Source organism: Aotus nancymaae, unplaced genomic scaffold, assembly GCF_030222135.1.
Source record: "Aotus nancymaae isolate 86718 unplaced genomic scaffold, 86718_ANA_hifiasm-v0.15.2.pri h1tg000020l, whole genome shotgun sequence".
In the NCBI taxonomy this organism is placed as follows: domain Eukaryota; kingdom Metazoa; phylum Chordata; class Mammalia; order Primates; family Aotidae; genus Aotus; species Aotus nancymaae.
This window is the reverse complement of record NW_026988432.1, coordinates 53,756,584-54,044,941: the sequence shown is the minus strand read 5'-3', so window position 1 is coordinate 54,044,941 and position 288,358 is coordinate 53,756,584. Positions and strand designations below refer to the sequence as shown.

Sequence of the window (288,358 nt, the reverse complement as noted above, 5' to 3'; positions counted from 1 at the left end):
CTACCAAAAAAAAATTATTAAAATTCACTGGGCATGCTGGCACACACCTATAGTTCTAGCTATTCAGGAGACTGAGGCAGAAGGATCATTTTAGCCCATGAGACTGCAGTAAGCTATAATCATGCCACTGAACTCCAGCCTGGGAAACAGAGTGAGATCCTATATTTTAAAAATAATAATAATAAAATGAAAATAAGAAGTAAAGAAGAACTAATACCAATCCATCTCACATTCTTCCAGAAAATTTAAGAAGATGGAATAATTCCAAAGTCATTTTATGTGGCTAGCATTAATCTGATACCAAAACTAGAGGAGGATTTGAGGAGAAAAGAAAATTATGGGTTAACATCCCTCATGAACAGAAGTGCAAAAATTCTCAAGAAAATACTAGAAAACTGAATTCAACTGCATAGTAAAATAATCATTCATCATGATCAAGTATGATTTATTCTAGGGATAAAAGGATGACTCAACATATGTAAATCTATAACTGAAAAGCACCATATTAACAGAATGAAAGACAAAAACTACATGATCTTCTCAATACATGAAGAAACAGCATTTGATAAAATTCAACATCCTTTCATGATAAATTCTCAATAATTTAGGCATAGAAGGAATGAATATACCTCAACACAATAAATCTCACATGTAACAAATTCACAGTTAGTTAAAATCATATCCAATGGTGAACATTGAAAGCTTTTTTTCTAAAATTAGGAACAAGACAATGATGCCAGCTCTCTCTACTCCTATTTAATATAGTACTAGAAGTCCTGGCTAGAGTAATTAGGCAAAAGAAACAAATAAAAGGTATCAAAATTGAAAAGGTAGAAGTTAAATTGTTCCTCTTTCCAAATGATATGATCTTCTACATAGAAAATCCTAAAGATTCCACCAGAAAGTCCAGGCACAGTGGTTCATGCCTGCAATCCCAGCATTTTGGGAGGCTGAGGTGGGTGGATCACCCGAGGTCAGGAGTTCAAGACCAGCCTGGCCAACCTGGTGAAACCTCATCTCTAATAAAAATAGAAGAAAAGTTGCCAGGCCTGGTGGCTCGTGTCTGTAATCCCAGCTACTCAGGAGGCTGAGGCAGGAGAACTGCTTGAACCTGGGAGGTGGAGGTTGCAGTGGGACGAGATTAGGCCACTGCACTCCAGCCTGGGCAATAGACTTCATCTCAAAAAAAAAAAAAATTCACCAAAAAAACTTTTAGAACTAATAAACAAATACAGAAAAGTTTGGAATATAAAATTAACATACAAAAATCAATAGCATTTCTATACACTAATAACAAGCTATGCAAAAAGATACCACAAAAACAGCCCCATTTACAATAGAATGTTTGGGAACAAATTTAACTAATGAAGTCAAAGAGCTGTACAGTAAAAACTATCAAATATAGATGAAAGAAATTGGAGAAGACACAAATAAATGGAAAGATATCCCATGTTCATGTAATAGAAAACTCGATATTGTTAAAATGTGTGAACTACCCACAGCAATCTAAAACTTCAATGCAATCCCTATCAAAATTCCTATGCATTTTTCACAGAAATAGAAAAAATTCTAAAATTTATATGGAACCACAAAAGACCTAAATAGTCAAGGCAATCTTCAACAAAAAGAATAAAGATAGAAGCATCACACTACCTGACTTTGAAATATACTACAAAGCTATCACAATCAAAACAGCATGATACTGGCATAAAACAGACACATAAACCAATGTGCTTATATGTCAGAAAAACAGACACAGATCAATGGAACAGATTAGAGAGCCCAGAAATAAAGCCACACATTTATGGCCAATTGATTTTTAATGAAGATGCAAAGAACACACAATAGGGAAAAGAGGGTCTGTGTGTTGAGAGAACTGATATTCACATGCAGAAGAATGAAATTAGACCCTTATCTCACACTAGATACAAAAAACTTGAAATGAATTAAAGACTTTAATGTGAAGCTGTAAAACTTCTAAGAGAAAATATAGGAGAAAAATTCCATGACATTAGGCTGGCCAATGACTTTTTTTTTTTCTGGATATAAACCCAAAAGCACAGGCAGTGAAATCAAAGATAGACAAATGGGGTTACTCCAAACTACAAAGCTTCTGCACAACAAAGAAACAATCAACAGAGCAGGGAGACAACCTATAAAATGGAAGAAAATATTTGCAAACCACACATCTAATAAGGGGTTAGTATCCAAAATATATAAGGAACTCAAACAACTCATTAACCAGAAAGCAAATAACCTGGTTTTAAAAGAGGGCAAAAAACTTGAATAGACATTTCTTAAAAGAAGACATTCAAATAACCAACAAGTATATGAAAAAACACTCAACATCACCAATCACCAGAGAAATACAAATTAAAACCACAATGATGGCTTGGCGTTGTGGCTCATGCCTGTAATCCCAGCACTTTGGGAGCCCGAGGCAGGCAGATCATGAGGTCAGGAGTTTGAGACCAGCCTGGCCAACATGGTGAAACCCTGTCTCTACTAAAAATACAAAAATTAGCCAGGTGTAGTGGTGCACGCTTGTAATCCTAGCTATTCAGGAGGCTGAGGCAGGAAAATTGCTTGAACCCAGGAGGCGGAGGTTGCAGCAAGCTGAGATCATGCCACTGCACTCCAGCCTGGGTGACAGAGTGAGACTCTGTCTCAGAATAAATAAAATAAATAAATAGATAAATGCAAACACAATGAGATATCACTTTGCACCTATTAGAATGGCTGTTATCAAAAAGACAAAAGATAAAAACTCTTAATGAGGATATGGAAAAAGGAGAACGCTTGCACAACATTGGTGGAAATGCAAATTAGTACAGCCATTATGAAAAACAATATGATGGCCCCTCAAAAATTAAAAATAAAATTACAATATAATCCAGAAGTCCTATTACTGGATATATAGCCAAGGGAAGTGAAATCAGTATGTGGAAGAGATATATGCACACCCATGATTGTTGCAGAATTATTCACAATAGTCAAGATCTGGAATCAACCTAAGTGTTCATCAACAAATGAATGGATAGAGAAAATGTGACATATATACACAACGAAATACTATTAATCCATGAAAAAGAAGGAAATCCTGTTACTTGCAACAACATGGATGAATCTGGAGGACATTATGTTAAGTGAAATAAGCCAGACACAGAACAATATCACTTTCTGAAAGACAAATACTGCATGATTTCAGAACTTGACTCCATATGGGCTCTTTAATAATGATAGCTATTAATGAAGAAAACAGAAAAAGCAGAACTATGTAAGAGGATAGACATAAACATGTTAAGTGCACATGAAAAATAACTTTGATGTTTGCTGCTTGGATGCTCATCCAGAAGATATACATAGAATAAGAACACACATGGACTAAAATGTGGACTTTAAATTTTTGCTGTTTTCAGTTTTCCCCATTGAGAATTCCCTGTATTGGCCACCTGTCTCTTACCATTGCAAAGGACAAAAGGGTATCTCCTTCTAATGACAGGAGAGACTCATCAAGTGACAGAAGGCTTCCTATGGAGGAAGAGTCTCAGCTTCCATGTCCCATGGGATTCTCCAAGTAAGATAACAGGGGATCACTAAGAATTTCTGAACTTACATGGGCAAATGTATTATCATGGCCACTTTGCTTATTCTAAATCAGTTTTACTCCAGCATAGGCTATAAGTGTGGGGATCGCTCCAGCGTTGAGACCACTCGGTTTCCCCGCCATAATGGAGCTTGCACCCGGACACGTTTCCCACCCCCTGGAAGCAGTCGAGACCAGTGAAAGAGAGATTTAATAGAAGTTTGAGTTTGCAGAAGCCTATTTCTGGTCCACTGACCTAAAAGGCTGGGTGAAGGCTGTGTGGTTTCACTAGGCATTGTTTCTTGAAGTACCTGCTCTGGGCTAGTTTTATGACTTTGTTTACCCTCTATTGATGGGTCCCATGCTTGTTCCTGTGACTGCTATTTGCAAAGTTAATGGGTCTATCGCCTCTCTGATGACTTGCATAGATCATTAACATTTTAACTATAGGTTTCCTCACTCTGATAATGAGACCCACCTCCATGACTTGATTGTACCCATTGTGTGACTTGATTGTACCCATTGTGTGTTTTCCGCTGCCTAAGCTTGTAGCCGGATGGCTCTCTCTTCCCTTTATTAAGATAATGGCATCTGTTCTGATAATTGAGATGGGACTAAGAATGCTTATGTAAATGAGGTGGGGCAAAGAATGTTCCTGTAAAATGAGGTAGAAAAAGATATATATACTAATTCTGTGTACAATAAAGTTGCTGGTTTTAGGGCCAGCCCTCCAGACTCCAGCTGTCCTGTCTTTTCTTTTCTTCCACGCACTCTCTCTTCCAGGTATTGGGACCCTCTTGCAGGCCAAGAGACCCCGGCAGACGTGCCGCTCTCACTGGCCCCCGACATATAAGGAAAAAAAAAAAAAAAAAAAGACTTTCCAAGACAACACTACACAAATACAGAACAAATTTCAAGGATCTAGAAAATGTAAAGATCTTTTTTCAGAATTCTAATGGGCTCCAAGACACACAGGCATGGGGCCTTTGAAGACCATCTCTGAAATGAAATTTCAATGATGAATGCATTCCAAAGGACAGTCTGAGGCCTGTTTTGTTTCTTCTCTTTTTGAAATGACTTTGAAGTGAATAAACACATCAATGACCTATATATAATTAATTGGTGTCTGGATCTTTCTTGGAAGAGCCTTGGGTTGAAAATCCAAAGGCATGTGTGCTTTAAGGGCAAAAATCTCAGAACATTTTAGATACATTTAACAAGGGACAATGACCGCAAGAAGGGAGACAAGGGTTCATGTTCCAGGCTTGCTCTTAATACTATATAAAGAGCCTGGGGCAAAATAAAGGGATGAAGGAATATTTACCAAGCAAATGGAAAGCAAAAAAAAGGCAGGGGTTGCAATCCTAGTCTCTGATAAAACAGACTTTAAACCAACAAAGATCAAAAAAGACAAAGGCATTACATAATGGCAAAGGGATCAATGCAACAAGAAAACCTAACTATCCTAAATATATATGCACTCAATACAGGACCACCCAGATTCATAAAGCAAGTTCTTAGAGACCTACAAAGGACTTAGATGCCCACACAATAATAGTGGGAGACTTTAACATCCCACTGTCAATATTAGATCAACAAGACAGAAAATTAAGAAGGATATTCAGGATTTGAACTCAGCTCTGGACCAAGCAGACCTAATAGATATCTATAGAACTCTTTACCCCAAATCAACAGAATGTACATTCTTCTCAGCATCATACAGCATTTATTCCAAAATTGACCACATAATTGGAAGCAAAACACTCCTCAGCAAATGCAAAAGAATGGAAATCATAACAATCTCTCAGACCACAGTGCAACCAAATTAGACCTCAAGATTAAGAAACTCACTCAAAACCACACAACTACATGGAAACCAAACAACCTGCTCCTGAATGACTACTGGATAAATAGCGAAATGAAGGCAGAAATAAGTAAGTTCTTTGAAACAAATGAGAACAAAGACACAATGCACCAGAATCTCTGGGACACAGCTAAAGCAGTGTTAAAAGGTAAATTTATAGCACTAAAAGCCCACATGAGAAAGCAGGAAAGATCTAAAATCACAATTTTAGTACCAGCTCCTCTTTGGTACCTCTGGTAGAATCACAATTAAAATCACAATTAAAAGAACTAGAGAAGCAACAGCAAACAAATTGAAAAGCTAACAGAACACAAAAAATAACTAAGATCAGAGCAGAACTGAAGGAGATAGAGACACAAAAAACCCTTCCAAAAAAATCAATGAATTCAGGAGCTGGTGTTTTGAAAAGATTGACAAAATGGATAGACTGCTAGCCAGACTAATAAAGAAGAAAAGAAAGAAAAATCAAATAAATACAATAAAAAATGATAAAGGGGATATCACCACTGTTCTCACAGAAATACAAACTACCATCAGAGAATACTATAAACACCTCGACACAAATAAACTAGAAAATCTGAAAGAAATGGATAAACTCCTGGACACATACACCCTCCCAAGACTAAATCAGGAAGAAGTAGAATCCCTGAATAGACCAATAACAAGCTCTAAAATTGAGGCAGTAATTAATAGCCTACCAACCAAAAAAAGCCCAGGAACAGACGGATTCACAGCCAAATTCTACCAGAGGTACAAAGAGAAGCTGGTACCATTGCTTCTGAAACTATTCCAAACAACAGAAAAAGAAGGATTCCTCCCTAATTCATTTTATGAGGTCAGCATCATCCTAATACCAAAACCTGGCAGAGACACAACAAAAAAAGAAAATTTCTGGCCAATGTCCCAGATGAACACAGATGCGAAAATCCTCAATAAAATACTGGTAAACCAAATCCAGCAGCACATCAAAAAGCTTATCCACCACAATCAAGTTGGCTTCATCCTGGGAAGCAGGTTCAACATCCGCAAATCAATAAATGTAATCCATCACATAAACAGAACCAATGATAAAAACCACATGATTATCTCAATAGAGGCAGAAAAGTCCTTTGATAAAGTCCAACACCCCTTCATGCTAAAAACACTCAATAAACTAGGTATTGATGGAACATATCTCAACATAATGAGAACTATTTATGGCAAAACCATAGCCAATATCATACTGAATGGGCAAAAGCTGAAAGCATTTCATTTGAAGCACAAGACAAAGATGCCCTCTCTCATCACTCCTATTCAACACAGTATTGGAAGTTCTGGCCAGGGCAATCAGGCAAGAGAAAGAAATAAAAGGTATTCAAAGGCCAGGTGCGGTGGCTCACGCCTGTAATCCCAGCACTTTGGGAGGCTGAGGCAGGTGGATCACGAGGTCATGAGATCGAGACCATCCTGGTCAACATGGTGAAACCCCGTCTCTACTAAAAATACAAAAATTAGCTGGGTGTGGTGGCGCGTGCCTGTAATCCCAGCTACTCAGGAGGCTGAGGCAGGAGAATTGCCTGAACCCAGGAGGCGGAGGTTGCAGTGAACCAAGATCGCACCATTGCACTCCAGCCTGGGTAACAAGAGCGAAACTCCATCTCAAAAAAAAAGGTATTCAAATAGGAAGAGAGGAAGTCAAATTGTCTCTGTTTGCAGATGGTATAATTGTATATTTAGGAAATCCCATCGTCTCAGCCCAAAAACTAAGCTGATAAGCAACTTCAGCAAAGTCTCAGGATACAAAATCAATGTGCAAAAATCACAAGCATTCCTATACACCAATAATAGTCAAACAGAGAGCCAAATCATGAGTGAACTCCCATTCACAATTGCTACAAAGAAAACAAAACACCTAGGAATACAACTTACAAGGGATGTGAAGGACCTCTTCAAGGACAGCTACAAACCACTGCTCAAGGAAACAAGAAAGAACAAAAACAAATGGAAAAACATTCCATGCTCATGGATAAGAAGATCAATATTGTGAAAATGACCATACTGCCCAAAGTAATTTATAGATTCAATGCTATTCCGATCAAGCTACCATTGACTTTCTTCACAGAACTAGAAGAAAACTACTTTAAATTTCATATGGAACCAAAAACAGAGCCCATATAGCCAAGACAATCCTAAGCAAAAGCTGGAGAGATCATGCTACCTGATTTCAAACTATACTACAAGGCTACAGTAACCAAAACAGCATGGTACTGGTACCAAAACAGAGATATAAACCAATGGAATAGAACAGAAGCCTCAGAAATAACACCACACATCTACAACCATCTGACCTTTGACAAACCTGACAAAAACAAGCAATGGAGGAAGGATTCCCTATTTAATAAATGGTGTTGGGAAAACTGGCTAACCATATGCAGAAAACTGAAATTGAACCTCTTTCTTACACCTTTTACAAAACTTAACTCAAGATGGATTAAAGACTTAAACATAAGACCTGAAACCATTAAAACCCTAGAAGAAAACCTAGGCAATATCATTCAGGACGTAGGCATAGGCAAAGACTTCATGACCAAAACACCAAAAGCAATTGTGACAAAAGCCAAAATTGAGAAATGGGATCTAATTAAAGAGCTTCTACACAGTAAAAGAAACTAGCATCAGAGTAAACAGGAAACCTACAGAATGGGAGAAAATGTTTGCCATCTATCCATCTGACAAAGGTCTAATATTGAGATTCTACAAGGAACTTAAACAAATTTACAAGAAGAAAACAACCCCATCTAAAGTAGGCAAAGGATATGAACAGATACTTCTCAAAAGAAGACATGTGCACAAGAAACATATGAAAAAAAGTTCGTCATCACTGGTTGTAAGAGACACGCAAATCAAAACCACAATGAAATATCATCTCATGCCGTTGGAATGGCAATCATTAAAAAGTCAGGAAACGACAGATGCTAGAGAGAATGTGGAGAAATAGGAACACTTTTACAACACTGGTGGGAGTGTAAATTAGTTCAACCATTGTGGAAGACAGTGTGGCAATTTCTCAAGGATCTAGAACCAGAAATACCATTTGACCCAGCAATCCCATTACTGGGTATATATCCTCAAAGAATTATAAATCATTCTACCCTAAAGACACATGTACATGTATGTTTATTGCAGTACTATTCACAACAGCAAAGACTTGGAACCAACCCAAATGTCCATCAATGATAGACTGGATAAAGAAAATGTGGCACATATATATCATAATACTATGCAGCCATAAAAAAGAATGAGTTCATGTCCTTTGCAGAAACATGGACAAAACTGGAGACCATCATTCTCAGCAAACTAACTCGGGAACAGAAAACCAAACACCACATGTTTCCACTCATAAGTGGGAGTTGAACAACGAAAACATATGGACACAGGACGGGAACATCACACACCAGGGCCTGTGTAAGGGTGGGGGGCAAGGGGAGGGAGCACATTAGGGCAAATACCTAATGCATGTGGGGCTTAAAACCTAAATGATGGGTTGATAGGTGCAGCAAACCACCATGACACATGTAACAAACCTGTACGTTCTGTACAAGTATCCTAGAACTTAAATAAATAAATAAAAAGAACCTGGGGGATCACCTCAGGATCCAAGAAAGAACAACTCTCTGTCTGAAATGCAGAATGACAGTGATAGAAAAAACTACAGAAATGGTCTTCACTGACAAGCACAATAGAGAATTCTTATCTTCAACAATTCTGACAGGTAGAATCCAGCTTCATTTTTACTACATACAAGAATCGGGAGCTCATTGCCACTTAGTGCAGACCACTTCCATATTTGAACGGTTAAATGTTCTGGAAACTCTTTTGAAACTTGAGCCAACGCCAGGCACTAAGCTATAATCCTAGCTTTCCAGGGGTCAAAGTTCTCCATCTTGGGAGTGCAGAGGAACATATCATAAAATTAGGATGACCACCTATTCTGGTTTGTCAGGGACTGTTCTGGTTTTAGCACTGAAAGTCCTGTGTCTCAGGAAGCCCTATGAGAAATATGTCATAGAGTCAAAAACCACAGGGTTTCTAGTCACAGGACCCGAATTAGAGTCCCAGGTTTACCATTTAACCTGTTGTGTAGCTTTAGGCAAATCAGTCAATCTAAGCCTCAGTTTCTTCATCTATATGAGGATAATAATACTCATCTTACAGAATTGATGTAAGGATTAAATAAGTAATATATAAGAAGATCTTAGCAAAGAGCCTTGTACACAGTAGAGATTTTTAAATGCTAGCAGATACATCTATAATGAGTATACTCTAACATGTATTGACCACAATTTCCCTTCCTTAACAATTTGCAGTCAAAGTTTCTTCCATCCTTTGAAATACTGCAGAACAAGTCTGATACCTCTTCCAAATGAAAACCCTTCAATATCTGAAGGCTGTGGTATGCTCCATACCACCCACTTTCCACTCCAAATCTACCCCAGACTAGTCTCCCCTTTCCAGACTAAATATCTCTAGTGTCTTTGACCATTGTTCATATGACATAATTTCCAGAACTTTGTCCCTCTTATTAACCTTTTTGTATATCTGTCTTTTGTAAAGTGCAGGCCAAGAACTGAGCACAACTTCCTTGATGTTGTCTGACCAGCACAAGGACACTTGGATGATTACCTCGTTCCTTCTGGGCTCTCTATTTCCATCACATGACCTCAGATCACATTAGTTTTTGGCAGCCTTAACCTAGTTGGCTTTTGTTAAGTTGACAGTCAGCTAACACCCCTGAGCCTTTTTCTTTCTCTTATAAACTATTAAACAAAGTCTCCCTTGGTCTGGTTTCAGCTGATCCTTTAAACACAAAAGTTTGAGTCTAAATTTATCCCTATTAATTTTATCATGCTGGTTGCAACCTATCCTTCAAGGTTGTTGAGATTTTTATGGCTCCTTAGTCTATCAGCAAACATATTAGCTGTTTTTCTCAGTTTTGTGTCATCTTTAAATTTGATAGGAATGCTTCAAACCGTTGATTTAAAATACTGAACAATTTAGGGCCAAGAACAGAACCATTTGAATGTTTCATAAAGGTTAAATCTGGTTAATATTAATAACTGTTACCATTTGCTCAGTAATTGCTCTGAGCCAGATACTGAGTTAGATGCATTAGGAACATTATCTCATTTGATTGCACAGAACTCTTCAAGATAAATATGATTGTCCTCTTCTTACAAATGATAAAACTACACTTATACACTGTTGGTAAGAGTGTAAATTAGTTCAACCATTGTGGAAAACAGTGTGGTGATTCCTCAAAGACCTAAAGACAGAAATACTATTTGACCCAGCAATCCCATTACTGGGTATATATCCAAAGGAATATAAATTGCTCATTACTAAAGACACATGCATGTGTATGTTCATTGCAGCATTATTCACAATAGCAAAGACATGGAATCAACCCAAATGCCCATCAGTAATAGACTGGATAAAGAAAATGTGGTACGTATATACCATGGTGTACTATGCAGCCATAAAAACAAATGAGATCATGTCCTTTGTAGGAACATGGATGGAGCTGGAGGCCATTAATTATCCTTAGCAAAGTAACACAGGAACAAAATGCCACATGTTCTCACTTATAAGTGAAAGCTAAATGATGAGAAGACATGGACATGTAGAGAGGAACAACACACACTGGGACCCACTGGGACCCACTGGAAGGTGAGGGTAGGAGGGAACAGAGGTTCAGGAAAAATAACTAATGAGTATAATACCTGGGTAACAAAAGAATCTGTACAATGTATCTCCATGACATGAGTTTACATAACAAACCTGCACATATACCTCTAAACTTAAAAGTTTAAAAATAAATAAATAAAAATATGGAATTAATGAAATAGAACAAATGATAAAACTGAGACTCATGTCTTACTTGAATTCAGACAACTAGTAAGCCTTACAGCCGCATTTTGGAACCATGTTTGTCTGATATCAAAGTCACAATTCTACAGTGCCATGCTGCCTTTGGAAGAGAAGCGGCTGAGACTATGAAAAAAATATTTAAGCCAAAGTCCTGTTTGGAACCCCAAGGGTAGGTAAACCTTATCACTCTCTCCTGCCTGCCTCCCACTTCTTTGTGGCCTTCATCACAGTGACCCATCTTCATAACTTAGGGTATAAATCCTTCTCTCCATACTACTTTCCTCTTTCTTCCCTGCTTCATCCTCACCCCTGGTGCCTTCCACCCACTATGGCTTCACTGATGAAATTCTATCAAACAATTAAAGAAGAACTAATACCAGGCCTACTCAAACTATTCCAACAAATAGAGGAGGAGGGAACATTTACAAACTAATTTCTATGAGGCCAGTATTACCCTGATACCAAAACCAGACAAAGATACATCACCAAAAGAAAACTATGGGCCACAATCTCTGATAAATATCAATGCAAAAATCCTCAGCAAAATACTAACAAACTGAATTCAATGATCATGAGAAAGATCATTCATCATGACCAAGTGGGATTTATCCCTGGGATGCAAGGATGGTTCAACATACACAGATTTATCAATGAGATACATCATATTAATAAGATGAAGGACAAAAAAAACCATATGATCATTTCAATTGATGCTGAAAATGTATTTGATAAAATTCAACATCCCTTCATGATTAAAAAAAAAAACTCAAAAAGCTGGACATAGAAGGAATATACCTTAACATAATGAAAGCCACATATGACAGACCCACAGCTAATATCATACCAAATGGGGAAAAACCGAAAGCCTTTTCTCTACAATCTGGAATATGACAAGGATGCCCACTTTCACCACTGTTATTCAACATAGTACTGGAAATCCTAGCTAGAGCAATTAGACAAGAGAAAGATATAAAGGGCATCCAAACTGGAATGGAAGAAGTCAAATTATCCTTGTTTGCAGGTGATAAAATCTTATATTTAGAAAAAACTAAAGACTCCACAAAAAAACTATTAGAATTGATAAATTCAGTAATGTTACAGGATACAAAATCAACCTACAAAAATCAGTAGCATTTCTATAACCCAACAGTGAACAATGTGAAAAAGAAATTTTAAGAGTAATCCCATTTACAATAGCCACATAAAATTAAATACTTAGGGATTAACTTAACCAAAGAAGTAAAATATCTCTAAAATAAAAACTATAAAACACTGATGAAAGAAATTGAAAAGGACACCAAAATATGGAAAGATATTCCATGTTTATGGATTGGAAGAATCAATATTGTTAAAATATTCATACTACCCAAACAATCCACAGATTCAATGCAATTCCTATCAAAAACCAATGACATTCTTCACAGAAATGGAAAACACAATCCTAAAATTTATATTGAACCACAAAAGTCCCAGAATAGCCAAAGCTATCCTAAACAAAAGGAACAAAACTGGAGGAATCACATTGCTTCAAATTCTACTACAGAGCTATAGTAACCAAAACAGCATGGTACTAGCATAAAATAGACATATGAACCAACAGAACAGAAAAGAGAACCAGAACTAAATCTACACATCTGCAGTGAATTCATTTTTTGACAAAGTTCCCAAGAACATACACTGGAGAAAAGACAGTCTCTTCAGGTAATGGTTCTGGGGAAACTGGATATCCATAAGCAGAAAAATGAAACTATCTCTCACCATATACAAAATCAAATCAAAATGGAAAAGATTTAAATCTAAGACTTCAAAGTATGAAATTATTAAAAGAAAACATTAAAGAAAATCTCTAGGACATTGGTCTGGGCAAAAATTTCTTGAGCAATACCATACAAGCATAGACAACCAAAGCGAAAATGAACAAATTGAATAATATTAAGTTAAAAAGCTTCTGTATAGCAAAGGATACAATCAACAAAGTGAAGAAACAACCCACAGAATGGGAGAAAATATTTGCAAATTACCCATCTGACAAGGGATTAATAACTAGAATATATAAGGATCTCAAACAATTCTCTAAGAAAAAATTTAATAATCTGATCAAAATGAGCAAGAGATTGGAATAGAAATGCCTATTTCTCAAAAGAAGAAGAGTCATATGGCAAATAGGCATATGAAAAAGTTTCTCAACATCATTAATCATCAGATAAATGCAAATCAAAACTACAATGAGATATCATCTCACTCCAGTTAAGATGCCTTATATCCAAAAGACAGGCAATAACAAACACTGGCAAGGATATAGAGAAAAGGGAACTCTCTTACACTGCTGATGGAAATGTAAATAAGTACAACCACTATGGATAACATCTTGGAGGTTCCTCAAAAAACTAAAAATAGAGCTACCATATGATCCAGCAATCCCACTGCTATGTATATACCCCCCGCCCCCCCAAAAAAAGAAATCAGAATATAGAAGAGATATCTGCACTCCTAAGATTTGGAAGCAACCTAAGTGTCCATCAACAGATGAATGGATAAAGAAAATGTGGTACATATATACAATGGAGTAGTATTTAGCCATTAAAAAGAATGAGATCCTGTCATTTGCAACAGCAATGAATGGAACTGGAAAACATTATGTTAAGGGAAATAAATCAGGCACAGAAAGACAAATATCACATGCCCTCACTTAACTGTTGGATCTAAAAATCAAAACAATTGAATTCATGAAGATAGAGACGAGAAAGATGGTTACCAGAGGCTGGGAAGGGTGGTGGAAGATTGGGGAGGAGGTGGGGATGGTTATTTAAAAAACAGAAAGAGGCCGGGCGCGGTGGCTCACGCCTGTAATCCCAGCACTTTGGGAGGCCGAGGCGGGTGGATCACGAGGTCAAGAGATGGAGACCATCCTGGTCAACATGGTGAAACCCCGTCTCTACTAATACAAAAAATTAGCTGGGCATGGTGGCGCGTGCCTGTAATCCCAGCTACTCAGGAGGCTGAGGCAGGAGAATTGCCTGAACCCAGGAGGCGGAGGTTGCGGTGAGCCGAGATCGCACCATTGCACCCCAGCCTGGGTAACAAGAGCAAAACTCCGTCTCAAAAAGAAAAAAAAAAAAAAACAGAAAGAACGAATAGGCCAGGTGCAGTGGCTCATGCCTGTAATCCCAGCATTTTGGGAGGCCGAGGCAGGTAGATCACCTGAGGTCAGGAGTTCAAGACCAGCCTGACCAACATGGTGAAACCCATCTCTACTAAAAATACAAAAAATTAGCCAGGTGTGTTGGCACATGCCTGTAACCCCAGCTACTTGGGAGGCTGAGGCAGGAGAATCGCTTGAACCCAAGAGGCAGAGGTTGCAGTGAGCTGAGATCATGCCATTGCACTCCAGCCTGAGCGACAAGAACGAAACTCCGTCTCAAAAAAAAAATAAGGAATGAATGAATATGACCTACTATTTGATAGCATAACAGGGTGACTATAATCAATAATAACTTCATTGTACATTTTAAATAACTAAAATAATATAATTAGATTGTTTGTAACACAAAGGATAAGTGCTTGAGGGAATGAATCCCCATTCTCCATGATTGATTATTTCCATTGCATGCCTTATCAAAACATCTCATATATCCCATAAATATATATACCTATGTAACTACAAAATTAAAAAATATAAATAAAATTTTTAAGAAATTTGATCCCTAGGGTTGGAGGTGGGGCCTAGTGGGAGGTGCTTGGGTCATGGGGGCTGTCCTTGAGGTAATAAGTGAGTTCTCACCCTATTAGTTCCTGCAAGAACTGGTTATTAAAAAGAGTCTGGCAACTGTTGCTTTCTCTCTCTCCTGCTTTCTCTCCCATATGATTTGCACACACCCACTCCCCTTTGCCTTCTTCTATGAAGCCTCCACCAGAGGGCCTGAAGCCCTCACCAGAATCAGATGCTGGTAACATGCTCCTTGTACAGCCTGTAGAACCATGAGCCGAATAAACCTATTTTCTTCATAAATTACCCAGCCTCAGGTATTCTTTTATAGCAACACAAATGGACTAAGACAGTACATCAGCCTCATTTTCAAGAGTGCATAAGAAGTATTGATCCAGAGAAAGGAGACATTCCAGTTAAAGGGAAGAGCATAGGCAAAGTTTTGGAGAAGGTTGTATCATAATACGTTCAGAGATCTGTAAAGAGTTCATTATGGTTAAAGCAGGCAGGGTGTAGGGGGATAGGGATAATTTTGATTATGTCACACTGACCATCCAAGCCTTAAAAGTCAAAAAAAAACCAAAATCTTTAAAGATAGATGATGCTTCACAAAAACAATATTCAGCTACAAGCGAATTATAATTACAATACATATGCTAGACAAGGCTAATAACTAATAAATATATTGTGACTATTTGAGAGAACAGATAGTGTGTGTTGATGTATGTGTGTTATGTACATGTAGCAGAGGAAGGTTGGAAGTTATAACAAACTACACTCCAAAATTATTTTCCAAACAACCTGTAATAGTTTGAGTAGGAATGTGTTTGCAGTCCAGGTCATAACAACATAAAACATAGCCAGAAACGTAACTATGACACTGCATAAACAAAAGGAAAATAAAGTACGATGATCCCATTACTGATTATGCATACTGGCATGCATCTCATTCATTAGAGTATTTTAAACTAGGTTTAAGTATCCAATTGATGAAAGGAGTTTTGTTTTTTTCTTTTAAGTTGGAATGCAGTGCTGCAATTTGTCTGTCCTGGCAGCATTGCCTATGGACAGTCATTAATCAGAAGTGAATTATTACTTCCTTATGAAATTTAGCTTCAATTTTTACCCCTTGAACTTATCTGGAAATCTTTAACATGGAGAGTCATACTAGATCCTTTCCTAATTGGAAAATTCAACTCATCCTTCACGTTTATCTTCTGAAGCCCACTTCTCTTTATTCCATCAGAATGTACCAACCAAGATTAAGTTCCTTTCCATCTCTCACGTATATGTGTCTGTCACTGTCAAGAATTGTGGCAATTAATTTTATGGGGGGGGGCTGAAAACCTACATATGGGATAGTTTAAACAAAACCACGCCTTTAGCCACCAATTAAATGAACCAGATGATTGTTTTTAAAAACTCAACTTTGAAAAGTTTATTCTGCACTAAGGTTTTTGTTTGTTTGGTTTTGGTTTTGTTTTTAAAATGAAAAAGAACAATTCAAGTTTGGGAAAGTAACCAGAGCCTCAAATGAAATATTGGCTATCTTTTCAAAAAAAATTATACACCAATGGGTGTTTTCTTACTTTTGCTTAAATGCTGCCTTTAATTTCTTACTTCTTTTTTAAATTAAGAAGCCATATTGTAAGGAGTGAAAGTTACTGAGACATTATCAATTTCTCCCACCACACCACGTTCACTACACAAAGGTTTGTTCTACTGGTTAGACCTAGAGCTCATTAATATTAAAAAGGTTACTTCATTATTGGACTGAAATTTCCATTTTCACTTGACTTCTATCTTTAGCTCTGTCCTTCTAACATCAATGAGTAAGATAGAAATATGGAAAATATGCTCATCAAATTTATAAATGATAAAAAGCCAGGAGTGACAGCATATGTTGTTGATAAAGAATCAAGATTCAGAAAGACTTATGAGAGGCTAGGGCAATGGGCTAAATGTAATAAAATTTATAAAGAATAAGTGCAAGATCCTAAACATGGGTTCAAAAATCAATCTTACAAGTTTAGTAACAGTAAGTATGTAAAAGACTTAGGAACTTTAATTAATAATGAGCTCATTGTGTGTTAATAGTGTGATATGATTCCAAAAAAAAATTAATGGCACTTGATAGTGTCCTAAGAAAGTACAACATTGAGAATAAAAAGGTGGATAACTTAGGACTGAATTCAGCTCTGGGCACATATGTTAGAGCATCTTTGGGATATGCTTGGTTAAAGAAACTGAATCCAAATTGCAAAAGAACCTGTTCAAGAGACTAGATTATTTCATCTAAAGTTAAGATTTAGAGAACAAACAGTAGCCATACTCAAATAGTTAAAAAGAGATTAAATGTATTGTCCATAGACCCAGAGTGGGAGAACTAGGATTAATGAATGTCAGTTTCAGGCAGGCAGATTTCAGCTCAGCAAGAAACTTTTCCTTCTTCAGACAAATATGAAGCCAATAATGGAATGGGCAACCTCGTAGTTCCCTACCCCTCACTGGTGGTATTCAAGTCCAGGCTGGAAAACCTCTGCCAGGGGAAAATCAAGCAAACATTACAATGATGATTTGAGCATTATGTGTATTACTGGACTGGATAGCCTATGATCTAGGCTTTTTAGACAAACTCAGCTATCACCAAAAATAAAAAAAGACAGCTCATCTGGGCCCCCACAAGCACACAATCTCTTACAGCTGTCAGAAATTATAGCCCCAAATGTGGTAAAGCTGATGGGAAGCTAATATTTCAGTTGTTCTACATGGAATCTTAGCCAAAAGGTCAAGAAGCAATATATTTCAGCAGTGTTCAGTGGCCTAAGGAGAGAAGGACCATTATTTTATCATGTGACTCTTCTTCCAACTGGGTGAGATCATCTTTATGTTTCCAAAAACATTGCCCAGACCCTGTGTGGACTGTAGGGTGAAGTAATGCCATACTTGGGCCGTGCAAAAAAATAAATGATGTGCTGAGAACAAACCCAATTCAGGATTCCTAAACAGATATTTGAGGACCTTTTAGTCAGAGCAAAGAATACAAAGATCAGTAAAGACAGAAGTTTTAGAGATTAAGCTGAATCAGGAATTTATTTACCTAGAAAGTGTTCAGACCAAATATCATTAATGCTTTCCATCTTAACACATTCGGTAAAAGAAACAAACCTACCAAGATTCCATGCTTCACTTTATACCATATCCTGTGGTATGGGGTAGGGTAGGGCAAGTGCAGTAAAATCTAGAGTCCTCATTTTCTTAGATTGTGTTTGAGAATATTTTTCTTTATCTATGAAAGTACTTTTTATCTCTCTCTGAGAACTTATGACATTGCTGTTCCCGATATCTGACACCACGACCATTCTCAAAACTGCAGAACTATCCAACAGAAAAATGAAAAGCTATCTCCCTCAAACTACAATGGGAATACTAGAAGAAAAGGAAAACCAAAGGGCCTTTGTACTTTACAAGTCCATGGTCTCTTCTACCAGAAGATAAGAGAGAATGGCCATTACTTATTTAGCTCAATTAAGTAAGAATTTTCTTACAGTCAGCTATGACCAAGAAAAAAATGGGCTGTCTTAGAGAGCTCAAGCATGGATTAACCTATCCATCACTAAAATAAGGTTGCTGAAGTCAAGCGCAAAGAAACCTAGTGATTACTTTTGTCCCTAATTCCTTAGAGACATGTTTAAGAAGCCACAGAAGTCATTACAGTGCCCAAGCCAAATGGGTTTGCTAAGGTATCATCATGACATCAATAATTTGATCTTCAGTGCTAAAGATATGAAACATATGCAGGCAGTGCTGCTTTCATTGAATTGGGTGGTAGTGGTGAAGATACATAGGTGAGGAGAAGGGAACCTGTTTTTATTTGCTTTGAATCTTTGCTATTCTAAGTAAATTTTATTTTGAAAAAATGATTCCTCAGATATTCTGGTGTTTTGAAGTCCACTAGGGTACTTTGTTATTTCTCCCAGAATAATCTGCACTATACTGCAAGAGGGAGACTTCCAAAAATGCAAAAAGAACACAACACTATCATCTTCTCCCACTGCCTGTTCAAACCTGTTCCATGAAGCTAATTCTCTTCTCTCCTGTAGATAAATCTAGAGCATGTCTATTGGCTTTTCTAGCCCCTATCAGATAACGAAAATACAAAATTCCATACAAAACATCTTACTCTAATTTTTTAATCCAAAACCCAACTTATTTCAATAATCTTAATATCCTTTCCCATATAATGTTCAAAAAATTAAAAACCCAAACTTCATTTCGAGTGAATGCTTCTTCCCCTCCCCAGCATGGGCTGCTGCAGGCTAGAAGCCTGCAATGGGAAAGAGGCACATGGTCACCTTCTTCTCTGGGTGCCTTTCTTTGCTTTTCTTGCTCCCTGTCAGCTTTCTTGCTGTGGTTTCTACCCTCTCCAGAGTTGGAGCAGTGCAAAGGGGAAGGTGGTACTGTTTGGTAAGGAGCAGGAAAGGTTGTACCTGAAAGGAACCAGAATTGCCTAGTATTAATGCTCTCTGAGTCCGGAATGAGTTTTAAATTGTCTCTTTTCATCATGGGGCACTTCTGCTATTTTGTCATAGAGGGGTCTATGACGACCCCTCTTCTCCATTAATTCAGCTATTAGAGTGCAGTTCCATTAGAGACATCAATCTCTCTCTCCTGGCTGGGTGCTTACAGCCTTCTCACCCCCTCCTCCTCTGACTAGACACCTTTATCCCCCTTCCTGTAAGATTTCCTTACCTGTGTCAGGAAACCCTCTTAGGTGGGGTTCCTCAGCAGCTCTGTCTGCCATGTCCCACACCTGATCCATAGAACACATACACACACACATGCTTCTCAGTGCCTTAGTGTCTTCATCTGTAAAATGGAGATATTAAGCCAAGCGCAGTGGCATACATCTATAGTCCCTGCTATTCCAGAGGCTGAGGTGGGAGTATCACTTGATCCCATGAGTTTGAGGCTGTAGGGCACTATTATTGGGCCTGTAAATACCCACTGCACTCCAGCCTGGGCAACATGGTGAGATCCCATCTCTAAATAAATAAGGGGATATTAATAGCAACTCTCTCCTATGGTTGTTGTGAAGATTAAACAAAGCAATAACTGGCCCAAAATAAACACTAAAATAACAATAATAACTTTCCCAAGATCACATTATTAGTAATAAGTAGTAAAACCAGATCTGTCCTCCTTCAAAGCAAGGGAGGTACATTTCCTGTCACACTACATTTCCAGGTGGGAGATATTCTGAACCAAGGAACTACCCAGTACTACTCAATTCATCCACTCTGCTCACTCATAAGACTGGCTATCAGCATGGTTTTGGCAACAAATTGAGTGTCCTGGCACCTCTGGTTCAACTGTCCAGCAGCACCCTAGAGCTGTGGATCAGCACCAGGAAGTCCCTAGGCATCCTCTCCCTTCACTCCAGAGGATGACACCAGGCTAAACTCAAGAGCTGTCAAAATGCTGGGAAAAGTGGCAAACTAATCTCTAGAGCATGGGGCACTCTGACACTTGATATAGACGAGAGGATAACTTTTTTCACGGTGAACCAACATTGGTACTCTTCAAATCCTCTTTTAGGAAACCTTAGATAAAACCATGATCACTCAATAAACAGCCTTCAAAGTGAAGCCTCTCTCACCAGGTCTTTGCCACTGCTTCGTTGGGTGACTATCTGCTACCAACACAGAGCAGAAAAACTAGAGAGATTTCTGCCCGAGGGACCACATCTTGAGGTTCAGCCTTTTCCCACTCTCTCTTCTCTCAAAGTATTCCTTAGAGTATTCCTTAATTGATATAGTTAAATTAAGTTATAGAGCTAGTCTCATGTAAAATGTTCATTAAATATTCTCTTTCAGCACACCAAGTGACATTTTCTATGCGTTAAAGGTTAGTACTATTTTTGCAAACTTCATATATTTCCAACCCAAGGTGGAGATTTATCTTCAAATGTTCCTAAAAGGGATCTGATTCTATTGCAAAGAACATCCTCCTCTAAAAAGAACCAACTGGCTTCCATCAAAGCATTTCACAATATTTATGCATCATTCCTATAAGCTGCTTTGTTATTCTACTATTTGAGCAGAATCTACCTTTCACAAAGCAAATGCTTGTTTAATTTCAATTACATTCATAAAGTTGTAATTGAATAAGAAAAAAAGTAAAATTTATTTAAGAAGTCTATAAAATAAATCTCCCTATTTACAAAACTTTTCTTAATACACAAAACAAACTGGGACCAAAAGTTTTTATAATCCACCCCCCTCCCCCCGCAAAAAAAAAAAAGGTTCAGCCAGGTTGCAGCTTACTCAATCAACACAAATCAACTGCATGTCTTTATACAACAATGGACATATGAAAACTAAAATTAAAAACACAATGCCACTTAAAATTGCTCCAAAGAAATACTTTGGTATAAATGTAAAAAAATAAAATAAAATAAAATAAATGTAAAAAAAAAAGTACAAAATCTGTATGCTTTAACTACAAAATGAATTTTAAAAATCAAAAAACAAGATAATTGGACAGATTTACCATGTTCATAGATTGGAACGTAATAAAGATCTCAATTCAACATAATAAAGATGTCAATTCTGCCTGAATGAATGTATAAGCTTAACACAATTCCTCTCAAAACCCCAGCAAGGTTTTTTGAAGACACAGGCAAGCTAATTTTAAATTTTATATGGAAAGACAAAGGACCTACATTAGTCAAGACAATTTTGAAAAAAGAATAAAGTGGGAAGAATTCATCTTCCTGATGTTAAGACTCACTATCAAGCTATAGTAATCAATACAGTGTGATACTGGCAGAGGGATAAATATATCATTCAACAAAACAGAATAGAGACCCCAGAAAATAGATTTACACAAATATGCTCAATTAATTTTTCACAAAGGTGCAAAAGCAATTCAATGTAGAAAAGACAGACATTTCAGTAAACAGTGCTAGTGCAATCAGATATCCATAGGCAAAAAAAAAAAATATTGTTTCTATTTGATTCTTCTCTCTTCTTTGTCTAGCTAGTGGTCTGTTTTATTAATTTTTTCAAAAAAAAAAACCAGCTCCTGAATTCACTGATTTTTCGAAAGGTTTTTGTGACTCTATCTCCTTCAGTTCTGCTTTGATCTTGGTTATTTCTTGTCGTCCTCTAGCTTTGCAGTTTGTTTGCTCTTGCTTCACTACTTCTTTTAGTTGTGATGTTAGAGTGTCCATTTGAGATCTTTCTATGTTTTTGATCTGGGCATGTAGTACTATAAATATTCCTTTTTTTTTTTTTTTGGCTTGTCAGTCAAAAATACTCCTCTTAATACCATTTTAGCTGCATCCCAGAGATTCCGGCATGTTGTCTTTTTCTTCTCATTGGTTTCAAAACTTCTTGATTTCTTCCTAATTTCATTACTTACCCAGGAATCATTCAGGAGCAGGTAGTTCTATTTCCCTGTAGTTGTGTGGCTTTTAGTAAGTTTCTTAATCTTGAGTTCCAATTTGATTGTGCTGTGGTCTGAAAGACTGTTATAATTTGTTTTTTGTTTTTGTTTTTGTTTTGCATTTGCTGAGGAGTGTTTTACTTCCAATTATGTGATTAATTTTAGAGTAAGTGCTCTGTGGCACTGAGAATAATGTATATTCTGCTATTTTTGGGTGGAGTGTTCTGTCGGTAGCTATCAAGTCCACTTGATCCAGAGCAAATGTCAAGTCCTGAATATCCTTGTTAATTTTCTGTCTCGATGATCTAATATTGACAGTGAGTGTTAAAGTCTCCCACTATTATTGTGTGGGAGTCTAAGCTTCTTTGTAGGTCTCTAAGAACTTGTTTCATAAATCTGGGTGCTCCTGTATTGGGTGGATATATATTTAAGATCGTTAGCTCTTCTTCTTGTACTGAGCCCTTTACCATTATGTAATGCCCTTCTTTGTCTTTTTTTGATCTTTGTTGGTTTAAAGTCTATCTATTCAAAAATTGGATTGCAACCTCTGCTTTTTTCTGCTTTCCATTTTTTTGGCAAATTTTCCTGCATCCCTTATTTTGAGCTTATGTGTGTCTTTGCACATGAGATGGGTCTCTTGAATACAGCACACCGATAGGTCTTGACTCTATCCAGCTTGCTGTTCTGTGTCTTTTAATTAGGGCATTTAGCCCATTTACATTTAAGGTTAATATTGTTCTGTGCAAATTTGATTCTGTCATCATGATGCTAACTGGTTATTTTGCACACTTCTTGATGCAGTTGCTTCAAGAGTATAATTAGTCTTTATACTTTCATGTGTTTTTGTAGTGGTAGACTGGTAATGATTTTTGTAGTGTAGGCTAGTAATGATTTTTCCTTTCCAAATTTAATGCTTCCTTCAGAAGCTCTTGCAAGGCAGGCCTAGTGGTGAAGAATTCCCTCAACATTTGCTTGTCTGAAAAGGATTTTATTTCTCCTTTGCTTATGAAGCTTAGTTTGGCTGGATATGAAATTCTAGGTTGGAAATTCTTTTCTTTAAGAATGTTGAATATTGGCCCCCAATCTCTTCCGCTTTGTAGGGTTTCTGCTGAGAGGTCAACTGTTAAGTCTGATGGGCTTCCCTTTGTAAGTGACGTGGCCTTTCTCTCTGGCTGCACTTAACACTTTTTCCTTCATTTCAAGCTTGGAGAATCTGATAATTATGTGTCTTGAGATTGATCTTCTAATGGAGTATCTTACTGGAGTTCTCTGAATTTCCTGAATTTGAATGTTGACCTGTCTTTTTAGGTTGGGAAAGTTCTCCTGTATGATATCCTGAAGTATATTTTACAACTTGGTTCCATTCTCCCTGTCTATTTCAGATACCCCAATCAGTCACAGGTTCAGTCTTTTTACCTAATTTCATAGTTTTCAAAGGTTTTGTTAACTCATTTCCATTCTTTTTTCTCTAATCTTGTCTGCCTGCCTTATTTCAGCAAGACAGTCTTCAATCTCTAAAATGCTTTCCTCCGCTTGATGTATTCAGCTATTGATACTTGTGGTGAAATTCCTGAGTTGTGCTTTTCAGCTCCATCAGGCCATTTATGTTCCTCTCTAAACTGGTTATTCAGGTTAACATCTTCTGTAATGTTTTATCATGGTTCTTAGCTTCTTTGCATTGGGTTAGAACAACTGCCTTTAGCTCACCAGTTTGTTATTACCTTCTGAAGCCTACTTCTGTCAATTCATTCATCTCAGCCTCCACCCAGTTCTATGCCCTTGTTGGAGAGGTGCTGCAATCATTTGGAGGAGAAGAGGCACTCTTTTTTTTTTTTTCTGAGTTTTCAGCAGTTTTGGTTGATTCTTTCTCATCTTCATGAGTTTATCTAGCTTCAATCTTTGAGGCTGCTGACTTTTGGATGGGGTTTTGGAGGGACTTTTTTGTTGACACTGTTGTTATTGTTGCTTTTGGTTTGTTTTTCTTTTAACAGTCAGGCCCTTCTTCTTTAGGGCTGCTGCGGTTTGCTGGGGGTCCACTCCAGACCCTATTTGCCTGGGTCCCTCCCATACCTGGAGGTGTCACCACCGAAGGATGCAGAACAGCAAAGATGGCTGCCTGCTCCTTCCTCTGGGAGCTGTGTCCCAGAGGGGCACTGACCCAATTCCACAGAAACACTCCTGTATAAGGTGCCTAGCAACCCCTGTTGCAGGGGTTCATCCAGTCAGGAGACACAGGATCGGGAACCCCCTTAACAAAGCACTCTGGCTGCCCCTTGGCAGAGAGAGTGCACTGCACTGTGGGGAATCCCACTCATCAGGACTGCCCAGATTCCTCAGAGCCCACAATCCAATCTAGCTTCTCACCACTATGGGCAACTGAGGCTTGATTCCTCTGGAATCCTCTAGAAATCAGTCTTTGCTGATCTGCAGAGACTATAGCCACCCCTCCCACCTGGGGCTCTGTACCAAGGAGACAAGGAGATCAGAGCTCTGGCTGGAGTTGCTGAAATTCCCACAGGGAGGCCCTGCCCAGTGAGGAGGGATGAGTCAGGGTCCAGCCTACAGAGGCAGTTTGGCCACAGTCTGCCACAGATTTTGTGCTGTGCCATGGGGAATTCCTCCTGGGTCGAAATTACCCAGTCTCCCCAGCACTGGCAGTGGAAAAACGGCAGACTGGAGCTGCAGTGATATCTCCTGCCCCTCAGGAGCTCAGTCATCTTAGGCAGCAGGAAACCGCAGTGATGGTGGTCACCCCTTCCCCTGGAAATTCAGTAGTCTTAGGCAGTCTCCAGCCAAGTAGCCACCAAGAATCTGCACACTGCACAGCTCTGTGCTTGGGACCCAAGGCCCTGGTGACATGAACTCATGAGGGGGATCTCCTGATCTGTGGATTGCACAGATCTATAGGAAAAGTGTGCTTTCCTGGGCAGGGTAGCATAATCACTCACCACCTCCCTTGGGTGGGGATGGGAGCTCCCCTTGCCCTGTCCTCCCAGGTAGGCCATTGCTCCACCCTGCTTTTCCTCACTCTCCATGAGTCATGCCAACTGCCTAGTCCAGTGAGAAAACCTGGACACCTCTGTTGCTGGTGCAGGATTTACTGGCCATTTTCATTCTTCTCAGTGAGAGCCTCTGATTGCAAGTGCTTCTAGTCAGCCATCTTGGCCCTCCCTGCTACCACTTTTCTTATGACAACAAACTTTAAAATCCATAGGAAACAAATGATGTTCTATCAAAATATAAATTCCCCAAACTGACTAAATGATAAGTAGAACACCTAAACAACCCAATATCTACAGAATTTGAGTGTGTGTGTGTGTGTGTGTGTGTCTACGCACTAAAGCTCTACAATTAAAAATGGTACCAGATTCAGGATGTTTGCCAGTGAGTTGTCTCTAAATTCAAGGAACAACAATAGAAGACTTCTCAACTCAATTTACAGTTTTATCACAATATTAATGCCAAAACTTGACAAACATATTCCAATAAGAAAACTAGAATACTTACAATTAAAATCTGAAACCAGATATTAACAAATTAAATCTAGCAATGTGTTAAAGTAGTTATATTCTATAACTAAGCAAAGTTTATTCCAGAAAACAAGATTTCCCAATTTTAAGAAATCTATTAGTATAATTTATTACATTAAACATTTTTAAAGAAAAATATGTAATTATATAAGTACATGCCAAAAATATATTTCAGGTATTGGAACAGATATTAGTGATTTTTGGGATGTGAATATTTTCTCTCTTCATGTATATTATAAGCCTCTCTTATGCCATATATTATTTCTTTCTATGAGCTACATCTACCTGCTATACCCTCATTCTGCCATAGATCCCAGGAATTTCTATGTAGTATAAATAATCCATATTTAGAAGTAGTTAAAACATGCCTTTCAGGAGACTAGCCTATGGAAATGCTTCATGAAAAAAATTTCCATGGCTTAGTAAATTTGGAAAAACTATACATTGTTTTTCTCTTAGAGATTTGCAACAAAGGGTTAATTTAAAGATTCAGAGAAGTCTTCAAGGGTTTCCCAAGTTAACTGAACATAAAACACTTTTGTTCTTATAATGCCTATTAATACCCCATGAATACATTTTGATAAACACTGGTTTAGATCATGTCACCACAATGTCAGTCTCAGCGCTGGTAGCATTTATTGTTCAGGGCATTGTGTGAAGTACTGCTGGAGATACTGAATTATAAGATACAATCTATTCCCACAGATGATTATAATGAAGTTTAGTCAGAATATATAAATAAAGAGATAAATAATAATTTGAGGCAACATGGCATAAGTACCAAATAAGCAATCCAGACAAAAAGCGTAGCAAGGGTGCATAGGAGGCAGGAGTGTTGTACGCTAAATGGTTGAGGAAGGTTTCTAGGAGGATATGTGAGTTAATCCTTGGGAGAAAACACACACACACACACACACACACACACACACACACACAGGGCAAAAATGTGAATGGTATATTTGGGAGCAATTCAAGTACTGGTTTATAGTTGTTCAAGAGGTAGGTAGGGTGAGAGTGTAAATTGTCTTGCTTTAAAGATATGTGTCTTCATTACTCAGCCCATTGAGAACTAATGGAGGTCTTTCAGCAAGGAGAGAGCATCTCAGGGTAAGTGTATTTATAGAAAATTGCTATTAACACAAAAGTTTTCAAAAAAATGTTTTCTGTTTGATTCTCGTCTTAGCCTAGGCTCCCCACAAAAGCAGAACCTATGACAAAGTCAGTGTACAGGTACTTTATTTTGGGGTGTAATCCTGGGGAGCTGCAGGGAAAGACTGGGAAGAATAAAAAAAAAAGGAAGAGAGAAATGCAACCTAATCTAGCTCCTGATCACAATGGGCAACTGAGGCTTGATTCCTCTGGGATTCTCTAGGAGAACCAGAAAGAATACATCTCAGAATTATTCACCCAAAAGTTGAAAGAGATAAATATTTATCTACCACTTCCCAGACTCCACTAACAAAGGATTGGCCTCACATTTGCAGATTTGTATGTGCTTCAGAATGTCCATGTGCATATCTACAGGTATACCACTTAGTGAAGGCAGAGAAGCCCTGTGGCAGAAAGTGAAAAATAAACAGTGAATCTAAAGTGAGGTATTGTCAAGTTATACTTGCATGTAGCTGGTGACTGGAGCAATGGCTGGAGTAAAAGGGGACTCTTCCCAGAAGAGTCTATATAAGAGGTGTCTGGGAGACTCTCCAAAGAAATGTTAATCCAACTCAACACCATATTTCCTGGTTCCTACCTGATTCATTTTCCAGCAATCCTTTGCACACATGGTCCTTTTATATGTGGTCATCTCCAGGCTTTTTAGCATTGTTCTTTTTCCTCCTTCACATTTCCCCCTGTCATTCTAAAACAAATAAATAAAAACAAACAAACAAAAAGCCCAGACATATTATTTTAAAAAAAAATTGTTACTTTAATTTATTTATACAGAGAAAAAACACTTTTTAAATTTGTTTAACAAGGTAAATTTGATGGCAAAATGAGCACCAGAACAAGTTCCCAGACAAGATGTATATGCTCTGTAGGTGAAAATTAACTACAAGAAATTTCTACGAGAAATTAACTACAAAAAAATTAACTACAAGAAAATTCTCTACAAGAAATGTTTACACTTCTATTACAGCCCTGTATCTTCAATCAGAACCAAGCAAAACACTAAAGTCATTGTGCTGCTTATCATTCTAGTTACCAGGTCTGTTTTGGCAAAAGCCATATTTGGAAATCTGGTTCTTCATAATTGCCACAAACCAGCAATATTCATCATCCATTCATTTAACAAATATTTGTTGCGGACCCTCTGTGATCCAAGTACTATTCTAAACTCTGGAGATAAAGCTCTGAACAACATAGAGTAAGTCTCCGCCCTCATGAAACTTACAATCTGGCAGGGTAAGCATACAAGTAAATATGTAATATGTTGAATAATGACAGAAGCTGTGGAAAAAAACAAAACAGCATAAGGGAATAATGGATTGCCAGATGAGAAGTGAAAAGATGGGTATTACAATTTTATATAGCATGGTTATAAAATATATTTGTACAGAGACATGAAGGAAATGAGGGAATGAGCCACATAAACAGACAGGGAAGAAACATACCAGATGTGGTAAAAACAAGTGGCAAGACCTCGAGGCAAAGTCATGCTTGGCCCATCCAGGGAAGAGTGAGGAGGCCGGTGCAGTGAGAGCAGAGTGAGCAGGAGGATGCGAAAGGAGGGAACGTCAGAATAGGTAGCCTTGGGTGAGATGATATAGGACCTTGGAGACCATTATAAAACTAAGGGCTTGGCCAGGCGCAGTGGTTCACGTTTGTAATCCCAGAACTTTGGGAGGCCAAGGCGGGCAGATTACAAGATCAGGAGTTCGAGACCACTCTGACCAACACAGTGAAACCCCATCTCTACTAACAATACAAAAATTAGCTGTGTGTGATGGCAGGCAGCTGTAATCCCAGCTGCTCAAGAGGCTGAGGCAGGAGAATCGCTTGAACCCAGGAGGTGGAGGTTGCAGTGAGCTGAGATCATGCCACTACACTCCAGCCTAGGCGACAGAGCTAGACTCCATCTCGAAAAAAAACAACTTAGGGCTTTATTCTAATTGAAACATGAAACAGAAAGCCATAGAAGGATTTTGAGAAGAAGAGTCATGCACTCAACTCACATTTTTAAAGGATCATTCTTATTGCCATGGAGAATAGATATAGGTGTTCTAGGGTAGAAGTGAGCAGGCCACTTTGGAAGGTTGGTGGAAGATAATGATGGCCCAGATGAGAATGACAGCAGGGAGAAATGGTAGAATTCTAACTATATTTTGAACATAGAGTGGACAAGATTTGTTGATGGATTGGATGTATTCTATAACAGAAAATGAGAAATCAAAAATGACTCTAAGATTTTTGACCCGAACAACTAGAAGAATGGAGCTGCCATTTAACACAAAGATAACTGTAGGTTTGAGGTTGAAACAATTAAAAGTTCAGTTTAAGGCATGTTAATTGTGAGCTATTTATTAAACATCCAAGTGGTAATGTCAAATGGACAGTTGGCTGCAGGCAGTCCTCACTTTGCAGGATTCCAACATGCACAAACTTTAGTTGCCCAGGTTTAGTTAAATAACACCAGTTCTCCACAAATATGATTCCAACTGCATTTGCCACATTATAGTAACTGAATAAAGTAACTGCATAAAGTACAATTTCACTGTTTCTTCTATCCACAAGTCACTCTGTATATAACGGATGTATATTATGATTAATGATCAGTCACGTCACTTCTTTCAGAGTCTGCCTGACTGATTGGTTACTAACTGGTCATTTGTGCATCTGTCATTCAGTTCACACACAGCAAAATATGTCACTGTGTTGTCTCCTGTCTCCCAGTAATAAGCCCACATGACATTCCACAAAAATGGATTATCAAAAGAGTAAACTGGCCCACAAAGATAAAAGGGCAGCAAGGAAAAACATGACAACACTAACAGTGAAATTCAAATCAAATATAAATGGAGTTATAGACGAAATGGCTGCCCTGGGAATGTTGACATTGCCAGTGTTTAAGACCCTAGACATGCCATCACAAGCGCTTCATGAAGGTAAGTTTATAGACATAAAGGAGGAAAGTGGTTGTAAGGAAAAAGACAAAGATGCTCCCGAGGAATATGTCAGAGCAAGTAATTCAGGCAAAACATTTCACATTAAAGAACTCTTAGAGATACATCACAACATTTAAAGCACAAAGGGTAAAATGTTTAAAGCTGAACCAACTTAGAAAGAAATATTATAATTTGCCAAGGTGTAGAATTGATGCTTACTCCATATTTAAAGACTTGAATTCCTTCTGGGATTGAAAGTTATATGACAAGAAGAAGGCAAGCACTGTTCAAACTACTCTAGATAAGTGTTTTACAAATAAATAAAACACTTTAATTCTCAATGTTTCTAATGTTTTAAATTAGTGTACTAAACTAAGTAAATATTAGTTTAAAAATACTTTTTATTTTTCCATTTTCCTATATGTTTATAATCAACATTAAGAGACCCTAATATTTTGACAAAATTTTAAGTCCTACAACAATCATAATTTTTATCGCTGATTATTAAGAACACTTCGTGCTGTCTCAGTTTGCACAGTCATTTTTATGGCCCCACACTACTTCGTGAAGCAAGAACTGCCTGTATGCAAATTTGGAGTTTAGGAGAAGAAATCCAGCTGGAGACATAAATTTGCAAATTATCACTACAGAGGCAGTATTCCTGAATAATATCACCTGGAGTACAGATAAAGATGAGATGTAAGGATAGAGCTCTGGGGAACTCCAATGTGTAGAGGTAAAGGAAAGGAGAAAGAATCAACAAAGACAACTGAAAAGGAGTGGCTGGTGAGCTAGGACAATCAAGAGAGCAGTATCCCAAAGCCCACGAAGGAGGGAGTTTCAAGGAGAAAGTAATCAACTGTGTGGCTGGTGAGAGAAGTGAGACAGACCTGAGAACTGACCATTGTGTCTGACAATAGGAAGGTTACTAGTGACCTCCGCAAGAAGTGTTTCAAGAAAATAATTGGAATGAGAGCCTGATTCGAGTGAGTTCAAAAGAGACTGGAAGGAGATGAGTGGAACAATGACTACAGACAGACTTCTGAGAAGATTTGTCTGTAGGGCATGCAGAGTGGAATGTGAGTCCATTCGTCTTCTTAAGGTGGACACTATCATAGCATGTTTATAGGCTAACATAGTTAACTAAAGAATTTATACTAGGAGATGCTGATGTCAGGAGAAGAAATAATTATTAAAAAAGTGTCCTTGAGAGTGGGTAGTACCTCATACTCAAGTGGAAATGTTTACGCTAGATAGGAACAAGGCCTCAGAAGAGGCTCAGACATTTAACTTCTTCAGGACTCAGTTGCCTCAACTGTACAATGAGACAGCACCAAACCAGAGATTCTCAAAATGTAGTACTCAGATCAGCAGCAGCAGCATCACTTGAGAATTCATTAAAAATGCAAATTCTCAGCCCCCATCCAAAATCTACTATATTAGAAACTCTAGAGGTGAGGCCCAGCAATGGGCGCTTCAAGCCTTCCACGAGATCCTGATGCACCCTCAGTTTTGAGAACCACTGGACTAGATTATCTTTAACGAATCTTCTGGCTCTAACACCTATGACTTTTATGCTTCAACAGTCTATTCCTTTCCAATTTCTATTAATTATGTTTTTATAACACTGCAATATTATTTAAGTAAGTTTATAAAACCCAAGCTGTTTTCTTATATTTTTCAGTCCAAAAAATCCACATGTCTGTGTTCGACCTCCAGAAACAATAATGACATTTACACAACTTAAAATCATGTTCGTAATCATTTCTGAAACAACTTCATGGTGGGGTATTCAACTTAGCTTTGAAGGCATCAGTAAAACTCCAAACTTTTTCTTATCATTTTTAAATAATACATAAGTCCACTTTTTAAAGAAAAACTTTGGGAATTAAAAACTAATGCTCTCAAGTTGTTTGGAATCGTTTTGTATTGCTTGAAGTGTGTTATTCCCCAGAAGTAGAGCAGACAAGGAAAGACAGGTGACATTAATCCAGTCCTATACTGTTGTTCTCTGTGGACTTGGATCTCTCTTCAGCCACACAATGGAGGAAATTCCATACAAACAGAGGAAGCCAGACTCTTTCTGGGAGAACTTAGTAGCTGATTTACTATATTAGACATTGATGCCTGCTAAAGATAAAACCTGGGAAAAGACCTCCAGGTCCTATTCTCCATTGTTGCTGCCTGGGTCCAGTGTGTATGTCTCAACTGTGTACACATTTCCCGGGGTGGGGGGCGCCACCAAGCGCACAGCTGTCTGTAACTGGATTGCTGATGTTTACAGTAGCAAGTTAGCCCTGCTTTATGCCAAAACATGGTGTTTCTTATTTTAAAGATGAGAACAATTCCTTCTCTCCCCTTACTCTATTGTTATTTGGTTTACTAGATTTACAGGAGAAGGAAGCAGTAAATTACTAAAGAAGAAAGTGTAAATCTCACCAGAGTATGCCTGTTTGAATTTGGATGAAGTTTAGCATATCCATCAGACGTGATGATATGAGAAACTGGTCCTCTCTGCTTTGTGGTAAGTTTGTTTGGGGAAGTGAAAATAAAAACATTAGACATTTTCCTGTGTTGATGTCCACACCTTTCTAGAGCTCCAAGTTGATTAGATGTCTTTAATGCCCAGCTTGATAGCCACAGAATGCCAGCTGGTCGGTGAATAGAAAGGACTCTGTTAGCTGAGAACACTCATTGCCAGCAATCCTTTCCTGATGGTTTCCAGACTTTTCTGTATTTCATTTGGTCAGTTAATACTGCATTCTCCCATTAGGGTCTGTTAATAATGATGTGCTAGGGGAAAGAAGCACGCAGTGGGAGGGATGGAAAGGAGACATGGAATTCCTATTTCTTCAATCTCAAAAGTAAAAAGAAAATAAAGGAAGATTTACCTTAAAGTATAAGTTATTTTCAAACCACATCTATACAAAGCCAGTATTAAAAAGAGGTCAGCTGGCTGGGCGTGGTGGCTCACATCTGTAATCTCAGCACTTTGGGAGGCCTAGGCAGGTGGATCATGAGGTCAGGAGTTCAAGACCAGGCTGGCCAATATGGTGAAACCCTGTCTCTACTAAAAAATACAAAAATTAGCTGGGTGTGGTGGCACGTGCCTGTAGTCCCAGCTACTTGGGAGACTGAGGCAGGAGAATTGCTTGAACCCGGAAGGCGGAGGTTGCAGTGAGCTGAGATCATGCCACTGCATTCCAGCCTGGTGCCTGATGACAAAGCAAGACTCCGTCTCAAAAAAAAAAAAAAAAAAAAAAACACAGAGGTCAGTTGATGCATAAAGACCACACATATAGGCCAGGCATGGTAGCTAATGCCTGTAGTCCCAGTACTTTGGGAGGCTGAGGCAGGGGGATCATGAGGTCAAGTGATAGAGACCATCCTGGCCAACATGGTTTAGTAGAAACCCCATCTCTACTAAAAATACAAAAACTAGCAGGGCATGGTGACGAGTGCCTGTAGGCCCAGCTACTCAGGAGGCTAAAGCAGGAGAATCACTTGAATCCAGGAGGTGGAGGTTGCAGTGAGCCGAGATTGTGCCACTGCACTCCAGCCTGGTGACAGAGTAAGACTCCGTCTCAAAAAAACAAACAAACAAACAAAAAATACCTATAATCTAAATAAATCATCTATTTCTACATTCTATTCAATAATTTGATAATTCTTTCCTGAACAGCTGGCTGTTTCTCCCCGGCTCAGCCACCTCCCTTTCCTGCCAAGGCTCTCAACACTGGCTATACACCGGAGTCACCCAGAGAACTTCAAAAATACTGAGGCCTAGGTCTCACCCTCAAGGATTCTGAGGATTTTTTAAAGTTCCCCAGGTAGTTCTAAAATGCAGTCAAAGCTGAGATCACTGCTCTTCTTCCCTTTGGCTCCCCATCAACCCTTCAAGACCAGAACCTTGGGGTTCCCTTCTCCCCCAAAGAGGCTAAGATAATAAGGGCAGACTTGGTCATTCTTAGGTCTCTGATTCCCAAGCTGTTTGATATAAGAATCACTCAGGACACTTACCAGACATATACATTCCCAGGCCCCCTGCTTGGAGATTCTAATTTAATAGTTCTGGGACAAAGATCTGAAGTCTACATTTGCCCACATGAGGTTTATGCAACTAGCAAAGTTTGGTAAACACCATTTTAGGAGTTTTCCACTCAAAGTGAAGTCAATGGACCAGATGCATGGGCATCACATGAGAGCTTGTTAGATATGTAGAATCTCTAGCCCCATTCCAGGTCCACCGAAACAGAGTCTGCTCTTTTTTTTTTTTTTTTTTTTTTGTGAGATGGAGTCTCGTTCTGTCATCCAGGCTGGAGTGCAGTGGCGTGATCTCGGTTCACTGACTGTAACCTCCGCCTCCCAGTTTCAAGCAATTTTCGTGCCTCAACATCCCAAGTAGCTGGGATTACAGCCACCTGCTACAACGCCCAGCTATGTTTTATATTTTTAGTAGAGACGGGGTTTCACCATGTTGGCCAGGCTGGTCTCAAACTCCTGGCCTCAGGTGATCTACCTGCCCTCAGGCTTCCAAAGTGCTGGGATTACTGGTGTGAGCCACCGCACTTGGCCGTAGTCCGCATTTTAACACGATTTCAGGAGATTCGTATAACATTAAAATTTCTCCAATCGGTCTGCCTAACATTGACTTCCAAAGCTTTGATCGTTTTCCCTGTCTAATTTAGACTCACACCTGTGTTGCAATAATAAATAATTACTCATGAGAAATATTCATATTAAAACTAATAAAATATATTAGTTAGATTATCACAAATGGGCCAATTACTTTAAAACATTTCCGTAAGTGGCTATTTCTGGCTTGTTAGATTCTCTTTTTGCTAATATATAAGATGAGCCTTAGAGAGCCTTGGCATTAAATCAAGAGTTGAATGTTGCACTCAGCTCTATTATTTATTTTAAAACCTAGTAAACATGAATTAAAAGCTCAGGGTTGAAAAGAACTTTAAGAATGACTTAGTCCTGCCTTTAATCTGAATCACTACAAATGTCCAAGTCAAGTGGCCATTCAGTTTAGATACGAACATCATCCCCACCCCCAAATATGAAAGAGAACTCATTACCTACTGATATAGTCCATTTCATCTTCAGTCAGCTACGACAAAAAAACTCATGCATTGAAAAATTATCTCCCTGCATTGTTTTAATTAGCTTTCTTATTTATGGAAAAACTTGTAGAATTTTAGAGATGATAGGATAGTTTATAGCAGGATGCAATTTATTTGCATATGTTTAATTTATTATAAATATAAGTTCATGTCTAATAGGTGGTAGGCAACATGCTAACACTGTAATACACAGCAGCAAACAAAACACAGGCCCTGCTCTCAAAGTAATTGTCATCCCAATAATATACAAATAAACCAGTAATTTTAAATACTTTGTTAAATGTGATAAAACAGGGGTAAATACAGGAGGAGGAGGACCATGGAAGGTTATCAGAGGAACACTTAATCCAGTCTAGAGGATAAAATTCTGGAGAAGTGACATCTATGCTGAGGTTGAAAAATAAGTGGCTCTAAGTCAGTGTTGCCAGTTTTTCTGTAGCATGAAGTGGTTTTATATTTTCTCCAATACTACGTTAAATCTCTGTTAACTGATGATAACTTTCTACTTACTATTTCTTTTCAAAATTAAGAACAGGCCAACGCAAAAATCCAATCTCATTCTCTGCTTCTTCAAGCCTCTGGCATATTTAATGTGTCAGGACTGCGAGGAGGAAGCAGGAAAGGGGCAGGTGTCTATTTAACTGGACACAGTGATACTTTTCTCAGTGTGCCTCTGGTTAACATGGACTTTCCTTGATGTCTTCATTCTGCAAGTTCTTAAATGTAGGCTCTCTTACAGGAAACATGTGTGAGTTACTTTCCACTACACCATTCCCAGACATTTCCCCTCTTCCATACTTACCCACTAGTCCATTCTACAGCTTCCAGGAACCAGCGCCCCCTTGCCTGACATTCCTCTTAACTATGGTTTTGAGGATATCTCATTTTACCTATATCTTACAGAGTCCATTATTCCAGTTTTCAGGATACAAGATCAACATACCAAAAAATCAATCAGATTTATAAACAATAGAAATGAACAATTAAAACCCAAAATTTTTAGAACAATATCATTAAGAATACCACCAAAAAAAATTAAATACTCAGGTATCAATCTAACAGAAATGTCCAGGTTCTGTTTGCTAAAAAACTATAAATGGAATGCATACTAAAAGTTAGAAGAGTCAGTAATGCAAAATGTCAATTATATCCAAACTGATCTACAGATTAAACACAATTCCAATCAAAACTCACCAGAATTTTTTGTAAGTAGAGAGAAACTGATTATATAATTTATATGGAGGGGCAAAGGAACTACAATAGCCAAAATAATTTTGAAGAAAAAAGAACAAAGTTGGAGAATTCACACCGCTTGCTTTAAAAATTACTATAAACATATGGTAATTAAGACAACATATTATCAGAGAAGGGATCCAGCCAGAAATCAAAGGGGCAAAATAAAGATGCACGCAAATATAATCAACTGATTTGTTTTAACATGCAAAGGGATTCAAAGGAGAAAGGATAGTAGTTTCAGCAAATGGTAATGGAACACTGGACATCCATACGCAAAAAAATTAACCCATGCCTAAACCTTACACTTTATATAAAAATTAAATCAAAATGGATCATAGAGCTAAATGTAAAACAGAAGCTATAAACTTTTAGAAGAAAGTATAGGAGAATATTTCATAACAGGGTTAGGCAAAGAGTTCTTAAACATGGCACTGAAAGGACAATTCATTTAAGAAAATTAATAAATTGAACTTTATTAAAATTAAGACCCTTTCCTCTGAAGCTCCTTAAAAAGCTAAACATAGAATTACCATATGAATCAGTGATTCCACTCCGAAGTATATAGCCAAAAGGACTGGAAACAGGAACTTATGCACCAATGTTCATTGCAGTGTTCTTCACAATAGTTTAAAGGCAGAAATAGCCCAAGTGGCCATCAACATTTGAGTAAATAAAAGTGGCATGTACATACAATGGACTATTCAGCCTTAAAAAGGAATTAATTCTGACACATGCCATAACGTGAATGAACCTTGAAAACATTATGCTTAGTGAAATAAGCCAGACACAAATATTGTATGACTCCCCTTTTGTGAGATACCTAGAAAACGCAAATTCACAAAGATAGAAAGTAAAATAAAGGTTATTGGGGTTTAGGGAAAGGAAGAAATGAAGAGTTATTGTTTAATAGGCATAGAGTTTCTGTTTGGGGTGATGAAAAAGTTTTGGAAATAGTGGTGATGGTTGCATACCACTGTGAATATAATTAATGCCCCTTAATTGTATACTTAATGGTTAAAACAGCAAATTTTATTACATTATAAATATATATAATATACAAGTATATTTTACCTATAAATTCATATAAATTTCATATATTTATATGTATAAATATATAAAATATATATAGTGGCATATATGTATATGTCACAATTTTTTTAAAAGGATAAGGTCTAAAAAAACCTTTCCCCTATGAAAAAAAACATTATTAAGAGAATTAGAGGACTAGCTATAGAGCAGGAGAAATATTTGCAAATTACATATCCTTTAAAGGATTTATATCCAGATACTTCACCTCAGAGGATGTAAGAATGGCAAATAAGCATATGAAAAATGTTCAATATCATTAGCCCTTAAGGAAATGCAAGTTAAAATACTATGACACGATGAGATACTATTACACATCTATTAGGATTACTAAAATAAAAAATGACAACAATACCACGTACTGGATGGAACAACTTAACTCTCATATGTTATGGGTGATAATTCAAAATGTTAGAGCTACTCTAGAAAACAGTTTGGCAGTTTCTTATCAAATTAAACATGTACTTATCCAGTGACTCATCAATGGCACTCCTAGTTATCTACCCTAGAGAAATAAAAACTAAAATGTTTATAGAAATTCTATTTATAATCATCAAATCTAGAAACAACCCAAATATATGTCAATGGGTAAATATTAATAGTTAGACATACTATAGAACACCCATCCAATGGAACACTACTCATCAGCAAAAAGGAACCAACTATAAATATTGTCTTAGTCAAGACTGCTATAAACCATAGACAGGATGGCTTAAATAACTGACATATATTTCTCACAGTACTAGAGGCTGAGAAGTCCATTGAAGAATTAGTGTCTTTGTAAAAAGAGAAGAAGACACCCTCACATTCCAAACCTACCTCCCAAAGGCCCCACCTCCTAATATCAGATTGAGGGTTAGGATTTCAACATAGGAATTTGGGGTTGGCATAAACATTCAGTCCATAGCAAATACACACAACAACATGAATGATTATCAAAGATACTATCCTAAGCCAGTCTCAAAAGGTTATATGCTATACGTTTCCGTTTATATAATATTGTGGAAAAGGCAAAACTATACATACTGAGAACAGATCCATAATAGCCAAGGGTTAAGGTGGAGGAGGATATGACCACTAAAGGATAGCATGAGGTAGTATTTTTGGGTGATAGAACTATTCTGTATCCTGATTGTGATGATTGTTACATGAATTTATATGTGTTAAAACCTCTAGACCTAAAACTTTCCCCCAAAAAAGTCAATTTCGCTGTATATTAATTTTTAAAATTAAATTAAAAGATGGTTTTAGACTCCAGTTAGGGAGCAAGCGTATCAGGAAAGGACATTTATGTAAACCTAAGTGTACTGCAAGTGAGATCATTACTAGTTGTAACTAGGACATAGAGATTGTTTAAGAGAAAGAATTTTTTTTAAATGATGGAACTACATACAGTTAACCTTACAAACTTCAAAACTGTAAAATGTGTGAAGAGAAATTAACACTAGCCTGTGAAACTGGTAGAGGGAAGAAGATTCACTGGCAGAGAAATAAGGAGACCTCCTCAAATACCAGACTCCAGAGCACACCAAATGGGGCCTGATCCTGAAGATGACTGTAATAACAGAAGAATGTGAGTAAGCATCAGATCTGAAGAATGTAGAGGTATTTCTTCACTGTTTCACTTTTTTTTTTTTTTTTTTTTTTGGAGACAGAGTCTTGCTCTGTTGCCCAGGCTGAAGTGCAACCGCAAGATCTCCGCTCACTGCAACCTCCACCTCCCGGGTTCAAACGTTCCACTTTTGAAGAGAGCAATTCAGAGGGCCATTAACTGTCTAAGCAAGAGAAAAACCTCCAAAGAGCTTGGAGCTACCTAGGGAAGAGCCCCAAAGAAAGCCTCTTGCCTGGAAGCTTCCCTGAGGGAGAGCTGATAACATGTGTACTAAAGCCCACCTTAAATCTCCTCTGGATTTACTATGCAGCCATAAAGAAGGATGAGTTCATGTCCTTTGAGGGACATGGATGAAGCTGGAAACCATCATTCTCAGCAAACTAACACAAGAACAGAAAACCAAACACCGCATGTTCTCACTCATAAGTGGGAGTTGAACAATGAGAACACATGGACACAGGGAGGGGAACATCACACACAGCGGCCTGTCGAGGGGCGGGGTAGGGGCCTGGGGGAGGGGATAGCATTAAGAGAAATTCCTAATGTAGATGACCGGGTGATGGATGCAGCAAACCACCATGGCACATGTATAACTACGTAAAAAACCTGCACGTTTTGTACATGTACCCCAGAACTTAAAGTATAATAATAATTTTAAAAAAGAAAAAACTTCCTCTTGATTCAAGTTAAAGGTGAGAGGGAAATTTTCCAGGGGAATCCTGCCCAGCAGTTAATTACAAAAGGCAAATTTTAAATCATCTCTGTTTTGGTGTTCTGTGTTAGAATGGAAATAGAGATGGACAAACTGTTTACTTCTTTCATTCACTTTGTAGGGCTGGAGTAAGGTGACTCTAGGCTGTTTTGTTTCCAGAAATTGCTCAGACTTGTTATTAATTAATTAATTAATTAATTTGGGACGGAGTCTTGCTCTGTTGCCCAGGCTAGAGTGCAATGGCTCGATCTAGGCTCACTGCAACCTCTGCCTCTTGGGTTCAAGCAATTCTCCTGCCTCAGCCTCGTGAGTAGCTGGGATTACAGGCGTGCACCAGCATGCTCAGCTAATTTTTGTATTTTTAGTAGAGACGGGGTTTCACCATGTTGGTCAGGCTGGTCTCGAACTCCTGACCTCGTGATCCGCCCACCTCAGCCTCCCAAAGTGCTAGGATTACAGGCGTGAACCACTAAGCCCTGCCTCAAATTTTATTTTAATTGAGATGGAGTCTGTGTCACACAGGCGTGATCTGGGCTCACTGCAATCTCCACCTCCTAGGTTCAAGCAATTCTCCTGCCTCAGCCTCCTGAGTAGCTGGGATTACAGGCGCCCACCACCACCCCCGGCTAATTTTTGTATTTTTAGTAAAGACGGGGTTTCACCGTGTTGGCCAGGCTGGTCTGGAACTCCTGGCCTCAAGTGAGCCGCCTGCCTCAGCCTTCCAAAGTGCTGGAGATTACAGGCATGAGCCACTGCGTCCAGCTCAGATTTTTATAGAGGCGAATAATTAAAGAATTTTGATTAATGCATAGGAAATACTAGTGCATAGTGCTGGTGTCTTAGAATATTTTTACTATGTTTACTATATATTCTTTGAATATTTATTTCTGAAATTCGTCCCTTCATTTGACAAAAAGCTGTATGTAGATTACTACAAATGTCCACCAGAGGGAGACTCAAGACTGAGTTTTCCCCTTGGGGCTCCTTCAGGTTTAATTAGTACTTGAGCCAAAATGTCTACCCCATGTTGTTCTAGGAAGGCAATCCAAGACAAGAAGAGATTTATGGTTCTGGAAAGAGATAAAAGGATAAATAGGAAAGGGATGGTTCTATCCTTAAACATCCCTGCTTTTTCTCTGGGGCTTGGGTCACTTTCTCCTACTGATTCTCTGAGGTTTGCAAAACAGAGTTATTTGTCTGCTTTTGAAAGCAAAGTCCTTAGGATTCCTGGCACTATCCAAGCTAAAAAAAACTGTAGGAATACTCCCACCCCACCTACCCACTACCAAAGAAATGTGTCATTCAACTCCCAGGAGGCATTTACTAAATTCAAGAGATTCCTCCAGGGATTCTAAATGATCTGCCAGAGCCAAAGGGAATCTAGTCCCAAGCCATACCATGGAATTTGGTAGAGGATGGTTTTAGTCTTCCCTGAAAGTCTTCATTTGTTAGTTCATTCAACAAAGAGGAAGACTTTATTAAGAGGCAGGTATTGTTTCAGTTTGTAAAAGGTTATCTCTAATTACAGGGAAAATCCAATAATGAAAGGAACCCATCATTAACATGCAAAGGCTGTTCTAAAGCAGTTTTCTGAATAGAACATGTTGTTAGTATAGTTTACATTTGAGACTTTTAGGAAACATTTTTATATCACCTATTATGTGCAATGGGAGATTCAAAAGTAGAAAAAGCTTTTTGACAGACAGATATTAAGTAACATAGCAGTACAACTATGAGATACTGCTGGGATTTTCCTCTTCATAGTTTTTTTTTTAAATAAATCAGGCATATATGGTTACACAATTACTTTTTATTCATGATCACCTAATTTCCCACATTAAGCCCTGAAACCAAATCTTGAAAATGGAAATAAAATTAGTCTGCAACTAGGGAACAAACACCTCTGCATGGCTTGGCTACAAATTCAATAACAAAATAAGACTTTAAATCCCACTTTAATATCTAGAACTTGGGGTCTGGGGTCAGGTAAAAGTAGGGTCATAGCAAAGGAGTGATTTTTCCTTACTACTAGTTAAGCAGGCTGGTTGTATGGGGAAGCAGTGACTGATTAAGTTAAAGCTCACGGAGTTAACTCACTGGTTAAGAATTAAAGCTGGTTAAGAGTTCAAGCTCACAGATCTGTAGTGAGAAAGAACCCAAGGTCTTAGCATCCTTTTCTTTGGGCTCTAAATCAGTTGTGGGTACCAGTGAAAAGTAACATACAGGACAGAATCTTTTTCTCGTGATCCCCTTCAGCCATGGTTTCTGATACAAAATGTTCTCTCGCCAGCACCCAAAATCATAGGTGCTATAGCATGGTGGCAGCAAACCTAGCCATGCTTAGACAGGCAACCACGGGACTGCCATGGCCTCAGCAGAGTCCAGTGGACGGAGGTCTTCTAATGTCTGCTGGGAGTCATGGGAACAAGGGGGAATTTATCTTTGGTTCTAGAGGACATAAAATGACCTGTTTCTGCCAGTTACACAATAAAAGAGAAACTTAAGAAAGAAAAATGAACCAGTATAAAATGTAAACTTAGCTGTGTCTGTTGTGGTCCTAGAGGAGCAAAGGTGATTGTATTGACTGCAGAACCTATGACACCTCGCCATTTCCTCTTATCCATAAACAGACACAGAATTGCAAGAACTTTTACGGCCAAAGGTTAATCATAGAAAGGGATCAATTTCCATCTCCCAGAAACAAATCTGTACAAGAAATCTGATGACATGTTCCTGGATGGACCATAAAAACCATTTTCCTAAATAATATCAGCTGACTCTCTGGATTCTATCTTTTGGGACTATCCCCAAATTCATTGGGGAAATCATTATATTAAATCAGTTTAATTTTATCAGAGTATGACACCATTTGCGAAGCTATGTCATACAATCACATAGTTAGTATGGATGAAAATACTATTAATTAGAGATAAGCATTTGTCCAAGAACTTGCTGTAATAGGATCTTGTGGGGATTTATCAAACCTTGTGGGGATTTATCATAGTCTTTTGCAAATCAGAAACACAAAATAGATTTAGATATAAAAATCGAGTTCTCCATTTTACAGGAATAGGTCTTTGTGACTTTTCCTTTCTAAGAAAAAAATGTGCACATTTCATTATTCTCACCCTTCTTCCCTGATTAAGAAATCTGATCTGATAGGAAATAACAAGCAATGAGACTTAAATTTTAGTATTATCTTTTTAAAAGGGTTTCTTTAAATTGCCTTTTGAAAGTAGTTTAGGCTTGGACCCAAAAATAATTATACTTAGGTCATAAAAACAGAATTTCTAATATGTAAAATTCTTTTAAACATAATAAAAATGTAAACCTTACTCTCCATTTATTTATGAAGAATGGAAATTAAACATGATAAAATAATCTAATTTTGGCCAGGCACAATGGTGTTTGCCCGTAATCCCAGTGCTTTGGGAGGCTAAGTGGGAGGATCACTTGAGCCCAGGAGATCAAGATAGACTGGGCAACATAGCAAGACCCTGTCTCTACAAAATATTTAAAAATTAGCCTGGCATGGTGGTGCATGCCTATAGTCCCAGCTACTCAGGAGGCTGAGGCAGGAGGATTGCTTGAGCCTAGGAGTTCGAGGTTATAGTGAGTTATGATCATGCCACTGCACTCAAGCCTGGGCAACAGAGCAAGGCCCTATCTCTTTAAAAATCAATCAAATTTCTTCACAATCAACTTTTGAATGACTTTTTAAATGACAAAATAGGCTGGGTGCAATGGCACATGTCTGTAATCCCAACACTTTGGGAAGCTAAGGCAGGAGAATTGTTTGAGGATAGGAGTTTGAGAGCAGCCTGGGCAACACAGGGAGACCCCATCTCTACAAAAAAAAATACAGAGATTAGGCAGGTGTGGTAGTGCATGTAGTCGCAGCTACTTGGAAGGCTGAGGTGGGAGGATCACTTGAGCCCAGGAGGTCGAGGCTACAGTGAGTCATGATCTTGTACTCCAGGCTGGGTGACAGAAAGAGATCTTGTGTCAAAAAAAATTAAAATAAAATAAAATAAATGACAAAATGTATTTACCTTATAGCTTAATATATTTGTATTTCCTAATGGAAAATTTATAAGATAAAGTCCCACAGAATGAATTCTAAAAGGGCTCTATAATTATCATTTAGATAAACTACACACTTTTATATTACAGCTTTACAAATCATCTTACACTCTAGTAAAACTAATCTGGTAACACAGTAATTTCCTCAGTGTGCCCCCAGACAAAGCTCAAAGAAACATATGGCTTAGCCAAAGGTAGGTACATAGTAGATCCCAGCCTAGAATGCAAGTCACAGTCCAGTGCTCTTTTATGGCCATCATGATGTTCCTACTCTCCGCTAGACTAGCCCTTGCCATTTCACCATATTCCCCAAGCTCTCACCTAAGTGCTGAGCCTCTGGACCTCCCTAGCCTGAGTTCTCTGACATAACCCCTCACATCCCAGCTGGTCTCCCTCAGCCCATCCTTCCTTGATCATTCTTCCTTGCCCTCTGCTAATAAGGCCATGCTAACATATATCTGACTTATTTTCTCCATCAAAAAGCTACATCCCCTTCCCTTAACCCTAGAATTAGATATTCTCTGCCTACCAAAGTAACAGTTATCTTACCTAATAAAGTCATCTGTCTATGCCATGCTTGTTCATCCTATGACCAGTGAGCTGCATGTGGCCCAGGATGGCTTTGAATGTGGCCCAACACAAATTTGTGAACTTTCTTAAAACATTTTGAGTTTGTTTGCAATTTTTTTAGCTCATCAGCTATCATTACTGTATTTTATGTATGGCCCAAGACAGTTCTTTCCATGTGGCCCAGGGAAGCCAAAAGATTGGACACCCATGGTCCACACACTAAGGACTAGAGAAGCTCTTTCTCCTCCTAGGTAACATATGCATGGCTTCTGGAGACAGAGGAGAGATTACAACAGTGGTGCTCTTCAGACCAGCATTGAGGTACCCCATGGAGGCCCTTTATCAGATTATTGATACATTATTGATACACTGAAAACTACCAGATCTCTGTCTTTAGTCTTGATACCTCACTGAAGTTCCAGGTCTCTATATCCAATTGCCCGTTGGAGTTAGTGTGGTGGTCACTTTTGGGTTGCCTATAGTTAGTGTTCATACTGGCCCTGAGCATAGATTTAAATGGCCTCCATGGGGTACAACTAAGATGTCTTTTTTCCAGGAATAATCACATCAATCCCAACAACCCACTGCCTACCCAGAATGACCTCTATCTTTGAGAATAAGCATTTTAGCACAAGAAGATTCTAGCCTTTGATTGGAACAAGATCAATGCAACAACAGGCTTAGCAGTTTACAAATAAAATGGGAAATAATAATAACTTGTTTATAGAGAGCACCTGCCACAGGCCAGACACCACAGGCACTGTGTATGTGAGTTTTTTTTTTTTTTTTTTGAGTCAGAGTCTTGCTCTGTCACCCAGGCTGGAGTGCAATGGCATGATATTGGCTCACTGCAACGTCCGCTTCTGGGGTTCAAGCGATTCTGCTGCTTCAGCCTCCTGAGTAGCTGGGATTACAGGCACATACCAGCATGCCCTGCTAATTTTTGTATTTAAGTAGAGATGGGGTTTCTCCATGTTAGCCAGGCTGATCTTGAACTCCTGACCTCAGGTGATCCACCTACTTCGGCCTCCCAAAGTGCTGGGATTACAGGTGTGAGCCACCCCACTATTATTAATTAATTTGTTAATTAATTCAATATATATTCAAGGGTAACATTTTAAGGACACTGACACTAAGTAACATAAATGTCATACCTGGACACTATAACTCATACCCTATAGTTCAACAATGTATAGCCAATCACCAACCAATGTTATTTCTGTAAACAAATGAGAATTCCTGCCAAACAACGTCATATCAGCCCACTCCCTGTCTCTTTTTGCCTTAAAAACCTGCTTGTAACAAAGGCCAAGTGGAGCACTCCACAAGGCAACTTGGAATGTCATGGGCAGCTGTCCTCAACCTTGGCCCAAACAAACTCCCTATGAATTGTTCCTCAGTTTCTTTCTTTGGATTGATAGATGGAAAGAAGGAAGTCACTGAACAGTTTTAATTAGGAAAGAATATTGCATTGTAGGAAAATTCTCTAACAGCAGTCCAGAGTTGCAGCAGTAATCTAGGAGAGATAAAAGCCAGAACAAAGGTAGTGACAGTAGGAAAAGAAGGAATTAGAAATGTCTGAAAGATAGCAAAGGTAGAGTCAATAGCTCTAGTAACTATCTGAAGAGACTGAGCTGGGAACGGAGAGGGTGAAGGTGAAAGTGACCACCATGTTTTTGGTTTGGGCGGCCGGGTAAAGGAGGTGCCATTAACTGAGATGAGAAGAAGAAGGAGCATGTGTGAAGAAGAAGACAATGGTTTGATTTTTGTCCATTGAATGTAAGATGCTGGTTGAATATCTTAGCTTTATTAGTCAGAGTTTTCCAGAGAAACAGAATCTATAAGCTATACAGATATATAAGAGGAGATTTATTACGGGAATTGGTTCATGCAATTATGAAGGCCTAAGAGTCCCATGATATGCCATCTGCAAGCTAAATGCTGGTCATGTAATTCAGATATGAGTCTGAAGACCTAAAAACCTGGAGGGGTTGAGGGGAGAACTACTGGTCTAAGTCCCAGAGTCTGAAGTCCTGATAACCAGAATTCTAATGTCCGAGGGCAGGAGAAGATAGATGTCCCTGTTCAAAAGAAAGTGAATTTGCCCTTCTTCCACCTTCCTGATCTATCCTCAGTAGATTGGATGATGCCCACCCACACTGGTGAGGGTGGATCTTTATTCAGCCTACTGATTCAAATATTAATCTCTCCTGGAAACACATACACACAGACACACCCAGAAATAGTGTTTTCACAACTATCTGGGTATCCCATCAAGTTGACACATAAAACTAACCATCATACTAACTGTCCAACAGGCAATTGGATATAGAGATCTAGAACTTCAGTAAAGTATCAAGACTGAATACAGAGATCTGGTATTTTTCAGTGTATCAATAATCTTCACCAAAAACATCTAGAAAAGTCAGTATTATTATTCCTGTTTTATAGATTAAAAGCACATACTGCCTATCTATTGAAGCCATATGCCCAGAACCCTTTCCTTCTTGATTTAGTAACAGCCTCCATCTTTAAAAAATGAAAACCATAAAAAAAAAAACCCACTTCTCCCCCACCTTAGGCAAGTGGTTTGGGTAGAGCCAGTGTCATGTCCTATGCCCCGCCAAGGCCAGTGACCCAAGCTGGGCCATTATAGTATCTTACACTTCTGGTCACAGTCTGAAGGTAACCTGATCGGAGAATGAGAATCTTGAGTAGATTTTTACGAACTATAACTGGGGTGAGGGTCCCCTTCCTCCCCATAGCAAAACTGTTCATATGTCTGTACCAAACTACTAACATACAACACAGACAGGCAGAAGTGCAGTGGGAGGGAATCAAACCGAGGTCCACAAGAAGCAGAGAGGAAGCCCAGTTCCGTAAGATCTTGGTTCCCATGTGTTCCACTATGCCCCTGCCTTTCTAGTTGCATGCACTGCGAATCCATCCCAGGGCCCAAGCTAGTTCAACTTGAGTCTTTGTCCCAAGTAATAAAAGGTGCAGAAATTGAGACTTGAATAGTTTAAATGACTTAACCAAGTTTATACTCAGACAAGCAGTAGACAGATCTTCATACAAACCCAGGGTGTTCTGGCCGCTGCACGCTGTTACCAAGTACACAGTTCTAAAGTGATGCCCACTTTCTGGCCTGAGGAGAATCTCCAGACTATATGGTTAAATGAACAACAACAACAAAAATTAGTCAAGACTCAGGTTCAAATTTGGACAAGCTCAATTACTGAAACATTAAGCAAATGAATTACTCTTTGAGGCCCACTTATAAAATGAAATAATATCTCCCCTGCTCATTCTATAGGTGTTTGGTTAATTAAGGATGCTAATATATGTGAGAGCATTTTGAAAACAGTAAAGAACCTGCCCCAAGGTAAGTGATGCTAATCTCTATCAGCAAAAGAAATGTGTATTGAATCTATTCACTCCCTTGTTGCTAAAACCTACAATCTTAGGGGTGGGAAACAGAAATCAAGAATGTTATCTCATCCATACTAATTTCCATCTGAATAAACAGTCACTTCTGTGTTATTGTTGTTACTGAACGTTTATTGAAAGCCAGACAGGGTCTGGGTAGCCTGGAAAACACAACATCTAGAGAAGTGTCTGGGAAAGGCAGGAAACCCAGAGCAATGCTTGGCATGGTATTTGGGAACAAGAAACCAAATGTGTGGTTCCCAAGTCCCCTTTAGAATTAACATAGCACTGTGTTCACATTATTGAGCCTGTTCTGCACTGCCTTTTTCCATTCTCCCCTCTCATGGAGGATTTTGGAGACTGGAAAGATAATTCAGTGTACAGGTCTTAGGGGACAGAGTATGATGTTATGTAATTAGGTTTGACTCTGTTTATTGCAGACATCACTTCATTTTGAAAACAGAATTCTGTCTTTTCCTTTGGGGCATTTTTTTATGATATCTTAAGGATGTCAATGTTTCTGTTTGCTGCACAGGTATACAATAGGAAATTTTTGGCCTGAAAATGTGCATGTAAATCACATTTCATCAAAATCAAATTATATACAAAATACACTCGAGGCGCTCATTATTTGTAGGGTCCCTGTGGAAAATCATACAGGAGGAAATACTGCATATAGGAAAGAATGGAGGGTTGGAGTCAGAAAATCAAACTCAAGCCCCAGTTCAGTCTCTTCCTACTTGTGTGACTTTTGGTAAGTCTTTTTTTTTTTTTTTTTTTTTTTTTTTGAGACGGTGTTTCGCTCTTGTTACCCAGGCTGGAGTGCAGTGGCGCTATCTCGGCTCACCGCAACCTCCGCCTCCTGGGTTCAGGCAATTCTCCTGCCTCAGCCTCCTGAGTAGCTGGGATTACAGGCATGCGCCACCGTGCCCAGCTAATTTTTTGTATTTTTAGTAGAGACGGGGTTTCACCATGTTGGTAAGTCTTTTAACCTTTGCCCAATAGTTTTCACATCTGTAAAATGAAGATGCCATGAGATTTTTTTTTTTTACCTGCTTTATGGATTTTGTGAGCACCCAGTGAAATGTTTTAGAGAGGGATAAAGAAAGGCTAAATCCATATCCTCTGGAATTTCAAACCCTCTTCATAAAAATCCACTTACAAGAATTGGAAACAACACAGAGGAGAAAGCAAAGGGTATGAAAATGAAGCCATTTTAAGCAACAAGCATATTGCTACACATAGCCAGACTCCATACATTTTATTTCTTGAGTTAATAAAAAGAAGGTATAACTGATTCTGCCACTGTTTACTATTCTGTGCCCTGGAAAATCTCAAACAGTCTTACACTTGGGTGGCACTCACTTATTCTCACAATAAAGGTCACCAGCAACCTAATAAAAAATAACTCATTCTTAGAGGTGCCACAGTTGCACAAATCACTTGCATGCCTTAAGCCATTCATTTAAGAAGTCTTTTCTATCACGACATGTTTCTCAGAATGTGATTCTCAAAACACCAAAGTCAAAATTACCTAGATTTATGTAGCAAATGTAGAATTCTAGATCAAGCCCACATTTGACAAATTAGAATCTCTGGGGATGTGTCTGGATAATCTGAGTTTTAACAAACACACATACACACATATAAACACACACTAACCCACTCCTACACTGTAATTCCAAAGTTTGAGAACAACTTTCAGGTTTCCAAGAGTAAGAAAAACCATGACATCTTTGGAAGAGCCTGGCTCAATAGAAGTTCCTTTAATCTCCTGGTGTTCTTTTTCTCTTTGCTAAATGTAATAAACACTTCTAGTAAGTCCTGGAAATTCATCATGCCATAAAAACTTAATTAAAACTAACTTAAACCTGTAAGAATGAATCAGTCCCTGAAATTCTAATATTATGTAATTACGCATGTATGCTGTGAAGCATAATAGAAATGTTATGTATTATTTGTCTAATCATCTGCTGGTTCAATTTTTAACATTTAGATTATTCTTAACACCTGGGGTTTTTTTTAATGGAGCAGGACTGTGATCAGAACAATGGCATGGTCAACTGGGATGCTCTCCTTCTGCAAGACAGGGAAGGGCAGGTACTACATGACTGTGGGAACCAGGTAGGTATCTGGCAATCAGGATGGTAACTGTCAAGAAATGCAAGTGTCTGAGGTTTTACCCTACTGGAAGGCTAGCTTGTTTCTTGGATGCTGTTAGAAGATACAAGATTCCTGGATCAGGGAAAAGGATTTTATTACCCAAGCCATAGGAAGCAGCATGAATTTCATGCCTGCATCAGTTTTCCTTGCCCCTCAAGTCCCATAGGGGCGAAGTAGAGATGCCCAGGTTGGTGCTCTGTACACTGTGGGTTTATATCACAGTTGAGAATCTCAAGCTTAGGAAACCCAAATCTTATGATGGGCTACAAGCAAACCTGCCTAACCTTTGCTCCAGAGAGAGACATGCTGGACAAAAGCAAACCTCTGCTCTGGAGGAAGACACCATCTCTTTTTTCCAAGATGTTTCACTATCAAACATCCTTGAAAAGGTTGTCTGAAACAAAGAGCTGTCAGTGCCTCTGTTCACTATTTGTGCAAGAGATGCATGTAGAAGTAGAATTCTCTTCAACAGTGACTTAGCAGGTTCTGAAAAAAACCTGGAGTCACAAAATAGCATCAGTCCATTTTATCATTCATCTGCACCAAAAAAGAAAATGGTGAGATTAAAATTTTAAAAGCCCAACTCTACTCCCTCCACTTCAAAAAAACATAAGCAAAGCATGCAGCCTTACACAGTAGACATTCAACAAGTGCTGATACCCATTCTCAGGCTCCCTACACATATCCTCTCACATAATCTTGGTGCTCATTTATTCTTTTCTTTGACATGTCCTTTTATTTTCATTGTTTTCATCTGTATAAAAAAAATTGATGCTGCAAGTATCATTCACAAAGGAATGTATCCTAGATGACCATACCTATAACTTCCCCGAAGGTCCAAAGAACGTTTTTGGATGTTTTGTCCTGGAGTTGGTCTTGAGTTTCTGCACGTGTGATACACTAGGTGGTGCTAATTGACTGAGCTGAGCCAGGACACTCTTTGCAGTGAGGGTAAAGGCTAACTAAACCTCACTGAATAGATGTTTTTATACATGTCAATCTCAGGAGCAAATCTCAATTATTAATAACTATGCTTCTTGAAGCTATAAAGAGAAAATGCTATTAATAATGATAATGGCCTTTTCCTTCCCAAATTATGTATATTTACCTGCTTTGCCAAGGACAGAATTCAGCTGTAATTCTGCAGACATTGTCAGGTAATTGCTATGTTCAGGAAGAGCTCTAGCCTGAGTGAAATCTCCTAAACTAGAAAGTTGCCTTTCCTGGAGGGGCAACAATATGGAGAAGTGCTTTGTTGAGCAAGGTAGAATTTTCTTGCCAGACGCAGGCATGCTCAGGCAAGAATCTAAGACTACAGCCAGGTGTAGAGGAAAAAAATTCCTCTGCTGGTCTAGATCAACAAACCAGTAAATCACTAAACTAATTTACCTTTACCAATTTGTCTTATATGGTCAGAAACATAATTTACAGAAAAAGAAAGTCTTATCTGAGTTTATTGTTCAGACTAAAAGCAAATCAACCAGTATGTAATCCAGGGCTAATATGAAACATAAAGAAGATATATATGAATCATACTTCCTCTGCATTGTATTACAGGAGAAATACAGTTCTAATTTGTAAATGTTCAAAGCATCTCTCGCCCTTAAACAACTCTGATTTATAAAAGTAAACACAAGCCAGCTTTTACTGTCTTTGTCTCTTATGTGTGCTAATGCATCAGGCAGCATTCTTGCAATGCCACACCAATGTGCCCCTACAATGTAAGGTCAAAATAACAACTGTTCCAATTCTTTTTGTTATTTTTCTATAGAGATAGAGGTCTCACCAGGTTGCCCAGGCTGGTTTCCAACTCCTGGGCTCAAGTAATCCTCTCACCTCAGCCTCCCAAAGTGCTGGGATTATAAGCATAAGCCACCACACCCAGCAACTGTTCCAATTCTTAATGACATCTCTGTCTAGTGGAATTCCCAAACCAGGTCTTTCATTCTCCATTACATAAGTCATGAAACTGTCTTTGTGAATGGCTGCACCTGGAAGTTTGATGCCTAAAGGGTTTTTCTTTATGTAAACTGGATTATATTTAAGTAAAGATATCCACCCCATAGCTGCAAAGGACTAATTGTTATCAGTGAAAGGAGAAGTTAAAAATAGATAGATAGATAGATAGATAGATAGATAGATAGATAGATATAAATTATTGGTAATATATTAGTTCTTGAATGAGTAGCATCCATTATATTCTAAAAACATAAATAAGCAAATAAAATAAGAAGGCCAATCATGAAACAATGACAATAATAATTTATGAAGCAAGGACTATAATTTATCCAATTCTATGTACTTAAATAACTAGAATAAGTCAAAGGTAGCATAATATTCCACATCAGTGTGATCCTATGCCTAGACATTTGCCCTATTAACTACTCAACTCAGTCCTGGGAAATAATGTGGGCAAAAATATTTCAGAATCAGGATGTCTGGTTCTTCCACACTGGTGGGAACTTGAGTGAGGAAGAGTCATGCCGATAATCTTACAAGGCTTCAGGTCAGAGTAAGGGGACAGGTGCCTCCTTCCTGAAGAAAGAAGGTGTGCAAGGATCAGAAGAAACACTAGAAGTCATATCCTGTTGTTACAGGATCTTTGGGGTGTAGATATTCTGGCCAGAAACCTCTGTGGCTGCAGCACCTTTGCCCGAGTTCTTGCCCTGAGTCCAGGAAGAATGAGGTATGCAGACAAGTGAAGGGTGAACAAGACAAAAATAAGGTTTACTGGGTGTCACAACAGCTCAGAGGAGACCTGCAGTGGGTAGCTTCTCTCTGTAGGCAGGTCATCTGTGGGGTGTTCAGTCCTCAGCAGATAGGTGGCCCTGGAGAGGATAGCTCCTCTCTGCAATTGGTCATCCTGATGTCTGCAGCTCTTCAGCTCTCCACAGAGAGGAGGCCCTGGAGAGAATGGTTCCTCTCTGCCAGCAAGTTGTCTCTGCAGCTCTCAGCAGAGAGGGTAGCTCCTCTCTGCAACTGGTCATCCCATCATCTCCAGCTATCAGCAGAGAGAATAGCTCCTCTCTGCAGCTGGTCATCCCATCCTCTCTTTCTCTCCCCTCTTTGTTTCCCTAGCCATCCTCTGCCCTGCTCTGGCTGAGCCCAGGGCTTTTTGTGCCTATTGGTCCATGGGCCATCAGTGGCCCAAAAGAGGCACCAAGACTACTCACTCCCATACATAGGACTGGCAGCCCAGCCTGCAGCCTTCAGGCTCTTCCCTGCCTGAAGGTGGGGCCTTACTGGGGCCACCCCTTCCACTCAGGACTTTACCTCTTGCTGCCATTCAGGTACCAGGGCTTGGCCCCAACCCCACTCAGAGATCCCAGCAGACACTGGGAGAGGAGAGGGGAGGGGTTTTCCTGGGGATGCCCAGGATACAGGCTGCAGGGATGCCAGGGTCCTGCACCTGGGAGGGTGGGAGTTCCCTCCCCATCAACTTGGAAGCAGGCAGGGCTCCTGTTTGTCCCTGGTTCCTGCTCCATGAAACAAGAGGCCCAAGTCTGTAGCCTCAGGCATGGCCACTACAGCTGCACCCAGGAGGTCAGATCCTGTCTGTTCCCGGCCCCCACCCAAGAGCACTGGGAGGCTCCAATCTACAACTGCAGTTTGGGTGGCTGTGGCCCCACCCAGGAGGGCAGGGCTTCTTTCTGCCTGCTCCATAGAGCAGGAGGCCTGGGTCTGCAGCCACAATTTGGGCAGGGGCAGCAGCACGCCGGGAGCTCCCACTCCAACTCAGAAGGATTGGGGCTCCCACTGGCTCCATGGAGTGTGCAGCCACTGTCATCACTGGAAGAATGCCAAGTCCAAAGTCTGGAGCTTCTAAAGCAGCACCTTAAGCAGGAGAGTTACACAAAGATCAGTAATTCCAATGTGAGGTCAGGAGAGTAAAAAACAGATATAAGGCATCCTTCCTGCAAGAGACCCTCTACAGTCAGACCCTAGGAGTGTAATCGTAAAAACTTGGGACTAAGGGTAAGCTAGAGAGAGATATGGCTCAGAAGATGAGAAAAAAGCATTCTCCAGCTTTGCTCAATGTTCACAAGCAAACATTTTCTGTATCAATCCTTGATGTTAAAGGTCTTCTTAAAACAAAAGAGCATATTTAGTTCTTTCAGTAAGCACAGCATGATAAATACAATGTAATACCTTTGATTCATCATTGGGAGCATTCATCTATTTATTCAGCAAACATTTACCTATTCTGTTCTTGGGACTGTGTTATGCATCAGTGTCACTGTAAGGAAAATACAAGGGAGACACAGAAGTTGTGTCTACAAACAACACTGGACTGAATTTGTTACCTTCTAAATGGGCTCCGAATGTGACTTTAATATCTCTGATAAGAGCCTTTCCTACTGACATATTCCTAGTAACAACTTTAAGTGTTTAAGATAATGCAAATTAAAATGTCGGGCCAGACATGTGGTAACATGTGGCTCCAGCTTGTGATCCCAGCAGTGTGGGATGCCAAGTCAGGAGGATTGCTTGAGGCCAGGAGTTTGAGACCAGCCTGGGCAACAAGTGATTCTGACTCTAACAACAACAACAAATATCTACTGATTTGGCAGTCCTGGTTAATTTAGGATGTATTACATTTCCTGTACTCTACTTGTCCCAAATGTAAAAGCCTAAAAACTCCATTTTCATTACACTGTCTTCTTGCCAGCCGGGCACCCGATCCCCTTCCCAAGACTCTAGAATGCTACAGATGCTAATAATAATGCCTTGGAGTCCAAAACAAACACATTAGCAAGCTCCTGAAGTGTGCAATGAAAGCCAGTAGGGACTTTCCATCCTGTCAAGCAAATTCATCATAGACCTTAGCCCAGTCAGTTATCAAGTTAAGCATAATTCTTTGATGAGCTTGTTAAAAGAAAATAAGTAAATTGGAGGCTATTCAAAGTCAGGGGCTATGTTCTCAACTTCTTTGTAACTCCCCACAGTAAACTAGTATAATGCTTGGTTGACAGTTATTCCTCAATTAACAATTAGCTTTTGTTGATTTATCCCTTTTATGTGTTTTTCAAGCAAAGAATAAGGCATAATGGGAGTTATATGAGCAACAGGATATTCTTGACACATTTTCCTAAAACATCAATTTCACTCAAAGATTTGACATAAGACATTAGTTTTTTTATTTTTAAAAAAGTACAATGCAAACATCTGAATGAATTTGTTAAATAAAATATGAAACATCAAAGACAATTCACATTTATAGCTGGGTATCTGAAGTCATACCTTCAGACCCTAGGTGATGGATTGTCGCTTTTTCTCTTTAGTGGAAAAATCTGCAGCAGACTGCTTGAGGCCTGGCCCCCCCCCCACACACACACACACAGAATTTGCCTCCCCCTCCACACCAGAAAGCATATATTTAAACCTAGAAATCCTACTTTTAGAAACTTACCATAATAAATCTTACAAATCAGACTGCAAAACACAAACGATAACATCTGTTCACCTATAATTACTTTCATAATTATAAAAAATGTTGAACATTGTAAATGTCTCTCATTTAGAGAATGGTAAAACAAATTATGGGAATGCCATCTAATAAAATTCTACTTAAAACAATGGTGCAGATCTACATTTATTAACATTGAAAGATGTCTACAATATGCTAAATAAGCAAATTTAAAAATAAACAAAAGGATCACAATTTGTTTTAAAATAATGTTTAAAAGATATATGTATGTGTAACCATGTACACATATATTCAGAAAATAGTCTGTAAGGATATCTAACAAAACAATAACTATTTCTGAGTGCTAGACTTACAGGTGATTTTTTCTTTTTTGTACTTTTCTATAAATTCCTAATTTTTTACATGAACATATGGTAATTTAAAAAATAAAGTTATTGAATAAATTTGTATGATACAAAAAGTATAAAGAAAGAAAAAAATCATTCCCAAATCTTGCCTTCTAAAAATAATCATTTTTTTATTAGGTGATCATTAGTCTGAAAAGATGGCAATCATCTCAGGTATCTCTATATACATAAATATACCTAGACATGTGAACTAGCAAGATAAGTGATCACTATATGGGCAAATTAAAGTTTAATAAACTAGAATCATGTGAATGCTACATTGTCATAGAAAGCACTAAATCTAAGTATTATTGACTTTAAAATAAAAAAAGAAACTGAAGTTCACTAAAAGAATTGTTCAGATTCAGCTAAAATTTTTATCACCGTAGAATATTTTGTTTTCTAAAATATCTAAGATTACAGAAAACAATTATAAAACAAAAAGTTTAAATTATTAAATAATTAAACTATATGTTTAATATAGACATTATCAATTGACTCCTTCCTAAACAAGTTAAGAAAATTAGCAAGATTTCACTTCCTCCCAGATACTCATTTTGGTTGGTTTTTATTTTTGTACTTTCAGGTTTTATAACATTTACATTTGCTTCTACAGCCATAATTCCTACAATTGTTAAGTCTTAGATCAATATCTAAATGAAGCCAATCATCTCCACCTATTCTTTTGTCTTCTCCATTCCATAGTTTTATATATACACATAAATATATATAAATATATATATATATTTTTTTGAGATGGAGTCTCACTCTGCTGCCCAGGCTGGAGTGCAATGATGCTATCTCAGCTCACTAGAACCTCCATTCCACCTCCTGGGTTCAGGCAATTCTCCCACTTTGGCCTCCCAAGTAGCTGGGATTACAGGCACCTGCCATCATGCCCATCTAATTTTTGTATTTTTGTAGAGATGGGGTTTTACCATGTTGGCCAGGATGGTCTTGAACTCCTGACCTCAGACAATCCCCTGCCTTGGTTTCCCAAAGTGCTGGGATTATAGGCATGAGCCATGGTACCCGGCCAATTTATACTTTGGCTATCAGTATTTTATCAAATAGTTTTTTTTCTCCAATAAGCTTTCATATGTGTCATATTCACTGAGTTATTAAATGTTTAGGAATAACTTTCTGTTACCATTCTATATGAATTACAGTTTGGCTGGGTATTATATTCTTTGGTTATGTTTTCTTCCCTTAATTGATTTTTGCCATATGGAATATATATATTCTATAAATAACATATATTCATGTAATACATTTCTATATCATATGTTTTATTACATTTTCTGTGCTATTTTCTACTTTAGTGATATCAAATATCTTTCCGACATATCAGCTTTTTCTCTTCTATATTATCGCTTATCTAATTATTTTAATGTATTTTTCGCACTGATTCTCTTAAGCCTTTCTTCCACATCAATAATTCAGTTTTAAGCCATGTCAAACCTATTCATTACCATATAAGTTAGTTCATAATGGTGCTGGTCTTCTGTTTTTTTCAACTCTGTGAATTCCCTTTCATTTCATTCTGCTATTTGAGAGCTTGTTATATCTGTCATGTTCTTACTAAATCCTTCTGTATACAAAACACTCAAGAATGTTTTTTCATTTTGATTATACTTTTTTCTAGAGAAGTTTCTTTCTAGTCCCTCATTGTCATATTTCTTTTTCTCCTTCAAAGCCAGACTTCTTAAAGATCTCCATTTGCTTAATTCTGACTCACTCCTAAACCATTTCAATTTGTTTCTGACCCAGCTATTCCAGCAAAAACTGCTCTCAGCAGGTCACTAACGACTTCCTTATTGTTAAATACAATGAACTTCAGTCTTACTTGTACCCTTGGCAACATTTGTTGTGGCTAATCACTCCTTCCCCTTCCGCTAAACACTCTTTCCTTGGCTTCCATTATAACACACCCTCTGGTTTTCCTTCTACCTCTCTAATTACTTCTCAACATCTTTTGTGGAGTTTTCTTCCTCTGCTTTTCCCTTAAATTTTCTGTTCTATAAGGATTATGCTAGAATCTTGCCTCATTCTACAAACTCTCAGTGTTTGAATCTATCTACTCTTCTGGCTTAAATTATATCTACACATAGCTTCTAATTTATAGCTCTATTACCAAATATCTCCCTAGCATATCTAATTATTTATTGGACACTTTGGTTTGGATTTTCCATAACTAACTCAAACTCATCAGGTTCTAAAGTGAACTCATAATCTTCTATTCCCAACCTGCTCCTCTTCAGTTCTCTGCTTCTCTAAAAAGGAACTACCCAACTTGGGGGTTTTCTTTAACTCCATGTTTTTCTCCTCATAGCTAACCATCAGGCCTACTGATTTTACCTCCTAATAAAATTATCTTAGCTACTCTCTATCACCACTGCCATTGCCTATTTCAAGTAACTATCGTCTATTTCCAGTTTTACTGCAATAGTCTCAAACTTCCTAAAGTGGTTCTACTAAAATTCAAATCTGATCACGCCACACCCAATACCCCTTAAAATCTTTCAATAACTGGCCACTGCCCATGAGATAGCCTCCAAACACCTTAACCTGGTGCAAATGATCCTTCATGATTACGGTCTCTTGATACTTGTCCAAATTCATTTTGTGTTTCATATATATGTTCCAGTCAAGGTAAACTACTTACAGTTCACTAAAAATAGTTTCTCTTTCAGCTTTGCATATTATTCCATCTACTTTAATCACTCTTGCTCCTCCCATTGGCCTGGCTAAGTCTTAACCATCCTTCCGCTGTCAATTTAGAAGTTCCTTCTTCCAGGAAACTTTCTCAGATTCCCAGTTTCAAGTATCCCCCTCCTAAGTACTCTCACAGGACCTTGAACTTCGTTAACACATTTTGCCATAACAAAATTGCCTTTTTACTTCTCTAGAAGCTAGACTGTAAGTATCACAAGGCGGGTATGATGTGTATCTTTTTCACAATTGCATCGCCAACCTCTAAAAAAGAATGACTTTCCAAAGATTGAATCAATGGGAGAATTTAGCTTTACAGAGAAAGAGAAGCAAACTAACATATAAACTAAAAATACCTCTTCCTTAGAGAATGAATGAAAGGATCAAAGAGTATATGCCTTGCTTTTGTTAGTTCTTGATAGAAAAGATTAGGCTTAATCAAATGGCATAGCCCCAATACTCGGCCATTTTTTAGCTACAAAAATGACAATTTCATACAGCTCAACTTAATACATTTTGATAGTTTGACATACAAACTATTAAACCTGGAGAAACCCAGTCCTGATACCAAAGATCAAAGGCTAGAACCAGACCACTAATCTTTAACCCCTTTCTGTGACCTTTAATCAGCAAATTTTGAGAAATGAATGAAATATAAACATATATGCAGTAGATAGGACTGAAACATTTGAAGCTGAACCACTTTTAGACAAGAAACACACTGAACTGGGTGGCCTAAATTCTGAGACAAATGTTTCTGATTTCCCTGTGCATAGCCAGAGATTAAGCCTGATATTTTTCTCTAAAACACAGTCATTCATCTTTGACTAGTTCCTGAGAAAGGAAGCCTCTTTAGAAGCAGGTACAGTGACTGGTTAACATACAATGTATTCATTAAAACCTCATATGCCAACTGGTGCTTAATAACTTATTTAAAAAATATTCATGGTGACAGAAATGGAAAGATTTAGTGCCTTTATTTGAATTAAAATGTTCAGATTCTTAATTAAAGTTTGCTTTAATAAAATCGCTTCTTTTTAGGATTGTCATTCCCCTACCATGTATACTAATAAATTCAAGAAAGGTAGAGAGAACTTAAGATATGCTGTATTTCAGATTCACCTCTAATAAAACCACTGAATTGGATGAAAACTAGAATTGTCATTTATTCCCTAGCAACCAAATAAATTTTATAAAGCTAGACATTGGTCCTAAATTTTCTTTATATTGTCTTTTATTGTTAACATGGTTAATCTCTTCTCAAATGGGAGGCTATGTATATTACCAAAAAAACTGGAGCAATGAAAAAAACTAGTGAAATCAGGCAACAGCCAAGTTGGATCATTTATGCTCCAAATGTTCCTTTTCATCCACCAGTGTTTTTTCTCCAGACATAATCTTCCACATAAGTACAGCTTCATGCTAAATTGACATAATTCCAACATTACTAGTTGGTTTTGTCAATTTAGTAGAGTAAAATTCAGTAATTTGGGATTAATGAAACAATTAATTGAACTGTTAACATTTCACCTGGCTGTGTCAACTCAATGTGACACAACATTGTCATATGATCAGGTCAAGCCTAGAAATAATTCATTTGCTCTAAAAAGTGGACAATTCACCCATAAGCATAGAGTATTATTATAGAGAGCTTTTCCCCTATTGTTTAATACTAGGCAATTTGAGCCATTGTGTTAAATTAACATCACATTATACATTCAGCTCAGAATGGTAGCTTACAAAGAACTCTTTTCTCTTTTGTTCACTTTCGTTTGCCTAGTGCCTACTTCGTAAGCATTCAGATAATATTCGCTGAATGAGTTAATGAAAATTATTATCATCAGTTGCCTAGCCTATCCAGACAAAACATTTTGTCTATAGAAAATCTGACCATGCCTAGCCTATCCAGACAAAACATTTTGTCTATAGAAAATCTGACCAATCAATCACATTCTATGTGTCATTCTATTTATCTCCCAACATAAAGACTTCTGGGTAAGTATAAAACTGAAGAAGTACTGTTAGCCCCAGTACTGATTTGGGTTCTAGTCAGTGGCTTTCAAACTTAGCATGCATCATGCTAGTTAAGAACTAGCTAACATACAGATTGTTGAGCCCCAGGCCTAGAGTTTCTGTTCAATAGGGACCTGAGAATCTGCATTTCTGGCAAGTTACTAAGTGAATCTGATGCTTCTGGTCCAGAGACTACATTTTGAGAACGATGAATTAAGAAAATCAGAGCACTTACTAAGAATAGTCTTTATTTTGTAGATAATATATTTTCCACAAAAATTATGTCTACAAGTAGTAGATTTCTTGCACAAGTAACAAAACCTTATCAGTTTTCTGGAGTTTACTGTGTATTAACCTCAATGACATCCAACAGTATCTTATTAGTTCAAGTAGAACCTGTCAATTTGATAGCAAGAAGCAACTCTGCAACTTCATCATTCTTTGTGATACTATAATATTATCCAAAAATTTCTAGTTTTAAATTTGCTATGCTAGGCATTATTTCTTATACTAGGTTTAGATGCCCTTTATACTGTAAGACTATCTAGATAACATTTGTCAGAGAAAGCATTAACAAACTTTGTTGCTCTTCATCAAACTGAGGTATGTATGCCAGGCATAGTAATAGTAAATATCTCCAAATAACAACAACCTATATTTGACAAAATGTTGGCACACTGGCAAAAATTTCATTTATAGTAATACTATTTCTAGCTTCACCTTTGGAGCGTAGCCATTGAGACATCGCTATCTTTGTTAAAGATTTTACAGATACTTATAAAGGCTAAAAAATACTTTTAGCAAAAGCACAACCTCTTGCAGATTTTGGAAGCATGAATCTATTAACGTTTTTTTTAACAAAAGATGTGTTAAACAGAGTTAGGATCTATAGCTGTTCTAGTGGGAAGCCTAAAAAGTAATTAAAGAACAATCAGTCAGTAGATTTACTAACCCACACCTTTCTCTGAAAAGTATCACTTTCTTTTGAAGCCTGATATATCTCAATAGAAAAGCAAAATAGAGAATTGAACATTTAGTCTATCAGTTGTTCAACAGGACCTCCAATGTATGTGTAGGGTGTGTGTGTGTGTGTGTGTGTGTGTGTGTGGCAACAGGGGACATGCCTGCGGGAAAGACATCATTCTGCTTTTCTCCTCAAAATACCTGGAAGAACACAACTTTGCATTAACCATGCCAACACCTGCACATAAGTCTCCTTTCTCCTACCCAACAGTAGAGAAAAGTGCTAAGCAAGAAATGATTTACTTTAAATACTGCTAAGGTTGAGAATCTAATGACTGGTTCAAGTTGCACATCCAGCAAGGAAGCAGGCTTGGGGCAAGTACAAGCATCTGAGGAAAACACAGGAAGGCTTTTTGACAACCCCGTTGGGGATTTTTTTCAAAAAGACTTGCAAGATGCCAAGTTAATCTTGAGGCTTCTTGCCTCACTTCCTTTTATGTCCTTCCCTGAGCAGTTCTTGTATAAACTTGTCCTTGGGATGTCTTTCCGCCTCCTGTAAACTCCTACCTCTGAGTAGCCTTGGCACTTCTGCCTTACCCCAAGGCCCTTGAATTACTTGCCTATTTCCATATCTCCATGCTTTAAAAAAACTTCCCTTCAAGTAGGAATGCAAAATACACCCATTCTCCTTTCTGAGTCAGATGGAGATGGTGGTCACTTCCAGGCCAAGGAGACTTTCACTCAGGCTATATCCCCTTTGTCCCAGAAGAACTTACTCCCCTCTGGAAATGAGAATAAACTACCTTGACAATTAATTACCTAGAGAAGGCCAAGTGAGAGACTCAATCTTTTGAAGAACCAGTTCTGGGATCATTTTGATATGGAGCAAAACCCTGAACTAAATCCACAGCGAGAAAAGCCAGTATGTCGTGCTGCAGTTGCACTTCTCCAAGTGCTGCTAGCTACTAATATGTCTTAGTCTGCTCAGGTTGCTATCACAAAATGCCACAGACTAGATGGCTTACACAACACATACTTGTTTCTCATTTCTTGCAATGGATACTTTGAGAATTTTCCCAGTCTTCAAGTTCTGGTTCTGGAATTGCTTAATAATTCCTTCTTTAATTTGTCTCTCTCTCCTCATACTTTACTATCAGTAGCCAGGAGTAACCAAGCCACTTTTTCAACACTTTGCTTAGAAATTTCTTCAGCTAAATATCCAATTTCATTGCTTATATGTTCTACCTTCCACAAAACACTAGCACATAAACACAATTAATGGAAGTTTTTTGCCACATTATAACAGGATCACTTTTCCTCTAGTTTCCAACAACATGTTCCTCACTTCTACCTGAGATCTCACCAGAATGGCCTTTAATGTCCACATTTCTATCAACAGTTAATGATTATTTACATATCCTCTAAGAAAACAGAAGCTTTCTCTCCCAGGTTTCCTATTTTCCTTCTGAGCCCTTACCAGAATTGCCTTTAATGTGCACCTCAAAACTCTTCCAGTGTCTACCTATTGCCCAATTCCAAAGCTGCTTCCTCAGTTTAAATATCTGTTGCAGGGGCATCCTCTCCTTTCCCCTCCAAACACCATCTCTTCTTCCAAGCAAAGTCCCATCAGACAGGTTGGGATTTCACTTTTCTTTGTTCCTCTTTTCACAGCTCCAAAATAACAAAAGTTGCTCATTTACCACATGCAATCACACTTGTCCTTTCCTATCCAACCTGAATACTTTTCTGCCTTTAACTCTTTAGCTTGAAATTTTGCCTGTATCGTTCTCAGCTTTCATCTTCCTTTCTATGAATTCTTTTTTCTTATGCTTGAAAAATTAACAATAATGCTTTAATATCCAGTTCGTGTTTGAATTTCCTTATAAATATCCTTTTACAGTTGGTTCATTTGAGTCAGTATCTAAACGAAGTCCACACACTTATATGCCATATATATAGAAAAGATTATAAAAATAAAATGCACTTAGAGTTAGTCTTTTTATCATTTTTATTGATATATAATCAATATACATATTTTTAAGGTACATGTGATAGTTTAATACATACATACAATGTGTAATGATCAAATCAAGGTATTTAGGATACTATACCTCAAATATTTATCATTTTTTTGTGTTGGTAACATTTAAAATCCTCTCTTCTACATATTTTGTAGTATACAATAAATTACTGTTAACTATAGTATCTCTACTGTGCTACTGAACACTAGAACTTATTATTATTTTTTATCAAACTGTATGTTTATACTCATGAACCAACCTTTCTTCATCCCTTCCCCTACCCTTCCCAGCCTCTGGTAACCAGCATTCTACTCTTCGTGTCTTCATTCAACAAAAAGTTGAATTACACTTCTTCAATTCAACTTTTTTAGTTCTCACATATGAGTGAGAACATGCAATATTTGTCTTTCTGTGCCTGGCTTATTTCACTTAACATAATGATCTCCAGTTGCATCTATGCTGCTAAAAATGGTAAGATTTTGGCCCAGTATGGTGGCTTATGCCTGTAATCCCAGCACCTTGGGAGGCCAAGGCGGGCAGATCATGAGGTCAAGAGATCAAGATCATCCTGGCCAACATGTTGAAACCTCATCTCTACTAACCATACAAAACAAAAAAAATTAGCCAGGCATGGTGGTGTGCACCTGTAATCCCAGCTACTTGGGAGGCAGAGGCAGGAGAATGGCTTCAGCCCAGGAGGTGGAGTTTGCAGTAAGCTGAGATCGTGCCACTGCACCCCAGCCTGGGCGACAGTGTGAGGCTCCACCTCAAAAATAAATAAATAAATAAATAAATAAATAAATAGTAGGATTTCATTTGTTTTTATGGCCTCAATTTTTTTCATCTGCATTTTTGTACTTTTCCTTGTAAAGGTTTTTCATCTCCTTGATTAGGTACTCCATTGTGTATATGTACTAAATATTCTTTATCCATTCATCCACTGATGGACACATAGGTTGATTCCATATCTTGGCTACTGTGAATAGTGCTGCAATAAACTTGGGGGTGAAGTGTCCCTTTAATATACTAATTTTCTTTTCTTTGAGTAGATACCAAGTAGTGAGATTGCTGGATGGCATGGTAGCTCTCTTTTCAGTTTTTTGAGAAACTTCCATACTGTTTTCCACAATGGCTATACTAATTTACATTCCCACCAACAGCGTAGAAGAGTCCCCTTATTTACTTCATATCCTTGCTAGCATTTGTTATTTTATGTCTTTTTAATAATAGCCATTCTAACTGGGGTGAGATGATATCTCATTGTGGTTTTGATTTGCATTCTCTGATGATTAGTGATGTTGAAAATTTTTTCAGATACCTGTTGGCCATTTGCATTTGAGAAATGCCTTTTCATGTTCTTTGGCTACTTTTTAATGGGATTATTTAGTTTTTTTGCTGTTGAGTTTTTAAATTCCTTTTACATTCTGGCTATTAATCCCTTGTCAGATGAAGAGTTTGCAAATTTTCCCATTCGTAGTTTGTGTGTTTACTCTGTTGATAGTTTATTTTGCTGTCCAGAAGCTTTTTAGTTTCATGTAGTCTCATTTGTCTATTATTTTTGTTACTGCCTGTGCTTTTGAAGTCTTAGCCATAAAATCGTTGCCTAGACCAATTTTCTGAAGTGTTTTCCTATGTGTTCTTCTAGTAGTTTTATAGTTTTGGGTTTTATGTTTAAATATTTAATCCCTCTTGAGTTGATTTTTGTGTATTGTGAGAAACAGGGGTATAGTTTTATTCTTCTGCACAGGGATATCCAGTTTTTTCAACACCATTTATTGAGGAGACTGTCCCTTCCCCAATGTATGGTCTTGGTGCCTCTACCTAAGAATAAATGGCTGCAAATATGTGTGTTTTTTTCTGAGTTCTCTTTTCTGTTCCATTGATCTATATATCTGCTTTTATACCAATACCATGCTAATTTAGTTACTATTGTTTTGTAGTATATTTTGAAGCTGGGTAGTATAAAGCTACCAGCTTTGTTCTACTTACTTGGATTACTTTGGCTACTCAGAGTTTTCTGTGGTTCCACATAAATTTTAGGATTTTTTTCTATTTCTGTGAAGAATGTCATTGTTATTTTAATAGGGATGACATTAAATCTGTAGGTTGCTTTGGTTAGTATGGTCATTTTAACAATATTCTTCCAATCCATGAACAAGGGATGTCTTTCCACTTTTTTGTGTCCTCCTCAAGCTTTTCATCTGCATTTTTATACTTTTCCTTGTAAAGGTCTTTCATCTCCTTGGTTAAATTTATTCCTGGGTATTTTATTTTTTGTAGCTATTGTAAACTAGATTGCTTTCTTGACTTCTTTCTCACCTACTTTTTATTGGTATATAGAAATGCTACTGATTGGGCTGGATGCAGTGGCTCACACCTGTAATCTCAGATTTCCTGAGGTTGGGAGTTCAAGACCAGCCTGACCAACATGGGAAACCTCATTTCTACTAAAAATACAAAATTAGTTGGGCATGGTGGCACATGCCTGTAACCCCAGCTACTCAGAAGGCTAAGGCAGGAGATCGCTTGAACCCAGGAGGTGGAGGTTGCAGTGAACTGAGATCATGCCATTGCACTCCAGCCTGGGCAACAAAAGTGAAACACTGTCTCAAAAAAAAAAAAAAAAAGAAAGAAAGAAATGTTACTGATTTTTGTATGTTTATTTGGTGTCCCACAATTTACTGAATTCATTTATCAGTTCTAAGAGTTTTTGGTTTTTCTAAATATAAGATTATGTCTGCAAAGAGGGACAACTTGACTTCCCTTTTTCCAATTTGGATGCCTTTATTTCTTTCTCTTGCCTGACTGCTCTGGCTAGGACTTCCAGTACTATGTTGAACAACAGTGGTGAAAGTGGGCATCCTTGTCTTATTCCAGTTCTTGGATGAAAGGCTTTCAGCTTTTTCCTATATGTTAGCTGTGAGTTTGTCATATATGGTCCTAGTTTGTTGAAAGTTTTTACCATGAAGTGATGTTGAATATTATCAACTGCTTTTTCTGCATTGATATCTATTGATTTTTGATCTCTTTTTCATATTCCCTTTTCTTCCTTGCCTCTTAAATTTCTGTGTTCCCCAGGCATTCTTCCTTAGCTCTTACATCTTTTCACTCCAGAAACCAATCGTTCTTCCCTCTTTGGAGGTAAGAATTTCAAAAAAACAACTATAAAACCCTCTTCATAGCATCCATTTATTAAATATTTTTAAGAGCCTATTATGTGCCACATACTGTTCTAGTTTCTGAGGATATGCCAGAGAACAAAACAAGCAAGATCCCTGTTCTCTTGGGGAAGACAATAAATAAGTTTAAAAATATATATATATATAATTTCAAATAGTGATAATTGCCATGAAGAAAAACAAAACAGGGTAAGAGACTGATGAGGAAGAAAGACTTCTCTAAGATGTGATAATTGACTAGATGTTATTTAAAGCCATGACTCTAGATGAGATCACCTAGGGAGGAAAGCGAATAAGGCAGAGAAATCTGAGGACTCAGCTCTTGAGTATTTCACCTTTTCCATTGCACTCCAGTGGAATAAGAATAGAAACACCCAGTGAATAAGACTGAGAAGGAGGTGGCTGGTGAGACAAGAAATAAAACAGGAAAATGTATGTTGTGGAAGCCAATAATAACCCAAAAATAAATGATTCAATAAAATGAAGTAATCAACTATGTCTCATGCTGCTGAGAGGATGAATAAGATGAAAATTAAAAATTGTTTCTTGAATTTGGCAAGGAGGAGAGCTTTACCAATGAAAAGATTAGTTTCAGTGGAATGAGGGTACAAAAGTTTGAACAGAGTGTGTTCCACAAATAATGGGAGATGAAAGCATAAAGAGAGTGATTATGGAAAACTCTTAAGAGAATTACTATCAGGTAGGGAACAAGGAAATTGCGGAGGAAGTGGTCAGATGGAATTGTGGAGTCAAGAGAGGCCTTTTTCAGGTGGGACATATTACAGCACAGTATGATGAGTAAAGAGAAAACTGATGATACAAAAAGAGAAAGTGGATTATTTCAGGAGGAAAGTCCTTAAGTAGAAGAAAGGGGACAAGATCTGGTGCACAACTAGAGTTGGACAGGGACTGAAACAATTTACCTGTTGTGACAGGAATAAAAGCAGAGCATGTGGGTAGAGATGCAGAATAACTGGTAGCTTTGACGGTGAGAAGATGAGTTCCTTCTCTTATGATTGTTTCTGTTTTCTCAGTTAATGAAGTGCAAAGTCATCACATTTGCAGAATGTGTGATAAGAAGGATTGTTACGGGTTTGAGAAGAGGAGAAGTGGAAGAAATAAGATTGCTGTGCTGTCATGGAAATTTCATTTAAAATGTGTGGTCATAGATTGAAAGTGGAGCCAGTCAGCCTGGTTAGATGTTTTCTTCCAGCTACATTTAGCTGAACCTCAGATTAAGAACTTTTGCTCCACACCCTCTCTCTGAGTGATTTCATCCACATCTATAACTTAGCCAACATTTATGTCTCATGATTCCCAAATCTGTATCTCCAGCATAACCTTGTTGTTATTGTTGTTGTCGAATCTCCAAACTCCTATCTACAAGACTTCTCAACTTAAAATTTCCCACATGGCCCTGAAACACAACGTATCTAAAGCTAAAATATTTTAAAATCACCTCCTATAAAGCTCTGCTAATGACACCATGCTCATGAGATACCTAAAGGAAATGGAAGTCCTCCTATATTTCTTCATTGCACACTATACTCCTTCACCTCCAAACTGTCAGAGAATTTAATAGATCCTTCTTTCATGGCATCTTGCATATCTGTGCTCTCCAATTTCACTGTCATTGGCATAAATTCAGTCCTTCATCACTTTTCACCTGAATTCCTGCAACAATCCCCTGTCTCTTTGATGCCAGTTTATCCCCACTTCAGTACATCTTCATGCTGCATCTAGGCTTTTCTTTGGAAAAATGCAAATTTCATCACCTTACACCTTTACGTAAATATTTCAAAAGTTATCTTTAGCTGAAAAAGTAAAATTCACATAGAATCCTTCAAGGTGGCTAGGCACGGTGGTTCATGCCTGTAATCCCAGCACTTTGGGAGGCCAAGGTGGGCAGATCACTTGAGGTCAGGAGTTTGAGACCAGCATGGCCAACATGGTGAAATCTTGTCTCTACTAAAAATACAAAAAAAAATTAGCCAGACTTGGTGGTGCACACCTGTAATCTCAGCTACTCGGGAGGCTGAGGCAGGAGAATTGCTTGAACCAGGGAGGTGGAGGTTCAAGCCTCCAAGCTGAGATCATGCCACTGCACTCCAGCCTGGGCAACAGAGCAGGACTCCATCTCAAAAAAAGAAAAAAGAAAAAAAAAAGAATGCTTCAAGGTGTGATGCTAACTATCCCGTGGCCTAATATTCTGTCAATCTGCCTCACTGGCCTTTTAGCCATCCCAAATTACTTACAGTTTTCCATACCTCATGTTGCATCATACTTATATACTGTTATCACATCCTTCATTTGAAAAATTATCTTCCCATCTACTATTACTCCTGGACCTGCCTCTGAAACTCCATTTTAACATCTACTACAAGCGAATGGTCCTGGTCCTCCATCCATTTTTAGATACCCTTCTTATGAACTCCCACAATACCCTATATATACTTATACTCATTTATCACACTCACCTCCTTTGATCCCATGTCTCTTACAGCTACCTCTATATTTCTCTAACGCATCAAAAAGTTCTCAATAGTCACTGTCACCCTTTCCTCTATCCCTTTATCTTTGGAATATATTTAAATTCATCTTTTCATCTTGGCTACAATAGCAAAATAACTTTCAGTAAAATCACAGACATCTTCAATATGGCCATAAACAATGGTCCATCCTTAGTCCTCATCTTACTGACCTAACACTGTGCAGCTTGATATACAGCTCCTTCCTTCTTTTTTTTTTTGAGATGGATTCTCACTCTGTTGCCCGGGCTAGAGCGCAGTGGTGTGCCTTGGCTCACTGCAACCTCCACCTCCCAAGTTCAAGCGATTCCCCTGCCTCAGCCTCCCGAGTAGCTGGGATTACAGGCATGTATCTATCACGACCAGCTAATTTCTGTATTTTTAGTAGAAATGGGGTTTTGCCATGTTGGCCAGGTTGGTCTCGAACTCCTGACCTTAGGTGATCCGCCCACCTTAGCCTCTAAAAGTGCTGGGATTACAGGTGTGAGCCACTGCATCCGCCAACTCCTTCCTTCTTAAAACATTTTCTTCTCTTGGCTTCTAGATGGCACTTTTTTTTTGGTTCTCCTATGTTGACAGCAGCTACTGTTCCATCACCTTTGCTGGTTCTACTTATCAGCCTGACCTCTAAAACCTGGAGTGCTCTTTTCTGTGCTCCTCTGCTCACTTTCTAAGTGAACTCATCAATTTTATAGCTTTAGACACCATCCACAAGAATGGCCATGCCCAAGTAAGTATCCCGGCCTAAACATTTAACCTCAATTCTAGACTAGAATACCCAACTGCCTAGTAAACATATGCACTACGATGTCTAATAAGCAGTTTACCTAATTCCTTCAGCAATCTTTCCCGTTTCAGCAGATGGAAATTTCATTCTTCCAGTGGCTCAAGCCAAAAAGCTTGGAATCACACTTGACTCCTCTCTTTTACACCTCAGATTCAACTCATCTGCAAATTTTGTAAGATATGCCTTCAAAATATATACAGAATCCAACCACTTCTTACATATCACCTTGTTCAGCTCCATTCTCACTCACCTAGATTTTTAATAATACCCTTCCCAACACCTCTCAGCTTCCATCCTTGTTTCTCTTCAAACAATGGGATTCCTTGGAAACAACATATATCGGCCAGGCGCGGTGGCTCATGCCTGTAATCTCAATACTCTGGGAGGCCCAGGTGGGCAGATCACGAGGTCAAGAGATCGAGACCATCCCGGTCAACATGGTGAAACCCCATCTCTACTAAAAAAATACAAAAATTAGCTGGGCGTGGTGGTGCGCCCCTGTAGTTCCAGCTACTCAGGAGACTGAGGCAGGAGAACTGCTTGAACCCAGGAGGCGGAGGTTGCAGTGAGCCGAGATCGCGCCACTGTACTCCAGCCTGGCACCTGGTGACAGAGCAAGACTCTGTCTCAAAAAAAAAGAAGAAAACAACTTATATCATGCCCATTCTCTGTACAGAATCCCCAAATCATTCCCATATCAGTGTCATTACAAGGCCCTACATAGTCTATTACCCTATACCTTCCTAAACTCATCAATAAAAATTATCCACAATACTCCGCTTCAGCTGCACTGGCCAAGCGTGGTCCTGCCTCAATCCCTTTACTCCTGATGCTTCTTCTTCCTTGAATGTTTTTCCTGAGGATATCCATGTTTACTTCCTCACTTTTTCTACACCTCTGCCACTTTCTCAGAGAGGCCTTATTTGACTATTTTCTATTATACTTATCATGTTCTCCCATATTATTTATATGTTTATTTATTTATTTTCTCTTATTCCCTTATAATGTAAACAATATCAGGATAAGTAGTTTATTTTATTCACTGGTATATCCCCAGCACTAGAATGGTGCCAAGCATTCAATAGATGTTCAATAATAAATCAAATGCATTTAAATACTGGTTTGCTTATATGTCTCTCTCACTAGAATCTACATTCTTTTAAAATAAGGACCACATTTTATTTCCATTTTGAATCTCCTTTGCTTAGCACAGTGCCTAGTAAGTATGCAGTCTGTTTATGAATAAGGGTATAAATGAGTATACAACTTAACAGCAAGCATGAGAATGTTCAGTAGCCCTCAGGAAAGATGGTTAACAAAAAGTTGAGACTGTCATTGAAGTGAAAAGAGAAAAAGTCTCTTGAAATAATCTGGGCTGTAGAGACGGTAGGAGACTCAGACCTTTGGAGTCTGAGTCTTTGGATTCCCTTGGCCAGAGCGATGATTTCCCATATGGACCTCCAACAGAGCCACATCGTCTAGGACAAAAACAAGTGTGTCTTTTTCTCCTGGATGTCTGGAGTCCCTGCCACCATCTGACTACCACATGATACCTGAGACTGAAGAAAACACTACACAAGATAGAACCAGGAAATACAGAAACCAAATCTTGAAGGCACTGCTTGAGCTCTGGATTAAGTACTGCCTTAATTTAGTCTACTCCCTAGACTTTTTAATTATGTAAGTCAATAACATTGGTTTTTGCTTAAGCTGGTTTGAACTGTGGGTTTTGTCACCTGCTATAGAAAAAAAAACTTGACTTATTCTAGATCTTTAAAAAACTAGATTCCTGCATCCCAATGTCAGATATCCTGAATGATTATGTCTAGGCCTTGAAATCTCTATTTTAACAAGATTCCCAACAGAAGCTTTTAGGTTCTGGGTTACGAGCAGCAGAAAAAAAAGTCTAGCAGAGCCAAAATAAAAATAATTAAAAAGACATTAGAAAGAAAAACAAAGGACATTAGGCAGCTTACTAAATCAAAGAAGTGTTAAGGAGGTATACAGGTATGGAAAGGCAGGCTTGCAGCTATACGGCCAAGAATAAAGCCCAAAAATCATGATGTCAAACTCATCCTGTGAAGCAGTCATAGGTGCTACCAAAAAGCACCAAACATTATGGCTTGTACAACTGCCCCAAAGAGCTTAATCTTGGGGAAACCACTGCTTCCTCTAGCATTACTGCTACTGCTACCCTGCTATATAACCTAGTGATCCAATGTAACCTATATACCCTAGTGATCCAATTCCCATGTGCTAAAGGTTAGAACAAACTGAAAGGAAATTATTATCCTCACATGTCCTAAGAATTTGACATAATATATGGCATACTTACCGAAAAGCTGATAAGGAAAAGTTTTTGGAATCTTATGGTAAAATTAAACACGAAACCCTGTTTCTATAACCTGTTGTCTCTTTAGTATAAGGGTAAAAAATTTTCCTCTCCTTTCACAGGAACATTTGTCCTCAGCAATGCTATTCAAATAATTCCAGCCAAATAATTGGTCCCGTTTTTGATGATCCATTGCCTTGCATTGCTATTTGTCTGTATTTCCTCACAGTCTTAACATTCTGAAAAAAGTGAGTTTGACCTCCTCATTAAGCTCACTACTATGGTGTGTGACTGGCATGCTTCCTGCTTCTTTCAACATGCAACCTGTTACCCACTATCAGCTTTAAGCCAGAAACATGCTGAAAATCCTCAGGTAATGGGTGAGATCAAGAACGAAGACTTTTTAGGCCATTTTGCCACAACAAAATCTGTTTCTCAGTGCAGCATCTAAAAGGGTGTGCAAGAAAATGATTCCTCTGCTGGGACAGCCAACAAAGTCCCAGCAGAGGAATCATTTTCTTGCACACCCTTTTATGCACACTAACCCACATGCTGATTAGTAACCTACAAGGACTTCCTTGATCACTGACAATACTTTTGGCTATAACCACTGCCTCTACCCTATACCTCATTTGTATATTGCATAGTACCATTGGTGGACACTGTTGCAATCCCCCTTTCCCGTTCGACAGTTTATTTCAGTGGCTCCCACACACAGCTAAGGCTCTGAGTCATTGTCTGTCTGTTTTTCCATTGCATAACTTCAGAGGAGGGCTTTGTGAGTGTTTGATAGTGGGGCTTTTACCCTCACCCTGGTTGCATCCCTTTGGAACATTGCTAAAAGATACCCCTCCTGAGCACTGAGCCAGTACCGGCCTTTTGCCTCTTTCCTCATCTTTGCTCTCTGAGTCCTGGGCCTTCCTCCAATAGTCTCTTTTGTTATGTTTGGGTTTTATTACTTCATATGTAATTATATTTGCATAGTTCTTTTCTGGTAGCAAGAGCAAGGGTAGGTCTCCTTTATCCAAAAACCTGTGCCTCCTTAGAGACCTACAGGAGGCTTGGGATATTCTATGAGCACATTTCATATACTACTTTAATCAAACTGCAAGATATATTAGATTTATCAAACCATAGAGACAGAGGTATCTAAGAGACTTATTAGTTATTTTCCCCTGTAAGAAAGTAGAAATTCAGAAAGGGAAGTTATTTTCTCAGAGATAAACAGCTATTGACAAACAAATCTGGGAATAGAACCCAAATTCAGGATACTTTCTTCTTTACTAATCTGAATTTTCTTCTAGACTTTTTCCTTTTTTGACCATGTGTAACCTTTCTGTAAAAGATTGTCTTTGTGTAGTTACTTAATGGGTGATTTAATGACAGGGAAGGAAGAATGCAAATATCCAATAAGGCTTTATACAATTATGTGGTAGACAAAGACATCAATATCCTATTCAACAGAAACTGTTTTTTCTTTTTTCTTTTTCTTTGCTTCTAACACACCAAGCACACATAGAACCTGTTAATACGTTCCCCTACAGAGCAAAAGAAATTTTGCATATCTAATTAAGTTAAGAATTCGGAGGTGGGAGATAATCCTGGAGTATATGAAGGGGCCCATGTAATAATAAAGGACCTTACAAGTGAAAGAGGCAGGCAAGAGAGTCAGAATCAGAGAACAAGATGTGACAGCAGAAACAATATTGGAGTGATGGGATGTGAGGACTCAAATCCCCCATCATTGGCTTTAAAGATGAAAGCACAAGACAAAAACTGTGGGGCAGCCACTATAAACTGAAAAGGCAAGGAAATGTATTCTCCATGTCTTTCTAGAAGGAATGCAATCCTGACAATATCTTTATTTTAACCTAATGAACTAACTTTTGGACTTCTGACTCCAGAACTGTAAGAGAGTAAATTTGTATTGTTTTAAGCCAACATGTTTGTGGCAATTTGTCACAGCAGTAGTAGGAAATATGGTTTCAGAAATAAATTTAATATAAAACAACAACAATAATGGTTATTTAGCATTTTATGTGTGGCAGGCATTATGCTATACCCATGGTGTCCATTCCCTCATTAAGTCCTTGGAAAAATTCTAAGGGCAGATAATGTTATTATTCCTCTGTTATGGTTGAGGAAAATGAGAATTTCCTCACTTGTCCAGCAACTCATTAGTAACTATTAGAGTGAAGACTCTGACTGTCAGATTTTCAAGTGCATGTTCTTAACTGTCATGCTATATTTTCTCCTTAAAAATATTATTTGATCCATTTTGTACAGAAAAGAGTATCCAAGAGTCCCATAGTTGTCTTTTTCTTCAAGATATGATGAAGTAAGCAACACCAGGTTAACCCTAGCACAACCTAAAGAAAACACGAAATGACTGTTTTCAGTTATTGGGCATCAGACAGCACAATACTGTGATCAGCAAGAAAAGGGAAACAAATGAGGAGAGTTCTATAATCATCCTGGATTTCTGTCTGAAGACAATTATTTTTACCATGATTTGGAGAGTAGGATACCAAGCTGAGGATAGCAGTCTTTATGAATTGAGACAGAATCAGAATTCAGAAACAAAGTACCAAAAAGAAGTCTTTTGTACCAGGTCTATGTATAGAAAGACTTCCAGAAATATGCATAGGGGTTCTCTTGAGTCATTTCTGAATACCAAGTCACACTTGCCTAAAGTTAAATTTCATAAAGCATGGCAAAGAGTGACCAGAGAACAATAAGCTGAAAATGTCTGATTGCAAAAGGGCTGGGAAATGTTTGCATTCTAACCATCAGAATGGGGAGTTCTTGTTAAATACGTAGGCATTCAATAGACATCCAGAAAGGTGATACATTAACGACAGAACTAAACTAGGCTTAGAATAAGGCTACTCTAAAAACATTCTAACAAAGCTTATAAAGAATTCTCAAAAATAATCCAGATATATGCAAATAATTTAAATGGCTGCTGAACAAATCCCAACACTCTTTAAGTAATATAAAAAAATATGGTAAAGGGCTGGACATAGTAGCTCACACCTGTAATGCCAGCACTTTGGGAGGTTAAGGCAGGCAGATTGCTTAAGTCCTGGAGTTCTAAACCATTCTGGGCAACATGGCCAAACCCCATCTCTACCAAAAGTACAAAAATTAGCCAGGTGTGGTGGTGCATGCCTGTAGTCCTGGCTACTCAAGAGGCTGAGGTGGGAGGATAGCTTGAGCCTGGGAGGTGGAGGTTGCAATGGGTCGAGATCACACCACTGCACTCCAGCCTTAGGGAAAGCAAGACCCTGTCTCAAAAGCAAAACAAACAAACAAACAAAAAACCAGTATCCTACAATGTAAAAATCACAATGTCCAACATTAGTGGAAAATTACTAAACACAGCAAGAAGGAAGAAAATGTGACCCATTTCAGAAGAAAAATTGATCAACTGAAACAGACCTAGAAATGACAGAATTATAAGACAAGGAATTTTACATAGCTGTTATACATATATGAAAGTATTTAAAGAAAAGCAGGAACCTAACAAGAAGATAAAATAAATGAATTAAATTAAATGAAAACTCCTAAAGAAGAGAAAGATAGTCTTCAATATGAAAAATTCCCTAGGTGGGATGAAGAGCAGAATAGACCCTGCGGAAGAAAACATCAATAAACTTGAAGTACAGCAATAGAAACTATCCAAATTGAAGTACAAAAAAAAAGACAGACAAAAAAGCAAAACAAAACAAAGCCTCAATCATCTTTGTGACAATATTGAATGGGCTAACCTATATGTAATAGAATTCTTAGAATAAGGGTTTAAGGATGTGAAAAATGTGATGAAATCATGGCCAAAATTTTGTAAAATGTTATGAAAACTCTAAGCATACAGATGCAGGAAGTTCAATGAACACCAAAGAGAATAAACAAAGAAAACTATTCCAAGGTATATCATAATCAAATAGCTAAAAAAAAAAATTGACTAATAGAAAATATTAAGAGCCACCAGGGGAAAAAAAGACATAGTACATACAAATGAATAAAGATTTTGGAAGCAGATGTCTTGACAGAAATTATGCAAACCAGAATATAACAAATGGCATTTTTAAACTTTAATACAATTAAAGAAAACTATTAACTGTATCTTCTATTTACAGCAAAAAATGTCCTTCAAAAATGAAGACAAAATAAAGAGTTCATAAGACAGACAAAAGCTGAGATGATATCCAGTAGATCTACACTAAAGAAAGTTTCTCACACTGAAAGAAAATAATATCTGATGGAAACTTGAATCTACACAAAGAAATAAAGATTGTCAAAAAGAGTAAATAAATGATTAAATATAAAGGATACTTTCTCTTTTATTAATTGTTTAAATATATATTTTATTGCACTTTAAGTTCTGGGGTACATGTGAAGAACATGCAGGATTGTTGCATAGGTAGGTAGATACATGGCAATGTGGTTTGCTACCTCCATCCCCCCATCACCTATATCTAGCATTTCTCCCCATGTTATCCCTCCTCAACCTCCTTAGCCCCCGCTGTCCCTCCCCTATTCCCCTCCAACAGACCCCGGTGTGTGATGCTTCCCTCCCTGTGTCCATGTACTCTCATTGTTCAACACCTGCCTATGAGTGAGAACATTCGGTGTTTGATTTTCTGTTCTTGTGTCAGTTTGCTGAGAATGATGGTTTCCAGATTCATCCATGTCCCTACAAAGGACATGAACTCTTCGCTTTTTATGACTGCATAGTATTCCATGGTGTATATGTGCCACACTTTCCTCGTCCAGTCTATCATCGATGGGCATTTGGGTTGGTTCCAGGTCTTTGCTATTGTAAACAGTGCCACAATGAACATACGTGTGCATGCATCTTTATAATAGAATGATTTATAATCCTTTGGATATATAACCAGTAATGGGATTGCTGGGTCAAATGGAATTTCTATTTCTAGGTCTTTGAGGAATCGCCATACTGTCTTCCACAATGGTTGAACTAATTTACACTCCCCCCAACAGTGTAAAAGTGCTCCTATTTCTCCACATCCTCTCCAGCATCTGTTATCTCTAGATTTTTTAATGATCTTCATTCTAACTGGCATGAGATGGTATCTCATGTGGTTTTGATTTGCATTTCTCTAATGACCAGGAATAATGATCATTTTTTCATATGTTTGTTGGCCTCATGAAAGTCCTTCTTTTGAAAAGTGTCTGTTCATATCTTTTGCCCACATTTGAATGGGTTTGTTTGTTTTTTTCTTGTAAATCTGTTTTAGTTCTTTATAGATTCTGGATATTAGCTTTTGTCAGATGGTAGATTGCAAAAATTTTTTCCCATTCTGTTGGTTGCCAGTTCACTCTAATGATTGTTTCTTTTGCTGTACAGAAGCTCTAGAGTTTAATTAGATCCCATTTGTCTATTTTGGCTTTTGTTGCCATTGCTTCTGTTGTTTTAGTCATGAAGTCCTTGCCTATGCCTATGTCCGGGATGGTTTTGCCTAGGTTTTCTTCTAGGGTTTTTATGGTTTTAGGTCTTATGTTTAAGTCTTTAATCCATCCGGAGTTAAGTTTAGTGTAAGGTTTCAGGAAGGGGTCTAGTTTCTGCTTTCTGCACATGGCTAGCCAGTTTTCCCAACACCATTTATTAAACAGGGGATCCTTTGCCCATTGCTTGTTTTTGTCATGTTTGTCAAAGATCAGATGGTTGTAGATGTGTGGCGTTGCCCATGAGGCCTCTGTTCTGTTCCATTGGTCTGTATCTCTATTTTGGTACCAGTACTATGCTGCCTTAATTACTGTAGACTTGTAGTATAGTTTGAAGTCATGTAGCGTGATGCTTCCAGCTTTGTTCTTTTTGCTTAGGATTGTCTTGGCTATGTGGGCTCTCTTTTGGATCCATATGAAGTTTAAGGTGGTTTTTTTCCAGTTCTGTAAAGAGGGTCATAGGTAACTTGATGGGGATATCATTGAATCTATAAATTACTTTGGGCAGTATGACCATTTTCACAATATTGATTCTTCCTAACCATGAGCATGGAATGTTTTTCCATCTGTTTGTGTCCTCTCTTATTTCCTTGAGCAGCAGTTTGTAGTTCGCCTTGAAGTGGTCCTTTACATCCTTTGTTAATTGTATTCCTAGGTATTTTATTCTCTTTGTAGCAATTGTGAATGGCAGTTCATTCTTGATTTGGCTCTCTTTAAGTCTGTTATTGGTGTATAGGAATGCTTGTGATTTCTGCACATTGAATTTGTATCCTGAGACTTTGCTGAAGTTGCTTATCAGTTTAAGGAGATTTTGGGCTGAGATGACGGAATCTTCTAAATATCCAATCATGTCGTCTGCAAATAGAGACAATTTGACTTCCTCCTTTCCTAACTGAATACCCTTTATTTCTTTTTCTTGCCTGATTGCTCTGGCTGAAACTTCCAATACTATGTTGAATAGGAGTGGTGAGAGAGGGCATCCTTGTCTAGTGTCAGATTTAAAAGGAATGCTTCCATTTTTTGCCCATTCAGTATGATATTGGTTGTGGGTTTGTCATAAATAGCTTTTATTATTTTGAGATACGTTCCATCAATACCTAGTTTATTGAGAGTTTTTAGCATAAAGTGCTGTTGAATTCTGTTGAAGGCCTTCTTTGCATCTACTGAGATAATCGTGTGGTTTCTATCTTTGGTTCTGTTTATGTGGCGGATTATGTTTATAGACTTGCATATGTTCAACCAGCCTTGCATCCCCAAAATGAAGTCTACTTGATCGTAATGGTAAGCTTTTTGATGTGCTATTGGAATCGGTTTGCCAGTATTTTATTGAAGATTTTTGTATCTATGTTCATCATGGATATTAGCCTAAAGTTTTCTTTTTTTGTTGAGTCTCTGCCAGGTTTTGGTATCAGGATGATGTTGGTCTCATAAAACAATTTGGGAAGGATTCCCTCTTTCTGGATTGTTTGGAATAGTTTCAGAAGGAATGGTACCAGCTCCTCTTTTTATGTCTGGTAGAATTCGGCTGTGAACCCACCTGGTCCTAGGCTGTTTTTGGTTGGTAGGCTATTAATTTCTGCCTCAACTTCAGCCCTCGTTATTGGTGTATTCAGGGTTTCGACTTCTTCCTGGTTTAGGCTTGGGAGGGTGCAAGTGTACAGAAATTTATCCATTTCTTCCAGGTTTACTGGTTTATGTGCATAGAGTTGTTTGCAGTAATCTCTGACGGTAGTTTGTATTTCTAAAGAGTGCTTTCTCAGTGGTGATATACCCTTTATTGTTTTTTACTGCATCTGTTTGATTCTTCTCTCTTTTCTTTTTTATTAATCTGGCAAGTGGTCTATTTTATTGATGTTTTCTAAAAGCCAGCTCCTGGATTTATTGATTTTTTGGAAGGGTTTTTTGTGTCTCCATCTCCTTCAGTTCTGCTCTGATCTTATTTATTTCTTCTCTTCTGTTAGCTTTTGAGTTTTTTTTTTATCTTGCTCCTCTAGCTCTTTCAATTACGATGATAGGGTGTCAATTTTAGATATTTCCTTGCTTCTAATGTGGGCATTTATTGCTATAAATTTTCCTCTAGACACTGCTTTAAATGTGTCCCAGAGATTCTGGTACATTGTTTCTTCGTTCTCGTTGGTTTTGAAGAACATCTTTATTTCTGTCTTCATTTCATTGTTTATCCAGTCAACATTCAAGAGCCAGTTGTTCAGTTTCCATTAAGTTTTGCAGTTCTGAGTTAGTTTCTTAATCCTGAGTTCTAATTTAATTGCACTGTGGTCTGAGAGACTGTTATGATTTCCATTCTTTTGCATTTGCTGAGGAGTGATTTACTTCCAATTATGTGGTCAATTTTAATTCAGTAGGTGTGATGAGGTGCTGAGAAGAATCATATTCTGTGGATTTGGGGTGGAGAGTTCTGTAGATGCCTATTAGGTTTGCTTGGTCCAGGTCTGAGCTCAAGTCCTGAATATGCTTGTTAATTTTTTGTCTCATTGATCTGTCTAATATTGACAGTGGAGTGTTAAAGTCCCCCACTGTTATTGTGTGGGAGTCTAAGTCTCTTTGTAGGTAGTTAAGAACTTGCTTTATGTATCTGGGTGCTCCTGTTTTGGGTGTGTCTATATTTAGGATGGTTAGCTCTTCTTGTTGCATTGATCTTTTTACCATTATGTAATGTCCCTCTTTGTCTCTGTTGATCTTTATTGGTTTAAAGTCTATTTTATCAGAGACTAGGACTGCAACTCCTGCTTTTTTCTTTTTTTTTTTTTTTTTTTTTTTTTTTTTTTTTTTTTTTTTGCTCTCCATTTGCTTGGTAAATCTTCCTCCATCCCTTTATTTTGAGCCTATGTGTGTCCTTGCATGTGAGATGGGTTTCCTGGATACAGCACACTGATGGGTTTTGACTTTTTATCCAATTTGCCAGTCTGTGTCTTTCGATTGGGGCATTTAGCCTATTTACATTTAAGGTTAACATTGTTATGTGTTAATTTGATCCTGCCATTTTGATGCTAGTTGGCTGTTTTGCCCATTAGTTGATGCAGATTCTTCATTGTGTTGATGCTCTTTACCATTTGGTACATTTTTGGATTGGATGGTACTGGTTGTTCCTTTCTATGTTTAGTTCTTCTTTCAGGAGCCCTTGTAAAGCAGGCCTGGTGGTGACAAAATCTCTCAGCAATTGCTTGTTCATAAAAGACGTTATTGCTCCTTCACTTATGAAGCTTAGTTTGGCTGGATATGAAATTCTAGGTTGAAAGTTCTTTTCTTTAAGGATGTTGAATAATGGCCCCCACTCTCTTCTGGCTTGTAGGGTTTCTGCCGAGAGATCCACTGTGAGTCTGATGGGCTTCCCTTTGTGGGTAACTTGACCTTTCTCTCTGGCTGCCCCTAGCATTTTTTCTTTCATTTCAACCCTGGTCAATCTGAAGATTACGTGCCTTGGGGTTGCTCTTCTTGAGGAATATCTTTGTGGTGTTCTCTGTATTTCCTGGACTTGAATATTGGCCTACCTTGTTAGGTTGGGGAAATTCTCCTGGATAATATTCTAAAGAGTGTTTTCCAGCTTGGATTCATACTCTCCATCACATTCAGGTACAGCTATCAAACGTAGATTAGGTCTTTTCACATAATCCCATATTTCTTGGAGGCTTTGTTCATTTCTTTTCACTCTTTTTTCTCTAATCTTGCCTTCTCATTTTATTTCATTGAATTGACCTTCAATCTCTGATATTCCTTCTTCTTCTTGGTCAATTCAGCTATTGAAACTTGTGTATGGTTTGCAAAGTTCTCGTGTTGTGTTTTTCAGCTCCATCAGGTCATTTATATTCACTCTAAGCTGTTTATTCTTGTTAGCATTTCATCAAACCTTTTTTCAAGGCTCTTAGTTTCTTTGCTTTAGGTTAGATCTTGTTCTTTTAGCTCAGATAAGTTTGTTATTACCCACTTTCTGAAGCCTGTTTCTGTCAATTCATCAGACTCATTCTCAATTCAGCTTTGCTCCCTTACTGGTGAGGAGTTGATCCCTTGGAGGAGGAGAGGTGTTCTGGTTTTGGGTGTTTTCATCCTTTTTGTGCTGGTTTCTTCCCATCTGGATTTATCTACCTGTGGTCTTTGTGGTTGGTGACTTTCTGATGGGGTCTCTGAGTGGACATCCTTTTTGTTGATGATATAGTTATTTCTTTCTGCTTTTTAGTGTTCCTTCTAACAGTCAGTTCCCTCTGCTATAGGACTGCCGGAGGTCCACTCCAGACTCTGGTTGCCTGGGGATCACCTGCAGTGGCTGCAGAACAATAAGAATTTCTGCCAGTTTCTTCTTCTGTTGTCTTTGTCCCAGAAGGATACCCACCAGATGTCAGCCTGGGCTCTCCTTTATGAGGTGTCTCTTCGGATATACAGGGATTCGGGAGGTGCTTGAGGAGACAGTCTGTCCCTTATAGGAGCTCAAGTGCTGAGCTGTGAGCTCTGTTGTTCTGTTCAGAGCTGCTGGGCAGTTATGTTTAAGTCTGCTACAGCAGAACTCATAACCACCTTTTTTCCCAGGTGCTCTGTCCTGGAAAGGTGGGGCTTTCTTTATAAATTCCTGACATGCTGCTGCCTTTCTTCAGAGAGGCCCTGCCCAGCAAGGAGGTAGCTTAGTCACAGTCTGCTAGCAGAGGCGTTGCTGAGCTGCTGTGGGCTCTGCCCAGCTGCTGTGTGAACTTCCTTGCAGTTTTGTTTATAGATATACAATTAGATCTGCCTCGGTAATGATGGTCTGCCTCAGTAATGGCAGACTGCCTCTGTAATGGCAGACTGCCTCAGTAGTGGTGGACTGCCTCAGTATTGGCAGATGCCCTTCCTCCCACAGAGCTGTACCATCCCAGGTCCAGCTGAGCTTGCTGTGAAACTCTCAATACAGAGTGTTTCAGATGGCTTGACTTTGTGGGGGTGGGACCCGCTGAGCCAGATCACCTGGCTCCCTGTTTCAGCCCCCTTTTTTGCAGTTGAATGGGTGGCTCTGTCTCTTAGGCTTTCCAGTTGAAACAGCCGTCCAGATTTGTGTGAGTTTTTGTGCGGAGACCCGCTGCGCCGGCTGAAACAGCCATGCTGCAAACTCATGGCACTTTTCAGCCTGGGAATCTCCTGGTCTGTGGGCAGTAATAACTTGTTTGGAAATGCGGTGATCACTCACCCTCTGTGTTGTTCTCACTGGGGACTGTACTCCAGAGCTGTTCCTATTTGGTCATCTTGGATCCCTCTACTAATTTATTTCTTTGTAGAGACGTGGTCTCACTATGTTGCCCAGGCTGGTCTCAAACTCATGGGCTCAAGCAATCTTCCTGCCTCAGTCTCCCAAAGTGCTGGGATTACAGATGTATGCCACTGTACCTCACTCTTTATTAATTTCTTCAAAAGATAATTGAACTAAAGCAAAAAAAAACAACAACTACATATTTGGGGAATGTAATATATGTAAAAGTAAAATGTATGACAACTGCACAAAGGACAATAGGAAAGAAATATAATTATACTTTTAAAAAGATCTTACATTATATATGAGATAAAATAATGTGAAGCTAGACTGCCGCAACTTAGAGATGCAGAGGAAACACTAAAGCAACCACTAAAAAATAAAACAAAATGCAGCAAAATAAAGATAAAGCAGAATTTTAAAAAATATGCACTTAGTTCAAAATAAGTCAGGGAAAGAGGAAAAATGGTACAAAGAACCTGGAACATACAGAACAAACAGAAAACAAATAGCAATATGGAGGGACACACAGCTTCAGAGACTAGTGGGACACAGGCAAGAATACTAACATATGCATAATGAGAAAAGAAGAAAAGGGCAGAAAGAATATATGAAGAAAAATGGCTGAAAACACCCCAATTTTGATGAAAGACACATATCCAAGTGGCTCAATGAGAATCTTGACTGTGAATCCACACATCCAAGCAGTTCAATAAACTCCAAGTAGTATAAAAGATTCACAGAGACATATTGCAATCAAACTGTTGAAAGCCAAAGACACAGAAAGAATCTTTAAAGCAACAAGAGAGAAGTAATTTGTTACAAACAAAGGGTCCTCAATAAAGATCAACCTCTAATTTCTCATTGAAACAATAGAGGCCAGAAGGCATTGAGAGGACTTATTTATAGTGTTGAGAAAAAAATGTCAACCAAGAATTCTAAGTATGGCAAAACTACCTTTCATAAATGAAGGCAAAATTAAGACATTCCCTGATAAACAAAAGTTTAGAGAGTTCATCACTTAGATATTCCCTACAAGAAATGCTAAAAGGATTCCTTCAAACTAAAATGGAAGTCATGCCAGATAGTAACCCAAAGCCATATGAAAAAAATAAAGAAATAAAGAACTCCAGTTAAAGTAACTATATAAATGTAAAAGGCAATATCATTTTATTTTTGGTTTATAACTTCTTTTTAATTTTCTTTATAATTTAAAAGCCTAGTGCATGAATAATCATTATAATTCTGTGTTAATGGGTACACAATAATTTCGTGACAACGATATAAAGAAGGTGGAGCTGTAAAGAGGTAAAGTTTTCATAATAATATTCAAGGTAGGTTGGTATCAACTCAAATGAGGTTACGAACATAGGTTTTTAATTATAATCTTCATGGTAACCACTATGAACATAACTAACAATATACACAAAAAAGGAAATGTGAAGAGGGTCAAAATGATACACTAGAAAAAAAATCAACTGAACACAAAACAAAGTAGTATTGAAGGAAATGAGGAATATAAAAAAATGTTGGCCAGGCACAGTGGTGCACATCTATAAATCCAGCACTTAGGGAGGCTGAGGAGGGCAGATCTCAAGGTCAAGAGATCGAGGCCATCCTGGTCATCATGGTGAAATCCCATCTCTACTACTACTGAACCCAGGAGGCGGAGGTTGCGGTGAGCCAAGATCGCACCATTGCACTCCAGCCTGGGTAACAAGAGCGAAACTCCGTCTCAAAAAAAAAAACAAAATTACCCAGGTGTGGTTGTGGGCATCTGTAGTCCCAGCTACTTTGGAGGCTGAGGCGGGAGAATCACTTAAACCAGGGATGCCGAGGTTGTAGTGAGCCAAGATCGTGCCATTGCACTCCAGCTTGGACAACGAGATTGAAATTCCATCTCATAAATAAATAAATGGCATATGGAAAACAGAAAAATGTCAGAAGTAGTCCTTTCTTATCAGTAATCACTTTAAATATGAATGGATTAAATTCACCAATTGAAAGACAGAGACTGGCAGAACAGATTGAAAACAATAATTCAGCTATACACTGCCTAAAGGAGACTCACTTTAGATACAAGACAAAGTTTTTGTCCTGAACTGGAAGCAAATACTAGCCATTCATGGGAAGACTATATGTGAGTATTTGAGGCCTGAGAAGGAGTAGGTTTAATAAGTCTATTGGACATTCCAATAAAGATACTGAAGAAGTTGAATATATGAGTTTGAAGTTAAAGGGAAAGGTCCAACCTGGAGATAAATACTTATAGTCACCATCATATATTTGCTATTTAAAACTCTAGAGATAAATGAAATCTAAAGAGAGAGAGTGTATAGGTAAAAGACAAGGTCCAAAATCTGATTTCTGGGTCATTTCAATATTAACAGTTTGGGAACAAGAGTAAGAATCAGTTCAGGAAACAGAAATAATGGCTCATGAGGTAGGAAAATTAGGAAAGCCAAATGATGAAAGTGTTTTAAGGAAAACATATCAATTCTATTAAAGGCTTCTCTGTCTTTTCCTCTCAAGTCTGGTGTGGGACATTCTCTCACCTCATAACTGATGTCTTCTCCTCAGATGGTGACTTGTTATTCAATGTAGGGATTTGTATACAAGAAGCAATCATAATGGGTTACTCATGGTTCTAATTATGTGGTGTGTGTGTGTGTGTGTGTGTGTGTGTGTGTGTGTGTGTGTAATTAAAGCCTGATAGAAACAGAATGGGAAAATTACAGACTGTGGAACCAGTCCTAGCTCTACCATTTCCAGCTCTACCATTTCCATACTAGCTGTATGACTTTGGGAAAATTTCTTCTTAACTTCTCTTGGCCCCAGTTCTCTCAGCCCCTTGGGAAAATTTCTTAACTTCTCTCAGCTTCTTGTGTGTACAAGACAAATAATATTGCACCTATCTCATAGTCTACTGTTAGAATTAAATGACTTTCTATAATACTGTAATATCTCAAGAAAGATCAATTACTAGCCCCTTCCTGACATATGAGAATATACCCATGACTTTATGTTCCCTCAGCTGCTGAAATTGAATATCTTCTCCTGCTGAGTGGCCTTCCTTCCTCTGGATTATAATGGTTTTATTTTTAAAAAATATTATAAATGCTAATATTTAGAAGGTAATTACTAGACTTGTTCTATGAGAACTCCTTTTGGAAAAGTAAATATTTCTTTTTTTATTTTTCTTTTAAGGCAGTCACATTGGCTAAAAAGTAAATATTTCTTAAACAAGGTTGCTTTGACACAAAGAGGTGGGAAGGGAGAGGAAGAGAAGAGAAAAAGAAAAATGTAAATGGGTCTACTTGGAGCAATGAAGATTAAAATAACTCTGAATATAAAAAGCATGTAGATTCTAAATCAAAGTTCCCTTGCCAACAGCATCACAGCTCTCTGTCTCCTTTTCTTAACTCCTGATCATCCAACCTCTTTCCATATCTTTTATCCCTACTAGCATTTCTTCCCTATAACATGAAAAATGTTACAATTGGTATTCCCATTCCAAAAGCATGAATAAAGCATGAAGACCTCCACATGAAATTTATTTGCTATATATGTGATTATGATTATTTTTTGTTTAGATTAAGTTGTATTTCTACTGGAGAGGGGGTGGAAGTATAACTGAGTACCCCTATTTTTCTAAGTGAAAGAGTGAGTTACTTTTTTAAGTATTTTCTCTTATTTTTTCTCCATTTACCCCTCTTTCCCACTTCCTACTTAACCCTCTGGAAATGCAATTATAACCTTCTACCTCCTCTTCACAGAGGATAAGTTTTCCTCTGTGATAAGTTTATTTAACTATGTGCTTAGAAGCTCCAGAAAGGAACTTTCGCCCACCAGGAGACTGCCTCACAAAGTAACAGTCGATTTACACCCCAAAATATGCCCACTACAAAACTCCCTCCCATCAGAAGAGTGCCTTGAGACATAACAAGGCACTCTTGTACCCCTGCTACAAAATTCTCTCCCACTTGGAGAGTTTTCAGCCACTTTTACAACTTATTTCTGCCCATCAAAATACCAACTGCCTTGCAGATAAGGCACTGAAGTGAGTATGTGGACCACTCCCCCACCACCCTGATCACTTCTGCCCCTGCATAGGCTCCCCCTTTAAAAGCACCCACTTTCTGCTACAAAAGTGAAGCAGTACCCTTAAGGCAGGAAGCCTGCACTTTTTCCCCTAAGCTAGTTTCGGAATAAAAAATCACATTCCTTGTACCAGATCTCACTTTTGTTAATCAGAATCTGAAAGCAGAGATTGACTGAACTTGCATTTCAGTTACAGAAAGGAAAAGGAATTGTAGGCAGAGAGGCTCATGAGATGAAACTGTCTGACAGCCAGAACCCTCCTAGAAAACGAAGGTGGTTAAATTTTTAAGGCAGTCTTCTCAATCTCTTTAGAACTGGGTTTTGTTTTGTTTTGTTTTTTCAGTATATCTCCTTGCTTACACAGTTTATCAATAAAAAGAACTTGAGAAGAAAATGCATTAAAATGCTTTATGATATACTGTCAGATCACAGGAAGGTCTTAAAGTATGTCACAAAAGATAAATATGCTTTAAAAACTACAAATATTATGTATCCCTATTGAGTACAGCTTGAAAACTCAAGCTTAATAGTGCTTACCAGTTTACAGACTCCTGCATATCCTGACTACTGACCTTAGCTTATAGTTTCTATTTTGATCTTAAGATGATACAGCTGTTTATTCATTAGACTCAGGGAACTCCCACAGCCCTGAACAGGGGTCACTAACATTGTAAGCTTTCCTTTCTCTGCCTATCTCCACTGTAAATCCAAGGTACCTTTGGAGATGAATAGGTACCAAGTTACCTGACTTATCTTAGCCATACAAGCATCTTAGGACTTTTTCCTGATAATACAATGAGAGCAAAGGGGTTCCAAAAATGCAATGAGCATATGCAACGCTATACTTCACCTTTCTTATTTTTTCCACCCAACATTTATCATTACTCCCAAAATGCCAAATGAGGGACAAAAGAGAGATACAAATAGAGGAAATCAACTTGAAAAGACGTTAGAAAAATAATGATTCATTGAGATAACAGAGAGAAAAGCATATACTCCAGGCAGTTTAAGAAAGTTACCTAATAGGGCACAGGTTCAAGATACCTAACGTGAGCCAAGAAAACCCCCCACATTGCCAAATGTCGAATAGCATCATTATTATCAATCTCATTGATAATTATCAGGTTTTTATTCGGTGTCTGTGAATTTACATTCTAACACCTCTGAGATGTAAAAAGAGAGAAATAAATATAGGCAAGAAGAAACGCAAGGCAAATAGCTACTTAGAAGATAAAAATGCTTGTATAATGCAGGTGTCATGAAGCAATCACACAGCACTACAGACCAGGGAGCATGACTCTGCCTCCAACCAACCACTCAACCCAAAATTCCTCCATGATATTGGTAGTGTGTGATCACCTGTATGAGCTAAAGCATTGTTATGCCAAGGCACACCTGTCCACAAAATGACACCTCTATATTTCAGATCCAAAAAGCCGCTATGGAGCCAGAGACAATGGGAATTTGTGGTCTGAATTATCTAACCCATGCCAGATTTGTTATTCCACTTTACTATGATGTAAACTGTTTAGATGTATTTATTTGGTTTTCTTTATTCTTTAAAATTAAAAATGAAAAGTGTTTATTTAAGTGAAGTTAAAACACTATATTTCAGAAGTACCTACTGAGCCTATTTCCTCTCCGCTGTTTTCAGCTGTAAAACACAAATATGTCTAACCCATGAAGACTATAAATCATTAGCAGCTGGGTTGCTGTGTGTGGTAGTCATGAAAATGCTCCTCTCAGACCTCCTGTTGTAGAGAACTTAATTGACCAATAGCCTCAGATCCTGTCCCTCCGGATGCAGCACTGCATTTACCCAAAGGCCATACTTCCCAGGGGCTGCTCCCAGCCAATGATAGGGCACAGCAGATACTAATGTAGGCCCATCCTGGCAATATACAGAACTCCTGAGTAACTTCAATTTTAGGGCTCACCATCAACCTGGCCAAACTTTCTTAGCACTGCATGGCAGTCTGAGACCCATCCTACCCAATCTTCCTACTTTCCTTCTTCTCTTCTACACCATGCATCTGAAGTTTCTCTCCACCTCCTTCTGCTCCCTCCCTCAGTAATTTCTTTCAAATCTAATCCTAGCTTGAGATTTATTTGGGATGGGTCCAAATCAACACAGGTGGTACACAGAGTGGTATGAGAAAACAGGCAAGAAGATGGGGATTTGGGATTGGCTCACTCACCAAACAGGAGATTAAGTGGGGGCCGCCTCTTGTGGTCGGTAGGGCACAAATAGTTCCTGGCCCAACTGCTAAAGATTTCACCAGCACTGACCTGAGAAAATGTCCCAGTGGAAGGGAACAATCATTCAGGTCCAGTCATTCAGGCATTTGAAAAAACAACAGGCCGCATGTGGTGGCTTACACCTGTAATCGCAGCACTTTGGGAGGCCAAGGCAGATGGATCACCTGAGGTCTGGAGTTCTAGACAAGCCTGATCAACATGGTGAAACCCCATCTCTACTAAAAATACAAAATTAGCTGGGAGTGGTGGTGCATACCTGTAATCTCAGCTACTCAGGAGGCTGAGACAGGAGAACTGCTTGAACCCAGGGGGTAGAGGTTGCAGTGAGCCAAGATCGCGCCACTGCACTCCAGCCTAGGCGACAGAGCGAGACTCCCTCTTAAAAAAAAAAAAAAAGAAAAGGAAGACAACAAAATGACTACAAAGTCCAGCCTGGGCGACAGAGCAAGATGCCTCAAAAAAAAAAAAAAAAAAAGAAAACAACAAAGTGAGTACAAAGACAGCCAAGTTGGCTGGTTACTGCTAAGTTGGCTGGTTACTGCTAAGTTGTACTGATGCCCTGCAGAGAGGTAATGAAGAACTGAGAGCTATTAACAAGTAGTTAAAGGGGCCACTTCAGTTGCTTTTACAAAGAGGCTTTTATCTCTTGCAGTGGAAAAGAAACAGGGGAGCAGTCCCCAGTAGTTAAAGTTGCAAAGCTCCAAAGATGTCTGAATGATCCACCAAGGTAGGTCTACTATGGTAAGTTCAGGGCCCTAGTTGGGAAAAACTAGGATCCAGAAAAATGAGATGAGATCATCTAAATGGATGCCTCCTGAAGATACTGGCTATGTGGATCCCCCTGAACCTTCAGAGCTTGCAAAGGTGGCTACCCATCCCTAGCAAGAGGAAGCACCTCCCTTTGTGCTAGAAAATGCTAGAGTCCTGTCCCCTCTAGAAGGAAGTAAATGCCCTCTCAGAAGCTGCAGTTTCCTCCCCTTGGTTACCCAGCTAAGCACCTGATGGGCCTGATAAGAAAGAGACTCTATACCAAAGAAGAGCTTGCAAGAGTGAGCTAGCATGTACCAGCAGGAGCCAGGAGCCTAGGATTAGATTTTAAGCGAGCTTAAAGGGCCAGAATCTAAGATTAGATTGGGTAAGCAAAAATTCATTAACTTGAAGGCACTTTCTTAGGACACAGGATTTAAAGCCTGGCAAGGATCCCAGAGTATAGGAAAAATTCACTGCTAGAATGGCTCTGAGAAGACTGAAAAAAGTGATGACCAACACTCAGCAAAGTGTAAATACCTGAGTTGCTTTCACAAATGCTAGAGGAAAGAATAAAGAGATAAAAAGGCTAAGGGAAGTGGGCAAGGCCAAGATGAGGGTGAGGCAAGAGCAGTGTCTAAGGGGCACAATTCAAGGAGTCATTCGCTCTCATGGTCTTGAAATATTAGGGTCTTTGCCTCATCCTAGTCCTGGGCCTGGACATGGGTATGCTAGAATGTGTCTATTATGTACAGCCAGATTCCCATACAAGATTGTGTTCACAAGAAAGCCGGGAAGACACATCTTCTACCAAGGCCACCAGAAATGTGCTGAGAGGAACAGCAGTATCAGTAAGAAGGTAGCGGCTCCTTTGCAGGCCAGAGCTGACTGTAGGAGAGGCCGTCATAGAGCTGGGCTCATTAATATTTATAGTCATGATAGAGTCCCCAGAGGAATAGAGGCCAGGTGACAGCACTTAACTATCAGAAGTCAGGAGGCTGCAATTACCATAATGGCCTGCAAGAACAGAGCAGCCAATGGGTTTGACCCACAGGGAGTTGTGGAGATGGTTGATAAAGCATGATTTTCCTAGGACCAAAAAGAAGTGCAGCCAGCAAGGGTGCTACTTAACATCTTTTTTTCAAAAAAAAAAAAAAAAGTCACAAATGGGTGAGCAAAAGGCAGAGGACAGTCATAACTATGAAAAAGTCACAATCCTCTGCTATATTCCCAGACTTTAGCATATTTTTAGAACCAAAATCCATTGACTAAATACCGCAAAAAGTATATACAATAATCATTCCTATGACACCCACTGCAACAACTTGGCAGTTGGAGTAACCCCCAGATTAAGACCCTTGGCCTATGGAATAAGAGCTATCACAGTTGAAAAACCCAAGTGGAAATCTTTAATATTGTGCTTCCTCACAGCCAACATAGTAAGTCAAAAAACTATAGCCTAGAGATGATGAATGGGATTGGTGCTGTCATTGAAGATCTAAAGAAGGCAGAGATGGTGGCTCTCATCATATCTTTATTTAATTCACTAATCTGGCCCCTGCAAAAGCCATCTGTAGACTATCACAAGCTCAAAAAAGGAGTATCCCTGATGATAGCTATTGTGCCAGACATGGTTCTACTATCCCTCTTTTAAATTCCCCCTTAGAAAGAGACCCCTAGGGAACCATGGAGGAGTTTCTTCCCAAAGCTACATGAAGTAGACCTGTGTGGCACAAGGGTTAGACAGGAGCAGGCATGAAAATGCTCCTGTCAGACCTCCTGGTGTGAAGAGCAAAACTGACCAACAGCCTGATATCCCTCTGGATCCAGCACTGCATTTGCCCCAAGGACATACTTTGCTGGGTGGTTCCCAGCCAATTCTGGAGCACAGCAGAGATACTAAGGTAGGTCCATTTTGGCAATATGCAGGACTCCTCGTCAACCTGGCCACTTCCTTGCTTGGTACTGCACTGCAGTCTGAGACTCCTCATACCCAATCTTCCTTTCTTCCCTCTCTTCTACACAATCTGAAGTTCTCTTCCAACCTTCTCCTCCTTCCCCCAATAAAACTCCTACTTCTTGGTGGGCTTGAACTAATGTACCCCCTAAACCTGAAAGACTATGGAAGAAAGGACCTGCATTTGCATTTCCCTTGGTAATTAGAATGTTTTTAAACTACAAGGGATTAGAGACTTACTGATTTCTTTATTTTTACCACAATGAAGGTAACCTGCTAAGGGAAGGAGAATTTAAAGATGATTAAAATAAACCTGGAACAAAAACGGCTTTGTATCTTAAAATTTGCATAAGGCATAGTCAGGGCACAAAGGGGCTGATGCAGCCTCAGTGCCAAGGTAAATGAGGCACACATTGTACAGTGTTTTCTGTGTTGGTGCCAGTCACACAAATGGGATCTGCCGAGAGCTAGTCCTACTTGTGTTCCTAACTTGTCTGAAAATGTTTAGAGATTGTCATTCCTGGATCAGCACTTTTAGTTTGGGTCTTGGTGCCAGTAACACCTTTAATTTTGTGGTTTTCATTCATCTGCTGTTGACTTGGCTGTTGATGCATGCGGCCTCACCCACAGAATAATAAATGGTTCCCTAGTTCGGTTGGAGTTAACCTAGGTTAGAAGCCATAGTTTGGTGGACTCTGCTCAGATTAGTCTGATTCAGCCAGATTTGTGGTTGACTTAACCTAAAATAAAGTGCAATGACCTATTCACTTTCCAGACATGTCCAGGATTCTAGGAGTGGTCCAAAGTTAAATTTGAATCCATGAAAGGTGTGGTTTTCTGGAAATCACCCAGAACTAAGGGATCCTAGGGTTATTCTTATTCTTGGTGACTAATGTACAAACCATTTATTGTCTCTGTACCTTCATTTCCTAATGGATATAATAATTCCTCCCTTTGAGAGGTTGTAATGTTTTATATAATTGTATGGAATGCCTTGAAATCCTTAATGAGAGAAGAAAAAAAGTTTTCATATGCACCATTTTTAATTTAAAGCCAAAGAATTCAATCAAATCTTGAGGCTTTTTCAATTTAATTATTTATCTATACTGAAGTCTGTTGAATGCACGTTTCATTGGCACATTTTATTTTTCAAGGGTATAGCCTAGTATAGTGACAGATATTTAATAAATGCACATCAACTTGCAAGAAGAAGTGTGAACAATTTAACAGAGTCATTGACTGAGAATCCAGATACCAGGGTTCTAGTCCCAGCTCTGCTGCTAGTGCATTATACAACCTTCCACAAATCACTTGGCTTTAATTCTCTCTTCTGAGACAGAGAACATCAGTATTAAGCATCTCTAAAGTAACATTCAGGCTTTTAAAAAATCTCTCATAATTTGTGAAGTTCTTACTCTTTTATATTGCTCTAATGATGAGATTTTTTTAAAAAAAGAAGAAATATAAAAACATTTATAAGTAAATACTTTCATATTTTATTTTCCTCAAAATGTGTGCTGCTTTTTAAAGGTGCTGTGGTATAATTCAAAGAGTACTAAACCTGGCTTCTAAAAATGGATTTGCTACTAACAACTTATGGGACTTTTGGTAACTCATTTCACATTTTTAGTTTTCTAAAAACTAAAGACTTGGTTTTCTTATCTGTAAAATTAGGGTGTTAGATTAATTCTCAAGACTCTTCCTACTTAATCAAAGGTCTATTCCAGTCCTAATATCCTGTAACTGATCCAGATAACATTTTTAAGGGTCTGGGTTGTTTTTCTAATTACAAAGGTAATACCTGCTCACTTAAAAATATTGAAAGAACAGAAATATATTAAGTAAAATTTAGAGTCCATCATAATGCTATCCCTTAGAGACTGTGTTAACAGCTTATTATATAATCTTTCATAATTTTCTATGACATAGTAACATAGATGTATTATTATACGATTATTTACAAAAATGAAGTTATACTATGTATTTTTGTTATGATTTCATTTTATTATTTTATGATTTTTTTACTTAATATCATGAACCTCTGCCAACTGGATATATTTAGCTCTATCTCATTATTTTTCATGACTGTTCCATTCAGTAGACATATAGACATATCCAGTTTATTTACCTCCTAATGAACATTTAAGTGGTTTTAAAATTTTTGTAATGAGTATCCTGGATCATTTGAAGGCATCTTTGCTTATCTATTTTTGTACAACTTTGGAAGTACTTCTTTAAGGTAAATTCCTATAACGGAATTTCTTGATGAAACCATGTAATTTCCTGTGTAGGGGCAAACTGCTCTGGAAAGAAGTGTTATCAATGTACATTCCGATAAACAATGTATGAGAGGAGAACACTAGGTGGTGCTAAGCATGCTCATTTATATTTATTATGTGGTAAGAACTAGGGAGGCTTATCAAGTTTGGGCCTTATCCCAAAATAAATCTAGACTAGTGCTGATATAAAGGATTTCAAATGTTAATTCAGGTCTTCCTTGGTCTCCCATTAGACTTATCACATGCAGTACCAGAAAGCAGAACTAGTCCCAGCATTTGGAAATAACAGATGAGTAAATTCTGGCTCAATACAAGGACAAAACTTTCTAGCAATCAGAATTTTCCCATAAAAAGGTATATTGCCTATTAATTAGAAAAGCCCTGTCACTGTATTATCAATGGTGAGCAATTGAAAGCTGGATGAACTTTTCTCAATAAGTAGTTGGACCTGATGACCTCTAAAGTTTCCTTCCGATGCAAAGGCTCACAAACACCCAGATTTGAAAGGGAAGAGTTAGGATTAAATCCTCCCTCAAGCACTTGCTTCCATAGACTGGTTTTTATCAGAATAACATTTTTTATGTCTTCTCCGTCCTTTATAATTGAATATTTCATTAAGTTAATTTTCATAAGTCTAGGTAAGTATCCCTTTCAGAGCTCAAGGTCAGTATTTCTATTTCCATTAACTTATTCATCAGATATTTTCTGAGTCCCTACTATGTGCCAGGCAGAATACTAAATGCTGGGGATCTGACACTGAGCAAAACCAACATTTCCTGCCCTTACAGCATTTACAGATTGTGCTTATCAATGTAAGGTACATTTGAAGGCAGCCATAAAGCATTTATTTTAACTGTCTAGAATTAATTGGATAGGCTGTCCAGTAAATCAGAATATGTTCATTTAGGAAATCAGAAACATGGGGCGTGTTTTTAAACTACTTCTCACTGTTGATTTTTTTGGTTAACATAAAGCAAAACACGGCTGGGCACAGTGGCTCATGCCTATAATCCCAGCACTTTAGGAGGCCGAAGTGGGTGGATCACAAGGTCAGGAGATTGAGATCATCCTGGCTAACACAGTGAAACCGCGTCTCTACTAAAAATACAAAAAATTAGCCAGACATGGTGGCATGCACCTGTAGTCTCAGCTACTCTAGAGGCTGAGGCAAGAGAATTGCCTGAACCTGGGAGGCGGAGGTTGCAGTGAGCCGAGATTCTGCTATTGTGCTCCAGCCCGGGCAACAGAGACTCCATCTCAAAAAAAAAAAAAAAAAAAAAAATTGGATCACGAGGTCAAGAGATCGAGACCATCCTGGTCAACATGGTGAAACCCCGTCTCTACTAAAAATACCAAAAAATTAGCTGGGCATGGTGGCGCACGCCTGTAGTCCCAGCTACTCGGGAGGCTGAGGCAGGAGAATTGCTTGAATCCAGGAGGCGGAGGTGGCAGAGATCGCGCGATTGCACTCCAGCGTGGGTAACAAGAGTGAAACTCCGTCTCAAAAAAAAAAAAAAAAAAGCCATAAAGCGAAACAGAGAGCAAAAATAATTACCTGAGCATTTGAGGCAAAGTTAAGAGCCAAAGTAATTATCTCATCCAAAAGTAAAACAAAAAAAAAAAAATTACGTTTACCATGATTGACCAGGAAATTGCACCTGTGTTCTCTTTCACCTATGGATAGGTCTTCCAGGGAGCAAATTCTAAGACAGAAATCTCTGAATACTCTAAGGCTATAATGACTTTCCTGGCCCCAAACCTAATGTCACATTTCTTCTGACAGAAAGGCTACAGAAACAAGAGAAAACAAAAAAAGAAAGATCCACACGATGACTTGCGTTTAAGTATATGTGTTTATGAAGGAAAATGTCAACTAGAACACACGTGTCAAGGGGGAAAATATCATAAGGAATTTCTCAAAGAAATCCTTGAGCCAAAACCCTTTCTTAAGTAAAAATATCATTTCAGGGCACATTCCTCTCCCATCATGCATGCATGAGCAGACTGCTTCCTGCTGAAAGCTCATTCTGAAAATGAAATGCTGTCCCTAATGGTAAGCCTAGCTTTCCACAAAGGCAGGACAGAGTAAACAAAATAATCCTCATTTTCAGTTCCATTTCTTTACTTTAGGTAGGATCTAGAATGTTCAGGGAACAGGAATTCTTTGGGAAATTCTAGCTCTTTGAAATATAGCCACATAGTTAAACTTGGCAAAATGTCTTAAAATTGTATTCTTAAACTCAATGAAGTTTTTATAGCTCAGGATATTTTTTAAAAATCAATTATTTCCTTACAAGTTTCCCAACCCAACATCCATGCAAATCATTATTTTTATTCTGTGGTCCAAATGTATCCTCGACCATGTGGAATGGGTAAAGCCACAGGGACGTGATCCCTCTCCTACAACTCAGAAGCTAATTCATTTGGTGTTTAATTTTTACTTTACGTGATATTTCTTTTGTTCTTATCACCCTCAAGAAGAGTCCTATAACCTTATATGCAATGTACACTATGGTGTTTTTTGGATGCAACCAAAAAAATTGCAAATTTTGTACCATTTTTGATGGATAGAAACTGTAGTTTCACATGGTCTGCTTAGGAAAGAACTCATCTCTAGACCTGTTTCTTCATCTTAAACTTGGGATGTTCAATAAGATGAACTCAAAAGTCCTAGGTATGATATTCTATGATTATAAGAGTTATAGGATCATGTTCATACAAGAATATACAGGGGAACATATGTATTGATTATATTTGCTATTATAATTTCACTAGAAAGGGAAAAAATCAATTCACTAAACAAGTGGTTATGGAGCATCTACTTAGGACAAGGCTCTATTAAAGAAGTAATTTTATGATACAAAAATGATAGGGCTTTTTATGGAGAAAGAACTCTAAAATATTTGGGAGGCTTGAATTCCTTGAGCTTCAAGCCAAATTTAATTTTGCATTTGTCAAATACTTACGCTTAGGAATTCTAAGAGTATTGCTTAAGAAGTACCGTCATACCTTTCTTCTATTGCCCTGGCCTGAGTCCATGAATAAGAAGGGAACAAGCTGCCCCATAAGAGTTTCACAACTTCTTTCAGGCACTCACTTCATTATACAGGGAAATTTATTAAATATACATGTGCCAGATTCTCCCAGGGTAGGTGTTCCCTTTACAAGTAAGTGATAAACTAAAAGTGCATTAACTCTTTTAGTCAATAAATCATTCATTCCACAAATATTGCCTGGGTGCATATTATCTCAAGCACTAGGCTAGGACTCAAGATCTGGGAATAAACAGACTCTCTCTTCAAGAAGTTCACAATCTATTGAACAAAATAGAAAAGTAAACAAATACTTGCACTACCTTGTTATTAGTATGTAAAAAGTACTATAATGTCACGAAGTGGCAGGGTAGGGGCATTAGAGGGCCTATTTCACAAAGAAGGTGACATCTGAATTGGAATGTAAAGATATAGGAAGGAATCAACATGGGTGGCAAAGGGGCAATGGGAAAGGGGATGAGTACTACAGGTTAATTGAACAGGTTGTGCAAAATATGAAGACCTGAAAGAATGTTCTATATTCAGAGAAAGGTGAGAACACCTATAGAGTGTGAAGAAAAGATATTAAAGAAAATAAAATGGATAAAGCAGATTGGGACTAGCTTTTAAAGACCCAAAGGCCAGCTGAAGAACACAAACTTCATTTTGTACATAAGAGGGTGGGTGCCTTTGAGCAGCCTGATCCAATCTGAAAGGTCACTGAATAGTTTGAAAGGTCAGGATAGTTTGAAAGTGGGTAAGTTGAAGTAGTCAAGATCAGCTAAATGGCCATTCTGAATAATATGGAAAAAAGACAAGGAAAATATGGGAAAAAAAATATGAAAAAAATTTAATAGAGTAAAACACGACATTATGACTAACACCCAGAAACTTAAAAGCATTCACGTATGTCATTAAATCTTGAGTTCCATCTATTCACGAATTGATCAATTTCAAACTATGTAATGCGAAAACAGCAAGTTTGACCTTTTTTTTGGCAACAAATTGGCCAGTTTTTGTGTCACAGCATAGAAATACTTATCTGTTCATTAACTGCCATAAAAATAATTCTAAGCTGGGAAAACGAAAAGCAACTTTTTAACTTATAGAAGTGTTTTTATGATAAAATGTATGCCCAAATGGTACTTGATCCAAATGAGAAAATAATCTAAAACTGAAATTAAGTTCTCCTATTTGAGTATCACATTAATGCAATATGATAACTTAATTTTTTATGTAGAGAGAAAACTGTTTGCAGGGATAATTCAACAGTAAAGAAGCAAAAACTGTGAGTTTATTTGAAATCTTTCGGGTAACTCTTTGCAGCAGCAGTGCCATCTTCCTACATTTTGCTTAATTTTAAGAACACAACACATCTGTAGGAAGCAAGGAGCATGCAAGCTAAGATATAGCAAATCTGAGAGTCAGCATTTGTGACAGATAAATCACATATGCATTATACACATGATAAAAATAAAATTTTATTCTCAATTTCTAGATATTAGATAACTAGATGGTGGTAGTCCATTCTAGTTATTAGAAAACTATTTACGATTGGAAGAACTGGGGTGGTCAAATGAAAACAGTGAATTAGTTGCACTCTTACCAACTGTGGATCAAAGAAACATGTTTCTCATGGCCCAAGGCAGGCTTCAGTGAGAAAGAAACATGGGGGGTAGAGAGTGCCAAGAAAGTGCAAGAGATGGATACCCCGGAGATGAGCAAAGACATATCCTAAAGTCACAGGACTAAATTCCAGCACAGTGGAATAGAAAGGAAAAATAAAAAGATAAAAGAAAAAAATGAAATAAAAGGAAAAATAAAGGAATAAATAAATAAAAGGAAATAAAAAGGAAAAAAAGAAAGGAGTACCTACATAAGAGGATCAGCAGATTTGGGAGAGTAATAAGATCTTATCTTTTCAGGCCAGGTGCACTGTCTCACTCCTGTAATTCCAGCAGTTTGGGAGGCCGAGGTGGGCGGATCATGAGGTCAGGAGATGGAGACCATCCTGGCCAACATGGTAAAACCTCATCTCTCCTAAAAATACAAAAATTAGCTGGGTGTGGTGGTGCCTGCCTGTAATCCCAGTTACTCGGGAGGCTGAGGCAGAGAATGGCTTGAACCCGGGAGGGGGAGGTTGCAGTGAGCCAAGATCGTGTCACTGCACTCCAGCTTGGTGACAGAGTGAGACTCCATCTCAAAAAAAAAAAGATCTTATCTTTTCTATGTTAACAGTGTCTTTTGCAGAGTAAAAATTTTGAATTTTGAAGTCCAATTTATCAATTGCTTATATTCTAGATCATGCTTTCAGTATTATATATAAGAATTATTTGCCTACCCCAGATCATGAATATTCCTTCTTACATTTTCATCTAAATGTTTTATGGTTTTAGATTTTACACTTAGAACTATGATCCATTTTTATTTATTCTTTATAAAAGGCATGAGGTTTAGGTGGAGGTTAATTTTTTTTTTTTTTGCATGTCTATATCTAGTTGTCCCAACACCATTTGTTGAAAAGATGATCCTTTCTCCATTGAATTGCCTTTGCAATTTCATAAAAAGTCAATTGGCCAAATTTGAGTGAAGCCAATTTCTGGACTCAATTTAGTACCACTGATCTACATGTCTATCCCTTCACCAATGCCACACTATACTGATTACTATAACTTTGTAGTAAATCTTAACATCAGCATATGTCATTTTCAAAATTGTTTTGGCTATTCTGGGGGTTTTCTTTGTCTTCCCATATGTATTTTAGAATTATTATACATATATTGAGAATGTGTCTATTTCTTCTTTCGATTTTGCCCATTTTTGCAACATGTATTTTTAAAGTCTGTTAGGTGCACATACATTTAGATTTATAGGTCTTCTTGGTGAATTTACTTTTATATTATTACATGATATCTCAATTTATCCCTGGTGCTTTTCTTTGCTCTGAAGTTTACTTTGATAAGTACTGTATTTATATCAACTTTCTTTTGCTTCATGTTTAAAATATATCTTTTTCCATTCTTTTTCATTTAACCTTCCTATATCTTTACACTTGAAGTATGTTTCCAGTACACAGTATATAGTTGAGTGATACCTTTTTACTAATTCTGATTATCTCTATTTTAACTGGTGTGCTTAGACCATTTACATTTAATGTGAATATTGATGTGTTTGGGTTTAGGGCTACTATTTAATTATTTGTTTACTAACTATTCCTTATGTTTTTCCTTCCTCTGTTATCCTTTTTGTTCTTTTGAGTTATTTGAGCATTTGTTAGTATTCTATTTTAGTTTTTTATTATTTCACTTCGTTATGTGTGTGTGTATGTGGTGATGGATTGTTACCATAAACACACTTAAATTATCTCAGCATGCTTTGAATCAATATTTGCCACTTCAAATTCGATGCAGAAATTTTTCCAAGATCCCTTTACCTTTCATTCTTCATGTAGTAGTTGCCTTATATATTCCATCTATATACACTGACAACCCATCAGATAATATCATTTTGACTTTCAACTATCAAATATACTTCAAACACCTTAAAAGGAGAAGAATAGTGTATTATATTAACACAAATATTTGCCATTTATATTGCTCTTCCTTCATTCCTCATGCTCCAAATTTCCTTCTGGTGTCATTTCTTGTCTGAAAATTTCATTTCATAATTCTTTTAGATCAGGACTGTTTTTATAGTGAACTCTATCAGTTTTCTTTTATTCGAGAATGTCTTTATTTAACCTTCATTCCTGAAGGATATTTTCACTAAGTATAAAATTCAAGGTTAAAAATTCTTTTCTTTCAGCACTTAAAAATGCTGTTCCACTATCTTTTGCATGAACAGTTTCTGATAAGAAAACTGTAGCCAGTTCAATAGCACATCATTTTTCTCTTGTTGCTTTCATATTTTGTCTTTAGCTCATAGTGATGTAATTGTGATAGGTATAGACATGGATTTATTTGGTTTTGTCACGTTTAGGATTCACTAGACTTCTTGAGTCTGTAGACATTTGTCTTTTGCCAAATTTGAGAAGTTTTTTAGCCGTTATTTATTGAAATTGTGTTTCTTCCCCCATGTTCTTTCTCCTCTCATTCTGAGTCTCTAATCACATGAACATTAGACTTTTGGGTATTAGCCCACACATCTTTCTTCATTTTTAAAATCGTTTTTCTGTCTTTTTCTGATTGAGTAATTTCTATTATTGTATCTTCACATTCACTGACTCCTCTGTCATCTCTATTCTGTTATTACACCCATTCTCTAATTTTTAATTTTAGTAATTGTATTTTTCGGTTCTAAATTTTCCATTTGGTTCTGCTTTATATTGTGTATAGGACTTTTTATCTCTTTATTATTTTCAAGACTATATGCCCTTACTTATTTGTACATATTTTATCAGATAATTTCAACATTTGTGATACATTAGCAGTGGCATCTGTTGATTCTTATTCAGGTTGAGGTTTTCCTAGTGTTCAGCTCTGTTCCATGAGTGTCATCCAGTGATGACATCACTCTGTCTTAGCATATCGATCTGTTGGGACCAGTGTGGGACCTAGACTGTGATCTATCCCTTAGTTCAGTTCTCGAAGTATTGGTATGCTGTTTAGGATCCATGCATGGACAAATCCAGGTCAAAAGTTCATAGTCAACTTTATGAGTTTTCTTCCCAGGCTCCCTGTTCTCCATGATCTCTCTGGTACTTCTGGTGCCCTGGGGCTCCATTTTCAATGTTCTGATCACTGAACTTCTCTCCTCTACATTTTCTTTTTTCTTTTCTTTTGAGATGGAGTCTCACTCTGTCACCCATACTAGAGTGCAAAGGTGTGATCTCAGCTCACTGCAACCTCCACCTCCTGGGTTCAAGAGATTCTCCTGCCTCAGCCTCCCTAGTAGCTGGGATTACAGGTATGCGCCACCATGCCCAGCTAATTTTTTTGCATTTTTAGTAGAGACAGGGTTTCACCATATTGGCCACCTCAGCCTCCCAAAATGCTGGGATTATAGATGTGAGCCACCACACCCCACCCTCTCCTCCATATTTTCTAGTGGCCCCTCTCTGGAGCCAACAGCAAGATAACAGGTGGAGGGAGAGCAACAGGGTTTCACTCCACCTTTTTGAAATCATAGCTCCTCCCAACAAAGAGAAATGTTCCCCTATCTCAGTTTTAGGAGGAACCCAGCAGCTGCTGTTCTTGCTGTCACTGCCCCATCACAGCACAATTGTCTAAACACTGGCATAAGAGAATGGAATAGAGATTTAAAGGAGAATGAGCAGGAGAAAAAGAAGAGGAGAAAAAGGAAGAAGAGGAGCTGGGGGAGAAGAGGGGGAAGGAAAGGGATTTCCAACTCTTTCTCTAAATGTTAGTTGATCTTTTCCTGGAAGAATTAGAGGTCTCCTCCTGGAGCTCTCTGTGTCTATGTTCCCTTTTTGGTTTGGGGTTGCCTTAAGTTCAGGTTAGGGAATACCTAGAAACAAGAAATGGTTATCATATCACCTATTTGGTGGTACTTTGAATTCTGTACTACTTTCTACTTACTATTAGTTACTATTCAAATAGGAGTTTGAAAACTTTTCAAGAAACACATTCTAATTGAATCAGAACCATATCTTATCTGGAACCAGAAACATAATAAACAGTTATATAAATTATGTTTGCATTTTCAAATAATTTAAATTGTAGTATGGCTTCCATTAAGCTAATATTTGTTTTCTTCGTTTGCCTATCTATAAATAACCTGGTTCTACTACATGTGAAGTTTGTTATCTTTTGATCCACCAGAGGTACTGCTGTGTCTTCAGAAATCAGAAGCATTCTTATTAATAATTTCAAAAACAAATTATTTAGCCAATGTTGTCTCTACTTCCTTCTACTTTTTTCTATTTCACTAGGCTAAAAGACTATGATAAATATAATTACATCAAGATATAATTTGTATTTAGAAGAAAAATTAATATAGTATTAATGTTGCTTGATTTGATAATAATTTGAATCCCTGCATGGCTGGACCATTTGATTATGCCATTTAAAGCAACGAAAACACCGTAAAAAGTCCCAACATACCAAAAGCTAACCAATTGAATAGCCAGTGATATAAAGAAAGAACCATTTTTAGAAGAAGTCTATGCTGCTGTTTAATATTTTGAATCACTCCACAATGCTGAAATCATTTAAAGAAAAAAGATTTTTATTTTTACGTGCCTGGTATTCCAATGCTACTTACTTATTAAATTATAAGACCTTCATGAACTTTCATAAAATTAAAATTCCACGAAAAAAGTATAGGTAGGAGCTACTTTTCCTAAAAGGCATATGTCTTATCTATCTAGAGTGTTGAACACTCTTTGAGACCAGAAATCACATCTTTATTAATATATGCTAATAAGGCTACGAATGCCTGGAAACTGGAACTGCCAAAGCTAAAAACAATCTGGGTAATATGCCTGGGCACTAAAGAAGACAGAAAAAGCCAGACCACATAGAAAGAGCTGATAGGTTTTGTGTATTTCAAGGCATGATGGAATTGGCTAGAAGTGCAGAGGAGGAGTTGAATGAAATTTAACTATTAACAATATGATAGGAAAAAAAGAGTAGGTGAAAATGAATATAACTGGCTTTTCAGACAACAAAGAGAACAAAATTTATCATTCTGTCTTAGCATATCAATCTGTTGTTAATAGTTTAATAAAACCCCTTTTTGTTCATAGGCTTTTAGAAGTTAGAAAGCATTCCTTATCCAATAAAACTTTGATTAGATAGCATAGATTTTATTAGATTTGTACAAATTTTTCCCAAGGTTCCCTCTTACTCTACTTGTGAAAGACAAATATGGTTTGAAATGGAGACACCAAATATACACTGTTTATATATACTGTTTATCCCAATGGATACTTGTGGAACTATAATCTTTAAAAATGCTGAAAGAGAGAAGGTGAATTTCCACTGCTGACTCAAATTGAAGTGAGGGAAGTGATCACAATGAGAATGTATATGGAAAGCCCACAGTAACTATTAAGATTAAGATCATAACTTGCCAATTTAGGGTTTTTAGAATGACCTAGCTATCTGATACATAGGTAGGAAGCTAAGACTTAGTAAACAGACTATATGTTTATAAGTAAAGCATGTTTCCCAGGGGAAAAAAAATACACAGATTTCTCTGTGAAGCTGACGAAGTAGTCTGTTCTCACTCTAACCTACTTATTAGACTCTATATTCTTTTCAGGATTTCCTAAGTACCTAGAATGGTGTTCTACATATAGTAAATTATCATATAAGAGAATCAAACTCTTAACTTTTTGTAATCATACTGTATATATGTATATATATGTATTGATTTGATTTAATTTAAAGTATCCCAGTGGATTTTCTCTAAAAACACAAAGAATAGGATATGAAGTGTATAATCTACTGACAGTCCCAAATATACTATTTTACTTGCTTTAATCACCAACACACTGCCTTTGAATATAGTGGGCAGTCAATAAATGTCTGGAGGATGAGGGTATGAATACATGAATTTGCCAGAATATAACCCCTGATGAAGGAAAGGGATTGGCCCATTCTTTATTGTGGCTCCCTACACCAAACATTCTGAGCTAGCATACCCACATTGAAAGAACATCATCTGAATGAAGCTTCACAATTGCTCTCTCATTACCACCGGCCTTCTGGCATCCAGTATGTCTTGGAGTCCTAGTGTTAAGGAATTTATTCTGAGCCTCTGCCGGCACAGGCATGTCACAGTGATACTTCTAAAACAAACCAGAGCTCAGGTTTGTTTCAAGTCTTCACATGCTTTTGATGGAAGGTGTGCTGGCAGCTGTTGTCATCATTAGCCTTGTGGCAATACTTTTTCCCTTAAGTGTCTTATGTTTCATATGAAAGCTTAAAGCTCATTAAATACGGAGGAACTCTGGAATATGTGCCAATGCCAAACAGTAAAGTTTTTATTTTCTCCTGTTATAACAGCTTTAAAGTTCTGAATTTCCAAATCTCAGTCCCTAACACCACTCAAAATTTTAAAATAGATAATGGGGTGGGAGCAGAAGAATACCAATTTCTTTTCCTGACTTTACGATCTTTACCTGAGATCTAGTAAATGAAAGATTTAGAGACTGCTACAAACTTGGGTGTGGAACTCTCCTGTAATCTTGGCATTTATGGGATAAGTGAGCTGTCCATCCATGGTTCTGTAATCTAGAGAGTTGAGATATCTGAATCTGAATGCTCAACCTAGTACAGTCTTCCATGGCATTAACATTTTCCTAGCAACTGACCCAAGTGATACATTTTAAAATGCACAATAACTAGTGATCACTAAGCACCTACTTACTATGTGCCACGCAATACCAAAACCACTTCAAATCTTAAAATGCTCACAAACACTCTGAGACAAATATTTATCTCCATTTTACAGTTAAGAAAACCTACAATTAAAGAGGTAAGTCACTTGCTCAAGTTTTATTCACTATAAAGGAGAATTTTTTTTTTTTTTTTGAGATGGAGTTTCGCTTTTGTTACCCAGGCTGGAGTGCAATGGCTTGATCTCGGCTCACCGCAACCTCTGCCTCCTGGGTTCAAGCAATTCTCCTGCCTCAGCCTCCCGAGTAGCTGGGACTACAGGCGTGTGCCACCATGCCCAGCTAATTTTTGTATTTTTAGTAGAAACGGGGTTTTACCATGTTGACCAGGATGGTCTCAATCTCTTGACCTTGTGATCCACCCGCCTCAGCCTCCCAAAGTGCTGGGATTATAGGCGTGAGCCACCACACCCAACTAATTTGTTGTATTTTTAGTAGAGACGGGTTTTCACCATGTTAGCCAGGATGGTCTCGATCTCATGACCTCACAATCCACCCGCCTCAGCCTCCCAAAGTGCTGGGATTACAGGCATATAAACTTCTTAATAAAAGTTTACTAAGCAGGCCAGTACGGTGGCTCATGTCTATAATCCCAGCACTTTGGGAGGCCAAGTCAGGAGGATCACTTGAGTTCAGGAGATTGACTCCACAGTTTGAAGTTACACTGAGCTAGCCTGGGTAACAGAGCAAGTACCTGTCTCTTAAAAAGAAAAAAAAAGGTCTATTAAGCAAATGTGGAGTGACTATATATTATATATATTTCTTTCTCTCTCTCTCCCTCTGTTTTAAATTTTTTTCATATTAGAAAGTAAGTTTAAGTTCTAGAGCTCTCCAAGTCATTCATAAACACATACACACCCACTCATTTGCCAAATTTACCTGGGTCCCTCTGGGACCAAAAGTAGCAGCTGCTTAATAGGTGAACTTCAACACCAAGCAACAGGTTGGGGCAAGTAATTAACAATACCAAATCCATTTGAAATTACAGGGGAAATTTAGGGAAGTAGAATGTATTTATCACAGTTGGAATTTGGCCAGGATTCTAAAGAAAACACCAATTACCCTTTGATAATATAAAATAGCATATAAACACTGTTTAACTGAATATCTGACTAAGGTAAGAATTCCAGAGACTCACAGAAGGGACACATCATTCCTGAACAAATTCTTCCATTGAGAAAGGTTCTTTATACTTCCATAGTAACCCCTTGCCTCTAACAAAGAAAACCTCTTGTTGTCAGGTTAGTAATAAAAGTGAATTCTAATTAATAGAGTGGAAGCAAATAAGAGGTCTTTCTAGCACTACTAGCTATTGTGCACATTGGATATCTCCCTTTCTGCAAAGTATCTCCACAACCTCACATATCTCAGTATAGAAGATATTTCAAGAGAGCCAATTTCATCAGAATGGAAACTTTCTCAGACAACATCTCTCTGCCCAAGATAATTTAGGTGTAATTGTGCTTGATGTGAAAGTATGAATTAGGTAACTTTCCAAGGTCTCTTGCCACCTTCAAGTTAGGAATTCTATTAAGGGACCTAACCAAAACAAAAAAAGAGAGGGGTCTATAGATTTAAAAGATGTAATGACTAAGTACAACGTGGGGACTGTGTTTGAAACCTATAATTGAAGAAATTGAACACAGATTGAATACTTGATGATATATTTTAAATTTTCTATTTTTTTAAGTATAATTGCAACAATTATATTTTAAAGATATACATACTGAAGCATTTGTAAATAAAATTATATAATGCCTAGGATTAGCTTCATTATGAAAAAGATAGGGACAAGTTAGTGGGTAGATGTTCATGTGTTGATAATGACTGAAGCCCAATGATGGGTACTTTGGAGTTCACTATACAATTTTCCATATGTTGTGACATAGGTGAAGTAGATCATAGATCAAATGCAATTTATGTTAACAAGATTTTCTCTCTTTTAAAAAATGAAAGCATGAAAGAATGCAAATAAATGACACTGATATTTTATAGCAATAATCTTGAATTTCCACTATTTCATAAAATAAGTAAACTTTCTAAAACTTAACATTATAAAACATTAATCCTTATACAATCGTTTATTTTTTGTTTAAAATTTTCCATTAAAATAACTTTAAAAAATATATCCTATACCCATTTTCACTACTCCTATTCAATATAGTACTGAAAGTCCTAGCCAGAGTAATAATATAAGAGAAAGAAATAAAAGGCATCCACATTGGAAAAGAGGAAGCCAAATTGTTTCTCTTTTCTGATAATGTGGTCTTATACCTAGAAAAAACTAAAGACTCCACCAAAAAACTCTTAGATTTGTTCAATGAGTTCATTCAAGTTGCAGGATACAAAATCAACATCCGAAAAGCAGTAGCATTTCTGTACACTAGTAATGACCTAGCAGAAAAAGAAATCAAGAAGGAAATCCTATTTACAATAGCTACAAAAAAATGAAATACCTAGGAATAAATTTAACCAAGGAGGTAAAAGATATCTACAAGGAAAACTACAAAACATAGATGAAGGAAATTGAAGACATAAACAAATGAAAAAACATCCCATGCTCAAAGATCAAAAGAATCAACAGTGTTAAAATGACCATATTGACCAAAGCATTCTAAAAATTCAATGCAGTCCCTATCAAAATACCAACATCACTGTTTACAGAATTAGAAAAAAAAATTAGCCAAATCAATCCTGAGCAAATAGAACAAAGCTGAAAGCATCATACTACCTGACTTCAAAATATATTATAAGACTAGAGTAACCAAACAGTATGGTCTGATTATAAAAATAGATGCATAGACCAATGGAACAACCAACCCACAGTAGGAAAGGTAATTAAATCATGTCATTTACAGCAACATGGATGGAACTGGAGGTCATTATGTTAAATGAAACAAGGCACAAAAAGACAAATATTGCACGTTCTCACATATGTGGGAGCTAAAAAGTTTTATTACCTGGAGACAGAGAGCAGACAGATAGACAGGAGACTGGGAAGGGTGAGTTAGGGGGATAAGGGAGATGAAAAGAAGTGGGTTAAAGGATATAGCCATGCAGTAAGATAGAAGAAATATATTCAATGTTTGATAGCAGGGCAGGGTGACTATACTTAACAAAAACATACTGTATTCATGTGATGGACACCCTAAATATCCTGACTTGATCACTACATATTAAATACTTGTAACAAAATTCACATGTACCCATAAACTTGTACAAATAAAACATAAATAAATGGAAAAAAAAACTCCTAAATAAAACAAATCTCATTATTTTTCTAAACTTCAACTTGAGCTGAACCCAACTAATAATGTTTTATTGACCAATACATGAAGCCAAAGCACTTTTTGGGGTTTTCTTTTTAGCACTTTTGTTTTCAAATGTGCAATAAATTCACTCATTCTCTTTGTAAACATTTGAATGGTATTTACAAAATTTCTACATGCTTCCATTAACATGCTAAAATACATTGTGCATGCCAGAAAGGTATAATATGGTTTCTGCCTTCAATAATTTAAAGCCAAATTTGAAAAACTATATTCTTATAGGAAATACAGCATGATGAAAGTTTTAACATTTGATAAATTAATATATACAGTTATTTCAACCACAGTTTGTTTTAAAAAATCTAAACAAAACTAAACCCAACCAATTTATCATTCAGTCCAAAATTCCCACATCTATTTGCTTAGTTTATAATTATTTTGTATTACTGCTTTTCAATTTATTAGACTTTATTTTTTAGTACAATTTTTGTTCACAACAAAATTGAGCAGAAGGAACACAGATTTGCTATATGCCATTTCTCTGACCAGAGTGGCACATTTGTTACAATTGATGAATCTACAGTGACACATCCTTATCATTCAAAGTCTGTAATTTATATTTGGGTTCACTCTTGGCATTGTGCATTCTATGGGTTTGAAAAAATGTATAATGATGTATATCCACCATTATAGTATAATATAGAGTAGTTTCACTTTCCTATACAAATCTTCTGTGTTCTACCTATTCATCTCTCCCTATCCCCAATCCCTGGCAACCATCAATCTTTTTACTGTCTCAATAGTTTAGTTTTTTTCACTGTATGTCTTACAGTGAAAAATCATAGAGTATGTACCCTTTTCAGATAGGCTTCTTTCACTTAGCCATACACATTTTAGGTTCATCCATCCCATTAATGGCTTGATTGTTCATTTCTTTTACACTGAGTAATATTCCATTGTTTAGATGTACCATAGGTAATTGATCCATTTACCTACTGAAGGACACATAGTTGCTTCCAAGTTTTGGCAATTATGAATAAAGTTGTTATAATAAACATCTACATGTCAGTTTTTGTGTGGCATGTTTTCAGCTCACTTGGATAAATACAAAGGAGCGTGATTGTTGGATTGTATGGTAAGAGTATGTTTACTTGTGTAAGAAACTGCCAAACTGTCTTCCAAAGTGACTGTAACCCTTTTGCATTCCCATAAGCAATGAATAAGAAATCTTATTCCTGGCCCGACACAGTGATTCACACCTGTAATCCCAGCACTTTCGGAGGCTGAAGTGGGCAGACCATGAGGTCAGGAGTTCAAGACCAGCCTGACCAACATGGTGAAACCCTGTCTCTACTAAAAAAACAAAAAGATTAGCTGGGCGTGGTGGCATGAGCCTGTAATGCAGCTATTCAGGAAGCTGAGGCAGGAGAATAGCTTGAACCTGGGAGGTGGAGGTTGCAGTGAGCTGAGATCGTCACTCCAGCATGGGTGACAGAATGAGATTCTGTCTCAAAAAAAAAAAAAAAATCTTCTTCCAGCACATCCTTACCAGCATTTGGTGTTGTTAATGTTCTAGATGTGGGCCATTATAAGATTTGTGTAATGGTATTTTACTGTTGTTTTAATTTGGATTTCCCTCATGATAAAAGGTGTGTAATCTTTTCCTATGCTTACTTACATCATATGCATATTTGGTGAGGTATCTGTTAAGGTCTTTGGGTCATTTTTTAATCAGTTTGTTTTCTTATTGTTCAGTTTTAAAAGTTCTGTGCATGTATTTGGCAAGAGTCCTTTATCAGATATGTCTTTTGCAAAAATTTTTCCCCAGTCTGTGGCCTGTCATTTTATTCTTTTGATGGTATCTCTCTCATAGTAGAAATTTTTTATTTTAATAAAGTCTAGTTAATTATTTATTTCATGGATCATCCTGTTGGTGCCATTAGTGTCATATCTAAAAAGTCATCACCAAACCCAGGTCATATAGACTATCTTTTAGGACCTTTATAGTTTCCCATTTCACATTGTCTATGATCCATTTCCAGTTAATTTTTGTGAGGGGTATAAGATTGTGTCTATATTCTCCCTCTCTTTCTTTCTTTTTTTTTTTTTTTTTTTTTTTTTGCATGTAGATGTCAAGTTGTTCCAATACCATTTGCTAAAAAGACTATCTTTTCCCCATTAAACTACCTTTACTCCTTTGTCAAAACTTAGTCAACTATATTTATGTGGGTTGATTTCTGGTTTCTCTATTCTGTTCCATTGCTGTATTTGTCTGTTCTTTTGCTAATACTATACTGTCTTGATTAATATAACTTCATAGCAAGTTTTGGTCAGGTAGTGTCAGTCCTCCAACTTTGATCTTCTTCAATTTTATGTTGGCTATTATGACTCTTTTGTCTCTCCACATAAACTTAGAATCAGTTTGATAACATCCACAAAATAATTTTCTGGGATTTTGATTGGGATTTAATTGAATCTGAATATCAAAATGAGAAGAACTGATGTCTTGACAACACTGAATCTTCTATATGTGAGTATATAATATCTTTCCATTTGTTTAGTTCTTTATCTTTTTTAAACAGAGTTTTATAGTTTTCCTCATATCTTATACATATTTTGTTAGATTTATACCTAAGTATTTTGTTTTGGAGGTGCAAATATAAATAGTATTATGTTTTTAATTTCAAATTCCATTTGTTCATTGCTGGAAAGTGATTAACTTTTGTATATTAGCCTTGTGTCCTGCAACCTTTCTGTAATCTCTTATTAGTTCCAGGATTTTTTGTCAATTGTTTTGAATTATCTACATAGTCATTTATGTCATATGCAAAAATGACAGTTTTATTTCCTCTTTTTCAATCATTACATCTTTTCCTTCCTTTTCTTGTCTTATTGTATTACCTATGACTTCCAGAATGACGCTGAAAAGCAGTGGTTAAGGGGGAAACAGCCTTATCTTGTTCTAAGTTTTAGTGGAAAAGCTTCTAGTTTCTCACTATTAAGTATAACGTTAGCTGTAGGGTTTTTGCAGATACTCTTGTATAAAGTTGAAGTCGTTTCCCTCCGTTTCTAGTTTACTGACAATTTTTATCATGATTCTTGCATTTTATCAAATACTTTTTCTGCATCCATCAAGATGATCATATGATTTTTCTTCTTTAGCTATTGATGTGATGAATAATATTACAGCAATAGTCCCCTTGCCTTATCCAAGGGGCACACGTTCCAAAACCCCCCAGTAGATGCTTGAAATTTTGGATAGTAGCTACCTTCTTGCTGTCAACTGGAACACATTTCTGTACATGTCTTCCACTCACATACTTAATGTCATCTTATCTAAGTGTTTATCATACACTGTGGCAGTAATTTTGCAGTTTGAGGTATGACAGCAAAACTAGCACGTTTATTTTTCCTTCTTCACAATTTCCTGGTTAAAAGATTCATTGTAAGAATCTTTTAGCAACTTCAGCATACTTTTTTTTTTCTTTCCTTATTAAGTCAAGAACATTTACCTCTTCACTTCAACAAAGCACTCTATAGCTACTCTTTGGCATATCCAAATTACCAGCATCACTAGTCTTGTACTTTGGGGACATTATAAAGTAAAATAAGGATTAATCGAACAAAAACACTATGATGTCAGCACAGTCAATCTGATAACTGAGATGGTTGCTAAGTGGATAATGGGTGGGTAGCATATACAGCATGAATACATTGAACAAAGGGATGATTCATGTTCCAGGATACAACAGAACAGTGTGAGATTTCTTCCCACTATCCCACTACTCAGAATAGCATGCAGTTTAAAATTTATGAGTTATTTCTGGAATTTTCCATGTAATATTTTCTGACCAGGGCTGACAATAGGTAACTGAAATTGAGGAAAGTGAAACTGTGAATGGCAGGAGAGTGGAGGGAGAGACTATTGTGATGGATTTTTGAACATGAGATAAATCCCACTTGGCCATGTTGTATAATTCTTTTTATACATTATTGGATTTAATCAATTTTATTGTAGAATCTATTGCTGCCTAAAGTCCTTTAAGGATATGTTACAAGCAGATTGTGAACTGACCCCATGTGATCCCTGCCTCCTACTTTTTATGCTTGTATAATCCCCTCCACTTGAGTGTGGGCTTCTAGCCAATAAAATATAACAATGATAATGAAATTTCCGGTCACTCCTGTGATTATGTTATGTTACATTCCACTCTATCTTGCTAGCAGACTTACTCCACAGACTCTTCTTATTGGCTTTATGAATTAAACAGCCATGCTGGGAAAGCCTGCACAATAAGGAATGTGGACAGCCTGAGTACCTACGGGCAGCTGCTAAGAGCTGAGGGTGATTTCCAGTTAACATCACACAAGGAGCCAGGGTCCTCAGTCCTACAGTCACAAAGAAATTCATGCAGTCAACAACTTGAGTGATCTCGGAAACAGATTATTCCTCAGTCAAACCTCCAGATAAGACTGCAACCCAGCCAACACTTTGATTATAACCTTGTGAAACCCTAAGCAGAGGATCCAGCTAAGCCATTCCCAGATTCCTGATACACAGAAACTGTGAGATAATAAATGTGTGTTAAGTCAATGCATTGGTGGTAATCTGTTACAGAGCAATAGAAAGGTAATAAAACAGAAATGTTTAAGTCGTAATATGTAAGAGTTCTACTGAATCCTACAATCGTGATATATCTTTGTTTAAAAAGCAAAGCTGGAAGACTTTGCCTGGGTAAAGTCAAAATGTCTTTTAAAAAGATTTCTAGCCCACCCTGGGAAGAATAATTTTTTGGATTAAGTCAGATTTTTAAGAGTCAGAATTTTAAGATTAATTCCAGAGAAAATAATCTAGGAAAATTGGCATGTGCCATATCAGAGTAGATAGGAAAATAAATAGTATCTCCATTAATCTTCAAATTTCAAAGCAACTTTGCATTCCTGGGATACTTGGTCACTAGATATTATCCTTTTTATGTATTGTTGGAATTGATTTGCTAAAATTTTAAGAATTTTTTAATCTATGTCTATGACAGATATTGGTCTATAGCTTTCTTCTAATGTCTTTGTGTGGTTTTAGTATCAGAATAATGTTGCTCTCATAGAATGAATTGAAATATATATCCTCTGCTTCAATTTTTAGTACTATTTCTTCCTCAAATGTTTCATAAAATTCATCAAAGTCTACAGGGTTATTCAGGTTATCTATTTCTTCTTGAATGAGTTTTGGTAGTTGGTCTTTCAAAGAATTTATCCATCTCATCTATGTTTTCAAATTTATTACCATAAAGTTTGTCATAATATTCCCATATTAAATCTATCTATCTGTCTACTTATTCTTAATATCTTTAGAATCTGAAGTTGTCATCTCTGTCATTATGTGTATTGGCAATTCATGTTTTCTTTCTTTTTCCTGATCAGTTTGAATAGAGATTTATCCATTTTATTGGTTTTCTCTAAGAATTGGTTGTGATTTCATTTATTTTTCTTTTTATTTTCTATTTAATTGATTTTGCTCTTATCATTTTTTCCTTCTTCTGATTAGTTTTAATGTGCTTTCCATTTTTATAAAATAGAAGTTGAGGTCACTCATTTAAGATCTTCTCCACTAATATAGGCATGTTAGTGCTACAAATTTCCCTCTAAGTACTGCTTTAACTGCATCTCACAAATTTTAATATGTTGTGTATTCATTTTTATTCAGTTCAAGTACTTTATTTCTTTTTTTGTCTCTTTTCTTGGCCCACAGTTCATTTAGAAGTAATTTAATTTCCAAATACTTGGAATTTTCCTGATAGCTTTTACTGAATTATAATTCCATTGTTGACTAAAAACATATGCTTTATGATTTGAATCTTTCTAAATTTATCGTGACTTATTTAACAGCCCATAATATGATCAATGTAGGCAAATGTTCTGTGTGTGCTTGAAGAAAATCTGTATCCTGCTGTTGTTGAGTCTAATATTATATAAATATTGTCATTATTTGATAGTGTTGGTCAAGTCTTCTATATCCTTACTGATGTTTTTCTACTTGTTCTATCAATATGGAGACAATGTTGAAATTTCTGGTTAAAATTGTGGATTTGTCTATTTTTTTCTTTCAGTTCTATCAGTTTTTGTTTTATGAATTTTAAGTCTATTAGGCAAATAAACATTTAGAAATGTTATGTCCCCTTGACAAACTGACCCCTTTATAGAAATGACTCTCTTTATCCCCACTAATATTCTTTCTCTGCAATCTATTTTGTTTGATATAATTATAATCACTACATCTTACTTTAGATTAGTGTTAGTATGGCATATCTTTTTTCTCCCTTCCTTCCTTCTTTCCATTCTTCTGCTCATTGTTCTTTTTTGAGACAGGATCTCACTTTATCACCCAGGCTGGAGTGTAATGATGCAAACATAGCTTACTGCAGCCTCAGACTCCTGGGGCTCAAGCAATCCTATCACTTCAGCATTCTGAGTTGCTAAAATTACAGATACATACCACCACACCTGGCTAATTTTTTTAATTAAAAAAAAAATGGTAGAGACAAGTCTTACTATGTTGTCCAGGCTAGTCTTGAACTCCTGGCTTCAAGCCATCCTCCTGCCTTAGCCTCCCAAAGCGCATTTTCATCAGTCTGTGGGGTGCTCAATGGGTCCACATTAGTGATTTATGAGGAAGGAATATTTCAATCACTTGATTTTTTTTTCCTTTAAAACACTTGTTGGGTGGTTTGCTCAGTGAGAAAATATTCAGTTTGAGTGTTATAAATTTCCTTTAGTGAAGTCCAGTCAAGAGGTAGAGGAGAAAAGCTGTAAATGCTAAGAAACCACTGAAAAGCAAAGACTTTAGCATTTAATTCTAGATGATGTATCCAAGTACCAGGATAAGGCCTCACAAATCTACCTACACATTGTAAGCATCCAATATATCTGTCCCTGCAAGCCTTGACATTCTTTTAGCCCACAGCTGCTTTGCGTAGTGAGATTTCTTGACTTGCCATGGCAAGGTTCCTTGTATTATGATATATAATGGAATGAATTATTTCAATGGATCCAACTGTATACTAATGCCATGTCCCACAAGGACTGGTCAGAGTAAAGACAGTGAGAGAGCCTGCAGTGCAAACCATAATTGAATAGAGTGTTTCTTCACCATGTTGGGAAAAGGCTGTTAACTGGCTCATGTAACCTTTTCTAAAATTTGTTCACTGGATTCCAAAAAAAGAAACAGTGACATTCTGAGTCACCCTTATGTCAGGGATTAGTTATTTATTCCTTCAGGAAATAAATTTTTAACCAGTAATTACTTCCATTTTCATAACCAAGTCCCAACCCTGTAGAAAAAGTTTATTCTCAAACCCAAAATTTTTCTATTTTCATTAATAACTTTAGGTTAGAGCAAAGGACATGAACAGACACTTCTCAAAAGAAGACATTTATGTGGCCAAATAACATGAAAAAAAGCTCAATATCACTAAGCATTAGAGAAATGCAAATCAAAACCACAATGAGATATACCATCTGATGCCAGTCAGAATGGTGATTATTAAAAAGTCAAGGAACAGACGCTGGTGAGGCTGTGGAGAAATAGGAATGCTTTTACACTGTTGGTGGGAATGTAAATTAGTTCAACCATTGTGGAAGATGGTGTGGTGATTCCTTAAAACCTAGAACCAGAAATACCATTTGACCCAACAATTCCAGTACTGAGTACAGACCCAAAGGAATATAAAGATAAAGATACATCTTTATCTTTAATTCAGGAACAGAAAACAATAACAAAAAGTCAGAGGCTATCATCCCTGAATAACCTAAAATTATTATTTTTTCATTTTCTTTTAAGTTCTGGGATACATGTGCAAGATGTGCAGGTTTGTTACACAGGCAAACGTGCATCTGTTTCATCTTTATCTTTATATTCTATTATAAAGATACATGCATGCATATGTTCACTGCAGCACTATTCACAATAGAAAGACATGGAATCAACCCAAATGCCCATCAATAGCAGACTGGATAAAGAAAATCTGATACATATACACCATGGAATACTTACTATGCAGCCATAAAACGGAACCAGATCATGTCCTTTGCAGGTATATGGATGGTGCTCGAAGCCATTATCCTTAGCAAGCTAATGCAGGAACAGAAAACAAACACCACATGTTCTCACTTATAAGTGAGAGCTGAACAATGAGAACACATGGACACAGGGAGGAGAACAACGCACACTGGGGCCTGTGAGAGGCAGGGTTGGAGGAAAGAGAGCCATCAAGATAATACCTAGGTGATGGGTTGGTGGGTTGGTAGGTGCAGCAAACCACCATGGCACATGTTTGCCTATGTAACAAACCTGTACATCCTGCACATGTATCTCAGAACTTAAAAGAAAAAGAAAAAATAATTTTAGGTTATTCAGGGACTATAGCCTCCAACTTTTTGTTATTGTTTAGGTGAAACTTACCTGTTGCTGAGCTACAAAGGATATCTACTATTCCTTATTTTACTCTCAAAGGAAATCTATCCAAAGAAAAGCATTTTTCATTTGTGTCTGTAGTTTTGAGTCGGAACCTTTATAGCATGGTTGCCTGATTAAATAGAATAGCAGTTCCTGTTAGCACCTTAAGTTAATCTCTCAGTATTTTCAATATAATCTTGTTGATTTTGTGTACTGGATCTTATCTGTTTCCTTATCTGTTATATTTAATCAGAAATAGTGATACAGGTGATACTATTTTTCAATTTTTGATATGAACACATTTGTTTAATACTGTGAAAGCTAGAAACTTTCATCTGGAAACCAAAATGAAAAAAGTAATTATTAATAGGCATGATAATACTAACAGTCACACTTTATTTTTGATAGTAATCATACCTAACTGGGTCATCTTTAACAAATATGAATATGGCAGAGCAAGAACCAACCACATAATCTATAAGGCAATGCAAAGTGAAAATGAAGGGCCCACTGTTCAAAAATAGTTAAAAATTCTAAATAAATCATTAAATCAAACCATAGTCCTTTTACATGCAGGGCCCTCTGTGACTATATAGTTCACACACCCTTGAAGCTGGCCCTGGACAAAGCAGACATATTGAGATAAAAGTCACTGTTAAGACCCCCTCATACTCTTCATTTAATTTTTACCTATTTGGATGATCACACATGTCATTTCATGATGTCTTATTACTAGTGAGAAGTTCACAATAGTGCCAGTAAACTTAAGAATCCATTAAAGAGAAGAAACAACAACTGTTTATAAGGAACTGCAAACCTTTCTACATGTTTTATAAATTAGATAATAATCACTTAATTATCTAATTTAATGGTACTTTGGTTCTGATGATTTTAAACTGGTTTTAATGTTTAACCTCCAAACTGTTGAACTTTTTCATGGTTCTGGTGATTCCTCCACCTGAAATCAGTTAATGTGGAAATCAACTTCAACACCAGATGGAAAAGGGGCAGGGGTGCAATAATGGAAAGACGCTAAAGACATTTACATTTTGATATCACATGGGTGCATACAGCAAAAATACTGTAACACCTCTACAAATAACTACCATATATTGTCTGCCTAGGAACCAGATACTGTGATAAGCATATTAATTTAGTCCAAACAATGCTATGAAGTAAGGGAAAAAGAGGGTATTCACAAAAGTAAAGAGCCACTTAAATAGACATTACAAAAATTGCACTGGGAACTATATCAACTATACTCAAATAAGGTAATCAAGAAGAGTTCATTAAATTGACTATTTATAAGTGTGGGCAGATTTTAGAGACGCTATTAAGGAAGAATGTAGTACCTGTGAGGCTAGCCACAGCAAGACCCCAAGAGAAGAAATTACTATCACCTGCAAAAGCCTCCTGACAGGAGATGTGGCCTCCATTAGAGGAATGTGGCCAAGAGGGATCCAAGATGGCCGATTAGGAGCAGCTCAGGATTGCAGCTCCCAGTGAAAGCACAGAGGGTGAGCCACATTTCCAGACAGATTTTTATTGCATACAGACCAGGAGATTCCTAGGTGGAGGAGCCCCACGGGTCTCCAGCGTGGCTGGTATGGGCGGAATGGCTGTTTTGGCCAGCGCAGCTGTTATGCCGGCACCCCAGCACAGCGGTTCTCCGTACAAAATACACAGGTCCGGGCGCCGTTTCAGCTGGCGGTTGGAGCTCCAGGAAGGCAGAGTTGCCCATTCATCTGATTAAAAAGGGGACTGAAACAGGGAGCCAGGCCAGGAGATTCCTGGGCAAAAAAGCGCCACGAATCTCGGTGCCCCATTTCAGCCGGCACAGCGGGTCACCACATGGGAAATCACACAGATCCCGGTACCTTTTCAACAGGCGACTGGAACACCTGGGAGACAGTCAACCATTCAACTAAAAAAAAAAAAAGGCTCTGAGGCAGGGAGCCAGGTGATCAGGCTCGGCTGGTCCCACCCTCACAAAAAAAGCAGCAATCGGAAACGCTCTGGATTGACAGTTTCACAGCAAGCACTGCTGAACCCGGGACGGTCCAGCTCTGTGGGGGAGGGGCGTCCGCCACTACCGAGGCAGTCCACCACTACAGAGGTAGTTTGCCATTGCTGAGGCAGCCCACCATTGCTGAGGCAGCCCGCCATTACAGAGAGAGTCTGCCATTACACAGGTGGGCCGCCATTGCCGTGGCAGTTCTAACTACACCCGTATAAACAGGACTGCAGGGAAGTTCACATGGCAGTTGGGCAGAGCCCAAAGCAGCTCAGCAAAGCCTCTGCAGGCAGACAGTGACTAGGCTGCCTCCTCGCTGGGCAGTGCAGCCCTGAAAAAAGGCAGCAGCACAACAGAAACTCATAAATAAAGCACTAACTCCCCGGGACAGAGCACCTGACGTAAAAAAAAAGCGGGGGAGGGAGTTTATGAGTTCTGCTGCAGCAGACTTAAATGTACCTGCCCAGCAGCTCTGAATGAACAACAGAGCTCACAGCTCAGCACTGGAGTTCCTATAAAGGACAGACTGTCTCCTCAAGCAGCTCCCTGACCCCCGTATATCCAAAGAGTCACCTAATAAAGGAGAGCTCAGACAGACATCTGGCGAGTATTCTTCTGGGACAAAGATAGCAGAAGAAGAAACTGGCAGCAACCCTTACGGTTCTGCAGCTGCTGCAGGTGATCCCCAGGCAAGCAGGGCCTGGAGTGGACCTCCAGCAGTCCTACAGCAGAGGGGCCAGACTCTTAGAAGGAAAACTAAGACATAGAAAGAAATAACTTCATCATCAACAAACTGGAAATCCACTCAGAGACCCAATCTGAAAGTCAACAACTACAAAGACAACAGGTGGATAAATCCACAAAGATGGGAAGAAACCAGCGCAAAAAGGATGAAAACACCCGAAACCAGAACACCTCTCCTCCTACAAGAGATCACAACTCCTCACCACCAAGGGAACAAGGCTGGATGGAGAATGAGTGTGATGAATTGATAATCAGGCTTCAGAAGGTGGGTAATAAGAAACTTCTGTGAGCTAAAAGAACATGTTCTAACCCAATGCAAAGAAACTAAGAACGTTGAAAAGAGATTTGATGAAATGCTAATGAGAATAAACAACTTAGAGAGGAACATAAGTGAATTGATGGAGCTGAAAAACACAACACAAGAACTTCACAAAGAATACATAAGTTTCAACAGCCAAATTGACCAAGCAGAAGAAAGGATATCAGAGGTCAAAGATCAACTCAATGAAATAAAACGAGAAGGCAAGATTAGAGAAAACAGGGTAAAAAGGAATGAACAAAGTCTCCAAGAAATATGGGACTATGTGAAAAGACCTAATCTACATTTGATAGGTGTACCTGAATGTGACGAAGAGAATGAATCCAAGCTGGAAAATACTCTTCAGGATATTATCCAGGAAAACTTCCCCAACCTAGCTAGGCAGGCCAATATTCAAGTTCAGGAAATACAGAGAACACCACAAAGATATTCCTCAAGAAGAGCAACCCCAGGGCACATAATCATCAGTTTCACCAGGGTTGAAATGAAGGAGAAGATGCTAAGGGCAGCCAGAGAGAAAGGTCTGGTTACCCACAAAGGGAAGCCCATCAGACTCACAGCAGATCTCTCAGCAGAAACCCTACAAGCCAGAAGAGAGTGGGGGCCAATATTCAACATCCTTAAAGAAAAGAACTTTCAACCCAGAATTTCATATCCAGACAAACTAAGCTTCATAAGTGAAGGAAAAATAAAATCCTTTGCAAACAAGCAAGTACTCAGAGATTTCATCACCACTAGGCCTGCTTTACAAGAGCTCCAGAAAGAGGCACTAAACATAGAAAGGAACAACCAGTACCAGCCACTCTAAAAACATACCAAATGGTAAAGAGTATCAACACAACAAAGAAGCTGCATCAACTAACAGGCAAAACAGCCAGCTAGCATCAAAATGGCAGGATCAAATTCACACATAACAATATTAACCCTAAATGTAAATGGGCTAAATGCCCCAATCAAAAGACACAGACTGGCAAATTGGATAAAAACTAAAACCCATCGGTGTGCTGTATCCAGGAAACCCATCTCACATGCAAGGACACACATACGCTCAAAATAAACGGATGGAGGAAGATTTACCAAGCAAATGGAGAGCAAAAAAAAAACAGGAGTTGCAATTCTCGTCTCTGATAAAAGAGACTTTAAACCAACAAAGATCAAAAGAGATAAAGAAGGACATTAAATAATGGTAAAAGGATCAATGCAACAAGAAGAGCTAACAATCCTAAATATATACACACCCAATACAGGAGCACCCAGATACATAAGGCAAGTTCTTAATGACTTACAAAGAGACTTAAGACTCCCTCACGATAATAGAGGGAGACTTTAACACCCCATTGTCAATATTAGATCAACGAGACAGAAAATTAACAAGGATATCCAGGACTTGAACTCAGACCTGGAACAAGCAAACCTAATAGACATTTACAGAACTCTCTACCCTAAATCCACAGAATATACATTCTTCTCAGCACCACATCGCACCTACTCTAAAATTGACCACATAACTGGAAATAAATCACTCCTCAGCAAATGCAAAAGAACAGAAATCATAACAGTCTCTCAGACCACAGTGCAATCAAGTTAGAATTCATAATTCAGAAACTAACTCAGAACTGCACAGCTTCATGGAAACTGAACAACTAGCTCTTGAATGTTGACTGGATAAACAATGAAATGAAGGCAGAAATAAAGATGTTATTCAAAACCAACGAGAACAAAGACACAATGTACCAGAATCTCTGGGACACAATTAAAGCAGTCTCTAGAGGAAAATATGTAGCAATAAATGCCCACATGAGAAGCAAGGAGAGATCTATAATTGACACCTTATCATCAAAATTGAAAGAGCTAGAGAAGCAAGATCAAAAAAACTCAAAACCTAGCAGAAGACAAGAAATAACAAAGATCAGAGCAGAACTGAAGGAGATAGAGACACAAAAAACCCTTCAAAAAATCAATAAATCCCGGAGCTGGTTTTTTGAAAAGATCAACAAAATAGACAGACCACTAGCCAGATTAATAAAAAAGAAAAAAGAGAAGAATCAAATAGATGCAATAAAAAATGATAAAGGGGATATCACCACAGATTCCACAGAAATTCCAACCATCATCAGAGATTATTACAAACAACTCTATGCACATAAACTAGTAAACCTGGAGGAAATGGATAAATTCCTGGACAGCTGCCTCCTCCCAAGCCTAAACCAGGAAGAAGTCGAAACCCTGAATAGACCAATAACAAGGTCTGACGTTGAGGCAGCACTTAAAAGCCTACCACCCAAAAAAAGCCCAGGTCCAGATGGGTTCGCAGCCAAATTCTACCAGGCATACAAAAAGGAGCTGGTACCATTCCTTCTGAAACTATTCCAAACAATACAAAAAGAGGGAATCCTTCCCAAATCATTTTATGAGACCAACATCATCCTGATACCAAAACTCAGCAGAGACTCAGCAAGAAAAGAAAACTTCAGGCTAATATCCATAATGAACATAGATGCAAAAATCTTCAATAAAATAATGGCAAACCAATTGCAACAGCACATCAAAAGGCTCATCCACCATGATCAAGTAGGATTCATCAAGGGGATGCAAGGCTGGTTCAACATATGCAAGTCTATAAATGTAATTCACCACATAAACAGAACCAAAGACAGAAACCACATGATTATCTCAATTGATGCAGGAAGGCCTTTGACAAAATTCAACAGCGCTTTATGCTAAAAACCCTCCATAAACTAGGTATTGACGGAATGTATCTCAAAATAATAAAAGCTATTTATGACAAACCAACAGCCAATATCATACTGAATGGGCAAAAACTGGAAGCATTCCCTTTGAAATCTGGCACTAGACAAGGATGCCCTCTCTCACCACTCCTATTCAATATAGTACTGGAAGTTCTAGCCAGAGCAATCAGGCAAGAAAAAGAAATAAAGGGTATTCAAATAGGAAAGGAGGAAGTCAAATTGTCTCTATTTGCAGATGACATGATTGTATATCTAGAAGACCCCAGCATCTCAGCCCAAAATCTCCTGAAACTGATAAGCAACTTCAGCAAAGTCTTAGGAAACCAAATCAATGTGCAGAAACCACAAGCATTCCTATACACCAATAACAGACTTAAAGAGAGCCAAATCAAGAACAAACTGTCATTCACAATTGCTACAAAGAGAATAAAATACCTAGGAATACAATTAACAAGGAACGTAAAGGACCTCTTCAAGGAGAACTACAAACCACTGCTCAACGAAATAAGAGAGGACACAAACAGATGGAGAAACATTCCATGTTCATGGTTAGGAAGAATCAATATCACGAAAATGGCCATACTGCCCAAAGTAATTTACAGATTCAACACTATCCCCATCAAGCTACCAATGACCTTCTTCACAGAACTGGAAAAAAACCACCTTAAACTTCATATGGAACCAAAAGAGAGCCTGCATAGTCAAGTCAATTCTAAGCAAAAAAACAAAGCATGAGGCATCACACTACTGGACTTCAAACTCTACTACAAGGCTACAGTAATCAAAACAGCATGGTACTGGTATCAAAACAGAGATATAGACCAATGGAACAGAACAGAGGCCTCAGAGGCAATGCCACACATCTACAACCATCTGATCTTTGACAAACCTGACAAAAACAAGCAATGGGGAAAGGATTCCCTGTTTAATAAATGGTGTTGGGAAAACTGGCTAGCCATGTGCAGAAAGCAGAAACTGGACCCCTTCCTGACACCTTACACTAAAATTAACTTCAGATGGATTAAAGACTTAAACATAAGACCTAACACCATAAAAACCCTAGAAGAAAATCTAGGCAAAACCATTTAGGACATAGGCATAGGCAAGGACTTCATGACCGAAACACCAAAAGCATTGGCAACAAAAGCCAAAATAGACAAGTGGGACCTAATCAAACTCCACAGCTTCTGCACGGCAAAAGAAACAGTCATTAGAGTGATTTGGCAACCAACAGAATGGGAAAATATTTTTGCAGTCTACCCATCTGAAAAAGGGCTGATATCCAGAATCTACAAAGAACTAAAACAGATTTATAAGAAAAAAACAAACAAGCCCACTCAAAAGTGAGCGAAGGATATGAACAGACACTTTACAAAAGAAGACATACATGAGGCCAACAAACATATGAAAAAATGCTCATCATCACTGGTCATTAGAGAAATGCAAATCAACATCACATTGAAATACCATCTCACGCCAGTTAGAATGGCGATCATTCAAAAATCTGGAGACAACAGATGCTGGAGAGGATGTGGAGAAATAGGAACACTTTTACACTGTTGGGAGTGTAAATTAGTTCAACCATTGTGGAAGACAGTGTGGCGATTCCTCAAGGACCTAGAAATAGAAATTCCATTTGACCCAGCAATCCCATTACTGGGTATATATCCAAAGGATTATAAATTGTTCTACTATAAGGACACATGCACACGAACGTTGTTCACTGTAGCACAGTTTACAATAGCAAAGACCTGGAACCAACCCAAATGCCCATCGATGGTAGACTGGACAGGGAAAATGTGGCCTACACTGTGGAATATTATGCAGCCATCAAAAACAATGAGTTCCTGTCCTTTGTAGGGACATGGATGAACCTGGAAACCATCATTCTCAGCAAACTGATACAAGAACAGAAAATCTAACACCGCATGTTCTCACTCATAGGCAGGTGTTGAACAATGAGAAGACATGGACACAGGAAGGGAAGCATCACACACTGGGGTCTGTCGGGGGGAAACAGGGGAGGGACAGCAGCGGGTGGGGAGTTGGAGAGAGAGAGCATGGGGAGAAATGCCAGATACAGGTGATGGGGAGGAAGGCAGTGAATCACAATGCCATGTGTGTACCTATGCAACAATCTTGCATGTTCTTCACATGTACCCCAAAACCTAAAATGCAATAAAAAAATAAAAAATAAAAATATATATATTAAAAAAAGAGGAATGTGGCCAAATGCCAGTGACCTCACAGGGAGAGAGCTAAGAAAATAAATGCCCAGACCATATTCTCCTCCCTCCCTCAGATTTCCTATTGGTGTCCCCCACTGATCAAACCCAACTAGTGGCCACAAAGAAGCTTAATTTTGTTATCTAGTGATTCTCAAAGGTTAGCATGCTTCAGAATCACTTGGCCAGTTTGTCAAAGCACAGATTCCTGGGTCCCACACCCAAGAGTTTATGATTCAGGACGTCTGGGGTGGGGCCAGAAAATGTGCACTTCCAGTAAGTCCCCAGGTGATGCTGATTATCCAGGGGCCACATTTGGAAAAACCATTGATTTAATCTAAAGCAGGTCAGCCTCTCTGGGCAGAAGCAGGGTAGAGAAGGGAGCAGTGTACAACTGGAAGACATCCACCATAGTAAAAACAGAAGTGATGTGAAGACAACAAATTTGCTTATCATCCAAACCACTGCCTCTGATCCCTTTTGTTCTTTTTTCCTCCATTTGTGAATTCTAAAAGGTTTATTTCTTTGCCTTGGTGCAAGCAGAGAGAAGCATGAGTATTTTCAAAATACCTCCCAAATAGCCCCTTTAACAACTCCAAACTTCAGACAATGTGTAGTCTAGACTGCCTCTCACCAACCAGAATTGGTGCCAGCAAGGAGGGTTTGACACACACAGCGGGCAAGAGCCATTACTTTTCCTTTTACTACTATGTTCAAGAGCCTAAGATGCTTCTGAAAGGAAAATGTAGAAAATTGGCAGTTTTGATGCTAAATCTATTGCGGGTGTTTATGAGTGTCCTGACTATAAAAAAAATTAGGTGGGGGGGATCATCAATCAGGACTTGTAGTAGTTGAAATATAAGGTTGAACTGGATGGTCTATCAGTTATAATGCAGTTTGCTATTACTAGTTTGTATTAGTCCATTCTCACACTACTATAAAGAACGACTGGGTAATTTATGAAAAAGAGATTTAATTGACTCACAGTTCTGCAGGCTTACCAGGAAGCATGAATGGAAAACCTCAGGAAACTTAAAATCATGGCAGAAGGCAAAGGGGAAAGCAAAGGCCTTTTTCACAAGGCAGCAGGAGAGACAGAGAGCAAGGGGAAGTGCTACTTTTAAACAATCTGATCTCGTGATAATCCACTAACATGAGAACAGCAAGTAGAGAATTTGCACCATGATCCAATCACCTCCCACCAGGTCCCTCCCCCAACACTAAAGATTACAATTCAACATGAGATTTGGGTGGAGACACAGAGCCAAACCATATCACGGTCCTTGCTGCATTTTCATTAAAGACAATGAAATTATACTGAAAACAACTGAATCCTTCTTAGCAAGGCAGAAATTGAATGTAAAACTAAAAGCTAAAATATTACCCGGCTCTGTGTAAACAAAGTAGAGCATGTCAGATTAATGAATGACTTAGTTGGGAAAACGTGTAGACAAGGATTTCATCTGTGTTTGATAGTGTAAAGTTGTATCTGTTTCCTGTCAGAGATCTCAGAATATCCAATTTATGTGAAAAAAACGAAAAGTTCTCAAGAAACATACCAAGGCATAATTAGCCTATTTATTCCCCCAGGGGTTTAACATTAGCTTTTAGTTGTTTGTTCAATATACACAGTATTTTTGTTTGTTTTGTAGGCTTGTGTGCAATATTTGAAAGATGTGCACATTTTTATTTCCTGCCTCATCTGGGAGAAAAGCTGATGAGACGTCAGAAATAGATCAGGTTTAAATTCGTTTTATTTATTTTTATTTATTTATTTATTTTTTGAAACAAAGTCTCCCTCTGTCCCCAGACTAGAGTGCAGTGGCGCGATCTCAGCTTACTGCAGCCTCTGCCTCCTGGGTTCAAGCAATTCTGCCTCAGCCTACCAAGTAGCTGGAATTACAGGTGCCCACCACCACACCTGGCTAATTTTTGCATTTTTAGTAGAGATGGGGTTTCGCCGTGTTGGCCAGGCTGGTCTTGAACTCCTGATCTCAAGTGAGCCACCCGCCTTGGCCTCCCAAAGTGCTGGGATTACAGGTGTGAGTTGCCTAAATTAGTTTTTTAAATTAGAATTTTACTTGCTACATTACTAGGAAGAAGGGAGGTGACAGATGTTAACTTGCATATTCTCCATGTATTTACTATTTATAAGCAAATTTCTAAGGCTATAATCACCTTAGCATTTTAATTCCAAATACCAATTTAAGAATTAAACCAAATAATTATTCCACCGAGAATGTCATTAAGTTGTATTAGTCTTTTTACTGTTCATAGTTTCATCCATGAAATTGGATTTAACACTGTTCTTTAAAAGTTGAATTATGATCTGGCCCGGCATGGTGGCTCACGCCTGTAATCCCAACACTGAAAGGCCAAGGTGGGCAGATCACTTGAGGTCAGGAGTTCAAGAACAGCTTGCCCAACATGCTGAAAACCTGTCTCTACCAAAAAATACAAAAATTAGCCGGATATGGTAGCATGCACCTGTAATCCCAGGTACTTGGGAGGCTGAGGTGGGGGAGAATCGCTTGAACCCAGGAGCTGGAGGTTGCAGTGAGCTGAGACTGAGCCACTGCACTCCAGCCTGGAGAAAAGAACAAGATTCTGTCTCAAAAAAAAATGTTGAATTATGATATAGATAATGCTGTATAAAATGGAAAAAGAATGAATATACCAATATTCACGTAAAAACACACTAAATTGGATTATTTGGCCCAATAACGGAAATAAAATCAGTCCAAAGATGCACAATTATAAGCTGTTCTCCCCACATTTTCATTTGTGTGTTCCTCCAGAAAACTTTGGTCTAATTGCACAGAAACAGCAAGACCCTAGTCATTATTTCATGACTCCTAGGCATATTGGGGTCTCCCAAAATGTGACAGAAGCCCAGAGAGAACTGAAGCTAAATGGATATTGTGAGACTGGTAAACAACATAAATCACAGTGCCTGGGTTTTAGGAGTAAACTCTGGGCTCTTATCTTTTTTCCCAGAGGATTGACCAAGTGGATGAGGTATGTAATGAGAACAAAACTCCAAGGAAAAATAATCACCAATTGGTTCAATAGCAATATCATTTTAAAAATAATATAAAATCCACATAAAAATGCCATAAAAATTTCAAACAGTAGAGAAGAGCATAAAATTAAAAGTAAAAAATACCTTTTATCCCTCTTCTGCTTCTAATCATATTTCTCAGAAAGTTTTTTTTTGTAGTCTTCCATGCATTTTCTATGCAAATTCAAAAATGTAAACATAAAATATCCTTTGTTTATATACAACTGAGATCACACTCTATATATTAATAATCTGCAGGTTTTTTGTTTTGTTTTGTTTTGTTTTGTTTTTGAGACAGAGTCTCATTCCAGTTGCCCAGGCTGGAGTGCAGTGGCGTGATCTCAGTTCACTGCAGCCTTGACCTCCCAGGCTCAGCCTCCCAAGTAGCTGGGACTACAGGCATGCTGATCACGATGCCTGGCTAATTTTTTGTATTTTTAGTAGAGACGGGTTTTTGCTCTGTTGCCCAGGCTGGTCTTGAACTCCTGGACTCAAGCAATCCGCCTGCCTTTGGCTCCCAAAGTACTGGGATTACAGGCATGAACCACCGTGCCCAGCCTAATCTACAATTTTTTTTTCATGTACTGTATCTTGAAGATTTTTCTATAGTGGTACAGCAGGTCCTCAAATAACATCATTTCATTCAACACCATTTCATGATAACCTTGATGAGAAAAAAATTGATTCCCAGCCAGAACCACAATCTGTGTGAAATTTGCATGTTCTCCCACGTTTGTGAGTTTTCTCCCAATCCCAAAGATATGCACATTAGGTGAACTGATGTGTCTAAATGGCTCCAGGATGAGTGAGTTTAGGGACATGTATGAGTATGCTCTGCAATGAGACGGCACTCTCTGTCCAGGGTTGGTTCCCACCTTATACCCTGAGCTGCAGAGATAGGTTCTGGCCTCCTGTGACCTTGAACTGCAACAACTAGGTAAATAATTGTCTTACTTGTTTTTATTACTCTTTCTTAAACATATATGTAGTTCACATTTATTTCAATGTTTAATATTAGAAGTGTTTTGGTCTTTATTGAGAAATTTGGTGATGTTTTCATGACCAGAAATATGTTGTAGAAACTTAACTCTTTTTTACATCAATTAGCCTATGGTAAAATTTATGTGGTTATACATCATTTCCCTTTAAGTCATGGTTTCCAAGAACCTAGTGACGATGTAAAGTGAGGACTTACTGTACATGTAGATCTACCTCACAGGATGTATTACCACATAGATTATGGTTACTATAATTTAATTAACCAGTCCCATATTGATGAACATTAAGTTTGTTTCTAGATTTTTCCTGTTAAAACAGCTTAGCTTTGTTACCTGGCTTCTATAATTTGGGGAGCCTGTTATCCCCATTGCTATCAGTAAGACTAGTTCTGTGACATTCTCTCTCTTACTGTCAGCTGTGGCCTACAGAGGATAGTCAACACTGAGCTTCACAGTGATTACAGTGCTCCTTTTACTATCTCATTCCTTATCACTTTAGAAAGCAGGTTCTCCTCCAGTGAGTTTATGGCACTCTCCTAGGATATAAGATTTAGTCACCTGGCAAGAACCTCAAGAGACACTGCTACCATGCAGACAGGATGACTCTTAAAACCAAATAAAACCAAAAACAAAAACAAAATGGCCTATACTAAGTGAAGTGAAAATACCATCTGCTGGCTAAACCCATAAGCCATTAGAAGCAAAGTAGGCACAATTATCACAAGCAACAGCAGATCACTGTGAAAGTTCCCTGAACCACAAAAAAATAAAGATTTTTAAATAGAGCACAGTATCCACGATGCCAGAGAGATGGGCAGCCAATAAGGGTGTTGCTCAATCTAAGTGATCAAAAGAAATCAAAGATGGATGAAACAAGAGGCTGATGGTAACTACCGCCAACAAAAAAAATGAAATCCTCTGTTTGGTTTCAAGACCTGAGCCAATTCTCAGTCCCAGAACTCACTGACTAAATCAAAAGCCAGGGTCCCAAGGAGGAAGTACCTTATAACATCATAGCAAGTATATACAGGAATATACCTATTCTTTCCCAAAGACTAGAAAAAAAACAAATATTCATCAATTTGTGTATGTGTGTGTGTGTACATCCAAACACAGAATACTGTGCAGCTGTAAAAAGGAAGGAGGTGTTTCTCTTTGTACTTATATGAAGAGATCTCCAGAATGTATCATTAAATGAAGAAAGCAAGGTACAGAGTATATAATATGTTCACTTTTGTGATTAAAAAAAGCAACTAAAATATACACACATTTTCTTTTATTTTCAAAGTGAATTAATGAGAAGCTAAATTAAAACCATGCAAATGATATTGTAGAGCAGGAAAGAAAATAGAGTGAGAGAACAGGCATGGGAACAAAAGTTAGCATCAAAAAACCAGAAAGTCACCTTGAAGGGTTTTCACTTGACAAAGAAGAACAATTGGAGCATGAAAAATAATACTGATTCCAACTGATTAAAACACAACAAATATGTAAATCCATGAATTCATAATTAAACTAATTTTAAAAACTTCATTTGTTAAGGTTTCTTAGGATACATAAACTTACTATTCTAAAAAAATCCGGGCTGGGCGCGGTGGCTCACGCCTGTAATCCCAGCACTTTGGGAGGCCGAGGCAGGTGGATCACGAGGTCAAGAGATCAAGACCACCCTGGTCAACAAGGTGAAACCCTGTCTCTACTAAAAAATACAAAAATTAGCTGGGCATGGTGGCGCACGCCTGTAGTCCCAGCTACTCGGGAAGCTGAGATAGAGAATTGCCTGAACCCAGAAGGCGGAGGTTGTGGTGAGCCGAGATCGTGCCATTGCACTCCAGCCTGGGTAACAAGAGTGAAACTCCGTCTCAAAAAAAAAAAAAAAAAAAAAAAATCCATTAATTAAGGAAATCAAGCATATATTCTGTTTTCACATACAAAATATATTTCAGAGTAAACAATCACTCTTATGAGAGAAAATTCTTCCTTACAGAAGAACTAATTCATCACCATTCTGGAACCCTTTGTGAAGTAATGGATATAAGTATTAATCATCAATAGCCATTAAAACCCTAAGGAAAAAATTGATGGAAGCTTTTGGGTGGCCAGATCAGGTTAGCAGCACTAACAATAGAACAACTGTTCATTGTCTCCTGGTGTGATGTAATAGGAAGTACAAGGCAACATGTATGAAGTATACTGCCTCCCCACAAAATTGAACCTGATTATAAATAAGCCTTTATAATTTAATATTAATTTTTAGGAAATACACGACATAGAACAACAAGTTAAATGACACCAGGAGGTAAAATGAGCTAATCCAGAATGCAGAACATCAAATCAGAAAATAAAAAGAGATAGCACTATAATCAGTTAAAATATTTTTTTTTTTTTTGAGACAGAGTTTCACTCTTGTTGCCCAGGCTGGAGTGCAATGGTGTAATCTTGGCTCATTGCAACCTCTGCCTCTCGGGTTCAAGCGATTCTCCTGCCTCAGCTATCCTGAGTAGCTGGGATTGCAGGCATGTGCCACCATGCCGGCTGATACTGTATTTTTAGTAGAGATGGGGTTTCTCCATGTTGGTCAGGCTGGTTTCGAACTCCCGACCTCAGGTGATCCGCCTGCCTTGGTCTCCCAAAGTGCTGGGATTATAGGTGTGAGCCAACACACCTGGCCCAGGTAAAAGAAATTCAAGAGATAAGACAACCCAATGAGATATGTAGATTTTAGATCCTTTAGTTTTCTAGTGCTGCTATAACAAATTACTACAAATTTGGGGGCTTAAAATGATGTTTTATTCTATTCTAGGGGTCAGAAATCCAAAAAGGGGCCTCACAGGCTAAAATGCAGTCAGACTACATTCCTTCTGGAGGTTCTAGGAGTGAATCCATTTTTTCGCCTTTTCCAGCTTGTGGAGGATGTACAGATTCCTTGGCTTTGTGGCCCCCTTGCAGCAAGAGCATCTCTCTACCATCTGTTTCTGCTGTCATCTCCTGCAATTCTGACCCTGCTACTTCTCTCGCAGGGAAACATTGTAAATATACTGGGCACATCCAGACAATCCAGGATAACCTTCCCATCTCAATATCCTTAACATAATCAAATCTGCAAAGTCCCTGTTGCCACATAAAGTAACATGTTAGCATAGATTCCAAGGCATAAAATGTGGACATCTTGACTGGACGCGGTGGCTCATGCCTGTAATCCCAGCACTTCAGGAGGCCAAGGCAGGCAGATCACGAGGTCAGGAGTTCGAGACCAGTCTGGCCAACATAGTGAAACCCCATCTCTACTAAAAATACAAAAAATTAGCAGGGTGAGTGTAATCCCAGCTACTCGGAAGGCTGAGGCAGGAGAATCACATGAACCCGGGAGGCGGAGATCATGCCACTGAACTCCAGCCCTGGCGATAGTTCGAGACTCCGTCTCAAAATTTTTAAAAATGTGGATATCTTGGTAGGAATGGAGGGTATGGGGCAATATTCTCTCTCCCATGGATTCTGACTCAAACAAACTGTGAAAAAATTTTTTCACATTGTTGGAGAAATTTTACCACAGATTAGGTATCATATAAAGGAATTACTACTTTTAGGTATGAGAACGACATTGTAGTTACGCTTTTAAAAAATCCTTATCTGTTGACGTGCTTACTGAAGTATTTATAGGTGAGATGATATGATGTCTGGGATTTGCTTTAAAATGCTAAGAAAGAATATGAAGAACAGATTAAACAAGATAGGCAAAATAAAAATTGTTAAAGCTGAACTATGGTTTCATAGGGTTCAGAATACTTTTCTCTCTACTACTGTGTATATTTGAAAATTTCCACAACAAAAGGTTTTCTAAAAATCAAAGATAATCTAATAAAATTTAAAAGAGAGGAAAGGAGAGAGTACAATGCTTCTTCAATGAAGAGTTCTTGTGCAAATATTGTTACGCACCAGAGTGGACCTATGGTAGGATAAATTCTTTTTTTTTTTTTTTTTTTTTTTTGAGACGGAGTCTCGCTCTTGTTACCCAGGCTGGAGTGCAATGGCGCGATCTCGGCTCACCGCAACCTCCGCCTCCTGGGTTCAGGCAATTCTCCTGCCTCAGCCTCCTGAGTAGCTGGGATTACAGGCACGCACCACCGTGCCCAGCTAATTTTTTTTTGTATTAATAGAGACGGGGTTTCACAATGTTGACCAGGATGGTCTCGATCTCTCGACCTCGTGATCCACCCGCCTCGGCCTCCCAAGGATAAATTCTTAGATACAGAATTGCATTTAAAATTTTTGTAGTAATCGTTTTACATGAATAATAAGGTTGAACAATTAAGTAAACAAATGGAAGGTTGTGGGAGCCAGGTTTCTCACTGTAAGAGATTAAAGTTGCAAATAAACAAGAGGGGAAGATAAAATACACCCTGTGGTGCTGGACTAGAGTTGGAGACACTAGTATGAACTCATGGTTAGTTTAATAGATAGACAGACAGACTACTTATAGATATGTGTGTATACATGAGTTAAGATACATACATATATTACCTAGCCCTGTTGACTCAGACAGCCTGGAAGCAATCACACCCCAGCAGCAAAGCACAAACCCAGTACTCACATCTTGGCTTCTAAATACCGTTTTCCAATCAAAGGAACCAGAGATTTTTGGGAAACTGGCTGATTCTAGGACTGAGGCAGAGAAAATAAAAATAAGCCTGAAATATCTTATAATACTAGAAAGAAAGAAACTGCTCAAAAAATAAAATGATGGAAGCACGTCAAAGAATCACAAGAGTCAACCTGAAAGAACTAATAACCAAAACTGGAACAATCTGAGCAACAAAATAAATAACATAGCATTGAATTATAATCCCAAATTATTAAAAAACATACATGAATCCATAATGATATATATAAAAGATGAAATAAAAAGTAAGAAGTTCTAACATTGGGTTAATGCTGGGATCTACTCTTGGTGAGGCTGATAACATTCAGGAAGCCAAGGTAAAAGAGGATTAAGTGTTATGGAAAAGGTTACAACCCAAAGAGACTCATAGGTACACTAGGATCTATTCTAGATTTAGGTTATATGCTGTCAGAGTTTGCTTTCAAAGATGAAGAGATTGGGCATACTGAAAGTCTTTCAATATCTGCAGTATTGGGCAGAGCTGGGACAGATAATGCTTTAAAAAAATTATTTACTAAAGGTAGCTCTTAAGAATCTCTCAATAGTCTAGTATTTCCACTATCCACATACTGGCTCAGGTACCAGTTTAGAAAGAGGAGTGTAACTTAGATAGTTTTCCAACGGTATTTCCTTCTGTCCCCAGGGAACCCTCTAACACCCCTGGGGATAGTTATCTTTACCTTTTTAGTATAAGTCCAGCAATAGACACTGTAACAAATGAGGTTATTAAGGCAAAGTGTCAGCTGCCCTACTTGACAAAGTCAGAGTCTGACAGTCTCCTCTGAGGAGCTGAAAGATTCCTAAAATCTTTAAGATAAACACTATACAAGCATTTGAATGATTCAGTCTCCTCAAAGGAACTTTGCAAGAGTTCGGGGCTCTTCCACCACAGAGGAGACCCTGGGTGTGGCGGCAGCAGCAGCAGGCAGCAGACCACTGTCTTCCCCAACAGGCTAAAACTGATGTCAAAAGTAGTTGTAAAAATACCTACCGGCCGGGCGCGGTGGCTCACGCCTGTAATCCCAGCACTTTGGGAGGCCGAGGCGGGTGGATCACGAGGTCAAGAGATTGAGACCATCCTGGTCAACATGGTGAAACCCCGTCTCTACTAAAAATAGAAAAAAATTAGCTGGGCACGTGCCTGTAATCCCAGCTACTCAGGAGGCTGAGGCAGGAGAATTGCCTGAACCCAGGAGGCGGAGGTTGCGGTGAGCCGAGATCGCGCCATTGCACTCCAGCCTGGGTAACAAGAGCGAAACTCCGTCTCAAAAAAAAAAAAAAAAATTACCTACCATTGATCCAAAAATAACTATTAGAACCATGAATGCTAAAGTGAGGCAAAAAGACTTTTCTTTAAGCTTGACTTTTAGACACTTAAGTCTCAGTTCTCTTCACCCAGATGTCTACATGGATCACTCATTTTCTTCTTTCAGGTCTTTGCACAAAGGTTATCTCATCAGTGAGGCCTTCCCTGATCATCCTCTAGAAAACAGAATCTGCTCCAATCCTGGACTTCCTTTCTCTCTTATCCTGCTTTATTTTTCTCATCAGGCATACTTTATATTTGTTTATATAATATCCATCCCCTCCAGTAATCTCCATTTTGGCCATAATTTTGACTATTTTACTCACCATGGTCTCCCATTTTTCTTTAGAACATTTTCCTGTACAGTAATAGTTGTCAATAAGTATGTGTTAAATGAACCTCAAACTGGAAATGACCCAAATGCCCATCAATGGGTGAATGGATAAGCAAAATGTAGGTATATCTATACAATGGAATACTACTCAGCAACATAAAGGAAAGAAATATTGATATGTGCAACAATATATGGATGAGTCTTAAAATCACTATGCGAAATTAAGGAATCAGGCACAAAATAGTAAATATTATATAATTCCATTTTTATAAAGCACAAATAAAATGGAGATCAGGCTGAGGTGGGAGGATCCCTTCAAGCCAGAAGTTTCAGACTAGCCTGGACAACATAGCAAGACCCTGTCTCTTAAAAAAAATTTAAATTAGCCAGGCATGGTGGCATGTGCCTGTAGTCCTAGCTACTCCAGAGGCTGTGGCAGGAGGATCACTTAAGCCCAAGAGTTTGAGATTATAGTGAGCTATGATCATGCCACTGCACTCCAGCCTGGGTGATAGGGCAAGACTCTGTCTCTAAAAATAAAACAAAATAAAAATTTAAAAACCAGATCCATGGAAGTTGAGGATAGAGTATAGAAAGAGGGAGGAACTGCAAAGGAGCACAAGGAATCTTTGTGGGGTGATGGCTATGTTCTATATTCTGATTGTGGACAAGTGCATACAATTTGTCAGAACTCATCAAATTGCACACTTTAAATACATGCAGTTTATTATGCATACATTATTCCTCAATAAAGTTAAAATTGAAAAAAAATCGTTAAATCAATTTACCTAGTGTATTTACCTCTTCAGCAAAACTTTAGAAACTTTGGATACATTGTGTTTACAAATTTGAACTTCAAAATGCTGGAAATATAGAGGATTTTTGTCTCCTTTCTCCATTTCAAGCAAGGGATTTCAGAGTGCTGTTTCCCACACGTGTAGTGAAAAAAGCTTTCTTTAGCTGTCCCAAGGGGATATGAAATAAGAGTTTTGAAATCAGCTGACTCAAGCATAAATAAATAAGTGACCTGTGCTTAAGAATAACTGAAGAAAGCTGAGATTATGCTTGAGTGGAGGTTCCATATTATAATTATGCTTTACAAATTAACTTCAGCCATTGATATCAAAATCTCTAAACACTCAATGTCTTGATTAACACTTTCCTCGAGGCCAGGGTCATGTACCTCCTTGTAAGTAAAATCTCCTTAATATCTTCACATAATGCTGAGTTCCATCTTATTGTCCACATGAACTATAGCACCCAGTGTTACAGAGTATTGCCAGTGTAAAATATAAACACCCAACTTTGGTTTAAATTGTTCTGAATTATCAACCTTAAAATATAAAGTAAAATTCATTTCAAAATTGATTTCCAATTCATACAAAATGCTTTTCAGACAACTGAAGAAATGTGTACTTTTCTAAGTACTAAATGAAGCTGCAACATTGTAAAGGAACTCTGCAGCCACTCATAACAGCATAGTGTGTTTTATGAATAAGTTCATATTAGTTACATTTGGCAAATTTGACAAAGAAGCAATAATATACACTATGAATGTGTTATATTCCCCCTTTTAATCAACAAAGCATTCAATACATTGTTATATTAAGAAAAACAGTGTAATTAGAAAAAGAAGATAGACTAATGATTATTTACTAGTTTCATATAAACCTTCTAACATTAATAATAAAAGATGAAATTGTTAAACCTCTTAGCCAGGAAAAAAATGATAAAAACCTACAATATGTACTGTATTTTACTGAAGTATACTTTAGTATAGTAAATGACAGGAAAAGGGGATTATATATGCAATTAAGACAGGAAGGACAATAATAAACTGCTTGAAACTTCATGTTACATAGCTAGAAAAGAGATACTTTGATAAGTAATATCAATTACTATCCTCTGCATTGAAGAGATGAAGTCTTTAAGTAATTCTGCTCCCCTTTTTCCCTTCTCATCTATAGCATGCCTCATGCTCTGAGATCAGAACCTCTTCATTCTCTAGAGAGTAACATAAAAGTGATTGTTTGGAAATAAAATGAGGGGTTGAAACTCTGTATTTCAGAAGACAGAATCAGTTACCTGACACCCAACACCAATGCTTGCTGTGTTAAGAATGTCAGTGTTTCTCATGCCTCACTCAGGAAGAGTTGCTTCAATACATGCTTCTATGGCTTTATTCAGTTTGGTTACACCCAGAGAGTTTAATTTCATGCAAAGCTTTTAGATAGTGTTTTCTAGTGACAGGAGCAAATCTGGGTATCTTAAAGAGTTTAGGAAACATGAAAGCAACTTGAACTATTAATACTTGATGTGAACTTTGGCCTTGCCCCAGAGTTAGTCTTCAAGAAGTGAGAAGAAAGCAGAATGTTGGCAACACTTGAGATATTAACTAAGAATGTAATCATCGTTTAAGATAACTGCTGTAGAAGAAAAAGGTAAACATAATGGAATAAAAGATGATCTTGTTGTATTTAGGGCTTGTATTTTAGCCATAAAGGGAAATGGCAATAAAAAGTGGATGTCAGAGATTTACTAAACTGAACTGATTTCATAAAAGGCTTAAGAATCAGCCTGACTGGGAAAAAAGAGGTAAAACACCTGCGTTACTAGTCCACACACGAACAATGCATTTATTTTCAAACAAAGAGCAGATAATGCTCAAGCTTTGGAAGGGGAGATCTATTTTTCAGAGAAAGTATGGACACCTGAAAGAAACACAAGGGGCATTGTGTTTAGGAATGAAACATGTGATCTAAGGAAATGCCAGTTTATCCAAGTTTTGGCTGGGTTACTGCTTTGTTAAGAGAAGGGACATATTTTTGAAACAACTGTGATTAACTGAAGTTTAATGTGCCTTTTTGTAATTGCCTATAATTTAAAAAGATTATATTGTAGCTTGTAAGCCTGGTTTAAGAACAAATCAGGTGATCTTTTTAAAAAACAAAAACATCGCATGTGTTTTATTGTTTAGAATTTACCTCCAAATACAGAGGAACTCTACATTTTGCTATTTACTAAGACAATTTTGTTTATTCAGTTTGGCTTCTCTTTTGACCTTTGGCTTCTGAACATGGTCATATCACCACCAGTTATTCAAAATTTCTTAAAGTTTCTATAATTATGCTAGTAACTAAAAATCACTCTGCATAACTGGGATTTCAAATAAGATAAATTATTACAATTTATAGGATCTTGTTGTTCCATTGTCTCTTTAATTTGAAGGATAGTGCCTGAATAAATTTTTCTTATACGTTCTAGAACTCATAGACATTAGCACTCTCTTGGTCACCAATGAGCTAAAAGAATAAATGCAGATAGTTAGAATTGCTTTTTGAGTCTCATGCCATCTCTGAGCAAGAGGACATTCTCCTAGCTGTAGTCTTTAGCTGTGTGCCTCATACAAGTTTGATACTTAGCTTCTCCACTCTTCTTTTCTCCATCTGTAAAACAAACGTGAAACTAACATTCCCGAAGAATTATTACTTTTTTAGTTCATGTATCAGTATATTTACCAATCTCTTTGATAAACATCGTTACTTACATCCCACTCTTCCGTATTGTTTTCCTGTGACTTAAGTATATCATTAGTGTTCTCTTGGGACGAATCTGTGAGTTTTGCCCTTGAATGATATTTTCATTGGTTATTGACTTTCAAGCAACAGTTCATTTACCTCAACTCTTAGATGATATTTCTTTGCTGTATTCTGCTGATGCTGATGAGAAATCTGTCAGCAGACTATCATTAATGTATAAGAAATCCATTTGTGTTTCTAAGAATAAAGTGAGATAATTAGAATTAACATAATTTTAAGGTTCCTGTCATTTGTCTGGAGGACAAATATACTGATTAACTTTAGACTTGTTAATAAAATCATTAACTTTAAGAAAACCACTGACAGAATATATAACTACCAAACCAGTAGAAGGGGAGAGAAGTGGTAAAGAGAAAAAAAAAAAAGAGTAAATGGAAGCACAAAAGATGATTTAAAAAAATTCTAAATATTTCAGTAATCACTAAGTGAGGTAAATTCACCAGATACACACTGGAGACTCCAAAATTGTTACTTTTTTAAATCCAGCTGTTAATCTGTTGTTAAGAAGACATTTAAACCTGAGAGTACAGAAAACATAGAAAAAAATACACTAGGCTGTCACTAACAAAATAAAAAGCTGGTAGAGCAACACTGATTGTCATAAGCAGAATTTGAAGATGACCCTATCATTTCCAGTTCCTAGTGTACATACACCTTTGTCCAGTTATTCAGTCAAACACAAATCTAGGTACTCATGGAAAGGAATTTTGTAGATATCCTAAATCAGTGGACTGTAGATAAGGAGGTTATTCAGGTGGGCCAAAAGAAGCCAGAGAGTAAAAGCATGAGGGAGATATAATGCATAAAATGTTCCCCATTCTAGCTTCAAAATGGAGAGGGCTATGTGGCAAGAAATGCAGGTGGCTTCTGGGAGCTGAGAGTGGCCACTAATTGACAGTCAGCAAGGAAATGGGGATCTTAGTCATACAACCACAGGGAACTGAATTCTGTCACAACCACATAAACTTGGAAGAGGAACCAGAGTTCTAGATGACAACACAGACCAGCCAATACCTTAATTTTTGTCTTTTAAGACCCTGAGTCAAGGAACAAATAAGAAAATGTGGCCTATAGTCAAGAAAAGCAAAATATTTAAAATAGTACATCTAAATCAAATGGTTAATATATACATGAAAAGTTACTCCACATCATTAGCCATCAGGGAAATGCAAATCAAAACCACAATGAGATACATGCTCACTAGGATGGCTAAAGTAAAAATGTCAGATAATAACAACTGGAGAAATTGGAATTCATATACACTACTGGTGGAAATGTAAAACGGTGTAGCCACTTTGGAAAACATCTAGCAGTTACTCAATCAGTTAAACGTAGAGTTACCATATAATCTAATAATTTCACTCCTAGGTATCTATCTTGGAGAAATGAAAATACATGTCCACATAAAAACTTGAATGCAAATGTTTACAGCAGCATTATTTATTATAGTTAAGGATGGAAACAACCCAATGTCCATCAACAGACAAATGGATAAAGAAATGTGGCATATCTAATTAAATATTATTTGACAATATAAAAGAATGGAGTTCAGATACATACTACATCAATGAACCTTGAAAACATTTTGCTAAGTGAAAAAAAGTCAAACACAAAAGATTACATATTATGTGATTCAATTTGTATGAAGCATCCAGAATAGGTAAATCTATAGAGATGGAAAGTAGATTAGTGTTGTTTAGGGATTGGGGAAAAGGACTAGGGGTAAAAACTAAAGCTTTCTTTCTGAGGTATGAAAATGTTCTAAAAATGAATGTGGTAATGATTATACATATCTGTAAATATACTAAAAGTCATTGAATTGTACATGTTAAATAAGTGAATTATATTATATTTTATATATTTCCTGTAAGGCTATTTTTTTTTTTAATGAATTACATGGAGGCCCTGAACTGAAAACTATACAATAACTGAAATGAAAAATTCAGTAAATGAGTGTAATAGCATATTGGAGATGGCAACTGAAAGAGTCAGTGAATGTGAAGACAGATCAATAGAAATTACACACTGTGAAGAGCAGAGATAAAAAATATAATGACACAAAGTGACTGAAAGCAAAAGATTGGAAAAATACACATCATGAAAATGGGAAGTGGTATGACTATATTAATATCAAACAAAGTAGGACTCAAGATAAAGAACATTACAAAGAATAAACCAGGAAATTTCATAATGATATAAAGAACAATTCATCAGGAAGACCTAACAATCTAAACATCTATGTAGACTGGACATGGTAGCTCATGCCTGTGATACCAGCACTTTGGGAGGCTAAGATGAGAGAATTACTTGAGCCAAAGTGTTCAAGAGCAGCCTGGGCAACACAGTGAGACCACATCTCTACAAAAATTTAATAATTAGCCAGACATGGTGGCAAATACCTATAGTCATAGCTACTCAGGAGGATCACTAACACCCAGGAATTTGAGGTTACAGTGAACTATGATAATGTTACTGCACTCCAGCTTGGGCAACAGAGTGATGTTTTGTCTCCTTTCTTTTTATTTTATTTTATTTTATTTTTTTAACACACATCCTTACTGAAGATGCCTTGTCTCAAAAAACAAAATAAATATGTATGTACTTAAAAAGAACTTCAAAATTCATTAGGCAAATATTAATAGAAATAAAGGAAGAAATATTAATAGGCAAATATGCAAATAATATTAGAGATTGTAATAGCTATCTCTCATTAACTAATAATTAGGCAAAAAAAGTCAACAAGGAAATAAATGATTAATAATCTTTACCTGATTTATATTTATAAAACACTCAGCCAACAACTGCAGAATGTGCCTTCTACTCAAATGTACATAGCAAATTCACTAAGGTAGAATACTCGTATATATAAAAGCTATACATGTATGCTAGACATGTATATAAGCTATACATTATCAATAAAGTTAAAAAGTTTAAGATGTTATACAATGAAATAAAATTAGAAATTAATCACAATAAGATATCTAGAAAATCTATAAATATCTGGAAATTAAATAACACAATTCTACTTAATACTGGGGTCCAAGAAAAACTCACAAGAGTAATTATAACGTATTCTTTGTGTGCCCTGCCCATGACCCTCTGCTGCTTTTTCCAGGAGCAGGGAAGGAGTGGAGACAAAAGCTGATGAGAGTCTAATCTAAATTTAATCTTTTATATTTTTTTAACTTTTTACGTGGAAATAATTATAGATTCACACAAAGTTGCAAAGATAGTACAGGAAGGTTTCATGTACCTACTAGTTTTCCCAATAGATACTTCCTAGTACTTATAGTTACTTAAAACCAGGAATTTGACATTGTCATTTTTCTGTGCCATTTTATCACTCACTAGCACTGAAATTAAGATACAAAACTAAGAGGCCAACAAACATATGAAAAAATGCTCATCATCACTGGTCATTAGAGAAATGCAAATCAAAACTACATTGAGATACCATCTCACGCCAGTTAGAATGGCGATCATTAAAAAATCTGGAGAAAATAGATGCTGGAGAGGATGTGGAGAAATAGGAACACTTTTACACTGTTGGTGGGAGTGTAAATTAGTTCAACCACTGTGGAAAACAGTGTGGCGATTCCTCAAGGACCTAGAAATAGAAATTCCATTTGACCCAGCAATCCCATTACTGGGCATGTATCCAAAGGATTATAAATCGTTCTACTATAAGGACACATGCACATGAATGTTCATTGCAGCACAGTTTACAATAGCAAAGACCTGGAACCAACCCAAATGCCCATCGATGATAGACTGGACAGGAAAAATGTGGCACATATACACCATGGAATATTATGCAGCCATTAAAAACGAGGAGTTCGCGTCCTTTGTAGGGACATGGATGAACCTGGAAACCATCATTCTCAGCAAACTGACACAAGAACACAAAACCAAACACCACATGTTCTCACTCATAGGAGGGTGTTGAACAAGGAGAACACATGGACACAGGGAGGGGAGCACTATACACGGGGGTCTGTTGCGGGAGAGTGGGGGGGACAGCGGGGGATGGGGAGTTGGGGAGGGATAGCATGAGGAGAAATGCCAGATATGGGTGAGGGGGAGGGAGGCAGCAAATCACACTGCCATGAATGCACCTATGCAACAACCTTGCATGTTTTTCACATGTACCCCAAAACCTAAAATGCAATTAAAAAAAAAAAAAGATACAAAACTATCACCACAAAGATCTCCCTACATCACACCATCCCAAACCTCTGACAAACACTAATTTTTTTCCCCCTCTATAATATTGTAATTTCCAGAACATTATATAAACAAAATTATACAATATGCGACCTTTTGAGATTGTTTTTCACTTAGCATGAGAGCCACCTAAATAATTGTGTGTATCAACAGTCCATTCCTTTTTATTAAGTAGTATTCCCTGTAGCATTCACTGCTCACATAATTATTGACTTACTGTAGAACATTTTAATGTTTCTGGTTCGGAACTATTAGAAATTAGGCTACCATGAACAGCTGCGTAAAGATTTTTGTACAAACACAAGTTTTCAACTCCTTTGGCCAAATACCAAGGGGTACAATTGCTGGATTATATATTATCTTTAGTTTAGTTTAGTTTTGTTTTGTTTTTCCAAAATGGAGTTTTTCTCTGTCACCCAGGCTCAAGGAATTATCCTGCCTCCTAAGTAGCTGGGATTACAGGTGTGCACCACCACACCTGGGTAATTTTTGTATTTTCAGTAGAGATGGGGTTTCACCGTTTGGCCAGGCTGGTCTCAAACTCCAAAGTGTGTTTAGTATTTTAAGAAACTGCCAAACCATTTTTCACAGTAGCTGTACCATTTTATATTCCCATCAGCAATGTATGAGAGATCTAATTTCCACATATTCTCACCAGTATTTGGTGGTATCGTAATTTTTAAATTTTAGCTGTTATAATAACTATCTTAAGAATATCTCATTGTATTTTTAATTTGCACTTTGCTAATGGCTAGTGATCCTATCATGTACTTATCTGCATCTGTATAGCCTATTCAGTGAAGGAAAGAGTGCCAAGGTCACTGTATAAAAAAGCATTCAAGAAGTGGGGGGAAGCATTTAAGATGGGTGATATTGTTTCTGGCATTTCTAGAAAATACAGTCTGAAGTCTGGTATAAGTTACTTAGAAAAGGCAGATCTTAAGCATGGCAGGATTTAGATAAGGAGGAAGCAAGAAAAGACATTTTTAGTGTATACTGTTGCACTCTGTCATTGAGAATTTAAAAGAATGTAGCATTTTTATTTAGTCAAAAATACATAACCAGAATAAAAAATATGGAGAACAGGCTACTCCAATTTCAAACAGTAAAATTTCCTCAAAAGATTCTGTATTCAGAATTTCCGAAGATGGCCGCTTAGGAGGAACTCGGGAATGCAGCTCCGAGAGAAAGCACAGAGGGTGAGTGGACGCCGTATTTCCAGACTGATTTTTACTGCCCACAGACCAGGAGATTCACACGCAGAGAAGCCACACGGGTCGCCAGCGCCGCTGGTGCCGCTGGCTTGAACGGCGCAGCCGCTGGGCCGGCACCCTGAGGCAACGGCTCACTGTACAAAGTGAGAGAGTCTGAGTCCCCTATAAGCCAGCAAGGGGAGCTGAAACGGGGAGCCAGGCCAGCGCCACGAATCTCAGAGCCGCGGCTTTAGCCAACGCAGCGGCTCCGGAGGCAGATCAGATGAGACGGTGTCCCCTCTTACCCAGCAAGAAGACCTGAAACACAACTGAAACCGGGACGGTCCAGCTCTGTGGAGGAGGGGCGTTCTCCATAGGCACCCTGCTGTTCCCAGGGCAATCTAACAAGGCAATCCGCCACTACAGAGACTCCGTCACTACAGGGGCGGGCCAACATCGCGGAAGCAGTTCTAACTACACCCAGAAGTTCACACGGAAGCTGGGTGGAGCCCACAGCAGCTTAGCGAAGCCTCTGCAAACTGAGTGTGACTAGGCTGCCACCTTGTGGGCAGGGAAAACAGCAACCGCACAGGGGAACATCATAAAACCGTAACTCCCTGGGACAGAACACCTGGGGGGAAGAGCAGGGGGTTTATGAGTTCTGCCACAGCAGACTTAAAATTACCAAAATCAGAAAGACAACAACTACAAAGTCAACAGGTGGATAAATCCACAAAGATGGGAAGAAACCAGCGCAAAAAGGATGAAAACACCCAAAACCAGAACACTTCTCCTCCTACAAGGGATCACAACTCCTCACCAGCAAGGGAACAAGACTGGATGGAGAATGAGTGTGATGAAATGACAGAATCAGCTTTCAGAAAGTGGATAATAAGAAACTTCCGTGAGCTAAAAGAACATGTTCTAACCCAATGCAAAGAAACTAAGAACCTTGAAAAAAGACTTGACGAAATGCTAACAAGAATGGACAACTTAGAGAGGAATATGAGCGAATTGATGGAGCTGAAAAACACAACACGAGAACTTCGTGAAGCATGCACAAGTTTCAACAGCCGAATTGACCAAGCAGAAGAAAGGATATCAGAGGTCGAAGATCAACTGAATGAAATAAAACGAGAAGGCAAGATTAGAGAAAACAGGGTAAAAAGGAATGAACAAAGTCAACAAGAAATATGGGACTATGTGAAAAGACCTAATCTACGTTTGATAGGTGTACCTGAATGTGACGAAGAGAATGCATCCAAGCTGGAAAATACTCTTCAGGATATTATCCAGGAAAACTTCCCCAACCTAACAAGGCAGGCCAAGATTCAAGTCCAGGAAATACAGAGAACACCACAAAGATACTCCTCTAGAAGAGCAACCCCAAGGCACATAATCATCAGATTCACCAGGGTTGAAATGAAGGAGAAAATACTAAGGGCAGCCAGAGAGAAAGGTCGGGTTACCCACAAAGGGAAGCCCATCAGACTCACTGCAGATCTCTCAGCAGAAACCCTACAGGCCAGAAGAGAGTGGGGGCTGATATTCAACATCCTTAAGGAAAAGAACTTTCAACCCAGAATTTCGTATCCAGCCAAACTAAGCTTCATAAGTGAAGGAAAAATAAAATCCTTTGTGAGCAAGCAAGAACTCAGAGAGTTCATCACCACCAGACCAGCTCTACAAGAGCTCCTGAAGGAGGCACTACACATAGAAAAGAACAACCAGTACCAGCCACTCCAAAAACACACGAAAAGGTAAAGAGCATCAACACAATGAAGAATCTGCATCAACCAAAGGGCAAAACAGCCACCTAGCACCAAAATGACAGGATCGAATTCACACATAACAATATTAACCCTAAATGTAAACGGACTAAATGCCCCAATCAAAAGACACAGACTGGCAAACTGGATAAAAAGCCAAAACCCATCAGTGTGCTGTATCCAGGAAACCCATCTCGCATGCAAGGATACACAAAGGCTCAAAATAAAGGGATGGAGGAAGATTTACCAAGCAGATGGAGAGAAAAAAAAAGCAGGAGTTGCAATTCTCATCTCTGATAAAATAGACTTTAAAGCAACAAAGATCAAAAGAGACAAAGAAGGACATTACATAATGGTAAAAGGATCAATGCAGCAAGAAGAGCTAACGATCCTAAATATATATGCACCTAATACAGGAGCACCCAGATACATAAGGCAAGTTCTTAAAGACTTACAAAGAGACTTAGACTCCCACACAATAATAGTGGGAGACTTCAACACACCATTGTCAATATTAGACAGATCAACGAGACAGAAAATTAACAAGGATATCCAGGACTTGAACTCAGACCTGGAACAAGCAAACCTAATAGACATTTACAGAACTCTCCACCCCAAATCCACAGAATATACATTCTTCTCAGCACCACATCACACCTACTCTAAAATTGACCACATAATTGGAAGTAAATCACTCCTCAGCAAATGCAAAAGAACGGAAACCATAACAAACAGTCTCTCAGACCACAGTGCAATCAAGTTAGAACTCAGAATTCAGAAACCAACCCAGAACCGCACAGCCTCATGGAAAATGAACAACTTTCTCCTGAATGTTGACTGGATAAACAATGAAATGAAGGCAGAAATAAAGACGTTCTTCGAAACCAACGAGAATGAAGACACCACATACCAGAATCTCTGGGACACATTTAAAGCAGTCTCTAGAGGAAAATATATAGCAATAAGTGCCCACATGAGAAGAAGGGAGAGATCTAAAATTGACACCCTATCGTCAAAATGGAAAGAGCTAGAGGAGCAAGATCAAAAAAACTCAAAACCTAGCAGAAGACAAGAAATAACTAAGATCAAAGCAGAATTGAAGGAGATAGAGACACGAAAAACCCTTCAAAAAATCAATAAATCCAGGAGCTGGTTTTTTGAAAAGATCAACAAAATAGACAGACCACTAGCCAGACTAATAAAAAAGAAAAGAGAGAATAATCAAATAGATGCAATAAAAAATGACAAAGGGGATATCACCACAGATTCCACAGAAATTCAAACCATCATCAGAGATTATTACAAACAACTCTATGCACATAAATTAGAAAACCTGGAGGAAATGGATAAATTCCTGGACAGCTGCCTCCTCCCAAGCCTAAACCAGGAAGAAGCCGAAACCCTGAATAGACCAATAACAAGGTCTGAAGTCGAGGCAGCAATTAAGAGCCTACCACCCAAAAAAAGCCCAGGTCCAGATGGGGTCACAGCCGAATTCTACCAGACATACAAAGAGGAACTGATACCATTCATACTGAAACTATTCCAAATAATCCAAAAAGAGGGAATCCTTCCCAAATCATTTTATGAGACCAACATCATCCTAATACCAAAACCTGGCAGAGACTCAACAAGAAAAGAAAACTACAGGCCAATATCCATGATGAACATAGATGCAAAAATCTTCAATAAAATAATGGCAAGCCGATTACAACAGCACATCAAAAAGCTTATCCACCATGATCAAGTAGGATTCATCCCGGGGATGCAAGGCTGGTTCAATATACGCAAGTCTATAAATGTAATTCACCACATAAACAGAACCAAAGACAAAAACCACATGATTATCTCAATCGATGCAGAGAAGGCCTTCGACAAAATTCAACAGCCCTTTATGCTAAAAACCCTCAATAAACTAGGTATCGATGGAACGTATCTCAAAATAATAAAAGCTATTTACGACAAACCGACAGCCAATATCATACTGAACGGGCAAAAACTGGAAGCATTCCCTTTGAAATCTGGCACTAGACAAGGATGCCCTCTCTCACCACTCCTATTCAATATAGTACTGGAAGTTCTAGCCAGAGCAATCAGGCAAGAAAAAGAAATAAAGGGTATTCAATTAGGAAAGGAGGAAGTCAAATTGTCTCTATTTGCAGACGACATGATTGTATATCTAGAAGACCCCCTCATCTCAGCCCAAAAGCTCCTGAAACTGATAAGCAACTTCAGCAAAGTCTCAGGATACAAAATCAATGTGCAAAAATCACAGGCATTCCTATACACCAATAACAGACTTAAAGAGAGCCAAATCAAGAACGAACTGCCATTCACAATTGCTACAAAGAGAATAAAATACCTAGGAATACAACTAACAAGGAATGTAAAGGACCTCTTCAAGGAGAACTACAAATCACTGCTCAACGAAATAAGAGAGGACACAAACAGATGGAGAAACATTCCATGTTCATGGTTAGGAAGAATTAATATCGTGAAAATGGCCATACTGCCCAAAGTAATATACAGATTCAATGCTATCCCCATCAAGCTACCAATGACCTTCTTCACAGAACTGGAAAAAACCACCTTAAACTTCATATGGAACCAAAAGAGAGCCCGCATAGCCAAGTCAATTCTAAGCAAAAAGAACAAAGCAGGAGGCATCACACTACCAGACATCAAACTCTACTACAAGGCTACAGTAATCAAAACAGCATGGTACTGGTACCAAAACAGAGATATAGACCAATGGAACAGAACAGAGGCGTCGGAGGCAACACAACATATCTACAACCACCCGATCTTTGACAAACCTGATAAAAACAAGCAATGGGGAAAGGATTCCCTGTTCAATAAGTGGTGTTGGGAAAACTGGCTAGCCATATGCAGAAAGCAGAAACTCGACCCCTTCCTGACACCTTACACTAAAATTGACTCCAGATGGATTAAAGACTTAAACATAAGACCTAACACCATAAAATCACTAGAAGGAAACCTAGGCAAAACCATTCAGGACATAGGCGTAGGCAAGGACTTCATGACCAAAACACCAAAAGCATTGGCAACAAAAGCCAAAATAGACAAATGGGACCTAATCAAACTCCACAGCTTCTGCACAGCAAAAGAAACAGTCAATAGAGTGAATCGGCAACCAACAGAATGGGAAAAAATTTTTGCAGCCTACCCATCTGACAAAGGGCTGATATCCAGAATTTACAACGAGCTAAAAAAGATTTACAAGAAAAAAACAAACAAGCCCATTCAAAAGTGGGCGAAGGATATGAACAGATACTTTACAAAAGAAGACATACATGAGGCCAACAAGCATATGAAAAAATGCTCATCATCACTGGCCATTAGAGAAATGCAAATCAAAACTACATTGAGATACCATCTCACACCAGTTAGAATGGCAATCATTAAAAAATCTGGAGACAACAGATGCTGGAGAGGATGTGGAGAAATAGGAACACTTTTACACTGTTGGTGGGAGTGTAAATTAGTTCAACCATTGTGGAAAACAGTGTGGCGATTCCTCAAGGACCTAGAAATAGAAATTCCATTTGACCCAGCAATCCCATTACTGGGCATATATCCAAAGGATTATAAATCGTTCTACTATAAGGACACATGCACACGAATGTTCATAGCAGCACAGTTTACAATAGCAAAGACCTGGAACCAACCCAAATGCCCATCGATGATAGACTGGACAGGAAAAATGTGGCACATATACACCATGGAATATTATGCAGCCATTAAAAACGAGGAGTTCGCGTCCTTTGTAGGGACATGGATGAACCTGGAAACCATCATTCTCAGCAAACTGACACAAGAACACAAAATCAAACACCACATGTTCTCACTCATAGGCGGGTGTTGAACAAGGAGAACACATGGACACAGGGAGGGGAGCATTATACATGGGGGTCTGTTGTGGGGGAGTGGGGGGGACAGCGGGGGGGTGCGGAATTGGGGAGGGATAGCATGGGGAGAAATGCCAGATATGGGTGAAGGGGAGGAAGGCAGCAAATCACACTGCCACGTATGCACCTATGCAACAACCTTGCATGTTTTTCACATGTACCCCAAAACCTAAAATGCAATAAAAAAAAAAAAAAAAAAACACAACAGTATGTTTCTAAACCAATAAAAAAGTAGTAAAACTGTTTTCTAAAGAAAAAAAAAAAAAAAAAAAGATTCTGTATTCATATATTTATCCCAAAACTTCCTCAAAAGATCCTGTATTCTTATCTTTATCCCAAAACTTGCCCCCCTAGTAATTGCCCACATCTCTTTAGCCTCCACTTTCTCCTCTTCTCTGCAGCTCTACACATCTGTCTCTTTTCTTTATTATAAGAAACAAAGTAGTACATTCTTAACTTCTCCCAACCTCTTCCATTATCAGTTCAGAAAAATACAAAAGGATTATATTGTGACTGTTTATCCTATGAATGTTAGGAAAAGGTACATGTTCCACATGATATTTGAAGAAACCAGAGGGAAGAGCAGATGCTTTCAAATAGAAAGAGTAAATAAGATCTCTTAGATTTTCACTGAGTTTCAGTATGTGGTAATGTATTTCCACCTATGCGTGCCCAATTAAGTGCACTTATGGATTACTAAATTAACTCTCACACAATGGCTTTAAAAGGCAAAGAAAAGGCAAATTGAAGGTAATACTAACAATGGACACACACAATACCAAAGAAGAAAACAGCAGAATCTGTATCAGCCCCATCTTTATTTAAAAATAGTAACAATATAATCAAGTCTGGAAAGAAACTAGCCAAAGTAATTTTAAAATTATTTTTAAACTCTTTGAAAAAATTGCAATTATCAGTAACAATGAACTTTATTTGTCATTGAACTAAGATGTTAGTAATAGTGTGTGTATAATGTATAAATAAATAAAGATCAACAGTCAAAAAGGTTTACAGCCCACTTAGAACACTAATTGCTGTTCTCTCCACCTCAGTGTACGCTACTCCTTGGTTAGACTGCCCTTACAAAAGTCAGGCTCCTAGCTTGAGCTCCTACCCAGATCTCCTGAGTTCCTGGTTTCTCTGGTCCCTCTTTCCCAAGGTACAGGTGCCTGGAGGAATCCTGGCCTTGGGTACCAACTGAATGACTTGATCCTGTTTTGTTTTGTTTTGTTTTGTTTTGTTTTGTTTTGTTTTGTTTTGTTTTGCCTCAATTCTGGATACATTTCCTGAGTTTGCATCTCATATTCTTATCTTTTCTCTCAACCTCCCATCTTGACCAAAACTCATCTTCTAGGGTGAATATGGCCCATCAATTGGATATCACGCCCACTCGGCTGTCTTCTTGGTACCTAAGAAAGAGCCCAACAGCTGTGGGGCTGGGACGGAACTAAGAGCGGGACAGAGAATGCCAATACCTACAGTTCTAATGAGTCATTTACAATACCTTGTTTTAGGTATAAAGTTCTTAAAATCCAAATTTAAGAGAAAGGTTTATTTATAGGTAATTTTTTTTTTTTTTAAGACGGAGTCTCACTCTGTTGCCAGGTTGCAGTGTATGGAGTGTAGCAGTGTGATCTCAGCTCACTGCAACCTCTGCCTCCCAAGTTCAAGCGATTCTCCTGCCTCAGCCTCCCAAGTAGCTGGGACTACAGGCACACACCATGCCCAGCTAATTTTTGTATTTTTAGTAGAGACAGGGTTTCACCATGTTGGCCAGAATGATCTCCATCTCTTGACCTCATGATCCACCTGCCTTGGCCTCCCAAAGTGCTGGGATTACAGGCATGAGCCACCGCACCTGGTCTTATTTATTGGTGTTTTTTTTTTCTTGAGATGGAGTCTCGCTCCGCTGCCCAGACTGGAGTGCAGTGGTGAGATCTTGGCTCACTGCAACCTCTGCCTCCTGGGTTCAAGCGATTCTCCTGCCTCAGCCTCCCAAGTAGCTAGGACTACAGGCCTGTGCCACCACGCCCAGCTAATCTTTTGTAATTTTAGTAGAGACAGGGTTTCATCATGTTAGCCATGATGGTCTCAAACTCCTAACCTCAGGTGATCCACCTACCTCAGCCTCCCAAAGTGCTGGGATTACAGGTATGAGACACCGCACCTGGCATTTATAGGTAATTTAAAAAAAAATAACAACATAGGGTCGGGCGCGATGGCTTATGCCCATAATCCTAGCACTTTAGGAGGCCAAGGCAGGTGGATCGCCTGAGGTCAGGAGCTCAAGACCAGCCTGGCCAACATGGTGAAACCCCATCTCTACTAAAAATACAAAAAATTAGCCAAGCATGGTGGTGCCCGCCTGTCATCCCAGCTCCTCAGGAGACTGAGACAGAAGAATCACTTGAACCCAGGAGGTGGAGGTTGCAGTGAGCCAAGATCACGCCACTGCACTCCGGCCTGGGTGACAGAGCATGCAAGACTGCCTTAAAAAAAAAAAAAAAGAATAACATAGCATTGAATGGAAATACCAAGAACCAACTATCCAGTACCAAGTGCATTCCCAATATAATGATACATTTACAGTGATACTTTTTTAAATTCATAAACATTGTATTTTTGGTGTATAACATGATGTTTTGATATATGTGCATATTGTATAAAGGCTAAATCAAGCCATTTAACATCTGCATTATTTCACATACCATTTTTTGGTCATGAGAACACTTAAAATCTACTCTCAGCAATTTTCAAGTATACCATCTAGTGTTATTAATTATAATCACCATGAGGTACAATAGATCTTTTGAAATATTCGTCTTGTCTAACTGAAATTTTGGGCCCTTTAGACAACATCCCAATCCTCCCACCCCTCTATAGTGATACTTTTTGAGTCACATACTCTGTTTCTTGTAAATAGGAACCATGGCCCATGCAACTTTGTTTCCCCATACCTGGCATTGAAAACTATGATTAATATAATTTTAGTTATTGCTACTACTTTTAAAACATTTACTATGTGTCAGGCTCTTGCTAAGCATATTGCGAATATTATCCCATTTAATCATTGTAATAATCTTATCATTCCTTTTTACAGATGAAGAAACTACACTCAGAAGCCCAGTAACTTACCTAAGATGTTACAGTTAGTATATGGTTGAACTGGGATTTTAACTCAGGTCCTTCTCATTTTGAAATTCAAACTCTTAACAAGACTACCATAGTGCTGAGAAGGGGAAGCCGGTTAGGGAGATATATAAAAGTGTGCCACTGCTTTCCAGGCCAGAAGTAATAGCATGTTCCTACTTAGAAAATGTGACCTCTGGCCATGTTTCTAGCTAATTATGACCTCTCTAGCATTAAAGACACTGATCATGACACTCTCAGACATAGGAAAGCTCTAAAATATATCACAGAAAAAAATAAGTTGTAGTGACACACATATCCAGTGAGTGAAATATAAAATACTAACTTCTTCTGTAAATGTAGATGAGGTTACTTTTCCCTGTGAGTCTAATTATTGCTGGCACATAAAATGAAGCTATTTGCAAATTTATATCTCTTAATTTGGCACAAGGTAGTAACTTAAAGGAAAAAAAAAAAACTATAGGTGGGCAAAAAAGAAAAGAAAAATCACTGCTTACAGCAGCACACAGAACCAAAAAGTGATGCAACTTCCACTGCATGTCTCCTCAAGTTGGAGAATTCATTAGCACCTGTATAGTACTTAGGTAACTTCAGACAATGCAAGTTGCATATTTAATCATAAGTTCATCTTGCTTTGTAGGTCTATGGCTTCATATTACAAGTTTAAGTATACCAATTACTTAATCATTAAATACAGATATAAAATAACCATTTCAGGTTCTTTTTAAGTTTTGATCAATCATAGCATTTTTTTCTGAGTAACAAATTCTTAAGAATATATTCTACTATTGAAGTTGGTTTTAGCCACTGAAATTAGAAAATATACCATAGTACTCTTTTCTTTTTGATTCTAAATAAATTTTAATTTACAATTTTTGTTGTTTTATAACCAAAATGTATTTATTTAATATACATCACAAGAGCTCAATCAGTGACAATGGGCCAAATGTTGTGGCTCATGCCTATAATCCCAGCACTTTGGAAGGACAAGGTAGGACGATCTCTTGATCCGTGGAGTTCCAGAACAGCCTGGATAACACAGATAGACCCCATCTCGACAAAATAAAAATAAAAATTAGCCTGGCACTGTGGCTTACACCTGTGGTTCCAGCTGCACAGGAGGCTGAGGTGGCAGGATTAAATGAGCCAGGAGTCAAGGCTACAGTGAGCCATGATCATGCCACTGCACTCCAGCCTGTTAGAGCAAGAATATCTCAAAAATAAAATAAAAAATAAACAGAAACAAACCCATTCAAAAGTGGGCAAAGGATATGAACAAATAATTTTCAAAAGAAGACATTTATGAGGCCAACAAACATATGAAAAAAATGCTTATCATGACTGGTCATTAGAGAAATGCAAATCAACATCACATTGAAATACCATCTCACACCAGTTAGAATGGCGATCATTAAAAATTCTGGAGACAACAGATGCTGGAGAGGATGTGGAGAAATAGGAACACTTTTACACTGTTGGTGGGAGTGTAAATTAGTTCAACCATTGTGGAAGACAGTGTGGCAATTCTCAAGGACCTAGAAATAGAAATTCCATTTGACCGAGCAATCCCATTACTGGGTATATATCCAAAGGACTATAAATCGTTCTATTATAAAGACACATGCACACGTATGTTCATTGTGGCCCAGTTTACAATAGCAAAGACCTGGAACCAACCCAAATGCCCATCGATGATAGACTGGACAGGGAAAATGTGGCACATATACACCATGGAATACTATGCAGTCATAAAAAAACGATGAGTTTGTGTCCTTTGTAGGGACGTGGATGAATCTGGAAACCATCATTCTCAGCAAACTGACACAAGAACAGAAAATCAAACACCGAATGTTCTCACTCATAGGCGGGTGTTGAACAACGAGAACACATGGACACAGGGAGGGAAGCATCACACACTGGGGTCTGTTGTGGGGGAATAGGGAAGGGACAGTGTGGGGTAGGGAGGTTGGTGAGGGATAACATGGGGAGAAATGTCAGATATAGGTGACGGGGGAATGGAGGCAGCAAACCCCACTGTCATGTATGTACCTATGCAACAATCCTGCATGTTTTGCACATGTACCCCAGAACTTAAAGTGCAAAAATATATATATTAAATAAATAAATAAACAGAAACAAAACAAAAATAACACCACAGCTCAAGATACAGAGTCCTATACAGAAATCAAGAAAAAGAGAGACTCTCTAAGGGAAAATGAAAAGACAACACAAGGAGAGGTTGGGCAGCCCAAGTTAGGGCTCCTGGCTGGAGACTTGCTTTCAGTACATTTCTTGCAGGTATTTCTTAAAAGCTGGGGAGTTTCTAGAGCCCAGCAGCATGTGTGTTGAAAAGACTATCGATGTTGAGTTCTACTAGCAGGCTGTGATGTAGAGCAGGATGTTCTTGACATCACACAAGGCAGAACACTTGTCCGGGATGTCCAGACAGGTGTTACACTGGGCATCCATGTTGACATAGTAGCATAGTAGCAGGGTGTGAGGAACTTAACCATGGGCATGTTGTATGGGTAGCCACTGGGGAACTCCAGGAAAACTTTATATCTCAGATCTTCTATGCTTCAGGGATGGTCCTACTGATTTCAAAAGGTTGTCTGATGCAGGTAAGGCAGAAATTTCTTTGCTGCCAGACATCACCAGGGTCTTCAGCTCCTGCTGTATCGTGCCGTACCCCTGCTGTGCTCAGCTCCTTTATGGGCAGCAATGCTGGTGGTAGCTGTGTTGCAGTTTTGGGAGGCCATCCAGGCAGCACTGGCAGGGAGACAGGAACTCAGAGAACATGATTACAACTGCCCACTTTTTAAAAATTTATTTATCTTTTTAAATGGTAGATGAAAATGCTTAAGTGGACTAACCAGCTCCTAATTGTCTAATTTCACTGAAAACTGTTTCTAATCAACAAGGATGAACCCCATCAGCCTTATTGTATGAAAAAACCTGATCCCGGGCCAAAAGTGAATGTTCTGAGGTGGATACAAAATCTAACCACTGTTAATCTAATTCTCCCTCCTGGAGATGTGGAATTGAGACCCAATTCTAATCAGCTAAGGCTGCTTGCTTAAACTAATTTGCTTCAGGGAGAACCTACCCCCACCATAAACACTGTGAAGCAAAAGTAACAAGGGCAAAAATGTATCATCTTAACAACAACTACCAGCACTATAGGCTGAATTATGTCTCTGCTCCAAAAATTCTTATGTTGAAGTCCTAGCCATTAGTAACTCAGAATGTAAGTGAATTTAGAGATAGGATCCTTTTTTAAACTTTTTCATGTGCAGACTGGTAACAAGGTCTGAGGGAGGCATACCTCACACAATAGCATAAAAACACAATCATTAGTTTATGAAACACATAAACTAAAAGGATCTAGGGTCTTTAAAGAGGTAATTAAAGTGAAGTCATTAAGATGGGCCCTAATCCAACGTGACCAGTATCCTTACTAAGATATGGAAATTTGGACACAGAAAAATGGAGAGGGAAGACAATGTGAAGGCGCAGTGAGATCATTTCCATCTACAAAACAAGAAGAAGCCTGGAATGGATCCTTCCTTCACAGCTCTCAGAAGAAGACAACCCTACTGATAACCTAATCTCAGACTTTTAACCCTCAAGAACTGTGTGAAAATAAATGTGCTAATTAACCCTAGCAAACTAACACAACCATAAAGGGACACATCCTTGTTTGAGAGGCTTGGGATAGAATGTAAGACCTTGAGACCAAGAAGCCACAGAAACAAAGCAGATGGTAAAACTACTCTGGATGACACCAGAAAAAAAAACAAAAACAAAAACAAAACAAAACAAAAAATCTGTCTTTTCTGTCTCCAGGAAAGAAGGAGAAAGAAGTCAGTAAGAAAGTTTGAAGTGTAAGGACTTTTTGGATGAGGGCCAAAAGAATTTTCCAGGAGTACCTGAAGGTATCCCCAACAAGCAATCCTGATTATATTCCTATGATATAAACCCCCAAACCTTCAATAAAATCGATTACATATGGAAACAGAAACCCACAGCCAGAGGTGACCATGAGAACATCAACTTGGCATTCCCTCACCCCCTTATCTCACTGCCCTCTCATTCAGAAATTTGTAGAAATCTCACAGGAGCCACCAGAGCGCCACTGGGTATGAAATATGGTTCATGTCAATATTATCTAAATCTCAAAGCACTGGGATATTTTGGCTGACACTTGGATCTGCAAAGAAAGATGTAATAGACTTGCAGACAGATGCAGAAATGAAAGACCAAGTGACCCTAGAGAAAGAGAGTGAGAGTTATCGGGCTATTTCCTAGTTCTAATTCCTCATTTGGCCAGACTGACTCCCTACTTTTGAGATATCTACATCCCTATGTTCCTCTTGGGATAACTTTATAGCCTCAAAATAAATCCCCCTTTTTTATTGTTGCTTAAAGTAGCTCATGTTAGTTTCATTTGTGATTAAAATAATTTTAACTAAAATTTATATAACATACATGAAAGGATATCATAAATAAATAGAAAAACCAGACAGTTACTGGAAGTTTTAATCACACTGGCTGCTGCTATTTCAGGAGGGACATTTGATACCACAACAATACGGTGAATAAAAGTACTGTATCATTTTTCCAAACTAGTGTCACATAGAATACCTCATTCAATAGTAGGTAGGGGTTAATAAGTATGCCATATGTGTTCTGAGGTCAAATACATTTGGAAAACACTAATACAGAATAAATGACTTCTGAGCAGTTGGGGGAGACATTTTTTTCTTTTTTCTTTTTTTTTTTTGAGACAGAGTCTCGCTCTGTTGCCAGATGCCAGGCTGGAGTGCAGTGGCATGAGCTCAGCTCACTGCAACCTCTGCCTCCCAGGTTGAAGCAATGCTCCTGCCTCAGCCTCCCAAGTAGCTGGGACTACAGGTATGCGCCACCACGCCCAGCTAATTTTTGTATTTTTTAGTAGAGATGGGGTTTCACCATGTTGAGCAGGATGATCTTGATCTCTTGACCTCGTGATCCGCCCACCTCGGCCTCCCAAAGTGCTGGGATTACAGGCATGAGCCACCGCACCTGGCCCTATTTATTTTTATTTTTATATATTCATGGAATATAAGTATGATTTTGCTAGACTGATATATTGTATCATGTAATTTCTTAAACTAATAATTAATGCTTATCAGAATTATCTCAAACAGATCTTTACTCATGGAGGTATTGTAAACTAGTATTAACAAAAATAAATCCTCTCAAATCTCAAAAATGATGTAATTAGAACAGAAAGATAGCCAACTTGGCTTTTCTTTGTCATTTTAAATAGTCAAAATAAAACTCAAAATAATTGGTAGAATATTTTAGGTATTTCAAAAATATTGAAAAAAATTATTGTGATCAGAAATTCTACTTCAAAATATAACTATTTTATAAAAATTGAGCTTATCTAAAACCATAAAAGTTATAGTTGTTATGTTACATTTGCTTACAATTTTCCTTGAGAATTTTGTTGCCTTCCCCCCAAAATTAATTACAATACTAAGATATGTAAGTCTCCATCAGTCATTCTAATCTTATAAAAATTATTTTAAACACTTAAAATTTGAATGCAGGGCACTATGTTCCACATGCAAGTTTCTTGGGAACTCCTCCTATTTTACACAGAATTCTTCAGCTATATATGACCTTATAAGCCAACCATTTCAACTCCCTCATTTTGAGCAAACTGAAAATCACAATAACAATACCCAAAGTGATAGAACAGAACCATAATACAGACCTCCAGCTCCAAAGTTCTTTAGAAGTTTCTTCTGCATTGGATTAATGGTTTTATCTAGGTTTGACTGTTTTTTTTTGAGATGGAGTTTCACTCTTGTTGCCCAGGCTGGAATGCAATGGTGAGAGCTCGGCTCACTGCAACCTCCACTTCCGGGGTTCAAGCAATTCTCCTGCCTCAGCCTCCCTAGTAGCTGGGATTACAGGGATGCACCACCACACCTGGCTAATTTTGTATTTTTAGTAAGAGACAGGGTTTCACCATGTTAATCAGGCTGGTCTTGAACTCCTGACCTCAGGTGATCTGCCTGCCTTGGCCTCCCAAAGTGCTGGAATTACAGGTCTGAGCCACCATGCCTGGCTGATTTTTTTTTTTTCATTAGAAAAATTGCTTATATAAATCATAATACAAACATGCCTTTTTTTTTTTTTTTTTTTTTTTTTTTTAAGACAGCATCTCACTCTGTTGCCCAGGCTGGAGTACAGTGGTACAACACAGCTCACTGCAGCCTTGCCCTTCCCGGCTCAAGCAATCCTCCTGCTTCAGCCTCACAAGTAGCTGGGACCACAGGCACAGACAACTGCTCCCAGCTTCTTTATGTATTCTTGATATGAGCCCTTTATCTGATATGTCATTTGCAAATATTTTCTCCCAGTCTATGGCTTATCCTTTCATTTCTTAACTATGACTTGAAGATCAGAAGTTCTTAATTTGACAAAGTCAAATCTATGAACTTCGTTCTCTTTTGAATCATTCCTTAGATGTCATATATAGTATTTGTATAACTCAAGGTTACAAAGTTTTTCTCCTAAAACTTCAGAAGTTTTATATTTTATATTTAAAAACCATGATCTAAGTTAACATTTGTATAAGGCATGGAAAGTTCTTTTTTTATGTAAATATCTAACTCTTCCAGCACTATTGTTGAAAAAACTCTTTCTCCTGAATTATCTTTTTACCTTTGTCAAAAATGAATTGGTCATATATGTGTGGGTCTATTTCTGAACTTGTTATACATTCTTACTGAATTTTTATTGTCTATGCCAATAGCATACCATTTTGATTACTTTAGCTTTATGATAAATCTCAAAATCTTGTAGTGTAATAAGAGATGTGCTTGGCCGGGCGCGGTGGCTCACGCCTGTAATCCCAGCACTTTGGGAGGCTGAGGCAGGTGGATCACTGGAGGTCAGGAGTTCGAAGAGGTGTGCTGAAACTGGGTGTACCCATTTACAAGAGCTGATCTTGTACATCTCTTCTGTACCCTGTGTTCAGTGATATCACATTAGTAGCTTGAAATCGGCCATGGTATATTTACACCACAAAAATATTTCCAGAGAGCTAGTTGTTAAACACCTATCAGCACAGCACTAAGTATAAATTCTCTAATTTATTCAAAGTTGTTCTAACTTGGCATTTCAACATAAATTTTATAATCAACCTGTCAATTTATACAAAAATGCTAGAATGTTTACTAGGATTGCATAAAATTTAAATTTATAGATCAATTTAGGAAAAAAATCCTTTTTTTTTTTTTTTTTTTGAGACACAGTCTCACTCTGTCACCCCTGAGTTAGAGTGCAGTGGTGCGATCTTGGCTCACAGCAACCTCCGCCTCCTGAGTCCAAGCAATTCTCCTGCCTCAGCCTCCAGAGTAGTTTGATTACAAGCACATGTCACTGCACCTGGCTAATTTTGTATTTTTAGTAGAGATGGGGTTTCGCTATGTTGGCCAGGCTGGTCTCGAACTCCTAACCTCAGGTGATCCACCTGCCTTGACCTCTCAAAGTGCTGGGATTACAGGTGTGAGCCACCACGCCAGGCCTACATCTTTTTTTTACAGGGTCTCCCTCTGTTGCCCAGGCTGAAGTGGCTCGAACACAGCTCACTGCAGCATTGACCTCCTGAGCTCAAGCGATCCCCCCTCCTCAGCCTCCCAAAGTGCTAGAATTATAAGCATGAGCTATCATGCCCAGCCAAGAAATTACATCTTAAGAAGAAAGATTCTTCCAATCCATGAACCCTGTATCTCTCTATTTGAGTATTCTTTAATGTCCATCAGCAATATTTTATAGTTTTTAGTTATAGTTCTCCCACATTTTTTGTAAAATTTATACCAAAATATTTCATAATTTTTTGTACTACTACAATACTATTGTAAATAGTATTGTTTTTCAGATTTTAATTTTAGGTTATTCATTGCTATTATTTATTATTGTTTTTGTGTATTGATATTGTTTACCATGAGCTTGCAAAATTCAATTATTAGTTTTAGGATATTTTTTGTAGTTGCTACAGAATTTTCTACATAGATACTCATGTTATCTGCAAAGACACTTTTACTTCTTCCTTTCCAGTCTATACGGCCTTTTGTTTTTTCTTGCCTTATTTGTTTCCGTCTTTCACTATCCCCATTAACTATGATATCAGCTGCAGGTTTCTTAATGAGTGAATTCTCTTCCATTCCTAGTTTACAAATACTTTTTATCAGGAAAGGCTGTCAAATATTGTTCAAAATTTTTTCATCTATTGAAATGATCATTGGTTTCAATTTGCTAAAATTTTCAGAATTTTATAACTATTTCATAAGAAACATAAATATAGAAAATTCCTTTCTTACAATGTCTTTGTTTAATTTTGGTATCAAGAGTAATGCTGACCTCATAAAATGAATTGAGAGTTATTTCTTCCTCTTTGATTTTCTGGAAAAGTTTGCATAAAATTGGTGTTATATCTTCCTGAAATGTTTGTAAGAATTCCAGTGAAACCATTTACCAGTGAAACTCTTGGCTTGGAATTCTTTTTTTTTTTCTTTTTTTTTTTTGAGACGGAGTTTCACTCTTGTTACCCAGGCTGGAGTGCAATGGCGCGATCTTGGCTCACCACAACCTCCACCTCCTGGGTTCAGGCAATTCTCCTGCCTCAGCCTCCTGAGTAGCTGGGATTACAGGCACGCGCCACCATGCCCAGCTATTTTTTTGTATTTTTAGTAGAGACAGCGTTTCACCATGTTGACCAGGATGGAGACGGCGTTTCACCATGTTGACCAGGATGGTCTCGATCTCTTGACCTCATGATCCACCCGCCTCGGCCTCCCAAAGTGCTGGGATTACAGGCATGAGCCTGGAATTCTTTATGGTTAGGTTAACTACAAATTAAATTTATTTAATAAATAAAAAGCTATTTCTTCTTGGGTTAGTTTTGATAGTTTGTGTATCTCAAGTAAATGTGTCTATTTCATCTAAGTTGATCATACTTGCATAAAGCTCATAATATGCCCTTCTTACACTTTTAATCTGTTGCATCTGTATTGATATTACTTCTTTCATTCCTAATGTTGATAATTTGTGTCTTCTCCCACTAGCCCTAATCCTATCCCCCATTTTTTTTTCCTGATCAATGTGGCTAGAGGTTTATCAGTTGTATTGATTCAGTCGAAGAAGCAGCTTTCAGTTGTACTGATTTTCTCTATCTCTGTCTTCAAGTTTATTGATTTCTACTCTAATTTTTGTTATTTTCTTTCTCTTCTTTTTTCGGTTTCTTAAGATAGAAGTTGAGGTCACTGATTTGAGATCTTTCTTTTTCCAACATAGACATTTAATGTCTATGTTTTATTTAAAATGCATTTAGTGTCATAAGTTTCCTTTTAAGTACTGCTGTAGCAATATCCCACAATTTTAATATGTTGAATTTTAATTACCATCTAGCTCAAAATAGTTTCCTGCTTGATTTCATCACTAACCTATGAGTTATTTAGGAGTGTGTTGTTTAGTTTACAAATATTTGGGGAATTTTCCAAACATCATTGTGTTATTTATTTCTAACTTAATCCCACTGTCATCAGAAAACATACTTTGTATTACTTGAGTCTGTTTAAATTTGAGAACTGTTTTATGACCTAAAATATAGCCTAACTTGGTCAATGTCCCATGCACGCTTGAAAAGAATGTGTGTTTTGTCATCTTAAAGAGATCTACAAATGTCAATTATATCTAGTAGGTTGATAGTATTAAGCCTTCTCCAATTTTACTGATTTTCAATCTACTTACCCTATCAATTATTGAAAGAGGGGTATTGGAATCTCCAGATATAATAATGGGATCTAGTTATAAATTTTTCCTCTACTTCTTTCAGTTCTATCAGCTCTTGATTCCTATTTTTCCATTTATATCATTAGATGCATGAATATATACAATTATGTTAGGTGCTTTTGATGAATTCACCCCTTTATCATTTTGAAATGATCCTTTTTTCTTAGTAATATACTCTGATCTAAAACCTATTTTGTCTGATAGCAATATAAGTATCTTTTGATTAGTGTTGACATCGTAAGTCCTTTTGGTCCTTTTACTTTTAATTAACCTATTAGGGTTTTCACATCTAAAATATGTTTATTGCAGGCAGCATACTGTTGGGTCTTACATTTTTATCCAATCTGTCAATCTTTGTGAAATCACTAAACTTTACCCGGGTTATACCTCTGACTTCCTTTCTACTATCGTATTTTTACTTTCCAATGTCTCTTTTGTGTTCTCAAAAAGTTCCACTTTTGGATGGTCTTTCTGTTCTTGTTTTACATAATCAGTAGCTTGTCTTATTTCTCTGAACATATTAATATAGTCAATTTAAAATACTATTCGATTCCCTGCATTGATTGTTTTTTCTGAGTTTTTATCTGTTGGTTTCTTTTCCTCTCTTTTTCATTTTACATGATCTCTAATCAGTCACTGATTTATGTTAGGGTGATGTTAATTGGTAGACTTAACATTAGGGTAGGATTTCTCAACCTTGGCCCTATTGACATTTTGAGCTGAATAATTATTTTTGGGGACAGGAAGATGAGCTTCTCTGTGTATTGCAAGATATTTAGCAGCATCCTTGGCCCCTATACACTAGATGCCAAAAGTACATTGCCCATATCCTTAGTTGTTACAATCAAATATCTCTCCAAACATTGCCAAATGTCTGGGGGTGGGGGGATCAGTCCTAGTTACAATGTATTAGGGAGATCAGGATCTTGAGAGTTTCTCAGATAAATTCTCCAGTTTCCTACTTTGTGAGTGAAGAATATAAACCTAGTTACTAGCATTTGGAAGCCAAGCAGATGAACAAACATGGGTATCTCACCAACCAATACATAGACTCTGACTTGGGTAGGCAGAAAAATGGCCTCTCAAAGATGTCAACACATCCTAATCCCAGGAACCTATGAAAATACTATGTTACATGGCAAAAGAGAATTTAGATAGCAGGTAGAATCAAGGTTGCTAATCAATTGACCTTAAAAAGGGAGGTTATCTTGGATTATTCAGTTGGATTTAAATATGGAAGAGGAGGGCAGGAGAATTAGGGACAAAATGATATGATGTGAAAAAGCCATTGCTGGCTTTGAAGAAGTAAGGGAGCCATGAACCAAGTAATGCAGGTGGCTGAAAGGAACTGGAAAAGGCAAGAAAACAAAATTTCTTTCTAGAGCCTCCATAAAGAAAGGCAACTCTGCTGACACCTTAATTTTAACCAACTGAGACCCACTTTGGACTTCTGACTTCTAGAATTGTAAGACAATAAATTGTGGTTTTTTTTAACCACTATGTTTGGGGTAATTTGTTATAGAAGCAATAGGAAAATAATATAATCACTTTGATTTCAATATGATGCTTTACTATCCACTCTCAGCTCTGCTTAGTATTCCCAAATCTAGAACAAATCTGAGATAAACTCTTCTACCATAAATCAACAAGTCCTACCTATTTCTGTCAAGGTCAAAGAATCCAGGCTTCTGGGTTGAGATGGGACCTATGGAGTAAACTGTTCCTTAAGCAGATTTTCAACCAATCTTTCCCTTCCACCCACTCTACTCCCCGAGGCTATTTAAGGGTACCTTGTACCTCCAAATCCTGAATTTTTCCAGCATTCTGCAGTAGAGACAGACTTGCTTTTATTAAGGGAAGTAGTTAAACTTCCTCCCTATTCTGCTAAGTCACCACTCATTCTCATTCCTCCTTGCAACAATACATGGATGTCTCTTATCTGCTACCTCTCTCAATCGTTTTTATCTTTATTTTATTTTTTTAAAATTTTTTAAAATCTTTTTCAACTTCCTGTTGGTTTGCACTTTTGATCTTTAAAGGTTCATGCAGTTTTGGTTCTGTACTGTCATTTTATTAGGATTTCAAGAACAGAAATAAACACATTCAACTGCTATGTTTAACTTGTTTTATTTTCAGTTGACATTTTATCAAGCCCTACTGTGTACTACATTTTATGATAAACCTTTACATAAATGATTATTTGAATCTTGTAATAACTCTAGGGGGTAGGTACTATTATTTTGCTTCCAATTTTATAAATAAAACTGATGTTTGATTCAGGTGACCATCAAACCGGGATAGAAACTAAGTCTTTATGACTTGAAAGCCCATTTGCCTAGTCAATTATGCAATCTTGTTAATTTTTCAATTAACAATTCACAGGTTTTACTCTAGATTAGGGGTCAGCTTACTAGCCAAATCTGGCCTGCTACTTGTTTTGTAAAGTTTTATTAGAGCACATCCACACCCATAGTGTGGAGAAAAGCACACTCAAAGTACTTTTTCTATTCTCTCACTCAGCAACAAACAATCAACATAGAAGACTTCTGCAACCAATTGTGTGGAGACTTTCCCCTACTAACAAGCAAGCAATGAATTCTGCAGCCGATACCAGGTAGGTATCCTCCAATTTAGTTCTGACACTATCTACCTAGAAATCAAATTCCACAAGTTGAGGGCACAATACCAAAAGACTGCCGCCTACTTCTGATGCCAATTGCAAGTCCTGGGTTATTTTTACCTGTGCTTTTAACAGATTGGTTATGAACTGGGGATCCCAAGACCCCCTCCTTGAGTTTGATTAATTTGCTAGAGCAGCTCACAGAATTAAAGGGAACCATTTATGTTTACCAGTTTACAGTAAAGGATATTGCCATAGGTACAGATTGAAGAGAGTCATGAGGAAGGCATGTGAGAAGGGGTGTAGCACTTCCATGCCCTCACCAGTGCACCACCCTCCAGGAAGCTCCATGTGTTCAGCTATCTGAAAGCTATTGTGTCCTTTGGGTTTTCATGGGACTTCATTACATAGGCATGACTGATTAAACCACTGGCCATTAGTGATCAATTTACCCTGCAGGTTGTGGGGAGGGGCTGAAAATCCTAAGCCTCTAGTCCTGCCTTGGTCTTTCTGGTGGCCAGCCCCCATCCTGAAGCTACCTAGGGGTTGCCAGCTGTCAGTCAACTGATTAACATCCAAAGACATCACTTTGGAGAGTCTACGTACACCAGGAAAAAGGGTCAAGACCAAACACATATTTTACAATATCACACCCATTTAAATGACTATTGTCTATGTCTGTTTTTGTGCTATACTGTTACAACTGAATAGTTGAGACAGACAATCCGGCCCACAAACTTTATTAGTCTCTGATCCTTTAAGGAAAAACCTGCTGATGCCTGTCGTAGAAAATAACCTTATTACCAAGTTTTGAGTTCATGGTTTCCTCACATACTTAACACTTTCATTACTGTTATCAAATCAAAGGCATTATTTTTATTGTTCCTTTTTTTTTTTTTTTGAGACAGAGTTTTGCTCTTGTTACCCAGGCTGGAGTGCAATGGCTCGATATCGGCTCACTGCAACCTCTGCCTCCTGGGTTCAAGCAATTCTCCTGCCTCAGCCTCCCGAGTAGCTGGGACTACAGGCATGCGCCACCATGCCCAGCTAATTTTTGTATTTTTAGTAGAGACGGGGTTTCACCATGTTGACCAGGATGGTCTCGATCTCTTGACCTCGTGATCCACCCGCCTCGGCCTCCCAAAGTGCTGGGATTAAAGGCGTAAGCCACCGCGCCCGGCCTTATTTTTATTGTTCCTTTAACCTTTTGTTAGAAATCTTTGGCCATGGTTTAAAAAGAAAAGTCTCTAAACCAATTTCCCACAAGAAGTCTTCCCCATACTTACAGTCATACTCATTCCCATTTCTGAGCTCCCATCTCAATTATTATAATTATAGTACTTAATAGAGTTTGATTCACATAGTTGTTACTAGTTGTGATTCCCGAGATATAACAAGTGCTGACTCTGATAAGCATTTATTAAGTACCTTCTAAGTGCCAGTCAGCGTTCTAGACACTAGAGATACAAAAATAAAAATGACAAGTTTGGGTTCATAGGTATCGTTTTTTTTTTTTTTTTTTGAGACAGAGTCTCACTCTGTCACCAGGCTGGAGCACAGTGGCGCGATCTCGGCTCACTGCAACCTCCGCCTTCCTGGTTCAAGTAGTTCTCCTGCCTCAACCTCCCTAGTAGCTGGTATTACAGAAGTGCACCACCATGCCCAGCTAATTTTTGTATTTTTAGTAGAGACAGGATTTCATCATGCTGGCAGGATGGTCTCGATCTCCTGACCTCGTGATTTGCCCGCCTCGGCCTTCCAAAGTGCTGGGATTACAGGCATGCCCCACCGTGCCTGGCCCATATGTATTCTTTTTAATTAGATATAAAAATAGAAGAGAAACTGAGCATGGAATATGTGCCTATGGTCCCTGCAACAATTGCATCAGAATCACTAGAAGTGCTTGGGCAACATTCCTATTGAATGTCGAAGCAGAATCTGTGGAAGTTAGGCCCAGGAATCTGTGCTCTTAATCAACACTTCAGATGATTCTTAAGCACAAACGTTTCAGAATCACTACATCAGTAGACAGGAAAGACTGCTTCTAAATATGCAAGTATATGAGAGAGTAAGAACAAATCTCACATGATCTCTCTTAATACAAACTAATTTCTGTCAAAATGTAATGTTTTGCTGCTCATTTCTTCTTTCCAAAAGCTTACTAGACATGCTTAATCGAGAACTTTGACATTGCTCTCTTTACTAATTTTACTTACATTGTGAACCCTGTACCTGGCACAGTTCTTGAAACATAGTTGATCAATACTTTGTGGTGAACTGTTGAATATCCAAAGCAAAACTTCTTTACGTTTCCCTAGTACGTAGGAGTTTTTCCATTTTAGACTGGAATGGCATGAGGATCATTTGAGAACAAGGAAGATAACACACTCAAGCAAATGTTTGTTCAACCTACACCTTGTTTCTCTCCTTCTAGAAATTTTTCCTTCTAGCTCTCAAGGCCACTACCCTTGTGGGGAATATCAATCTTTCTCCTCAAGGCTAAGCTAGATCAAGCAAAGCCAAGCAGACTAATGGAAAAGGTCAGACATTACAGGATTCATTTTCATTGTAGGTAATCTCTTTCTAGAGGTTGTAGTCAGCAGAGTGCCCTAGAATACATTTTTAAAAGGATTACCTACCTTTGAAGATAATAGACAACTTGCTTGTATATGTCTACCATGAGAGGCTTATAACAATGGACTCTTGCTATACCTGACACAGATCTACCCCTCCCACTAGAACTCTGAATTATTTTGCTGGAGGCTACAATATTCTGAGTAGTTTGTTGGGAGTTGACGGGAGGTGGGGATAACTCACCCAGTACGAGCTTAGCAGAGCTGAGCCGCTGCAGCATGTTGGGCTAGCCTTTGATACAAACTGGTTGGACAGGTTCTGGATCTACAGAAGAACCGGTTTTACTGGCCTGTTGTGCCAACATATTCTGGTTTGATTCCATGTTCCACAGACGGTAGAAACCTGCCCAGCCAGTTAAATGAAAGGCATATTAGGTTATCCATTGTACACAGTATATAGCTTAGATGCAGCAGAACTCTTCCACATAGGAGTAGTGTCTAGTAAACTAGTGTGGTCCAGAGAGGTGGTGTCCACTGATTTAATGTTTAAGTTCATAGCTTCAGGGAAAGTGAGCAGTGAAACAATTTCTGCTTTTCACCAAGAGCAGAAGTTTTCTAAATAAATTGAAGGGTAAGTATATATTTAAAATTTCTCAGTTTTCTATGCATTTTGGAAAGTTAAATTAAGAAACGATATTTAAAAAGATAATCGATTTTTAACATAGTAATACCTGCATTATACCTTTTCTGTAAAGCTAGATATTGTTTTATAACACTTGCATTATGTTCATTGATTCGTCTGCATAAAGGTTATTTGGTATATAATATTCTCTTACTATACTTTTTTGTAAGTTGTGCATGGCTATAGTCATCTTAAAATCTGGACTGAATAATTTTGCCAAATAAATTTCACATGTTAATGATTTATATTAAGCCATCTACTTCTTCATAATATAATTATTATGTTTTACAGGCTGTTACTATATGGTAACAATTTTATATGGTAAATCTAATTGTGGATAAATAGTAATTGCCTTTTTAAGGCCAAAAACAAAAAGTATTGGCCTGATGGTGATCCTAAGTACATTAGAGGAACAATTCACAGCAAAAATTGAGGAGTGTGAAAACAAAGATTGTGGAATCTGGTAACTGATTAACTATTGGAGCTCAGAAGCACTTGCTGAGCTGAATAGAAAGGAATGAAGACAGGTTTTGTCATGCCTATTAGGTCTGAAAAACTTTTTAGGTGAAAGAATACTTGGATTTTCCTTTCATTTATATTAAAAATCTTCCTTTTAGCTCTCTCTTGACTTAATCCAATTAATTTATTTTAGTAGTTTGTATCACGTAAAATGAATGTTACCAATCCCTTTAGATTTATTTTGGCATACCATCCTACCCCTTTATTTACTGATATTAGGTTGAATAGAAGCTCATGTCTTCTGGGGCATTGAATTTAACATAACAGCTAACATATGATTTTACCTGGAAATTTTAAAAAATGTTAACATATTTACACTGAATGCTTTCTTGTCATCTTAATAGGACTTTGCCTTGAACTGAGCAAGGCTGATGCATCCTTTTCATTGTCCCTAGGGTTCCCACTTCATCATTATGTTCAAACTCAAAGGCTATAATTTATTTTCTAACGCAAAGGCTATAATATTAGTTTCTTTAGGATGTTGACAAAGAATACATTTAAAAGTGTAAATAAATGATGAGATTTCATTTTTTGCAGAGAAAACCCTTGGATGCTTCGTAGTCCTACTTCTTAGGCAGTTCTACATAGAATTTCTGGTAATCTAGATAAACTGCTGAAAAGCTATGTAATGTTTTATCTGCAAAAGGAATGTACTGATTCAGCAAACCAATGTTAATTTTATTCAGCATAAATTGTGTTTTGACAAGTTTTTGGTAATAAGGATCAAAACTTTCAATTGGCTGAATTTTTCTGAATTTACTACATGAAACCTAGTTTTCAGCTAATATATATAGCAATAGAGCACATTGTTAGTGTTTCTGGGGAATATATTGTATACAGTAATTTTAAAAATTTAAACCATACTGTGTTTAAAACACAGGACTTACTGTTTAAAGATTAATTTGGGATTCTAATTTATTTATTGAGAATTTTTAATGTTTATGGTTTTGAAGAGAGCTATTTAAGAACTACATATACTTTTTATGTAAAATCCATGGGTAAAATTTCAAGCTTAATTCTATATTTTGGGAGAGGATTCTACAGTTTTCATTTAATGGAATTTTCATTTTCAAATATGTGCGAGTCCTATTAAATATTACTTTTATGTATTTTCTATAAATTGAGTCCTTCAAAATTTTGATACATTGTGATATTTTTTAAAAACTGAGGATATAAATTTGTCAATCAAATTAGGAGTGTGTATTTTTTTTTTTTAAGACGGAGTTTTGTTCTTGTTGCCCAGGCTGGAGTGCAGTGGCGCAATCGCAGCTCACTGCAACCTCCACCTCCTGGGTTCAAGAGATTCTCTTGCCTCAGCCTCCCAAGCAGCTGGGATTACAGGCGCCAGGCACAACACCTGGCTAATTTTTTTGTATTTTTAGTAGAGACAGGGTTTTGCCATGTTAGGCAGGCTGGTCTCGAACTCTGACCTCAGGTGATCCACCCACCTCGGCTTCCCAAGTGTGTATGCATTTAATACAGACCAACATACCTCAGCACCTAGTCAAAAAGTGTTCCACTCATTTAAAATCTTTTTACTCTTTTAGTAACGGATGCATTTCTTTTTATTCCTGGCCACACGATTTCACATAACTCTTTTTGTCAACAATGCTAGCTTTCTTAACAACTGCAACTTCTTTTCTTCCTAAATATCTGCATGTGTTTTCCACTAAAAGAACTTAGAATTGTAACATTTTTTACCTAAGAAGGACACTTAAAGGATAACCAATGAATCCAACACCTTATTTTTGAATTAAGGAATGAAAAGCCCCAAAATATAGCTAAGTCACTACTATATAATCTAAGGGTGGATCTAGGGCCAGAACATCCAGGTTTCCTGAATACTACCAAGACCAATCATTTTTTCATTACCCTACACTGACTTCTCTGAATACATGAAATCTAATCTAAAAAGGTAAAACTGTGTTGTATAGTTGTGTTAATGAATCTTTGGTGAACTAAGAAATAATTTGTTTTTATATTTTAATCTATGTCATTATTGCCCCAAACATTCTTGGGATGGTGGCTGAATATATGGGATTGCCATTGATAATGAAGGTGATTACCACTTCAAATGCTAATCTCTTAAAGGCCTCACATTCTTTCATATTTGTCCAATTTGTAGATCCCGCTCTCACTTTCTGACTTAATATTGCTTTAAGCTGTCTCAACTGTCTATTTTTTTAGTATGTATGCATGTATTTTTGTATTATTTTAGTCATTCTTATACACTCATAATTTAGGATTTACCTAAGTTAATACAACATTCCTAAAATTTGGTTAGAACAGACAGGAAAATTATGTTATGAAGACAGAAATCACAGGACTTAAAAATCCATCTTAGAGGTGACAGAAGCTGTTATTTAAGGGGTGAGCTTTGCACACAAGTGCTCAAAACATGTTTTAAACATTTTTAATTTGAGGAATTCCTAGGAAATATGATTATAGAAAGTTTGAGAAGAAAAGGCCCAAAAATTTCAATTGTGATTCTGGTAGTAAATGTTAATTCTCCTAATCCTCTTATCTTTTCACTGGTAAAATCTTACCTGGGAAATGCTTCTAAATTTGGTCATTTTAGTTCAGTCCAAGTTGACTCTGAAAAATAATCACTTTCATTTGCTTCCTAACTTTATAAGAAAAAAGGCAGTATACTGAAAAACATGTGAGCTTTTGAGCCAAATTGGCATGGGTTTGAATAACTCTTTTACAGATTACTTTCCCCTTGGAAATTACTAAACTCTCTGAGTTCTCTTTCCTCTATCTGTAAGTTAAGGAAACTAATACCATTCTTCCAGAGTTGTTAGAAGAATTAAATGAGATATCATGTAAAACACTTCACATAGTTTGTAGAACATAGCAGGTGCTCAGCAAATGTCAGTATCCTTCGCATTCCTTTTATAGACTATATAATACATTTCAACAAATAGCTTCAGTATTTGCTGAAGTATTTCAGTATTTTCTTTCAGTAAGATAAGTCAACTTTAACTTAGAATATGTATGTAATTTGTGTCAGAAAAATAAAAATTAAATCAGCAATCTTGGAAGGCATTAAGATATAATGTTGGAGCTGAGCGCAGTAGTTCATGCCTGTAATCCCAGCACTTTGGGAAGCCTAGGTGGGTGAACCATGAGGTCAGGAATTCAAGACCAGCCTGGCCAACACAGTGAAACCCCATCTCTACTAAAAATACAAAAATTAGCCAGGCATGGTAGCATGCACCTGTAATCCCAGCTACCAGGGAGAGATTACAGTGAGCCAAGATCATGCCATTGCACTCCAACCTGGGCAACAGAGTGAGACTCTGTTTCAAAAAAAAAAAAAAATTAAAAAAGATATAATGTTGGAAAATATTTTAACCCTCTTAAATTAAAAAAAAATCAGAAACCCATGCAATCCAATCCACTTAAAGATTCACTGCAAAGAAGTCTTTATTAAAGGTGTTGTGAGAGCAGTACATCAAGATGATTAAAAGCCTTAAATACTTTTTAAAAATTCAATTTCAATCATCTGTACTAATGGAAGCAAGTGTGACACAGATAATTCAAATTATAATGCAGTCATGCATCAAATAACAGGAATACATTATGAGAAATTAGAAATTATTTTAGAAATTAGAAATTAGATTTCATTGTTGTGTGAACATTACAGAGTCTACTTACACAAACCTCAATGGCAGAGCCTACTACACACCTAGGCTATATGGTATGTCTTATTGCTTCCAGGTTATAAACTTGTACAGCATGATACTGTACTGAATACTGTAAACAACTATAACACAGTGATAAGTGTTTGTGTATCTAAACATATACTGGCATAGAAAAGGTACGGTAAAAATATGCGGTACTATAATCTTATGGGACCACTGTAGCATTTGTGTTCCATTGCTGATCAAAACATTGCTATTCAGTGCATGACCATATCTTACTGTGCCTTCTTACTTGTGCCTTCCAATTTGTAACGTTTCCAATAGCTGTTTTTATCTATTATCTAACATGACATCAAATTAACTGGTCAAGAATTTTTCTTGTTTTCTCATTCATTTTTTCTTTCTTTCTTTCTTTTTTTTTTTTTTTTTTTGAGACGGAGTTTCGCTCTTGTTACCCAGGCTGGAGTGCAATGGCGCGATCTCGGCTCACCGCAATCTCCACCTCCTGGGTTCAGGCAATTCTCCTGTCTCAGCCTCCTGAGTATCTGGGATTAGAGGCACGTGCCACCATGCCCAGCTAATTTTTTGTATTTTTAGTAGAGACGGGGTTTCACCATGTTGACCAGGATGGTCTCAATCTCTTGACCTCGTGATCCACCCGCCTCAGCCTCCCAAAGTGCTGAGATTACAGGCGTGAGCCATCTTTTCTTTCTTTATTTCTCTTTCTTTCTCTCTCTCTCTCCTTCTCTCTCTTTCTCTCTTTCTCTTTCTTTCTCTTTTTAGACAGGGTCTTGCTCTGTTACCCAGGCTGGAATGCAGTGGCACAAACACAACTCACTGTAGTCTTGACTTCCTGGGCTCAAGTGATCCTCCTACTTCAGCCTCTCATGTAGCTGGGACCACAGCCACATGCCACTACACCTGCGTAATTTTTTTTTTTAAATTTTTGTAGAGATGTGGTCTCCTTATGTTCCCTAGGCTAGTCTTGAATCTTCCTACCTCAGCTGAAGAATTTCTGCATGCTCTAAGGATTGTGCTTTTTCTACTACCAACTGAATTATTTTTTCAGGGACCTAGAATGTGTTTCCTCCTATTAAAAAAAAAAATCCCTTCTGAATTAAAATTATAGGCTAATATTAAATTATATTACATTATTTTGATAGCAAATAACGATGAGGAGAGTGACTCCAAACTGTACGGAGCACAAGAAGATAGAAGAGGATTTAACATTTTCTAAAGATAATATTAAATTTGCCTCAGACTGATTAATTGATTAGGGAATGGAGCCGATGAGCAAAGATCACAAAGGAGGAGCTTTTTGTGAAATGTATTCGTCAGAAGGGAGTTCAGAATACCACAACAAACTAAAAATAGGTCAATTGACACATCTTCCATTGAATGAATAAAGAGCAAAAAACTGGTTAAAAGTTAATATTAGAACAAATTAATAACCCATTTATAACACAAACTGATCTTATTGATCTCTTGTAATCAACTTTAATTTCCTGAAAGATAGTTAATTGCTTTACAAAAAGCTTTCTGCTGATGCTATAATTCCAATTTAAATCCATGCTAAAAGAATCTTGTTTTCACTTAAATTGTAGACACCGCATGTAGATGGTGTGCAGAAAGACAAAAGAATCATTTCACCAATTTAGCCCACTAATTAATTACATATTCTTTTTTTTTAAGACAGAGTCTTGCTCTGTCACCCAGGCTGGAGTGTAGTGGTACAATCTTGGCTTACTGTAACCTCTGTTTACCAGGTTTAAGTGATTCTTCCGCCTCAGTCTCCAAGTAGCTGGGATTATAGGTGCATGCCACCACACCGGGCTAATTTTTGTATTTTAGTAGAGACGGGGTTTCACCATGTTGGCCAGGCTGATCTTGAACTTCTAACCTCAGGTGATCCACCCTCCTCGGTCTCCCAAAATGCTGGGATTACAGGTGTGAGCCACCACGCCCAGCCTAATTAATTATATATTCTTAAAACTATTTTATTAGATATCTAAGCAATTTAGTCTATGTGACCAGTCATTAAATTAGCATTTAATTTGAATTTACTTTTAAATGTTTACAGTAGAGATTACTACAAACAGTTGCAAAGAAGGCAGGAAAAAAACAAAAATTTTAAACTTTTTTTTTTTTTTTGAGACGGAGTTTTGCTCTTGTTACCCAGGCTGGAGTGCAATGGCACGATCTCGGCTCACCGCAACCTCCACCTCCTGGGTTCAGACAATTCTCCTGCCTCAGCCTGTTGAGTAGCTAGGATTACAAGCACGCGTCACTATGCCCAGCTAATTTTTTGTATTTTTAGTAGAGACGGGGTTTCACCATGTTGACCAGGATGGTCTCGATCTCTTGACCTTGTGATCCACCCGCCTCGGCCTCCCAAAGTGCTGGGATTACAGGCTTGAGCCACCACTCCCGGCCCTTAAATATGTTTTTTAAAATGTTCTGATGGGGAATGGTGGCTCACACCTATAATCCCAGCACTTTGGGAAGCCAAGGTAGGAGAATTGCTTGAGCCCAGGAGTTCAAGACCAGCCTGGGAAACAAAGCGAGACTTCAGTATCTACAAAAAATAAAAAATTAGCTAGGCATAGTGGTACAGGCCTGTGGCCCCAGCTACAACAGGACACTGAAGCAGAAGGATCACTTGATTCCAAGAGATCAAGGATGCAGGGAGCTGTGTTCACACTGCTATACTCCAGCCTGGGCAACCGAGTGAAACCCTGTCTCAATAAATAAGTAAATAAATAAAATGTTTTAATACAAATAGCTAATTTGGGTAACTCAGAACTAACAACTAAACTGTCTATAAATCCAAAATTTACTGGGAAATAAAGAACATAATAGTTCATGTGTTAAAGACATACAGCCTTAGAAACAACCAGAAACTATTATCTTTGAAGTTATGTACCCCTGACAAAGTGGAAATGTAACTTGAGTGACAAATTCTTAGTTTCAAAGTTATATCTTAAATCTATTCACTTGCAAGTTCTTTGCCTATCATATCTACAATGATTTAGATTAGAAGTGAGAAACACTTCCTTCCAACATGAAAATATTTTAAATCCAATGACTTTCTCACTGACTTTTGAAACATTAAGAAATACAAGATTAATTATAACTTTATGCAGCTAATAATACCCAGCATTATTACTACTGTGATAACCTAGCAATGTTTCTCAAAGCACAGCCTATGACCATCTGACTCACCTGGAGGATGCCTATTAAAAATGCAGATTGATAACTTCACTCCAAACATATCACATTAGAATCTCTGGTTGGTAATCACTGGAGAGCAGCAAGATTCTCCTGCCTATAAGAAAAAATGAGCAAGTGTGTGAGTGTCTTCAAATCTAACCCATTAACACTATCAGAAAAATAACTTCAAATGCACATGTTCAACCAATCTTGGGTCATTAACATTCTTACAAATGACTGATACGATTAATGTGACTGTCCCATCCATGCATGCAAATTTTTATAAGTTAAAATTTCCATTAATAATTCAAAAATAATGAAATAGAAATCTCAAGTTTCCCCTTTATCTTTTAATCTAGGTTCCCCATGGAGAGTAAGAGCCTGAGCCCTCTGGCTTATGTGCAAGTTCTTTATTTGGGAAAGCACCCAGAAACAGGAGTAAGAGATTAGGTGAAAGGAAGGAAGGCCAATACAAAAGTTCATTCTTGAGTTCATCCACCACTATGGGCAAACAAGGCTCAAGCCCAGTGTCTTCTTAGGCGCCGTGAAACTACCCCAGAATAACCTGTCAGAAAGCACAAGAGAAGGGCACTTATCCACAAGTTCTGACTTTCATCAGTTAAGAGTTGCCTCTCAGGTTGCTAATTTCTTATGCTTTCAAGTTGCATACTTGATTCTGCTGGCTTCAGAGAAGCTCCCAGGACAAAAAGTCAGGTGAGGGACTGTCAAGTTTCACCTGCATGAATCTGGTTGCCACTGAAATACCTGGAGCAAGCAGGGCCCAAGACGTGTCCAATACATCAAGTTATAGGACAAGTATGGTCAAACTGCTTCTTCTTTAGTTTTACCAATGTAATTCTAATACAAAATACAATTAAAATAGATGTTCCGAGAAATGAGTACAGCAATTTCAAATGGAGAAGAAGGAACTTTAGCCTATTTTTGTCTGATGTATTTGATCCATTCCCACAAAACCCGAGATGCACTGAAACTTGATCTTCTGTGAGAAAGGTATTTTCTAATAAGCTTCAATTTATTTCCTGAATTTGGTGGCCAATTTTTAAAGGGCCAAACAGCAGCAAAATGGACAATCAGTATGAACTCCGTAAATACTTTTATGTCCAGCATTGATGCAAAGACTTCATTGTTTAAATTTTTACATTGGTAAAGTTATAGTAAAAACAGATTGACTACACTGGACCCTCAAGTAACACTTTTCATTACAGTGAAACACACAATTTTGAATAGTACAAGTTTGTCTTGGACTGTGTCCAAGAGGGTCTAGTTACAAGAAGTAATTCATTATAACCTATAATGTGATCCTGAGGCTTGGCTCTGAAAAACACATTATGTGAATGCGCTAGTCAAGCAGATTAAAAATTTAAAAATGAAACAGTTAATCATGTACTTTAATTAAGTAAATACCATATTTGTTTGCATAATATGTAAACTTAGTTCAGAGAAAGTGAAGGAGAAATAGGTGCAAAGAGAAAAGAAATCTGACTAAAAGCACATCATCTTTTCATTTAACTTGAATTCTGTTATAATAATTAAATGTGAGTTTAAAAAAAAATACCAAAACGCTGTCTCCTTAGAAGTTAGGTAAAGTAGCTAATGAATAAAGATGAAACAGGAAAACTGAATAGTGCACAGCAAATACAAAAAAGTGGAGACACTCATTGCTGGAAAAAGCCCAATAATAACGGACATTAACTTATTATTATTAATTTTTTTGAGAGACGGTCTCACTCTGTCACCTATGCTGTAGTGCAGTGGCAAGATCTCAGCTCACGGCAACCTCCACCTCCCAGGCTGAAACAATCCTCCACCTCAGCCTATGGAATAGCTCAGACTACAGGCTCGCATCAGCATGCCCAGCTAATTTTTATGTATTTTCTATAGTGATGGGGTTTCCTCATGTTGTCCAGTTTGGTCTCAAACTCCTGGACTCAAGCAATCCATCTGCCTTGACCTCCCACAGTGCTGGGATTACAGGCATGAGCCACCGCGCTTGGCCAATGAATGATTTATTGTAACCACTAATTAATGAAATAAATGAATAGATTAGTTTCTTCTTTCGATATAATTTTGCCATTTGGTTAGATCATTTTTTAAATCTTTTGGAATATAATAAAACTAATAACAACCATATAATAATAATACTACCTAACTTACCTAAACTCAATTATGTAAATCAAGATAACATATGTAAAAGCATTTAACAATATAGTGTAATCCTTTCTATAATTATAAATCTTTCACAATTTGCCTAGCAATTCAACAGTTTCACTATAATTATACAACTTTAGCCATTGGAGAGATCTCTCTGATTAGTTGTAGCTCTTAAATATATCTACTGTTAACAACAGTTTCTTACATTGTTACAGTTTATATATATATATATATATATAATTTAATCCTATCACAATCCTGTAAAATATTCAAGGTATATATTATTATCTTCATTTCATTGGTCAACAACCAAAGTACAGAGAAATTATTTGCTCAACAGGATTAGAATTAAAAATTAGAATTCATTCAGCAAATTAGATGGTGCAGCTGATGCCTTCCCAATATCAACTTATACAAATACATTACTATAGCCTTGCAGTTATAGAACTCAACAATGACTCCCCACAATATAGTCTTCACACATGCTTTCTGCCTGGAAAGCCTTCTGCCACTCTCCCAATAGGCAAGCTGCTTCAAACTTCCCTTAATTCTTCTTTAAGAAATTTCAAATATATTATTTTATTCTTACAACAACCCTTTGGGCACAGTGAGTATTAATATTCTCTTTCAGTGAGGGAAATAAGACTTGTCTAGGAAACACACAGATAATCAGATAGGGTCAGAATTTAATCTCTCATCCTATCTCCCATCTCAGGACTCTTTCCATAATGAAAAAAAAAAAAAAAAAGGCTAAGAATATGGCTATATGCCATCATTGACTGTAGAACATGATCACAATTTTTTGAAGCACTTCCTACACTGTCCCTTCTGAGATTACAACATAATTCAAATCTACTTGATTTCAATCTACTTGATTTTAAATTTGGCACATGAAACAACTCACAATCAGGGCTGGGAAAGCTAGTATAACCATTTTTCTAATGGTATTAGAAGTTAATTTATATTCATTTTCCAAATGTACATATCTAGTGTAAGGCAAGTAAAAAAGCACGTGTGCCAAAATGATAAGAAACAAATTTAAAAGTCTAAAAAATAAAGTGAGATGATTATAATAGGTGTTTCACTAAAATCCTGACTGAGAGAGCCCAGTTTATTTTCAACAATGAGGCTAATTAAATTACAATCATGGAGAATGGAGAATGAGGAAGGCCATTTGTGAAAGGGTGTAAGAAGGAAGGATGAAGAGAAAACTTAGGTTAGTCTCCTGAAAGAGGTAGTGCCTGAGCTGAGTCCTAAAGAATAAGAAAAGGTGAGGTGTAAAAAATGGGGGTGAAAGTAATTCCAAGAGAAAAAACATTGTATGAGCCAAGACTAAGAAACAGCAAAGGGAATGAGAAAGGAATAAAAGCAGCTTCCTGTTGAAAGAGGGAAAGAGCAAGGGGTGCAGCAGAAACTGTGTAAGGATAATAGCTTGTGTGAAATTTTAAAGAAACTGAATTTTAATCTTTAGGCAGTAGACATTTTTTTTTTTTTAGACATAGTCTTGCTCTGTCACCCAGGCTGGAGTGCTATGGTGTGATCTCGGCTCACTACAACCTCCACCCTCTGGGCTCAGGCGATTCACCTCCCTCAGCCTCCTGAGCTGGGATTACAGGTGTCCCTCCACCACGCCCAGCTAATTTTTGTATTTTTAGTAGAGATGGGGTTTCACCATATTGGCCAGGCTGGTCTTGAACTCCTGACCTCAAGCAATCCATCTGCCTCAGCCTCCCAAAGTGCAGGGATTATAGGTGTCAACCACTGTGCCAGTCTGGTAATAGGCTTTTGAAGAGTTTTAAGCAAAGGAATGCCAGGATCAGAAATAATGATTTAGATGTTGGGCAGCTGTGGGAGGACTGAATTAAGGTAAACAAGACTGGAAGCTGGGAGGCTGTTGTCTAGGTAAGAAATACCAGGGCCTAAACTAGGGCAATATGTGAGGTTGGAAAGGAAAACACTAATTCAAAATCATATTTGAAGAGGTATCATCAGCAGAATATAGTGCCTGACTCGTCCTGACACCATGAAAAGGAGTTTGGATTTTATTCTAGGGTGATGGGAAGACCCTGATATGCTTTGAGCAGGAGTGTGATATTCTGACAGATTTTAAAGGGTCTCTGACTGCTGCTGGAGAATATACTGTAATGGAGAAAAGAGTGGATGACAGAAAGATTATTTATTATTTTTTTAAAAGGAGGATATTTCCATAGAAAAGGTTGATGGTAGCTTGAACCGGGGTGGACAGGAAGGTAAGAAGCAACCGGATTGCTTGTGCATGTGTTTGTGTGTGCGTGCGTGTGTGTGTGCATGTTGTGTATGTGTGTTTTAAGAGACAGGTTCTGGCTCTGTCATCCAGCCTGTACTGCAGTTTCTCAAATCTCAAGTGAGCCTCCCGCGGGCCTCCCACAGCCCTGGGAATACAGATATGAGCCACCCTGCCTGGCCTCAGGTTGTATTTTTAACGGCAAATGGTATTGCCCAATTCATGGGGTTGAGAAAGAAAAAAACAAATTTAGGAAGATCACACTTGTTGAGCTCAATTGTCTTGTTTAGTCCAGTGGTTAGGTTGTCTGCCTAGAGTGAAAATACTTTCAGAGGCTTGAGGACTGAAAATAGTAAAAGTTTGGAAGACAGCAGAGAAAATAAAAGCAGCTGAACAAAGGCTATTTTAAGGATTAACTGATGCCCTGCATGAAGTTTGAAACCATATGATTTTAGTGATATCAGTCTAACCTGATATGTCATTCTCCCTTCACAACACTCAACTACCCAGCTGCAGGAGTTAAGCATAGATTGTAGAATCTACAGGATTTCATTTGTAAAATGGCTTGAGTTAGATGACTTTTAAATCTACATGAGTTCCAAAATTTTACTTTTAAGAATCCTAGAGCTGTACTGCTATCACACAATTTTTTTAAAAAGTTGGTGCCTAGATATACATAACGTAAATTTACAATTTTAACTATTTCACTACAGTTTTTAAATTCAGCATTCCAGCCAGGGGCCTCCAATAGAGTGCTGGGACATTAAAAACCTAGCCCTGAAGGTGGCAGCACTGGGCCTGAGGTGACTGTAGTCTCAACTTCGGTTGCTGCTGAATGGAAGCAGTCTCATCTTTTCATCACAGTGTATAACCCAAGTGTTCATTTTCTAAGTATGCTGAAATTGAAAAAGTTTGGGAAATACTGTTCTAAGCCACAAAATATGAGAAACTCAGTGTTATGAAGCGTTCAAAATAACTGCTTCTCTGTTAAAGATGTTTTTTCAGCACATCTTTGGAACTTCGAAATTTATTCCATGTGGTTCTTAAAGCTTCTTTAGAACCTATCTATGAGGATGCCTAAGCTTCTCTCATTTAAAAATTGTATAGGGCCATTTCCATTGTTAAAGTGGCCCCATACAATCTCATTTAAATATCTGAGAATTTTGGCCAGGTGCGGTGGCTCACACCTATAACCGCAGCACTTTGGGAGGCTGCGGTGGGTGGATCATAAGGTCAGGAGTTCAAGACCAGCCTAGCCAAGACAGTGAAACCCCATCTCTACTAAAAATACAAAAAAAATTAGCCGGGCATGGTAGTGGGCACCTGTAATCCCAGCTACTCAGGAGGCTGAGGCAGGGAATTGCTTGAACCCAGGGAGCAGAGGTTGCAGTGAATGGAGATCACACCACTGCACTCCAGCCTGGGCGACAGAGCAAGACTCCATCTCAAAAACAAAAAAAAACCCTAAGAATTTTGAAAGCACCCAAAGGCTCCCACTTATATAGAAACAGAATCCATCAGGGAATGTCCATTTCATTCATTTACTCACAGAATACTGATTCAGTAGTAGGCACTGGCCTAGTTCCTGGAGATAAATGGGTGAACAAATTTTTTTTTTTTTGAGACGGAGTTTCGCTCTTGTTACCCAGGCTGGAGTGCAATGGCGTGATCTCGGCTCACTGCAACCTCCGCCTCCTGGGTTCAGGCAATTCTCCTGCCTCAGCCTCCTGAGTAGCTGGGATTACAGGCACGCACCACTATGCCCAGCTAATTTTTTGTATTTTTAGTAGAGACAGGGTTTCACCGTGTTGACCAGGATGGTCTCGATGTCTTGACCTCGTGATCCACCCGCCTTGGCCTCCCAAAGTGCTGGGATTACAGGCGTGAGCCACCGCGCCCGGCTTTTTTTTTTTTTTTTTAAATTTTAGAGACAGGGTCTCCACTCTGTCACCTAGGCTAGAGTATAGTGGCACAATCATAGCCCACTGCAGCCTTGAACTTCTGTGCTCAAGTGATCCTCTCACCTCAGCCTCCACAGTAACTAGAGCTAGAGGCATGTACCACTGTGCCCAGCTATTTTGGTTTGTTTTTTTAAAATAGGAGACAAGGTTTCACTATGTTGCCCAAGCTCATCTTGAACTCCTGGCCTCAAATGATCCTCTTGCCTCAGCCACCCAAAGTCTGGCCCAAGACATGTTTTTTTTGTTGTCTTGTTTTTGAGATGGAGTTTCACTCTTGTTGCCCAGGCTGTAGTGCAATGGTTAGATCTCAGCTCACCGCAACCTCTGCCTCCCAGGTTCAAGCGATTCTCCTGCCTCAGCCTCCCAAGTTGCTGGGACTACAGACATGTGCCTCCACGCCCAGCCAATTTTGTATTTTTAGTAGAGATGGGGTTTCTCCATGTTGGTCAGGCTGGTCTCAAACTCCTGACCTCAGGTGATCCACCCACCTTGGCCTCCCAAAGTGCTGGGATTACAGGTGTGAGCTACAGTGCCCAGCAAGAAATGCTTTTTGATCTCAAGAAATTTACAGTCTAGTGGGGAGACAGAATTAGTTAAATAACTAAAACAATACGAACTGTAAGATGGGAAGGTTACATGTTACTATAAGAGGATCTAGTAGAAGAGACTATTGAAATGAGATAAAATCATGATTAGTATATGATAGCTAGGGTAAAGAGTGGGGCTAGGTTTGGTGGAGAACTCCAGGCAGAGGCAACAGCAAGGCCTAGGAAACATCAGAAGGCCAGTGAGAGCAGAGGACAGAAAATGTTTGGAAATAAAGCCAAAGAGGGAGCAGAGGCAGTTCAAAGGGGCTTCCTTCACAGAGTAACTGGAAGCCACTGAGGGGTTTAAACAGCACAGTGACATTATCAGATTTACTTTTCAAGAAGATCACAGCAGCTGCAGTATAAAGAAGTGCTCTCAAAGCAGACACAATTTAAGATGGGGAAGGGAAAAAGATAACTATATTTTTATTCTGTTTTGTTTTCATCCTTTAAAAATGGATTATAATCATAATATTAGCTAAGAAATACTAATTATGGCTAGCTTTTGGACACATATTATATATCTGAATACTAAGCAGTTTACATATATTCATTTAATCTTCATACCCTGTGAGGTTGATACTATTATTATCTTTACAGGTAGGTAAAATGGGACAGCGAGGTTAAGCAGTCAGTCCAAGGTCACTCAGTAAGGAAGTATTAGAGCAGGATTCAAACCCAGATGTCTGACTTCAGAGCCTGTAACTTCCTCATTAGATTATGTACCATTTTTCTACAGTACATGCATGTAATTTAAAATTAAATATATATGGAGAATAGATGCTCAGATTTTGTTCTGAACACCAGTAATTACAAAGGTTTAGGAGGGGTGGTTGGTTGCGTGGATACAGAAAGGAGACTAGCAGTAGACTAGGTAAGAGGTAATAGTGTCTTGGATTATGGAGGTAGTGATGGAGAAAAGGGGATGGATTTGGATGTTTGGTAACATTGGACTGGGTGATGGCTTGGATATGGAGGTTAAGGATGAATAGAGTGTCAAAGATGACTCTTTGGATTCTGACTTGCATAAATGGATTAGATAGTGAGGCACTGGCAGAGGCCACAGGAACAGGTTAGGTCATTCTGTTAAGACAGTTTTTCTTTGGACCACACTATACTGCTCTTTCAATACTCTTGTTTAATGACAAACTTATTACAGGTTACTTCCATCATAAACATAAAAGCTTCACTCTGTCAGTTATGTTTCCTATGCTGTGTTACAAATGGCATAGTCAAAATTTCATCCATCTTCTTTTAAAAATGTGGAGTTGTCTTATAAAATGGGGAAGTGAATGATAGTTGCTGTAACAGGCTAATAGAAGGTTCAACACCCCTCTTCTTTATACTAACTTTTTTAGTTATGATATTTATTCATCACTTAAGATGTGGGACAGGTGGAAAAATTACCTTTCCACTTTGTATTTATGATTTTCTAAGTACTAAACTTTTGAAACCTGTTAATATCCCTTGTCCTCTTCCCTGGTCTTAGAATGATCACACAAAAGTACTGGACTAGTTTAAAAGATATTGTGATTCTAGTCTATTTTGTTCATTTGTACAATTTCTACTGGTCTAAAACCGATTCTTTTAGAAATCAGGAGCAATAGGAATACCTACTATTGGTTTGAATTTCAAACAAGCAGCCTCAAGAAAAATGGACTTAAAAAAAAAATTACCTAACAGCATGTTGTCCCAATAATGCAGATAGCTTCAGATTCCTTCTCGTTTCAAATTTGACAGAAACTTCCCGTTTAACCTCAGCAAAATACAGTTCGTTTTGATCTATGGTGGTTACCGCCCAATCCTGTCAGGTCACATTACTAAACTGTAGGTAACAGCGACAAGGCGGAAAACTGTTAGAGTAATCCATGTCCATTCCCCGCCATCACCATCAGTTCATTTATTTTGTGTATGTATGTATGGATGGAGACATAGTCTCACACTGTTGCCCAGGCTGGAGTGCAATGGCGAGATCTTGGCTCACTGCAACCTGTGCCTCCTAGGTTCAAACGATTTTCCTGCTTCAACCTCCCAAGTAGCTGGGATTACAGTTGCCTGCCACCATGGCTAATTTTTTTTTTTTTTTTTTCTGGAGATGGAGTCTTGCTATAGCTCAGGCTGGAGTGCAGTGGCACGATCTCGGCTTACTGTAACCTCCGCCTCCCGGGTCCCGGTTCAAGCCATTCTCCTGCCTCAGCCTCCCAAGTAGCTGGGACTACAGGCAAGCACCACCATGCTCAACTAATTTTAGAGACGGGGTTTCACCATGTTGGCCAGGCTGGTCTTGAACTCTTGACCTCGTGATCTGCCCGCCTCGGCCTCCCAAAGTGCTGGGATTACAGGCATGAGCCACCACACCCGGACTAATTTTTGTATTTTCAGTAGAGATGGGGTTTCACCACGTTGGCCAGGCTGGTCTCGAACTCCTGACCTCGTGATCCGCCCACCTCGGCCTCCCAAAGTGCTGGGATCACAGGCGTGAGCCACCCCGCCTGGCCCATCAGTTAATTTTAACTCTCCATTCGGTACAAGTCACTCATACATACTTTCCCTGCAAAATGCTGACGTTAGACACACTGTACAGATAACTTTCACAGGACCCCAAGGGCTTGATGCTCCCGCGATAGAACGGCTGGAGTTTTCCCCAATGTTTCTTAGAAATGTTGTGGCGGCCGCCAGGCTCTTCGAGTCGCTCCCGGAAGCTCAGAGGTGGTGCTCCCCTCCTGAGCCATCGACCTCCGGCCTGGGCCGCAACGCGGAGGCGGCTACTCAGCCGGGGCAGGAAGGGCACAGCAGAGATGGCCAGCCCGAGGAAGGGGCGTGACATACCGGGAACTCCCACGTGACGTCGCGCAGGCTCCAGGGTGGGGCGGGTTCGGCCGCCTTCTAGCCCGGCTGGCAGCCCCCGGCCTTAAAGCGCGGGCTGCCCGGAGGGGTTGGCTTTCCCACCAAGGACTTGGCACTCTGATGAGGGAAAAGGGCGAAAGAGAAAAGCGAGCAGCCGTCCCTTCACAGCCTCCGAAGGTGCCCGCTTCCCTTTGGGGGCTTCTGCAAATCCCGAGGCAATCTTGGAGGCGGTGAGTAAAAGGAATCTTCGCCCCACCCGGAACTCTGGGTCAGAGCGGCCACTTCTGGTCTGGAGCTGCGCCAAGGGCTTCCGGGATCGGGGTGCAGCTCTGGGGCAGTGTCAGAGGGAATAGGCCGAGCCCGGGCTACACTCATTGGAAGTGGACCGGCGGGAGGACCAGCGCTCACTGAGTGTGGTTTCTGCGTCTCCCGCGCGGGCTGTGGAAGCGCCTTTCAGCGCCAAGCTCGCCCCGCGCATGCGCTGACTTCGGCGCGCGCGCTTGGGAGCTTTTTTGGCCAGACCCTCACACGGAACCTGCGCAGTCCCTGGGGAGAGGCGGATGGAGAAGAGGCCTGGCTGGAAAGCTTTTGCAGCTCTGCTGTGCTCCGCGCCTAAGAGCACCGCTCAGATGTCTCGTAGAGTTTGTTCAAGTCCCCTGTGTGACTCAAGATCTGCCTCTCACCTTACTTGTGTGAGAATACGTGTGATGTGGCAGTCAGTATTTTGGTGAGCACCTGCGGTGTGGTGGTTTATACTGAGGAATACACAGAAATGTATTAAGCGATTACAGGGCTTTGAGCCCCGAATGCAACTTGGGAAGTAAGAGGTACCGTTCTGAGAGATTGGGAAATGTACATTATCGATGTGGCTCGAATAACGGTTCAGTGCCGAGAGAGATGCCAGCAAAAAGTGCTGGGCATGCTGGGTAGGTGGAAAGGGTTTTGCGAGCCAGAATTTTGTAAGTTTAATGTTGATAAAGTGTTTTTATGTTTTGTTTTTAAAGCACTGTACTTCACTTACGCTCTTGGTTTTAAATGAGTGTATTAATATTTTTTGGATAATTAAAGTAATTAAACCTTTATTTTAAACTGTTGACTTAATAGAAACAGTTTATGTCCCCATCTTTTTTTTTTTTTTTTTTTTTTTGCTACAGAGAGATATTTTACAGTTACTGGTCTCACATGACTTGATTTCAGCCCTGAGTAGGCATGTCACAGCTGTGTGACCTTGTGCAAGTCATTTACTTCCTTAAGCCTCTTCTCCCAACTCTAAAATGAAGTTATAGTAGCTGTCTTACAGAGTTTTTCTGAAGATTAAGTCAAATATAAAACAGCACAGTTTCTGGTATGTGGGAAACAATAAATGGCTTTTATTCACAGTTATATATAGGCCCATTTGTTTAGCTGTTAGAGTTAAACATAGAATGAGTCGGGGCGAGGTGGCTCACGCCTGTAATCCCAGCACTTTGGGAGGCTGAGGCAGGGAGGTCAGGAGTTCGAGATCAGCCTGGCCAACATGGGGAAACTCTGTCTCTACTAAAAATACCAAAATAAGCTGGGTGTGGTGACATCTGCCTGGAAACCCAGCTACTCGGAGGCTGAGGCAGGAGAATCGCTTGAACCTGGGAGGCGGAGGTTGAGCTAAGCCGAGATCGCGCCACTGCACTCCAGCCTGGGCGACAGAGCAAAACTCCATCTCAAAAAAAAAAAAAAAAAAAGAATGAAAACCTCTTTGGAAACAAAACTGTACTAATGCAGTGCACCTAATTTTACTTACAAAAACTTTCTACAGAGATAAACGTACCTAAGAGAAATACTGGAATTATGAACCCCATTGTATACCCATCCATTACCCAGCTTCAGTAATTGTCGAAGTTCAGCCCTTGTTTCAGCTCTTCATCCAACATCCATTTTTGTTTGTTTTAAGCTTGACTTTTTTTTCAAGCAAATCTCAGAAAATGTATCTCTTTACCTGTAAATATCTCAGTAAATATCCCTTTAACAGATAAGACCTTTCTTTAAAAAAATGGCCACGTCATTATCATACCCAAGAAAATTAACAATTCCCTAATAATCTAAAATCTAGTTCATATTTAATCTATGCTGATTATGTTTAAAAGTCTAATCACAATTTTTGCAAAGCTTGTTAGTTTATTTTTGTAGTGCTTTACAGTTCACCAAATGGCTTCACATACACTCTTGCTCCCTTCAGAATTACTGTTTCAGCCCCATCAGAGACCTCAAGAAATGGTTAGCAAGGAACAGTCAGTTTGTGCACTTGTTAGAAATGGTACTGCATTGGCTGAGGAGGTTTAGTAGACTTGCTAATCATTAAACTCTTTTTTTTTTTGAGACGGAGTTTTGCTCTCATTGCCCAGGCTGGAGTGCAGTGGCACAATCTCGGCTCACCGCAACCTCTGCCTCCTGGGTTCAAGCGATTCTCCTGCCTCAGCCTCCAGAATAGCTGGGATTACAGGCATGTGCCACCACACCCAGCTAATTTTGTATTTTTTGATAGAGACAGGGTTTCTACATGTTGGTCCGACTGGTCTTGAACTCATGACCTCAGGTGATCCGCCCGCCTAAACCTCCCAAAGTGATGAGATTACAGGCGTGAGCCGCTACGCCTGTCCCTAAACTTTTTGAGTTGTAGCTAATTAATGGTTTCATTTTAAGAACACATATTAAAATATTTACTAATCCACTCAAACTTCTTAACCTGTTGGTTTCTTCAAGGACTATGTAATAAACTTAATCATTCACCTTTATTCTAAGAGAGGCATGAAGAACTTTACCCTAAATGGTCTCTAAGATGTTTCTGTATTCATAGATCTTTGCTCTGTTTGTATCTTACTGACTTTTCTTGCTTTTGGAAAATTATACAGATCCTTATCTGTGTTAATACATCTGTTGTTTGTCTGACTCTTTTATAGAATACACATAGATGTGTGTATATATGTGGATGCTTGTTAAGAATATCTTAGAAAGTTTTTCAGTTTTGGGCTCAGTATGTTGTTACACTCCACTCCACGTCAATTCAAAGTTAAAAAAAAAAATTTTTTTTTTTTAAATCGAGATAGGGTCTCTGTTGCCCAGGCTGGAGTGCAGTGGCACAATCTCCACTCACTGCAACTTCTGTCTCTCAGTTTCAGACAGTTCTCCTGCCTCAACCTCTCAAGTAGCTGGGACCACAGGCATGCACCACACCCAGTTAATTTTTGTATTTTTAGTAAAGATGGAGTTTCACCATGGTGGCCAGGCTGGTGTCAAACTCCTGGCCTCAAGTGATCCACCCACCTCAGCCTCCCAGAGTGCTGGGATTACAGGCAAGAGCCATCTCGCCCAGCTGAAACAATAAATGCTTTTATACTGGTACATTAATATTGACCATGAATGATAAAAATGTCTCAATATTTGAATCCTTTCTGTTTAATGTAATGATAGATAATTTCTTTCTCTAAGAGGAATAAGAAAATCTGCCTGAAAATTTACCTTATATAGCCAAATAACTGAAGTTAGGGCTTTTCTCACCATTATCATCTTCTTTCTTTATTCTTTCCTTCCCTTCCCAAATTCTAAAAATGATTGATTATAGGTAAATAAGGAAAATTTGAAGATATCTGGACTTGTGCTTCATCCTGACTTCAAAGTACATAAAGGTAAAAGCAAAGTTCATTTATGTTGCAATCTGTTATTTCAGGTATTTGACCTGTCCAAAGACAACTTGATACCTCTATAATGTAACAGAAAAGATCAGAAAATATTAAGCAAGTAGCAGTGTGGAGCATATTAAGCAAGATGAACATCTCGGGAAGCAGCTGTGGAAGCCCTAACTCTGCAGATATATCTAGTGACTTTAAGGACCTTTGGACAAAACTGAAAGAGTGTCATGATAGAGAAGTACAAGGTAAAATATTTTCTTAAATACTTACAGCAGTATTTTGTTGAGACTGTAGTGGCAATAACTACCTTTTTATAACAGTTTCATTTATTTTTTCTTTTTCGACTTTTAGGTTCAGGGGTACATGTGCAGGTTTGGTACATGGATAGATTGCATGTTGCTGGGGTTTGGTGTACAAATGATTTCGTCACCCAGGTAGTGAGCATGGTACCCCATAGGTAGTTTTTCAGTCCTCACCCTCCTCCCACCCCCTGACCCTCCACCCTCATGTAGGTCTCTGTATCTGTTTTTCTCCTCTTTGTATCCATGTGTACTAAATGTTTAGCTCCCATTTATAAATGAGAACATGCAGTGTTTCTGTTGCTGCTTTAGTTTGCTTAGGATAATGGCTTTGGCTGCATCCATGATGCTGCAAAGGAAATCATTTTGTCTTTTTTATGGATACATAGTATTCCCTGATGTATATGTACTACGTTTTCTTTATTTAGTCCACTGTTGAGTTTTATACATTTAATGACCAACTTTAAGTAAGTTCCAAGTTATCTTTCTTTCTTTCTTTCTTTCTTTTTTTAATTTAATTTAATTTAATTTTTTTTATTTATTTACATTCTTTTTTTTTATTATTGCATTTTAGGTTTTGGGGTACATGTGAAGAACATGCAGGATTGTTGCATAGGTACACACATGGCAGTGTGATTTGCTGCCTTCCTCCCCTTCACCTATATCTGGCATTTCTCCCCACGCTATCTCTCTCCCACTCCCCACCCTTTTTTTTTTTTTTGAGACAAGGTCTCACTGTGTCACCAGGCTGAGGTGCAATGGTGTGATCATAGCTCACTGCAGCTTCAACCTCCCATTTTCAAGTGAGCCTCCCTCCTGTAGTTGGGACCATAGGCACATACTGCCATACCTGGCTAACTTTTTATATTTTGTAGATTCAGGGTCTCACTATGTTGCCTAGGCTGGTCTTGAACTCCTGGCCTCAAGCAATCCTTTTGTCTCTGCCTCTCAAAGTGCTGGGATTATAGATGTGAGCCACTGTGCCTGGCCCAAAGATCTCATTATCTATTTATTTATATATTTGTGTATTTACTTATATTTATTTATTTATTTTGAGACAGGGTCTCAGTTTGTTGCCCAGTCTGGAGTACAGTAGTATGATCACAGCTCTCTGCAGCCTTGACCTCCCAGGCTCAGGTGTTCCTTCCACCTTAGCCTCCTGGGTACCTGGGACTACAGGTGTGCACTACTATGTCCAGCTAATTTTATGTATTTTTTTGTATAGACAGGGTTTTGCCATGTTGCCCAGGCTGGTCTTGAACTTCTGGGCTTAAGCAATCCACTGGCCTCAGCCTCCCAAAGTGCTAGGATTACACGCTTGAGCCACCATGCCCAGCTGATCTTCTTTTCTTTTTCTTTTTGAGACAGGGTCTCACTTTGTCACCCACACTGGAGTGCAATGGTGCAAACACAGCTTACTGTAGCCTCAAACTCTCTGGCCTAAGTGATTCTCCCACCTCATCTCCTCAAGTCATTGGGACTTTAGGTGTACACCCATGCCTGGCTAGTTTTTTGTTTTTCCTTTTTGTTGTTGTTTGTTTGTTTTAAACTTATCCTTCACCTTCGAAACCTAGCTAGTTTTTGTATTTTTTGTGGAAACAGGATTTTGTTAGTTGCCCAGACTGGTCAAACTGACCTCAGGTGATCCTCCTGCCTCGGACTCCCAAAGTACTGGGATTACTGTGCCCAGCCAGATCTCATTTTTAGAAAATATTTACAATTGTAGTTTTTGTGATTATTTTTATGGTCAAATTGGTACTTTTTAACCACAGACAACTACCACAGGACATAATTTGTATACAACTTGCTATTATTTACTTGTGGTAATATGTATGAGATAGTGGAAAAGGTATAGAATTTGTTGACTGAAGACCTGAATTTGAATTCTGATTTCATTTACCCACTTGCTCTGTGATCTTAGCCTAATTACCAACCTCTAAATTTAATTTTCTTCTATAAAATTATTTGCAGGATATAGACATAAAAATGCTATGTAAGTCATTTGATAAACCTATGGGGATCTATTTGCTGCTAAGCGCTGAAATACAAAAGTGAATGGCAGCTTACCTTCAGAAAGCCTGCACTCTTAATAGAGGCAGAGACATGTAAACAGATAATTACAGTACTGTGAAATAACAGCTAAAAGGTTTTTATAAATTGCAGGGAGTATATAGAGGATTAAGCAATTGTGGTTGAGATGAGTAAATATTTGTGTTAAAAAATACTCTATGAAGCTAAGCTCAAGGTTTGATACTAAGTTTTAATATATTTTAATTCTGTAACTTTAACATACTTTCCCTATGTATGAGAAATGCTTCATATTACATTTTTTTCTTAATTACCTATTATAAGTTTAATACTGCAATGCTTTATAGCTGTAACATTACACTGGAGTACCATTAAAACATAATTCACCTGATTCTAAAGTGTAATATGTGGGTCTGTATTATAACTTTTCCACGGTAAATTTAGTTTCTGACAAAACTACTGGTAATACCCTTATCATCAATTAATAAGTTTTGAAGTATGAACAACCCCAGAAATACTCTTTCAAGCCCCAGTGTTCATGGAGACACAAAGAAATATTTAAGAAATGTTTTTTGGGCGCTTACTATGAATAAGGATGAATCATATATAGTGCTAGTTTTAAGAGAATTTCTAGTCTAGAATTTTAATACAGTGTACTGTGTTATCATCCGAGAACATAAAGGAAGAACTGAGGGTATGTGTGGTTGCATGGGGAAGTGTGTTTGTGTATGGTTTATGTTGGACCAGGCTTGGTAACTAATTAAGTCTAATTAGCCAGGCAAAGAAGATGGTGGGAGGGGAGGGAATTTTCTGAGTAGGGAGAATAGCACATGCAAAAGTTTGCAGATAAGAGTTTGATTTTATTCAAGGAATTGTGGATGGTTTGGTTTAGTTCTAAGAGGAAATGGAATGGGAGATGGGAGTTTTTTGGGGAGGTGGATAGGATATAATGCTAGAAATGTAGATAGATCCAGATTATGTAAAATGGTATGTGCCTTGCTGAAGAGATTGTCATCTTGCCTTGACTTTAGGGCAGATTTCTCTATTTCTGCAAAAAATGTCTTTAGGATTTTGATAGGTAATGCATTGAATCTGTAGATTGCTTTGGATGGTATTGGCATCTTAACAATGTTGTCTTCCAGTCCATGCACATGGGATGCCTTTCTATTTATTGGTGTCTTCTATATTTCTTTTTAAGATTTTTTTTTTTTTTGAGACAGAGTCTCGCTCTGTCGCCCAGGGTGGAGTGCAGTGGCGCAATCTTGGCTTACTGCAACCTCCGCCTTTCAGGTTCAAGTAATTCTCCTGCCTCAGCCTCCTGAGTAGCTGGGATTATAGGTGCGCACCACCACACCCAGCTAATTTTTGTATCTTAGTAGAGACGAGGTTTCACCATGTTGGTCAGGCAGATCTTGAACTCCTGACCACATGATCCACCTACCTCGGCCTCCCAAAGTGCTGGGATTACAGGTTCGAGTCACTGCGCCCACCCCCCTTTTTAAGATTTTAAAATTTTTAAGTACTACTTTTTAGAGATGAGATCTTGCCCCATTGCCCGGGCTGAGTGCAGTGGCACAATCATGGTTCACAGTAGCCTCAAACTCCCGGGTGCAAGTGATCTTTCCACTTCCACCTTCGGAGTGGGTAGGACTACAGGCATGCACCACCATACCTGGCTAATTTATTTTTTATAGAGATGGGGGTCTCACTTTGTTGCCCAGGCTAGTCTCAACCCCTAGGCTCAAGCAGTCCTCTGACCTCCTTGGCCCCCTAAAGTACTAGGATTAAGGTATGAGCCCTGGTCGTTTTATAATTTCTTTCAGCAACATTTTATAATTGTCAGTGTACAAGTTTTTTGTCTCCTTGGTGAAATGTATTCTTAAATATTTTGTTCTTTTGATGCTACTGTAAATAGAATTGTTTTCTTAATTTGCTTTTCAGATTGTTCATTGCCAGTGTATAGAAATACAGCTGGTTTTTGAGAGTTGATTTTATGTTCCACAACTTTGTTGAAACTCTTCATTTCTATTTTTGTTTTTTATGTCTTGAAACAGAATGCTGGGATAACATGTGAGCCACTGCACTTGGCTTTTTATAGGCTATTAATTTAATAGAAATAAAATACTTGACAGATTTCTTCTTCTTCTTTGGTGTTACAGGATCTTCATGAGATCCCTATTTTACAATGAGGAAGCATCAAGAAAACAGATAATGTACTCTTTAATAGGAACAATATGCCATATTTATCAAATTATAGAATACATAAAGCTTGCAAATATTATGTAGTAGATAATTCTTTTAAAGAGTATACTCCTAGGTGGCTCACGCCTGTAATCCCAGCACTTTGGGAGGCCAAGGGGGATGGATCACGAGGTCAAGAGATCGAGACCATCCTGGCCAACATGGTGAAACCCCATCTCTACTAAAATACAAAAAGTTAGTTTAGTGTGGTGGTGCATGCCTGTAGTCCCAGCTACTTGGGAGGCTAAGGCAGGAGTATCGCTTGAACTGGGGAGGCAGAGGTTGCAGTGAGCCGAGATCGCACCACTGCATTCCAGCCTGGCGACAGAGACTCTGTCTGAAAAAAAAAAAAAGTGTGTACTCCTCATGGTTATGTTCTAATCACATTCCCACAAAAGTTAGTTTGTATACTCTGAAAAATTATAAGGGAGGAATACAGTAATTGTTGGTGTATATGGTAAAATTCGTGTGTTTTATGAATGTTAGGTATTGGATATATGAGCTTATAAGAGAAGATAGTCTTTGGTACATGGTATTGATCATACCACTTTCCCAATTTCAAATCACTTATGGATTTGTAAAGTATTAAATGAGTAAGTACTATTTTTTAAGTTAATATGTCATTTAAAAACATTTTGGTTTGGGCCATGCCTGTGTCAATGTGTTCTACATAGTTCCATATAAAATTAGATTCTCTGTATGATAACATCAAAGACATGCCTGAAGGGAACTTAATTTTTTTAAGAAGGTAGAGAATCCATTTGTAGAAACCAGTATAAGAAGCTGTTTGAAAGACATCAAACATGGACTTGTCTGGACTTTGCAGGTTTTAAGGTATATATAGGAATCAAAATTGACTCATTGCTTTTAAAGCTTCATGTTCGTAAAAAATAAAAGAAAAATGTTATGAATGGTAATATTTGAAATATATAGTTTTTACTTAGCTGCAGAAATCTACCCATGCTCTGCTACGTGTTTAGAATTTTTTTGCCTCTTTTGCCAAAACATAATAAAATAATAGCAAAATAGGACAGTATGTACACTGATCACAATAATATAATAAACTGCATGCATGTTTTTTGTTTTTTGTTTTTTTAGACAGAGTCTTACTCTGTTGCCCAGGCTCTTGCCCACTATTTTAATAAATGGTATTTTGCATGATCTCGGCTCACTGCAACCTCCGCCTCATAGGTTCAAGCAATTCTCCTGCCTCAGCCTCTGGAGTAGCTGGTATTACAGGTGCCTGCCACCACACCCAGCTAATTTTTTGTGTTTTTAGTAGAGACAGGGTTTCACCATGTTAGCCAGGATGGTCTAGATCTCCTGACCTCATGATCCTCCTGCCTCAGCCTCTTAAAGTGCTGAGATTACAGACATGAGCCACCATGCCCAGCCATGCATATCTTTTAAAACTAGGAAAGAATAAGCAAAATGTCCTAATTTCTGTTGGAGACTAGCAATATGAAAACCAGACCATTTTTGTTGAAAAATTCTGGAGACATTTGTTATCAAATTGTATCTTTTCGTGATTGTTCATTCCAGTGTCTTTTGTTCCTTTTGTGACAAACACAGATTGTTACTGATAATATACAATCTTTATGCTTTAAATTCAGAACTCACAGAATTTAATGGAAACTTCAGAGTTCTTTAAATTTCATAAGTCTTAAATAAAGTATATTTATTTGGGTACAAAATTGTATTGCCTTTAAAAATATTTTTCAGTATCAAGTTTATTATTAAAAGCACAAGTAATAAAATAGAATTTAAAAGATTTATTTTCAGAATACCACTATTTTAATAAATGGTATTTTGCCTATGCCAGTTTCTGCTGTTAACATCTAGCTAATATATTTTCTGTGTCTAGTAGATATGGTAATCAGTTTCAGAGAAAACTAGGCAGGTTTTGTGAGGCAAAGTTGGAATACGTTGAAGAAATGGGAAAGTTTGGAGGCTCTAATTGAACAGGATGAATATTTCTTGATTCATTTTTGAATTGTTCCATATTTTCTATAAATAGAATCAAAAATTCTAAGAGGAGAACATTACATTAAGACTACACAAATTAACAATGAAAGGAATTGTCCCACTCATTAAGAATGCTGTCAGGCTGGGCACAGTGGCTCACGCTTGTAATCCCAACACTTCAGGAGGCCAAGGCAGGAAGATTACTTGAGTCCAGGAGTCTGAGACCAGCCTGGGCAACAAAGCAAGACCCTGTCTCTACAAAAAAAAATTTTTTTAATTAGCCAGGCATGGTAGTATGTGCCTGTGGTCCCAGCTACTTGAGAGGTTGAGGCAAGAGGATTGCTTGAGCCTGGGAAGTCAAGGCTACTGTATTCCGTGATTGCGCCACTGCACTCCAGCCTGGGTGACAGATCCTGTCTCAAAAAAAAAAAAAGAATATTATCAGTAACTCTTAATACCTTTTATTTTTTATTTGCATTCACATCTGTAAACAATAAAATCCACAAAAGTTAATTTATCCATTTTGAGATAATTAAATATTAAGCACAGTGAGCATACCTTAAATATGGCTTTGGAATTGAAATAATTTGTTAGGCAATTATAGAAATGCTAGCAGTATTAGTTCTGGTAGAAGTTTAATTACTTCATTTGTATATAAAGCCCCACTGTTTGTCAAGAAAGGTAATATCAGGTTTATCATTTTTAATTCAGAACCATAAATAACTTGTTTAAAGTGACAGTACATACATTATATATGGTTTGTTCTGGGTAGAGAACTAAAATAAGTAAGAATTAGCATAGCAGTGATTTTTGTTTATGCATAACAAATTGAATTTTTGCTTTGTTTCTGAACTCTTAAATTTGTTTTGTTATTATAATATACAGGCCCTTGTTTCATTTCCTCCAAAATTCATGTATGAGCAGGTGTAGGGTTAATTGTAGCACAGTGCTTGGTCTTGTGAGCACTGTTTCTTCAATAGGCATCTTAGGTTGCCAGTGTTACAATTCCGGATACTTTGTTGAACAGATTACCTGTTCATACAGGAGCTACATTGTTGTATAGCCTCATTCCTTCCAATGGGTGTGGAGCAGGATTAAAGCACACTTTATAGGGGTTCTAATTGTAGATTCCTAATTGACTTGGTGAATAGCAAATGCTAAAATTTAAACACACACACATACACAAACACACACACACACACACACACACACACACGCGTAAACCGGTTTCAGGGTGATCTGCATGACAGAACAAATGCCTCACAGGTGTTGAATGCTTACAAGATAAAAGAGTAGTTCTTCCCCTGTTTCCCAAGAATTTTCCTTTGAAGTTTATATGGATTTTCTATATCATTGTTCTTTTCTTAAAATGGTTTACGGCAATAATCCATTTCATCTTTGGCTGCACTTTTCACTTGTAAAGGCAGAACTGATTTTTAGAAGTCAGCCAAAACTAAAAACAAAAATCTGTCAAGTAAAATTTCACACATTTTTAAGAAGGGAAAAAATACATGGATGCACCACAGGTTTTGGTTTTTTAACAACTCATTGAAGAATGTTTGAGTTGTTTCTAATATTTGGCTATCATGAATAAGACTGCTGTGAACATTCAAGTACAGGTTTATCCATAACATTTTTTTCACCATCTTATTTATAACATTTTATTCAAATTATAGGACATAGACTCGAAGGTAAAAGTCCTATCAGTTGGACATTTCCTAAAGGTGAAATTGAAACATAGGGAAAAAATGTAACATCCAAAAAATTCTTCGGGGCCTTTATTTTTCCACAGTATCCAGATTTCCTGGCATTAAATCATTACCATGGAAGGCAATAAGAGGAGATGACTTCTTCATCAGTGTCTATGTGACCATGGTTGGGAAATGTATAGGTTTGTTTTTAAAATTTGTATTTGTCTAAATTCCGTTGTCCAAAAGATTGTACTAAGTTAAACAGATAGAGAAAAATTATGTTCTTAGAAATGATAAATATATTAATGTTCCTATACACATTGTAAACTTAATAGAATCTGTGAACTACCAAAGGCACATAGTAAATATTCTTTGATTCATCAGGAATCAGTCAATTAATAACTATTTATTGGTAACTAACTGCCACCAAATTCCTGAGTAGATCTATCATGGGGTAAATTGTAGTAAAAGCACTGATTGAGAAAGAGCAAATATTGAGGGCTTTTTTCCCCTTTATGTTAATCACATTGCAGAAAATAGGGAGCATAGAGAAAATAGAGGGCAAAGCAATATTCGACTAGAAAAATTTTTTTTAGGTTTTTACTATTTTAATCTTTGATTAAATAACACTTTTAAATGAATATTGTGTGTTATAATTTTTGCAGTTTTGCTAAGTAATTGTTTTGGTTTGACTTATATTTAGCTGCTAATGATGTATGCATTTTCCTATTTGTTCAATGACTTTTTTTTCTTTTGTTAATTACTGTTCATGAGAATTAGAAATGTCACCCTGTGGTGTCCATATCCTTCCTCGCAGTTTCAGTGCCTGTCAGTCTGTTTTCTTCTCAATGACTACCATAGGCAGTGGTCTTCTCTTATGTTTTATGTCAGATTTAATTAAAATTAAAAATTCATGTAATAGATATCTTGAGACAAAAACATTCATGCCTTTTGTTAGTACTTTTCCATAAGGAATTTTCTTCGTAGTCCAGGACTTCCTGCCACAATCCAGTTTAATCCCAGAAGATTTGTGCCTATATAAACACCATTGCTGTTAGCAAATACACAGGGTGTGTCAGAACATAGACCTTCATTTATACTGAACTTCTAATTATATGCTTACCCTACTGTTAGAAAGGAAATAACTTACTTTAGATGGGGAAAATTTTATTCCATTTGACTGTCGTATGATAGACTAAAAGGAATAATGTTGCAGATGTGCTTTTGTGACTGCAGGGTACAGGTAAGGGGAATATACTGTAAACTAATGAGACCTGTTTCATTTTTAGATATTAAGCCAGACTGATATGACCTAATAGTGTAGCATTTGACTCATAAAGGAACTTAGATAACTGTTGTAGAAATAATACCTTTTCTTTTTACTTTTCAGGATTACAAGTAAAAGTAACCAAGCTAAAAAAGGAGCGAGTTTTGTAAGTATCAGTATGTAACACTCGTGTTATTTATAGAGTAGTTGATACTGATGTTGTATTTGACCTTAATGTCTTATTTATAAAGAAATTAGCCCTACTTAATATGGGCCTTGGATAGTCAGCAGCAATTTTTCTTTTCAAATTCTAAAGTAAAAATAATTTTGTAATTTAAGTATAGCCTTAGTTACTTATATATGTTTACATTTTATACAACTTACATGTGTAATCTTTTCCCATAAAGTATTAACATGACAATTGATCTGTAGTCTTTTTTTGATTTGTCAGCAGAATTCTTTTTTCAGCCATAATTAACATCTGTATTTCAACATGCTACAAGACAGGGAGCAGAATAATTCTGGGATTTCTAAATTCATATGAATAGAAACTAAATGAGTATTTTAAGACTCCTTTTAGGTAGTTTGAAATTACTTCAAGAGTCTTTGAATTGTTTTGCTTATAAAGTTCTAAATCAGATCTGATTTTTTAAGTTTAGGAACAGATTTTACTCATGATTCTCTAGAGCTTCCACATTCAGGAATCTGAAACAGATGGCAGAGTAGAATATCAGCACACATAACAAAAATCAGTTATCATGTAACTACTAATAATACATTTGCTTTACAGTCTGTCTATGGGCTTCAGTTACTTCACATTCTAAAAGCTTCCAAGGCTATAATTGAAAGCTGGATCACTAACCACCCATCAGAACATACACATATGTGGCCAGGCATGGTGGCTCATGCCTGTAATCCCAACACTTTGAAAGGCTAAAGTAGGCGACTTGATTGAGCCCAGGAGTTTGAGACTAGCCTGGGAAATATGGTGAAACGCCATTTCTATTAATACAAAAAATTAGCCAGACGTGGTGGCACGCACCTGTGGACCCAGCTACTTTGGAGGCTGAGGTGGGAGGATTGCTTGAGCCCAGGAGACAGAGGTTGCAGTGACCCGAGATTGTGCTACTCCACTCCAGCCTGGGTGGCAGAGTGAGACCCTGTCTCAAAAAATCAAAACAAAAAACCAGTTGTTTTCTCCATTATAGTCTGAAAATGAAAATTGGTGTATTTTCTGTTACACCTAGAAAGTCACATTTGGAAGTGAACTTAGTTGATTCGGGAATATAAAATCATATATTTTTTTAAAGTTTTGTTAAAAATGAAAATTTCAGGTTCTTAGCATTTTAAAGTGGCTTGTTGTAATTGTACATGTTCCTACCTTAGAGATGTTACTAAAAACCTCCTTAACCATAGAATACTACTATTCTCTCTGTTTCTGTGGCAGAGCTGTGTTTAGTTCCCCTAGTTGAGCTGTTTGTTAACTTAAACAGAAGATCAAATTAGCCTTTTTTGAGTAGTGAATTTAGGATGTACATCTTATTAGGTAGGATATTTTCTTACTGTGAAAAATAAAAACAATCAGAAGTGACTTTTACAGTAAGGATAATTTCTTCTTTTATATAGAAGGCCCAAAGAAGGGACATTCTAGAACTGGTTAGTAGGTGACTCAAAGACTCAGATTATTTCTGTCTTTCTTCTCTCCCATCCTTAGTATTCTGACTTGCTGTCTTATTCTTGAACTCACTGCAAAATGTTGGCCATCACCATTCTAGTCATCTCCTGCAGAACATCCCTGGGTCCTTTTTTCATTAATTATAAAACTTTGCCAGAAGCAGACCTCAGCAGACTAACCAAGAAAAGATGAGAGAAGACCCACATAATATCAAGAATGGAAAAGGTGATATTATACCTGATACCAAAGAAATACAAAAGATCATTAAGGACCATTATGAATAACTAGATACTAACAAACTGGAAAACTAGAGGAAATTAATACATTTCTGGACACATACAACTTACCAAGATTGAATCAGGAAGAAATAGAAAACCTGAACAAAAAAATCATACATTTTTTTTAAAGTCTTGTTTAAAATGAAAATTTTTGGTACCAGTAATGAGTAGCAAAATTAATTGGTAATAACAAAGTCCAGGACCAGATAAATTCACTGCTGAGTTCTGTCAAACTTACAAATAATTAATACCAATTTTCTTCAGACTATTCTAAAAAAATTGAAAAGAAAGGAATTCTCTCTATCTCAGTCTGCAAGGCCAGCATCACTCTGATATCTAAACCAAACAAGGATGCAACTAAAAAACTACAGGCCAATCTCCCTGATGAATGTAGATGCAAAAATCTTCAACAAAATACCAGCAAGCCAAATCCAGTAGCACATCAAGAAGATAATACACCATTATCAAGTGAGATTTTTCTCAGTGATACAAGGATGGCTTAACACATGCAAATCAACAAACATGATACATCACACCAATAGTATAAAGGACAAAAATCTTATGGTCATTTCAATAAATGCAGAAAAAGCATTTGATAAAATTAAACATCTCTTCATGATTAAAAAAAAAAAAAACTCTTAACAAAATAGGGCATATAATGAACAAACCTCAAAATAATAGAGGTCATATGTGCCAAGCCCACAGCTAACATTATACCAAATGGGGAAAAGTTGAAAGACTTTTTTCTAAGAACTGGAACAAGTGAAGGATGCCCACTTTTACCACTGTTACTCAGCATAGTACTGGAACTCCTAGCTAGAGCAGTCAGGCAAGAGAAAGAAAGAAAAGGCATCCAAATTGAAAACGAGGAAGTCAAATTGTACCACTTTGTAGACAAGAATATCTTATATTTAGGGGGAAAATTTATTTTTATTTTTTTATTTTTTTTAGACAGGGTCTCACTTGTTGCCCAGGCTGGAATGCAATAGTACAATTATGACTCACTGCAGCTTCAAACTCCTGGGTTCAGGCAATCCTTCTGCCTCAGCCTCCCCAGTAGCTGGGACTACAGCCATGTGCCACTACGCCTAGCTAGTTTTCAAATTATTCTTTTATAGAGATGGGGTCGCTATGTTTACTAGGCTGGGTTTGAACTCCTGGGTTCAAATGATCCTCCAGCCTCGACCTTCTAAAGTGCTGGGATTACAGGCACAACACCCAGCCAAAAAAACTCCTAAAACTAATAAATTCAGTAAAGTTGCAGGATACAAAGTCAACATGCAAAAGTCACTAGTGTTTCTATACGTAAATAATGAAATAGCTGGGAAAAAAATCAAGAAGGCAATCCCATTTATAATAGAAGAAACACAAAATATCTAGGAATCAATTTAAGTAAGAAGGTGAGAGTTCTCTATAAGGAAAACTACAAAACATAGATGAAAGAGATTGAAGAGGACCCAAACTAGAGGTTTTAGAGAAATTGAAGTGGACCCAATGGACTTCCCATGCTCATGGATTGTAAGAATTAATATTGTTAAAATGATCCTACTTCGCAAGACAATCTATAGATTCAGTGCATTCCCTGTCAAAATACCAATGCCATTTTTCACAGAAATAATAAAGTTCCTAAAATTTGTATGGAACCAAAAAAGAGCTCGAATAGTCAAAGCAATCCTGAGCAGAAAAAAAAACAAAACAGAAACTGGCAACATCACATTGCCTGACTTCAAAATATATTACAAGGCTATAGTAACCAGACCAGCATTACATTAATATAAAGATATATAGATTAATGGAACAGAGTAGAGAACCCAGAAATAAATCCACATTGTATATCAGCCAACTAATCTTAGACAAGCTGCCAAGAGCATTCCCAGGGGGAAAAGATGCCCCCTCAGTAAATGCTGCTGGGAAAACTGGATAACCACATGCAGAAGATGAAACTGAACTATTCCTCACCATATACAAAAATCAACTCGATAGATTAAAGACTTAAATGTGAGAACCCAAAATCATAAAACTACTAGAAGAAAAAAATAGGGGAAACTCCAGAATGTTGCTTTAAGCAAAGGTTTTATGGCTAAGACTTCAAAAACATAGGCAGCAAAAGCAAAAATAGACAGATTGGACTATATAAAAGTAAAAAGCTTCTGCATGGCAAAAGAAACAATGAATTGAGTGAGGTGACAACCTTTTGAATGGAAGCAAATATTCACAAACTACTCATCTGGTGACTCATGTAGAGTATACAAATAACAGGGTAACAATAATAACAAATAATCCCATTAAAAACTGGGCAAAAGAGAGACACACATACACATTTCTCAAAAAAGAACATACTAATGGCCAGCAGGTGTATGAAAAAATGCCGAGCATCACTAGTAATCAGAGAAATGCAAATCCAAACTACAATGAGATATCATTTTGCCTTAGTCAGAATGGCTATTATCAAAAAGATATACAATAACAAATACTAGCAAGGATATGGAGTAAAGGGAACCCTTGTACATTGTTGATGGCAATGTAAATTAGTAAAGCTACTATGGAAAACAGTATGGAAATTTGCCAGACTAAAAAGAGAACTATCATGTGATCCAGCAATTCCACTACTGGGCATTTACCCAAAGGAAAAGAAATCAATATATCAAATGGATGCATACATTTAACGTGTTTATTGCAGCACTATTCACAATAGCAAAGATACGGAATCAACTTGAGAGTCCATCAGCAGATGAACTGGATAAAACAAATGTGTTAAATATACACAATGGAATACTACTCAGCCATAAAAATAAATTAAATCCTGTCATTTGCAGCAATATGGATGAAACTGGAGGTCATAATGTTAAATAAATCATGCACAGAAAGACATATTGTTACTCATATGTGGGAGGTAAAAAAGTAGATCATATGGAGGTAGAGGATGGAATAGTAGATACCTGAGACTGGGAAGGGTGTGTGGGTGGGAGGGAAGTGAAGAGTCAGTTGATGGGTGCAAACTCATAAGGAGATGGAAGGAATAATGTTTGGTAGAAGAATAGCGTGACTATAGTTAACAACAGTGTATTTTATATTGAAAATAGGAAACCTGAAATGTATGCAACACATAGAAATGATAAATACTTGGGTGATGATTACCCTAAATACCCTGACTTAATCATTACATATTCTATGTATGTAGCAAAAACTTCACATGTACCTCCTAAATATGTACAAATATAATGTGTCAAAATTCTTTTTTAAAGAATGGAAATACAACTGGTTATTCAGTAGCTGATAATAATACCTTACTTTATTGTATAGTTTACAGAGGTATTTGATTCTCTTAGCAACCTTTTAAAATATATTGTAATTACTCTGTACCTATACACCTCAGGTAGCCTGGGGTTATACATTTTGGAAGCATAGGTAAGTAGCTAAATTCCCTGAGTAATCAGATAATTAAAGGGATCCTTTATTTACCAACCCTAGAGTAAATTAGGTGTTTGTATTGTGGGACCAGGAATTTGGGTTTATCTATATTACTATAATCCCCGCTTCCCAGTGTACAATATACAGTCTTATCTCTGTATTGTTAGAATAGTTGGATTTGAAAGGTATCTCAGCACTTAAGGATTCCTGGAAAAAGCAGTTAGAAAAAGGATACTGTTAATATTTGTTCTTCAGTTAATTGTTTCAGACCTATGTTTTGATGATAAAGGTACCTCTGCACATGGTTAAAGCTTTTTTTTACACAAACGTATTCACAAAGTGTAACATGTGGCACTGTTGACTGTTGGATCTTGTGAAGTTGTTGGAAAAGTTACCCTTGAGCTTGATCAGCCTGAGTCTTTTAGACTGCTTATGTACATTGACTATATCTGTTTTCTCCAGTGTATATCAACTAATTACTAACTGATTGACTATCTTATTAGCTAGCAAATCTGAGCATCCTAATTACCAGCCGTTACTTAAAAACAATAACTATTTTCTGCTAAGGAAATAATAAAGATGACATCTGCCATATTTGGCCAGCTTTATAACACTTACTAAGAAAATTCTCTTTAGCTGCTGAGAAATTTAGAAATTCTGGAATATAGAGTACTCACCTTCAGATAAACCCTTGTTTTCTTTTAAATTTTTTTAATTAAGAAATTTAAAGAATTGTAAAGACAAAAAAAATTTCCAGTTGTGCAGGACTGTTTTCATACTTTTGATTCCTTATCACAAAGTTTCTTTATAGAGAATATAACTCAAACATAATGTTTTGTCCGTTTTATTCATGTTAGTTCCTATCTCTCCTTATAGTTCTCCCCCCTCATTTCAAAGTAATGAGAAAATTGTTGTTTGTGGTGCATAGGTATGTAAAAGAGACAGGAGGGTTTGTTATCTATCTTATTACAGTTACATTTTCAAATACAAGATTTACCCAGCTTCCTATGCCAGTTATGTTTAAAATGTCAGTTACCTTAGAAAGACAGAGGCCACCAATTAGGAAAATGATACTGAGTTTTTAGTAAAATGCTGCTAATGGCATTGAGCTTGCCTTAGAAATGAAGTTAGTGATTGGTATAGTAATAACTCTTCCTTTGGATGAGGTCCAGAGTAGACCTGTCTTTAATATGTTAGATACTTCCCTGTTTTTGAAATTGCATGACTCTTTTTGCACTGTTAGGAATTCATCAATTTGCTTTCTTAAAGACCTTGTTAAATTATTTCTGCAATTAGTAAAAGCTTATTATGTTATTACTTTCTTGACCTGAATATTTTATGAAGTAATTGAAGTTAGTTTTAACTTTAACTTAGGTTATTCATCTACATAATAGTTTGGCTTTAAAACAAATACTGTCCTGCTCTGAATCATTCTAAATAGAACAGTAATGGAATATACGAATATGGGGAAATCAGATAACTCATTACTATTACAGAGTTCTGTTCATCATTTAAGAAAAAACCCTTTGCTATTAATTTTTCACTCCTTAAGAGTGACAGTGTCTATGTGTCTGTATGTTTACAGACACAGCATATCTGTAAATCTTCAATTTAATATTTACTGTATTTATGATATAGATTATTTAGTAAATGTTAAATTTGAATAGATGTTGGCAGTTAACAGTCTGTGTTAGAACATGACTTTAATCATGCCCCCAGGCTTAGACAAGTTATATGGTTATAGTTGCTGAATAGATCAGTGAAAACCTGGTGTTCCTTCTAAATTAAATACATTTTCTACAAGTATTAGGAAATACTTTATTTATTTATTTTTGTTAAATGAGAAATGGCCAAGTTAACAAGCTTCAACAATGTATTACTGTCTGTTATTTTCAAGTTCTCAGATGTCTCTACGTGCTACCATAACTATATTTGTTGTATAGCAAGAATGTGTTGCTCTTACCTGTATTAGTTTTTCAATCAATATAAACCGTTCAACAGAATTCCAGAAGTACCCCCTATATTTGATACCTGACATTTTGACTTAGTTGTTTTACTCATCTGTTTTGCTGCTAGTGACACTATATTCTATTTGAAACAATCATTTAATTAAATTAATGTATTAATTAATTAATTAATTTTTGAGACAGAGTCTTGCTCTGTCACCAGGTGCCAGCTGGAGTGCAGTGGCAAGATCTTGGCTTACTGCAACCTCCAACTCCCGGGTTCAAGCCATTCTCCTGCCTCAGCCTCCTGAGTAACTGAGACTACAGGCACGTGCCACCACACCCAGCTATTTTTTATATTTTAGCAGAGATGGGGTTTCACTATGTTGGCCAGGATGGTCTCGATCTCTTTATCTCATAATCCGCCCGCCTTGGCTCTCAAAGTGCTGGGATTACAGGCGTGAGCCACCACGCCTTGCCCATTTATTTATTTTAAGATGGAGTCTCGCTCTGTTGCCCAGGCTAGAGTGCAGTGGTGTAATCTCGGCTTACTGCAACTTCCACCTCCCTGGCTCAAGCAATTCTCCTGCCTCAGCCTCCCAAGTGCTGGGATTACAGGCGCATGCCACCACACCTGGCTAATTTTTTGCATTTTTAGTAAAGACGGGGTTTCACCCTGTTAGCCAGGGTGGTCTCGATCTCCTAACCTTGTGATCCACCCTCCTCGGCCTCCCAAAGTGCCAGGATTATAGGCATGAGCCACTGTGCCCAGCAACACAATCATTTTGACATTTACTTTTTATGACAGACCGATTTGCCACTCTTATTTGGTTTGATATTTTAGACCCTTCAAGGGACTGGGGGAAGGTGTTTGAATCACATTATTATCCCATATTTTCAGCTTCAAGACTATACAGAAAATCCCAATCAAATTTCTGATAGGTTTTCTTAGAATTAAAGTATGCGCATACTTTATATAATAATGTGATTTTTAAAAATAATGACGGGGTAAAATATGGCAACTTGGAAGGTAATCAGATTTAAGTAGAAGAAAATATTAGTTGTCTTTGTTAGGTTTGTTTTCTCACTATAAAGTCATAAGGGTAAAGACTTACACAGAGCCTCCTATGTGCTACACTGCTCCGTATCCAATACATGAATTAGTACTTATTCCTCAGACCTTTTGCAGTAGATATTAATGTATGCACACTTTGTGAGGCACAGAGAGTTTAGGTTAATTGTACCAGGTCACACAGCTGATAAATGAAGAGCTAGACTCAAACCCATGTGGCATCGGGGTATAGGGTTTGTGTTTTCCTCTTCACTGTAAGCTCTGACTTAAAAGCAAGACCAGGTAAACATTTTAAACAACACAAAAATTAGCAAAATAGAAAGTATGAGTTCTTCATAATTGAAAGAGATGATTTGAGCAGAGAAATATTATTTACATTAAATATATGAAAAATAAAATAATGTACATTTTGATGGTTATTTTGACAAAGGTTGAGTCAATGGTGGCATGATGCCTTTATGGTATGTATACAAGAGCTCTGCAGAGAAAATTTTAGTATAATCTGAACTGTGATTTACAGGATATTCCAACCTCGCCTTTTCAGTTGTTTTGTTTTGGTACAAGAAATTTGTTATATAGACACAGTGAAGTTCTTAGAATTAGCCTGTTAAGAGTATTTTTCTCTGAAAAACTTATTTATTTTTTCACCTTTAGAGATGCACAAAGACTAGAAGAATTCTTCACCAAAAATCAACAGCTGAGGGAGCAGCAGAAAGTCCTCCATGAAACCATTAAAGTTTTAGAAGATCGGTGAGTCTGGCACTTAGGTCTTGAGTAAGAAGTGATTTCCTACATAATAAGGAGTACATTGACTTTTCATTTGTAATTAGTTTTGGGATTGAAAGTGATCTTTCCCACAGCCTTCTCTCACCTTTGAATGAGTACTTCATGAAAATAAGGATCTATTCTTACAGATTTTCATTAATTGTGAGATCACATCAGTTTACCCTTTAAATGATATCTTTTTCTGGTGTTTGATGTAGTGGAAGTTCAAGGGTAGTATAGTGATGTTCTAATTGATTTAATGCTTTAATTCCAGTTTTACTTCTAAGTAGGCGGAAACTGCTTCACAGTTGTTTCTGAGTGCCTGTAGTCCCAGCTACTCGGTTGGCTGAGGTGGGAGGATTACTTGAGCCCAAGAAGTTGAGGCTATAGTGAGCAGTGATCATGCCACTGCACTCCAGCCTGGGTGACAGAGCGAGACCCTGTCTCAACAAAAAAGACAAATGATTATCAATGCTCATATTGCAGCCTCCCTTTATTAAAATTTTTTTTTCTTTTGATAGTCTCATTCAGTTGTCCAAGCTGAAGTGCAGTAGCACAATAATAGCTCACTGTAGATCCTCCTGCCTCAGCCTCCCAAAGTGCTAGGATTACAGGAGTGAGCCACTGTGCCTGGCCTATAAAAATTTTTTGTAATATAATTTTTGCTATCCTGAAATGAAGTTTAAATAATGTAAACTACCTACATACATAATTATTTTTAAAAGATTAGAGCAATATACAGAAAATTGATTTGTAGTATATCAGAATGTAAATATTCTAAAAGATGAATTGTTGAGCTATTTGTTCCTTTGTATAAAGTGATCATTAATGTGACTGATACAAGTATGTTTATTAATGATTCAAATAACACAAACTGCATTTTTCATCAGTGACATGATTTTTCAAAATAGTAAAGATTATTGGTAAATAGGAACAGTTCCAATAGACCTAGTCATTTTTGTTTGTTTAATTAAATTTGTACTAGCTACTAGTTTAACTTGTAAAAAGCATTATATATATGTGACGAGTAATCAGCAAGAAATAAGGAAAAGCAAATGACAAAAAAGGAAAATTTGCATGTGTAGCTAGAATATCAGCATCAATATCAGATGCCTGTTAGGCTTATTTAACTCTTCTCTTAGCTGTGAATTTAAGCCACTTAAAAGCCAAGCGTGAGTGGAAGAGCTGGGGACCCAGCTATAGTGTAGGAGAGCTAAGCATGTAATGAGTGCTGATGATGAAACTTATTACAAGCCATAGATGTCTCCATAGGTTCAAGGCATACTTCTTATACTCCAGAGTGAATGGCAGGGCAAGTGTATATATTTTAAGTACTCAGGCATTTTCTATAATACTTAAAGCAATTAAACTGAAGCTTTAAGGAGGGGAGTGTAATCCATCTCAGTAGGTTTCCACTGTTAACAAAATGGCTCAATGTAAGGATAAGACATGAAAAGAACATAGGAAGGAGAAGATGACAGTGCCTTGTTCTAAAGCAAGCTTGTCCAGCCCATGGCCTGCGGGCTGCATGCAGCGCAGGACAGCTTTGAATCCAGCCCAACACAAATTTGTAAACTTTTTTAAAACATTATGAGATTTGTTTGTGATTTTTTTTTTTAAGCTCATCAGCTATCATTAGTGTTAGTGTATTTTATGTGTGGCCCAAGACAGTTCTTCCAGGAAAGCGAAAGATTGGACATCCTTATCTAAAGCTTTAAGGATCTGTGGAGAGAAGCTTCTGAGCAGATTCCTGGGCCCCATCCCTGCAGATTCTAATTCAGTGGACTTGCAAATATTTTTTCTCTCTTTTTCCTTCCCTCCCTTTTAAAGCTGCTGAGGTGGTTTTGAGAAATAGCCAGGTTTTGGGACCACTGATCTAATGATCTATTCAACATGTGTTTAAATTACCTTCCCAATTTCTGGGTGATCGTCTTTTCTGTGCTTAAACATGTCCAGTGACAAATGAAATCACTCCCTTCTTAGGTAACACATTCCTTCCTTAAATACTGTAATTGGAAAGTTTTCTTTATAGTAGGTGGATAGCTGTAGAATTGCTGCCTGTTGGTCCTAGTTTTATTCCCTTAGATCATAAATCTCTTTCATATGATTAATTTTTCGGATATTTAGACAGCTGTCACTCCTCAGTACCTTTCTGACGTTTTTTTTTCTCCTACTGATTTTCTTCTTTGCTTACATTACTAAAGTTATACTGGCCTCCTTAACATTTCTTTAACAGTCCAGGCATGTTTCAGCTGTAGGAATTTTATACTCTATACTCTTTTATCTGTCATAGTCTCTTGCAGGTATTCTTAAAACTCACTCCCAGCCAGGCTCGGTGGCTCATGCCTGTAATTCCAGCACTTTGGGAGGCCCAGGCGGGTGGATCACCTGAGGTCGGGAGTTCGAGACCAGCCTGACCAACATGGAGAAATCCTGTCTCTACTGAAAATACAAAATTAGCGAGGCATGGTGACCCATGCCCATAATCCCAGCTACTTGGGAGACTGAGGTAGGAGAATCACTTGAACCCAGGAGGCAGAGGTTGTGGTGAGCCAAGATCATGCCATTGCACTCCAGCCTGGGCAATAAGAGCTGGAAAAAAAAAGAAAAACTCCCTCTCATCATTTACATCTCTTCTCAAATGTTAACTTCACAGTGAAGTTTTTCCTCAATAAGCTATTTAAAATTGCACCAAGTTCCCTAACCTAGCTAGACCTCCTATCTCCCTCTGTGATTTGTTTCCTCCCAAAGCACATATCACCTTCTTTTTTTGTTTGTTTGTTTTTATCGTTTTTGAGACAGTCTCACTCTGTCACCCAGACTGGAGTGCAGTGGCGCGATCTAGGCTCACTGCAACTCCGCCTCTCGGGTTCAAACAGTTCCCCCGGCTCACACACACATAGAGACAGCCTCCTCCCCACCCCCGCCAGCCTCCCTAGTAGCTGTGACTACAGGTGTGTGCCACTGTGTCCAGCTAATTTTTCTTATATTTTTCGTATAGACAGGGTTTTACTATGTTGGCCAGGCTAGTCTTGATCTCCTGGCCTCAAGTGATCCATGTGCCTCGGCCTCCCAAAGTGCTGGAATTATAGGTGTGAGCCATTGTGCCTGGCCCCAAAGTACGTACCACCTTCTGATATGCTATACTACTTATTTTACTTCCTCTCCTTTTTTTTTTGTCTACTTTTTATTATGTCTCTTCTACCAAATTCCAAGTCGAACAATTGTACTGATCTTTCTCATCTTTCTAATTTCAACCAAAATAACAGACCTTCATTCAGAGTAGGAAATCAACAAGCATAATGAAGTTGCCTAAAAGGAATAAAGGGATGAGTGAAGTATTCTAGATTAGAGAGACAGTATGTTACAAAGAGAAAATAGACTGTTGCACATCAGAGAAAAAAACATGGTCAGATTTGCAGAAACCCAGAATTGGTGATTGGCTGTAGAAGTAAAAATACAAGGCTGGTCATGGTGGTTCACGCCTGTAATCTCAGCTCTTTGGGAGGCTGAGGCAGGCAGATTGCCTGAGCTCAGGAGTTCACAACTAGCCTGCACGACATGGAAAAACCTTGTCTCTACTTAAAAAAAAAAATACAAAAAAGTAGGTGGGCGTGGCAGTGTGCTCCTGTAGTCCCAGCTACTCGGGAGGTTGAGGCAAGAGAATTGCTTGAACCCAGGAGGCGGAAGTTGCAGTGAGCTGAGATCATGCCACTGCACTTCAGCCTGGGCTACAGAGCGAGACTCTGTCTCAAAAAAAAAAGAGAGAGAGACAAAGGAGGAAGAAAAAAAGTCAATATTTGGCTACACAGTGAAGAAAGAGCTAAAATAATAAAAAACATTGTAGACTTAATTCCTGTGAATGAAGGATGGATTCAATCCATGAATACACTTCTTTAGCATATGTAAAAATAACCTCCTTTTTTCTATTTGTAATTTAACCTACTTTTTTATGTATAATAGTTCCCCCACGTCCACAGGGGATACATTCCAAGACCCCCAGAGGATGCCTGAAACCACAAATAATACTGAACCCTATATATACTATTTTTTTTGTGTATGTACATATTTACAGTACCCAATTTATAAATTAAACACAGATTAAAAATAATAATCATAAAATAGAACAGTTGTAATAGTATACTGTAATAGAAAGTTACTTGAATATGAAAAAAAATAGGCCGGGCACAGTGGGTCATGCCTGTAATCACAGCAGTTTCAGAGGCCAAGGAGGGCGGATCAGGAGGTAAGGAGATCAATACCATCCTGGCCGTGGTGAAACCCTGTCTCTACTAAAATACAAAAAAAAAAAAAAAAAAAAATTAGTCGGGCATGGTGGCAGGCACCTGTAGTCCCAGCTACTCTGAAGGCTGAGGCAGGGAAATCACTTGAACCCAGGAGGCAGACATTGCAGTGAGCCGAGATCACGCCACTGCATTCCAGCCTGGCGACAGAGCAAGACTCCAGCTCAAAAAAAAATGGCTGCCAAGTGCCCCCAGTTATCTTTTCTACTATCCTTGTTTCCTTCAATCATTTTTGGTTTTTGGTTTTTTGGGATTTTTTTGTACTTTAGGTTCTGGGGTACATGTGCAGATGATGCAGGATTGTTGTATAAGTACATACAGGTTTGCTGCCTCCATCCCCCTGTCACCTATATCTAACATTTCTCCCCATGTTCTCTCTCCCTACCCTCTGCTGTCCCTCCCCTAGCCACCTCAACAGACCGCAGTGTGTGATGCTCCCCTCCCTGTGTCCATGTGTTCTCATTGTTCAACACCCGCCTATGAGTAAGAACATTTGGTGTTTGATTTTCTGTTCTTGTGTCAGTTTGCTGAGAATGATGGTTTCCAGCTTTATCCACGTCCCTACAAAGGACACGAACTCATCATTTTTTATGGCTGCATAGTATTCCATGGTGTATATGTGCCACGTTTTCCTTGTCCAGTCTATCATCAAGCTCATAGTTTAAAGATTGAAATAGTGTTTTTCAAGGTTAATAAAAAAGAAATCTGCTATTCTCCTTCTTTCCAGTTTTCCCTTCTTCAGAAGCAATTGTTTTCAGTTCTTCATATTTTTGTACGCTTACCTCAAAAATCTTTTTAAAAATGTTTATGTTGCTATTTACAAATTTTTCTTGACTTAGGTGGGTTTTTTTTTACTGCTTTCTACATAGATGCCATTCCCATTTCCCTCTTCCTCCTATATAGTGTATAATAATTTTGGTTAGATCACTGTTCAGTTTTTATTTTATTATGATTATGTAAATGCAGTTCAAAGCTGAGACATACTGTAAACTGTGTTTAATTTTTCCTTCCTGTGCAAATTTTTATTGTCCATAGTGTTTATGATGGACCTTTTCTTCATATGCTCGGTGTTCTTACCAACCACTAGTCCAACCACAATGTTCTATCATTTATATAAATGTATCAAGGTGTTTAGAGGGGTTATATCTTCTGTCATTTCACCTTTTTGAACAGATCTGTTTTGGAGGCTCTGATCTGCTTCAGTTTGGACACTGTCCTCTTTACTTGCTATATAGTGGTCATCAGAGGCTCCTTTTACCGCTTTCCTTTTTCATATATCTAGGACTTATTCTTTTCTGTTTTTCTTTATTTTGGTAGAATACCTCGTTCAGTAGATTTCTGAGACAGAGTGTATGGGATGTAAAAAAAAGTTTATTTTAGAAAATCACACATATATAAAAGTAGACCTAATAGTAGAACCAACTCCAGTGTACCCATCACTTGGTTTCAGCAGTTACTAACTGTGGCCATTCTTGTTTCATCTTTATTCCCACTAGTCCCTCTTACTACCATTTTGAGACCTTGCCTCAAAAAAAACCCCCAAAAAACAAAAAGTACCATTGTCATGCTTAAAAAACATTAATGATAGGAGGCAACATTTTTGAGATTTTTATATGTCTGAAAATTTTGGTTGAATTAATAGTTGGAGAATATAGGTTTAGGTTGGAAATAATTTTCTTTCAGAATTCCCAGTCACTTCTTTAAGCTTCTAATGTTGCTGTTGAAATCCCACACTACTCTGAGTTCTTTTTTCCCCACAGTCCCCCACCAAAACAGTGCTGTTAGTCTTTGTTTGTTTTTGAGATGGGATCTCTCATGTTAACCAGGCTTGTCCTGACCTCAAGCAATCCTCCCATCTCTATTCTGATTATTTATCTTTTCTGTGTACCCTTTTTTAAAATTTATTTTTCTTCTGAAAGCTTATCTTTGTCCACAGCATCCAGAAATTTTATAATGATGAGTTATTTTGTTTGAATCTGTTAACACACGTGCTGAGGACTTGGGTTTTGTTTTTTGATTTTTCTTCTCAGTCCTTTAAGGAGTGGGCAGTGTACTTGATTTTCTTCATTGTTCCCCACACTGCCTCAAATCTTCTCCTACCCTTCCTTGCTCTTTCAGGAACTCCTTTTGTTTATATGATAGACCTAGAATAATTCCCCAGTTTTATCTTTTCTATTTTCTTTTTGCATTTTTACATTACTGTTTGGGTAGATTTTCTTAGCTTTACTTTCTTACCTTCTATTTTTTAATTTTTAATTTAAAAATCTTAATATTTTTAATTTTTAATTTTTTTTCAGAGGGTTTGTTTAAATATCGATAAGATCTCACTGTGTTGTCCATACAGGTCTTGAACTCCTGGCTTCAAGCAATTAATTCTGTTGCCTCAATGTATAAAAACATTTGGGTTCTGGCCAGGCACAGTAACTTATGCCTGTAATCCCAGTACTTTGGGAGGCCAAGGTGAGAGGATCACTTGAGCTCAGGAGTTTGAGACCAGTCTGGGCAACATAGTCAGACCCTTTCTCATTAAAAAAAAAAAAAAAAAAAAAAGTCTGTGTTCTTTTATTTAGCTTTGATTTCGTTCTATACTTTTCATTTTTTATCTCTAATTTATTTTAAAATTTGTGGCACATACTACCATGCTGTGACTTCCACAGACACTTAAATACTTATTTTTTTTTCTTTTTTTTTTAAAAGAGTCTCACTCTGTCACCCAGGCTGGAGTGCAATAGCATGATTTTGGCTTACTGCACTCTCTGCCTCCCAGGTTCAAGCAGTTCTCCTGCCTCAGCCTCCTGAGTAGCTGGGATTACAAGCATGAGCCAACACACCCGACTAATTCTTGTATTTTTTTAGTAGAGGTGAGGTTTTGCCACATTAGCCAGGCTGATCTTGAACTCCTGACCTCAGGTGATCCACCCACCTCCCAAAGTGCTGGGATTACAGGCATGAGCCACCACACTTGGCTAACACTTAAATACTTATTGTCTTATTGACTTAGTTATCGAGTTGAAATTATTATCTTAGAATATATTTCCTGAATTCTTAATGTGGGGTATGTGTCTCTTTTTTAACCATATTTTTTTCTGATTAGATAAATGATAAAATTGGAAAATGTTTGAAAAATATGGAAAATGAAGAGAAAATCTACCATAATACTGTTACCTACAAGATAACTATTATTAACATTTTGGAATATCCTCTCCCTCACCTGCTTATGCAATATATGTATTTCTCTCTTCAAGTAATTAATAAAACCTATTTCATAAATTTTTTTTTACATAATCCATTGTGAATTTTTAATAGTAATTTTTTTTAATGACAAAAGGAAAATACGAGGTAACTTTTTCCCCCTTGTATCTCTTGACCTTTATTTATTCAACAATATTGACAAATAAATTTTTTTTCTCTTTTTGAGACAGAGTCTCTCTCTGACACCGAGGCTAGAGTGCAGTGACACAATCTCAGCTCACTGCAACCTTCTCCTCCCGGGTTCAAGAGCTTCTTCTGCCTCAGCCTCCTGAGTAGCTGGAACTACAGGCAACCACCACTATGTCCGGCTAATTTTTGTATTTTTTAGTAGAGATGGGGTTTTACCATGTTGGCCAGGCTGCTGTCGAACTCTTGACCTCATGATCCGCCCACCTCAGCCTCCCAAAGTGCTAGGATTACAGGCATGAGCCACCTCGCCCAGCCAATATTAACAAATAAATTTTGATGAATTTAATTTTTCATCAAAAATATTATTGAATATTCACTATGTGTGATATACTGTGCTGAGCAAAGCAGCTGCAAAGTTGTTTCAGGTATAATTCTGCCCCTTGTTATTGGACCAGGGTTCATATTTTGACCATAATAAATTAAAACAAGGTCAGCTTCTTTAATAAATAAGTTTTTTTTTTAGAATAAGTTTTAAATTGGCAGATTTTTATAGAATTGCAATCAGAACTGCAATCTGAAGAAAATGATGGTATAACATGATTTCAGACTATGTAAGAATATGTTAAAGGTATAATAACATCATTAATCTTGCTTATTTTCACAGTATTTGCCAAGTCAGTTCCTTAAATCTTCATGAAAATCTTGGAATTCAAATATAGGGAAATTTCTTTTAAGGGATGAAAAATGCTTTGTTTTGTTTCATAGGTTAAGAGCAGGATTATGTGATCGCTGTGCAGTAACTGAAGAACATATGCGGAAAAAACAGCAAGAGTTTGAAAATATCCGGCAGCAGAATCTTAAACTTATTACAGAACTTAGTGAGTTTCCTTTCATTTATTAATTATTGAAAGTATAATGTGTTGTTGTTAAGACCTATTACTAAATTGGTTGTAATCAAATGGATTGTTTACATATATTTTTTCTTATTTAGTAAAAGTTCAAATGTCCTTTTTTGTACTTTTTGTAGATTTAATCTCATGCTTATTTTATTAAGAAATAGGATACAAAAAGGTTGTGCAAATACAATCCACATTGGTCTTAAAGTCATCAGTTCTAAGATAAGAAGCAGGTTTTTGTTGCACATGTCCATATGTGCTTCTTTAGTTTTATCTTATTTCATGTAACTTTAGTACTTAGTAAAAAAAACAAAGCAGACAATTTAGTGTTCTATACTTGGTTTCTCTCTTGGTATTCATGACATACTGTTTTCATAAGTATACTGTTTTTAGTTTATTCTTCTTACCTATTGAGTGTAGGGTTTTTCTACATCCTTAGCTGCCTTCTTTTAGCTTTTAATACTTATGTTAACCTTAATTCTCTTTTAACCATTTGTTTCTTTTGGTGACCATTACCTGGATTTACTATAAGCTACTCACAATCGATATATTCAAAATCTAATTAATTACCTTCTTTTCCAAACTAATTCTGTCTTCTAGTTTTTTTCTGTTAATTATATTGTTATCCTCTGGTTATTCAAACAAGAATATATGAATATATGCTCATTATTTTAAAAAGAGGTAAGAAAGAATATAGCTTTATTCTGCTCCCAGAGGCAACTACTGTTAATAGTCTGATATGTGTCTGTCTAGGTCCAGGTTTGTCTGTCTCTGTTCCTTATTAGACTCTGCTTCCCTCCCTTCTCTTTTGAATTTTAGTAGGATCATATTATACTTTGTGTTCTAATGTGTTATTTCACTTTAGACTATGTCTTGGAAGTCTTTACATGTCAATATATCTATAGATTCTGTGGTGAATATAGGTGAACATGTGCATATGTTTAGGAATATAAGAATATTATCAGTAGGTAGAAAATTGTTAGATCTCATTAAATATATAGTTGTTTCTTACCATCTGTGGGGTGTTGGTTCCAGGACCCAGACCCATACCAAAATCCTTGGATGCTTAAGTACCTTGTATAAAGTTGCATACTATTTGCTTATAACCTACCCACATTCTCCTGCACACTTTAAATCGTCTCTAGATTACTTATAATACCAAATGCAGTCTCTACACATCACTTCATTTGTGTGAATTAAATGTATTTGGTGTGTGACAAATTCAGGTTTTGCTTTTTGGAAAAAAATTTGGAATTTTTTTTCTCAAATATTTTCTATCCACAGATTCAGAACCCACAGATACAGAAGGCCAACTGTAGTTGAGATCCACAGTCATATTATCGTTAGTACTACTGGAAATAATCTCCAGTAATGTCTACATATTAAATATATTTCCAGCAACTTTATCTAAAATAGAGCCAAAAACTCCAAGCTGGCAAAAAAGCTTGTCTAGGTGTTAAAGTATGAGACAACATTTTTTTAAATGGCTGCATTGTATGCTATAGATAGGTGTCAGTTTTAAAGCTATTGTCACATTAATGGACTGCTCAACTTTTTGTTTGAATGTTTCAGAATTTTTATTTCCTTATATCCTCTTCATATTTGGGCAAAATTAATAATGTTCAATCTGGTGGGTGAAGAGTGATACCTTTTTAAAATTGGCATTCTCTGTTACTGTTCTGGTCAAGTATTATTTTATATGATCGCCTTCTTGGATGAATGGCTTATTTATTCTTTGCCCAGTCTTAAGTTGCCCTATTTGCTGTTCAGATTTTTTAATTAACTGAGAGTTATTTACATATTATGGTAGGCTTGTTACACTTTGGTAGACATACTGTGCATATATTTTCTACCTTACTCTCTGTTACCTGTTGACTTCATTTTTTTTTTCTTTGAGACACTGTGTTACTTGTTGCCCAGGCTGTAGTGCAGTGGTGCAGTCTCGGCTCACTGCAACCTCCACCTCCCGGATTCAAGCAATTCTCCTGCCTCAGCCTCCCGAGTATCTGGGACTACAGGTGCACACCACCATGCCCAGCTAATTTTTGTATTTTTAGTAAGAGACTGGGTTTCGTCATATTGGTCAGGCTGATCTCGAACTCCCAACCTCAGTCGATCCACCTGCCTCGGCCTCCCAAAGTACTGGGATTACAGGCATGAGCCACCGTGCCCATCTTCATTTTATAACTACTTGACATGTGGAAATTTTGTATATTATCTTGTTTAGAAAGGCTTTCTCTACCCCCAAGAATATAAAAATATTCTCCAATTTTTGTACTATATGTATATGTACACAAGTAAATTTGCATATTTAATCCATCTGGAATTTTTAACATCGAGTGTGAAGTAGAAATTTACCATCTTTAGAGTATACGGCCATTCATCCTCAAGCTTACTGTCTCATGGTCAAAATATGGCAGGTACTTTTTTAGGCCTCGTGACTGCGTTCATACCAGAAGGAAGAAGCAGCAGCAAAAGGCTGAAATGGGCCTGCCAGGAGAGTCTTTGAAAAAAAAAAAAGCTTCGAACACCCACCCAATAACTTTTGCTTCAGTCTCACTAGCTAGGGACCACCACCACATTCCAGCTCATCCCCATCATTGGAACATGACTAAGGATTTGAAGCCTTGTGTCAGGCGACCTTTCTGACCTCTTTCATTAACTTTATTTTGTTGAGGATTGTCTAGGTAAAAATATCGTTTGCAAAGGGTGACAATTTTATTTTTTCTTTAATAATTTTTATAGTTTCTTTTGGTGATTGTTTTTCTTTACATACTTCATTGGCCTAAGGGGCTTTAGGATGCTACCCAGAATAGCAGTTGTTACATAAGGGAAGACTAGAATATATTACCTTTAAGTGTGCTGTGACCTTCTAGTAGATACATGAAATTAAGTTATGGACATTTCCTTCTATGCCTCCTTTGCTAAGTTTTGCTTAATTGTGAATTTATAAAATTCTTAGCATCTGTTCATGTGAGTTTTACTGATAGCTTTTCTAGGCTGAACCAATGTTTAATTTCTCTCTTTTTTTTTTTCTTTGATCCGGAATCTCGCACTGTTGCCCAGGCTAGAGTGCAGTGGCACAATCTCCACTCACTGTTGTAACCTTAGCCTCCTGGTTCAAAAGATTCTCTGCCTCAGCCTCCCAAGTAGCTGGGATTACAGGTGCCTGCCACCACACCAGCTAATTTTTTTTTTTTTTTTTTTTTTTTTTTTTGGTAGAGACAGGGTTTCACTGTCTTGGCCAGACTGGTCTTAAACTCCTGACCTTGTGATCCACCCACCTCAGCCTCCCAAAGTGCTGAGATTACAGGCATGAACAACCATGCCTGGCCAGAACTAGGAAATATATAGACAGGAAGATAGATAAAATATTTCATAAGCGTATGTTAAAATTTCAAATTTGCACAATTTGAGTAACAGGAAAGTTATGAAAGTGAAATCTGAAACAAAGTTGTTTTAAGAATACATGGCACTAAGGGCTTTAGGATTATGAATTGTCGGTGTTTCTATCTGTTGTGATTTGGAGAGATTGAAAGAATACTATCACTGCTGCCACCTTCCCAGAATCTCTTTTTTCATATGCTACTTTTTTCTTCTTGTCATTTTTCTTGCTTTTTTGGTTTTACTTCTTCCAGTTACTGAATTCTGAGGGTATTTGCCTTCTTATTTCATTTTTTGTTTGAAAATTTCTTTCTATTCTTTTTGATCAACCTTGAACTTCTAAAATGCTTTTTTTTTTTTCTTTTGAGATGGAGTTTCACTCTGTCCCCCAGGCTGGAGTGCAGTGATGCTATCTCTGCTCACTGCAACCTCTGTCTCCTGGGTTCAGGTCATTCTCTTGCCTCAGCCTCCTGAGTAGCTGGGATTATAGGCACGTGTGACCACACCCAGCTAAATTTTGCATTTTTAGTAGAGATGGGGTTTCGCCATGTTGGCGAGGCTAGTCTCGAACTCCTGACCTCAGTTTATCCACCTTATTATGCATTTTTAAAGTTAATATCCTAATTCTCTTCTGAATAATACAAGTATTTTAAAGCATTTAACTTTGATCTTCACCTCTTATATGCTGCTTTTGCCCAGTATTTCATTTCTGTATAGTTTTGTTTTTTTTTTTAGCCCTACAAGCTAGATACTTTTTTAAAAATTACTTTTAAGTAAAAGTGACTTTTAATTAGCCCAAGGGAGAATCCTTGCTTCGCTGATAGTAAATCTTACCGGGACCCCACTTTAATGACTGAAAATGGGAGGGAAGGACACCTAGTTAGAGAGCTTTTCTGTATGGATAGTTCATCTTCTGAATGTGAAGGTGCCTTCTCTCATGTCTACTCTAAGTTACTTGGGAGCACTGCTCTGATTTCCTTGTCTCAGTATTTATTAATAACTCTAATGTCAAAACTTCTAGACATCTATCCTCACGACTTACAGCTTAAGAGCAACTATTAGGCACCCTTTATTTACCCATTTAGCAATCTGTGGGCTGTAGTGCCTCTAATACTAGAATTGATGTGAGACTCTGCTTGGAAAACTCCCTTTTTTAAAGGCCCTTTTTCTTTGGATTTTACCATCAATCTGAGCCTATTTTTAAATATTTCAGAAACTGTTTATAGTTCTGATCTGTTAGTAACACCCTTTCTGGCTTTTTAATATTGCAGTAGAATTATTTTATAGTGTTGTCATTTTATTTGGATTTGGAGAGGGAAAATCAAGTAAACCATCTTAATCAGAAATCTGAGGTCATCTTTGACTTCTCTCTGCCCTGCAAAGGATAAGTTGCCAAATACTACTGATTTTACTGCTCTTTACTTCCTATTTATACACCTCTATATAGGTCCAGATACTCATTTATTTTAATGACCACCTGACTTTTTATCTTGTCAATACTTTTTTTTTGAGATGAAGTCTCACTCTGTTGCCCAAGCTGGAGTGCAGTGGTGCAGTCTCGATTCACTGCAACCTCCGCCTCCAGAGTTTAAGCAATTCTTCTGCCTCAGCCTCCTGAGTAGTTGGGATTACAGGTGCCTACCACCACACCAGGCTAATTTTTGTATTTTTAGTAGAGACAAAGTTTCACCATGTTGGTCAGACTAGTCTCGAACTCCTGACCTTGTGATCCACCTGCCTCTGCCTCCCAAACTGCTGAGATTGCAGGCACAAGCCACTGCACCTGGCTGTCAGTACTTTCTTCTCACATTGGTATATGCTATATGTACTAACAAATCAATCTTCCGATTATTGATCTATGAAAAATGATTCCTCGTAATCTGTAAGATAAAGTTTTAATTTCTTAGCCTGCTATTGAAAGCTTTCTACCATTTATTATACCCAGTCTTACTCTGTTCCACTGATTCTCTCTGTAGAATAGTGTCCTGTCCAGCTCAGTTGCCCTTTCTTTGATGCATGCCTTCCTTATCTTCTCAAAGGCACAAAGTAACCTCTTTCTCCTTGGAAATTTCCTTAGGACTTTCTATGTACTTCTCTAATGCCCTTGTCAGTTTTAAACCTATAAAACATGTTTATGTAATATCTTGTCTCCTTTATTAGACTACACATTGCTTTAGGTTACTGTCTATATCTTAATTTTTTTGGATCCTCCACAAAAGTGCTTTAATAACCTCACATGTTGTAGATAGTCCAAAAAATGTACTCAGTGTAAGAAAATATGTTTAGACTTATAAATCACTAAATTATTAACAGATTTTTAGAATATGATTAACCTTCTTTGGTAAAAGTTCATTGTATTTACTGTTACTTGATTTCTGAGATCTACTCCTTTTGCTAAAACACATACTTTACCAGTGACATCGTGCTAAGCATTGATGAGAGTTTTATGCTGGTTCCAGTGGAAATTACAGCCCACAACTGGATTTCTGCTTTATAAATTAAATAAATATAGATAGAAAAATTTGGTGGAGATTCAGACAGATACTACTTCAGTGGATATATTTAACTGATACCATAATTATTCATGAAACACAGAGTATGACTCAGATGAAAATTCGACTTGATAAGTGTGTTTGTTATAAAAATTACACTGATATTCAGCTTTTTTTTTCCCCCCTGGGAGACTGTCACTCTGTCACCTAGGCTGGAGTGCAGTGGCGTGATCTCGGCTCACTACAACCTCCACCTCCTGGGTTCAAGTGATTCTCTTGCCTCCACCTTGAGTAAGTGAGATTACAGGCATGCATCATCACACCTGGCTAATTTTTGTAGCTTTGATAGCGACGGGGTGTCACCATGATGGCTAGGCTGGCCTCGAACTCCTCACCTCAAGTGATCCACCCGCCTCAGCCTCCCAAAGTGCTGGGATTACAGGTGTGAGTCACTGCGCCCGGCCTATTTTATTTTTATGATCAAATTAACTTCAAGATAAGTGACTTTTGCTAAAATGGTATTTGAAATTAGTGGGACTGAGTAACCAGATGGAATTCTTTCTTGTCTTCAGTATGAATAATTGTACTCCCTAGTACATGAGGTACTCTCTCTCTTTTGCTTGCAAGCATTACATAAAATTATCAGTTAATCAGTTACATGGAACTGTTATAGTGTGAGATGTAGTACTCCCTACCTAATAACAAATTAGTTTTGCACACTAGTGTTAACCCTGAATAAACATTATGATTTAGGATTATTAGAAGTCCTAATTTCTTCATAAATGCTGGCATAGTTTATTTGAAAGACTGACATAGATGTTAATATAAATATATTATTTGCCTTCTTTTTCACATTGTTTTCAGTGAATGAAAGGAATACTCTACAGGAAGAAAATAAAAAGCTTTCTGAACAACTGCAGCAGAAAATTGAGTAAGTATTTTCCCCCAACCTTGTTCCTTTATTTTACTTAGCTACACAAACCATGATGATATGGTAAGAGTTGCAGATTTCATTTTTAAAATTATGAAGTGTTCTGCAGTTAAAAAATACAAAAATTACTACATTTTTGTGTTTTGAGAGTATAGTGTGAATGCATTTCTTAGATTAATGCTTGAATAAAGTGTCAACTGTCAACATCGCAGCTAAAACATTTTAATTTTTATAATGATTTATTATAAATAATACATTATTAAAATACTTATATTTCAAACAGATGTTTGAGTTTTGTTAGCTCTCTTCCAGCCCTATCCCAGAAACTTCATAAGAGCTAACTGAATGTTTTCTCTTATATAGTACTCAGGCCTATAGAACTTCTTCCTTCCTCTATTCTTCCTCCCTTTCTCTTAAAGAATAAAGACAGTAACTTTTATCTCTTGATCTTGTGTGCCACTTCCTCTTATGTGTGTTTTGTGTTTTTTATTTCTAATTCTCACTGTGGCTCTGCAAAGTAGTTTTATTATCCTCACTTTACAAATGGGGGAATCAAAGGTGACAGTCAAATAACTTGCCTGTCATCTTACAGCTAGTAGGTAATAGGACTATCACTCAGACCCATATTTTTTCTGAAAAGCCCCTTTTTTTTTTCCATTATCCAACACTGAAAAGCCTCTTTTTTTTTCCATTATCCAACACTGGATGTTTTTCCTTTTCTTTTTTCTTTTTTTTTTTTTTTGAGACAGAATCTCACTCTCACTCAGGCTGGAGTGTAGTGGTGCAATCTTGGCTCACTGCAACCTCAACCTCTGCCTCCTGGGTTAGAGCAATTCTCCTGCCTCAGCCTCCTGAGTAGCTGAGATTACAGGTGTACACCACCATTCCCTGCTAACTTTTTTATTTTTGGTAGAGACAGGGTTTCGCCATGTTGGCCAGGCTGGTCTTGAACTCCTGACCTCAGGCAGTCCACACACCTCAGCTTCCAGAGTGCTGGGATTACAGGCGGGAGCCACTGTGCCTGGCCAGTATATTTTTCTAGATATGATCTGACTAATGCAGAGCAGAGATACAACTAGCTTTCAGTTCCCATTTATATAAAGCTTATGTTCTATTTTTGAAAACTCAGGATTCAGGATAGTCCTAATGGCATTATGGAGTTCCTAAAGATTGTGTTGCATTTAAGTAGACATTACAAAAACTTCGGTAAAACTATGTAGATTAAACATATTATTTGGCTTAGAATAGTTATTTATGTATAAACATATCTCACAAGTGGAATTATCATTCTTACCAGTATACTTTTAGTATTATGGATATCCAATAGAATTCTGATATTCCTCCCATGTAATCAGTCTACTTTTTGAGGAGAGATAAGAGATAAGGAAAGGAACCTATGGAATCAGATTGAAGTTATAAAATGTTTATAAGAAAATGTCAACACTTTCTAATTTTAATAATGCTATATAATAAAGAGAGAACATGGGACACAGATCCACAATCTGTTACATATAATTCCAAAACCCAAAAAGTTATTTTTGAAATGTTATTCACAACCTAACCTCACTGCAATGGCAGAATGCTATTTATAGATTTTATCCCACTTCATGTGAGTATTCATATGTTTTGCTGTAAAAAATCGATGTGTTTGATGACAGGATGATGCTTCGTGTTCCACTGGAGCTAGTATGTAATTATGTATATATGTTCTGTATTTTTAAAAAAATCTTTCATTTAAAAAAAAAATTTAGAATTTAGAATCCCATCTGGTTCCAAGGATTTCAGATAAGTGATTGTTGACCTACATTAATTTATATGAAGTGATTATGTATATACATAGCTTACGGTATTTTGAACACATCAACCTTGATCTTTATGAGTACCAAAACGGTGAGATACCAAGTGTGTAGAAGTAGAAACCAACGTGTATAAATTATGTTGAAACTATATCATGTCATTTGCTTGGTAAAAACGTGAATTCTAATTAGTTTAGAATTAATTTTTAGCGTTCTCAAACATACACATTTTCCTGTTCAAGCTCATTGATATTTTAGAAAAGAAAATGTCAAAAAAGTTTGAAATTACAGGAAAGAGTAATCATATAGATAAGCTCAAGACATATATTTTATTTAGGACATGCTTAGTCAAAAGAGTATAGGAGATGATCTGATTGTGTCTTTTATTCGCTTCCAGAATTTCAGATAGTTGTGATTCTCATGAACCAACTTCTTTTGTAGCTTGGTCTCAAACAAATTGCATTTGCTCGTTAGTTTTTTTTTTTAAAGCAAATATCGTCTTGTAAAGGCAACCTAGTTTTCTCTGACGACCTAAACCACTATCATATTATGCTATTTGTGCCTGAAATTCCCCTGAACTTTAGAAAAAATATTATTTGACTTATACCTCTGCTTGTTAAATGCAGTAACTCTAACTCTTCTGAGCTAGTTTTGATGTTAACAGATGGCTTATATGGTAGAAAGGTTATTAGTGACAACAAAATTATACAGTAAAATTTTGCCATTATAAAGTTAAATATATATATCAATAAGCTAGGTGTTGAGGTCATCACTCTCTTTGTTTTAGGAAATAGATGTGATGGGTCAGTGAAAGTCAAAGGAGTCCTATCACACATGAGAGTTCAAAGGACTGTAGAATTGGTTTCATTCAACCCTCTTCTAAATTGAATTCTTATACAACTTCTTTAACAAATAGCTATTGTTTTATCATGTCTAGTAGAAGTTTACTGTTTCCCAAGCCTATTTAAATTTAGTGAGACAAAGTTATTAGAAAATTATTTCTAAGTTTGTATAGAAATTACACTGCTTATAAGTTACATTTCTTGATTCTGACTTTGCCTTCCGGAACCATCTTAAGTCTATTCTCCTTTGCTACTTGACAACTCTTTTGATACATGAAGACAGCTATCATGGCCCTCCTGAATCTTGTTTTCTCTGGAGTAAATATCCTCTGTTCATTTATGTGGCATTACTTCGACTCTTCAAACTGCGAATTTTTAAAAATGTTTTAGTTTGTCAACATCTGAATTGAGAATTCAGTATTCTAGAGATAGCATGATCAGTGGAGCAGTACTGCCACCTCCCCTACAATGGCTGAAACATTAAGTTTAAATTATGTTTTTAACTGGAAATGTAAGTTCTTCAGAGAAGAAAATGAAAAAAGCTGAATATTTAAAACTTTTTTACAGACTCACGAAGGGAAACCCTAGATCCATAATTATAGGTCTTTGGGGAAGAAACCAACTAAAACAGTTTTGACAGGAATTTAAGAGGGAGCAGGGGTCCACAAATCAAACAGGTCAAGCCATCAGAAGGAAAAGTGAAAGGAAGACAAGTGTGTGTAATTATTTTAACCAAAAGCTGTGGTGTCAACTCTTTTTTTTTTTTTTTTTTTTTTTTTTTTTTTTTTTTTCAGAAAATCAGTGAGACTAATGTTTTAAAGAATGAATTTGGTTAATGTATGGAGTTTTGTTTTTCCTCTTACGACAAAGGAAAACAAAGCTGGCACTCCTTTCCTTAGTTTAGGAACCTCTAGATAGAACTAGTTTTGTTTTTTTGTTTTTTACTTTTATGATCCCAGCTACTTCTACATTGACTCTGCCAGGAAATCAATTTCTTCTCGTGACTCATTCATGTTTCAGGTTGAATTTTTATGACTAATAGGCAAGCAGGCTGTGACGTGATTAGTTAAAGCTAGGTCAGATAGATTTCACACTCCATTAATTTACAAGCCTTTCTCATATAACTTTAACTTACTGTTTTTCCAGAATAAGAGTGGAATTACAGGAAGAGATTAAAAATTAGATATTAGATCTATTGCACAGAATGGTGACTTAATAAATAATGATTATATATTTCAAAATTGCCAAGTAGATTTTAAATGTTTTTACTATTAAAAAGAAAAGATATGTGAAGTGATAGATGTTAACTAGCTTGATTTAATCATTCTACAGTGTAAAGATGTATCAAAAAATGTTGTTGAATCCAGTAAGTAGTTACAATTATTTGTCAATTAAAAACAAAATTTGGCTGGGTGCAGTGGCTCACGCAAAGTGCTGGTAATCCCAGCACTTTGGGAGGCCAAGACAGGCAGATCACTTAAGGTCAGGAGTTTGAGACCAGCCTGGGCAAAATGGTAAAGTCCCGTCTTCATTAAAAATACAAAAACTAGCCAGGTGTGGTGGCACGAGAACCTGTAGTCCCAGCTACTCAAGGAGGCTGAGGCATAGGAATCGCTTGAACCCGGGAGGCAGAGGTTGCAGTGAGCCGAGATCATACCACTGCACTCCAGCCTAGACCACAGAACAAGACTCCATCTCAAAAACATAAAAATAAAATTTTAAATAATTAGATATTTGCTCTAAAGATTGTTTCTTGTTATAAAATGTAGGATTAAAGGCCGCAAATAATATTGATATCATTCAGGAAATTAAAGTGTAAATCTTTGTTGGGAGAAATTAATCTTTGTCTTCCAATTAATGCTTCTTAAAAGTCTGTTGGTTATAGTTTGTATAATTCTTACTATATAACTTTTTATTTGGAAATACTATTGCAAGTTGTAAGTCTAATAGGACAGACTGATTTGATCATGTAAAGCCTAGATGTCTGACAGACTGGTAACAATTGGTTGGCAAATAAGGTCAGTTATGGTTTGACATGGGAAAGTCGGTTAACTTTATTTTTACTCAATATCCACAATTCAATTCAAACCAAATCTTTCAGTACCATTGGTCCTGAATTGAGTTAGGCAAGAACATATGCCTAGATCCACACAAATTGATTCTCTAGTGGAATCTGGGAATGTCTCATATTCACTCAACAAATGTTTTTGCCATACCTACTGTATGTCTACTGTGGTAGGCTCTTGTGATTTATCAGTGAATCAAAGATCCTATCCTCTTAGAACTTGCCTTCTAACAGGTGAGCAATAGATATAATAAATAAATTGCAGCTGGGCGTCATGGTTCACACTTGTAATCCCAGCATTTTAGGAGGCCGAGGTAGGCAGATCACTTGAGGTCAGGAGTTTGAGACCAGCCTGGCCAACATAGTGAAATCTTGTCTCTACTAAAAATACAAAAATTAGCCAGGCATGTTGTCACATGCCCATAATCCCAGCTACTCCGGAGGCTGAGACACAAGAATCACTTGAACCCAAGAGGCAGAGGTTGCAGTGAGCCAAGATCGTATCACTGCACCCCAGCCTGGGCAATAGAGCGAGACTCAGCCTCAAAAACAAAATCTAAATAAATAAAAATGAATAAGTTGCATACTATGTTAGAAAGCAGTAAATGCTGTGGATAAAGTTTATAGAGCAGAATAACAGGGAACCAGGTGCGTGAAGGGAGGTTGCAATTTTAAACAATAAAATTCCAGCAGACTTGAAGGAGATTAGAGAGATAATTAGGTATGTAGATATCTGGGGATGAACATTCCAAGCAGATGGAAAAACTGGAGCAAAGTATGTAAAGTGGGAGTATGCTTGGTGTGTTTGGGGAACCTCAAGGAATAGAGCATGGCAGGAGTAGAAGAATATAATAGGAAAAAAGGTCAGAGAGGAAATGTGGGAGGGACACTATCAAGTCATATAGGATCCTCATAGATCAAAGTACTTTGGCTTGTGTTCTCAGTGAAATGAACAGATGTGACAGGGTCTTAATGAGATTTAATTGATAAGTCTTTTTGGTTTGGTGTTTTTTGTTTGTTTGTTTGTTTGTTTGTTTGTTTTTGGAGACAGGGTCTCACTCTGTTGCCCAGGCTGTAGTGGTGTGGCATGATTATAGCTCACTGCAGCCTCGACCACCTGGGCTCAAGCAACCCTCCTACCTCAGCCTCCCAGGTAGCTGAGACTACAGGCGTGTGCCACCACACCCAACAAATTTTTTAATTTTTTTGTTCGTTTTTTTGTTTTTTTTTTTTTTTTTTTTTGGTAGCAATAGGGTTTTGCCTGGGCCTCCCAAAGTGCTGGAATTGCAGGTGTGAGCCACTGTGCCCGGCCGATTTATGTCTTAGTAGGACTCTTGTGACTGCTGTTGAGAGTAGACTATACAGGGGCCTAGACAAAAGTAGTAACAGAAACTCAAATTTTGAACCCTTCTTGTAGACTACGGGTAACACATTTGGTTAACAGTAGGGCCTCTAGGGTCTGACTGCTGAGATTTAAATCCTGACTGTTATTTACCATTTTAGTAAATGACTTCTATATCTTCATTTCCTCATTTGTAAAATGAAAGTAATAATACCTCATAGAGTTGTGATAATTAAACTGATCATTTAAATAGTGCCGGGCAATGTAAACATACAACAAATGTTGATTGTTATCAATGTTAGTGTTCTCATCCTATATTTGTCAAGCATGCTAATTCTACTACCACCATGTTTAACATTGGTTCTTTCATTTCCATATGTACTTAAAATATTCTAGTTCAGACCACAGACAGAACATCTTGCCTGGACTATTATAGCCACTGTCTAAGTGGTTTCCTGGCCTCCTGTCCTTCTGTCCTAATGTGGCATAATGCTGTTAGATTGTCACATTATATCCACAATTTAAAACCTTAATTTATTTCCTCTTGCTTTCTACATTATGTACACACTTAGCTCATGGCTCTCCTTCATGTAATTCCAGCTTTCCCTTCTCCAACATAAGTACACTGTACTATATGCCTTTCCTCAAACTGTGGATCCTCTGCTGATCTTGTCTGCAGTTTGAAATACTTTTAATTTCACCTGAAGTGCCACTGACTACACTTTCTACTTCACTTTTCACAGTAGTATTCCCCACTGGGTACTGTAATCATTTGTGTACCTCTCTAATCCTTAGGTTTAGAACATTAGATGCAAGGAATTACATCCCTTAGAGCTTCATGGTTGTGTTCTGCTGTAACTCCGTGCCGTGTAGTAAATGTTTTAATATTTATTTAATTGATTTGCTTTCCATTGTCATTCTTCTCTAGGAATGATCAACAGCATCAAGCAGCTGAGCTTGAATGTGAGGAAGACGTTATTCCAGATTCACCAATAACAGCCTTCTCATTTTCTGGCGTTAACCGCCTACGAAGAAAGGAGAACCCCCATGTCCGATACATAGAACAAACACATACTAAATTGGAGCACTCTGTGTGCGCAAATGGTAAGAGTTGGAGTTGTATTTTAGTTCTCTGGTTTTGTAAACCATTGCTCATCTACTAGTTTTTATGTTATTCAATCTAGTGGAAAGAAAATAGTCACTATTCTGGTATCATGTGGTACAACTATGAGTTCAACTACTATTAGTAAAGTGACTGAGAAGGCATTTTCTGCCCACGTTATGTATAGATACGTGTTGTCTATATGACATGTAAATATGCCATATTTTATAAACATAGTAAATAATTTCTTTTTCTTTTAAAAATAATCCTATGTGTATATATCCAAGTGGGATAGAAGGAAAAAGGAAAGGAACTTAACGTTAATTTTACCTGCTATGTACCTGGTATTATGCTGAGTAATTTGCATATATTATTGCTGTGTTTTAATTCACGTAACAGGCATGTGAGATACCTATTAGCTCCTTTGTTTTATAGATGAGGAAAGATATATTTAGAAAAGTTAAATAACTCATTGAAGGTCAACTTGTAGATGAGTCAGAGTTCAAATATAGATCTTCCTAGGTCTGAACTTTCCTACTCTACAGGTCTTTGCCCATGGGTACTCCTGCCATTGGAGCTTTCTATAACTTGCTATTTTTATTTGCTATAATTTGTGCGAGTTAATGGTAATCAAGAAATGGTGGGTTTTTGGTTTTTGTATTTTGGGGGGAACAGAGTCTCGCTCTGTTGCCCAGCCTAAAGTCAGTGGCATGATGTCGGCTCACTGCAGCCTCTACCCTCTGGTTCAAGGGATTCTCCTGCTTCAGCCTCCTGAGTAGCTGGGATTACAGGCACGTGCCACCATGCTCTGCTAATTTTTGTATTTTTTTGGTAGAGATAGTGTTTCAACATGTTGGTTAGGCTGGTCTCGATCTCCTGACCTCATGATCCGCCCACCTCAGCCTCCCAAAATGCTGGGATTACAGGCGTGAGCCACCAGGCCTGGCAAGAAATAGTGTTATAATGTGTCTACTTTGTGGCTTTTCAGTGGCATGTTTCTAATTCCGGCCTAGTTTATTATTTCTGCTAAATGCTTTAAAACTGCCTTTCACATAGTCCCAAAATTTATTATGTGCCATGATACGAGTATTCTTTTTAGTATTAATCTAAAGCAAACAGTAAAGACTTTAATTTTTAACCTAAACTATTGGCTGCAAGGAAAGCATGAGGGGGCAGGGAATATATACATAGTTGTAGATATATTTGTTTAATACAAATAAATTATTGACAGTAAATATGCCTTTAAACAAATAAGCAGATCTTATTCTTAGATGTTGGAACATTGGCAGTTTTCCCCCGTTTTATAAGTGTTTGTATCACCATCTAGTGGAAAACAAAAGAACTGTTAAAAATCCTACACTTAATTAGGAGCTAAGTTAAAATGTGAAATCATAGATCTAAAATGAATATCCATTGACCTTTTAGTTTGCTGTCAGACAGGACATGAATCATTAAAGATAATCACTGCATAATTTAGATCAGATTTAAATCCACGTATAAGAATATCTAGAAAACAATTTTGTATTAGGAAAGTCTTTCATAACTAATACAAATGCTTCTGGTTTATTTCTTCTTTGTATGAAAGCAGCATATAACTGTTTAGAAATGTAATTCACTTACTTTAATCTTGTTCTGATCATTTTTTACTTGGAATCTGAAATTTGGTTTTAAGATGTACGATAACTTTGAGCCATACAAATGATTTTAAAATAATGTTAAATGCTTTAATGACTAATTAGTCCTGTTCTTTAACTTCCCTTGCTTGCTTATTTTAAGGTTTATAATACTTTTTAATATTATTCCCAAGTTATAAATAGTAAAACCATTTCACTGTACTTTGTCCTTATTTTGATTTTCTTTGAACTAAATTTTTAAATAGTGGAGTGATTTCTGATAAAGCATGCTTCAGAGTTTCCTTCCCAAAAATAAAAACTCTAAAACAAAGATCATGGAGATAAGTGATATATTATACATTAGATTGACTGATCATTTGTTTATTGATTGAGTTGGGTCTAACCCTGTCATCCAGGGTGGATTACAGTGGTGTGATCTGTAGCTTACTACAACCTGTAATTTATGGCTCAAGAGATTCTCCTGCTTCAGCCTGCCAAGGTGTTAGGATTACAGGCATGAGCCACTGTGCCCACCCTGGTATACCTTTTAAATTAACCGGCTGATTTCTAACAAATACAAAAAGAAAAGTAACATTAAAATGTTACTACTATAGGCAATTTAGATCAGAAGAAGCTCTCTGTTCTGGTCCCCGCTCTCCCAATGTCTTAACTTAAACAGCTTTGTTTCTTAGTGAAATTAAAGGAGCTTACTTCTTAGAATATGATAATTATGTCAATAAAGTAGTACTTATAATGGATTTAAATACAGATAAATACATAAAAATTTTTAATATGAATAAATAAAATAATTTGATAGTACTTTCCATCATCATTGTTTATTATGTAATCTCTCTTCTTTTTTTCTCCCCTTAGAATTGAGAAAAGTTTCCAAGTCTTCAACTCATCCACAACATAATCCTAGTGAAAATGAAATTCTAGTAGCTGACACTTATGATCAAAGTCAATCTCCAATGGCCAGTAAGCAAGATACTGAGATTACTTTACAAGTTTAAAATTGTGGTTATTGGTGGGTAAGAGTGACCCACAGTCTAACTTAGACAATATTTTAAAGGTATTATTCATATACTTTTGTTTATATTACTAGTTTAATATCTTTCTCATATTAGAAAGTAATGCTATCCTTTATTAGTTCATATAAATATCCCTAATTATTAACATAAATTACTAAAAATTTTAAGTAAAGAAGGCTTTACTGTGATTTACTCATTTGTTCAACAAATATTTAAGTGTCTATTGTATCCCAGGCACTGAATAAAACAAAGCGCTTTTCCTCTTGAAGCTTATGATCAAGTTGAGGGAGAAATACATTGTCTGACATACGTTTGTCAGACAAAAGCAAGTGCTCTGAAGACAAGTGAAGCAGGGTAAGAAGAGATATTAGAAAGCCTCACTTGTAAAGTGATATTTGCATAGGGACTGAGGGAGGGAAGTGAGTCCCATGGCAGTCTGGAAGAAGGGCACCCAGGCAGAGAGATTAGCAAGCCCAGAGGCCTTGCGGTGAAGATGCCATTTGGTTTGTTTGAGGAATATTAAGGAACTCTGTGTAGCTGAAGCAGAGTAAGTGAAGGGGAGATTGGTTTGGACAACAGGAAAAATAGAGTTACCATTTACTGAGATGGAAGAGACTAGGTGCCACAGGTTTATAGGTTGGGGCAGGGGTGGCTACAAATTAGAAGTTTGGTTTTGGGAATATTCTATTTGAAATGCAAAATCGACATTTAGGTAGAGTTTGGATTTGTGAGTAGATGTGAGTTAGAGTTCAGAGGAGAAGTTTAGGATGGAGACACATATGGAAGTTGTCAGCATATAGAAGATGAGATTACAAGCAAGTGAGTATAGATGGGGATGAGAAGTCCAAGTACTGAGCCTTGGGAACTTCATTATGTAAAGCCATGATTTTCAACTTTTCATTTGTTGAAGAACCCCCACCCTAGTGTTTTTAGACATTTTTCCTCCCAATCCCCTCCCCCCTGGAATTTTATTACTGCAGATATACTGTAAATCTGTTTAGGTGATATGTGTATGCATGTATGTCTGTGCTTTATACATAAAAGAGTAAGGGTTTTGTTTTGTTTTGTTTGTTTGTTTGTTTGTTTTGCTTCTTCCTGCCCCAAACTATTTTTCATTTTTCACTCCCTTAAGAGAAATACCGTAGCTGTTGAGGTTGTGAAAATGAGTAGGAACCAACAAAACAGAGAAGGAGCTAGGAAGACTAAAAGTGATGTCTTTTAAGCCAAGTGGAGAGAGGATGAAGGAGTGGTCAACTGTGTTTAACAATGCTAATAGGTCAAGTAAGATGAAGACTTCTTAGAATTGACCATGGGATTTGGTTTTGTGGAGATCATTGAGTGTTAAACTAGTAACATGATAAAAGCCATTAAGGTGTAATGGTGATCATCTGAGATCTGTGTCATGTTCAGAGGAAACTAAGGGCAGGGAAAGTGGAAAGAGCACATACAAACAAGTCCTCCAAGATATTTTACAGTAAAGAGGAGGAGAGAACAGGACAGTGGCTAAAGAAGAACATGGGTCAAGGGAGGAGTTTTTCAAGATGAAATATTATAGCGTGATCAGCATATACTTATGCTGATAGGATGATGAAGTAAAGAGGGGAAATTAATAATTCTAAAGAAAGAGGGAACAATTGCAGCATCCTTAGAAAGGTCAGAGGAGATGAGATACAGAGCCCAGCTGGAAGGATTGGCCAAGGTTAATCTTTTTTTTTTTTTTTTTTGAGATGGAGTTTCGCTCTTGTTACCCAGGCTGGACTGCAATGGCGCAATCTCGGCTCACCGCAACCTCCACCTCCTGGGTTTAGGCAATTCTCCTGCCTCAGCCTCCTGAGTAGCTGGGATTACAGGCACGAGCCACCGTGCCAGCTAATTTTTTTGTATTTTTAGTAGAGACGGGGTTTCACCATGTTGACCAGGATGGTCTCCATCTCTTGACCTCATGATCCACCCGCCTCGGTGTCCCAAAGGGCTGGGATTACAGGCGTGAGCCACTGCGCCCGGCCAGTTAATAATTTTTATTCATTTTATGATAGCGTAAAAGTTACATTCATTTTATACAAAAGATACAAATCATTTTATATTAACATGTGTGTCTATTTATCTGTCCATGAGTATGTGTGCATGTGCATGGAGGCTCAGGGTCCAGCGAAAGTTGCTGGTGATATAACACTGAGTATGGCAGATCATTGCTTCTCAGCTCTCTAGAGCCAATTCTCTTCTGCTGTTGCCAGGTCTTTGCTCCATCATTTGTTCTGTCTTCCTTATACAGTATCTGCAGAATCTCTGCTGGCTTATTCCTCCGCATATACACATATATGTTATCTTCCATCTTTAAGAAATAACCCCCCTTTTAATCATCTCCACCTTTAGCTACAGCTTCTTTTCAGAGTTGAAAAAGTATTAATAGTCTATACTCAATATCTTTACTTTCTTAATTCCTATTCACTCCAACTCACTGGATTCTACTCCCCCACCCCTACCTGTAAGAGAAGGAGAGAGAGCAAGAGAGAGGGAAGGAGGAAGGGAGTAGAGAGAAAAGTGCTAGAGGAGGCAGGTACAGGGGAAGGGAGGGAGGGAAACTTACAGGGATTGAAGTGAGGAGAATTCATTCACATACCCTTTCTTTTATTATTATTATTATTATTATTATACTTTAAGTTCTGGGGTACATGTGCAGATCGTGCAGAATTGTTACATAGGTATACACATGCCATGGTGGTGCATCCATACCCCCATCACCTACATTAGGTATTTCTACTAATGTTATCCCTCCCCAATCCCCCCACCCTCTGCTGTCCCTTCCCTAACCCCCTCACTCCCCAACGGGCCCCAGTGTGATGTTCCCCTCCCTGTGTCCATGTGTTACCATTGTTCAACACCCACTTATGAGTGAGAACATGTTTGATTTTCTGTTCTTGTGTCAGTTTGCTGAGAATTCACATACCCTTTCTTACTCCTTATACTTGAACTGCCTCTGACTGCAAATGTCATCAGTGTTGCTGTTCTCCAAAATATATGGTACTATGGCTGTTCTATTTCATCTCTCTTTTTTTTTTTTGAGACAGGGTTTCTCTTTGTCACCCAGGCTGGAGTGCAGTGGCACAAACAGCTCACTGCACAACCTCAACCTCCCAGGCTCAAGTGATCCTCCCATCGCAGCCCCTCAAGTAGTTGAGACTACAGGCACGCACCACCATGTCTGACTAATATTTGTATTTTCGTAGAAACAGGGTTTCACCATGTTGCTGAGGCTAGTCTCACTCTCCTAGGCTCAAATGATCAACCTGCTTCGGCCTCCCAAAGTGTTGGAATTACAGGCGTGAGCCACTGCACCTGGCCTCACTTTCTATCTCTTTCTGGAGGAATGTCACCTAGAGCCAGTAGTCTGCTCAAACTCATAGGCTAATAAATCCCAAACCTGTATCTCTGATCAAGACTTTTCTTCTGGATTCCCAACCAATGTATTTACCTGCTGTTGTATATCTCTACAGGGACATCTTTCAACTTCAGCATGTCTGCAGTTGATACTTAAGCTGTCAAACCAACTCTTCATCCTTGTATTTGCAGTCTCAGTGAATGACACTATACATGCCTCTTTGGGTCATCCTAGATTTCTGCTTCATCTGTTTTTTCTAAACAGCATCTAAGTCTTATTGATTCTGCCTCCTATATATCTGTTTTACGTATTCTTCTGCACTTATACTAGTTTAGGCTACTAGTATCTCTCATCAAGACAACATGTTCTAGTAATCTAATTAGTCCTCTTGCCTATTAGTGATTGCTTGTTGCCTTATGAGTATGTCACAGCCACAAGTACCTTTTCATCCCACACCTTGCATTTGTTTTATTTAAAACTCTTGGATATCTCTTCATTGTCTACAGATAAATTTGAAACTCCTTTGCATAATCTGACCCCTAACCATAACCTAACCAACCTAACTGGGTTTGTGTCCTACTGCCATCTTATGCAGTTTGACTGCTAGCAGTCAAACCACACATAGTTCCTTGAACAAACAATTTTGTTTCACTTATATAGACCCTAATTATACCTGGAATTCTACTTTCTATTCCCAGTCCAGTTAACTTGCCATATTCTTCCTTCTCTCAGGAGTCATCTTAGGCATCACTTGTAACTTTCCTTGATTTCCCAAGACAGATTTAAGAGTCCTTGCTCTATCTTTAAATCATCCCTTTTTTGTACCATTATTATAATGTTTATCACATTCTATTGCAATTCTCTTTCTACCTTTCAACTATAGCCCATAAGCTCCTTGAGAACAAGAACTTTTTCTTTTCATCTAGTGCTTAGCACAATACCTGGAACATAATAAGTGCTCCATAAATATTTGAGTTAAAACTTTATAAAATACTGGAACATAGGTGATTTACGAGTATGTGTTAGCTTAAGACCTGAAAAATATGCAGTGCTGACAATCTCTCCTACAAAGTATGTTTCATGAAAGATACTGTAAATATAGTTTGATATTCATTTTATAACATAAGTCACAATAATTCCACTGTAAATCCATTTTATGATTTATTTCCCAGTGGCAATAAGAAAAGTTATCTACCTACTGCATTCAATTCATTTAGGAAAAACATAAAACTTGAAAAATTTTAGCAAGCATAGACCTACAACTTATTACCATTTATGTTAGGTATTTTGGACCTTTTGCACAGAATTTTAAAATGTGTCTAGTGCCATCTGATAAAGTGGTTCTTGAGCCTTTTCTTTCATCTTTTGTCATTTTAATATATCTAGCTTCCTCAGTTTTGTATAATTGGTTTTATTATTTTTTAAAATGGTTTATTATTTATTCTTAGAAACACGTGGAACAAGCAGCTGTACCCCTGACAAGTCATCTTTTAATTTAGCTACAGTTGTTGCTGAAACACTTGGACTTGGTGTTCAGGAAGAATCTGTAAGTAATTGTTTAGTTTGGCAATAACATGAATTAATTTTATGTCTTTTTAGGTCAGTTCTAAGATAATTAAGCAAGATAATTATTTTATCTAAGGATCTTGGGTAAAGGCCTAAAACAAAACTTAGGTTGTTACAAAGGCCTATTTCTGTTGTCCAGCCCAGTAGTCTCAGAAATCTAGAATCTAGAATTCTTGGGATATGGGTTGAGTCAAAATTTAAGGGAGTAATTATGGCAAAGAGATTTTGTCAACTTTCTTCCCTTCCCCCTCTCTCATGCCCCCTCCCTGCCCTCATTCCATCTAAGAGAAGATCTACACCTTTAGGTTGATTTCAGAATTGTTGTTTTGTTTGTTTTATTTTTTACAGATAGGGTCTCACTGTGTTGCCCAGGCTGGAGTGCAGTGGCTATTCACAGGGCACTATAGCCTCAAACTCCTGGTCTCAAGTGATCCTCCCTCCTCAGCCTCCCAAATAACTGGGACTACAGATGTATACCATCATGCCCAGCTAATATTTTTTTTGTAGAGGTAGGGGTCTCACTATATTGCCCATACTGATCTCAAACACCTAGCCTCAAAAGATTCTCCTGCTTCAGCCTCTCAAAGTGTTTAGATTACAGATGTGAGTCACCCACCCAGCTGTACTCTTACTAAACAGTCTTGCTGTTGAATTTCTAAAAAGTGAATTTGTTTTTCATTACATTTGGATTTTTTGTCCTTACTAGTTTTAAATTCATTCTTAAATGATAGTGGGTAGTTTTTAACCTTTGAAGTTTGAATGTATTTTATAGTTTCTAATTCCCTTTTACCCATAAACCCGGCAAGTCATAGCTTAGACACCAAATAGATTAAGGGAGCTGAAATCTAATGACTTGCTGCTCAGCATGTGATCCATGGGCCAACAACATCTGCATCACTTTTGAGGTTTGTTAGAGATGCAGTATCTCAGACCTACTGAACTTGGATTTTAACAAGATCTCCAGTTGACTTGTGTGCATGTTAAAGATTGAGAAACTCTGTTCTCTAAAGGATTATTTTAAATTCATCTCCTATCAGTATGAATAATTATCTCTATTCCCTTCCTTGCATCTTAATGTTACTTTTTAGAATTGGAGTTTTATATGCAAGTAGTAGAATATACATATGTAAAATATTGATGCTTTTCTCTTTAAACTTAATGTGCTTCATATTTTTCATTGTGGTAAAATTAACATAAATTAATCATTTTGAAGTGTACAACTCAGTGACATTTAGTGCATTAATATTATTATGCAACGATCACTTCTATCCAGTTCCAGAGCATTTTTATCACCTTCAAAGAAAACCTCATACCCATTAATCATGTATCCCCATTCTCCTCCCTTCATCCTCCCACCTCCCACTTGACATCCTCTGGCAACTGCTTATCTGCTTTCTATCCCTATAGATTTACCTATTCTGAATATTTCATATAAATGGAATCATACATTATGTGGCCTTTGTCTGGCTTCTTTTACTTGGTATATTTTTGAAATTTATCTACATTGCAACATATATCAGTACTTCATCCCTTTTTAAGAAAGAACAAATTCCATTACATTGGTATGCTTCATATTTTACTCTTGAAGGAAACTCAAGGTCCTATGAGCCCCCTTGGTAATGAGCTCTACCACTGTCTGGAAGGAGATCACAAGAAACAGCCTTTTGAGGAATCTACAAGAAATACCGAAGATAGTTTAAGGTAATTAGGGGCATGTTGATAAAAACTTATTTGCTATTGGTGAGATCCCATTACAATGAATTCCATATAATTAAACCATTTCTCTCCTTCAGCATGTAGTTTGTTATTCTGGTTATATAAATTTTTACTTTAAAAAATTGTCTCCCTAGTTTATGACCGATTGAGAGCTTTTTTGTGTTACAGTAGAAAGGTGGATGTCATTTTTAGCTACATTCCATGTTTCTATCAAGTAGTACTTGTTCCCAGCCTGTCACTCTGTTCCTTTAAAGACCCAGTCATCCCTTCGGGGTTTATATTTCCAAAAGTTAGATGTTGTACAAAATGCATCTAGAAGCTTGGATGCGCTTCCAGGATTGTGTTGCATCTCATGTTTACTAATTTCAGAATATCCATTAACTAATAATACAGCTATTCCATATCATTGGGGGATGGTTATAGGACCCCCTCCCATGTGGGTACCAAAATCTGAAGATGCTCAAGTCCCTTACATAAAATGGCCATCATTATTGCATATAACCCATGCACATCCTCCTGTATATTTTATGTAACTTCCAGATTATTTATAGCACTTAATACAGTGCCAACATAGTAGTCCATTTGCAAAGATTCACCATAATACTTGGTACATGGCAAACTCAAGTTTTGCCTTTTGGAATGCTGTGAAATTTGGGTTTTATTAACCTGAATTATTTTCTAGCCACATAGTTCAATCTATAGATGTAGAACCCACAGATAAGGAAGGCTACTGTACCTGTATTTATGTAGCATTATGCTTTTTAAAAGAGCAAATTATTTTCTAGCCACATGATTGAATCTATAGATGCAGAACCCACAGATAAGGAGGGCCACTGTACCTGTATTTATGTAGCATTTTGCTTTTTAAAAGAGCTTTTGGTTTTTAGATATATATATGTCACAGTTAATCTGTCATCTTAGTAACTCATTAAAGTAGATTTTGTTACCCCCATTTTTTGCTTTATCTTAAAGATGACAAATGCAACTCCAAAAAAAGTTAAATGTCTTGTTTAAGGCCACATAGCTATTAAGTGGTAGAGCCAGAGATCTTAACCAGCCCACATCTTCAACCTTAAAGTTATTGCTCTTTCTACAGGATTTTCTCTGCTAGAGACAGGCTGAGTCTTAATTTATGTTCAGTTCTGTAGTGTAAGAATTTTGTTTCTTGGAGTTACTCATGATAAAATGTCGAAATCAAAGAACTTAGGTTCTCAGTGGAATTTATTAAAATATGATTTTTTTTTTTTTTTGAGACAGAGTCTCAGTCACCCAGGCTCAGCTCACTGCAACCCCTGCCTCCCAGGTTCAAGTGATTCTTATGGCTTAGCCACCCAAGTAGCTAGGATTACTGGTGTGTGCCACCACACCCGGCTAATTTTTGTATTTTTAGTAGAGATGGGGTTCACCATGTTAGCCAGGCTGGTCGCAGACTTCTGGCCTCAAGTGATCTGCACGCCTTGGCCTCCCAAAGTTCTGGGATTACATGCATGAGCCACTGCGCCTGGCAAAAGATGATTTTTTTTTTGTATGATGAAGTTATTTAAAGTACTTAGGAAAAATTTTTTTAAATGTGCATATTATGATATTAAGAAATACTTCCTATGTCATTTTCCTCTGCTTTTCCTCTTCTCTTTCGTCATCTAAATGAAGAGAAGCCAAAAGCTGTACCTTATCTTAAATTTTGGTTAATCATTTACCTCTAATAGGTAGATAAGACCTTACTTTACTATTTATTCTGTATTAAAGAGTTGTTATCACTTTTTATTTAGATTTTCAGATTCTACTTCAAAGACTCCTCCTCAAGAAGAATTGCCTACTCGAGTGTCATCTCCTGTATTTGGAGCTATCTCTAGCGTGAAAAGTAGTTTAGATTTGAATACAAGTTTGTCCCCTTCTCTTTTAGAAACTGGGGGGAAAAATCATGTGAAAACACTTTCTTTTAGCAACACTTGCATTTCTAGATTAGAAAAAACTAGATCAAAATCTGAAGATAGTGCCCTTTTCACACATCATAGTCTTGGGTCTGAAGTAAACAAGATCATTAGCCAGTCATCTTCTAATAAACAGATACTTATAAATAAAAATGTAAGTGAATCCACAGGTGAACAAGATAGGACTGATCACATTAAAGTTTCTAACACTGATAAACATTTGGAGCCTCTGAAATCATTTGGAGGCCGAACATCCAAAAGGAAGAAAAGTGAGGAAGAAAGTGAACATGAAGTAAACTGCCCCCAAGCTTCTTTTGATAAAGAAAATGCTTTCCCTTTTCCAATGGATAATCAGTTTTCCATGAATGGAGACTGTGTGATGGATAAACCTCTGGATCTGTCTGATCGATTTTCAGCTGTTCAGCGTCAAGAGAAAAGCCAAGGAAGTGAGACCTCTAAAACCAGATTTAGGCAAGTGACTCTTTATGAGACTTTGAAGCCTATTCCAAAGGGTTTTTCCTCAAGCCGTAAGGCCTCAGGTGGCAACTGCACGTTGCCCAGAGATTCCCCAGATGAGCCCTGTTTACAGGAATGCATCATCCTTCAGCCCTTGAGTAAATTCTCTCCAGACAATAAACCAACATTACAGATAAAAGAAGAAAATGCTGTCTTTAAAATTCCTCTACGTCCACGTGAAAGTTTGGAGACAGAGAATGTTTTAGATGACATGAAGGTTTGTGTTGAATGTTCAAGGATTTTGATTAAGATGGTTGCTTGTGATTTCATTTAAAGCTAACAATTATTTCTGTTTTAGGGTGCTGGTTCTCATGAGCCAATAAAAATTAAGACCAGGTCAGTCCATGGAGGATGTGAACTTGCATCAGTTCTTCAGTTAAATCCATGTAGAATTGGTAAAATAAAATCTCTACAAAACAACCAAGGTGTGTACACAGTAAACAGGATCTCCACTTTTTTAATGACTTTAAATTGAATGTCATTATTTACTTTTTTAAATAGATTGAATTTTTTTGGAAAAAAACTTATTTCTTCCTGCATGTGTCTGTATTTACAGGATGATTCTCTCTGACTTCATTTTACCTGTGATTTTTCTGTTCTTGTGCTTTTTGAAAAAATGAATTGAGATCTTTTGATACCTACTTTTATGTATGATTTTGTAGATTTACTTATTTTATATAGTTATTTCTTGTGTGGTTTTTTTTTTTTTTTTTTTTTGGAGACAGAGTTTCACTCTTCTTGCCCAGGCTGGAGTGCAGTGGCGGGATCTCGGGTCACTGCAACCTCCGCCTTTCAGTTTCAAACAATTCTGCCTCAGCCTCCCGAGTAGCTGGGATTACAGGACCCCGCCTGTAATTTTTGTATTTCAGTACGCCACACCTGGCTAATTTTTGTATTTTAGTACAGATGGGCTTTCACCATGTTAGCCAGCTGGTCTTGAACTCCTAACCTCATGATCTGCTCACCTCAGCCTCCCAAAGTGCTGGGATTACAGGCGTGAACTACTGCATCCAGCCCTATTTCTTGTTTTCTTTACAAAAGCTTTAACAAATTTAAACTATACAGAATTTTTAAAAATAAAAATTAGAATGGTCATTATCTAAACTTTGTTTTTCACCCCATAGGACATTTGTCATTTTTCTTTGCATATACATTTATATCTGTAAATATACACATGTATACATTTATACAGGTTTTTAAACTTTAAAAACATTGTTTGCCCTAATACATATATATATACATCTTTTCATAATTTTGCTATCTTTTATATTATTATTATTATTTGAGACAGGGTCTCATTCTGTCACCTAGGCTGGAGTTCAGTAGCATAATCATGGCTTACTGCAGCCTTTACCTCCCAGGCTCAGGTGGATCCTCCCATCTCAGCCTCCTGGATAGCTGGGCCTATAAAGCGTGCACCACCACACCCAGCTAATTTTTTTTTATTTTTTGAAGAGAGGGTGTTTCACTCTGTTGTGCAGGTTGCTCTCGAACTACTGGACTCAAGCCATCTGCCTGTCTTGTCGTCCTAAAGTGCTGGGATTACAGGCATGAACCACCCATGCCCAGCCTTCTATCTTTAAAAAAGGAATTCTTTTTTTTTTTCCAGCCACCAAACATTTCTATAATTCAAGTGCGGTATTTTTTCTTATATTCTTCATTGGCAAGTTATTCTTTTATTCTGGGTTTATTTTCCCTTTTTCCTGAAGCACAGTCATTAGTTGTTTTTTCAGAGAGTGTTTTAGTCTCTATATGAAAACATTTTTTCACTCTCATTCATGATTTTTTTTTAGCTTTTTAAATATTTTTTCATGGTTGCCCTAGGGATTACAATATACCTACTTAGCCTTTAACAATCTGCTTGGAGTTAATGTTGTACCACTTCATGTTCTATAACTACACTTTATGTGTTGCCGTGTATTATATCTACATACATTGAACACCCCAACAAACAATGTTTTAGTTTTTAATTTAAAAAAATTTTTAATTGAAATATAAATCACATACCATAAAAATCACCCATTAAAATGTTCAATTCAGTGGTTTTGGTATACCCACAGAGTTGTACAACCATCACTATAGTCTAGGCTTAGAACATTTTTATCATTTTCCTTCCCATATCCCCTCCTCAGTCCTAGGCACCATGAATCTACTTTCTCTCTCTGTAGATTTGCCTATTCTGGAGTTTTCATATAAATTGAGTCATTTAATATATGCTCTTTTGTTAACATCTTTCACGTGGCATAATGTTTTCGGTTATCATCTGTGTTACAGCATATATCATATATTTTATTTCTTGTTATTAGTTAACATTTTTATTATATAAGTATACCGTATTTTAGGCATTTATTAGTTGACATTTAAGTTGTCACTTTTTTGCTATTATGAATAATGCTGCTATGAACATATATTATACAGGTTTTTGTGTGGATGTATGTTTTCATTTTTCTTGGATTATATGTAGGAGTGGAATTGTTGGACCATATGCCAACTCTACGTTTTACCATTTGAAGGACTGCCTATATTCCAAAGCAGCTACACTGTTTCACATTCCCAGCAGTATGTGAGGGTTCCAGTATCTCCACATCCTCACTAACACTTGTTACATCTTTTTGATTTTTGCCTTCTCATTGTGGTTTTGGTTTGTATTTCCTTGATGGCTAATGATGTTGAGCATCTTTTCATGTTTAGTGGCCATTTGTATATCTTCTTTGGAGAAGTGTCTATTTAGATCCTTTGCCCATTTTTAATTGGGATATTTGTCTTTTTATTATTGAGCTGTGAGAGTTCTTTATATATCTTAGATATAAGTCCTTTACCAGACATATGATTTGCAAAAATTTTCTATTCTTTAGGTCCCATAATATTTTAAAGTGATGAGAATTTTTGAAATAAGTTTTTTAATTGCATATTCTTTCCCCTTACCTAAGATGTATCCTTTGAAAATATCCAGTGGAGTATAGATCCGGGAGCAGACCTTTCTCAGTATAAAATGGATGTTACTGTAATAGATACAAAGGTAAGTGAAAAAGTAAAACCAAAACTCATTTGACTCTTATTCTAATGAGTTGTTAGTCAACCTCCTCCCCTGACTCACACTATTACCTTAAGATAATCAGATATCTCTTAAAATCTACATTTATTTATGCAGAAAATTAAGAAATAAAAATACTTATTCTTCTAACTTTATGGTATTTTTTGAAGGGTAATAATACTTCCTGAGTTTAAAGGCCTTTGCTGAAAAACATTAATATGGTTTTTAAAAGAATACAATGGGCAGGCGTGGTGGCTCACACATATAATCCCAACACTCTGGGAGTTTGAAGAGAGAGAATCTCTTGAAGCCAGGAATTCGAGACCAGCCTGGGCAACATAGCAAGGCCCTATCTCTACAGAAAATTTTAAAATTAACTGGATGTGGTGGTGCATACCTGTAGTCCTAGCTACTTGGGAGGCTGAGGTTGAGAGGATCCCTTGAACCCAGGAATTCAAGGCTGCAGTGAGCTATGATCACACCACTGCACATCCAGCCTAGGCAACCAGAGCAAGACCCTGTCTCATAAATAAATAAGAATAATGCAAAATGTTACATATCTTAAATAATTTTATTTTTCATTAAAATGATTCATGTCTTCTTAGCTTTAAAATCATGTACCATAAAATGTATTTTTCAAGTTGACTATTTTTAAAAATACTGTATTTTTTTTAAATTAAAATTCATAGTGGAAATAGTTTTTTGCCTTGTATTTATGTTCTGTATAGTTTCAGAAGTTCCTTTTCACTTGGCAGCATATAATAACAAAGTATTTAACATTCACTGAGTAATATGTGCCTATCAAGAAATTAAATTTAATTTTTGAAATTGTTCTCAGTGTACATTGATATTCATTACTATGAGGCAGATTGGAAAAGAAAGGCAGGAAAAGTTCAAGGGTATTCAGTGGTAAATAATTCTCCCTTTCCTTAGCAGCAGTCCTTCGTTTCCTGGACTTGATTATATTGAAGCTAAAATGTTTTATAAGCAGTAAAATCTAAATCCTTATCTTTCCATAAAGTATAAAAGTAAATATAGCTTAATGCTTAAAAGTGGTAAAATATATATTATATATATTTTACCAAAATGTTTTGTAAGAATTAAATATAAGGCCATAAAGGAATAATTGTTAAAATGTTTTTATTTTTAAAATATTTATTCAGGATGACAGTCAGTCAAAATTAGGAGGAGAGACAGTGGACACAGACTGTACGTTGGTTAGTGAAACCGTTCTTTTAAAAATGAAGAAGCAAGAGCAGAAAGGAGAAAAAAATTCAAGTAAGATTTGTTTTTGTTTTTTATTTTAATAAAAACATTGAGTGAAGTTTGTAGTTGTACCAATTGCACTGATGAGCTCAAGTGACCTCTTCATCATAAACCAGGTTTTTTCCTGCTCTGTTAATTTTATATTCCTCTTAAGAAAGCTCAGTTTCAGTATGTCAGAAAAAAGATATATATTTAACCAAAATAATTTCATTTCAGAAAAGATTCATGTGGCTTTCAGGGGTTTGCAAATGGCCACCAGCTACCAGTTTTGTAAAGTTCTACCAGAGCACAGCCTTATTCATTTCTTTATATATTGCCCACGGTTGCTTGTTCCATACAGCTACAGAGTTGAGTAGTTGGTGCAGAGACCTCATACCCCACAAGCCTGAAATATTTTCTGACCCTTTAAGAAAAAGTTTGCTGATCCCTGGTTTAGACAATTTTTTAATAAATGGTGTAACAGGAAGTCTTGAGTCCTGTGTTAGAATTAACGTTTTCTAAAGCAATTTGATGAGGAAAGAAAGGAGAATTCTACTGGGAAGTGTTAGTATAGATTTACAGATTAACATGCAGAATCATAGTGTATATGCTGACTTAATCTGCCATATTCCACCTGTCCTGATAAGGTAATTTGGCCAAATTAGTGATCTACAGCCCTTTGCAGTGAGAAACTATTAATTCTTCACCTAAAGTCTTGATTTTTCCAGAAGAAATTAGAACAATAGGAGGAATTTGGTTAGCACTACCTTAGCAGCATTCCTAACTGTAGAGGCACATGACATGAGAACAGCTAGACTGGAAACAGTTGTCATTTATTACCCTTATGTATTAAAGGGCGAGGGCCTGCCGCATGGGGAAGCAATGCTAAAAGCGAGACATTTCCCAGTGATCATCTGTTAGAAGCCGAGTACATTGAGGCTGGGTGTGCATTCCTTATCATCTGGTGAATTTTCTATAGTCTACCTCCTCAAAGCAAAAAATAAAGTAGTCTTGCCCTGGCTTCTTTTGAATCAGCTTATCTGTTGCTGCCTTAAATGCAGTAAATGAAAGAAAATTTTAGTAGTCTTTGCCTTAATTATTTGTTCTTTAATGATAAATAACAAACCATATGATGAAGCAGATGGTTGCCTAGGTAGAGAAGCCAATACCTATTAAAAGAAAAAACCTTCACTGTCGTTTATTGTCATTTTATGGTTTGTATGACACTAAATAACTTGTCTTAAGAGGAGACTTTGCTTTTAAAATTATTTTGTTCCTGGTACCAGCCTCTGATCATGTTTTTCTCACTTTCGTAGAAAAGAGAAAATCTAAAGTATGCCCACTTAGGCTTTAAATCTATTCAGAAGACAATAGTTTCTCAAATTTATTTGAAGCAAGTATCATATGAAAGACAAATTAGCACTTGGACTAATGAGGGGAAGTTATTATTAGAGATAATTTTGGCTAATAAAGTCCTATATATACTATTGCTACATAATGAATGAATCACTCATCATTTTCTTATCTTCATAGTTTCTGTGGCTCAGGAATTCGGGAAAGGCTTGGCTGATCAGTTCTGTTTCAGGGTCTCATGCAATTGTAGGCAGATGGTGGCTGGAATTGAAACAGCAGAGGATTGGGCAGCTGGAAAGTGGCTTGGCATCTCCTCTTTCATTCTCAGGGCTTACTCATATAGGCTCCTTTGAGCTTCCTTTTCACATGGAGGCTAAGTTCCCAGAGTCAGCACCCCAAGAGAACAAAACAGAAGTAGGTGGCATTTTTATGATCTCAGAGGTAACAAAGTGTCACAAAGATCTGCACAGGCATAAAGCAAAATGAACAGGCCCTCGGTGACACTCAGTGGGAGGAGTGTTGACATCATGTTATAAGAACAGCACGTGAAATAAGAGACATTAGTGAGGTCATATTTGAAAAAAAAAAAAATCTACCCTATAAGGTAAAACTTTGCCAACATTTAGAATTGGTTTAAAATGAAATATACCGGCCGGGCGTGGTGACTCATGCCTGTAATCCTAGCACTTTGGGAGGCCAAGGTGGGTAGATCACCTGAGGTCAGAAGTTCAAGACCAGCCTGGTCATCATGGTGAAACCCCATCTTTAAAAAAATAAAAAATAAAATGAAATATACCAATAAGAATTTCATATTACTGCCAATATTTCAGTTCATAAAATTTTCATGCGCCTACTCTGTGTTAGACGTACTAGGTGCTCTGATAGAAAGATCAACAAGGATATATTCTCTGTCTTCAGGTATTTCACAATCACAAATCAAACAAAAATAAATCAGCAATTTAACATGTTGTTTTACAAACAGCTTATACGGAATGCTCTGAGGATGCCTAGCATAGTGCATAGAAGTTATATTTTATTTACAAATTTGATGTTCAGCATGCAGAATAAATGTTTAATCATTAATACATATCAAGCAAAAATTTTGTAATAGGAAGTATTTTAGGAACTAAAGACAACGAATAAACAGAACAAAAGTACTTACCTCAGGGAACTTACATTCCAATGAGAGAAGTAAGCAATTATATATATGATAGATGGTGGTAAGTGCAGGAGAAAAGTAAAGCAAGGTAAGAATGAGAGAGTGTTGCAGGTTGGGAAAGGTAATAATTATATAGAATAATCTCAGCAGACCTCTTTTCTGTCATATTTGTTAGCCAACTGGATTTAAACTCTGGTGTTTTTTGAATGTGATTATATAATGGGAAATGTTAGATCTGTGACGATGAATTTATCACTTTCCATTTCAAATATGTCATCGAATTTTTAATTTCTAGTAATACTAAACTACCAGATGCTAATGATGATGAAAGAAAATACTTTTTTTGCTACTTCATTACAAAACTAAGCATGAGAGGCCAGGCCCGGTGACTCATACCTATTATCCCAGCACTTTGGGAGGCCAAGGCAGGCGGGTCATTTGAGGTCAGGAGTTTGAGACCAGCCTGGCCAACATGGTGGAACCTCATCTCTACTAAAAATACAAAAATTAGCTGGGCATGGTGGCAGGCGCCTGTAATCCCAGCTACTCCAGAGGCTGAGCAGAGGATTTCTTGAACCCAGGTGGCGGAAGTTGCAGTGAGCCAGTATCATATCACTGCACTCCAGTCCAGGTGACAGAGCAAGACTCTGTCTCAAAAAAAATAAATAAATAAAAGCATGAGTAAAGGACATTTAGAGCCATAACATAAAGCCTTTGTAAACTCCCAGAGTTGGGAGTTTATTCTTACCTCATGCACGAATTACAAAAATTAAACCTTATTATAAGAATCATGATTTAAGAAGTGTCTTTTTAAATACTTCATTACATACATTACAGTTTGTTACTCGCTTAGAGTAACTGAATTAATACTCAGCATTACAGCTTACAACCAACATTCTTAGAATCGTGTTTAGCATGTGTCCACAAACACTTTACTACATGCATTACATCTATACACCAAAAGATCACTTTTCGCAGCTAGGCCTGCAACCCTCATTGTAATAATCATGGTTTAAAGAAATGCCTTTAAACATTTCATTACATACATTATAGTTTGTTACTCACTTGTATTCACTAAATTTAACATTCTTAACAAGGCAGCTTACAACCAACATTCTTAGAATTATCCTTTACATATGTGTCTACAAGCGTTTCACTACCGATATTACATCTATTCACTGTTATATCTATTACAAGAGTATTAAAGAATACTCTCTTCAGAGTAAGGCCTGTAATTCCACATTTTTTTCTTTTTTTAAAAGAATTTTAAATTATTAAACTTTTATTTTAGGTTTGCGGGTACATGGGAAGACTTGTTACATAGATAAACACATGTCATGGGAATTTGTTGTACATATTATTACATCACACAGGTATTAAGCTCAGTACCCAATATATAATCCAAATTTTAACAACCATGGTTTAAGAAGTGTCTTTAAGGACTGCATTCCATTATTGTGTGGCAGTTAATGCAGTTTCATGTTGGTCTACATAGGAAGCAAAAGCTTGCTTGTTGCCCTAAGCCAATGCTCTTTTACATAGATGAAGAAAGAAAAATGAATGATAGCTTGGAAGATATGTTTGATCGGACAACACATGAAGAATATGAATCCTGTTTGGCAGGTAGTTTCTCCCAAGCAGCAGATGAAGAGGAGGAAATGTCTGCTACCACAAAGAAACCACACAGTAAGATTATTTTCTCTATAATTATGGCTTCTCAGTTGTAGAATTCAGTAAGTTATCAAGCTAATTAACAAAGGCTTGATGACATATCAACAATTAAAGTTTCATATTTCACATATGAAGGACATTATATAATGGCAAAAGGATCAATGTAACAAGAAGAGCTAACGATTTTATAGATCAACGAGACAGAAAATTAACAAGGACATTCAGGACTTGAACTCAGACCCGGAACAAGTAAACTTAATAAATATTTATAGAACTCTCCACTTCAAATACACAAAACATACATTACCACCTCACACCTATTCCAAAAGGGACTACATAATTGGAAGTAAATCACTCCTCAGTAATCGCATAGCATTTCATAGGTTTTAAATGAAATATTGATTGGCTGCTTGTTTGTTATTTTCTTCCCTTATTCCTTCCCGTCTACATCAAGTATAATTATTGGTATAAAAGAGGTTTTCAATACCCATTACTAAACTGCATTCTAGCCTGGGCAAGAAAGCAATACTCCCATTCTCTCTCTCTCTCTTTCTCTTCCTTTTTCTTCCTCTTTTTCATTTTTTTTCTTTCTTTCTTTCTTTCTTTCAAAAAAAAAAAAAAGAACTTAATTAAGTACTGTAAAAAAAAAATTTTAACTACTAAGGTGATGGTAAAAAAAAAAAAAAGAGTTGCAGAAAATTGTTTGGCATCCTCATGTACCTTTGACTCAACCTCTCCTTATGTTAACATGTTATATAGCTATAGAATATTTATTAGAACTAAGAAACTAATCTTAGTTTGGTATTATAAATTTCTTCTTAAATATACATAAAGTTGATAAAAAATTTTGAGAAACTTCTGTTAATTATTAAATTAATTGTAATGGTGGTAGAAAGAAAAAAATTTTGTAGAACATTCAGATCCCACCAGGCACAGTGGTTCACACCTGTAATCCCAGTACTTTAGGAGGCCGAGGCAGACGGATTGCTTGAGCTCAAGAGTTCAAGACCAGCCTGAGCAATATGACAAAACCTTATTTCTACAAAAATTAGCTCAGCGTGGTGACATATACCAGTGGGCCCAGCTACTTGTGGGGCTGGGGCGGAAGGATCACTTGAACACCCAGGAAGTTGTGGCTGCTTGAGCGAACCACCCACTGTACTCCAGCCTGGGCAACAGAGTAAGACCCCGTCTCAAAAAATAAAAATTAAAAAATTCATAAAAGATAAATTCAGATCTATTTTCTGCTGTGAATGCTTTATCTTACCAGACAAAATACTTAATGTAACTATGTGTATTAGTCTTAAAATCTCTTGCATTAGAAGCAGTAATTTTGTAATGTAGGATAGCAATCAGAAAAAGAATACTCTATCTAACTGAAAAGCTAAGTGGATAATCTGAATTGAAAATTGTAATTTTTGCTAACTCTCTTCTCATTGTGATTAAATTGGTCTGAAATTTTAATCTAGTGCAAAGATTGTTTTATGCTGATTTAAGTGAACATACCTTCTGCTGTGGCACAATATTGATTATGCTCATGTTTCCATTAGGTTTTTAAAACAACAGCCCTTAACTGAAAAGTGAATGAGACCCAAACCAAAGATGGAGGACAGTAGGCTTTTCCTTGCTTAGTCCATGGCAAGAACTCCATCGAGTAAATATTATAATAAAAATTTACAGCTGTTCAGTATGCTTTTTCCCCCAAGAAGGACCTTTTGCAAATAGATTTCACTTCAAAGAAAAAGAATATTTTCTTGCAAGAGAAACAAGGAACAAAAAGAATTGTTCCTTGTTTTAAGTTACATTTGACATTGACTATTCCAGAATTTCTTCTCAATTAGCTTTTCTGACAGTGCTGCACTGTTTATTTATTGCAACTTCTGTTTCCTAGAATATCCCCAAGACTCTTTCTCCCTCGCATCTTGTTTTCTCTCACAGCTTTTATTAGCTCCACCTCTGAAAATGATTCCAAATCTGCATCTTTAGTTTTGACTGATGAATCTCAGTCTTGCATTTCTGAGTACTGTGAGATACTTTTGTGTCTCTGCAGCTTAAACCTAATATGTCTAGGCCAATTTCCTTTACTTCCTGCCAAATAATCTTCAGACTTTTTAATTTTTCCTAGTCACCTAGGCATATAATTTAGGATTTGTCGTATATTTATTTTCTCAACCCAGTTACTACCTTACATGTGTTTTCTCACATAAGCCTTAACTGTCTACCTGCTTCATGTTTAAGTCTCTGCTTGCTTAATGTCTGTTTTCCTCACTGTCATAAACCCCATGAAGAGAGGAGACCTCATCTCTCTTGTTATACATTGTATGTCCGGAACTTAGCACAATGATCAGTAAATTTTTATTCTTTGAGTAAATGCTAGCAGTTAGCTATTTGAGTCTAGACATCTTAGGAGTCAGGTCCCAAGTTCTGAGCTCAAGTTCTTAATCTTTGTCACCAATTTTCTGATAAAATCTTTAATCTGCATATTCCCTAGTTATAACTTACCTTAAAGATGCATAATAAAAATCAACAGGATTGGTGGGAATGTAAATTAGTACAGCCATTATGGAAAATAGTATGAAGATTCCTCAAAAAAATATGGAGCTAGCATAGATCCAGCAGTCCCACTACTGGATGTGTATCCAAAGGAAAGGAAATCAGTATGTCAAAGAGATACCTGCACTCATGTTTACTGCAGCACTGTTCACAATAGCCAAGATATGAAATCAACCTAAGTGTCTATTTAGAGTTGAATAAAGAAAATGTGGCCATTAAGAAGAACAAAATTCTGTCATTTGTGCAAACATGGATGGGCTTGGAGAACATTGTATTAAGTGAAATAAGCCAGGCACAGAAAGATAAATACCACATGTTCTTACTCGTATGTGGAAGCTAAAAAAGTTGATCTCATAGAAGTGGAGAGTACAATAGCGGTTACTATAGGTGGGGAAGGCAGGGATAGCCAAAGGTTTGTTAATGGATATAAAAATATAGCTAGCCAAGCAAGGTGGCAGGCACCCATAGTCCCAACTACTCAAGAGGCCGAGGCAGGAGGATAGCTATAGCCCTGGAGTTCTTGGTGTAGTGCTGTATTGGAGTTCTGGGGTATGATCCATATTAAGTTTAGCATCAATACGGCAGCCTCTTAGAAGCAGGAGACCACCAAGTTGCTTAAGGAGGGGTGAACTGGCCCAGTTTAGAAATAGAGCAGGTAAAAACGTTCATGCTGATCAGTAGTGGTACAGTACCTATGAATTGCCCCTGCACTCTAGCCTGGGCAACATAGAAAGACCCCATCTCTAAGAAAAATAAGGGGGCTGGGCGTGGTGGCTCACACCTGTAATTCCAGCACTTTGGGAGGCCAAGATGGGCAGATCACAAGGTCAGGAGATTGAGACCATCCTGGCTAACATGGTGAAAACTCAGTCTCTACTAAAAATACAAAAAATTAGCTGGGCGTGATGGCGCATGCCTGTAGTCCCAGCTACTCTGAGGCTGAGGCAGGAGAATTGCTTGAACCCAGAAGGCAGAGGTTGCAGTGAGCCGAGATCATGCCACTACACTCCAGCGTGGGCGACAGAGCGAGACTCTGTCTCAAAAAAAGAAAAAATAAGCTAACAAAAAGCTAAATAGAAGGACTAAGTTGTAGTGTTCTATAGCACTATATGGTGACTATAATTAACAATAACTTATTGTATGTTTTCAAATAGCTAAAAGCACAGATTTTGAATGTTCCCAACACAAAGAAATGACAAATGTTTGAGGTGACAGATATGCTAATTACCCTAATTTGATCATTACACATTGTGTACATATACAGGATATCACACTTCGTAAAGATGTATAATTACGTGTAAATTTAAAATAATACAAGCAAAAAATTTTTAATCAATAGAACTAAAATATATATATAAATTTTTTTTGAAACGGAGTTTTGCTTTTCTTGCCAGGCTGGAGTGCAATGGCTCGATCTTTGTTCACTGCAACCTCTGCCTCTTGGGTTCAAGTGATTCTCCTGCCTCAGCCTCCCGTGTAGCTGGGATTACAGGCATGTGCCACTGTGCCTGGCTAATTTTGTATTTTAGCAGAGACAGGATTTCACTATGTTTGCCAGGCTGGTCTCAAACTCCTGACCTCAGGTGATTCACCCACCTCAGCCTCCCAAAGTGCTGAGATGATAGGTGTGACCTACCACGCCCAGCCAAAATTAATATTGAAAGCTGTCTTTTGTTGTTGTTTCTTGTCAAATGATAATAATGGGCATCTGAGTATTTCTTTTAAACTAAAATATTTTTTGAGATAATGACTTTTAACTGTGGAGTAATTTTGAGATAAATGAGACAGCACCCTCCTTATTATGTATATGCAAAAGAATGAAAAAAGTAGTTATAGAAAATTTAAATGAGTTGCTCAGAGGCCTAGAGCATGAAACCCAATAAAAATGGAAGTTTGAATATGTCATTTTCTTCCAAGCTAGCTAATTATTTCCCATTAAGTTCTACATTTAGTTTGTAATGTGCATGCTTTGTTTATAGCTCATGGTGATAAACAAGACAAAGTCAAGCAGAAAGCATTTGTGGAGCCATATTTTAAAGATGATAAAAGGTAAGTTGGTTTTGATTTACACCAGCAATGTGACTGGAAGGACAGTAGAGCTGTCTTTTATTTCTCTCTCTCTCCTTTTTTTTTTTAAGACAGGGTCTCACTCTGTCTCCCGGGCTAGAGTGCAATAGCTTAATCTCAGCTCACTGCAACCTCTGACTCCCGGACTCAAGCAATACTCCCACCTCAGCCTCCCTAGTAGCTGGGACTACAGGCACATACTACCACACCCGGCTAATTTTTTTTATTTTTTGTAGAGGCAGGGTTTTACCACGTTGCCCAGGCTGATCTTGAACTCCTGGGCTCAAGTCATCCATCTGCCTCAGCCTTCCAAAGTGCTGGGATTACAGCCATGAGCCACCACGCCAGGCCAATAGAGCTGTCTTTGTCAGAGTATCTCTAAACTGATAAATTGCTACTTTGGTTAAATTAAAATTATTTACTTTATGGTCATAAAAAAGAGACTCAAGCATAAAAACGACAAATTTTACAAAGAAGAAAATTTTTACCACCATCACCTTTTTCTTGGCAGTGGTAATAGTGCTTTTCTGCGTGTGTGTGTGTGTGTGTGTGTGTACGTATTTTTTTCTTTTTTCAGATGGAGTTTTGCTCTGTCGCCCAGACTGGAGTACAGTGGCACGATCTCGGCTCACTGCAACCTCTGTCTCCTGGGTTCAAGTGATTCTCCCACCTCAACCTCCCAAGGCAGCTGAGATTACAGTTTCCCACCACCAGGCCAGGCCAGGATAATGTTTGTATTTTTGTTAGCAACGGGGTTTCACCATGTTGGCCAGGCTGGTCTCAAACTCCTGACCTCAGGTGATCCACCCACCTCAGCCTCCCAAAGTGCTGGCATTACAAGCATGAGCCACCACACCCAGTCTCTCTGCTTTATTATTTTTTTTTAAAATTGTCTTTTTATTCTATCTTATTCTCAACTTGGGGTATTTATTAAATTGTATAAGTTTTATGTAGTATAAGACTTTAGGTAAAGACTTAGGTTTATTATGCTTCAGAGTTATTTTATAAGGATTTTTGAATCTTCAAAAAACAAAACAAAAAACCCTTAAGCATTTTTGTTGTTGTTGTTGATTTTGAGACGGAATTTTGCCCTTGTTGCCCAGGCTGGAGTGCAATGACACAATCTTGGCTCACTGCAACCTCCGGCCTCCTGGGTTTAAGCGATTCTCCTGCCTCAGCCTCCCAAGTAGCTGGGATGGACTACAGACACCTGCCACCACGCCCGGCTAATTTTTTTGTATTTTTAGTAGATACAGGGTTTCACCATGTTGGTCCGGCTGGTCTCAAACTCATGACCTCGGGTGATCCACCCACCTCGGCCTCCCAAAGTGCTGGGATTACAGGCGTGAGTCACCACACCTGGCCCTGAGCATCTTGATTTAACCATAATGCAACTTTCTGCCTTTTCTGCAAAGATTGCAAATTCTTTTACTTATAGTCACCTACTATTTGTTCTTAAAACAAATCAAAGACATAGTAATTCATTCAAAAAAATTTGTTTTTTTCTTGTAAGTTATGATGTTGGTAAATTGAGTTACTCAGTAAGTAAAGTTACTCCTTTTATTTTTATTTCTGTTGAGAATTTTAGAAATTTAACAGGCCAAGATATTTTTTTTTTATTCCTGTGAGACTCTGAAAGAGCTGTCATTTTGTTAAATGCTTAATTATTTTTCTTTAGTTACCAGTTTTCCAAACAAATAGTACTCTAGCATCCCAAATGTGACTAGGTTGTTTTTTGTTCAGATATCATTATATACTAATGAATTTAAGTATATTTGATATGTTGTAATCCATTGCAGTCATTATCCTTAGAGATACTCAAATTGTCCCATCTTTGCCTAAAGGAAGCTTCTTTGAATGTCCACTACCCTAGTCATCTTTCATAGTTTTCTTGCTTATGGTATCTGGAATCTGCCATTTTTCCTAGTTCTTTTTAGTGAGAAATGGTATTTAGGCCACAGTCTGGCTGCTAGGTTTTGCATTAGTCATTGTTTCTAGGCCTTTTAGGTGGACAGAGTTAGGAAGAAGGTTTTTTGTATCATTTTGATTTTTTAAGGTAAACTATACTCCTTCATACTGATCGCTCTAACTGAAATTCAGGACCACAGGATATTTATGTAACCTCTTCTGTCTTACGTCTGTATTTACTTTCCCATCTACCAAAAATCTCCCTTCTCAGTGCCACCAGCATAATTCTTTAATCTATTTTATTCCACAATATACATAAAGCAGTTTCAGAATAATACCACCAATAATATAATGAAAATAGTTTGAAAATTTTTTGTATGCTCTTTTGTCCTTAACATACATCCTTTTAGAAATGTACAGTCAAATCACTGTGTTTTAAAGTCATTTGGAATAATTATTTTCTATGTAGTTAGGCCACCAATTCAGTACACAGATTTATTTTAATTTGTTTTTGATTTTTTTAGGAATTGGGTTTTCTTTTCATATTTAATTATTTTAAAAGTATATAAAATATAATGTATTATATATATAATATATATAATGGACATAAAGTATGATATTGTACCAGACTATAATACAAGTGTATTCAGATAAATCTCATTTCTATCCTTGGCCTCTATATCTTATTAGCTGCCTATCCCTATAGGTAATCATTTGTTTAAAATTTATGATTTTTCTTCCATCCTAAAAAATAGAAGCAAATACATGTATATAGTCATGCTCTCTATGACTCATATGAATATTATATATACTTCACTTTTTTATTTAACTGTAGATCTTGGAAATCACTCAAGCTGTATATAGTGATATTCCTTGTTTCTTTTTAGCTCCATAGTACTTTATTATGTGACTCTACCATAGTTTATTTCCTAGCAATGGACACTTGTGTTGTTGTTATGCCTAGTGCACACAATGCTGCAGTGAATAACCTTGCATGTTCTCTTTTCGTATTTTGCCTGGAGATCATTGGGATAGATTCCTAGAAGTAGGACTGCAGAGTAAGAACTGTGATTTTCCAGGTGGCTCATGCCTGTATTCCCAGCACTTTGGGAGGCTTTGGCAGAAGGATCGCTTGAGCCCAGGAGTTTGAGGCCAGCCTGGGCAATATAGTGAGACCCCGTCTCTATACAAAATTAAAAATTAGCTAGGTGTGATGGTGTGTGCCTATAGTCCCAGCTACTCAGGAAGCTTAGGTTGGAAGGATCGCTTGAGCCCAGGAAGCCAAGGCAGCCGTGAGCTTTGATCACACCACTGCACTCCAGTCTGGACAACAGAGTGAGACCCTGTCTCAAAATAAAAAAAAAAAAAAACTGTCATTTTAAATGTTTCATATTAGAGATTCACTAGTTTTTTAGAAAATATATATGAGTAGTTTTATTTATTCTGAAGCAGTTAGATAGCTGGAGAACAAGAGGTGGATAGAGAGGTATGGGGACAGAGATATGAGGATGCTAAAATTCTTTCCACTGAGAATACTAATACTACAAAGCCTGGGAAGATGGATTGTGTAGTATCAGGGACAAGAAGCTTGTTTAAGTGATGCTTTGAGGTCTACTACAGATGCCATTCTACTAGGAGATTCCCTGCTTCATTATAAGACACTACAGAAGTGGAGTAGATAATATTCAGAGGAAAGGATATGGCCAAAATGTGATCTGCATAATCTTAGGATTCTATAAGCTCTTTGAAAGAAAATATAGTTGTGGCAATATTTTTTGTGTGTACTTTCTTGGTTTGCCTTTTTAAATTCACAGATCACACCAGAGTTGAGGGTTCTTGAGTTGAAACAAAAAAGGACCTATAACATAATATACTTAGAGTGACTAAAACTTCTCTGTTTGAGAGAAAGTGTTTGCCAGCTAGAGGGGCATGTATGTGATCTTTTCATTGCACTTCCTTTTAAGGCATACTTTCTTTTTCACGCTGCTTTACTGGGCTTTGCAGATACTGTGTTTTTTACAAATTGAAGGTCTGTGGCAACCTTGCTTTGAACAAATCTGTCAGCAGCATTTTTCCAATAGCATGTGCTTACTTCATGTTTCTTTGTCACATTTTGGTAATTCTCACAATATTTCAAACTTCTTCATTATTATTATATCTGTTACAGTGTTCTGTGATCAGTGATCTTTGATGCTATTATTATAATTGTTTGGGGGCACCATGAACCATGCCGATAAAAGACAACAAACTCAATCTATGAATGTCCTGTGTGTTCTGGCTGCTCCACCAACCAACCATTTTCCCATCTCTCCTCCTCTCTTTGGGCCTCCCTATTTCCTGAGACACAGCAACAGTGAAATTAGGCCAATTAAAGAACCCTGCAATGGGGCACCAGGCACAATGGCTCATGCCTGTAATCCCAGAACTTTGGGAGGCCATGGTGAGCGGATCGAGACCAGCCTGGGCAACATGGAAAAGTCTCTACAAAAAATACAAAAAAATTAACTGAGTGTGGTGGCACACACCTGTAGTTCCAGCTATTATACTGGGGAGGCTGAAGTAGGAGGATTGCTTGAGCCCAGGAGGTAGAGACTACAGTGAGCTGTGATTGCACCACTGTGCTCCAACCTGGGAGACAAAGTGAGATTCTGTCTCAAAAAAAAAGAAAAAAAACTATGATGGCCTCTGAGTATACAAGTGTAAGGAAGAGGTAAACACATCGCTTACTTTTTAAAAGTAAACACATCGCTTACTTTTAAATCAAATGCTAGAAATGATTAAGCTTAATGAGGAAGACATTTCAAAAGCCAAGATAGGTAAAAAGCTAGGCCTTTTACGCCAGTCAGCCAAGTTGTGATTGCAAAGGAAAGTTCTTCAAAAAAATCACAAGTGCTACTCCAGTGAAAACATCAATGATAAGAAAGTGAAACAGACTGGCCGGGTGCGGTGACTCACACCTGTAATCCCAGCACTTTGGGAGGCCGAGACAGGCGGATCACGAGGTTAGGAGTTCAAGATCAGCCTGGCCAACATGGTGAAACCCCATCTCTACTAAAAATAACAAAAATTAGCTAGGCATGGTGGCGGGTGCCTATAATCCCAGCTACTCGGGAGGGTGAGCAAAAGAATTGCTTGAACCTGGGAGGCGGAGGTTGCAGTGAGCCAAAATTTCACCATTGCACTCTAGCCTGGACAAGGATAGCAAGACTCCATCTCAAAAAAAAAAAAAAGAAAGAAAGAAAAGGAGGGGAAGGAGGGAGGAAGTGAAAGAAAGAGAAACAGGGAGGAAATTTCAGTGGTCTGGATTGAAGATCAAACCAGCCACCACGTTCCTTTAAGCCAATGCCTAATCCATAGCAAGGCTCTAACTCTCTTTACTGTGAGGAAGCTGTAGAAGAAAAGTTTTAAACTAGCAGAGGCTGGTTCATGAGGTTTAAGGAAAGAAACCATGTCCATAATATAAAAGTGCAAAGCAAACAGCAAGTACTGATGTAGAAGCTGTAGCAGCAAATTATCAAGAATATTTGGCTGAGATCAATGATGAAGGTGGCTGAACTAAACAACAGATTTTCAGTGTAGATGAAACAGCCTTCTATTGTTAGAAGATGCCATCTATGACTTTGATAGCTAGAAAGGAGAAACCAGTGCCTGGCTTCAGAGCTTCAAAGGACAGGTTGACTGGTTTGGGTTAATGTAGCTAGTGACTTTAAGTTGAAGCCAATGTTCATTTACCATTCTGAAAATCCTGGGACCCTGAAGAATTATGCTAAATCTACCATGCCTGTGCTTTAGAAATAGAATAACAAAGCCTGGATGATAGCACATCTGTTTATGGCACGGTTTACTAAATATTTTAAGCCTATTGATCAGGAAGAAAAAATCCTTTCAAAATACTGTAATCATCCAACAGTTGTTTTTTCTCTTTCTTTTCCCACCATACAAATAGAACTGATTAACTGAGACAGTGATATTATAGTAGAGAAAGAATGTAATAACTGCAGAGCTAGTCAAGTGGGAAGATTAGAGTTGTTATTATTTAAATCAACTTCCCCAAAAAATTGGAAGCTATGGTTTTTTAAGGGTAGTTTGGCAGGGAGGGAGCTGGGAACAGGGGAATGGAGATTGGTTGGGTTAGGGATGAAATTATAGGAGGTCAAAGCTGTCTTTTTGCACTGAGTCAGTTTTTGGATGGGATCACAAGACCAATTGAACTGGTTTTTTGGTCTGGGCTACCAGGGCAGGTGAGCCCAGCTGGACTGTCAAAATGTAGGATCAGAAAAATACCTCACACCCTAATGTTTTATAATAGTGACGTCATTTGTAGGAGCAATTGAGGAGGTTAGAAATCCCGTGACCTCTGTCTACATGACTCCACTCCTGAGCCATAATTTTAACCTCTTGACTAATTTGTTAGTTTTACATAGGTGGTTTAAGTCCCTGAGCAAGGAGGAGGAGTTGGTTTTGGGAAGGGACTGATAATGTCTTTGTTTTAAACCTTGTGGCTAATTTTGTTAGTTTTACAAAGGTGGTTTCAGTCACTGAGCAAGGACAGGGCTAATTTCCAGAAGGGGCTGTTAGCATCTTTGTCTTAAACTAAATTTTTCTCATAGTTAACTTGTCCTATGCCCAAAAATAAAGGCAGCTTAAAGGTTAAAAGCAAGATAAAGTCAGCTAGGTCAGATTTTTTCCACTGTCATAATTTTTGCAAAGGTGATTTCAATACTACTATTCATTGACAAAGCACATTGTCACCCAAGAGCTCTGATCCAGATACACAAGGAGATGAAATTTTTTTAAAATTTTTGTTTCTTTGTTTATTTTTGAGGCAGTCTTACTCTGACCCCCAGGCTGCAGTACGGTGGTGCTATCTTGGCTCATTGCAGCCTCCGCCTTACAGGTTCAGGTGATTCTCATGCCTCGGCCTCCCAAGTAGCTGGGATTACAGGTGTGTGCCACCACACCTGGCTAATTTTTTTTTGTATTTTTAATAGAGACAGGATTTTACCATGTTGGCCGGGGTGGATGAATGTTGTTTTCATGCCTGCTAACAATGCAGCATCATTATGCAGACTGGATCAAGTAGTAGTTTGACTTTCAAGTTCTATTACTTAAGAAATGTTATAAGGCTATAGCTGTCATTGATGGTGATTCCTGTGATGGGCAAAGTAAACTGAAAACCTCTGGAAAGGATTCACTATTACAGATGACATTAAAGACATTTGTGAGGCCAGGACTTCAAGACCAACCTGGGCAACATAGTAAGACTTCATCTCTACTAAAAAGCAGAATTTAGCTGGGCCTTGTGGCTTGGACCTGTAGTCCTGGCTAACTCAGGAGGCTGAAGCAGGAGGATCGCTTGAGCCCAGGAGTTCAAGGCTACAGTAAGCTATGCTCATGCCAATTCACAAAGCAAGAACCTGTCTTAAAACTAAATAAAGAAATAATAATAAATAAAATAAAATTTTGTGCTTCCTGATTGCTCTTTATTCCCAAAGTACTCCATAGCATATTAAACCATACCCAGTGGCTTTAGTTTCCATAATTCACAGTAGGATCTTAACTCATTTAAAGACAATCACAAATGATAATTATGCCTAATATTTTTAAGAACTCATGGTAGGTGGAGGCAGCATAAGGTAATCTATCTTTCTTTCTTTCTTGCTTTCTTGCTTTCTTGCTTTTGGAGGGGGAACAGGATCTCACTTTGTCACCTAGGCTAGAGTGCAATGGCACAGTCATTGTTCACTGCAGCCTCATACTTCTGGGCTCAGGTAGTCTTCCAACATCAGCCTCCTGAGTACCTGGGACTATAGGTGGTGCCACCACACGTGGCTAATTTTTTATTTTTATTTTTTGTAGAGACAGGGGTCTTGCTATGTTGCCCAGGCTGGTCTCAAACCCTGGTCTTGGTCTCAAAAAATCCTTTTGCCTCAGTCTCCCTAAGTGCTGGGATTATAGGCATGAGCCACCACACCTGGCCAATAATGTTTCTCGTAAACAAAATGGCAAGTGGCATACAAACAGGTGACTCTCTTCTCTGGGAGGAAGAAGTTAGTCCTGAAATCTGGGTTCTTAGTACTGGAAACAGGCAGGTTTTTTTTTGTTTTGTTTTTGTTTTTTTATGTTATATAGTGCCAGTTTAATAATACAATGTTCATTTTTAAATAGGTTATTATATTATATCTCCTAACCTAATTATTATTTTCAGCCAGTGAAAATCAGAAGAAGGAAGTAATAGTAACTGCCATTCGGTATAATCCCACTTGTTTATTTTTGCTTTTACTGTCTGCTATTTTGAGGTCTTATTCATAAAGTCTTTTTCCAGACCAATGTCCTGAAACATTTCCCCTGTGTTTTTTTTTTTTTTCTGGTTTTATAGTTTTGGTCTTACATTTAGGTCATTTTGAGTTTATTTTTATATTGGGTGAGAAATAGAAGCCTATTTTCATTCTTCTGCAAGTGGATATCCTGTTTTACTAGCACCATTTATTAAAGAGGCTATCCTTTCCCCAATGAATGTTCTTGGCCCCTATGTAAAAAATCAGTTGACTAGCCAGGTGCAGTGGCTCACACCTGTAATCCCAACACTTTAGGAGGCCAAGGCAGGCGGATCACCAGAGGTCAGGAGTTCAAGACCAGCCTGACCTACATGGAAAAACCCGGTCTCTACTAAAAATACAAAATTAGCCGGGCATGGTGGCACATGGCTGTAATCCCAGCTACTTGGGAGACTGAGGCAGGAGAATCGCTTGAACCCTCTGCTCACTGCAGAGGTTGTGGCGAGCAGAGACGGCACCATGGCACTCCAGCCTGAGCAACAAGAGCAAAACCCTGTCTCAAAAACTAAAATAAAATCGGCTAGGCACGGTGGTGTTTGCCTGTAATCCCAGCTACTCCAGGAGGCTGAGGCAGAAGAATCACTTAAATCTGGGAGGCGGAGGTTGCAGTGAGCCAAGATAGCGCCACTGCACTCTAGCCTGGGCAACAGTGAGAGACTCCGTCTCAAAAAAAAAAATCAGTTGACTATAGACACATTAATTAATTTCTGATACTCTGTTCCATTGCTCTATATATCTGTTTTTATGCCAGTACCATGCTGTTTTGGTAACTACAGCTTTGTATAGTTTGAAGTCATAATATTTTGCTACCAGCTTGCTGCTGCTTTTTTTTTTTTTTTTTTTTTTTTTTTTGGTAAATTTGAGACAGAATTTCACCCTTTCGTTCTGGCTAGAGTGCAGTGGTGCAGTCTTGGCTCACTGCAACCTTTGCCTTCCAGGTTCAAGCAATTTTGAGGCCTCAGCCTCCTGAGTAGCTGGGATTACAGACCTGTGCTACCACACCTGGCTATTTTTTGTATTTTTAGTAGAGATGGGGTTTTGCCATGTTGTCCAGGCTGGTCTCGAACTCTTAACCTCAAGTGAGTGCCTGTCCAGCTTTGTTCTCTTTGCTCAGGATTACTTTGGCTGTTGTTATGTCTTTAGTGGTTTCATACTAATTTTAGGATTGTTTTTCACATTTCTGTGAAAGGCTGGGCATGGTGGCTCATGCCTATAATACTAGCACTTTAGGAGGCTGAGGTGGGCAGATCACCTGAGGTCAGGAGTTCAATACCAGCCTGACCAACATGGTAAAACCCTGTCTGTACTAAAAATACAAAAATTAGCCAGGTGTGGTGGCACAGACCTGTAATCCTAGCTACTCCGAAGGCTGAGGCACAAGAATCGCTTGAACCCGGGAGTCAGGTTGCAGTGAGCCAAGATTGCGCCATTGTACTCCAGTCTGTCTCTAAATAAATAGATATTTCTGTGAAGAACATTATTGGTATTTTGATGGGGATTACCCTGAATTTGTAGATCACTTTGGATAGTAAATAGTTTTATTTTTTAGTTAGAAAAAAATACCCATAAAAATACTTGGTGTATAGTAAGCACTTAATAAGTATTTGTTGAAGCAGTAGTTTCCTAACATATTGAATAAGCATTACAGATAAAATGAATGAATATTTTGGGGATTATTTCTCCTCTGAACTCTAAGCTTTGTAATTTAATTCATTTTTTCCCCCAGAGAGACTAGCTTGCAAAATTTTCCTCATATTGAGGTGGTTCGGAAAAAAGAGGAGAGAAGAAAACTGCTTGGGCACACATGTAAGGAATGTGACATTGTAAGTACTAATGTGATACTAATTTTAAGTATGGCTTTATAGATAATAAATGCATGACTTTAAAATCACATATGCAAACCGTATTTGTTTTAGAAACCTCTTATTTGAGCCGGGCATAACAGAAGGAATAAAAAATACTCTGGGTCGGGTGCAGTGGCTCATGTCTGTAATCCCAGCACTTTGGGAGGCTGAGGAGGGCAGGTCACTAGAGGCTAGAAGTTCAAGACCAGCCTGGCCAACATGTGAACCCCTGTCTCTACTAAAAATACAAAAATTAGCTGGGTATGGTGGCTCACACCTGTAATTCCAGCTACTCAGGAGGCTGAGGCATGAGGATCACTTAAATCCAGGAGGCAGAGGTTGCAGTGAGCCAAGATTTAGACACTGCACTTCAGCCTGGGTGACAAAGCGAGACTGTCTTTAAAAAGAAAAAAGTATTCTGGCTGTGACCTGAGAGATATAAACAGATGAAAAGCCCTCAGTTTCTCTTAGATTACATGAGTCTAGGGCATAAGCCCTAGTTCTTATGACCAGCTTAAGACATTCGTGGCATTTTTCTTTTCTGTATTTGCATTAGTTGTTCCCTCTTGTGTTATGTTATAGCAAAGGCTCCTATACATATACTATTTGTAGAAACCTTTGATATTTTAGTAGGAAACTTTACTGTAACATTTATGATTTTCACCAGCACTCTCAGGAAATGAAGTATACTCATAATTTTTTTAAAATAATTGGTACCACTATAAGTTCTTTTTTTTTTTTTTTTGAGACAGAATCTCGCTCTGTTGCCCAGGCTGGAGTGCAGTGGTGTGATCTCGGTTCACTGCAAACTCCGCCTCCTGGGTTCAAGCAATTCTCCTGCCTCAGCCTTCTCAGTAGTTGGGATTACAGGTGCCCACCACCACACATGGCTAATTTTTGTGTTTTTAGCAGAGACAGGGTTTCACTATTTGGCAAGGCTGGTCTCAAACTCCTGACCTCAAGTGGAGTTCCACCCACCTAGGCCTCTCAAAAGTGCTGGGATTATAGGCATGAGCCACTGCTTCCGGCCAAGTTTTTTTTTTTTTTTTTTTTTTTTTTTTGAGACTGAGTATCACTCTCGTTGCCCAGGCTGGAGTGCAGTGGCGTAATCTCAGCTCACCATAATCTCTGCTGCCTGGGTTCAAGTGATTCTCCTGCCTCAGCCTCCCAAGTAGCTGGGATTATAGGCATGCGTCACCATGCCCAGCTATTTTTATATTTTCAATAGAGATGGATTTTCTCCATGTTGGTCAGGCTGGTCTCGAAGTCCCAACCTCAGGTGATCTGCCCACCTTGGCCTCCCAAAGTGCTGAGATTACGGGCATGAGCCACTGCGCCAAACATTTTTCTTCCTAAACAAGATGTAATGAATAAACACTTAAACACTTACATTTTTCTTTTTATACATTGGATGTCTTGGATGTTGAAGTAGATGGTACAGACTTCCCTTTGTATCTTTGGGGAACTGGCTTCTGGACCTACTGTGGATACCAAAATTCACAGATGTGCAAGTCCCTGATACAAAATGACATGGTATTTGCCTATAACCTATGCACATTCTTTCATATACTTTAAATTACCTCTAGATTACTTCTAATCCCTATTACAATGTAAATGCTATGTAAATAGTTGTTATACTGTGTTGTTCAGGGAATGATAAGAAAAATAGTCTGTACATGTTTAATTCAGATGCAGGGTTTTTTTCTGAATATTTTTGATCCGCATCTGGTTATATCCATGAATGCAGAACCCAAGAATATGAAGGGCCAACTGTACTGATTGTCCTTTTACTAAATAGTCCCAGGCAGGTTCTGTTTTGTCCTGGAACATGCTGTTTTTATTTCTTCCCTTGTTGTCCATTAGCTCTCAGATGCCTGCCTTCAGCAATTTACTTCCCATTTTAAAATTCCTTTTTAACATATGGGCTAGAAAATTTGATAACCACGCACATTAAAATTATATGTGACAGTATGACTAGATTGTGATGCAGGTAAGCATTGGGTGAAAATGTGCTCTCATATACTAACAATGGGAATATAAGTTGGGATCACTATTTTTAAAAGCAGTTTGCCAATACAAGCAAAACCCTATAATGTGAGTTCGTGAGTTTTCATTACACAAATTGAACATATCATGATTTCTTAAAGAATATGGTCTGCATTGAATAAATCTCCAGTTTTTAGTTATAACCATAACTCTATGATCTAGAACTAATCCTACTAGTTAGAAAAAAAGCTCTTCTGCTAGAAACACTGTTAAGTTGCATTCATTCTCAATAATCATTTCCCATGCTGTCTGTTATCTAATCTCTGAAAACCATTATTGTATACATTGTAGTTTTACTAGTTATTTAAGATAGGAGGGTGAATCTGTTCTGTTACTCCATCATGACCAGAAGTAGGAGTGCCAGTCCCACGTACTTAAATACTAACTATATGCTTGCAGTTCTTAAATTTATCCCATTGCCTGTTCTACAAGTGGAGTGTGCAATACTCATGTGGATGTGTAATAGTGATCGCAAATTTCACGCATCCAAAAACAAACATACGATATCTGCCCTCAATGCCAAACCTCACCACTGAGTCTCCTATATGTCCTGAGATCTTGTAGTTTATTCACTACTTTTTTCTTTCACATCTCAATAACTTATGTATCAACAAATCCCATTGATTCTTCCTTCAAAATATATCCCGTTTCCATCCACTTACTATCACCACCACTAATGCCCTGGACCAAAGCCACATTTTATCTTGTCTAGACTATTGTAATAGCTTCTAAGTGCTCTGCTGGTCATTTTTTTTTTTTTTAAATTCTAAAACTTTATTTTTTAGAGCAATTATAGGTTCACAGCAAAGTTTTACAGAAACTACAGACAGTTTCCATGTATCTGTCCCCATTCTCTTTTACTTTTCATTCTTGTCTCTTCTCAATATACTTTCAGCTCAGCAGTGAATGGTCTTTTTTTCCCTAATAATCTTTTTAGAATAAAAGTGGAATCATGTCATTCCCAGAATCTTTCAGTGTCCTCCTATCCTACTAAGAAAAAGAATCCAAAGTCCTCATCAGGACAGCAAACTCTAATTTCCTGTTGTACCACTCACCCACTTGCTTGCTGTGTTACAACAGCTGCACTGACTGACTACTGTTTCTCAAGTATGTTTTCATTCAGTGGAAGTGTTTCTTTTCCAATAAGCCCTGATTCTCTAAGGTCATCTCATCCCAAAGCCCAGACTAAGGTAACAAAGGCTTATACTTAGGGCAGTGAGAATGAAGAAAAAGATACCTGAATAAAGTTGTTTCACCCAGCTTCTTTAAAGCCTTTAATCTATGTAAAATATAAATGTACTAAAAGCTTTTACTTCAAATTTAAATTCTAGTTTTAAGTTTATCACTTTCAATAGGTGATATCTTTGGCAGATTACCACTTTCATTTTCAGTTTCTCAAGTGTAAAATGAAGGAATTGGTTGGATTAAATATGTGATTCTGGGTGGCTCATGCTTATTATCCCAGCACTTTGGGAGGCCAAGACAGGTGGGATCACTTGAGGTCAGGAGTTCGAGACCGGCCTGGCCAACATACAGTGAATCCCCATCTCTGCTAAAAATTCAAAATTAGCTGGGCATGGTGGCGCACACCAGCTACTTGGCAAGCTGAGGCAGGAGAATTGATTGAACACGGGAGGCAGAGGTTGCAGCAAGCCAAGATTGTGCCACTGCACCGCAGCCTGGGTGATAGAGCAAGACTCCATCTCTCAAAAAAAAATTTGATTCTGTCATCTATGTTCTATTAAACCTTAAACTGCTACTTTGTTTTCATTAGGTCTTGGCCTTGAAAAGCTGTACAATTTTTACACAATTTTATCCTTGTGTGCGTGAGTTCAAGTTCTTTGTTTTCACAGTTGTGAAAAAATACTGTGCTTTTGATCCTAACTGAAACCTTAAAGAGAGAAGTCATGGAGCCTACTACAGTCAGATCTAAATTATTTTTTAAAACTGTAGAGATAGGAAAATTACTTTGAAATACACGTTACATTCAAATAACAATTAAGAAACATATAGACCTCTGAATTTTTGTTACTGGTCTAATAAGGATAAAGAGTTTGTACCAGTGTATAAATCAGCTGTATCACTAAGCACACTGTCAAGTTCAGCCGGCTTTTTTTTTTTCATTGTAAGACTTTATTGATGAAAGAAGCATTTTATTGGTTTACATTGTGATACAAGCTCCTTTTCTCGTCAGTGAAGCAGACACTTCCCAGACCAACATCAGCACTGATTACTATTAGTGAGTAATTAGTACTGTCTGTAAGAATTAATTACTAGGCTGGGCACAGTGGCTCACACCTGTAATCCCAGCACATTGGGAGGCTGAGGCAGGCAGATCACGAGGCCAGGAGTTCGAGACCAATCTGACCAACATAGTGAAACCCTCTCTACTAACAATACAAAAAAATTAGCCGGATGTGGTGGTGTGCACCTGTAATCCCAGCTACTTGGGAGACTGAGGCAGGAGAAACCAGGGAGTAGAGGTTACAGTAAGCCAAGATCACACCATTGCACTCTAGCCTAGGTGACAGTGTGAGGACTCCGTCTCAATAATTAATTACTAGCAGTATCATCAGTGAGTATTAAGTTTCCTTAGAATGCTGAATATCTTAGTAAATGGCTTTTGTTAGCTTCTAGTTTATAATCAGTAAGCATAACACTACGCTTAATATTCTTAAGTGAAAAAGCTTACCAGTTTTTATTATTAGTATTATGCAGATATGTCAGCAGAAGAAAGAGAAAAGAAGTTGGCTTCCTGCTCAAGACACCGATTCCGCTACATTCCACCCAACACACCAGAGAATTTTTGGGAAGTTGGTTTTCCTTCCACTCAGACTTGTATGGAAAGAGGTGAGAATATAGATTGTAACATTTTATAATTAATTTTTTAAAATACTTGGCTGGACGTGGTGGCTCACGCCTGTAATCCCAGCACTTTGGGAGACCGAAATGGGTGGATCACCTGAGGTCAAGAGTTTAAGACCAGCCTGGCCAACATGGTGAAGCACTGTCTCTACTAAAAATACAAAAAATTAGCCAGGCATGGTGGTACATGCCTGTAGTGCCAGCTACTCAGGAGGCTGAGGCAAGAGAATTGCTCGAACCCAGGAAACGGAGGTTGCAATGAGCCAACATTGTGCCATTGTACTCTAGCCTGGGTGACAGAGCAAGACTCCATCTCAAAAATAAAATAAGATAATAAAATTAAATACTGTATATACCCAAGTCTGAACATGTACCTTTTTTCTATGGTTCCCTTTACCTTCTGCTGCAAATTGGGTGGTAGTTTTGTGACATAAAAACATTCCTAAAGATAAAAGAACTCTTCAGTAGTTTAGTTGGAATTAGAGATTGTTTATATCAATTTAATGTGATTGTGTGTATATTATTCTGGTTTACCATTCAAATTTTAAAAAGTAATTTCTCTTTTATTCTATCATCAAAAAAATTTTTCTTTTTGCATAGGGCCTCACTCTGTCACCCAGGCTCGAGTATAGTGGCGTACATAATCATGGCTCACTGAAGGCTCAGACTTAAGGGCTCAAACTATCCTCCTACCTCAGCCTTCCAAATAGCTAGGACGACAGGCATACACCACCATACCCATCACTTTTTTTTTTTTTTTTTCCTAGAGACAGGGTCTCACTATGTTGCTCAGGCTGTTCTTGAACTCCTGGCCTCAAGTGGCCCTCCTGCCCTGACCTCCCAAAACGCTGGGATTACAGCCATGAGGCACTGCACCCAGCTAAAATGTCTTTAAATAAAATAAATAACCTTACAGAAACTAAACTACCAGCAAAGTTATGTTTAAAAAGAGAGCATCTTTTTAAATCTACTACTATGAATTTTGGATTTTAAAACCTCACTTACCCAGAATGCTGGATGTTTATAAATGGTATCTGAATTTTAAAAATATTTATTTGTTAGGTTGTTGACACCCAACTAGCTTGTTTAGATATGATACTTATATTTAATATAATTTGAGAACGTATTGAGCTTTTAGGCTGTTAATAAAAGGTCATGAGTAGTAATTTTTGTTCTATCTTACCAGGAGCATAATGCTAAAAAAATATAGATTCATACTTTCCTGGTTTTATATTTTCTACCAGAGTTAAGAGAGTTAGGTGTGTGTTCTGAAGTCTTCATGTCATATAACTATCTTCGGGGTTGCATACTCCCATTTCTGTGCTCAAGCTAAAACTATCAATCTGGACATTACCAGTATTCCAGGCATATAGTAATTCATAGTCACTAAAGTCTAAACTTTATTGTAATCATTGGTTTAAATGAAATGAAATGCTCGAGTCTTTAACCTTAAAGAAGCTATTTAATTAATAAGGGTCCATCTCACAGACCCTTTGTTGTAAAAATATCATTCCAGAGGAGCTCAGAAGAACATTTAATAACTAGGAGATGGAGTCTCGCTGCAAGGCCCAGGTTGGAGTGCAATGGCACTATCTCAGCTCACTACAACCTACGCCTCCTGGGTTCAAGTGATTCTCCTCCCCCAGGCCCCCAAGTAGCTGGGAATACAGGCATGCACCACCACACCCAGCTATTTTTTTGTGTGTATATTTTTAGTAGAGATGGGGTTTCACCATAATGGCCAGGCTGGTCTCAAACTCCTGACCTCAAATGATCCGCCCGCTTCAGCCTCCCAAAGTGCTGGGATTACAGGTGTGAGCCACCAAGCCCAGCCTAAAGGGGCCTCTGTAACTGAAGATTTTACTCTACATTATTGTATTCTTAGACTTTTTGTGTATGTGGCACATATAGTTCAAAACTCATTTGTTATTAAAAAAATTTTGATACAGACATTCTTTTTAATCAGAGAATTTACCCTTAGTTTTATGAAGAATTTTAATTCAGAATCATCCTGAAGCGTGAGAGTTGAATATTTACATTACATATGTACAATTTATTACATACCAAGTATTATACTTGAATGAAGCTGTTTAGGAAAAAAACCATAAGAGATGAAATATATTAGCTAAGCAGGGACTTATCTGACCTATTTATTATTTTTTGCTATTTTCTCCATGGTCCAAAGACCACCCAGTTACAGACTAAGTCATACCTGGTGGTTTAAAATACTGAGTTTTAGCTGGTCCAGAAGCAGTAAGTTATTACAGTTGATCGTTCAGATACAGATGGAACTCCTTGTTCTACTCTTTTCCTCCCTTCTCACTACTGTACTTGACTTGTCTTAAAAAAAATTTTTACCCACAAGAAGATAAAATTGTATTGAATAAATATCAAATGATAAAATTACCACCTAGAATTTCAGTTCAGCCTTGCCATCTTATAGAAACTATTCTTGGCTGGACACAGTGTCTCACACCTGTAATCCCAGCATTTTGGGAGTCCAAGATGGGAGGATTCGTTGAGCCCAGGAGTTTGAGACCAGCCTGGGCAACAGAGTGAGACGCTGACTCTATAAGAAATAAATAATAAAATTAGCCAGGTATGGTGGTGCATGCCATGCCTTTAGTCCCAGCAGTAACTAAGGAGGCTGAGATGGGAGGATGGCTTGAGCCCTGGAGGTGGAGGCTGCAGTGAGCCATGATTGCACCATTGCACTCCAGCCTAGGCAATAGAACAAGACCCTGTTTCAAAAAAACAATTAATTTAATTTAATTTAATTTTTAAAAGAAACTATTCTTAAGAGTTCTGATGGTGGCTCACACCTGTTATCCCAGCACTTTGGGAGGCCAAGGTGGGTGGATCACCTGAGGTCAAGAGTTCTAGAGCAGCCTGGCCAACATGGTGAAACTCTATCTCTACTAAAAATACAAAAATTAGCCAGGCATAGTGACACATGGCAAGTAATCCCAGCTACTTGGGAGGCTGAGGCAGGAGAATCACTTGAACCTGGGAGGTGGAGGTTGCAGTGAGCCAAAATCATACCCATCACACTCCAGCCTGGGTGACAGAGTAAGACTCTTTCTCAAAAAAAAAAAAAAAAAGTTCTGATGGTTTAGCTGCACAACAAGGAGGGAGAAACCTTCACTTTTGGAGAAGCTCCAGATGTTTAATCGTAAGATGGTTTTTCCAGACGATGCAAAGTCTCTGACAGCTTTCACTATATTTCTGCATTCTCCATTAATAAGCCAGATTTAGTCACCTTTGATGTGGGATCTCATTGCTTGGTCACCAGATAGAATCAGACAGTCTGGATAGAGCCTGTGCTTGTACCCCTATGTGTATGGCAGAGTATACTTCCCCTGAAAATTACATGCTTAGAGACACCTTAGGAGATCAAATAGTCTGAAGGGTATACAGGAATTGTCTACTTAAATAGCTACTGCAAAAAGTCTTTTTGATAAGTACCTGAGATTTCTAATAATAGAGGTCATGTTTAGCACTTTGTCCCCCTTTACAGCTACCTATGGGAGGGAGAATAGAAAAGTTTAAGAGCTCTGAATCTGGAATAAGAAAGAGCTTGGGCCAGGTCTCAGCTCTTCTACTTTCTAGCTTTGTGAACTTGAACAAGTAATTTAACTTCTTCTTTGAGTCTCTTACCTCATCTGTGAAACAGGTATAGTAGAAACTACTTCAAAGGAATTTGAGTTATTTGAGATGATGTATGCAAGCATTTGGTAAATGTTTCTGCCATCATTATTAGTTATAAATGAGGAAACATAATAGTGAAATTAATCATCAGCATCACACAGCTAATAATCAGAAGAATGATGTAAACTTACAAAGCATCAAATAAGAGAAATGTTTACTGGAGATAAACTGAAAGAAATATATGTTGCACATATAGTCTTCTAAGTTTATGATTTGTTTTTAAGGTTATATTAAGGAAGATCTTGATCCTTGTCCTCGTCCAAAAAGACGTCAGCCTTACAACGCAATGTTTTCTCCAAAAGGCAAGGAGCAAAAGACATAGATGTTGAAAAAGAAACAGAAGGATGGAGGACAGTTTTTTCCTTCTTAGTTATTTATAGTTAAAGTTGGTATTAAACACTAATTTTTTTGATCTTCTGTAAATGGATCTATAAATCAGTTTTCTATTGAAAATGTTTGTGATATTTTGCTTTTGCACCTTTAAAACAACAAGGTGCTTTCATTTTGCACTCTAACTTGAGTTGTTTATTCACTTTAGTAATACCTAATAAAATTTTGAAAATACAATAGTTGTAGTCTGATTTGTTGCCTTTCAGTTCTTTTCTTTTTACTTCATCCTCCCTTGGTATTTACATTGAGCAATGACTTCCTGTTAATCATTATGGATTTTTATTTTCTTCATTAGTCGCTCTTCTCTAGGTCATACCAGTGTCTAGCATTTAAGTCTTTTTTTAAACAAAAAAGAAAGGGTATATTTTAATTGTTTATTTAAACTCTCCAACTTTTGTTGAATTGGAATCTGATAATACACTGTCATAAATTCCTTTCAAGGTGTCCACAAATACTGACGTTTTTTCTTTTCCCGTATACTGTAAACATTATTCTCTGATCTGATCATAATTTTCCAGCTCTTCACCTGTTTTCTTTTCATTATACTTTTTTTTTTTTTTTTTTTTTGAGACATGGTCTCACTCTGTCACCAGGCTGGAACAGTGGCATGATTTCGGCTCACTGCAACCTCTGCTTCCTGGGTTCAAGCAGTTCTCCCACCTCAGCCTCCCAAGTAGCTGGGATTACAGGCATGTGCCACCACGCCTAGCTAATTTTTGTATTTTTGTTAGAGACGGTGTTTCACTATGTTGGCTAGGCTGGTCTCAAACTCCTGACCTCAGGTGATCCACCCATCTCAGACTCCTAAAGTACTAGGATTACAGGCATAAGCCAGCACGCCTGGCTGCTAGCAAGCTTTTTAAAGTTAGAGACTTCTGATTTAAACTTTGGAAACATGGAGAACCTGTATGTCAGCACTTAACATTTGACTAGCACCTTTTCTACCTTTAGTAAAGAGATATTCTGATTAAACCGTTTGAAACCTAAGGTTGTCAAATGGGACAGTTTGAATGAGTTAATTATGGGTACCCAAATATGTGTAGAAGCCATAATAATGTTACCTTGACAGGAAAGCCAGATGAAGCAGAAGAATATTCCCTAAAACATTTCATGCATTAGGGAAAACATTCCCTAAAAGTTTTCTCAAAGTCCAACTGGGAAGGCTGCTGCCAATAGGCTCAGTGTATTAGTAACTCAGTTTAAACTGCATCTGGGCCAAGCGCGGTGGCACAAGAGCTACTTGGGAGGCTGAGGTGGGAGGATCCCTTGAATCCCAGGAGGTTGAGGCAGCAGTGAGCCCAGATTGCGCCAGTGCACTCCCGGCTGGATTACAGAGTGAGACCCTGTCTCAAAAAATAAATAACAAAATAATAAACTGCATCTAGCATGTATTTTTTAATGTATGTAGGGCATTCTTAAACCCTCTGAAAGAAATAACTCTGAAAGAGGGCAAAGATTTCTCCCAAGGTTGCCTTTCTTTAAATATATATTTTTTTCTTTTTATAGAGATGAGATTTCACTATGTTGCCCAGGCTGGTCTTGAACTCCTGAGCTCAAGTGATTCTTCTGCCTTGGCCTCCCAAAGTGCTAGGATTGCAGGTGTAAACCAGTGCGCCTGGCTCCAAGATGGTCTTTCATTTGTAATTCAATTACAAAAAAAGAGTAATGTTACAAAAACCAAATAACACTAGTTCATTTATTTAACAAATATTTATTCAGCACTTTAACTTTACCAGGCACAATACTAAGTACAGTGTCAGAATTAGGCAAAATTTGACAAATTTTCTTTAAATGAGCAAGCTTTTAAAGCAACACATACCTAACAATCTTACTTTGTCATCTCTGGCATCTTAACATCCATGAGTTTAATTTTGAAAAATGCCACTGCAAATAAGCATTTGAACTATATCTCAGATTTTGCTATCCAGCTATGTGTTTTCAACATATCTAGCAGTTTAAGTGACATCTCAGTCTTTCTCTTTGCCAAATTGAAATGTTAGAATAGTCCTTAGAAAACCGAAGTGTTGGCTCACACCTATAATCCCAGCACTTTGGGAAGCTGAGGCAGAAGGATCACTTAAACCCAGGAATTCAAGACTAGCCTGAGCAACATAGCGAGACCTTGTCTCTTAAAAAATAATAATAATAACCAGGTGTGGTGATGTGTGCCTGTAATCCCAGCTACTCAGGAGGCTAAGGTGGGAGGATCACTTGAGCTCAGGAAGTCGAGGCTGCAGTGAACTGAAATTGGGCCACTGCACTCCAGTCTGGGTAACAGAACAAGACCCTGTTTCACAGAAGAGAAAGAAGAAGAGAAAAGGGGGGAAAAAAGAGAAGAGAGAAAAAACTGAAGTGTCCTTACATTTGAGTTCTTTGGCATGCACTTAAGCAAAGAATGAAACAGTTGTCTGTTATCACACCAGCAGAGGCCAGAAGAGAGCTATTTTTTTTCTTTTTTTTTTTTTTTTTTCCCGAGACAGAGTCTCACTCTTGTTGCCCAGGCTGGAGTGCAGTGGCGCACAACCCCCTCCTCCCAGGTTCAGGTGATTCTCTTGCCTCAGCCTCTCGAGTAGCTGGGATTACAGGCATGTGCCACCACACCTGGCTAATTTTTTTGTATGTTTAGTAGATACGGGGTTTCACCATGTTGGCCAGGCTGGTCTTCAACTCCTGACCTCAGGTGATCCACCTGCCTTGGCCTCCCAAAGTGCTGGGATTACAGGTGTGAGCCACTGCACCCAGCCGAGAGCTATTTTTTGGAGAAATAATTAGTTGGAAACTAGGGGCTAAGCAATCGAAAGAGAATTTCTAGGATATATAGGATATGAATTGGGTACCTTTGGCACAGTAACAATGGCTCATCAGGCCAAAAAGAGCTTTCAACATAGCTGTTGTTGAAATATAACAAAGGGCAGAGGCAAGAATTCATGGTCTTGAGAGGAAAAAGAGTCAACAAACATTGTGTACCTATGTATTGGGCATTTAGGAATACAAAGAAATTGGCTCATGCCTGTAATCTCAGCACTTTGGGAGGCTGAGGTGAGTGGATGAGGAAGTCAAGAGATGGATACTTTAAGGCCAGTCGCCTCGCCGGGAGCTCAGACACGCCCATCCCTCGCAGTGCCTAGAAGCTACGTCATCACCCCCGCACCCACTTCTGCACTCAGCACTAGGCTTTGCACTCAGCACCTAGCCAGCCATTGGAAAACCGTGCCAAAATGCAAAAGAAGCCTTGTAAATCTGCCCAATAGCATTGTGCATCCCGCTTACCTGCCAATGGCAGCTTGCCCCGCCCACGTCCTGCTCTCCCACAGCCAATCAGAACGCCTCCTCTCCCTATAAAACCCCACGTCTGAGAGGAGTCTGCACAACTTCTCTGGCCTCTCCTGTTGGACTGCAGAATCTCGCCTGGGAGCTGAATAAATTCACATTCAATCTTCTTGTGCTGGCCTCAGTTTCCTCATTTTAAACTTGGCAATAACCCTTACAGATACCATCCTGGCCAACGTAGTGAAATCCCATCTCTACTAAAAATACAAAAATTAGCTGGGCATGGTGGCACGCGCCTGTAGTCCTAGCTACTCAAGAGGCTGTGGCAGGAGAATTGCTTAAACCCGGGAGGCAGAGGTTGCCATGAGCTGAGATCGTGCCAACTCCAGCCTGGCAACAGAGTGAGACTCTGTCTCAAAAAAAAAAAAAAAAAAAAAAAAGGAGAGAGAATACAAAGAAATGTATGAGATTCTGTTACCCAGAGGGAGACCAGAGAGCCATAAAAAGATGCCTAAGAGGTCAAAGAGGCTGAGTGCCAAAGAAATCTTAAGGACAATTAGAACCCAAACTCTGCCTTAGGATGAGTTAACCTGGAGAAGCAAAGAGGAGGAGACAATGCAATCTAAGTTGGGAAACCAACTGATTGGAATGTGGAAATGCTAAAATAACTGAGTCAGAAGGGGCCTTAGACAGCATTTGATTCTAGCCCCTCACTTTGTAATGAAGAAACAGGAGCCCAAAGAGTCAGTGAGTGCCAAGGTCCCAAAGGCTTAGAACTAGAATATATGGCACCTGGGACCTCAGTTTGATGTTCTTTCCCCTTTGCAGGTGTATGTGTTAGAACTACGAAGTAGAGCTGATATGTGGTTTTAGTAAGACAGGCAGTTAAACCGGGGTCCTGAATGCCAAATTAAGACTTAGACTTGAGTCTGTAGTACTGTGGTTTATCAGACCGTTAGTAGCAGATCCCTTTCTTCAAATTAAATCTTATACAGAACTTCAGTAAGCAATGATACTTTATTAACATTAATTTATTGCAAGCATTCAATTTTATCACCTTTGCTTATAAGTCCACCTAGTCAAATGCTTGCTGCACCTCAGGCCAATTATGTCTGAGGGTAAGTTCCAGGCATCAGTATTTTTTGGGGATGCAGGCTCTTGCTCTGTCACCCAGGCTAGAGAGCAGTGGCATGATCACAGCTCACTGCAGCCTCAGCCTCCTGAGTAGCTGGGACTACAGGTGTGCCACCACACTTGTTTTGTTTTGTTTGTAGAGATGATGTCTTGCCGTGTTGTGCAGGCTGGTCTCAAACTCCTGGGCTCAAGCGATCCACCCGCCTTTGAGCCACCACACCCAGCCCATCAATATTTATTTTAAAGCTCCCTATGTGATTCTAGTGTGCAGCCAAGTTTGAGAACACTGCTGTAAGTCACTGTTACAGGCTAGTACAGTGGCATTCAAACTTTGGTATACAACAAAATCACCTGGAAGGCTAGTTAAATCACAGATTGCCAGGCTCCACTCCAGTTTCTGATTTTATGGGCCTGGGGTGTGGCCCAAACATTTACATTTTTCACATGGGTTGCAAACGGTGCTGATATAAGGATCACAAGTATCTAATAAAAATCAGCCAGATGCTTGATAAGTAGAGATCATCAGGCTCCTCCCATGTGAATTTCAATTCTGGATAGTCTGAGCATTTATATATTTAACAAGTTCACAAATCAGTATAAGGCAAATTAAGAAATATTGCTGTGACAACAAGGAAAACTAGCAAAATGTTAAGCATCAAGAAAGACAGTGGAAAATATTTTGAGCTGCGTAGTAATGCATTAATTTAGATGGCATCATCAGGCCCATTATATATATATATATATATATATAGGATTTGGAGAGGGCGTGGTCAGGCATAGTCAGGTGTGCAAGAAAAGCATTTAGTAATCTATTATAATATTCCAAATATGAGGAGCACCTGGGCTAATATGTGGCCGTGGAATGGAAAAGAAGAAATTTAGTAACCACTTAATGATTGTTACATACCAATACTGGCAGCTCAGCGTACAAAGATGAACATAACAATTTCTCCTCAGTGAGCCTATAGACAAATCAGTGGTCACAAGGAACATTGCAAAGTTAGAATCATTAGGTCTCCTACTAGAAATGGGGAGGAACCCTTGTTCTATGTGTCATTTGTAATTGTAACACTTTTAAAAAGAGAAATTAATCTGTCTGTAATTCTACAGTGAACTTTCTTTTTGCATATTTAAGAATTCAGGAACAATTATGTAGCAGATATTTGCCCAACACGTTATTCTACACTTAAATTTGAGGCTGCCCGCTATCTCCTTGGAGATTTGTCCAGGAAATTTGCTGCTTTTGTTTTTTTCGATTTATCCTCTAACCATTTACTCAGAAAGATAATTATCCATTATTCATGCTTCCTGAATCCGGGCCCTTTCACTGTTTATTAACATTTCCGCCAAAGTTTGGTAGGACAAATAAAGAACGAAACTCAGATTAACCTTAGACCATCAACGTATCTATCTATCTTGATAAAATATTTGAGAGAAAAAGTAGAAAGTGGGCTCAAAATTGGAAGGATAGGTATTTCCAGTGAGCCAGGCAATATCTTGAGTGGATCTTATAGGAAGTTAGCATTAATCTCAAGAAAATCACAGGTAACAAGCTATGCGAAAATGTCCTGAGCGTGCATTTGATTGACAGTTTCAAAAAATCAACGAATAAAAAATGCTTGAAATAATCTATTCCAACCTCTCATTATAAGTAAATTGGTTGGGGTACAAGTTTACTTGTCTTTCTTTTTTACAGATGAACAAGTAAATTTGAAACAGTTACAAATGACAGCTGCAGTGTTATGCCAACTTTAGAAGTAAAGTTATTTCTGTATTTTGACTGCTCAGCATCAGGATTATCTTGACTCACAGATCTCACAGATGATGTTTTGCCAGTGGCAAAGATCTTTAACATCTATCTTGCATCACAAGATACTCTTCTATTAGATTATTCCAGAATCTTGAAGAAGAGTAATAGGTCAATTACAAGACAAAGTTGAATCATTTACAATAACATCATATAAGTAGCCAAAACTTTCAAAGACTCTGTGCATTAATATTCACATGGATTGGCTGGGGGCAGTGGCTCACGCCTGTAATCCCAGCCCTTTGGGAGGCCAAGGCGGGCAGATCACCTATGGTCAGGAGCTCGAGACCAGCCTGGCCAAAATGGTGAAATGCCATCTCTACTAAACATACAAAAATTAGCCGGATGTGGTGGCAGGCACCTGTAATCCCAACTACTTGGGAGGCTGAGACAGGAGAATCGCTTGAACCCAGGAGGTGGAGATTGCAGTGAGCTGAGATTGCACCACTGCACTCTAGCCTGGACGATGGAGCGAGACTCCATCTCAAAAAAAATAAAAAGGAAAATATACATATATATATTTACATGGATTATACTGATGGTAACAAATACAACTGAGCCTTGCTTGCAATTTCAGTATATATAGTATACTTGTGGTGTATAGTGTATTTGTTGTGCAATTTTCTGTGAGTAGGCATACTAAGCCAAATTTTTAAGATAATTGTATAGAGATACAACCTTTCTGATTGATTCCACATTTTTTTGGTTGTTGTTGGTTTTTTTGTTTGTTTTGCTTTTTAGTAGGGATGGGATTCTCGCCACATTGCCCAGGTTGGTCTCAAACTCCTAGCCTAACGTGATCCCCCTCACCTTGGCCTCCCAAAGTGCTGGGTTTACAGTCTTGAGTCACCATACTGGCATGATTCCACATTTCTAAGAACTTCTAATATATACACAGAGATCATAGGGAAAGCTCTAATCTGAGTTAACACAAAATTGAGTTAATCTAGCAGCATAAGTGAACTCTGTGCTACCCAATTTATCAAAACTTTATATATAATATGTTTGCATGGCGTGTTTTTCTAATTATCATCTCAATAGTTTTAAATGTGTTTTTTGTTTGTTTGGATAGAGAGTCTCGCTCTGTGGCCCAGGCTGGAGTGCAGTGGCACTATCTTGGCTACTACAACCTGTCCCTCCTGAGTTCAAGTGATTTTCCTGCCTCAGCCTCCCCAGTAGCTGGGACTACAGGCAAGTGCCCTCATGACCGGCTAATTTTTGTATTTTTAGTAGAGACAGGGTTTCACTGTGTTGTCCAGGCTGGTCTCGAACTCCTGACCTCAAGTGATCAACCCACCTTGGCCTCCCAAAGTGCTGGGATTACAGGCATGAGCCACCGTGCCTGGCCACCTGTCCCATTTTTAAAGGATTATTCAAGGTGATGTGAAGGAGCATGAGATATCAGAGTGTGAAGGTGGGAGCAGGGAGTGAGATTACTGCAGTTGTTCTGTGGGAGATGATGGTGTAAAATGGGAGCAGTTGATGTGGTTATCTGAAGGTAGAACATCAACAGGATTTGCTGGGTGATTTTTTTTTTTTTTTGAGGGTCTCTGTCGCTCAGGCTGGAGTGCAGTGGTGCAGTCTCAGCTCACTGCAGCCTCTGCCTCCAGGGTTCAAGTGATTCTCATGCCTCAGCCTCCTAAGTAGCTGGGACTACAGGCAAGTGCCCCACGCCCAGCTAATTTTTGTATTTTTAGTAGAAACGATGTTTTACCATGTTGTCCAGGCTAGTCTGGAACTCCTGACCTCAAGTGATCCACCCACCTTGGTCTCCCAAAGTGCTAGCCACGACACCCAGCCTGCTGGGCAATTTTAAAGGGTGTGAGGGAAAATAAAAAATCAAGGATGATTCCCAAGTGTTTTATTTGAGCAGCTAGATGAATGGAGGAGCAGCAGATTTGAGATAAAGTGGCAGAAATTTGTTTGTTTAAGACAGATTAAGATTGGGATCGTATCAGACATCCAAGTAGAGATGTTAGGTATAAACATATGACTTTGAAGTTCAGGGACAAGGCCACAGTGGGAGATACAAATGGAGGGGGGAGGTCATCAATTTCTAGCTGCTATTTAAAGCAATGGACCAGCACGAGATCATCAAGGTTTGATTGTAAATAGAAAAGAGATCTAGGAAGCTTGAGTTAGATTAAAGATGTATAGAACTGTAGACATAAAAGAGCCAAAGGGAGGAGGATCACCTGCAATTTAGGCTTCTAGTAACAGAGGTATAGGGTTATAGGGCTTCAGTTCCTGACAGACCCTTAGGGCAGGGGGCTAGTCACTTGCAAATATATTCTCCTTCTTGGACTTACCTCTCAGGAAGTTTGTATTGGTAAGGTGGGGACTGTTGAGAGTCTGAGGGTGACAACCTGAGGCACACTGAGCTTGGAGGGCCCTTGGGTCCTGCCAGGACTACTGTTGAGGCCAGGGGAGAGGTACCCTCCAGGGGAGCACAAGTAGCCCTGTGGCCCCTGCTCCGGGGGGGTCAAGGCTACGGGTCAGGCAGTGCTACAGGAGCAGCTCTCACCCCTTTCCACCTTGCCATACACATCCAAACTTCCCAAAGGCCTGTACCCCACATGCTTCCGCACCTCAGCTGTCTCCAACAGGGAACACAATGCCCACTTTGTCTTCCTGTGCTCACCACCAAACTTTACCAGCCATTCTCAGGAGTGTCCCCTCCTGGGAAGATGGGGTGGTTAGAGACGTAACTTTTCCCGTTTTGTGGAGCTGAAGGCAAGGATGCTGGAAAATACCATCTTGCAAAAATGCCATATCGGAGACATGCCATATCGGTAAGCAGCATAGGGCAAATTGCCTTGGGAAGTGCAGCCTGCAGGGGGAGGGAGGTCTGTGGGAGATCAAGGCAGGGAGGGTTTTAGGCCTCAATGTGTCATCAGAGCAGGCAAATGCAACAACAGCCTGTCTGGTTTCTGGCAAGAAACATCTGTGGGGCAGACACCAGACCTGTCTTTCACAAGGAGCTTGACAGCCTCAGTCCAAACAACCTCCAAACTCCAAGACTTGAGCATACTCAAAGTTCAGATAACCTCAAGGGCTCTCTAAAATGTAATTTCCAGCAGCCAATTGCTGTCCCCTCACTTCTCAGACATGGCTGCGATGTTCTTTGAAGGAGTTGCTCGCTTGCAGAGATCCACAGAAACCTAGGTCAGCCAATCCTGGTAGAATGCTAAGGTGACAGTTTCGTCTTTCTGGTCCTTCATGTACTATAGCTACAACGACAAGGCTTGGCCTCCCATCTTTCTAAAAATATCACGGGTAGAGCTGGTGCTCTTCCAGCTGATGAAGGCTGAAATGACAGAGTAGGACTAGTAGCCAAGGTTCGGTCCCACCTGCTGATGCATCTCAGCTCCTAACACTCCAGAGAAAGGGCTGGCACTTCCCAACCATGAAGCGTAAAAGCCACACAGCCCAAGGGCCAGGGCCCCTTTCCTACAGGCTGTTTCTTGGCCTTCGTAGATTGTCACAGTTCACACCAGAATGCATGGACCTCAGGGGAATTGCACCCCAGCCGCTGCTTTTGTGCCTGTGAGTCTCCACTGAACAATCATTTCAAAAGCCATATTGATGTGCTGTCTGGTCAGTCACCTGTCTTGATGGCATGTAACAAGGTAAGATGCAGTCAAGTGCTTCTAGTAGCCATCCTTCTCCATCGCATAGCTATGCATGTCTAGCTACTATGAGCTAGTACATGTTGATATAACTGTTGAACTCTCAATCAACAATTGCATTTCTTTTCCTTCCAAGCTCTCAGACAGGACCTCATTGTGGCCCCCACGTCCCATCAGCTCACTTCACCGAGTTTGTTGGGAATCTCCAAGGATTCTCAGACAAAATCTTCCATGCAATAAATACTAATAGTAATAAAACCAGGTAGTGGTGCCAGAGTAGGAGATACCTGAGAGGACGCGCTTGGTGACTTCTACATACAGACACACACTACAGCAAGAGAGAGACAACATCTCTTAGAATTGGATTAGACTTAGTTGGTGACACTAAGAGTCATGCTTCCTGTTTTCTAATGCTTGTTCCTGAAAGAGTTACTTGGGCCATGTTGAATCATCATCACAATCAGGGCCCTTCTCCACTTCCCACGCTACTCTATAAAGGAATAAATAACTGTATTCAAACACCCTCCCCTCCAGTCTCCCATACACCCTCCCCTGTGGAAGTGCACCTGCTCTGAGTGTGAGTCAGGCCATGGTGGGTAAACGCCAATGAATGACAAGAGCATCATGTCGGTGCCATTAGTGGTGCATGGTGTGTCTGCACAGAGCTATCCTAAGAGGAAGCAGGGGTTTACTCGATCTTGCAAAGGCAGTTTTGTGTGTGGATTCATTAAACTTGCAAAAGGAGCACCCAGAGAAGGTGCAGCAGCCCAATACAGTGCCTTAAACATAGTAGGCTTTGATCCACGTTTCCTGAGTAAATAAATGATGACCAAGTCCGGGAACAGGGAAAACTAGGCTCTGCCAACACGTTTACTGTGTTACCTTGGTCAAATCTGGCCTTTTAGGACTTTAGGTTCCTCATCTATAAAATGACAGGCCTGGAATGTGATACAGTTTGGCTGTTTGTCCTCTCCAAATCTCATGTTGAAATGTGATTCCCAGTGTTGAAGATGAGGCCTAGTGGAAGGAGTTTGGGTCATGGGGGCAGATCTCTCATGAATGGCTTGGTGCTGTCCCGGTGGCTATGAGTTCACACGAGAGCTGATTGTTTTAAAGAACATGGCCAGGCACGGTGGCTCACGTCTGTAATCTCAGCACTTTGGGAGGCCTAGGAGGGCGGATCACAGGGTCAGGAGATTGAGACCATTCTGGCCAACATGGTGAAAACCCCATCTCTACTAAAAATGCAAAAATTAGCTAGGTGTGGTGGCAGACTCCTGTAATCCCAGCTATTTGGGAGGCTGAGGCAGGAGAATCGCTTAAACCCAGGAGGCAGAGGTTGCAGTAAGCTGAGATTGTGCCACTGCACTACAGCCTGGTGACAGAGCAAGACTCCGTCTCAAAACAAAAAAAGAAAAAGAACATGGCATCTCTCTTGCTCCCTCTCCCTTGTTCCCTCTCTCGCTATATGATACACATGCTCCACCTCCACCTTCCACCATGACTGTTAGCTTCCTGAGGCCCTCACCAGAAACAACGCTGGCACCATTCTTCTTATAGTCTGCAGAACCATGAGCCAAATAAACCTCTTTTCTTTATAAATTCCTCAGTCTCAGGTATTCCTTTATAGCAATGCAAAACTGACTAACATGAAAAAACGGTAAGGAGGAGTGGGGTCACCAGTCCACATTTCTCCTCAGCACTGCCCTAATAGAGGCTCTCGATGAGGACCTGCCCCTGTACAAGGTTTCTGCCTGGGCGCCCAGGCTTTACTATACATGCTCTGAATTCTAGGTGGAAGCTGCCAAGCCTCCTTCACTCTTGCATTCTGCACACCTGCAGACAACACCACATGGAAACTGTCAAGGCTTATAGCTTATGCCCTCTGGAGCAGCTGCCTGAGCTGTATCTGTGGCCCTCTGAGTCATGGCTGGAGCCAGAGCAGCCTCCCAAAGTGGCACAGGGCAGTGGTCCCCACAGGCCTGGCTCACAAAACCATTCTTTCTTGTGATGCGAGAGGATATCTCCAAGATTTCTGAAACAACTTTGAATGCTCTACTTCCCTTTTAGTGCCAAGTTCCAAATTTAGGTCATTTCTTTGTTCCTTTATCTGATGGTAGGCCGTTAGAAGCAGCCATACCACATCTTGAATTCTTTGCTGCTTAGAAATTTCTTCCGCCAGATACCCTAGGTCATCACTCTTAACTTCAAACTTCCATAGATCCCTAGCACATGGACACAATGTAGCCAAGTTCTTTGTTAGGGCATAACAAGGGTGACCTTTCCTCCAGTTCCCAATAGGTTCTTATTAGCTTGACCGTCACTTCCATATTTCTATCAGCATTTTGGTAATAACCACTTTAGTAAGTCTCTAAGAAATTCCAAACTTTCCCTTGTCTTCCTGTCTTCCTCTGAGCCCTGCAAACTCTTCCAGCCTTTGCCTGTTATCCATTTCCAAAGCTGCGTCCACATTTCCACAATTTCAAGTATCTTTCTAGCCAGGTCCCACTCCTTAGGAACAATTTTCTATTAGTTCGTTTGTGTTGCTATAAAGCAATGCCTCAGACTGAGTATTTTTTTATTTTTTGAAACAGTTTCACTCTTGTTGGCCAGGCTGGAGTGCAGTGACACGATTTCAGCTCACCACAACCTCTGCCTCCCAGCCTCCCTAGTAGCTATCATTACAGGCATGCACCACCATGCCCAGCTAATTTTGTATTTTCAGTAAAGATGGAGTTTCTCCACGTTGGTCAGGCTGGTCTTGAACTTCCAACCTCAGGTGCTTTACCCGCTTCGGCCTCCCAAAGTGCTAGGATTACAGGTGTGAGCCACCACGCCAGGCTGGGCTCAGTAATTTATGAAGAGAAGAGGTTT

General features: G+C 37.9%; 1 protein-coding gene and 2 pseudogenes across 5 annotated transcripts; 1 reads left to right on the top strand and 2 right to left on the bottom strand.

Moving 5' to 3' along the window:
* Nucleotides 1-156,196: 156,196 nt before the first annotated feature.
* LOC105712104 (ubiquitin-conjugating enzyme E2 C-like) lies at nucleotides 156,197-186,732 on the bottom strand (annotated as a pseudogene).
* LOC135276165 (small nucleolar RNA U13) lies at nucleotides 157,218-157,327 on the bottom strand (annotated as a pseudogene).
* On the top strand, nucleotides 169,470-275,821 carry RBBP8 (RB binding protein 8, endonuclease). Of its 5 annotated transcripts, none has more exons than XM_012445038.2 (19): nucleotides 169,470-169,619; nucleotides 190,577-190,783; nucleotides 200,153-200,195; nucleotides 209,066-209,161; nucleotides 217,627-217,739; nucleotides 224,498-224,564; nucleotides 231,538-231,713; nucleotides 234,198-234,302; nucleotides 239,183-239,280; nucleotides 240,889-241,001; nucleotides 242,786-243,680; nucleotides 243,762-243,888; nucleotides 246,394-246,482; nucleotides 247,661-247,775; nucleotides 251,797-251,940; nucleotides 256,458-256,527; nucleotides 266,518-266,614; nucleotides 271,390-271,531; nucleotides 275,479-275,821. In XM_012445038.2, the coding sequence occupies exons 2-19, from the start codon at nucleotides 190,675-190,677 to the stop codon at nucleotides 275,574-275,576; spliced, it is 2,697 nt and encodes an 898-aa protein (XP_012300461.2). In that variant the 5' UTR covers nucleotides 169,470-169,619; nucleotides 190,577-190,674; the 3' UTR covers nucleotides 275,577-275,821. The 5 variants fall into 5 exon arrangements, with proteins under 5 accessions (XP_012300461.2, XP_012300459.2, XP_012300463.2 ...); XM_012445036.2 differs by lacking the exon at nucleotides 169,470-169,619 and adding an exon at nucleotides 186,871-187,106; XM_012445037.2 differs by lacking the exon at nucleotides 169,470-169,619 and adding an exon at nucleotides 187,391-187,603.
* The last annotated feature ends 12,537 nt before the right edge of the window (nucleotides 275,822-288,358 follow it).

What these genes read in the sequence shown, in the direction of transcription:
- RBBP8 (XM_012445038.2), top strand. Translation starts at nt 190,675, where the DNA reads ATGAACATCTCGGGAAGCAGCTGTGGAAGCCCTAACTCTGCAGATATA. An exon ending in ATTAAAGTTTTAGAAGATCG is followed by an intron (nt 209,162 to 217,626) that starts GTGAGTCTGGCA and finishes TTTGTTTCATAG; the next exon opens with GTTAAGAGCAGGATTATGTG. An exon ending in AATACCGAAGATAGTTTAAG is followed by an intron (nt 241,002 to 242,785) that starts GTAATTAGGGGC and finishes CTTTTTATTTAG; the next exon opens with ATTTTCAGATTCTACTTCAA.